General features: G+C 41.9%; 1 protein-coding gene across 4 annotated transcripts; it reads left to right on the plus strand.

The window, feature by feature from the left end:
- The first annotated feature begins 34,410 nt into the window (after positions 1-34,410).
- AGTPBP1 (ATP/GTP binding carboxypeptidase 1) lies at positions 34,411-177,874 on the plus strand. 4 transcript variants are annotated; one of them, XM_084629416.1, is made up of 26 exons: positions 34,411-34,495; positions 60,665-60,736; positions 71,367-71,497; positions 83,749-83,816; positions 84,504-84,567; positions 84,839-84,985; positions 85,602-85,733; positions 90,779-90,872; positions 91,228-91,265; positions 96,414-96,622; positions 97,536-97,713; positions 98,739-98,833; positions 100,321-100,437; positions 103,890-104,602; positions 109,192-109,275; positions 109,557-109,643; positions 109,731-109,879; positions 120,362-120,449; positions 121,237-121,381; positions 122,514-122,667; positions 123,448-123,628; positions 127,679-127,808; positions 129,438-129,569; positions 134,244-134,420; positions 137,451-137,611; positions 177,252-177,874. In XM_084629416.1, exons 2-26 carry the CDS (start codon positions 60,705-60,707, stop codon positions 177,427-177,429), a joined length of 3,684 nt encoding a protein of 1,227 aa, XP_084485542.1. In that variant the 5' UTR covers positions 34,411-34,495; positions 60,665-60,704; the 3' UTR covers positions 177,430-177,874. The 4 variants fall into 4 exon arrangements, with proteins under 4 accessions (XP_084485542.1, XP_084485544.1, XP_084485541.1 ...); XM_084629415.1 differs by lacking the exon at positions 34,411-34,495 and adding an exon at positions 34,511-34,672; XM_084629417.1 differs by lacking the exons at positions 34,411-34,495; positions 60,665-60,736 and adding an exon at positions 34,511-34,672 and having other exon boundaries at positions 177,252-177,872.
- Positions 177,875-288,358: the final 110,484 nt, after the last annotated feature.

Genomic DNA, 288,358 nt, shown 5'->3' on the forward strand with positions numbered 1-288,358 from the left:
CACACACATGCTCTCTTTGTGTCTCTCCTGCCAGTTGATGTGTATAGTTACCAGTCCAGAGTATGGATCAATCTAATGGCCAGCCAGATTGGTTGTAGAGAGGAGCAGGACTCTGTCAGGGGTGATCCAGTGCTCCTGGAGTGTGGCAAGATGAACCCAAAGTCCCATGGCCAAGCACCTTGTTCTTATAGTCTTTTTTTCTCTTTTGAAGTCTATGGATGTTGCTGTGTCAGTTTGTGACCAGTTACTACTTAACTGGTAAAAAGAAAAGGAGTACTTGTGGCACCTTAGAGACTAACCAATTTATTTGAGCATAAGTTTTCGTGAGCTACAGCTCACTTCATCGGATGCATACTGTGGAAACTGCAGAAGACATTATATACACAGAGACCATGAAACAATACCTCCTCCCACCCCACTCTCCTGCTGGTAATAGCTTATCTAAAGTGATCACTCTCCTTACAATGTGTGTGATAAGCAAGTTGGGCCATTTCCAGCACAAATCCAGGTTTTCTCACCCTCTGCCCCCCTACACACAAACTCACTCTCCTGCTAGTAATAGCCCATCCAAAGTGATCACTCTCTTTACAATGTTTATGATAATCAAGGTGGGCCATTTCCAGATTATCATGCACATTGTAGGGAGAAAAGGAGTGCTTGTGGCACCTTAGAGACTAACCAATTTATTAGAGCATAAGCTTTCGTGAGCTACAGCTCACTTCCTCAGGAAGTGAGCTGTAGCTCACGAAAGCTTATGCTCTAATAAATTGGTTAGTCTCTAAGGTGCCACAAGTACTCCTTTTCTTTTTGCGAATACAGACTAACACGGCTGTTACTCTGAAACCTGTCATTGTAGGGAGAGTGGTCACTTTGGATAAGCTATTACCAGCAGGAGAGTGAGTTTGTGTGTGTGTGTGTTTGGGGGGGGGGTGAGAAAACCTGGATTTATGCTGGAAGTGGCCCACCTTGATTTTCATACACATTGTAAGGAGCGTTGTCACTTTGGATAAGCTATTACCAGCAGGAGAGTGAGTTTGTGTGTATGGTTTTTGGAAAAAGGGGAGGAGGGGGCTGAGAAAACCTGGATTTGTGCTGGAAATGGCCCACCTTGATTATCATACACATTGTAAAGAAAGTGGTCACTTTGGATGGGCTATTACCAGCAGGAGAGTGAGTTTGTGTGGGTGGGGGCGGAGGGTGAGAAAACCTGGATTTGTGCTGGAAATGGCCCAACTTGATTATCATACACATTGTAAGGAGAGTGATCACTTTAGATAAGCTATTACCAGCAGGAGAGTGGGGTGGGAGGAGGTATTGTTTCATGGTCTCTGTGTATATAATGTCTTCTGCAGTTTCCACAGTATGCATCCAATGAAGTGAGCTGTAGCTCACGAAAGCTTATGCTCAAATAAATTGGTTAGTCTCTAAGGTGCCACAAGTACTCCTTTTCTTTTTGCAAATACAGACTAACACGGCTGGTACTCTGAAACCTACTTAATTGGTGTATCTTTTGATGTAAAAAGAACAGGAGTACTTGTGGCACCTTAGACTAACAGATTTATTAGAGCACAAGCTTTTGTGAGCTACAGCTCACTTCACCAAATGCTGTAGCTCACGAAAGCTTATGCTCTAATAAATTTGTTAGTCTAAGGTGCCACAAGTACTCCTGTTCTTTTTGTGGGTACAGACTAACACAGCTGCTACTCTGAAACCTTTTTGATGTAAACATTCCAATACACCTCTGAGAGGGTCATCATGTCCTGGTTCCAATTTAATCAATTGTCCTGTCTTTAGGGGTGCCAGCCTTCACCTCAGGGTCGTCAATCTGCCTTTCCTTCAATATGGAAGTGCTTTGATGATTCTCTGGTGTCGTTAAATCTTTTTACTCCTTCCTTGACCATCTGGCTATAACAATGGCCTTTGCACCTTATTTTTTCCTGATGCATATATTCCTCATTCACACAAACAGTCGTTTTACAGAGACCTTTGAGAATTTATTTTGAATCTCCTTAACATAGACACAATACAAGATCCTGTCTCTTACTTACTAAACCTTAAAACAAAGAAATGTATATTTAACTAGAGTGCCTAATTTGTAATACATATAGGAAACTGTAGAAGGGTGGTCACCTCCTCCTGTCCTGAAGGGCTTAAAACAGCCCAGGGGAAGGCTGTGGCTGGGGCAAGCAGCCTAGGCTGAGTGGGGGGGAAAAGGCTCAGCTGGGCCCATGCCCCAATCAGGGCCTAGCTGGCCCTTATAAGAGGGCAGTGGGCCAGGAGCATAGAGGTGCTCTCTCTCGGGCCTTTTAAGAGGGAGGGACCTGGCTGCTATGAGCTGAGTAGGGTACCTAGACTGGAGCAGGGCTAGGGGAAGGCCAGAGGAGCTGGGGAGATCCGGCCTGGAAACCCCCAAGGCTGCAGGCCTAATCTAAGGCCAAATAGGTACTGAGGTTGCAGGGGGCAGCCAAGGAGAGGCAGAGGCAACAGTTCCAACCCCCCCTGCCTGTGATGACTGCCTTGTACACTGCAGTCTGCCCCAGTGAACAGGGGCTAGGTGGTGACTGGCAGTAGCCATATAATGAGGTGAGGTGGAGTTGGGGGTTCCCTGGGGAGGGGAGACCCAGAGACTGTGGGGTACTGCCAGGGGGCAGCCTTCAAGGGAAAGGGCACCATGGTCCAGGAGGGACACGGGGCCAGTGAGAGGAGAGACACCAGCCGACAGAGGGCGCTCCGGAGGCTGGCGAGCTAATTCCCTGTACGACTAGCAGGAGGTGCTGCAGGGGTGAGTCTCGCATCGCTACAGAAACCATAGTAGACATCATAACTTATCCTAAAACAAAAGAGTGACCATAATCAGTCATAAGGATTGTTCTGGTCTGTCCCTGCCTTAACATCAGCACAGCCACTGGCAGTCTGTCAGGTACATTTCTACCAATGTTCCAGAGTGTCATTCCTTTCTGCTATTCAAAAAGAGTGGCTGGCAGGATGAAATCAAATCATACATTAAATTCTCATAGTACAATTATAAAATCCTGCTCCTACACCTGCAATGGAGTTCTTACTGCCAAATTTAAGTGGGAAACCTCCATCCAGCAGCATGTCCCCATCTTCCTGCTTTATTACAAGCCCCAGGATGACGAGAGCACTAGTCATTTGCTGCTTTGAATTAGAGTAGATGGTAGATTCTCTGTAACTTGGAAGTCTTTAAATCAAGATTTGAGGACTTCAGTAACTCAGCTAGAGTTTGAGTCTATTACAGGAGTGGATGGGTGAGGTTCTATGGCTTGCAATATGTGGGAGGTCAGACTAGATCATGATGATGCTTTCTGGCCTTAAAGTCTATGAGAGCCAAAGGCTACAGCTCCTTCAGCCTGTGTATTACTATTATTATTTCTCATGTATTCCTAACAGAGGAGGGAGTGATGCCTGTAAATCCATAGCACAACCATGAGCACTTGAACCCAGATCTGTGCGTGATCTGTAGCCATCCCGGGATTCACCCAGTCATCAACATTTTGATCACTTGGTCCACCAATAACACTAGGTACTTCTATGGACCTGTCCATCTGACAACCTCAAACCACTTTACAAAGTTAACATTAATGGATTTATGTAAAGCACCTATCAAAGTGTGATCATATTATAATAGTAAAGATGAAATAAACTGTATCCTTGTCTAGACTCTCGGCTGAATCATGGAATCATAGAAATGAAGGTTTAGAAAGGGACCTCAAGAAGTCATCTAGTCCATTCCCCTGCGCTGAGGCAACAGTAAATACATCTAACCCGTATCTGGCAGATGTTTATGTAAGCTGCTCTTAAAAACCGTCAAAGACAGGGATTCCACAATTTCCCAAGGTAAAATGTTTCAGTGCTTAATTATTCTTATAGTTAGAAAGTTTTTCCTAATATTTAACCTAAATCTTTCTTGCTGCAAAATAAACCAATTGCTTCTTCTCCTACCTTCAGTGGATATGGAAAACAGTGGATCCCTATTGTCTTTATCACACCCTTTTACATATTTGACGACTGTTACTGTGTCTCCTCTCTAGACCGGTGATTTTACAACCTTTTTTCATTTGCGGGCCCCTAAAAATTTTCAAATGGTGTTGCAGATCCTTTGGAAATCTTAGACATAGTCTGTGGACCCCCAGGGGTCCATAGATCACAGATTGAAATAGGATACATTAACAGGAATGTCATATTAGAGCGGGGGTTGGCAACCTTTGGCGCGCAGCCCATCATGGTAATCCACTGGTGGGCTGCAAGATGTTTTGTTTACATTGACCGTCCTCAGGCACAGCCCCGTGCAGATCCCAGTGGCCACGGTTTGCTGTTCTCAGCCAATGGGAGCTGCGGGAAGCGGCGCAGGCCATAAGGACATGCTGGCCGCCACTTCCTGCAGCTTCCATTGGCTGGGAACAGCAAAGTGCGGCCACTAGGAGCTGCAGAGGCTGTACCTGTGGATGGTCAACGTAAACATAATGTCTCGTGGCCTATCAGCGGATTATCGTGGTGGGCCGTGTGCCAAAGGTTGCTGACCCCTGTATTAGAGAGACAATGTGGGTGAGGTAATATCTTTTATTGGACCAACTTCTGTTGGTGAGAGAGACAAGCTTTTGAGCCATACAGAGCTCTTCTCTTCAGGTCTGGGAAGGGCAAGGGACAAGGTGGAACAGATTGTTTAGCATAAATAGTTAGCACATATTATAAAGGGACCATTTAAGATAGAGTGGCCCGTTAACACTCTGCAGTCATAGAACAAAAAGATAGAGTTAGGGGGTTACCTTGAATTGTCCTTTACAATATATGCTAGCTACTTATGCTAAACCATCTGTTCCACCTGGCATTTTGCTGTGATGCTGGGAGTACTCTTCCCAGACCTGAAGAAGAGCTGTGTGTGGTTCTAAAGCATCTCTCTCACCAACAGAAGTTGGTCCAATAGAAGATTACCTTTCCCACCTTGTCTCTCTAATGTGACATTGCAGTTAATACACCCCAGAATATTTGCCTTTTTCACAACAGTGTCAGTGTTGACTCAGGCTTGGTCTACACTACAGAATTAGGTTGATGTAAGGCAGCTTATGTGAACCTAATTATGCCAGTGTCTACACTAGAATGCTGCTTTTATGGGAGTAAGTGGCCTGCTACACTGATATAATAACTCCACCTCCACAAGAGCTGTAGTGCTTATGTCAGTGTAGTTAGGGCGATGCAGTGTCCCTGTAGACACTTACATTGGCTGTCATTCTTGTCAGTTTCAGGGCTGCCTCCTGCTCAGAGCAGCAGCTGGGGTCACAGCTGGAGCCATGAAACCCACAAGAATGTTAGTTTCACTTCTGGTAGGCTCCAAAGCCTAGTGCTGGGCTCACAGCTGGCCACCCCCCACCCCAGCTGTCACCCGGGTGCCCCGTTTACAGCTGGAGCCACCACCCCAGGGTGACAGCCCAAGCTGTGAGCCCAGCACTGGGCTCAATTTCACAGCAAGGAGCCTCCAAATTGTGAAATTGACATTCTTATCAGTTTCACAGCTCCAACTAGGAGCCCCATACTGCTGCTCTGAGCCAGAGGGAGCCATGAAACTGACAAGAATGTCAATTTCACTCCTGGTAGGCTCTGTGCTGTGAAATTGAGGGGGCATTAGGCTTGCAGCTTGGGCTGTTACCTCATGGTGGGTGGGGGCTCCATTTATGAGCACCACACGACTGTCAGTGCTTCACATTCGGCTGTCAATGCCCACAATGCCTGACTTCAGTCAGTGCTAGCACTCCTGGTGTGGACACCAACAGTTGATTGAATTACTGTGGTGGCTGTAGGTCTACCTAAATTAAGTTGACCTAATTTTGTAGTACAGACAAGCCCCCAAATTCAATTTGTGATCCACTATAACCCACAGATCCTTTCTGCAGTAGCACTGCCTAGCTAGTTATTCCCATTTTATATTTGTTCATTTTTTTTCTTCCTAAATATAGTACTTTGCACTTGTCTTTATTTAATCTCATCTTATTGATTTCAGACCAATTCTCCAATTTATCAAGATCATTTTGAATTCTAACCCTGCCCTCCAAAGTGCCTGCAACCACTCTGAGCTTGGTGTCATTTGCAATCCTTTTAAGTGTTCTCTCTACTCCAACATCCAAGTGATTAATGGAAATACAGAATAATATTAGACCCAGGATAGTCTTCTGCAGGCTCCCATGTTAAAAATTGGTTCAGCTGCACCCACTGCTGACACCTGTTGACAACAAGCAAATTTTGTAATGTGAACAAGGCAGGGAGATGCTACTAGAAAATAGTCATATTTCCTTTGACATGGAGATGATGACTGTATCCAGCTCAATACTCTGTTGTAAGGCGAGATCGTTGTTCTTGAGTCAGTTTACTCAGGTCCTGTTTCATTATTTTATTTTCTGTTACTAAAGGAAAATTAGTTTAGCTTTCTTGTAGAAGGAAATGTTTGCTTTTTGACCCAATTTCTTGTTTACTGGTACAATTCCACAAGTGTGGAAATCTCTCTCAGTATCAGATCCCAGACTCAGATCAGTTTCGTTTTGCTTCTGATGCATTTTGCTATGCTTTGCAGGATTCATGTTTTCTTTCCAGTGCTGTTAGTTCTATTTAATCAACCCCACCAGCCAGAATTGTGCAGCATGCTGTGGTCCTCAGAAGCAGAATGTCTGTTTCCCATCAATATAGAAATATGTCTGTGCCCATGAACAGAGGCAGGGAAGAGGGTTGTGGGGTTTTTTTGTTTTTTTTTTTGGCAAAGGGTTGAAGAAATATGGAGGAAGCTGGGAAAATAAGAAGCTAGAGAGAGGCAACATCCAAAAATAGAAATTTCTTGAACATTGAGAGTTAAAAGAATTATTTAGAGGAAAAAATAAAGAAATTTAAGTACTGAACATTATGTAAGATCTAGAATGAGAGAAAACAGAAAAAGAGGAAGGAAAATATACACCAAGCCATAACATGTAAGGAAATAAAATGTAAAGGAAGCAAGATGAAAAGGAGAAATCATAAGTAAATTTTATAAAAATGAAATAGAGTGTAATGGTAAAATTTGACTGAGCTACACCCAAACAATATTGATTTTATATGTTTGAACCAAACAGACTAAGTTTTAGTTTTGTTTTTTTTAATATCCTTCCCACAGCAATGTCAGTGCACAGAATGGACACCAGGCTCTTCCATTCCTCTCCGTTATTTGCTGCTGCTTCCATTTGCTCTGTGGACTTGAGATCAACTATCAATGAGATCAACTATTCCTGCTAAGGATTCTTTTTAAGGTTTCTCTTGGCACCTTTGTTTCTTCTTACCAGGTGATCTCCACTTGATGACTTCATGGGGGAGTCTGTGTTGGCATCTGGAGTACATGCTGCAAATATGCCGAGAGCTTTCATCTCATTCTGGTGGAAACAGTCTACTTGTTGGTGATTCCTTGGATTTCTTCATTGGTGAAGAAGTCTTTCCAACCAATGAGCACAATCTTTTGTAAGCACTTATTTTTGAACGTTTCTGTCTAACATTTTAGTAGCTCTCTAGCTCTCGCAGCTGTATGTTAGCACTGAGATTACATTTGATTGAAAATTCTCAGTTTTGTTCTGGTCCTGTATATCTTTTGATTTCCATATTTTTTGAGTTTAGAAAATGCTATGGATATCTTTCCTGTCCTAGATGTCGCTTCCTTCTTGAGATCTCCGTTGACTAATAGGATGCTGCCCAGATAGATGAATTGTTCTACTCTCCATGTCTGAGTTTCAAGGATGTTTGTTTTAGTAAAACTAATTATGACCCCTGCTCGGCATACTATTTTTGCCAAGTTCTGTCTTTGTAACTTTTCAGGGATATTTCTCACTGGCGTAATATCAATAGCGAAGTCTAGGTCTTCTAGGCATTTGCCTTCTACTCATGCTATACCAGTGTGTGTGTTGCTAATACACTTCTTCTTTATCCAGTCTGTGGCATGATCAAACAACAGTGAAGATAAAATACAGACGTGTTTTACGCCAGACTCCACATTGAACCACTCTTTGGCTGGTTGATAAACCTTAGTGAGCAATTTGCATCTCTGTACATGGCCTTGACGATACTGACAACTTGAATGGGATTCTGTAGGACTCAAGAATACTCCACAATGTATGTCTGTGCAGGCTGTCAAATACCTTTTGAAAAATTAATGAAGAGGGGAACTTGCCATTCTATACATGCTTCTGTGACAGTCCTTAATGTGAATATCTGATCTACATAGGATCTCTTGGCCCTGAATCCTGCCTGTTCTCTAAGCTTTGTATCCTCTGCCTCTTTTGTCCTATGTTGTATCACACTGCAGATGGCTTTCCCTACAACAGAGAGTAATGTAACTTCTCTCCAGTTGTAAGATCACACTTTTTGCATATTCTGACAATAATTCCATGTTTCTACTGGTCAGGAGGGGTCTCTTTTCCCCAAACTTAATTGAACAGTTGGGGGGGGGGTGACAGCAGATATCCTTCTTGTGGAGCCCCTGTTGTAGAGTTTCAACAGCATATTGCAGGCATATGGTAGTTCCATCATGTTACAAACGAGGATGTCAGGTACCAGACCAGCCAGCCTCTACCCTCTTCTCAAGTGATTCAACACAGGCTTGGATGGCATACATCTGCTCTGTATGTTGGAGTCCATACCAGCCCACAAGTTTTATGCATTAGATCCAACAAAAGCTGGATGAAGACCTTGCAGATGGCCTCACACAAACTGGAGGGATATTGTGGCTTCCAACCTTGTCTACACTGGCCTTTTTATAGAACAGGCCGCAACGTTGGCAGGAGACTGGGCTCTCTGGAAATGGGTGACCCAAAGTGTGCACTCTACACTTCACATGCAAGAGAATTAATGAAATGAATGCATTGAAAAGCTCTGTCAATTTTGTTAGGCTGGGGATATCAAGTACTTTTAGCATTTCTGCTGTAATTTGATCATCTCCCTCCACTTTGTTACTTTTCAGCTTTTTTGATTGCAGCATGTACTTCTGACATCTCTATTGGACCGATGTTAATGTCAAACTGGTCTGGCTCACATGTTTCATCAAAGTCTGGTGCTGAGATGGGCCTGGGTCTATTGAGGACATTTCTGATATGCTCTGCCCCTCTGCTTTTCTGTTCTACCTCAGTTGTAAGTATTTTTCCATCTTTGCTTTTTGTTGGCCTGTGTCCTATTTTGAAATTTCCGCACTGATTTTAGTCACTTGGGAAATGGCGCTGTGGTTTCCTATCATAGCTGCAGCTTCAGCTGCTAGGTCTTCAACATATCTTCATTAATCTTTCTTTGCATTTTATCCACATAGAATTATAATTCCATTTCTGTCACTGACTCCTTTGTTTAGTGCATGTTACTTTTGCTTCAGTTTGATCATCTGACAAACTGTGGTAATATCCATTTTACAGAGGTTGTATAAGAATTAAGACTAATATTTTTCAAAACTGGGTGCCTGAAGTTAGGCACCACTATCCAGATATGGCCAGTTAATTAAGTGACCTACTTTTTGCAGGTGCTAAGCACATGAAGTTCCCACTGACTGCAGTGAGTGTTCCAAGGTGCTTAACATCTTTTAAAATCAGGCCATTGATTTAGGTGCCTGTGACGTAGAAGGGATTTTCCCTTGTTATGTTGTATGTGAGCCTATGTGAGTCTTACTGTTTTGCATGAATGCTGTACTGTGTATGCCTCACTTTCCCTGTGTAATGCACCAATGTCTAGGTGGTGGGAATAAGGGTGTGTAACTTTTGCGGCAGCTGCTCCAGCTGCCTGCACAGATGCAATGTCTTCCCCTTTGTAACCTGAGACCCAGAAGGGAGATCTGACCAGGTGTCTCTTGGCCCAGGAAGAGAGACAAGGCCAGAGGAGGAGCAATGGGCAGGGCAGGGGCCAGGCAGCTGGAAAAGAATCAGTCTTGGCTGGCTTGGAGCGCAGAGGGAGGGCTAGAGCCCTGGCTCTGGGCTCCCCTCCCCCCAAGATGGACTTAGCACAGAAATCATTGACTTTCAGCCAACAGGTTCCATTTTACACTGGCTGAGAGTCACATCTGACTGCGGAGTTGGGGTGTGTCAAGGCTGATTCCCCACTCTGGCACTTCGAGTGCAGAAGGTGGGGTCCCACAAGGATTCTAAAAATTAATACTGGCCACTCCAGGCTTTTATTAAAGTCCCAAGGTTACAGCTTTTCTCTGACCTTGGATGGGTAGATGCTGCCACCACCCAAGTGCAAAAATCCGTTTGAGAACCCAGGAAGGGACACTTGGGAATGCCTTCCTATGGGACACCCTCAAGCCCTTTCACCCACCCTCCAGGGAAGAGCTGAAAAAGAAAACAAAGGAAATCAGTTGTTGCCACCCGCTAATTAAACAACATACACAAACCTCTTTGGACACAATTTCAATCCTGTTCTTAAAGGTAAATTTTATTAAAAACAAAAAGAAAATACATCTGGAAACTCAGGCTGTTGCTAGATTTTAAAAAAACAAATACAAAAATTAAGAATCAAGAATAGGTTTTTTGAGGTTCAGCTTAAAGGTTATAAGCAAAACAAAAGCACCTGGAGTTAGCACAGAGGACTCCACAAGCCATAAAGAAATAAACCCAATCACATCTTTCTAGATATTTCCTGATCTACTTACATATCTGGGGGTTTAAATTAGTAGTTTCTAAGTATGATGATTTTTTCATACCTGGCCCAAAGCTTTTTGCAGCACAGTTCCAGCCCTGTCTCTCCTCTCTGGGAGAAAAACTTCCACTTTGTCTGTGTTTTTCTCCCATTTTAAAAAGTTCTAGCCTTCCCATTGGCTCCTCTAGTCAGGTGCCCACTCCCTTCCCTTTACCTATGCAGGGAGACTTTTTAACCCTTTACACGATAAAGCAAGTAGAGAACAACTACTAAAAGGGACTTTATAGCTAACTGGCTGGGTGGGTGTCCATAAAAGGGAGCTCTTCTTCCCCACTTTCATTTATCACAGGGTGCAAGGCCCTCTGGCTTCCCCAGGAGGCCCGCCCGGGTGGACTCACTGCAGGAAGTGCATGGTGTGGAAGGGGATGTTGAATGCGCCAAGGTCAGACCCAGGAAGGTCAAAGCTGTGTAAGCTTCTTGTCCTGGAGCCAGTATGCTCAGAGAGAGGAGGCTCCCCCAGAGTCCTAGGTGACTCCATATGGAGTAGTTCCAGAGCATTGCCCTGGTGACTCCATGACAGTGACTAAATATGCAAAGATGCCTAATTTTAGACACCCAAATTTAGAATTTTTGCCATAGTTCTTTAATGTTTGTACATCACATTGAACATATAAAGCACATTATTCATTATATTTGTTTATTTTATCTTTTTATTTTACATTGATATATAAACTCCTACATACATTCAGCAGGAATCATGCAAAGGTGGTGGTGGGCCCTTTGGTTCTGATGGATCCAAGCCAGAGGCATGCATAGAAATTTAAATTTGATCCCTTTTGGAGGGTCATGTTCTGTGCCCGTGCTGGTCCACTCTCTCTCTCCCCCACCATGGCCCCATGGCTAGGAGGAGCTCACTCTCCTCTGTTTCTCCTCCCCCCTTCTGCCCCCCCCAATGGCCCCAAGAGGTGCTCCTGCTCCCCCTGCGCCATGGCCTCGGGGCCGGAGAAGCTATGAGCTCTGTCCATTGTCATGGGGCCAGGAGGCACTTGCTCTCTGCCCCCCACCCTCATCACAGCCCTGGGACAGGAGGAGCTGTGAACTCCCCCTGGGGCTGGGAGGAGCTTGGAGGCTTGGATTGGTCACTTGGTGGGTCATTCATTTATAATACTATGTCAGAAATAAATAATAGCTGAATGGACCACAGATGTCAAGCTGAACTGAAATGCTTTTGTATGCGTTGGAAATACAACCCATATTAGAGCAAACAAAAGATCTTCTTAGAGGTGAAAAAATAACAGAGGCTATATTATAAATCTACCAAGTGATATAAGGGCTAAAAGAAATGACATATCAAAAGAGATAAAGAACAATCAAATGTGTTCACAGAGACAGAGATGAGTGTTTTCTTTCAGATGAGAGAATAAGAACTGACAGCAGTAATTATTGTCTAGAAGTGACTAGCTTCAGTCACTATATAGAGCTATGGAGTAGATGAGGCAATTATAATTATTAAAATGTTAGGTTTCAAATAGAAACTGAGAGCGACTAGGTGCTTACAAGGGAATCTGAAAAGCAGGCAGAATCTTCAATCCGTAGGTGTCAGGGCTCAGTCCCATGAGGTGCTGAGTGCCTCCTGCAAGGTGCTGTGCACCCTCAGCTCCTACTGAAGTCAGTTACACAGTGGGAGTCAGGTGTGCCCATGCCCAGCATTTTGCAATATTAAGCCCTAAATCAGGGAGGCTTTCACTGGGTGCATGTGCAATTGTAGTGAAAGAGGAAATTTTTTATATTTGTATGAAGTATGTGCATGACTCAGTTTATCCATTCACTTTTTTGATTGATACGCACTGTGACAAGGGGAATAAGAGCTAGGTGTTTGAGTTAGGTAGCCACCTGCATTGGTAGGAATGGCCATCAAGAACTGAATGGGATCAACACATATGAGTGGAAGACGAATAACTGGAATATTAACTCTGAACAGCTGGCAGCCAAGGTAGGAGGAGATGTGCAAACAGTGGGGCTGCAACTCAGAACAAAGACAGGAACTGTGAAATGACTGTTTTTAAGGTTGCTTCTGAGAAACACAGAGAGAGATGCAAGATGGTTTCAAGGAAAGCCTGGGATTTGGCTGGAGGGGGCAACTGCCTCTGCCAGTAAAGACTCTGTCTTATTCATGGCTTTTCTCTCAGGCCTTGTCTACAATTGTGGTGGTGTGTAGGATATGGATAGCAGCTACATGCTACATAGAAAGACAGGTTGCATCCACACTGCAGTGTGCAACTACACAGAGCAGCGAAAGGTTCTAGCAGTGGCGATGCGATGGAGAAAGGTTGTGGCAGTTCCTTCCTGCCAGTTTTCCCTGTTGCCTCCTGCTGTCAGGCCATTTCTCCACTGCTGGCTGCAGCAGAGAAAGGCTCCTGCAGCAGGACGCCACACTGCTAAAAATAGCAGTGTAGACATGGGTGGGGTACTGCTTGGGTGTGTAGGGTATATACACCAGGGGTTCTGATGTCTCACCATCTACACTGCTGTTTATACCTGTGCTAGCTGTGCAATGTCTGTACTCTACATGCTGCCATGAGTGTAGACGTACCTTCAGTACTATAGGTAATTTAAATGAAAAACTGATAATTTAAAACAATAGTAGTGGATTCTAAGCAAAGTCCATATTCTCCTACTTGGAATTTCGTGATTGTTTTCTTGTCAGGTAGAGGAGCTGTAAGTGAATTCACACAGGATTTAAAATGGAGGATCCATCCTGAATCAGAATGCTGCTCCAATTGTGAAGGAAGCAGTTTTAAAGTATAAAATAGACGTGCCCGTGGCCAGTAGTTATTTAATAGGTGGAAGAGAACAATTATTCTAGAGGAATTACACCATGTTTAGTTACACCTAATATTGCCCTAGATTTCACATTCCTGAACATTAAATATTTATACTTAATTAATTTTAATGGAAGTGTGTGTGAATATCTGTTACAAAATAAGAAACACCTGTCCATCACAAAACAGTAGGCTACTAATTCATTTTTTTTATCTTCAAAAATATTGGAAAATTTGTTCACCAGATTCTGAACTGACATAAACAGGCATAGCTTTCCTTAAATCAATGGGAGAACAGAAACAGACAGCAACTGCTGGAATTTGTGGGTGCCAATGATACGGAGATGGCTGACTTGCTTTTGCATCCACGTGAAGATCTGCAAGAACACCTCATACAGCTCAGATGGTTTCACTAGGACTGTTATAGATGATGTCCTCATTAACAGTTTTTGGCTGTCAACAGTCATTGATGTAGGAGTTTGCAGAAAGGCCAAACATGAAACTATCAGCTTCTTCTGACATAAGTGTATCTCCAACTTTGACGTCATCCAGTTAATGAGCCAAAAATTAGCCTGATTAATCCAAAAGCTCTTATTACAACTAAGTTCTCAGATAGCTAGTCATTCTGAACTGCTAAAGGTCATTAGACTGAAGTCCCACTTCCTTTGTCATCTGATGAGGAATGGTGCTGACCCTACTGGTTTGGTGCTGGGCCCTTCAAACATCAGATATGGGTCAGGGAGAAGATGCTCACAGCAGTTTGAGCTAAGTGTAAGCAGTGTCAGGATGAGCTCCACCCTGACATCTGGTGGTGAGGTGTGGCAAGTTGTGGAAAAGAACTTCAGGGGCAGATCTCATTTGCATAGGCACACCCACCACGCCTAGAATGAGACCATAGCTGCCCAAATGGTCACTTTGGCTGCTGTGGGATCCCCAGTGTCTCTGTTACTGGGGCAGGAAGAATAAATTGTTATTACCCTGATTATGGGAACTGTGCTTGGAACTGTACGTGGCCTTTTGTTACGATGGAGGGATTCACCATCATCTAAGTAGCACTCGCTAGGCAAGGGTCATGGGTTCCAAAACTGTGTGAATGAAGAGAGGCTGGGGACAAGTATTAATACTTGGTGGCATGGGCCCCTTGGTGAGGGCCTTACATGCTAATTGCACTTCCTCCTCTCTCCACTGTGGAATATCAGAGCTAATTTTGATTTCATTAGAAGTCTAGTTATAGGCTGCTGAGCTCACTTTGGGCTGACAGTGCACCAGCACTGGGGCTCCCCTATTATAAGCTGAATTCACCTAAGCGCTGAAATCACTGAGTGTTGTGTTAAGTAGTGGGGGAGCCTGAAGATATATTGTGGAGCAGTTTGCGGGATGGCTGGCGAAGCAGTTCGACACGGAGCAGTGTGTGGATGGCAGGAGCTGCTTGTGGGCTGTGGAGCTGAGCGAAGGAGTTCGTGGGGCGGCTGGCGGAGCGGAGCGCAGCTGAGCGAAGGAGTTCGTGGGGCGGCTGGCGGAGCGGAGCGCAGCTGAGCGAAGGAGTTCGTGGGGCGGCTGGCGGAGCGGAGCGCAGCTGAGCGAAGGAGTTCGTGGGGCGGCTGGCGGAGCGGAGCGCAGCTGCGCGAAGGAGTTTTGTGGGGCGGCTGGCGGAGCGGAGCGGAGCGCCGCTATGGAGCTATGGGGCGGTCAGCTTCAGATCACGTAAGGTGCCTCTTACCCCCGTCCCATTTCCACCCAGGTTGGGAGGTAAAGCTCCGCCGATAAACTTTCGAACTCTGGGGCTGCCCTGACCAGGGACAGAGACTTTTGGGGCATTGGACTTTTGGGGTTGCTGGACTCAAGAACCAAAGGGAAAAGGGCATGCCCCAATTTGCCTGGGGTGGGGTTGTTTTTGCTCATGGGTTGTGTTATGAATCCGGTTGGTGGTGTTTCTCCAACATAATGCCACATTGTTTCTCTCTGTTATTAAAAGACTTTTGCTACACTCAGACTATGTGCTTGCGAGAGGGGAAGTATTGCCTCTTGGAGGCGCCCAGCGGGGGTGGTATATATTTGTCCCAGGTCACTGGGTGGGGGCTCGAGCCGGTTTGCATTGTGTTATTGGAATGGAACCCCTAGATATTGAACCCGGCCCTTGTTGCTGCCAACTCTGACGGGCAGAAGGGTTACATTTTTGGGGGCTCGTCCGGGATCGCCTGGGTCAGTACCCCTCGCAAGCACCTGTTGAGTGATCCACTACATTGGGAAACAATTTATATATTTTTTTTGTTTGTGCTTATATTTTGAGGAAATTACTGTTTGTATAATGGCTAATATGTCAGGTTTGTTGGGCCCTGGCTCAGCAGCTTCTAGCTCGGAGGCTGCAGCCTCGGCTGATGATTGGACAAAAGCTCTGGGGCAAATATTGGAAAAGGTTGTGCTGCCCCATGCTGAGTCAGACTCTTGTCGTAAGTTAAGATTATTTGCTGGGGAGGAGGAGTTTGAACCCTGGTTAGAGCATACCACTGAAATGCTGCAAGAGTGGGCCGTACCAGATGCAGAAAAGCGAAGATGCCTTATAGAGAGCCTTGGCGGCCCAGCATTAGATGTGATTCGCACCCTGAAGCTCATTGACCCTGGGGTCAGTGTGAAGGACTGCCTAGAGGCCCTTGAACACAACTTTGGGAGCGTAGAGGGCCCTGAAGACAGCTACTGTAAGTTCCTTAATTCCCGACAACAAAAGGGCGAGAAGGCTTCAGCCTACATACAGAGACTGGAGAGACTGCTTCAGAGAGCTGTCATGAGGGGAGCAGTGACTGCTGAGCAGATGGATCAGACCAGACTGGCTCAAATTGTAAGAGGAACTCAGTATCAGAACCCGATTCTACTTCATCTCCGGCTAAGAGAACGACGGGAACATCCCCCAAGTTACTCCCAGCTGATAAAAGAGGTCCGAGAGGAGGAAGAAAGGCAGGCTGCCAGTGAGTTTTGGGAAGCCCAAACATCGGAGCCAGCCAGCACAACACCACTGCAAATGGCCAGTGTACTGATGGTGAGCACCAGAGAGGAACTTGCCCAACAAATGCAGGTCCTGATGGAACGGATAGCTGAGCTGCAAAGTACCGTTGACGGAGTTAAGACTTCTAGGAATAAGAAGCCTCAAACTGTGGCGATTGAGAAGCCCGCACTTAGAGCCACCATCCCCCCCAGGCGAAGGGGGAAAGGTCAATTCTTCTGCTACCGATGTGGTCAGGATGGACACAGTGCTGCCAAGTGCCGTAATGAAGAAAACCCCTCCTTAGTGTATGGAAAGCTGAGGATCAGTTGGGAGAGATCCGGCAGCTGCCAGAGGGTCTGGGGACGGGGACCCCCCCAGGTCTGCAGGATTTGAAGATTCCCCCAGAAAAGACTGTCCAGCTGGGATCCCTGCAGGACTGATAGGGCCTCGAGCAGAGGTCATGGTGAGGATCGAAGGGGTGGAGTGTAAAGCAGTGCTTGACACTGGATCTCAAGTGACTATTATATTTCAGTCATTCTACCAACAGATGCTTAGGCACCTGCCTGTACAGCCACTGACTGGCCTTGGCCTATGTGGCCTCAGCATGGATGAATACCCCTATCAAGGGTATGTCATAGTGCACCTGGAATTCCCAGAGGAGGTTGCTGGGGTGAGAGAAGAGGTAGACACAGCTGCCTTAATATGCCCTGACCCTAAAGGGACTTCTGATGTGTCTGTGCTGATAGGGACCAACTCCAGTCTCTTCAAGGTACTCGCGGATTACTGCAGAAGGCGGGCTGGGGACCAGTACCTGAATACCCTGATGATCCATACGCTTTGTGCTGAAGCCTATAGGAAAATTGAGAGCGCTAAAAGGGACACATCTGAGCTACCGCTTGGGGCACTGAAGTACGCGGGCACAACCCCCTTAGTAGTGCCTGCAAGGACGGAGCAAGAAGTGCTTGTCATGAGTACCTGTCTGAAAGGCAGTAAAGGGACGTTAGCAATGATAGAGCAGCCGATGGGAGGAGAGCTCCCTGAAGGAGTGCTGGTCCCCAGTGGAGTCATAACCCTACCTGCTGAAGCCCAGGAAAGGGTGACTATACTGATTGCTAATGAAACGAGTCGTGATATTTTTGTGAAGCAAGGACAAAAGATAGCAGACCTCTTTGAGCCTGAGTCGATTGTAAAACCCCAGTATGAAACTCCAGTTCCGGCAATAGACCCAGCAAAGTTTGACTTTGGAGATTCACCAGTGTCCGAGGACTGGAAAGATCGCCTGAGGAAGAAACTTTGTGAAAGATCCAAGGTGTTCTCACTGCATGAGTGGGATGTGGGATGTGCAAAAGGAGTAGAGCACGATATCAGACTACATGACTCTCGACCTTTCAGGGAGAGATCTAGGAAGATTGCTCTCTCTGAGATGGAAGATGTGCGACATCATCTTCAGGAGCTGGCTGCGAATGGCATCATTACAGAGTCCCGCAGCCCATACGCCTCACCCATTGTGGTAGTCCGCAAAAAGAATGGGAAAATCCGGATGTGTATTGACTACCGCACCCTAAACAGCCGTACGGTGGTCGACCAGTACACTATGCCTCGAGTGCAAGACGCCTTAGACTGTTTGCTGGGAAGCCAGTGGTTCTCTGTGTTGGATCTTCGAAGTGGATACTACCAGATCCCTCTGGGACAAGAAGATAAGGAGAAGACAGCCTTCATCTGCCCATTAGGGTTTTATCAGTTCGAACGCATGCCCCAAGGGATTTCTGGAGCACCTGCCACCTTTCAACGTCTCATGGAGAAAGTTGTGGGAGACATGAATTTACTGCAAGTGTTAGTTTATTTGGATGACCTGATTGTGTTTGGAAGAACCTTAGAGGAGCATGAAGAAAGACTTCTTAAAGTGCTTGATAGGTTGGAGGATTATGGTCTGAAGCTTTCAATTGACAAATGCCAGTTCTGCAGAACCTCAGTGAAGTATGTGGGTCACATTGTGTCCCAAGAAGGTGTGAGTACTGATCCTGATAAAATAGAAGCACTCACTACATGGCCACGTCCAAGTAACTACAGAGAACTCAAGACCTTCCTTGGATTTAGTGGCTACTACCGCAGATTTGTGAAAAACTATGCTACGATTGTAAAGCCTCTGAATGATCTTACCAGGGGACATCAGTCCAGCAAGAACAAATCTAAGTCCAAGAATAAGGGGAGGTCCCCAAAGCCTCCTGTGCAGAGACACAATGGCCCCTTTGCACCATTTGGGCCACGGTGGGATGAGAGATGTGAAAGGGCTTTTCAAGAAATCATTACTTGCCTAACTCATGCTCCAGTCCTAGTTTTTGCTGACCCAAGCAAACCATTTATCCTGCATACTGATGCCAGTTTGGAGGGTCTGGGAGCAGTCCTGTACCAGGAAGTGGAAGGCAAATGTAAACCTGTAGCCTTTGCCAGCCGAGGATTGTCTGATAGTGAAACTCGCTATCCCACCCACAAGCTGGAGTTTTTGGCCTTGAAATGGGCCATCACTGAGAAATTTCGAGACTACTTGTATGGTGCTCAGTTCCAGGTGTGGACAGACAACAATCCACTGACTTATGTGTTAACAAGTGCTAAGCTGGATGCTACAGGGCAGAGATGGGTGGCCGCCTTGGCTAGCTATGAGTTCAGCATTCAGTACCGATCAGGGAGAAGCAATGTAGATGCAGATGCATTGTCCAGGCGTCCGCAGGCTCCAGAAGTTGCTGTGATACCCACAGATGGAGTGAGAGCTATTTGCAGTGTGAGTCGCCGAGAGCCAGAGGCCCGTGAAGACTTTCAGGGATGTGTTGCAGAAGCTTTGGGCCTGCCCCCTGAATGCATGCCTTCTGCTTCGGTGAACTATATTGCATTAGACCAATCTCCTTTGCCCATGCTCAATGCGGCTGACTGGCAAGAAGCCCAGCGGCAAGATATTGACATTCGTGATACACTACTTGCCAAAAGGGAGGGGCGAAGCCCAACTGCGGTTGTCCCACCTAACCCGGAGGGTAAACTACTATTGAGAGAATGGACCAAACTAAAACTGATTCAGGGAGTGCTACACCGAATGACCACTGACCCTTTACAAAAACAACGAGCACAACTAGTACTGCCAAAAAAGTACAGAGCCCTGGCCATGAGGGCCCTGCATGATGACTTTGGGCATTTAGGGATGGAGAGGACCCTGGAACTTATTCGTAGTAGGTTCTATTGGGCCCGAATGGCTGAAGATGTTCGCAGGAAATGTGAGACTTGCGCTCGATGTGTTCAAAGGAAAACTCTGCCCACGAGGGCTGCATATCTCAAGAACATCACCAGCAACAAACCTTTGGAGTTGGTATGCATTGATTTCTTGTCTGTAGAGGTAGACAAGAGGAATGTTGGAAACATTCTAGTAGTGACTGACCATTTTACACGGTATGCACAAGCATATCCCACACGTGATCAGAGGGCCACCACCGTTGCTCGAGTATTGTGGGACAAATATTTCTCAGTCTATGGATTCCCGGCTCGGATACACTCTGATCAGGGGCGGGATTTTGAGAGTCACCTTCTGAAGGAGGTGCTGAAGATAGCAGGAATTAAAAAGTCTAGGACAACGCCTTATCACCCCCAAGGTGATCCTCAGCCAGAGAGGTTCAATCGAACCCTATTAGATATGTTGGGAACTTTGCGACCAGAGCAGAAGGCAACCTGGAGCCAGCATGTCGCATTTCTGGTGCATGCCTACAATGCCACAAAGAACGATGCTACGGGAGTCACCCCATATCTCTTGATGTTTGGGCGAGAACCAAGATTACCCATAGACTTGTGCTTTGGTGTATCAGAGGATGGAGATAGCTATGAAACTCATCAGCAATATGTATCCCGACTAAGAGAAAAGCTGCGGGATGCTTATCGCTTAGCTACCGCTGCGGCTCGGAAGAACGCAGACCGCAACAAACATCGATATGATGCTAGAGTGCGTTCGCAGGAGCTCCAGCTGGGGGACAGAGTCCTGCTGCGAAATTTGGGTATTGCTGGCAAACACAAGATAGCTGACAGATGGAAGGCAATACCTTACCTGGTGATGGAAAAGCTGGGAGATCTGCCGGTCTACAAGATCAAACCTGAAGACGGTCCAGGGCAAATAAAGACGGTGCATAGAAACCTTTTGCTCCCTGTGGGGGAATTGGTAAGCACCCCTTGTGAGATGGGCCACGGCAGGGCCGCCGGGCAGAACAGAGGTGCTAGACCAAAGCCGCCATCCAACACAGACAGTGGGCCCCCTGCAGCTAACTTACCCCTATTCTGCACATCTGAGAGTGAGTCTGAGGAGGAAGACACAACCCTGGTGTATCCTGGGATGGAGACAAGATTTCAGTCTCGATCAGCTGAACCAAACGAGAGTTTTCCCTCTTCCGCCCTAAACCCAATGGCGGAACTATTTAGGCCCCTTTCTGATACCCCGGTGCTGCTGATGAGACCCCCCTGTGATGACACACACAGGTTATTGGACAATGGGGACAGACAGGTAGAGGATGTCCTGGGCACCTTGGACCCTCCAGCGTTAGAACTAGGAGTGCAGGGGCCTACACCAGTAGCCGAGGGACCCTCCAGGGAAGCCTCTCCATCCATCACTCAAGAGGATGTTCCCCTTACTTCGGCAACAGAGATTCTCAATAGACGAGACAGGGTGATAAGACCAGTGAAACGGTTAACTTATGATGCACCTGGGGTGACTAGTGAGGAGCCAATACATTTAGCACACAGGCTTGTGGAAGCTAAAGTGGGCTTCCTGAGGCCCTTTGGAGGAAACCAATGAGTTGGTATAAAGGGAGTGTGATTTGTCGGGACGACAAAGTCTCGGCTGGGGGGAGGATGTAAGCAGTGTCAGGATGAGCTCCACCCTGACATCTGGTGGTGAGGTGTGGCAAGTTGTGGAAAAGAACTTCAGGGGCCGATCTCATTTGCATAGGCACACCCACCACGCCTAGAATGAGACCATAGCTGCCCAAATGGTCACTTTGGCTGCTGTGGGATCCCCAGTGTCTCTGTTATTGGGGCAGGAAGAATAAATTGTTGTTACCCTGATTATGGGAACTGTGCTTGGAACTGTACGTGGCCTTTTGTTACGATGGAGGGATTCACCATCATCTAAGTAGCACTCGCTAGGCAAGGGTCATGGGTTCCAAAACTGTGTGAATGAAGAGAGGCTGGGGACAAGTATTAATACTTGGTGGCATGGGCCCCTTGGTGAGGGCCTTACATGCTAATTGCACTTCCTCCTCTCTCCACTGTGGAATATCAGAGCTAATTTTGATTTCATTAGAAGTCTAGTTATAGGCTGCTGAGCTCACTTTGGGCTGACAGTGCACCAGCACTGGGGCTCCCCTATTATAAGCTGAATTCACCTAAGCGCTGAAATCACTGAGTGTTGTGTTAAGTAGTGGGGGAGCCTGAAGATATATTGTGGAGCAGTTTGCGGGATGGCTGGCGAAGCAGTTCGACACGGAGCAGTGTGTGGATGGCAGGAGCTGCTTGTGGGCTGTGGAGCTGAGCGAAGGAGTTCGTGGGGCGGCTGGCGGAGCGGAGCGCAGCTGAGCGAAGGAGTTCGTGGGGCGGCTGGCGGAGCGGAGCGCAGCTGAGCGAAGGAGTTCGTGGGGCGGCTGGCGGAGCGGAGCGCAGCTGAGCGAAGGAGTTCGTGGGGCGGCTGGCGGAGCGGAGCGCAGCTGAGCGAAGGAGTTCGTGGGGCGGCTGGCGGAGCGGAGCGCAGCTGAGCGAAGGAGTTCGTGGGGCGGCTGGCGGAGCGGAGCGCAGCTGCGCGAAGGAGTTTTGTGGGGCGGCTGGCGGAGCGGAGCGGAGCGCCGCTATGGAGCTATGGGGCGGTCAGCTTCAGATCACGTAAGGTGCCTCTTACCCCCGTCCCATTTCCACCCAGGTTGGGAGGTAAAGCTCCGCCGATAAACTTTCGAACTCTGGGGCTGCCCTGACCAGGGACAGAGACTTTTGGGGCATTGGACTTTTGGGGTTGCTGGACTCAAGAACCAAAGGGAAAAGGGCATGCCCCAATTTGCCTGGGGTGGGGTTGTTTTTGCTCATGGGTTGTGTTATGAATCCGGTTGGTGGTGTTTCTCCAACATAATGTCACATTGTTTCTCTCTGTTATTAAAAGACTTTTGCTACACTCAGACTATGTGCTTGCGAGAGGGGAAGTATTGCCTCTTGGAGGCGCCCAGCGGGGGTGGTATATATTTGTCCCAGGTCACTGGGTGGGGGCTCGAGCCGGTTTGCATTGTGTTATTGGAATGGAACCCCTAGATATTGAACCCGGCCCTTGTTGCTGCCAACTCTGACGGGCAGAAGGGTTACATAAGAAAAAAAAGTGAGGCTACAATTAGAGTCTTAGTTCAAAGACACACACATTTGTCGAGTGCAAAAGCAAAGCCTAGATAGTTTTGACTTCAAAATGACCTAAAATCATTGTGTAAGAAAGATAAGGAATCCTGGTGGTTGTTTCAGGCAGCCAATTTAAAACAGGCTGGTGCCAGGCATAGGGTTGCCAACTTTCTAATCGCACAAATCCCAACACTCTTACCCCACCCCTGGCCCTGCCCCTGCTCCTTCTCCAAAGCCACGCCTCATTCACTCCATCCCTTCTCCCTCCATCACTTGCTCTCCCCCACCCTCATTCACTTTCACCAGGCTGGGGCAGGGGGTTGCAGTGCAGGAGGGGGTGTGGGCTCCAGGGTGGGGCCAGAAATGAGGGGTTCAGGGTGCGGGAGGGGGCTCCTGCTTGGGGCCAAGGGGTTCGGCATGCAGGAAGAGGCTCAGGGCTGGGGCAGGTGGTTGGGGTGCAGGAGGAAGTGCGGGCTCCACCTGGGGGTGTGGGCTCTGGGGTGGGGCTGGGGATGAGGGGCTTGGGGTGCAGGAGGGGATCAGGACTGGGGCAGGGGACTGGGGTGCAGGTGGGGGTTTGGGTGTGGGCTCCAGCCAGGCGGTGCTTACCTCAGGCGGCTCCCAGAAGCGGCTGGTATGTCTGGCTCTTAGGTGGAGGCACGACCAGGCAGCTCTGCAAGCTGCCCGCGCCTGCAGGTGCTGCCCCCTGCAGCTCCCATTGGCTGTGGTTACCATGGGCGGAGGCCCTGTGGCTGCTCCTGTGAGTAGGAGCCAGACATGTCAGCTGCTTCTGGGAGCCGCACAGAGACAGGGCAAGCAGGGAGCCTGCCTTAGCCCCACTGCACTGCCGACCGGACTTTTAGCGGTGCTGACCGGAGCGATCATGGTCCCCTTTTCGACCAGGAGTTCTGGTCATGCCCAGGCATGATCTCCACAGCCTCTATTGAACTGTGGGGTCTGTGGTGGAAGTTGGCACCAGTTTGCCCAGTAAAAAATCGGGATGGCAGCATCAGCCAGAGTCTGCAAGATTTATTGTATGGATGCAAAGATCATTTCAAGATGCTCCTCAGTTGTCCAATGCCTACAGTCTCTGTTCCATTTGAGGAGGGGAAGGAAGTTCTGGGAGATCCACCTTCCTTCAATCAAAAAGAGATCTGGATTGCAGTCCGTAGGCTGAAGTCTATGAAGGCACCAAAAATTTTTAATATGGCCCCTGAGTTGCTGAAGACAGGTGATAAGTATTGTTGTATTATGGCTACATTGACTCTTCCGCTCCATCTGGAGCACTAATATTATCCCTGAAGACTGGAAGGAAGGGTGTTATCCTACCTCTGTTCAAAAAGGGCACTAAGGCCAAGTGTAGCAACTATAGTGGTATTATGCTACCACTTTAAAAGGCTTTGTTTCTGACTTTGTCTCAAATTAGCAATGCATTTTGAGGCACAGGCTGGATACTCAGTGTAGTTTAAGACTTCACTGTCAACCAGATCTTTACCCTGAGATAGCTGAGAAGATGTCTGAATATAATAAGCCATCTATGCAAAACTTTTTATAGACTTCTGTCAAGCCTTTGATTCAGTGCATCGAGCAAGCTTGTGGGATCTGATGAGGTGACTCAGCATCCCTGGGATGAGAGTGTCATTGACAGAAGCGCTCTATAATGGAACAAAAAGCTGTGTTCGAGTCCTGGTAGATACACGGCATCCTATTTCCTTGTGAATTTGGCAAGGCTGCATCCTGTCACCATCATTAATATTGGTATTGATTGGTTGATGTGTAAATTTGAGGAGGCAGCTGTCTGTGGCATTGAGCTGAACACCATTTTGCTTCAAGCCCTCAGATATGCCGATGACATTGCCATGGTGGTTCATTTGGTGAACCATTGCAGCAGATGGCTGATCTGGTCAGGGAAGAAGCAGCATGCATTGAGTTGGTTCTTAATCTGGATAAAACTGTATTCTTGGCCATTACCATCAATCAGCCTCTAAATAACAGCTAGCTTAGCATTAGCCTGTCCAGATGGGATGTCAAGCAGGTGGCAACTATTAAATACTCAAGAATCATCATAGACAGTGATGGAGGATGTTTGAAAAATCTGGATGCTCATATAGCAGCAGCTGATAGCATGTTCAGAATTCTTCAGTGGCCTCTGTGGAGTCATTGTGACATCGAGCTTATCAAGAAGCTGTGGATCTATAGAACTAGTTATATGAAATTTATTATATAGCAGTGAAACATGGGTGGCTGAGGAAGGCTGAAGAGTGGTGGAATGACATTTTAGATTCTTATCATCTTTGTCAGCTGCTCCATATTAAGTGGCAGGACAAGATCAGCAATGAAGATATCTGTATCCGAACCCAGGAACTGCCTTCTGGGGTTTGGTTTCAGCAGCTTTCCTGGTATTATTAGGATGGAAGACCAATGAATCATGAAGTTCATTTATCAAGCTACACAGTGAGTGATCACATGTTTGCCAAAAGCTTCAGTGGCATGATAAGATCGCCAGTGATGGACATAGACTCAGGGGTGAAAGTAACTGAGGACACTTACCAGTACGGGGCCAGGGGGCCTCTGGCCCCCAGAAGGGACGGGGCCTCAAGCAGAAGGGGCGGGGCTGGGGGCATCAACATCCTCCAGCCAGCCCTTCCATGCTGCGTGGCCCTTGCCGCCCAGGACTCCCGTTGATTTAAAGGGCCTGGGGCCCCGTATGCCGCTGCCGCAGTAGTGGCAGCAGCATCCAGAGCCCCAGGCCCTTTTAAATCACTGGCCCCAGGAGAGCTGCTCCCTTTGCCCCCCACTCCCCCAGCCCGTCGGTGGCCGGGGGCGCAAAAGGAGCAGGGACGTTAAAGCACTACAGGGTCCTTTGCCGCGGCAGCACTTTAATGTCCTTGCCCCTTTTGCCTCCCCTGTTGGTGGCCCTGCCTGTACGGACCCTACCGGCAGGGCAGCCAATGGGGGGAGGGGGCAGTGACGTTAAAGCGCTGCCACGGCAGCACTTTAAGGACAATCTTTTGCCACGGCAGCACTTTAAGGTTGCTGTCCTCCCCCCCCCCAAATCGGCGGCCCTGCTGGTAGGGTCCGTACCGGCAGGGCCACCGACAAGGGAGGCAAAAGGGGCAGGGAGCGCTTTAATGTGGGCTGGGTATGGGCCGGTGCAGGTTCTTACTGGTACGCCGTACCAGCTCACTTTTAGCTAGACTGTCTTTAGGACCTAGCTAGAGTTCAATCTGAATGGCACCTGATCTGCAAGGAGGCCACATCTCTTTGGGATTTGCCTTGATGAGGAGGACGAGGACTGAAGTTAATGGAATCCCATGGATTTTCACAAGCTGAGAATCTAGCTCCATCCTTTTACATACAAATTCTTTACATTAAAATATTTTGGAGATGTTCCTTTATTCTCCTCTGGAAGCAAAAACCCCACCACTACACCCTTGAAGTTATTTATGATTGTCTTAGCATATATAGGTCCCGATCCTGCAAATCTGAATGACTTGAGTAATCCTTACTCAACCAAGAATACTACTATTTATGCAAGTAAGGGTCAAAGAATTAGGACCTAAACACTTTTTAGAAATTGAGTCCCTGTGTTTACTCTTGTCATTTTAGTTATCACACCTGTTTTTGTATCAAAAATATATCAGATTAGTGTGACATATCTAGTTGTGTGAACTCATAACGCTCACTTCTGCTCCTCTCATCACCACTCCCCAAAGGTACTTGTAGATTGCCTTTATTTACTGTGGTAATTTTCCTGTAAATTCCTGGGTCTCCCTTCTTATCATATACATTTGTAACAAAAATTTCTATACGCATACTAAAATAAGGGAATTAGACTGCAGTGTTGCACATAGATATGAATTTCTTTTTGCAGAATATACTTTACGACCTTGCACTGTATTATAACGGCTGTTAATTTTCAGAAAATAGCAACTAGCTCTGCATAAAATTTGCACTTGCAGGCAATAATATAATTTGCAGTTGATTTTGAACAACACAAATTTAGTCTGTTCTAAATGAAAGAAAAGTTAATTATATTTTATAGTAACTTCATGCGTGTTTTAAATGAACAGGCACATGTGATTTTCTTTAAAATGCTTGTAGGATGATTCAGAACCAAAAGAAGAATGAAGCATCCAGTTACTTTGAACGCAGCAAATAAACTTGCACTTAGAGTTGTACTCTACTCTGAATGTGGCTTTCAGTCTTCCCTTACTGAACTCCCCAGACACATTAGTCATTTGTATGTATTGTACTGTTCCAAAGCAGGAACAAAACTGGGGCCAGACCCCCTAACTCCTTATTCATGCGAGTAGGACTTACATGAGTGGGTTACATTGGAGTCAAAGGGACTACTCAGGTGAATAAGAGTTACATGATTGGGCCCTAATATTGCACATCATTATAAATACGGAGCATATATTTAAAAAATACTCTTTAATATTTTCCTAGAAATAGCTTTCAAAAGTAGGAACACTTTGGCACTTTTACTTGTAAAACCCAGGTATTTTAGTAGGCAATCTTGCAATCAACCCACATACAGAAGTTTAATTGAAGTAAATGGGAGTTTCCATGTAAAAGGCTTGCAGGACCATATATAATTAATATAAAGGTGAACAGAAAGGTTCATACCTGCGGAAACCTTTGTTCACAGTTATATTTATCTCCTGCATTAGTTGATGACATCCCAATGTCAATAATTGGTTGATTGATTACAATAACAGGAAAAACATAGCAGGGAGTTTCATTCCATGTGCTGCTATAGGGTACTGGCTAATTATGTCATCAACACTTGCAGAAAAAACACAGGACCCCCAGTCACATTTCCATTGTAATCAGTGTGTGAAAACCCCAGTTTGATTTCAATAGTAGCAGGATCTGACCCTTTAATCCTACTTATATGTGCTTATAATGATTTGGAATTTTAAATGATTTATTTATTTTTTTAAAAAGTCAGTTCAGGTAATGTGGAGAAAGAGGAGATGACATTGAATGAGAGAACAGGGTAGACTAAGAAGAAAGGAAGCGAGAGTGATCAATTAAAAGTGTTATTTCTTGGTAATGACACATTATTTGTAAGAAAATAGAATGTATAAAATAAAGGTCAGATAGTAACTGACAATTTGCCTGACATACAAAATACTCTGTAATACTGAATGATTTCAGATGGCCTTCTTACCACTTCCTCTCCCCACATTTATCACAAAACCAATTATTTAGATAAAAATAAATTAAAAAAGGAAATGTGTAATGTAACAGGGTGACTGTCCCCTTTAAAAGTAGTAGGGACTAGAGGTCTCTCAATCCTTCTTCCAGGGTGTGTCCCTTTAAGGTTCCTGGGAATTTTTCTGTAGCCAAAGGGTAGAAACAGGTACTGGGAGAGAGGAAGATGGTCTCCAAGGTAGTCAGTGCTTGGGGAAAACCCAGCCTGAGCTGCAACATCCAGACTTCTATTTTTACAAAGCCAGTGTGAGTCTATCTACCCAAGCTGGGAGACTTGCTTCCACGTGACATGTAGATGTACTTGTTAGGGCCTGGGACCAGAAACTTCATTGTGCAGGGCGGGGAAAGGTTCCAGCCAATCAGGAAAAGCGCTGGGAAGGACAGCACCATATACTGCCTCCTCTCTTGTAGAAGAGAGACACTAGTAGGGTAAAGAGTGCTAACAGCTGATCTTGTTCAAGGAAGAAAAGGATGAAGTAAAGAAGGGATAGCTAGAAGTAGTTGCTTGAAGGCTGCAGCTAACCTGAATCAGTCAGCCCTGACAAGGAGGGCTGTGGGACTTCTGAACCCAGGAGGAGGAATTTGCTTGAAGTATAGCAGAGGCTCCAAGAAGGAGGGCTGTGCTGTGCTGTGGGACTCCTGAATCAGGGAGAGGGAGGATTGGACTTGAAGGGATAAAGAAAAGTTTTATACTTCTAAAAGAGGTAATAAATCAGACCCTCACAAAAGGGGATCTTGTTCTCAGTGCTAGGGAATGGGAGTCGATTATGCATGGAATCCAGTAGGAACTGAGGGCAGAGTGTCTGCTGGGCCATCCTAGGAAATGAGAGGATGCTCTGGAGATGAAAACTAGCAAAATTTAATTTCAGATACTATGAAGTAGAATACTTATATCTTGATTCTGCTGTCATTTGTCTCTGCATAAAACCAATGTAACTCTACTGCTTACTATGGAGTTACTCCTAAATTACACTAACAAAACAGAAGAGTCATACCTCATAAGACTCATACTTGGCTGACTGTTGTACATTCGAGCACAGTCAAGCAGCCGAGAGTGTCTTCCTCATGAATATGCCATAAGCCACAGGTCTCTGTATTTGAGGAACCAGACAGAATGAGGCCAGGGATATATGGTTTAAATCATGACTATCTTTATTACAGGACAAGATATTTCCTACAGCCCCTCAGCATGCAGACCCCACTACTCAGAGTGTGTCTGCATCATGAGTAACCCCTGGGAGACTCTCTGGTGGTTGTGCATGACTAATTTTAAAGAAGCATTATCACCACATGTTACACGAACAAGATTCATGAAGCAATTAGAAGAAGTTGCCTGTCATAAAATGGCTCCAATCATCTTAAAAGAGATACTGTTAGATAGTTCAAACCAAAATTTAGGTTACACAAGAATTTTTTAAAAAAAATCTAATAATATTACTTGTTGGCTGTTGCCAAAACATAAAGACAATATCATTGCTCCAAAGAGCCAATTTGCAATTCTAAAAATTCCTTTAAATCCTAAAATGAATAGAAAGGGTCCTTTTGAATTCTTTAAATTATAACATAAAAGATTTGCGGGGAAAAAACTCCCAGGAAGCTTTTGTAACCCTAACAATGTAGCTAGATAAATGCTCAGCTGCTTTTTGAAAATCCCACTAGGTGCCTACCTGCATCCTTAGACACCTAAATTGTTTTTTTAACATTTAAATTCCTAAATTATTTAGGTGCTTTGAAAATTTTATCCTCAATCTCACTGAAAGTTATTGAGATTTAGATACCTAGGCATTTTTGAAAATACCACTGGGTGCTTAGCTACATCTTCAAGTGCCAAAATGCCTTTAAAATGTTGCTCCTTGGGCACTCTTGAAAATGTTACCCTAAATCTGTTTTTATTGTCCCACTAAGTGACATGTTAGCAGTCAACAGCATAATGATGAAAAGTAAATCAGATGTAATGTTTTATCAGTTGTAGTAAAATAACTTATCAGGAGGTAAGGGAATTTATGTGTGGCGGTGGGGTTTATCAGTCATTTCAAAATGTTTTTAAGTGACATACTAAACCAACATAATTCTGATGGAATTGTTCTAGTGTGAACCAGATAATGCAGTCCCATTGGAATGTTAGTGTAAACCTTTGTATTACATCCTGGATTCATGTCATTAACCCAACATAACATGATTTTTATTTCCTTGTGTGGTTCCATCAGGATCAATATTAATAATGCTACTAGTGCTATCAAAAGGGACCATATTCTTCAGTGCTTTTCACTGCTCAGGGTGTTCCAAAGCAGCGGTTCTCAAATTGTGGGTTGGGACCCCAAAGTGGGTCACAACCCCATTATCATGGGGTTTCCAGGGCTGGCTTAGACTTGCCCAGGGCCAAAGCTGAAGCCCAAGCACCACCGCCCGGGGCCAAAGCCCAAGGGCTTTAGCCTTGGGTGTCAGGACTCAGATTACAGGCCACTGCCTGGGACTGAAGCCCTTGGGCTTCAACTTTGTGCCCCCCACTCGCCTCCGGGGCTCCAGCTGGCTCAGGCTTCTATCCCCACTTTTGGGGTCATATAGTAATTTTTATTGTCGGAAGGGGGTCGCGATGCAGTGAAGTTTGAGAACCCCTGTTCTAAAGTATGCTAGGCTGGAGGTGGCATAGAACCAACTCTAGAATAAGGAAATTGTATCACTGTGTATTTTTCATTTTTTCCTCTCTCTCTTTCTCACTTGAAAGTCTCACTTCTTCCATGCACTTCCATACTACTTCCACTGCTGTCTAAGGGGACTCTAATTTTTAAAACAAAAAATAACAAGCGAGGCATACAGAGTTATTGTTTAACTCATTTCTCTTTATAAATACTTTACCTTTACAAAGTATACTGTGATGAACAAACTAATTTTGGACACATTTACCTACTGTTTTACGATACTCTCAAATAATTCTCCAGTAGTTTTGGATCTTTTTTTAAAGATACTTCACATTTCAAGATGCCACAAACTTGTAAGTAAAAAACATGAACAACAAAACGTCTAACAACCTATTTACAGTGTGATATGGTTACAAATGCCCCCTCTCTATCTAGCCAGGTAGAATAGGAAACATTTTAGGAATAGGAATCCATCTGATTCATTATTTATGTGTACTCATTATATTCTAATTAGTATTGGAATGAATGAGTGAAGCTCACATGGGAGGTAATAGATGCAGGTTTAGGTGGCTTGCACTTTATGGTTACATTGTTTAGGGCTAAAAGAAAAGGAGTACTTGTGGCACCTTAGAGACTAACCAATTTATTTGAGCATGAGCTTTCGTGAGCTACAGTTCACTTCATATGCATCCGATGAAGTGAGCTGTAGCTCACGAAAGCTCATGCTCAAATAAATTGGTTAGTCTCTAAGGTGCCACAAGTACTCCTTTTCTTTTTGCGAATACAGACTAACGCGGCTATTACTCTGAAACCACCCATTTTTTAGAGCTAAATTCCACACACACGTATGTATGCAATTCCTTTAGGCTTGAACTGGAGTTCTACATGTGGGTCCGAGGGCTTAGTTTCAGACTCAGCTTTTATTTACATCCAAATAACCCTAGTGAAAGGAATGTGGCTGCAAGGATGTAAAAGAGGACACAATCTGACCCATAATTTGGTCCTTAGAATTTTATCGTTTATCCAAGCCTTTCAGCTATTCTTATCCACATTATTCTTATTATTCAATCATCCATTTGTTTGTTTTCCTGTAATTCCCTATGCTAAATGACACTTCATAATTTTATAAGTGTTGAAGATCAAAACAAATGTTTGTAAAAATGAACCAGATCAAAATGTCCTATACCATTTTTGCTTCAATAGATGTGATGGTTCTTTTATTTTTCTATGCAATCAAAAAATGACTCTACTTCTGTATTATTTATCATTCACACATAGCTGCCTGAAGTCTTATCTTCTGAAAGACTGTCTGTCACTTAACTAAAATGAACTGTTTTTGTCAACTTATTTTTAGCTTTTCAGAATGTTTCAGTATATTTTTATCTATACTTAAGCTGCGTGCTTTACTCATTCTTTGCTGTCCTCCTGTCATCACCTGCTACTTCTATCTTTGATTATCTGAGCCAAATTTCTACCTATCCCACAAAAAAAGGCTGGGAAATGATGGTGGGGCCAGCCTGCTGATGTCTCCGGGCAAGAGTTAGAAGCATACATGAGAAGGAAATGGGGCTGAGAAACAGCCCAGTGTTTTGTGAAAACACTTAAGGTCTGACACATTTTTGTTGAATCTCAGATAGGGTTTCCAGGCTTCCTGATACTGAGCCAGTATGCGTCAGTCAGGCAGCCTGGAAAACCAGCTGTCCTGGCAGCCCTGAGGTTCCTAGGCCTAGGATTCCCTGGCCCTAGGACAGTTCATGTGGCTGGGCTGCCCTGGAGCTGGTAGAAACCAGGATCTGCAGTAGCTGCTACAGAGACTCTCCATGTCAGTTTCACAGGTCAGTTCCATGATACTGTTCAGTGGTGGGCAGCAGTGAAACTGCCATGAATTATGTCAATTTCATGAACCAGCCATCTGGGATCATCCTTTATCTAACACCATATTTCTGGAATGAAGTTTTTCAAAGTTGCCAGTTTGTGGGAAATTTAGGGGCGTGGAAATTGGTTTTGACCTGAATTGGACTGAAATGAAATTTCAGAATGACAGTTTTCTGTGAACCAGAATTTCCAAATTTCAACTAGCTCTACTTGGAATACATCATAAATTGTTTGAGAGTCCTGGGTTGAGCATGTCACAGCATCTGGCCCTAGAATTTTTATCAATTTCCTTTTGCACCCAGCTCCATCTTTAAAGAGCTTGCTGAAGAAGGAAATAGGGTTCTTTCTGAGGCAGGCATCGTTTTTACAGCTGGGAAACTGAAGCACCAGGACATTAAGGTCAACATTTTCAAAAGTCATGACTAATGTTCAAAGCATTTTAGGGACATTAACTCATTAATCCTCTTAACCAGGGGTAGCTAACCTGAGCCTGAGAAGGAGCTAGAATTTATCAACGTACATTGCCAAAGAGCCACAGTAATACATCAGCAACCTCCCATCAGTTCCCCCCCCCTCCAGCTCCCAGTGCCTTCCACCCACCAGCAGCCTCACGGATCAGCGTCTCCCCCTCCCTCCCCGTACCTCCCAATCAGTTGTTTCGTGGCATGCAGGAAGCTCTGGGAGGAAGGGGGGAGGAGTGAGAGCATGGCAGGCTTGGGCGGGAAGGGGTGGAGTTGAGGGCAGGGCCTGTGGCAGAGCCAAGGATTGAGCAGTGAGCACCCCCGGCACATTGGAAAGTTAGTGCCTATAGTTCCAGCTGTAGAGTCGATGCCTATACAAGGAGCCTTATATTAACTTCTGAAGAGCCGCATGTGGCTCTGGAGCCATAGGTTGGCCACCCCTGCTCTTAACACTCCTGTAAGTTATATATTATTATCCCCCTTTTACAAATGGGAAAACAGAGAAAGAAAGGCAAAGTGATAAGTCCCCAGCCACAAAATGAATCAGTAATACAGCCAGAATGAAAATTTAGGACCTCTGTTCCTCAAACTCTTGCTCAGTTCTTTACACCACCCTTCCTTAGCTCCACAGGTAGTTAGCAATTGGAGTTCCCCTTGACTTCTGTTGTAGTTGTGATTGCTGAGCACTTGTAAAAAGAAAAGGAGTACCTGTGACACCTTAGAGACTAACAAATTTATTTGAGCATAAGCTTTCATGAGCTACAGCACTTGTGAAAATCATGCCCAATATGTTTTAAGCTATGCACCCATCAAATGAGTAACACAGAATTAGTGGCTACATGCCGAATTTTTGGTGTGACTCGCCCAGTGCCATGTGGGCACTCTATGGAACACATAGACTCTAGGTCACCTGGGGTGACACACAAATTGTACACCCTAGGCTCATCCTTTCTCTTTTTCCAGTTCTTTGCTTCATTCTCCACACGCCTTCCAATTTCTGCAATCCTGGGACCTTCCTCCCTAGCATCCCTGATTTAGCCAGAGCGCTATCCATCCTGGGTACAGGCTGAGGCAAGGGTCAGTCCTTAAGGGAAAAACCTGTGCGCGATCCCATGAAAGGCTGCAACACAATGCATGCAGGCAAAGGGGCTGACCAGGGTCCCCTTAAATCTGGTTCTCTCATTGCTCGCTAGGGGGTTTCTTACACCTCCCTGGGAAGCTCTGCTATTGGTCGCTGGCGGAGGCAGGGCACTAACCCGGGCTGACACCCAGCATCCCCTCCCCCAAGGCCCACCCGTGGGGACTGGCCCCAGGGCACGCGGCTCTGCAGTTGGAGGCCGCCACTCTGCTGCGTGCACGCGCCTCCATCGGCACTGCGCGCGCGCACGCGCGGGGAGGGAGAGGCGGGTGCGCGGTGACGTCTCCGGACGCCGACAGGTTCCTGCCGCCGCCGCCGCCGGGGTTTGTATGAAAACATCGGGGGCGCCGCGCTGGAGCCGCGCCCGGCCTGTCGCGGCCCGCGGGTGACTCCGGCTTCCCGCCGGCCCCTCGCGCCCGGCTGCGACGGGAGGTGCCCGGAGCCGGGCGGCGGAGGCCGAGCCTCGCGGACCGCAGCCGCTGCCCCGCCCCGCGGTGAAGGTGAAGCCCGGGCGCGGACAGACACAGAGAGTCAGCAGCCCCCCGCTCTCTGCCCGCGGGCTGGGGGGCTGGAGCGCGGGGGGCTCTCGCGGCTGCACGGCGCGGCCGGCGGGCGTGTCCGAGCCCGGGTCGCCAGGGTGGGAACCCCTCGGTCCTTTCCCCCGGGCTGACAGGTTAGCGGGGCCGCCGGTGGGACTTGGCGCGCCGTCGGCCTGGCTCCCGGGGCGGGGCGGGTCGCTGCTGGTGGTCCTAGGAAATGCTCTTAGGGCTGCCGGGGTCCTGTGGGGTAGCCCCGCCTGGCTGTTGCTGTCCCGCACCCTCCCTAGGCGAGGCGGCCAGTGTCGCGGAGGTGTTAGTTGCGCTCTTCGACTCCGCGAGCGAGCAGCAGTGTGGTTTTTGCAGTGGCGTGTCCTTAGCAGCTGTTTGGTCTGGACTGTTATCCGGTCATCTTCCTGATACGAGAGCGGGTTGTTTGGATTGCTGGCTTGTTTTTTGTTGGGGTATTTTTATCTAGTGAGTGCAACTATGGCCGGGCGTACTAGGTTACACAACTTGTTTCCATGAGTGCATTTTCGCTCTCCTTCTGATTTATAGCACGTGGCTTTTTTACATATGTATTTTGGTGCCAAACGTTTTCTGGTGATGTTAAATGGCCCTTGAACAAAAGTTGTCCCACTCATAAAGCAGAAAATTATACCTAATACCTGTATTGCCTTATCCACATTTGTATTGCTGGCCTTCCAAAACTTCCTCTCATGACTCCACTGTGCTAACTGTGTAGGCAAGCTAGTGTAGGTATTTGTATAAATGACCACTTTTGAAATAACACTTAGTAAGTGCACTTAGTGGTGTAACCTGCCAGGCATTTGTTTAACACAACATTCTTAAAAATCCATAGATTTGTGTCTCAGTAATAATATTTTGCACTTAAATAACACTTATCTCTCTTCTCCCTGCCCCCCCAAATTGAAGTGCTGTGAAATTGATTTGTAGGAACTCAGAATAGATTACTAGTGACACTTTCAAAAGTACTTAAGTGGCTCAGTGAGGCTTTTAAGTTACTTAAGTATCTGGTGTAATACTTTCAAAAGCGCATAAGAGATGCATTTTTTGTTACACACAGAAGTCTCAAACATCAAGGCTCTCTGTTTAGAGAATCAAAGTTGAGCTTTTACTCTCTTCATTCTCTTCTAAGTGTAAGATTGCAGTTGTAAATTTTGGGACAGGGATCATATATTACTATATGTTTGTACAGTGCATAATGCAACGGGGACCTGATCCTGATTCGGTGTGGGTCTTCAGAGACCATTGTAATGCAAACGTTGATATTGAGGGAAATAGAAATATGTTCACTGTGATGGGAAGCTAGTGATATAATTTTAGAGGAACTTTCACACTTGAATGACCTTAAGAAAATATATTTGCAAAATGTAATGTACTTTGCAAGTAGCTGTTAGTGTTCATTTTGTTGCATATCTATTTTTGAATATTTATTTTTTGGTGGTAAATCCTATAATACAGTCATAGTCTTATACTTATGACCAAGTAGCTGTTGCTGGAAATCTTTGATATCACACTAAGCATTATGACTTTATTTTAAGAGGCCTGGATGAGAGCATTGTGGCTATGATGGTATAAGTTCTTATTTAAACATTTCTTGTAACTGGAAGAACTTGTCAAGAGAGCTTGTTTTTGGCATATTTAAATTGCTTAGTAATAGCCCCTCCCTTCGTCTTTGTAAAGATGTAACTTTCAATTGGATCTTCTGCTACAATTAAAAAAAAAAAAAAGCTGTATTTTCACTTTCATTATTAAAGTTGGGGAACTTTCCACAGTAGTCTGAAACATAGGAAAATCTACTTTCAACGGGGGGAGATTACATTTTTCCCCCCAATAACACATTTACTGTCGCAAATTTCATGCTTTTATCACAAAACCCGCAATTCCTATTTATTTATTTTGCACAAATCTGGCTAAGACGACACTGCATTTGTTCACACTGGAAGCTTTCTTTGTAACCCAAAGACCTGGAAAGTTCAGATTTTGACTTTTTAAAAATGATCTTCCCCAGGATTAGCTACCAGTGAACTGCAATAACAGGTGCTTTCCTTTACAGCACTTAAATACATTGGAGAAGTTTTTTATAAATAGAGTAAAAAGCTGCCCTTACTCTGCTGTCTTCAGAATCCATCAGTATGGCTCAAAACTTAGACTGAAGTGTGGGGAGGAATACTCAGTGTTGTGCAAAGTGGGACAGAGGCTTATTTATTTATTAAAAAGCCGAGCTCAGTGTGTTACATGTGTTGCCAACTCTTTCAATGGTGGTTGTGAGGTCGGTAGTATTTGATTTTTTCTTAAAGCACTGGCTTATGGAATTGTGGTTCTATGAGAATCTCAACATCTATTTAAAACAACAACAAAAGATTCTAGCCTCCTTGTTGCAGAGAGAAGCCTGAAAATGTGACCCTAAAGGCTCAAAAACCAAAGGTGCAAGTAAAAACCACCTCATTTTATTTTAACCTTTTGGATTTTATTTTTGAATGTTTGGGGTAGACAGTAATGTTTCATAAACATTTCCAAAATAATCAAAAGCTAGATTGGTACAAATGGCATATGCTGAAACTAAAATCTGTCAGTTAAGATCTTCACTGTTCCTGTTAAGGTGACACTGGCACAATGAGGAGCTGAGGAATTAAAAAAATTGAATAGTTGGAATCCTGTTTCGATTGGGTAATATTAATGGGAATAGCATCCCACTTCTTTCTCAGTGTGGCTTTTCTGGGAGTTACTTTGTAGCCTGCTGAAGCTGAGTTAATGGACCAAAGAGTGAAATTTGCAGACAGAGGAGCTTGATGCAAATTTTATCATCATAAGCAACACCTGTAACCAGAAAGTCAAGATAAAGTTGCCTTAAGCAGCCCGACAGTGGTAAATTTGTCATGTCTTGGAATGGCTGATGAGACTATGTGCTGTGCCTGTAATTTCCTAGCAGATGGTTTAAAAATAAGAAATACACCAAGGAACTACACTTCCTATCTTCTCCTTTTTGTATGTATTTGTTGCCTGGAAGGAAATGGAATCAGACCTCAATATAAGAGCCGCAAACGTGACCATCTAAGGGTGTGTCTACACTATGGATGCTGCTGTAATGTAGATATTTACTGCATCAAAGTAAGGGGATTTTCAGTTGATATAGGTAATCCAACCTTACAGATGACAGTAGCTGGGTTGACAGAAGAATTTTTCTATCAACCTAACTCCTGGTGTAGACACATTTAAGTCAGCTTGACTACAGTGTTTGGAGGTCTGAATTTTTCACATTCCTGAGCAACATGGCCAGGTCCATCTAAATTGTAGGTTTAGAGCAGGCCTAAACAAACACTTCCTTTCCAAGAGGGACCAATTAATATAATCTCGAATAACATCTGAAAAGTTAGTCAAATTTTTCACTGTAAAAGATTGTAATACAACAAAAGAGAATGGGAAATTGTTAAAATGAGTCTTCTAACCTTTTAAATTTCAAATGCTTTAACTGTTTTCTGTGTGCCTAATTAAATCTTAAAATGGTTGTTACAGTGGGATCAAGCTAGTGATAATCTGACACAATCTCAAAGAATGCTCAACTCTTCTACAGAATGGTGAGCAAGGGGTTTATTAGCACCTTGCCCCTTGTTCAGCCTAAGGGCATGGCTACACTTGCAAATGTAGAGTGCTTTGCATTAAACCAGCCTTCGTAGAGCGCAGTAGGGAAAGCGCTGCAGTCTGTCCACACTGACAGCTGCAAGCACACTGGCATAGCCACATTTGCAGCACTTGCAGTGGCATTGGGAGCGGTGCATTCTGGGCAGCTATCCCACAGAGCACCTTTTCCCATTCTGGCGCTGTGGCTTGTGGGAAGGGAGCGGAGGGTGTGGGGCATTCTGGGTCCTGTCCCAATGCCCCGTGATGCATCGGTTCGCATCCCAGCAATCCCTGTGCCTCTGTCCACTTTTGGCACCATCTTTCAGTGTTTTTTGTACTGTGTGCTCTGTCTTCCCTTTTGGTCTGCGGGAATGGAGCCCGAACTGCTGAGGAATATGCTGACGAGTCTCACCAGCATGTCACGTTTGGCAGTCGAGTTACTCCTTAAGATCCAAACTGACAATGAGGACTCCGACGATGATTGCTTGTGGCATTCATGGACCTTCTCACCGGTGTGGAATATTGCTTTTGGGCTTGGGAAACAAGCACGGAGTGGGGGAGATCGCATCGTCCTGCAAGTCTAGGATGCAGTGGCTGCAGAACTTTTGGATGAGAAAAGCTACTTTCATGGGACTGTGTGAGGAGCTCGCCTCCCATCCTGCGGTGCAAGGACACGAGATTGAGAGCTGCCCTGCCGGTGGAGAAGCGGGTGTCTGTTGCAATCTGGAAGCTGGTAACTCCAGACAGCTACCAATCGGTCGCTAACCAGTTTGGAGTGGGAAAGTCGACTGTTGGAATCGTGTTGATGCAAGTTTGCAGGGCCATTAATCGCATCCTGCTCAGAAGAACCGTGACTCTGGCTCACATGCATGACGTTGTGGCTGGCTTTGCACAAATAGGTTTCCCTAGCTGCGGAGGGGTGATAGATGGGATGCATATTCCAATTCTGGCACCAGCCCACCAAGCCTCCAGAAGGGGTATTTCTCTGTGGTTCTCCAGGCGCTTGTGGATCACAGTGGGTGTTTCATTGACATTAACGCAGGCTGGCCCGGAAAGGTGCATGAGGCGCGCATCTTTTGGAACACTGGCCTGTTCAGGAAGCTGCAAGCTGGGACTTTTTTCCCAGACCAGAAGATCACCGTAGGGGAAGTCGAAATGCCCATTGTGATCCTTGGAGACCCCACTTACCCTTTAATGCCGTTGCTCATGAAATCCTACACAGGGAGCCTTGACCGCAGCAAGGAGCGGTTCAACAACAGGCTGAGCCAGTGCAGAATGACAGTGGAGTGTGTTTTTGGACATTTAAAGGGTCGCTGGCGCTCTCTGTATGGAAGCTGGACCTGGCCGATGACAGCATTCCCGCGGTTATATCCGCGTACTGTACCCACCATAACATTTGTGAAGGGCAGGGTAAACGATTCCCTCAGGCATGGAACTTGGGGGTTCAACACCTGGAGGCTGAATTTGAACAGCCAGAGAGCAGGGCTATTAGAGGTGCCCAGCGCAGGGCTGCAAGAATTAGGGATGCCTTGAGGGAGCAATTTGAGGCTGAAAGCCACCAGTAATGTTTGGTGCTCTGCACTGGAGTGAAGTGCAGTGGTTCCAATGTTAGTAGAAATCTGTGTTTGCTATGCTGACTTGCAGTAACTGTTGCTTTCCTGGCCTAAATACCTTACTTTTACTTTATGCAATAATAAAGAATGTTTTCAAAGCCAAAAAATCCATTTATTGAAAAGAAACACAGCTGCTTGGAAAACAGAAAGTGTAAGGGAGTGGGGTGGGGAATGGTACAATCACAGATTTGCATATGTCCTGTTATCATACTTGGCCTTCCTGCCTGGAGTGCTGTGCAATGAGTGCTGCACTTCAGAATGGCTATGATGCATGGTGATGGGGGTTGAGTGCAGTGGGTAAGAGTTATAGTTTTCAGGGCTGAGTGGTGAAGCTATAGGTGTTGGAGGCAGCTGGTGGCGATAAGAACCCAGATGTTGGGAAAAGTGGGTTGGAGGTGACATGGGGGCACAAAGGAAAGAGTTTTGGGATGAGCTGCAGGTGTGGGCGGGCACAGTAGTGCTCTGCCTGCATGTCTACAAGCACCTGGATCGAGTCCGCTTGGCACTCCATGATGCTTATCAGCCAATCCGTGCTTTGCTGCCGGAGCTCCGGGTTTTTGTGCTGGCAATCCACATTCTGCTTGTGGATCCTCCTTTCACTGTCCCTCCACTCCTGCGCTTTTAGATTCTCGTTAAGGGACTGCTGCATTACTTCATGCAGCACATCTTTGCTTCTACGTGGTCTCTTACTAATTCTTTGCAGTCTTTCGGCTTGTGATAACACGGACGGCTGAGATCTCAAGGTTGCATCTGTAAAGGCAAAATACAACACTTAACAGAGGCAGCATTGTTCACACCAGATAGAGCAATGATTTCCTGTACTTAAGGGCAAGCACAGTCTAAACAATAGCATAATTTGCCTGTCCCAAAGTGAGTGCACATAATCCACGGGAGCCCCAAAATGGTGAGTGGTTTCAGAGTAACAGCCGTGTTAGTCTGTATTCGCAAAAAGAAAAGGAGTACTTGTGGCACCTTAGAGACTAACCAATTTATTTGAGCATAAGCTTTCGTGAGCTACAGCTCACTTCTTCGGATGCATACTGTGGAAAGTACAGAAGATCTTTTTATACACACAAAGCATGAATAAATGGGTGTTTACCATTACAAAAGGTTTTCTCTCCCCCCACCCCACTCTCCTGCTGGTAATAGCTTATCTAAAGTGATCATTCTCCTTACAATGTGTATGATAATCAAGTTGGGCCATTTCCAGCACAAATCAAGGGTTTAACAAGGACGTCTGGGGGGGGGGGCGGTGTTAGGAAAAAACAAGGGGAAATAGGTTACCTTGCATAATGACTTAACCACTCCCAGTCTCTATTCAAGCCTAAGTTAATTGTATCCAATTTGCAAATGAATTTCAATTCAACAGTCTCTTGCTGGAGTCTGGATTTGAAGTTTTTCTGTTGTAATATCGCAACTTTCATGTCTGTAATCGTGTGACCAGAGAGATTGAAGTGTTCCGACTGGTTTATAAATGTTATAATTCTTGACATCTGATTTGTGTCTATTTATTGTTTTACGTAGAGACTGTCCAGTTTGACCAGTGTACGTGGCAGAGGGGCATTGCTGGCACATGATGGCATATATCACATTGGTAGATGTGCAGGTGAACGAGCCTCTGATAGTGTAGCTGATGTGATTAGGCCCTGTGATGGTGTCCCTTGAATAGATATGTGGGCACAGTTGGCAACGGGCTTTATTGGAAGGATAGGTTCCTGGGTTAGTGGTTCTGTTGTGTGGTATGTGGTTGCTGGTGAGTATTTGCTTCAGGTTGGGGGGCTGTCTGTAGGCAAGGACTGGCCTGTCTCCCAAGATTTGTGAGAGTGTTGGGTCATCCTTCAGGATAGGTTGTAGATCCTTAATAATGCATTGGAGGGGTTTTAGTTGGGGGCTGAAGGTGACGGCTAGTGGCGTTCTGTTATTTTCTTTGTTAGGCCTGTCCTGTAGTAGGAGACTTCTGGGAACTCTTCTGGCTCTATCAAATCTGTTTCTTCACTTCCGCAGGTGGGTATTGTAGTTGTAAGAATGCTTGATAGAGCTCTTGTAGGTGTTTGTCTCTGTCCGAGGGGTTGGAGCACATGCAGTTGTATTGTAGAGCTTGGCTGTAGACAATGGATCGTGTGGTGTGGTCAGGGTGAAAGCTGGGGGCATGTAGGTAGGAATAGCGGTCAGTAGGTTTCTGGTATAGGGTGGTGTTTATGTGACCATTGTTAATTAGCACTGTAGAGTCCAGGAAGTGGATCTCTTGTGTGGACTGGACCAGGCTGAGGTTGATGGTGGGATGGAAATTGTTGAAATCATGGTGGAATTCCTCAAGGGCTTCTTTTCCATAGGTCCAGGTGATGAAGATGTCATCAATGTAGCGCAAGTAGAGTAGAGGCGTTAGGGGACGAGAGCTGAAGAAGCGTTGTTCTAAGTCAGCCATAAAAATGTTGGCATACTGTGGGGCCATGCGGGTACCCATAGCCGTGCCGCTGATCTGAAGGTATACATTGTCCCAAATGTAAAATAGTTATGGGTAAGGACAAAGTCACAAAGTTCAGCCACCAGGTTAGCCGTGACATTATCGGGGATAGTGTTCTTGATGGCTTGTAGTCCATCTTTGTGTGGAATGTTGGTGTAGAGGGCTTCTACATCCGTAGTGGCCAGGATGGTATTATTGGGAAGATTACTGATGGCTTGTAGTTTCCTCAGGAAGTCAGTGATGTCTCGAAGATAGCTGGGAGTGCTGGTAGCGTAGCGACTGAGGAGGGAGTCTACATAGCCAGACAATCCTGCTGTCAGGGTGCCAACGTCTGAGATGATGGGGCGCCCAGGATTTCCAGGTTTATGGATCTTCAGTAGTAGATAGAATATCCCAGGTTGGGGTTCCAGGGGTGTGTCTGTGCAGATTTGATCTTGTGCTTTTTCAGGGAGTTTCTTGAGCAAATGCTGTAGTTTCTTTTGGTAACTCTCAGTGGGATCAGAGGGTAATGGCGTGTAGAAAGTGGTGTTGGAGAGCTGCCGAGCAGCCTCTTGTTCATATTCCAGCCTATTCATGATGACAACAGCACCTTCTTTGTCAGCCTTTTTGATTATGATGTCAGAGTTGTTTGAGGCTGTGGATGGCATTGTGTTCTGCACGGCTGAGGTTATGGGGCAAGTGATGCTGCTTTTCCACAATTTCAGCCCATGCATGTCGGTGGAAGCACTCTATGTAGAAGTCCAGTCTGCTGTCTCAACCTTCAGGAGGAGTCCACCTAGAATCCTTCTTTTTGTAGTGTTGGTAGGGAGGTCTGTGTGGATTAGTATGTTGTTCAGAGGTGTGTTGGAAATATTCCTTGAGTCGGAGATGTCGAAAATAGGATTCTGGGTCACCACAGAACTGAATCATGTTTGTGGGGGTGAAGGGGCAGAAGGAGAGGCCCCGAGATAGGACAGCTGCTTCTGCTGGGCTAAGAGTATAGTTGGATAGGTTAACAATATTGCTGGGTGGGTTGAGGGAACCATTGCTGTGGCCCCTTGTGGCATGTAGTTGTTTAGAAAGTTTAGTGTCCTTTTTCTTTTGTAGAGAAGCAAAGTGTGTGTTGTAAATGGCTTGTCTAGTTTTAGTAAAGTCCAGCCACGAGGAAGTTTGTGTGGAAGGTTGGTTTTTTTAATTAAGTACCCATTTGTGAGAGCTCGTTCTTTATCTTTCCCTGTTTGCTGTAGAGGATGTTGATCAGGTGGTTCCGTTGTTTCTTTGAGAGCGTGTGGCACAAGCTGTCAGCATAGTCTGTGTGGTATTTAGATTGTAATGGATTTTTTACCTTCAGTCCTCTTGGTACGATGTCCATCTGTTTGCATTTGGAAAGGAAGATGATGTCTGTCTGTATCTGTACAAGTTTTTTCATGCAGTTGGTTGATTTCCACTCCATACGGCTAAATGCAGTGCCTTGCATAATGACAGGTTTCAGACTAGCAGCCGTGTTAGTCTGTATTTGCAAAAAGAAAAGGAGTACTTTTGGCACCTTAGAGACTAACCAATTTATTTGAGCATAAGCTTTCGTGAGCTACAACTCCCTTCATCGGATGTATACTGTGGAAAGTACAGAAGATCTTTTTATACACACAAACCTTGGAAAAAATGGGTGTTTACCACTACAAAAGGTTTTCTCTCGCCCCACCCCACTCTCCTGCTGGTAATAGCTTATCTAAAGTGATCACTCTCCTTACAATGTGTATGATGATCAAGATCTTCTGTACTTTCCACAGTATGCATCTGATGAAGTGAGCTGTAGCTCACGAAAGCTTATGCTCAAATAAATTGGTTAGTCTCTAAGGTGCCACAAAATGGTGAGTAAGCACATGGTCAAGGGGGACTGATTGTTTCACGGCCGTACTGCCTTCTGGGTTTCTATGCCTTGGGGAGAGCCAAGAGCGACAGGGGGCCCCTATACTGAACAGTTTCCCCACATTTTCCATAGGAGTTCGCCCTGGAAGATATCTCGCTGCTGAGGGTGACCTGGGAAGCAAGGGAGGGTCTTCTACTGCAATGTGGCTTTCGCCCTGGCCCATATGCAGCTTGCCTGTGTGCAGCAATGGTCTCCCCGCTCCTCACGGCACAGTGGCGCGGACATGTTAGCCTGACTGGGACAAGGACCACAGTGGCTCTCCCAAGAAACCCACGCAAGTGCATTGCCCAAGTTCTGGACGAGACCTTTGAAGAGATCACTGAGACCGATTACCACGATGTGAGAGAGCACAGCAACGCCCTATTCCACATCTAGGCATGCATGCAGCCCTAACCCTCCTCGCCCCAAGAGCCCGCACCGAATAACTTCCTTCGCAAAATAAAAGCTGCTTACTGGGAACCTCCTCTGGTGTTTGTCCTTCACCAAGCACCGGCTTCCACAACTGGCTACCTTCCCCCTGGCTTGAGAACAGCTCCTGGCTGCATGCATCTAGGGATTCTGGGGTGTCTTCCTCCTCAGCACCCTTGCTCCAGCTTTCCTCCTCCTGCCTTGTTGAACTGGGCTCTGAAGTGTCCACGGTGGTCCTCAGAGTCGAGGTGGGGTCGCCCCCTAGTATCGCGTCCAGCTCTTTGTAGAAATGGCAGGTTATGGGGGCAGCACCGAAGCGGCTTTTTGCCTCGTGGGCTTTGTGGTAGGCATTCCGCAGCTCCTTCACTTTAACCCTGGACTGCAGTGCATCCCAGTCATGGCCCCTTTCCATCATGTCCCTTGATATCTGCCCGAAGGCATTGTAATTCCTATGGCTGGAGCACAGCTGGGACTGGACAGCTTCCTCCCATCAAACACTGATGAGGTCCAGCACCTTGCCATTGCTCCATACTGGAGATTGCCTGGCACATGGAGGCATGGTCACCTGAAAAGATTCGCTGAGAGCACTCGCGCCTGGCTGAGCAAACAGGAAGGGGATTTTCAAAATTCCCAGAGAATTTAAAGGGCGGGTCTGATAGTTGGTCACCTGAGGGCAGGGCAGTAGAGTTCAAAGTGATGACCAGAGTGGCTAGAACAGGCATTGTGGGACGCTTCTGGAGGCCGATCAGAGCACATTAACAGACCAGGGCATCCACACTGACGCTGCGGCGCTCTAGCGGGGGCGCATTAAACGCTATTCCACTCTTTGAGGTGGAGTACCAGGAGCGCTCTAGCCGCGGAGTCCGGGCACTCTACGTGCCTTGCCAGTGTGGACACGTCGTGTGTTAGAGCGCTCAGGGCTGCTTTAATGCGTTCTAACTCGCAAGCGTACCCATGCCCTAAGACGCCACCTTCCCCTTATCAATACAACACACGCTTTAATTCCCTTATCTCTTCTCTTTCTGCATTTTACCCCGCCCTTTCTTTTTTCCCTTTTCCTTTTTTCCTTTTTGCATTTTGTCTCTCCCTTTCCCTTGTGTGGCTCTTCCACTGTTTCCCTAAACTCGGTGTGAAGAACATGCTATGGGAAGACCATAAGGGTCTTTCATTTCTTTAGCTAACTACATATGGAACTTGCTCTAGAGGAAAACTGACTTACTGAAGGTTTTCCTTCTGCAGCAGTTGGCTTTTTTTTTTAATTGCTTTTCAGCTCTGTATTCTTAACTTCATTTTGCTGCTAGGCTGTTCACCTCAAAGTATAAACCAAAGTATTACAAAGAAGTGTGTACATCTTGCCAGCGCCTCCTGGTTCATTTTTCTCTCTGGCTATAGAAGCCACTGCAGAGCAACGCAAGGTGTTCCACTCCCTCTGTGACTTGAGCTTGCTGTTTCTGCAATACTCTTTCTATGGGGGGAGGCTAAGCCTCAATAGTGACTCCATCTCTCATGACAACACAAGATCACTGGTCTGGCCCAGATGTTCATGAAAATTTAAGTAAAAATTGTCTTCTGATTGTAGAAGTTTTTTTTCCCCATCCATTCTTCAGTGGAATTATCTGGATTTCAAGGGGTGGAATTCTCAAAAAGAGACTAGTGTTTAGCTGCCATTTTAGGTGCCTTTGTCCAAACATGAGATTCTCATAACACTTATCTGCTGTCTAGCCCTGTAAGCATATAGGAAGTGTAGGTGCCTAAATTTCTTCTAGTAAAGTCCCAAGCTGATTAAATTTCTGCCGGTGGGCATGCTTGCAGCCTCCTCAATCTTGACACCACTGAGCAGCTTTGCACCTAATTCACACCTAGGTATTCCCAACCTATCTTGCCTGTGTGGCTTGATCCCGTAGATGTGCTTGTAGGCTGCCTTAGAACATGTTGACTAGATTGCATCCTGCACAAAATACAGCCGGTGGTGCTGGTTCTCCCCTTTACCCAGTATCCCACTCACCCAGGATATGGAAGATCTGGGTTCAAATCCCCCCTCTGCTTGATGTGGATCAGGGACTTGGGATCTAGGCCTCCCACCTCCTAGGTGAGTGCCCTAACCATTGGACAATAGAGTCAATCTCTCTGGCCTGATGAATATTGAAATATTTTATGTGAAATGGAACAGCTAAAACAGGAGAGACTGAAAGACCCACCCTAAAATACCCCAGAGCCCCATGGTTAGGACATTCACTTTGGAGCAGGGGAAACATGGATTCAGGTCTCTGCTCCACATTAGACAGAGGGGGGATTTGAAGTCTGGTTTCCTGGGTGAGTGCCCTAACGATTGGGCTGTTAGGTAAAAGAGGGTGGCAGCCGTCATCGCTGCCACCACCGGCTCTTGCTGACCTGGCCTAGGTGCCTAATTCCAGGAGAGCATTCATGGTTGTGGATTCCAAGTGCAAGGAGTCATGGAGTTTGGTATTTTAGGGCATGTCTACACTGCAGCCCTAAGTTGACTTACTTACAGCGACTTCAGTAATTACTGCAGTGGTTGATGTCCTCACTAACCTCCTGTTGGTGGTGTGTGTCCTCATCACGAGCACTTTCACTTACTGTAGAGGGTCAGTGTGCGGGCTAAAAGACAGGGCTTTCAGCTCCGCAAAGCTCCCTGCCGGGAGCCCAGATGCCTCCCACCCCGGCTCTCACCTCACCGCTCCTGACTGGGATCAAGGGGCAACCACCTGGCTGGGAGTGGGGAGCTGGGGACAACTTGGCTCTAGCTGCCCAGCTTTGTCAATTTCATGGCTGCATGAAATTGACAGTCAATAGCAGATGGAAGTAGCACAGTGCCTAGGTAGAGACTGTCACCCCAGCTATGCCAACATAAGCCTCTTGTGGAGATGGAATTATTATGTCGGTATAGTAGGGCACTTACATCTGTGGGACAAGGCTGTCGTGTGTACACTGACGTAATTAGGTCAACGTAAGCTGTCTTATGTCGACCAAACTGTATAGTGTAGACCAGGCCTAACTCACTTTGAGGGATGGGGCTTAAGACACATACCTCTTCTTGGCATTTCCTAATAGCTAGTCTATGTGGCTACCCACTCAAAATGCTAGTTATGTGAATCCTCTTTTTTTAGGGACCCCTTTCTAAAAATGTTTTAATTCTTTTTATAGTGCTTATTGCCAAAGTCGTTTGGGACTTCCCAACCTAAACACATTCATGGGAAGTTAAATCTCTTAATAGGTGAACTGTTTTTGTGGATAATGTTTTCCTTCTGCTATAACTTGCTTGGCAGGCTTAAACCTGAACAATTTAGTCGCCAAATTACAGCCTTAGTTAATTTTAAGAAAAGCTGGGGAGTGGGTAAAGGAATATCATTGTTACCTACATAATACTTCCAGCTGAAGTTGTAAGGACTGAGACTCAATCACTGGAGATTCTCTGCCAGAGACAGTTCTCAGATATGGATTGCACTTGCTAAAATTTGTTTAAAACTTCAGAGTGATAATTAGGGTTTCTATTTCTTTTTCTGTAAAATATACCACACAAGCAGCAAAAACATAATACTGCTCACCACAAGAATTCTTATGATCTATTGTTGGCTAACTATTCTACACATCTTGACTGTGTCAGAGACCTTCATGAAGCTTTGTATAAGCCTTTTTAAGCTCCTCTGTGTAAACTGCAGGTTAGTGTTAGCCTTGACAAAGACCAGCGTTTTACTGTATTGTAGTAGTGTTTAAACTAACCAGCTCAAAAGTTTTCTTGTATAGTAAATATTTGTAGAAAAGATAAATATAAGGAAACAAGACAATAGTCCACGTAAAAGTATCCTCTCTAAAGATTTTACTGCTTCAAGAGCTTATACTTAATTTTTTATTGTGGGTCTGAAAATACTCTCATAAGAATTAGAAACTAGGAATAAATACTCATAGTTATAAAGAGATTTTTTTTGGCTTTGATTCATTTGGTAAAGTTACATTTCTGTCTCCCTATACTTTGCCAGCTCTGGTGACTAATATTAGAAGGTCTTATCCAAAAGACTGTAAACAGCTTCTTAAGGAAGGAATATTTTTCAGTGCAACTTGAAGGTGTCCATGCTATGAAGTGGGGAAAATATATTGATATGAACAATCAAATTCACAGCCATGCAAATTTGTAGCTGCACAAAACCTCACACTTCGTTCATCTGTGGCATGCGTTCAAATATCTGTAAAATTATTAGGGAATGGTAGGTTCTGTGGATAGGATTGGAGGACACACTACAGCATTTTAGAGTATTTAAAACTGCTTTTGAGGAAGATACTGATCCCCACAAATTGTGTATCTCTATTTCTGCTGTTGACTGACTTTCATTCCTAAAGCATTTTCAGAAAATACAGGTTGGTTGATTTGTTTGTATCAAAGATCTTAGAAACTAGATTGGCCATGAGCGACATTCTAGAATAAGTGTAGCTATTTGCAATATTAATTATAACTATTTGTAAAACAAGGTGTTACTGTAGACTTAGGGACAACATAAAGTTGATCACTTGAAACATCGCTGAGAGTCCTGCAGATTTAGTAACTGATTAAGAAGAATTGATCATGTTGTTTCAGATCACTAAAAATGTGAATTGGGCTGCATTAAAAAAAGTGATTTTTGAATTTCTACCTTAGAGACCTCTAGATATTATCAAATTTGAAATCTCCCTGGAGCACTTTGGAGTTTCATGAGTGTTAATAAATGAAGCAATATATCTTGAACTTCAATCTAATTTAGAATAGAAAATAGCAAGTTTCCATTGGCTAGTGCTTCTAGGCTTGTATAGCTGTGTTGTAGAAATGGCCTCTTTCAGAAATGGACCAGTCCCTCAGAAAACCAAACCAGCCCCCTCATTCCCCAAATGATTGGTAGAGATTGTCATTTGTACTACCTTAATCTGGAACCTGCCCACCAAATATATGAATGAAGAAGTGATAACTTTCTCCACTAAAAGATTTGCATGTATGCTTTAGATTATAACCCTTCAGAATGGAGATTCTCTTCTGCATTATAGTGCCAAGCACAGTGGGGCCCCAATCCCAGTTGGAACTTCTGGGCACTACCACAATATAAGTGTTTTCGACTAAAAAGAAGGTCAGTTTGTTCTGATCAAATGATCACTCACACCATCTATACTAACAAACTTCTGTCTTCCAAATTAGGGGTGGAGATGCGTGATCCTAACCACCCATGTATTCACACCCTGTGCACTAATGCAAGGGTATTTATACAAACTGTGCCTTGTGCGATATCATTTGAAAACTAATAGATTCATAGATTCATAGATATTTAGGTCAGAAGGGACCATTATGATCATCTAGTCTGACCTCCTGCACAATGCAGGCCACAGAATTTCACCCACCAATCCTAAAAAAGACCTCACACCTATATCTGTGCTATTGAAGTCCTCAAATAATAACACACTAATTAATAATATCATTGAGGAATATATGTGGAGTTATGGAAGTCCTCTGATACTATGTTTTAAAATCTGTATTTGAACAAAGTAAAAATAAGTCTGCCCTGGTCTTGAATACGAATGGAGCAGAATGTCCAGAGATTACAATTTACATATGCAGTAAATTGAATCATCAAAACTCACAGGGTGGGGGGGGGTCAGCATGTTTGGATCATGAAGAATTGTGTATTTGCTTGTTTAGCCAGCTCGGTCATCAGACCGAGACCAGGAAGCTATATTTACATAAAAGCTAAACAAAACCATCAAGCTAACAAGGGGAGGTGATAAGGGCATAACTGTCAGTGGGGGATGGAGACTTCACTCCCAGGAAGGCATCCTGTTTCTTGAAGCAGGGTTAATGAACTTTGAGAGATGCTTGTCAAAGGTTTGCTGGACTATAAAGAGAGGGGCAATGAACCCCTAAGATGACAAGGGTAAACCACACCTTGTACATCTGTGGAAGGTCCTGATTGAGGGAGAGTCAGCCATGCTGGACCAAGAGTAATTAGTGTGTGAAATAATCTTAAACAAAGACTGTACCTTGCTAGATTAAGTTTTAGACTTGTAGATGCATGTTAGCACTTTCATTTGCTTGTCATTATATCTACGTCTTTTTCTTTTTTACTTGGCATCACTTAACTTGTGTCCTGTTAATACTTGTTTTGTTTTAATTTAAACCAACCCAGTGCTGTGTTTGAATTGGAGATTACAGTTAATGTGGCAAGCTGCTGGGTATTGTCTCTTAAAGGAGCAAACAAACCTTATTATTTCTCTGAGTGGTCTAGGAGAGGGCTGGATGTTTCAGGGCAGACAGTTTTGGGGAAATGCAGGACTAGTAGTGTGTTGGGGTCACTTGGCTGTTGTAATCATGGCTGGTGGAGATCAGTGGGTGTCTGTGGTATAACAAGCAGGCTGTGGAGACAGTTACTGAAACATGGCTGCTTATCACACAGACAGTTAGTGCATGCTTGTATGCTATCTGGGAGCATCTAACAAAGGAGCTACAGCAACAGAGCATTTTACTGCATGCAGGGCTTCAGGGCAGGCAGTGATGCACCTCTCACTGGTCTGGATTGCACTCCTAAATGTGACAGGAGGGTATTGAGATAAGTGTACAGCAAGTATCCTAGAGATTCTTGCTACATCTAAATAAACTTAAACCCTGATTCAGGAAAACACTTAAGCACATGCTTAAGTGCTTTCCTGACTTGTGGTCTTCTGGCCTGTTCCTGAAAACGCTTACATGCATGTGTAACTTGTAAATCAAGTCTCTTAAGGAACAGGCCTTATGTTTGTAAAATCAAAGTCCTACTAGATTCTTTAGCAGAATGACATCCATAGGGAGTACAATGAATGTAATAGTCTGCTTAGACACAATAGTATAAAATAAACATTCCAAATGTCTTGAAAGATCTTGCTGCTTATCAGTCTGTAAGCCATTCTTTCATGGACTTTTGAAGTTTCCCAGTATCACCAATGATGTACCATCAGGATCCTTTCTGTTTTCCATTAGTGTGATACAGAACATTGCACAAGAAAAAAATTCTTGTCTGTAAAGAGCAGCAGCATGTATAGGAAGGATATGCACGAGTGCCACCATTGGCTCTAGTGGAGGGTTTTAACTCTGTTTTAACTGTTCACAAATTGTTTTTCTGTATTTTTGTAGTTGATTCCATAGTGTGTATGTATAAAAAGTTGGCATCTTCCATATTTAGTCTCTATTCACCTGTATAATCATTTGAGTAGAACAAATTATGAAATAATGTATTCTAAACGTTGTATCTATTGCTATATCTTGCTTTAAGGTACAAGAATTTTTTAAATGCCTGTAAATATTCGAGAAGTCTCTTGCTCAATAACCTGTTAAATCATAGCCTCGACCAAAAAAAATTTTTTGTTTGAGGCTGATTACATCAATAATTGCATTACAGTAGAACAGTGGTTCTCAACCTATTTATCATTGTGGGCCGCATATGTGGCCCACAGAGTGTTAGCTGGGTCACAGGTTGAGAACCACAGTGCCTTCCACCTAACCCTCCGCCTCCCCCCTGCCAACAAACCCTTACGCTCAGTGCCCTTCGCCCAAAGACCCCTCCACAGAGTGGGGCCAGGAGCAGAGAGCTGGGTGTGGGACAGGGATGGGGACCCCGAGTCCTGCCGTGGCGGACTGGGTGACAGACAACGAGCCCTGCTGTGGGGGGCCGGGAGGCAGCCAGCTTCTCAGCTCCCATCCGGAGCCTGCTGCACAGCAGAGGAGCCTGGAGCCCATGGCCTTTAGCACATAGTCTCTGCTGGGTCGCAGCTGTGCGCTAATTGGGCTGCATGTGGTCCATGGGTTGAGAACCACTGCAGTAGAATCTCAGTTACAAACTGACCAGTCAAATGTGCGGAATTGGAAGTGTGCAGTCTGGCAGCGGCAGAGATTAACATAAAAGCAAAGCAAATACAGTACCGTACTATGGAAAACCTGAACTACTAAAGAAAATAAAGGGAAAGCAGCATTTTTATTCTGCAGACTAAAGTTTCAAAGCTATATTAAGTCAATGTTCAGTTGTAAACTTTTGAGAGAACCACCATAACGTTTTGTTGAGTTTTGAACAACCTCCATTGCCCAGGTGTTCGTAACTCTGAGGTTCTACTGTATAAGCATGAGCTTTTTTTAAAAAAAAAAAAAAAAAAAAAAGGAAGAAAAAAGAATAGGCACCAATCCTGAAAATAACTTAAGCACCTGAGTAACTTTACTCACCTGTGCAGTGTGGAACTACTTATGTGAGTTATATGAAGCACCTGCTTAAGGCTTTGCAGGCTTGGGGTTGTGAGGGGTCATTGCATCATGAGGATTTCACATATTCTGTTAGTGTACTCGGTTCAGAGAAAATGATCTGATGTTAGCTTGATCCATATTGATTTATCTTAGGAAGACAAAGCTTGGTGATCAAGTTTTTGAACAGATCGAAACTTTAATTAAAATCTCTAACATCTTTCAGATTTTTGAAATCTGAATTATTTGGATGGTGATAGGGATTTATCACATGTAGAAAGTATCCCATGTACCTGGTGTTAGGGTAGCTCTTAATTCATTTTTATTTTTTTGTCAGTCTGATAAGTTCTGGAAAAACTGTCTTAAGTGTAGGCTTGGCAGAATAAAATTTTAATTTTTTATAGTTTTGGTGGATAATATCAATGGTTTATTTTAAAGCATTATTTGTATAGACTTTAAATTTGAACAGTTGTGGGAAATAGTGGGGTCAGACAGTGAGACTTTATAACGAAGGCTAAGATTGTGTCATGTATATTTTTAATAAGAGTCACGGGCAGGTCACTGGCAATAAATAAATAATTCACGGAAGCCTGACCTGTCCCAGACTTCTACTAAAAATATCCATGATAAAATGGGAAGGGACTGGGCAGTTGTAGGGTGGCTGGGAGCTTTGGGGCCCCCACTACCTGTGGGGGTTCAGAGCTCCAGGTCCCCCTGTCCCCCAGAGTGGAGGGGAGCAACAGGGTCCCCCTGCTGCCTCCCCAGCAGTGGGGTGAAGTGGGAATCCCACTGCCGCGGTGGGGTGCCACCAGGGGTCCCCCGTCCGGCGGCTGGGGAGTTGCGGGGGTACCACCGTGGCCCATTGTGGCTTGGAGCTTAGGGGCCTGTTGCCTCAGGCAGCGGAGGTACCTCACAGCTCCCTGCCACTGCAGGAGGTGACATGACCCTGCAGCTCCCAGCCGCCAGGGCTGAAATCATGGAGGTCTTTGGAAGTCACGGATTCTGTGACAATCGTAGCCTTAACTATACCTATTTAATTACAGTAGACATTGAGATTCAAAAAGTTAAATCTTTATAACCAATAACACAAAATTTGTCAACATCGTGTGTCAAAATATACAAAGTAAATAGCCTTAGTTTGATTAAATTCTAAAGCAGAATTTTTCTCTTAGTCAAAATTTGCAGATAGGTAATCAATGATGGAAATTTTTTTGTTGGTTTGTGTGTACAATGAAATTGATGTTTGACATTTATAGATTAAAAATCTACTCCTTTTAAGCTTATTTATATAGTATGTCTTTTTAAAAAAACCTATATCAAACTTGCTAGCCCAGAAACAGGTACCAGAGTTTGGCATAAGAGAATGTTTTTGGTACAAAGATATGTCTTGTTCTGGTCATTTTTGATTCATTATGATTTCACAGAATGCAGATATAGAAGGGCTTTTTTTAAATTTTCTTAACAGAAAGGAGCTGTAACAACTAGATTGGATGACTTTGAATAGAAATAGGAAACGATGATGATGATGATTTCATTTGTTAAAAATTATTTCTGTCTGGAAAGGAAAAAGCATCGGTTGCTGCATTCTAAATTTCTTTGGATTTTGGACAGCAGAGGCATGTAATCATAACTTGTATAACTCATGTCTTCCAACTTTAACAGAATAATCTGCATAGTCTTGCTGTGACATTCGCCAGGGTACAAGCTGGACTGATGGACTGCTGTGTCCCCTCAATTCTCCAACTTGTAGTGCCTTTTACACTGCTTCAGTGTGAGAGCAACCATTCCTGATCTGCCCACACACAACCTCCAGCATATAAATCATTCCCAACTATACTATAAGAGTGCTATAGACAGCCACCCATGAACTAGACTGCGGGCAACACCAGCAAACTCCCAGTCTCAGATTTCCACCCAGAAATGTCTTGTATTGCCCAGCACCCTCCTAGACAATACAAGCTCATATAAAGTCTGTTATTTCATTAATAACAAAGGCTGTGCATATCATTTTCTAGCTCAGATGTAGTTTCCCAAACACACACTGATCTAGATAAAACAAATGTATTAACTACAGAAAGAGATTTTGTAACTACAAGTAATGAGGCCTAGAAGTCAGAATTGGTTACGAAGAAATAAAAAGTAAAATGCAAACTGATATCTAATTTAACAAGCTAAGGGTTCTCTCACCACCTGCTGTAGCAATCTTACTGGCTGAACTCCTTTCAGACAGGATCGCTCTTTCTTCAGTGTTGATTTCCTTGACCTTTAGGTGGTGGTGATGCTATGAGTAGAAATGGAGAGAGAGATCATTTGGGGCCTCGTTCCTCATTTTTATCCTTTCCATTTTCTTTGAGAACCTCTCCAGCTGGGGTTCAGGAGACAGAAAGTCTGTGGGATGGGAACTTCCAGCTGTTTCTTTGCCAACAAGCAAATTTCTCGCTTACACCCTTTTTCCTGCCAAAGAATGGCTGCTTAACCAGGTGATGGTCCATTTGATTTTGTTGATACCTGGCTGAGGTGTTAGTTTGCCTTTTGTCTTTGAGGAACCAGTTTGTCTCCTTTTCTAAACTTGAAATAGGTCTCAGTAATGATATACAGTAAAATCTTATAACTTTACATACAGTGTTACCGCACACATTTTACTAGGACAATAGTAGGCAAATTGAGTTTTCAAATTATTCTTCACAAGGCATATTTTGTACAATATCCATTATAGTTTTGTAAAAAGGGCGAGCATAAGGATTCAGACTATTACACTTCCCTTCAAGAAAGTGTTCCAATAGCTGTTTGTCAGAAAGCCCTACTTTCAGTTCTACTTCAGTAGGCTTCAGCTGCACTGTTCATTTGGCATGCTCCACTACTTCATGGTAAAATTCTTTCTGTGGTAGAGTAACTTTGTCCCCAGTTACCTGGACTACTTCCTTTCTTTCACTGTAGATTTTGGCATCTTAAGCCTGATGAAGTTGCCATAGATGGTTCTTTTATGGTGGTTGTCTGAGAGGACACTCTCGTCTTACAATAGAAGAACGCACATTAAACAGGCGTTAGAAGAAGGCAATAAAGAAATCCTTATACATTTTCAAGAAGCATGTTGCCAATAACCTGTTGGTTCATATTATTAGACAGAAAATGTTTCATTAACTTGTATTAAATAACATCTCCAATTTTTATTTCTTTAAACCAAGCTGTACAAACCTAGGGAATTTAGAGTTAAGGTTACACATAAGAAATCCCAACATCTTAAAGTAAGAAATAAACAGTTAAGGCACCCAAACAACCTTACCTCTGCCCTGTAGTGATATTATGCAATAACCATACAATTATGATTACAGCTTTTTAGTGTTTGTGATCTCAGGTTAGATTAAAGTGATTTTTAAAGGCACATTAGATTTTTTTCATCCCCGCCCCCTCTTCCGTCACTGTTACAAGGGTATATGTCACATAAGCAAGCAGGGAAGAATGCAAGGAGCAAGCTTTCACACAGGCAGGACATACTCGCATCTTATTTCTTCAGCTGGTTGTTTACTGTTTGAACATAGATTCATAGATACTAAGGTCAGAAGGGACCATTTATGATCACCTAGTCTGACCTCCTGCACAATGGAGGCCACAGAATTTCACCCACCCACTCCTGCGAAAAACATCTCACCTATGTCTGAGCTATCGAAGTCCTCAAATTGTGGTTTAAAGACTTCAAGGAGCAGAGAATCCTTCAGCAAGTGACCCATGCTTCAGAGGAAGGCGAAAAACCTCCAGGGCCTCTTCCAATCTGCCCTGGAGGAAAATTCCTTCCCGACCCCAAATATGGCGATCAGCTAAACCCTGAGCATATGGGTAAGATTCATCTGCCAGATATTACAGAAAATTAGAATACATAACTGCTATTTAGAGCAAATGAGATTTCCAGTACACCATACCCTTTTTCATTTGCAACAAATATGTGTCTTAGAAGTTGACTCTCTAGTTTTAAGAGAAGTACAACATAGAGGAATTTTTCAGCCAGGTACCAGGGAGAAACCCAATTCCTGGCCAATAAACTCATTGTCTGGTCATGGCGCTTACATTTTCTTTCCCTTCTCCTGCTTCTTTTGGCAATAAAGAAGATTGAGAATAAAACTGGATGAGTGATAGGCTTGCTAAGGAGTCTTGAAACTTTGTGTGTTGGTGCTAGTGAAAGTGAAAAGAACCATGCTAGGAGAGGTGAGATGGGAGTGGGGATTAGCAAGGTGGAAGAGAAGACATTGACTTTTATTTTGGTAAGGAGAAATGTTTTCCAGGAACATGGCATTATAGTGGGGTGGGCAAACTATGGGCTGGATCTGGCCCACAAGTCATGTTAAGCCAGCCCACGAGCTCCCACTAGGGAGGGGATCTGGGGCTTACATTGCTCCGGCGCTCCAGCTGGGATGCAGGGTCGGGGGCTTCAGTCCTTTGTTCAGAGCTTTAGTTTGTAGCAAAGTCCCTCCAGAGGTAAGAAGCAGGATTGAAGACAAAATGGAGGAGATGCAGCAGCCTTTTATATTCTCTGCCCTGTGGAAGATGACAGCAGCAAGATGGACCCTGGAGTCACATGGGCAAGCCACATGTCCATGCATGACTCAGTTCTTTACAGGCCAATGCCATTGTTTACATGTTAGTTTGAATGTTCCCAGGAAAGCTCAGATGTGGATTGGCATCTCCCAAAGTTCAATGTCAGCTAAGTATTTCTTGATTGGGCACTTACTGAGAATAGTCCCTTCTCAAGAAGCTGACCAAATGCTTCACTGAGGCTACTTAGAATCAAAACACATCGATATACAAGTACATAGCCAATATTCATAACTTCGCATACAAAAATGATACACGCATACAGATAGGTTATGATTTGCTGATTATAATTATGCTTTCCATAGACACCTTACACAACAACCTTTATACAATATTTGTAGCAAATATATTACAGTGGTTGCAACAATGATCTATAGGGTCACAGGTTATGTCAGTAACGTCACAACTGGAAATGTAATAATTAAAAACATGACCCAACAAACCCCACACATCTTATTTTTAAATTCCTTTAGATACTATACCTGTTCTGAGTGGGGTAGATATAGTATCTGAAAATACCTCTAAGTTTTTATTTTAATTCACTGGATTTCAAATTGACAACATCTCTTTAAGAAAGCTGTAGGTAATGCTGTCCGACTGCCAGCAGTAGGGGAATATCTTAGTGTGGGGTAAGTGGGTAGGATCAGAGGATTATTTCTTTAGGGTTTTTTTTTTTTAAGGATTTAAATACAGGTTCACTGCATAGTCTAGCAGATTAGTAAAGAGAGATTTTGATAAATCATCAGTACACTTTAGGACCAGATTTCCCGATATTTAGTTTTGTCCTGTGTCCCGACTGATGTACGGTCGGGATGCCATTTGACCTGATACTTTGCTTCGGTGGCACTCCGGCGCTTTTTTTTTTTGGCTTGGATCGGCAAAAAACCTAGATCCAGCCCTCGTGGGGGTGAGCTGTGGCTGCCCCTCCCCGTGTCCCGATATTTTGTTCTTGTCATCTGTTCACCCTAGTACACTTTGCACACAATTCTCTAGTTATGTGGGTTGCTAACATTAATAGCCCCATTCTTTTCTTTTCCTATCTCCTTTACTGTCTCCTCCTTTTTTTTCCCTCTCTCCCCCGTCTTTGTTTTTCAATTGACCTAGAACATTCAGACACTTGAACTGCACCAAAGTGCTTTTGTGGGCTTCAGAATGAAACAAATTGATATCTTGTGATCCTAGTTAGTTTAGCTCTGTAGCTGGCTCCACTTGTAAAGCACTTCAGTACATGTTAATATGTGGATACTGCATGCACCAGTAGGCTGTCTGTCAGTTGTCTGCCAGCTGGCCAAGGTCATAAGCAAAACAGTGCCAGATTGGCCACTTGAGGTAACTCTCCTAGAATCTCATGTCTTCTCCCTCCAGTTAGATCTCTGGCCTAGTTTGAATAATCTGAACTTTATAACCCGAGATAAGGTATTTTGTGTAGTGAACCCAGCCGTAGTTCTTGTAACCAATTCTTCCCCCCACCTTCCCCTTTTTATGGAAGAAAGCAGAGAAATTCTGCATCTGAACATTGGTTGGACAAACTGGCCAGCTACCTGTTAGCCAGACGTACACTGGTGGTGCTTCTTGTGAGAAGCCAAGAATTCCCCCCCCCCCCCCCCCCCCAGTTGGTTGCTGGGAAAGAAAATCGCTTCAGGTAAGCGGAGGGGAGCTGCTGTTATGCCTCACTGTTTATATTGGTCTTGGCTTGTTAATGTCTGCAAAGTTTGGAGTTGCTTCTGCTGTTTGTTTGGGGTTCTCCCTTTCTTCTCTCAGCATCAGTATCCTACTTGCTCGTGAAGCATCCTATTCTTTCTCTGTTTGAATTTTTGATAGTTCCTCCTTTCTCTTCCCCACCCTAAGCCTCCTTCAGATCACTTTATATCTCTTCTACTGTTCTTCATCAGCTGGCTGCATGACAAAACTGGAAGTTTTGTTACTGCCTGTTATGTTCAAGTGGCATTGATAATAACAAGATCTTGTAAACTTGAGGGCAAGTATGCAGCAGAGAAAGTTTCTCATGCACAAATCACAAGAAGATAAGTGCTTTTGTTTTCCTCAACATAGTTTGTTTGTGTCTTGTACTTCAGTGCTTTATAACAAACACATGGCCTCTCAGAAAACTCTTCCTTGTATTACATTTTATCTCGGATAGAATCACTGAGATTCAGTTTATGGTCCTATAAACTGCAACCTTAAATGCTGAGAGGCACCATATGAGACTCTGAGGACACTATGTACTTAAAAGGATAGGAAAATTAAGCTGTTAGCATGCTGTGGTTTCTGTCCAAGAAATGTTTTCAGGTCCTACTTAAATAAGAATACCAAACACTTTTTCTGATTGTACATTTAGGTTTCTAGTCTCAAAATTAAGAGCATGAAGTGGCCATAAAGAAAAGGAGGTATAGTGTTGTTGCCGGCACCCAGTGCCGAGAGGCTGAACAACAGCTTGAGTAGTTCGTTACCCGGTGTGCTACACCCAATAATCACAACGGGGTGGAGAAGCAAGCCTAGTACGCAAAGCTGCTGCAAATGCCTCCAAACAAAAAAAAAAAAAAGCCAAAAACACCTGGACCTAGTACAAAAGGGCTTCATCAACACTCGTAATCTTCCATCCCCTCAAGTTACCTAGTGGCCATGCCCCAGTGTCCCCAACAGTGTGGCATCTCAGATTTTTTTTCAAGAAATTTGGAAAAACTTACATGTTTGGCTCCAGGAGATGCCTAAGCAGGTAGCTTTCTTTTCTGGCCATATTGCGCAAGTTGTTCATGGTACATGCAGTATGATAAAATTACTGATTTTCAATACTTTATCAAAGTCTGTATTCCCTGAGATTTAGCATGATTAAACTATAATTTAGGACCTTAGTGCATGCTTACTGTGTTTTCAGTATTCTGTTAATTTTGCTCTATTCCTTAGGCCCTATATGTTAAATTAGGAGCAGAATTACCTTTTTTTCTTCAGTGTAGCGAGTACTTTTTATGAAATCTCTTGTATTCAAAACTTCCAGTGCAGAGATTCTGAGCACTGTAATATGGTGGCAGCACTTCATTGTACAGCAACACAATACATTGCTAATAAGTCTTAATTTTTTAAATGTGTTTTACAGGTTATCTGAGATGGTGTATTGAAGAACTAAGTTTTCCAAGATGAACAAAGTAAAAACAACATCTGAGAAAAGGTAAATGCAGCAGTATATAGACTTCTTGAAGTTCAACCCATTTACTTTTCCATGTAATGGATCTTGAGAACTTTACATTTTAAGGAAGCATAATACATTTAAAAAAAAAAAGGGAGGGGGGGGACAAAAAATACAAAACCAGTTATGTGGGTCCATAGGGCAACATTAGTAATCAAACAATTACTGTAACCTCTTCATATAAAAATAGCTTTAATTTAATTAAATGAATTATTTTCCTTTAAATAGTAACTGATTTGGAATTATTTTCTCACGTATTTATCAACATAGTGTAAAGGATAATAGACGCTAACACCTTCCTTTATGCATTTTTGTCATATTTGAATGAGACTTACTATATGAATAAACATTTTCAAAATTGCATTTAATTTCTTTGAAAGAAATAGTAATAAATTACCACAACACTAAATATTTTGGAAGAAGGTCATATGCAAAAATGCACATGAAACTGCATGCTTACCTTTGTGCATGCAGTTATCCCAACTGTGCATGCAAAAATGGTCATTTGGACACCTGGTAGCTGAAAAGCAATCCTAGTAATTGATCTTGCAAATACTGTATTGGAAAACTATTGACTGCGTGTATTTGAGCACATCTCTTGGATTCCATCTCAGAATTTGTCTTGAGTAGCAATCCTTCAAAGCATTGCATAGCTACATATATGAACAGAAGCACCAACTTCAGTGGGGCCATACACATGTACAGAGAGATGTGTCTATATTCTGAACTAAGGGGGTGATTCCCCTGCTCATGTACATACATTTGCGTCGCTCTCATCAAGCTAGCACAAGTATAAATATCAGTGTAGCTGCAGTAGCCCGGGTAGCGGCAGTAGAGGCACAGCTTATCAGTAGGTATGTACTTTGCACAGCTTTCTGGCAGGTTTGTACTTGGCACAGCTAAGCCATGTCTCTCTTGCCACTACTTTTGGATCCAGGGCTACACTGCTATTTATACTTGTGCTAGCTCAGTGAGAGCTAGCATGAGTGTGTGTACACGAGCAGGGGAATCACACCCTTAGCTAGTAATGTAGAGGTAGCCTAAGTGGTTGCAAGATCATAGCCTTGACTTGTTTCTTTTGTTTATACCAAGTACCTATGAAGAGGCTTCTGGGAACGGGGGTGGCAGCAATGGAAGCAAGCATACAGGCAATTGTGTGTGCTACAAAATTTCAACAGTACTAAACTTTTCTCCAAGCACTTCAAAAGCAAAACCCCTGCCCATTCACCCCATCCTTTTTGGCATAACCTCATCCCATCCTTTTTGGCAGAACCTTTCTCAGATAGCAACTTTAGTCAGGCAGGTTTCATGCTCATGAATGGTTGCTGCTGAAGGAAAAAGTGTAATTTTATAAATCACATACATGACACAAATGTACATGTTGCATTACCGAAACATGAGCAAGAGACATTTCTTGCTCCAAAGATCTTACAATCTAATAGAGAGGCAAGGGTGTCAAAGTCAAAATGCTGGTTACTGATGCATATATATGGCTGATAGCTTAACTCTTGAAGTTTGTATATAAGGAACAGATTATTTCATCATTATGAAACTATTTAGAGAATTTACAAAATGTCTTTTGAATGGAAGAAGCTTAAGACATTTGTAACAGTTCAGTTTGGTATTCCCTGCAATAGCAAAACCATCTAGTTTGTTTGCTCTCTTGGAAAACTTTCTACCCCTCCAGTACAAAAAAAATTGCAGGGTATTTTACCTTTCAATGTATTTCTTTATAGTATTCCTTTCTAAATTAGAGTATGGATTTGCATGTTGGACCCATATGCCATCATGTGGATTTATCTCAATCACAGGAGGGATTTCAAGTTCACCATGAGGATATGTTACTTCCTTTGGAGTGGTCTTGGCTCCTTAGTTGTCCACTGCAGCCGTGGAACAGTTCGACATTTGAGACTAGTTCTTGTGGTGTTCCCTGCCTGGGTAGCTAATGAAAGATCGATCTTTAGAAATGGTCGAGAGATCAATATGCATCCCAGCCAGGGAGTATTAGTTTTTGGAAAGTCAAGTCCTTTCTCAGCAATGGGTATTCCTGAACTTGAGCTCCCGCTATGATGGTACCAGGAAAAAGGTATCCTTAACTGGATTCAGCTCAGGCTATATTGGCCTTTTGCGTGGAAGGATAATCCGAACTAAACAGATGTAGATGAAGATAGTCAGTCATTTGTTGTTGTTTTTTTTTAAACACAGTTAATTTTGTTCAGCCATATAACTCAAAACAGATGTACCTCTTGGGATGAATAAGCTATGCGAAATTCTTTGCATATCGTAGACAGTTGGTATTACTGATTTGTGTGCCAGCTGTGGTCGTTACAGGACTGTGAACCTTCAAAGATCAGGGTAAAATAGATTCACAAGCATTTAATATTGGAACGTTTGCATTGGGCTCTGAAATAATAATAAAAGAGAACAAAATGCACAAACCCCAAAACTGGGCTTAGAGAAACCTCTTATGAGAAATCTCTTCTAGTAAAATTTGAGTTTGCTGGCTCACTGGACGTGTGACAAACAGTCATACTGGGAATGGGTCATATGACTTAGCCTCTGTGATTTTCCCAATAAGAACGTCTTGATCTCTAAATTCACCGAGTTGCATCCTCGGTGTATACAGATAGAGGAAATAGAGCAAAATAGTTGACAAACTATAAAAAGTACCAATGACTGCCTCCCTCTGGCTGCACTGCATTCTTAGTGATAAAATTTCTGTAGGAAGTGTCCTGAGCCATTCTAAGATGACATCTAATGGTTGCTATAGTAACTCCTCAAGATTCAATTATCTTTCTGGTCAAGCTCTAGAATTAGATCATTGAGTAGAAACTGAGCAAGGTGTAGGCTGTATTTAGCTTGCAGCATAGGGGAAGTCCTCTGCAGAAGGAGTAATGGATATATGTGAACCCATCATTCCTGCAGAAATACAGTGAGGATGCTTAGACCTCTTGGAAAGTGGGTAGGACTTGACAAATCCACTTACCAATGGCAAGCAGAGACCTTTCCCTGGTGAGTGGGGAGAACTAGGATGTAAACTTCTGGAGAATTCGATCTTTTTTTGAAAAGAAAATTTGTTTATGGCTGTGATGATACCCTTCCAAATGTGAACCAATGCTCAGTTCTCTGTTCTTGACTCTGCAGACAGCTCCAGTGCCTCTGTAGCTGCTAGCTTTCCCAAGCTGTTGCGGAGTGAAATGGACAAGAGTGGGCAGTTACAGCTTCCCACAGGATTCTGAATGGCAGCAGTGAGGGTGACCAGTTTATCCATTTAATGTAATGGTGGGGTGTGGTGGGAAGCTACAAGCTGAAGCACAGTCAGGCATTGGCACTGTCCACAGGGGGGAAAAAAGGTGACCTGAAAATAGCGGGCCTGCCCAGCAACAGTCAGTAGCTAGGACACACTGTCTTACTGTACCTAGGAGGCTTTAGGGTGGGAGAGGGGAAAATGTGCCTCTGCTCCCGGTTAGTAATCAGAAGGATTCTTGGGTGAGAGAAAAATAGGCCTCACATTTTATCAGAGATTGACACACATGTTTGGAGACCCCAGACATGGCCAGGAGCAGCGTTTTCTGCTTTCCCAGGAATTTTGAGGTACTTGGTTTTTGAACAGTGTTTTCCCTGTGGAGTTCTCTGATGGCAGTGTCCTCTGTCTTTCATACCAGCTTCCCTTAATTTTTCTGGTCCTGGGTAAACCTAGGAGGACCAGATTGCCTGAGACAAAGTTAGTGCTAGGTGTAAAAGTAGGGGGAAGATCGTTTCTCATATGGCTATTTTAAGTAGCTGTGTGTGAATCCTACATAAACTGTTGACCTTTTTTCCTGTTTAGTGTATAGTCGTACATTATTCTTGTGAAGTATTACATCAGAGAGCAGATAAGTAGTCTAAATTGGTCTTCCCTTAATTCGGGCTGGGTGAATATAACTGGTTAAGACATGGGTTCATGGAGTTAAACTATACCTTAAAAGTTATAAACTAAAGGAGAGTAGCGGGGGATGGGGGGGGGGAGCTCTAATCCTTATTACTGATAGATTTTCTACCCAAAGGAGATGTCGGTAGTGGCTAGGCCCTGGCAAATCTTAGTTTTGATTTTTTTTTTTCCTCCTTTGTCTTCTTGTTTTTCTCTCTACCACAACTGTCAACTTTCTAGAGTTGAAATATCGGACTCAAAATGAAGTATACAACAAAAATAGAATGAAAGCTTCAAATGTTTAATTACTTCAATATTTTTAGTTATCTAGAACTTCATTTTCAGAATTCAGCTTTTCTGTTATCTATTTAATAGAGGCTATATTATGGCTGAGATTTTTAAAGCAGTCTAGGTGACTGAGATATCTTCTATTGGTGATAATGAACATTTGTATCTAAATGCACAAGCTGCTTTGAAAACTTTCATTCTACAAATGTTGTCTCATTTCCAAAGAGGTATATTTGAGTCTGAGTTTATGTAACTTGTGATCAGGTACAACTTGAGGTTTACTATGGGACCCAAACCCATAACAACAGTAGGATTCATGGAGCTTTTTACCTTTGCATTTTATTGTCAAATACCTACCTTGAGAGCTGCACTTCCAGCACAGCTGATAGCATGAGTCCTAACACATGGTGCTAACACTCTTGTCACCCAGGTGTCTGATTTAAAATACCTGTATTCTATCACTGTCTGGCATTTATGCTTAAAATATATATATTTTTTTAAAATGACCCAAGCAGGATTCAAATCTATGGAATGCTTCCACTAGAGACTAGCCCTGGAACTGAAGTGCCACCCTGCTAGATGGGTATGCACTCTTGACAGATCTTACGAAGTCTACAGTTGGGGTGAGTGGATTATGGCGGTGTGGAGATGCAGCAGCATGAATGTGTAGACTGGTTATGACTAGCTGCTGTATTAATTATCTTCCGCCTAGCTTGGTTTGCATGAATGGATATCAATGAGTTTAGCTGTCATAGCACATCCACTATACAGTTCATTCTGGATTCAAAGAATAAGTAAATTTTAGATAGGATTTGCTATATGAATGAAGAAAAGTTTTTAGTTCCTGCTTTAATTGTAAAACTCAACTCAGCCTTAACTGTGGAGTCAGGTCCACCTCTACAATAATCCTCTTATTGTTAAATCTAGAATCAGAAAACAAATCATTTTCAAGACAGTTTTATTCAGTTAATGTTCTGAAGATAGTTAAGCTCTTTAGAATGTCCCTGTTTGACTGCTATATTGACAATTTCCAGCACCCTTTAAACTCTAGACAAATAAGCCTCTTCTAAATCTTATGAATAAAAATCTTCAAGTATTTCTGAAAGATACTATCTTGTAGTGAGAATGGCTTATCCTTTCTAAATCTCTAAAAGCTTCCAGTAAGTGTTGAATGACTATGCTACATGTTGAAGGGCTCTTGTTATGAATAAGGCAAGGTTGCATGGAGAAGTTTTTAGAGACCATATTGCTTCCTGACCACATGGGGCAAAAATCATGTATGTTTGTAAAACACCTAATGCCTTTACTGGGAGCTGAGCAGGACTGGGAGTACAGTGAATTGAATGAGATTTGCAAAGAGTAATTATGAAAAGTTTTGAGTAGGGACCTTAGCTGTATTACTCCCTCTCATGGGTATGAATACTGTGGCGGATGGATTGATATTTGTTGGATGGTTCAGTTTACTGGGGGATGGGTTGGGGAAAGGTCTTGTGTTTTGAGTGCTTTCATCTACTGGAACCTTAGGGGTGTCTGGTCTCTAACACAAAACACAAGAGTTGGGCAAACTATGGGCCACATCCAGCCCGTGGGACCATCCTGCCCAGCCCTTGAGCTCCCAGCCAGGGAGGCTAGCTCCTGGCCCCTCCCCTGCTGGCTCCACGGCTGGCTCCAGCTGGGCGGCACAACTGCCAATCCTGCCGCTCTGAACAGCATGGTGTGGGGGTGGGGTTGCATAAGGGGCAGGGGGTTCCAGAGGGGCAGGCAGTTGGATGGGGCAGAGGTTCTGGGGGGGCTGTCGGGGACAGGGAACGGGGGGGGGGGGTTGGATAGGCGTGAGAGTCTTGGGGGGCCTGTCAGGGGGCAGGGGTGTGGACAGGGAGCAGTGGGGGTGGATGGGGGTGGGGGGTCCCAGGAGGGGGCGGTTGGGGACAAGGAGCAGGGAGGGTTGGATGGTTCAGGGATTCTGAGGGGGGCAGTCAGGGGGAGGGGGTGGATAAGGGGCAGGGCCAGGCTGTTTGGGGAGGCACAGCCTTACTTACCCGGCCCTCCATACAGTTTTGCAACCCTGAAAGTTTGCCCACTCCTGTTATAGACCCTTGCAACCTGCTTTTGGAGTCCTTGCTCACCTATTGAACTGGCAAATATAGTCATTCAGTGCCACTGCAGGATGGCCGAGAGGGTTCGACAGCGTTAGAATATATTTAGCATATAGTGCCTGCGGATTGGCTGAAGGCGCTTGGGTTTTTTTTGTTACTTGTTGAATTAGGCAGGGGATTGGACAAAATAAGACCACAAGAGAGCAAGGGTAATGTATTTAATATTAATCACACTACTCTAATTTGTGGTCTCTTCTTTGGTGTACTGGATATTGATTTTGAGCAACTTAACTCTCAACAATTAAGATAACTCTGTTATTAAAATAAAGTTAATGCTTTTCAGGATTACTGCATGTGCTACCTGCAGGAGTAAGGTGCATGTGGTATAAGACCTGTCAGGATGACTGAAGGACTGTTACTCCATTTGTTTTTCTGGGTTAGACAGGATTGGGGCCGGAGCGGGGGAGGGGAGAGGGTTGTGGCTGTACTGGTCACATTTGTGTTTAAATGTAGAATATTTTCCACCCCAAAACTACATTCAAGTATGAGAGTGAGTCATGAGAGACCAAAATGGAAATTCTTTCTTATTGTACAAGCTGCTATAATACACAGTAGTTTCTAGTCAGGTTGGTTGGATTCCTTTCCATTTTGGATCTAAAATTGTTGAGGATGAGGGTCCTTGGAGATTACCATTGGACATTGAGTCAGCAGTCAGATATCATGGCTTCTGTTGTAATCATGGGATCATCCTGGGTGATTTCAAGCTCAGTGCATACAGATGGCACTGGATCTTAGTTTTGGATGGCAATTAGAAGTAGAGGTGTGGAATGAGGGATGTGAAGATTCTGTTACCATAGAGTATTCTCACCTCTTGTTTTAGTAGCAGTGCTTACTTCTGCCCTGGATGACTAGAGAACTAATTGGATTATGTCCAGGCTTGGAAGGATTACATTTTTATTGGTAAATGTCAGTTTAACTGTACCACAAAAATCCACTAGTGATAAAAGTTTGCAGATAGACAAAGTAAGAAGAGGTTTCAGAGTAGCAGCCGTGTTAGTCTGTATTCTCAAAAAGAAAAGGAGTACTTGTGGCAATTTAGAGACTAACAAATTTATTTGAGCATAAGCTTTCGTGAGCTACAGCTCACTTCATCGGATGAATAGTAAGAAGAATGCTTCTTCAGAATTTATTAGTTTGATTTAAGGATATTCGTTTTGTGTATTTCTTTTGACACGTGGTGGTTAACAGTTACAAAGCTTTAAATTTTTTGAATCTGTCTACTGTCATTAAATAATTGCCTAACCTCCCCTTTGCAGCTTTGAAAATTTAAATATTTTAAAATAATGGATAAACCCCATAATTTTGCACAACTGTGAAAACTTAAATTCATAAAATTCTAAAATGGTTAAAAATAAACATCGATATTATCCATCAATTTAAAAAAAAAAATCGATTTCTGACCATATAAGAAAGCAAAACTAGAACAATTGAGAAGGGAAAGGGAGATTGTCAGATTAAAACTTTTTTTATACACTTTTAACGTAAACAGTTGAGAAGATGCATATATTTAGTAATGAGATTTTATGATATAAACTTTAGATTAGGGAGGACATCTTCAAGCAGTTTATATCATTTTTAAGATTAGGGGATATTATTGGACATAAACAAAACTTCCTTTTAAAAGTTACTTTGGTTTTGGTTGTGAAGTTATAGTTTAGATGTAAGTGAAGAGAAATGAAGTGTGGCTGGAATAAGTTTCCTCTGCTGCTGTAGCATCAAGTTATTTCCACAGTAATAAAACACTTGCTGTCAACCATTTTTTTTCTTGTTTTAACATTAACATCCAAGGGTAAATTAACAAACTTAATAATAAGGGCAAAACCATTTTATTATTCTAAACTGTGGCTCAAGCAATAATAATCCATCAATTTCTTTATAAACAACATTGACACTATTTAAAAAACTAGTGTCATTCTTTAGTTTTATTGCAAATAGCCAGAACCCACTGTACATGGACTTAAAATAAGTTGACATTGACTATTGCTGAACTGTAATGGAATTCTTTGCTGTGCCAGTTGTTCCTTAGAAACCAGAGTTGTACAGAGCAATGATTTTAATTATGTTCATGGAAATTTTTTAAACATATTTTCAAATGGTGGGGTGAATCTAAAAATGAAGAATGAATAAAATCTGATTAGTAATAGTTATAACTTTGTCAATGTCATCTCAAGTATCTTACCTTCATCTTCTTAGAATGTAAGTTGATTTAAGTTGTAGGTGATCTGAACTAACCTTAAGGCATTTAATTAAAAAATATAATTAAATATGGTATGGGGGAGATAATATAAATATCTGGATTAAAGTGCTCCTTATGAAATGTATCTCCTCTTAAAACACCATCTCTTTTATGTAAATGACTAAGACATCAAGCCAAGCTATACTTGTGTTGCTCAAAATGAGACAAAACTCTGATAGAATGACACTGATTCTCTATAGTTTCTTCACTTTTATGAACATTATAAAATAAAGACCCTTCCTCCTAATAGTGATAGTCTATTAAATTTTGTGCTGCATTTCTTCCAAACAATATTTGCAAAACTTAAGAAACCAAACTGGTTGCATCTATTTTCTAAGGATAAAGCAAATAAGTAATAAAGAATGGGATTGTCTCAAAGTGATTTTCAGTGTGTATGAGGTAAAACTTAATAAGGCTGTATTTTTTTCCACTGTTATAGATTTATCAGAAAATGTTGAAAGTGAATGTTTGCTGTGGAACACAGTAGATATCAGTGAAATTAAAACTTTCAGCCAGTTGTTGTTGTTGTTGTTGTTGTTTTTCCTGCTGCATGTGTGCAGAGTAAAGCCTAACACAAAGATATGAGTGACTACTCAGTCTTGTTGAGGTAGGATAGCAGGAGCGAGGAAGGGATGGGAGACTGTAGGTATGACTTCCTCATGGGCTCTCTCAAGCAGAGGCTGTCGACCTGAAACATTGCTATGAGGGTGTTGGAAAGAAAAGATAGGAGACCGCTAGAAAGGTGACCTGTATCTGCCAAAGAAAACAGCATTATTTTCTTAGGATAGGATTGGCTCATGTTTCTTCTAAGCTTTTTGTCTTAACTCTTCTTTCCTCTCCCTGGTGTGGTCATTTGCAGAACAGGCTTATTGTTCAAGCTGTCTGAGGAGGAATAAAAGTTTGTAAGGGGAAAAATGCTCAAGGAATGAAAAGAAAAGTGATCTGCTCCTGTTCTTCTCCATAAACAATAGTCTTTTTGGGGTGGGTGGGCCCTGGTTCTGTTATATTATTGAGTACTTTATTTGTCTACATCTGGATGATTCCACACCCTATGGTTTAGCCAGACTTTGGAGCCTTTGTAGGCATTTTTGTAGACCAGTCTGGCAGACTTCAAAGCCAGGGCTACTGTATAGACAATAAAATGTCAAAGTAGTTGAAAATGGATTCTAATAGCTGGATTCCCCATCCTGTGGTAAAAAATAATGAGAGATGGCCAAGGAGGAAGTAACTTCTATAAAGTCCTCATCCTTCCCTTCTAGTGGTCTCTGGATTTCTTTTTTTATTGGGGTGGAGGGTGAAAGTTGTCCCCGTCACTTGTGAAATGAATCCTGGGTGCAGGGGGACATCATGGCTTTAGAGCCGATGTGGTTTTCCCCTCTGGCCCCTTCCTCGTGTTCCTTGAGAGCATGACTCCACCAGAGATGTGCTTCCCGGGACTTCACTGGTCATGGTTGCCCTGGAGGTACCTCTTGACAAGAGGGATCTTAACTGCAGAAGGGGTTCCATGGAAGATGTGATACAGCCCCAGTTTTATATAGTTGTAACTATTTTATTATAGGTATGAATTTGAAGAAATAAGTTGCTAATAACAGTGGATTTGTAATAGTACAAATTAGTTAATTTTTGTCCTGAATTTCCCATATGATTTCCTTGGGTAATTCAGTAGAGACGCGCCCTTGGAAAATAATGGGAGTTTTGCCATTGATTTCAAGGGAAGCAGATTTAGTCCCTTTTAAGAATGTATCCAAGACAATGCTGCCATCCTCTGTTCATAGCTGTCTTAATGAGTATGTCATTGGTAGCAGGGAAGAAAAGCTAATTTTGAGAAGTAACTAAATAGAGAAAAACATTCTGTTTTCACTGTAAAATTGTTCAAACACTGCTGATCTAAACCTATTTCACTAAAGAACTAACTTTACATTTAAAAAATGTAACTAATTGGATTTTGCCCTGTGATGTGAAACAAAATATTTTTGTCCTATTTTTGTTGAATACGGATTGAAATATAAATGTTTCTTTCAGTCTTACTAACAATTCTCGGATTGTGGGTCTACTGGCACAGCTGGAGAAGATCAATTCAGAATCTTTGTTGGTAGAAGCAGACACTGCCAGATATGTTACATCAAAGATCCTCCATCTGGCTCAGAGTCAAGGTAAATATTTTATTTTACTTAATGTTTTAAACATTGTCCCTGCTCATCTTTCTACGCCTCATCCCAAAACACACTCCTATACATATGACTGCCACATTTCAGCACTGAAGTTCTGTTGGTGTTTTCCCATCTTGTCCTCCAAAAGAATTTCTGTATTCCTTGTTTATGTGAACAAACAGTGAAAAGTTGTATTTATGACTTGTCTTTATGTATTTGCATATTGAACACAAGATTCTTCCATTAGGATAAGTTTCTCCTATCTCAGTTCTTCATAATCTGACAGTTAGCCATATTATACAGTATTTTTGGTCTCCTAAGAGTACTACCTTGTTCCACGAGTAATTCTATCAAAACAAATGACAGTACTTTTGGATTAAGGTACTATTCTACATGAACAGAGATGGCAGAATCAAGGCTCTTTCTTTGCTGTCTATAATTTCCGTCGTAGCTTCTCCTTACTACTGTATTTAGGCATTCACATTTAAAAAAATAAATAAATAAAAAGAACCAAGCCACTTGTATTGTTGCTTAAGAACATGCTATATAGAAATGAATTTGGTTTTTGTAATTTACTTAAAAGGGGAAAAAAATAACAAAAAGACAAGTATTTTTTCTGCATCTCTTGGCTGAAGAAGAATGTAACCTTGAAGGTCTTCGGGTAAAAGATGATTTCTGGAACCCTGAAAGCACATCCAGTAACACTCTGGAATAACAAAGAAGGAACCTCATTAATATATAAAACAGCTAACTGATCAACAGAACTTCCCAGTACAGCCAAATCTATCGGAACAGCCTGGCAGACAGAAAGGGAATGGCAAATATCTCGGAGAATGATGTTGAGGTGGCTTTATTTCTCACATGCACTACAAAAGAGGCATCTTAGTTCTTTTCTTTTCTTCCTTCCTTTTGAGTTCAGATTGCTCTTGCTCAAGTGCTGTATGATCTCCGTTTATTTTGCTTCTGTCTGAGACCAGGGTCATTGGTGTCCACAGCAAAGATCTTTCAGTGTGTGCAGATTTCCTTTCAAACCTGTGACCTTTTCAGAAGAATTGAATTTTTAGTAACTGGAACTTGTTGTCCGTCCTTTTTTAGGAAGACTGAGGAAAATGTGTACTAAATCTGCATTCCTGTTGTCCTTTAGATTGCGTACATCAATGCATCATTATTCCAACCTGCCATTTTTATCGTTCCTTCCCCAGTTCCTCAATACTGCAGGCGAGCAGTCTAGCTAGTGTTTGATGGCTTACCAAAGAACATAAGAGTGCCCATACTAGGTCAGACCAATAGTCCATCTAGCCCAGTATTCTGTCTTCTGACCTTGACCAGTGCCAGCTACTTCCAAAGGAATTAACAGAACAGGGCAATTATCGAATAATCCATCCCTTGCCATGGAGTCCCAGCTTCTGGCAGTCAGAGGCTATGGGGAACCTGTGCCAGTACCTTCTGTGCAGAACCTTCTGCACTCCTCCCAGCTCCCTTACTAGCACAGTCCATCATTCTGTCTCTACCTTCCAGTGGCTTTCTCAGTAACTCGTCTGAATGGTCTGGGTCATACTGCTGTCTTGTCTGCTTCAGAAAAAATCCAAATAGCTAGAATCTGCAGAGAGTCCAGCCTGAATTCCTCTCCTCCCATGTCCTCTGTGTGTGTGTACGTGCGCGCACGCGTGCATACCAGGCTGGCCTAGAGTAGGTTGCTGTCTTTATATGACCTGCTAGCAGGTCTTCACAGATCAGTGAAGTAAAGAATAATCTAGTGGATTATGGCAGTGGATCTCACCCTCACCTGTGACTAAATGTTATAATAGAAAAATGTTTTAAGAACTTCCTCCCACATAGTCATAAAGAAAGGGAGGGTCTTTCTTGACCCTACTTTGATCAATTTGTGACCAATTAGTTGAAAATTCCTGACTCTCATCATCAGCCTCTTAGTGCCAATGTACAAGCCAAGTGGCTGCAATCCTGCTAAAAGGTAAGTATTGGGGAAGACGTGCCCCCCAAATGGTATAGTGGTCAAGCTATTTCTGCAGGGCCTATCTATACAGTGCATTTTCAGATAAGGAAAGGTGCCCAAATAACAGTCTCTTGCCAATCTCTTTTGGTAACCTACAGTTTCAACCTTGTCTTCAGCGGTATTTTTCCTTGGCCCATTCAAGGTGATCAGGAACTGTCATCAGCAAATAGTTATAAAAGTGTCAGACTTAACTTTTGCCTCCTCCCCAAACAAGGCCTCCTGTTTCAAGTTAATAATACCTTATGAGAATGGTGAAGTCAGATGGGGATCTGGAGGATTAATTATCACTTTCCCCTGACAGCCTTTTTCATTCTTAGTGTCTCCTACATTTCTTATGCCTTTTTGTATCAAGAATTGGAAGTCTTCTACAGGGAATATCTGTGTCAAGATGCTTGAACCCAAGCTATTTCCTTACAGAGAGTCTTCTAAATTTCTAAAAAGAAAAGGAGTACTTGTGGCACCTTAGAGACTAACCAATTTATTTGAACATAAGCTTTCATGAGCTACAGCTCACTGCATCTGATGAAGTGAGCTGTAGCTCACGAAAGCTTATGCTCAAATAAATTGGTTAGTCTCTAAGGTGCCACAAGTACTCCTTTCCTTTTTGCGAATACAGACTAATACGGCTGCTATTCTGAAACCTAAATTTCTAAGAGATGCCAAAAGTGGAAGGAAACTATTAAATGCATTTCTTAATGTTGTCATGTTTTCATTGCTACATTTTAAATATTTCAATTCAAAAGATCAGGTACAAATATAAATGAATATTTCAAATGAAGAACTTCAGATTATGGATATTTTCTTTTTTTTCCAAAGTCATCCCTCCTTAGCCTTGGCCACCATTAGTCCCACTTTAACTTCAGCGGATGTTTTAGGCATCCATAAAGTTCTCAAAAATAATAGCAACAAACTAAATTTTAATGAGCCTTCTGTTTAAACTGTTAAGTCTTTTCCTTGTCTTTATTTTCTACTGCTTTATAGAACTCTTGTCTGGACAGGTGACATTTAAATCCCAGAAATAAAAACAAATTATATAGCAGTTCAGGTTACGGTATTTAGAGCCTCCAGTCCAGAAATCTTACATTTGGAAGATTTATTTTACAAACTGTTAATGTTGGAGATGTGTTAATTATTTAATTGTGGCATTGCTTGTTACATGATACAGATTTTCTAAACATACAGGAGGACATAGTGCTTGCCTCAAAAAGCCTAGAGTGTAGGGTGTGATGGGTTGGATCACAGAAACCCCCTGGGGGCTGCCACCTGATGTGCCAAGACTACTTCTGCTCCTGCTTTCCTGCCCTATCAACTTTTTCTCCCTCTATAACACTGATAGAGAGATATGCACAGCTGTTTGCCCCCCCTCCCCCAAGTATTAATACATACTCTGGCTTAATTAATAAATAAATAAAAAGTGATTTTATTAAATACAGAAAGTAGGATTTAAGTGGTTCCAAGTAGTAACAGACAAAATAAAGTGAATTACCAAGCAAAATAAAATAAAACCCGCAAGTATATGTCTAACAAAACTGAATACAGACAAAACCTCACCAGTTCCAGTAAGCTTCCTTTTACAGACTAATCTCCTTTTAGTCTGGGTCCAGCAATCACTCACACCCTGTGTAGTTACTGTCTTTTGTTCCAGTTTCTTTCAGGTATCCTTGGGGGTGGAGAGGCTATCTCCTTAGCCAGCTGAAGACAAAATGGAGGGGTCTCCCATGGGCTTAAATATACTTTCTCTTGTGGGTGGAGTCCCCCTCCTCTCTCCTATGCAAAGTCCAGCTCCAAGATGGAGTTCTGGAGTCACCTGGGCAAGTCACATGTCCATACGTGACTTAGTTTTACAGACAGAAGCCATTGCCCACATGGTATCTCGAATGTCTCCGGGAAGACTTCTTACGTGGATTGGAGCATTCCAAGATGCATTGTTCCTTAAGTGCTTCTTGATTGGGCACTTAACTTTGCGAATTCCTTTCTCCAGGACCTGACCAAATGTTCTACTAAGGTTATTTAGAAATCAAGCCGGTACACGGCCCATATTCATAACTTCGAATACAAAAATGATGCATGCAAACAAATAGGATTAATAGATTCAGTAGATCATAACCTTTACATAGCTGTGTTACATGACATTTGTAGCATAGAACATATTCCAGTTATGTCATATATATTCATAAGCATATTTCCATAAAGCCTTATGGTGGGCATCGTCACATAGAGTCCCAATCCTGGTGATAAAATTAAGCATATGCAGTTTTTGCATAAGTGTTTACAGGCTCAGGGCCTAAGAACTTCATACATAACAGAGATCATCTGTTACTTATGACAAACTTAACAAAGGTTTCAGAGTAACAGCCCTGTTAGTCTGTATTCGCAAAAAGAAAAGGAGTACTTGTGGCACCTTAGACTCAAATAAATTGGTTAGTCTCTAAGGTGCCACGAGTACTCCTTTTCTTTTTGCAAACTTAACAAAATTTCTCCCAAACTGGGAAGGAGGTGTGGTTTTGGGATTTTACCCTGAATACCAAAACCTTAATTACCACTTAGGTGTGGTGTGTTTGTAATTTGACTAATGGTTGGCATGCTTGTTGTTGTGGATGAAATTTTTCAAGCTTTTTCATTAGTTCTCTCATGCACTAACTGGGGGATAGCAAAGAGCAGAGGTTTGGATTTACTCTGTGTGTGTGTGTGTGTGTGTGTGTGTGTGTGTGTGTGTGTTATGTATATGTATATGTATATATACTGTTTACGTACGTATGTACATACATACATACATACTAGGCTTTTACATATATGGTAGGCTTACATGATAAAGGCTAATTATACTGTGTGTGTATGTATGTATATATAAATATAAAAAGATGCATTATTGAAGGTGTTTTTCTGTCTTGGTTTTTTTTTTTCTCCCCTTCTCTTTGGGTTATTTTACTAGTATTGCTGTAAACTAATACTTTAATAAAATAACATTATTCCATGCACTTTGAATAGACTAAAATACATACATTAAAAATAGTTTATCTAGGGGACCTTCATTGACAGTGAAAGAACTTTGTAATGTAACTGGAAAGAAAGGAACTATGAAGACAGTATAGGTGAATTGTATAAAAGAGTAAAAATGGAGGACAGGTACAGCAATGTATTTATTAAAATTTGGGATAAATGATCATTTAACCCAAACTTTAATAAAGGGCCTCATTAGAGTTAAAGAAAAGGATTTTTTTGTTATGAGATACGGTTGATATACATTTATTTATTTATTTATTTTATTGTCATATCTTTTGTTTTCTAAACAGTCTTAATACGCTTTTCTATTGGATTGATTTTTTTTTTTTTACTTGGTGCATTATTTAAAGCAAGCACAAGATGCCCCCTCATTAGGTAGTTCATTTAATCACTGTTGCATTCGCTATATGGAAAAAGGGGTTAATTCGGGATGGGGTTAGACTTAAGAACCTCATCTAAAGAAATGTAGGCTAACGTACAGCATTATCAGCAGTATGTGAGACATATGTTGGAAACATTGTAACTTTCCACACATCAGTGTAACTTTACCTCTTGATAAATTCTCATGGTAGTCTCTTCTCATTTTACATTTTCATTTTGGCAGCTGAACGCTAGCAAGTTGATGTGTCTACATGAAGTCACAAATAACCTTATAACTCATTTGCCAATCTGTTTTTCTTTTTTTGTTTGCTTTGAAAACTAGTGATAGTACATCTATGTTTTGCACTGTTTTAAGAGTCAGTTGTCCTAGATTCAGAAACTGGAGAGAGCTCCTGTCAAAGGCCATGTTAAATACATATCAAAGTAATATTTCATGACTCTCCAACTAAATACTTGTTGCATTGTCAGAGCTATAATTTAAGTATTAAAGTATGGTAAAAGAATGGCGAATACAAGCCTGTCACAAGTTTGGGGCTTTGTAAGACACAGTACAGTATAAGTTTACTAAGTACTGTTACATTGTGTGATAAAAAGATTAGTTTTAAGTTTATTTTTTCTGGAATTACCTTATTGCCAATATTTTGAAAAGCTTTTGCTGAAGGGAAGAAATGTGTACTAATTGTGTCTGAAGATTAAACTGATCATTTAAATTTTACAAGAAAACTTGCCTTTAGCTGTGAGTGCTGTTAACCAGAAATTTCTTAATAGAAATCAAATGGTTGACTGACTATTTTGGCTTGAAACTAGTTGGCGATTAAGGAAAACTTGGAGAGTTTTATGAAGATGTGCACCAAGTGTACCACGAACATAAGGCCATGAATTCTTGAGTGTTTCTATTAATTGTACATGAAGTGTTCTCATTACTAAGTCTAGCAAAATAACTTATTTTCTTGCACTTTTTTGGTGACCATAACACATACTTACCTAGATCAAGTTTCAGAGTAACAGCCGTGTTAGTCTCTATTCGCAAAAAGAAAGGGAGTACTTGTGGCACCTTAGAGACTAACCAATTTATTTGAGCATAAGCTTTCGTGAGCTACAGCTCACTTCATCGGATGCATATCATCCGATGAAGTGAGCTGTAGCTCACGAAAGCTTATGCTCAAATAAATTGGTTAGTCTCTAAGGTGCCACAAGTACTCCCTTTCTTTTTACCTAGATCAAGTCACTGTCGAGTTAGCATTTTAAAAATTTCATAAGAAAATCTACTCCACAAAACAATGTAATAGAAATTGAAATTTCAGGTGGCTATCACTTGTTTTCTGAAGATACACTTGTGATACTCTTTGGTCTGTGCCCCTGCAGGTAACTAAGCCTGAAACTCAAAGTTGAAATATTGGTTTCATCAGGGGAGAGTCTTATGCCATTCTTGGAATGGAAAATAGCTATCTCTCGTGCTGCAACTGCAAGTTCTATTTTGACTGGTTGGTGAAGGTGACTTTTTTACAATGGATGGCTGTACCAGCTGTGCATCAGCCAGATGCACATTGCAGCTGCTTTTGCTCTTTTTTTTTTGTAGTCCTTCCACAGTGTCTTAATTGTACAGAGCCTAGTACAATGGAGTCCTTTTCTATGACTAGGATCCTTAGGTTTCTACTCCCTTGACTGCTCTGTTTCATTGTGGGGAAAAAATCCAATTGAAATAGCTCAATTTTTTCTTCTAAAACAAAAATATTTTGGCGTTTCCCTTCTGTCAGAAATTTCTAGTTTTCATTCCAAACGGGAGCAAACTTGTTTAAAATGTCAAAACTTACCATGGAACAAAGTGAGTTTTGATCAGCTCTAGCTAACGCAATGTTTAGATTTATGGGAGGAATTCATGCTGCTCTTGGAGGTACTGTTTCAATCTGTCTGCTTATTCACCCAGACAACACTGCATCATTAATCTTTTAGGGGTATGTTTTCATTGCAGAGTTAGCCTTAATGATTGACATCTGGGTCTGAGCACCTAGATTAACCTGGCTCGGGTGTGAGCAGCCGTACACGAGTTACCATGTCCTCAGTGGTGCTGGACTCACCGGTGTGTGTCTTTAAGACTTATGGGAGCAAATCCCATGGTTGTCTGTACTGCCCTAAGCTAAGCTGTTATGATTCTTTCCCAGTGACTTGAGAAAGCATGTTTGTCCTTCAGGATATGCAGGAGAATTGTGGGAAGGCATTGGAGGACTATTGGCAGCTGAGTGATATAACCTGTGTCCTCATTGTAAGGGAGATGGGGGTGGTTCCCAATCTCAGTGAAAGTGACACTGAGCACTCTTTTTTACATCCACAGCTAGTCCTGGTTAATGCACACCAGACTTGAGGAGACAGAGGGTTTTGTGCATGATATGAGGGAGATTAGGAGCAGCTCCTGAGTAAGGGCCACAGTTAATTCTGCAGTGAATACATACGTTCATTGCATGTAATTTTCACTCCCATAAATACTAGGTACTACTTTTTAATGAAAGTTTATATTCTGGAGAATCTGTGCAACATTTTTGCAAGAGGATGATTCTGCAGCAGTTTAGTCAGTCATATAATCACAGTATAGATACAGTTTAGAGTTATATAGCTATTTCCATACTAACTCTTTTTTCAGTGGCTCATGGCTTTCAAAATTTTAAATTGGGGCTGTTTTTTATAGGTTGGCTTCTCTCTGAAGTGAATGTTTGTTTGGTTTTGGAAATAACTGAATAAAAGCGGTTCAGCTTGTGATGGGGGTGACCTGACCCTTTAAAATCAGTGGTTTCTAGGAGTCAGCCCACTGCCATCATGTGGTGTGGTCATTTAAGATTTTGGCAGGTCTGATATACAAGGACCTAGGAGAAATTGGGCGAGAGGAAATGGTCTCAGGAGTAAGTAGTATTTCAGAGGAAACCCCATTACTGATTCCTTAAAGTCTTGGGACCAGGAGCTTGGCAGCCAGGGCAAGACAAAGCTCCTGTGACTCCTGGAGCATTGGAATGAGTTTTGGGAAGGGGATCAGCACATATGCTGCCACCTCCCTCCTGGCAGGCCAGACATCAGCAGGAGAAGGCTGGCCTGCTGAGCCCTCCAAGGTGGAAGGCTAAGTGGGGAAAAGGTCCAGCTGAAAGTAAAGCTGGCTAGGGTCCTACAGCTGGTCTAAATCACAGCCTGATCTCCAGGGAGAAGAGCTGGGGGGATTCCTGTCTGAAGGAGGTACCTGCCTCCTGTCATTATCTCAGCTCTGAGAGGAGGGCTGGGGGGAGCTCCTGTCCTAGGGAGGGAAACCAGTAGGACCGTTTGAAATACGGCCCAATGGCTGCCGTAGAGGCCGAGGAGCCACCAGGAGTAGTAGCCTAAAACAACAGGGAACCAGATCTTCTGGAGGAGGTGACCCACCGTGTGTGACTCTGAGGAATGATCTGCACATGACGGATGGTAGGAAACAGGCCAGGGACAAAATCCAGTACTGCACTCATGGGAGGGACGCAGGGAGGGCACATGACCTCCCCACGTGACCCTCCTTGTGACTCCTCCCTCCCATCCCGGGGCTCTCCCCGTCCCCCCTTACCTGTCTAAAATTTTACAACTTCATCTGTTAAATAGAGAATAGCGTAGCTGAAGTTGGCGTATCTTAGATCGACTTAGAATCACTTGCTTCGTCCTCGCAGCACGGGATCGATCCCCCTGGTGGAATTCCGGAGTTGACGGCAGAGCAATCAGGGATCGATGTATTGTGTCTACGCTAGAGGCGATAAATCGATCCCCGATAGATCGATCACTACTCGCCGACCTGGCAGGTAGTGTAGTCGTGGCCTGAGTATTGCTCTCCTCCAGGCACTAGGAAAGCAAAGATGCTGCGCCTTCTGGGTTTGATGGAAAAAAGGCATAGAACTGTGTGTGCCATGTGCATCTTGATAGAACTACAGCCCAAATTGTTTTATTGTTTTCCTCAGCATGATATACAGGAGGGGCAATCAAAATCAGCCTGGCAGAACATGCGTGATAACTGTGGCTGGACAGATAGAATGTGATTTTGATCAATTGTTTCTGATCTCTTGGGGCCAAATTCTGTTCCCATTGAGATCAAAAGGAGTTTTGCTATTGAGGTCAATGGGAACAGGCTTTGACATTTGGAGAGGAAAGAATAAAACCACGCAAGCAAGGGTTACGTTGCTTACACAACAGGTATCAAAGGCTGCTAACTCATGTGAGAAAGTCAGCAGACATCTGATCTTTGTCCATTGCAAGGGAGAAATCAGCAATCAATGAGGCTAGAACAGTGTCTGTACCATATCCAACTCATAAGCACATCTGCAAAGGATCAAGGGAATATGAAGGCTCCAGATTACCTTAAAGTCGTCAGTCCCTTGTTTAGAATGCTCCCATTAGTTTATGCTCACAGTCGAGAGGCTGGAGCAGGAAAGAGGCAAAATGGATATGTTTCCAGGCCAGGGGCTTTTAGCTTCTGCCAAGTGCCAAGTAAAGGGAATCTGTTCTTACTGTGAAAGATGTTTTGGAGTCACATGGGAAAGTTAGATGTCCATCACCCCCACCCACATTATAGTTAGAACATTCACAAAAAGTCCATTAAGAATAGACAGGAGTTTTCAAGAATGTGAGCTAAGTGTTCCTTAATGGGTCATTCAACTTGACTTGTCCCTTCATGTGCTAGCTAAATACCTTGAGGGCATTAACACAGGAGTAAACATGTAGTAAACATAGCTAATATTCATAACTTTAGATACCAAGATGAATATACATGCATAAAATAGTATAGTCATAAGTACCAGCTATTTCACCTACATGACTATTCCCAGAAGAGATTCTGAAAAATCACACCATTTACCTAAGACCCTATGTGCCAGCACCATCCCCCACTGGAGTTTTATCATCTGTTATTTAACAACAGAGATAGAGCCAGTGCTGTGACTCCATTTAGCTTAAAAGGGCAAGGTTAATTTTTAGCTGTTCAGGTGTGACTGCACCTTTAGTCAGTGAGGGTATACTGGCTGGCACACATTCAGGTTAATGGGTTCAGTGTTCCTTTTCAGTTAACTTTTTAATGTTCATAAACCTGGTGTGTGCTGAGGTGGTCTAAAGCATAACACAGGTTTTTAGGTTTGCAAATCTGTGAACCTCTGCCTCTTTGAGATTTTTATATATTTTTTTCTGGTCAAAGAAGAATGGAATCAATTGTTTAGACTGAAGGTTGGGGAATGAAACTACTTATATTTTGTGTTGCCCTTCATAATAAAATGGGATTGTCTGAAACTTTTGTTGAATGTAAGGATTACATAGCTCACTTGTGGATTTGTCTATTAAATAAGTGTTTATTCATAGAAATCTATTCTGTTACAGAAAGCATAATGACATGTAATTTCTGGTTTAGATGTGGCCAGCCAGTGTAGTATGATCCTGATCTTTTATTAGTTTTATTATATTAGCTACTTTCTTGGCAGAGCATTTGTTTTCATTAATTGGTTTTCAGCACTTTTGAGGCTAAAATGTCTTTTGTTCAACTGATCATAGGCATGAAGCATCTCTTCTCATACATCTGCATTTATTCTAGCACACTCAGGGTATTGGTGGGGAAGTATGAAAAAAGCAGCCAATTTTAGAAGCAGGCAGAAACTGTTTTGGGTGTGAATGATTGCACTTAAAATGACATGGATAGTGATTCTGATTATTTCTCTATAGTGTCAGTAAATACAAGCTTAAGAATGTTGCCTGTTTTTCTTCATCTTGCTCTGATGTTGCAGTTGAAAGTGAGGTTTCAAGGTTTGGCTTCTTGATTACTTGATTTGCCTCACCTAACGTGAAAAAGTCAAACCAAAATGAACTGGTACATAACCAAAGAAAAGCTCAATTTGCCTTCCATGGCTCTGTGCTCACGAGAAAGTAGATGTGCAAAAATAGTATAATAAACTCTCATGAGCTGTTTTATGCAGTCTGGTGCCCATCCACAAGCAAACCAGAAAGAAACTTTATTGGGATTATATATTGATTCGTTTTGGCAGTTACATGAATCAGGTAACCTGAATCAGGCGATAAGGGAATCAGATCCTGAAAATGCCCATATTGAAATACTATTTGCAAGTCTTAGGACAGCAATAATTGCAGAAAATGTGTGATGGGTGAGGTAAGATAAATAAAATACTTTACCCTTTTAATAAGGTGGAGAGGGAATCATAGGCTGTGGACTTTCAGTGTCTAGCTCCATAAATTATTGTTGTTCATGTACAGAACTACAGCTACTTATTTCACCCCCTTTTCTTTTTCAAATGTTGGCATTACTGTGTTGTAGCACAGTAAACAAGATAGTATCTGATAATATGTTAACCCCTGACTCCTGCACCTAAAAATCCATCTTCCTTCCTCTTTCCTTGCCTGGAATAAGGCTGCTGTATAAAAACAGCAGGAAATTGTTCTGGAAATCTCAAAAGCTGACTTTCTCATGAAATTTCCAGAAATTCCTGTTACTCTTACATGAGTCAGAAATATTGCACAAGATACCTTTCTTTGCAGTATTTTGCCCAAAACTGTGGTATGTGGAGATATACGTACACTAAAAGAAAAATGTTAACCAAAATCAAAAATAAATTCAAAAGTAGTTCAAATTTTCTTTAAAAATTAGGCAAAGGTATGAATTCATTCCTACTGTATCTAAATCAGTTGGTTCACCCTAATTTTCATATGCTTTTGTACCCTAAGTGACTTTTGTGTGTGTGTAGGTTTTTTTTCCCATAGGTTAGATTTTTCTGAATGTTGTATCCATTTCTTATGTTCAGAAATTGCTCAACTAATTTTATTATATCCTTTGAGGGGAAAAAATAATCTCTTGGACTTTCAGAAAAAACCAGGAAGGAAATGACTGCCAAAGGTTCCCCAGCAATAGAAGTTATCCTCTCAACATTAGAGGTAAAGCATCTTATTCATGTACGTGTGTATGCCTAAATTGTATACTTCGTAAATATCAGACTTCCAATTTTTCAATATTTAATTTTCTTGGCCTTTCCTGTTACAAGGTACTTGTCCATGGTCTTGATCATTACATGATATCTAAGGCCTTGATTCAGCAAGTTTCTTAAGAACATTCAAAGGAGCTACACTTCTATTTTAAAGTTAGGCTATGTTTAGGTGCCTTGCTAAATCAAGGTCTAAAAATACGTAAGTCAAGTGGTTTGAGTTGCAGTAGGAACTCTGAGAAGTGTCAATCGTTAATCAATTCTGATGTTAGAATTTTAACCAGAAATATACAAGTTTCTTAAAATATGAAAAAATAACCTGAAGTATTTACCAAAGAAAATATCTTTTACAAGTAAAATTCAAGGCAAAATACAACTGCTTGTTTTGGAAATGTCTGTGGATCTCAAAAGTTGAAGAATTTGGACAAATATATAACTACAGCTGGTTTATTTGGGTATAAATAAACTGTGAAGCTTGGAAGGAAAGGCACGTGTGGCTGTGGAAAATAAATGTAATGAGGTACTCCCATTTATAAGTCTTGAAACAAAACCTATTACTGTTACAAATTAAGCAAGGATACATCTGTGTCCAGTATGCCGTATTTGTTACCAAAACTAAAAGAATATTATTTAATTTCAGAATACAAGAGATCTTCAGACTACTCTAAATATATTAAATATCCTCATTGAATTGGTGTCAGTTGGTAAGTTTTTTAATCAAGTGGCAATTTTTGTGTACTTTGTGCAAATTGTTATATTTTTTCAAAAATGTTTGAAAAATTAAAATAGCTGATTTACATAATTTTATTTTCTGAGATTAAAAGAATGATCAAAAGTCTAGTTTATGCATGTCTATAAAAGTTGAACATTGCCAACGCTGCTTGGTGTATTGCAAATGGATATGAATAAAAGACTGAATAGCTAGGTATCTTAATTTTTTTTAATACTTCTGATATTTCTATTTTTAATTTCAAGGTGGTGGTCGGAAAGCAAGTGTCTTAGTTTCTAAAGGAGGGACGCAGATCTTGTTGCAGTTACTTTTGAGTGCCAGCAAAGATTCCCCACCAAATGAGGAGTTAATGGTGCAGCTTCATTTTCTTCTTGCAAAAATTGGTCCAAAAGGTAATCCTAATTATAACGGTTAATACTTTGTCCATGTGTAATAGTCTTCACGTGATGATCTCATTGAACTTTTAAAAGATTGTTTCATCACAGATACTAGGTAACTCTATCTGCTCTATTCTACATTATAACAGTTTTTATGGTGTGCTTATCACTGTAGTGGTTGCTTTAATGTACTACTGGAAGACTCTTCAAATGACTACACACCTGTCACATCTTGTCCATTTACAGTTGGATAAACAAAGACAGGGAATTCAAGAATAAATTTTTGGAAGTGTTGAGTAATTTAGGGTACCTCAAATTTGGAGTGCCCAACTTGATATTTAGGGCCTGGTTTCAGGAGCCTGATTTTGGAGGTGTTGAACCTTTCAAGACAGGCACCAGTGTACTCCGCATTAGTGGATGAAGGCATGCCTTCATCCAAGAATGGAAGAAGGAAATGAAGGGAAAGGTGAAATGGAGTTCATTATGCAGAGGAGAGGGGTAGAGATGTAGAAATAGCATATCTTTTGTCGCTTTTGAATTAAACTTATTTAGTTACAAAAGTAGAATAATTTAGCTTCAAAATCAAATTCAGTGATTTTCTTTGTTTTTGGTTTTGTTCTATTTGTTACAGATAAAAAATTTGGAGTAAAAGCTAGAATCAGCGGCACTCTAAACATCTCTCTGAATTTGGTGAAACAGAATTTGCAGAACCACAGGTTAATACTGCCATGTCTTCAAGTACTAAGAGTATACTCAGCCAACTGTAAGTATTGCAAAACATTCTTTTCTCTTTTCTATACAATGGTGGGTAAAGTACTTGACAATGTTTAAAATGGAGAATTTAATTTTTTGTTTAATCTTACATGATTATAGTGACTCTTCTTTTCTGAAGACTTTTTACTACTTTTAAGTGGTGTCCCTTAAGTATGCCTCTCGAGCCCTTGATCGGAGATATGCAGCTAGCAGTGTCCGTTCGGCCCCTGCACATGCCTGTGCCGCCTCATGCCGGATACTGAGACTGTATAGGGGGGTGCAGGTGAACAGCCATTAGTTCCTATTCACCCACCTCAGCCTGAGATGGAGCCTTAGTGTGGTAGCCTTAAGCTTGCCTTGGCTTTTCTAATATTTCATTAGGGGTTAAGATAGTTTTTATAGTTAGATAAGTGGTGAAAGGATTGTTTGACTCCTCTTTCTCCGGGAGAGACTTAGTATTTTCCTGGCAGGGCATGCCTGTCTTGTCAGGTTTCAAATGTTGCCTCTCCTAATGAGAGGCTATAGCTTTGAGTGACCACCCTTCTGTGTGTCCATTGCTTGGGAGAGTCCCACTTCTGCCTGGCTCTTGCATCCAGGGCAAGGACAAACGGGGGCATTAAATTCAGACTGCTAATGATCAAACACACTCTTCAGCCAGTTACTGAGTCCCGTTCGGAGGCCACCTCTCTTCCCCCCTCAGACAGATCCAGCACAGGCTTCCTCTGTGAAAGGGAAGACTCTGATATAGCTTCAGGGAAGGCTCACCTTAAGGAGCCAACTCTGAAGAAATCCCAGGTTCTCGGCAAGATCTAGCGTCGCTGAAGCGTTGACCTCTCAGCTCGCTACTGTTGAGGTGAAGGACTCCTCTTCCGGCACTGGTGGGGCTGCAAAGTCCTGGAGCACAAAGGAGAGACACAGCTCTGATTGGGCCTCAATACCTTCTGCCAGCGCGGCAGGCAAGCATAGACCTTGGGGACTGGTACAGTTCAGTCCAGCTGTTGGTACCCAAGCATGCAGCACCCTCTGCACTGAGCAAGCAACAGCACCAGATGCCATCAGTGTCTACTTCAGTATGTCCACCATTTGTGGTACTGTTGGCTTTGCCGTCTGTCGCATAGGCCACTGCATCAGTGCCAGTCCCTTAGTTGGTACTGTGAAGGGTTGGGTCCCTCAAGACTGTTACTAGATATGCTGGGATACCACTGAGAACAAACCCCCCTGCCAGAGAAGGCTTCCTTCCATTCCCGTCTTGCTGAGCTAGACGCACCAGTCGGCTACAGCACAGACCAAGAGATTGGGCCACACACCCGTGCAGTTCATAGAAACTAAGATTCACTTAGCCCAGGGGCTTCTCAGTTAACACAGCGTTTCCCAGGACCCAGTATTCTGTCTTTCTGGGAGCCTAAACCCCAAATGAATCCATTTTACTCTGTATAAAGCTTATATAGGGTAAACTCATAAATTGTCCACTCTCTATAATGCTGATAGAGAGAGATGCACAGCTGTTTGCTCCCCCAAGTATTAATTACTTTCGGTAAATTAATAAGCAAAAGTGATTTTATTAAGTATAAAAAGTAGGATTTAAGTGATTTCAAGTAATAGGACAAAGTAAGTGCCCAATCAAAGCAGTTTGCCTGAAAGGGGATTGTGTAGGAATCTGCCTGATGAGCCAAAGGTGATTCTGGATGTAAGTAAAATTCAGGAGTTGGTAGTGGCTCAGCAGAGGAATGCTTCTGTGGAGCAAGGTAAAGATGAACTGGTGCTTAAAAAGATTCCTGAAAGAAAAAAATTTCAGGCTAGTCTTTGCAACCAGTTTGCTGCAACTGAAGGGTGTGGAAGTGATTTGATTAAGGAAGTTTGAGTTCCTAACAGCCAGAAATTTTCTGTTGTGAATTGATCCACTGACTTTCCTTTTGAAGATCCAGTATGTATCACTTTGAGAAGGTCTCGGATGGAATGAAAATTGTTAAGAAAGTTAAACAGCCCTATAACCAAGTGGTTGTGCTTGACCTGTTTGTTGGGAAAACAATGTTGTTGGGACAGAAATGTCTCCATGTAGATTCTGTGAGTGAATGGTCTGTGACTCAGGTGCAGAGTGAAGACTCGGTAGCGGAGTCAGCAGACCAGGACAGCGGTGCAGTTAATATCTTAAAAATACAGGGGAGGGCAGGTATACTCATCTCTAAACATTTTAGATATGACTTGTAGTCTCTCAGTGGACTTAATGTCTGATTCCATGTGGAAGCAGAGGTTGGTAAAGGAAGGACAACAGAACTTTGAGTCTAACTTGCTAGTGAAAATGGATGGTATCTCTTTAAGACAAAGTCCAGCCTTGAAATTGGTAACAGTTAATGATTTAAAAACTAGTAAACAAGCTAGTGTCTGTGTTGATGCACATTACCTGGCTGACCGAGAGGGGGGGAAGGGGGGACGACTTGCGAATAGCTGTTAGCACAGAGATCATACCCGATCAGCCAGTGAATTCTGTTAAGCAAGAGAAATCAGGGTTTAATCCTACAGGACAAGGAGGAAAAAGAAAACTTCCTTTTGGAAAAGGAAGCCACAGGTTAACCGTAAAATGCCAAAACCCCAATGGTATTGAGTCAAAGGTGTGAAATGACAAACGTGATTGTAGATGGACACTTGCAATTAATTTGTTTATTGCTAATGGTAATCTTTGTAACTCACGTGTTGCTAATAGCAAGAATTGTAAAAATATGCAAAGTGCCTAATCTTTTGGAAAATCTCCTGAACACGTTAAGAGTAATGCATAAGAACACATTTTGTTAAAAGACCTTGTGATAGGTATCACGGGAGTTCAGATATACTATACAGATATATTTCAGAGTAACAGCCGTGCTAGTCTATATTCGCAAAAAGAAAAGGAGTACTTGTGGCACCTTAGAGACTAACAAATTTATTAGAGCATAAGCTTTCGTGAGCTACAGCTCACTTCATCAGATGCATAGAATGGAACATATAGCAAGACAGATACATCTCTCTCACACACACGCGCACACACACACAAGTTGGAAGTTACCATACAAACTGTGAGAGGCAAATTAGTTAAGATGAGCTACCATCATCAGGAGAAAAAAAACTTTTGTAGAGATAATCAAGATGGCCCATTTAGACAGTTGACAAGAAGGTGTGAGCATACTTAAGGAAATAGAGTCAATATGTGTAATGACCCAGCCACTCCCAGTCTCTATTCAAACCCAAGTTAATAGTATCTAGTTTGCATAGTAATTCAAGCTCAGCAGTTTCTCATTGGAGTCTGTTTCTGAAGCTTTTCTGTTGCAAAATTGCCACCCTTAAATCTTTTACTGAGTGGCCACAGAGGTTGAAGTGTTCTCCTACCGGTTTTTGAATGTTATGGTTCCTGATGTCAGACTTGTGTCCATTTATTCTTTTGCGTGGAGACTGTCCAGTTTGGACAATGTCCATGGCAGAGGGGCATTGCTGGCACATGCTGGCATATATCACATTGACAGATGTACAGGTGAACAAGCCCCTGATGGCATGGCTAATGTGATCATGCAAGGCATTGAATTTAGCCGTATGGAATGGAAATCCATCAACTTCATGAAAAAACTTGTATAGATACAGGCAGACATCTTCCTCAATGGCAACTGAGGTCTTGTTTTGCAGGGCATCTTTTGGAGCCAATATGGTTCCATGAAGCCATGACTCTTCTCATATGACAGAGCTTTATAGTGATCTTCCTTTTTTGCTGTAGAGTACTTTAAATAAGATAAGTTAGTAGAGGATAACTGTTTACCTTAGTTGAGAGGCAGAATGATCGGGTGGGTAGGGAACTGGACTGGGGCTCTGACCCAGATTCTTGTTGACTCTGCCCTGCTGCATGACCTTGGGCAAGTCATTTAATCTCTCAACCACTGGTCTGTCTTATTTTTTAGATTGGAAGCTCTTTGGGGCAGGTATCTTTTCTTACTATGTGTTTAGTACAATGTCTGGCACAATGGGCCCCTATCCTTGGTTGGGGCCTCTAGATGCTACTTTAATACTACTGCTAAGCATAATTATTATACAGTACCTATAAGTCAATACACAATCTTGAATTAATATGTATGTGTTGCCACTAAAGCTGGCTCTTTCCACTCTAATGCCTCTTGATACCCAATTAGGGACAACTTTTTTTTAAGCAAGCCAAGATTTGTGCATTTTTTTTTTCCAATGACCACCACATTTCAGATTTCCTAAGTAGCCATCCTGTGTACATCCAGAGCCAGGCCCTTCCCCCACTCTTTTTTTTTTTTTTTTTTCCTTTTTTAATATACCCTCTTACACCTTAGATTATGGTCTCCCATTACAAGCTCTCATGGGAAGACATAGACATATTTGTACAATGCCTAGCACAGTGAGATCCCAATTGTGATTGGAGTCTCTAGATGGTACTGCAATAGAAATAATACTGCTGGCACTGACTTCAGACAGCAAATGGCATACCTTTTGATCCTGATGCTGAAGGACACCCTCTAGTCATCGGAGCTTGATACATTTTCTTATGTTAATTTTAGAAACTATCCTCTTAACAAAATATACACTCTAAGGGAGAAAAACTTCCTTGCTGTACATTTTAATAAAGGAGGGAGAAACAAAGTGTACATTGTAAATAATGATTTCCATTAGTTCTTATTGACCTGAAATAGAAACCAGCAGACACTTCAGTGTGCATGTGCAATAGCAGGGGTTTCTGCCAACACTAATGTATATTCCCTTCTGTGAGATCCACAGTCCTGCGCCTTCCTGCAATGATTCTGCTGCCTCTTTGAAGTGAATGGCATATTAGCAAGTGCCTGCTTTTCTGAAATAATAGGCTGTGCAGTGCTTGATACCAGACTTCCTACTGAGCCCATTCAGACACTGAACCAGTGCATATTATTTATTTAGATAATAGTGTATGTTATCTAAATTCAACTTGTAAATGCCCTCTGCTTGATTTTGATTTCAGCAAATCAAAATTTTCAAGATTATTCTAATCTTCATAGTACGTTATTTCACAAAATTTATTTTAATTTGTACTCCTTTCAGCTGTAAATGCAGTATCCTTGGGGAAAAATGGAGTTGTGGAACTGATGTTCAAGATCATTGGCCCTTTTAGTAAAAAGAATACTGGCCTTATGAAGTGAGTAAAAGTTTTTAACATACTATATTCAAAAATTTAAGGTGCTTTTAAAACTTCCTTTTTGATGAAAATATTTTTTAAAATAAAATCTTTCCTAGTATTTGACAGTTAAATGATAAGGGAAGAACACCCCTTTCCACCCACAACAAACCCAAGATTCTATTAAGGCCTGTCCAGAGCAATGTAGCAAAATCTTAAAATTTGTGGCTATGGTGGTAGTTGCCTTTTACTTTTGCACACCTCCCTCATACATCAGTCAGTCACCTGTTTAAAAAAAAAAAAAAAAAATTTGTATGGCTTTACCACATTGTAGATTAAATTTACTAGTTTGTTGTTTCTCTCTTTATGTTGACAGGGTTGCTTTAGACACACTTGCTGCATTGCTAAAATCAAGTAAGTGTTTGACTACTAGAAACTATTTTTACTAAAATAAAAAAACTAGATTTAAAATAATATTAAGAGTCTGGCTGAAAAAAAGAGAAGCCAGGAAATGTAGAATTTAAGTTGAGATTCATCTTTAGTATGTTCTGTTCATTATTGCCACATGTATAATACATAGTAACTCGTTATCCAGTTACGCAGCACAGAGACTACCTGACTTAGGTAGAGACTGACTTGGATCCTGAGAAGTGGAAGAAGCTTTTTTCCAAATACTCAACCATGCCCCTCAACAGTAGAGTTGTGACCATCTCCTCCCAGCCCTGACTGCCGTGTGTGTCAGTGAGGATGCTGGGGGATGGTACCAAATGTAGTCTCCGTCATAGTCAGGCTGTCACTAAATAGGTCTTGGGGTCTGGAGTATGTGTCCTTTAGGTGATAGCTCTAACGTGCAGCTATGGGGAAGTGACAGGACCCATCCTTCTCCAGTGGCAACTAAGCATGAGAGGAGAGTGATAACGACAAATTCTACCCCCACTGACTCTTCAAGTATGTTAAGGGCAGTGGTGCAAGTGGAATCCATTTCTTACCGGTACCAGGGGGACCCACGGGGGCGAGGGTATGTGATGTTCTCACTTGACTCCTCCCTAGCCCGGGGCCCCCACGCTCTCCCCGTCCTCTTCCCCATGATCCACCCCCCCTTACCTGGAGAGGGGAGGCTCTGTCCTCCTGCTGCGCCTTCGGAACCACAGTGGCGGAAGGAATAGAATGTGGGGCCACTGGGCGGCCCCATACCCACATCTCCTCCGACACGGCTGTACCGGTATCGCCCCCAGCCCTTCCACACAGGGTCTCCTCTGTCTGTACAGCAGCAGCCCTGCCAGAGGCCAAGGCTGACCACAGGACTCTCCCAGAAACTGCAGTGTGGAAAGGAGTAGAATGTAGGGCCGCTGGGTGGCCCCACGCCCGCAGCTCCTCCAGCACAGCTGTACTACCCCCAGCCCTGTCCTCTGGTGGGGCTGATCTACAGATGAAGGAGACCCTGCATGGAAGGCACAGTACAGCTGTATCGGAGGAGCTGCGGGCATGGGGCTGCTCAGCGGTCCCACCTTCTGCTGCTCCTCTTCCCATATCAGTATGCCATATCAGCTGTAAGTATCTTCCTTGTACAGTGTACCTGACCATACTGCCCTACTTGCACTGCTGGTTAAGGGTCATGATCCTCTTCCCTCACAAGAACCGTGTGCAAGCGATCGTCATTGTAGAACTTCAGTAGATTGGGTAGACATTGAGAGGTGATCAAGGCGTATGTAGAACACCTTCAGGGGTTTGACTGGAAGCTCATTTGGATAAGGTCTCTGCTCCATTTTGCGCTCAGCTAGCTCGCCTCACATTTGATCAGCCACCTGCCTCTGGCTCTCAGGACTGTAGTAGTAAGTAGTTTTTAGGCTTCATCCCTAAGAGAATGCCAATGGAAGGAAATGTTAGCTCAGAATAATGTTGGTCTGCTCCTGTGTAAATGCAAAGTCAAAGCTGAGATGTGTATTTTCAGAACAGGGGACCTTAAATGATGATGTGTGTAGGAAAGATAGGAAGTATGGTAAGAGACTTGATGGACAGGAAGTATGGCTTAAATAAAAAGTGGGAAACTAGGTTAAATTACGAAAGATGAATATAAAGAAACACAAGCATGTAAGGAAAAAATTAGACAAGCTAAGGCACAAAAAGATTTAACTAGCTAGGGACATAAAAGGTAACAAGAAAACATTTTAACAAATACATTAGAAGGCTAAAATAGGGAAGGAGCAAGTTAAGAATTACTTTGACAAGTTAGATGTCTTTAAGCTGGCAGGGCCTGACAAAATACATCCTAGAATACTCAAGGAGCTGGCTGAAGAGCTGTCTGAGCCATTAGTGATTATCTCTGAGAACTGTTGGAGGATAGGAGAAGTCCCAGAATATTGGAAAAGAGCAAATATAGTACCGATCTATAAAAAAGGGAGAATAAGGGCAACCCAGAAAATTATAGACCAGTCAACTTACCTTTGGTACCCAGAAAGATAATGGAGCAAATCCATTGTAAGCATCTAGAAGATTAAGGTCATACATAACAGTCAACATGGATTTGTCCAGAACAAATCATGTCAAACCAACCTAATATCCTTCTTGTGGATGTGGGGGGGGGGGGGGAGCAGATGTGATATATCTCAACTTTAGTAAGCCTTTTAATATTGTAACACATTACCTTCTTATAAGGAAACTAGGGAAATATGGGCTAGATGTACTTGATATAAGGTGGATGCATTACTTCTCTCTAGGAAAGGTTTTCCAGCCAGTTATCAATGCTTCACAGTCAAGCTGGAAGGGCATATCAAGAGGGGGCCTGCAGGGATCTGTCTTGAGTCTTGTTCAATTTAATATCTTCATAAATAATTTTGGATAGTGGCATAGAGCACATTTAAACTTTGTGGGTTGGGGAAGGTGGGGGTTACAAGCGCCTTGGAGGACAGGAGTAGAATTCAGAATGATCTGGACAAACCAGAGAAATGATCTGAAATAAATAGGATGCAATTCAGTCAGGACAGATGCAAAGTACTACACTTAAGGAGGAATAATCAATTGCACAAATACAAAATGAGAAACGACTGTCTAAGGAGGAGTATTGCAGAAAAGGAACTGAAGGTTATGGTGGATCACAAACTAAATATGAGTCAGCAATGTAATACTGCTGCAAAAAAGTGAACATCATTCTGGGTTGTATTAGGAGGAATGCTGTAAGCAAGACGCTAGAAGTAATTCTTCCACTATACTCAGCACTGATAAGGTCATAACGGGGCAACTGTATTTAGTAATGGGCACCATATTTCGGGAAAGATGTGGACAAACTGGAGAAAGCTCAGACGAGAGCAACAAAAATGAATAAAGATTGAGAAAACATGTCCTATGAGGAAAGATTGGAAAAAATTGAGTTTTTTAGTCTGGAGAAAAGAAGACTGAGGGGGGACATACCTTTTTCAAGTTTTTAAAAGGTTGTTATGAAGAGGAGGGTGATAGATTTTTCTCCTTATTCATAGAGGACTGACCAGCAAGAGAGATTTAGGTTAAATATTAGGAAAAGCTTCCTAATAGTAAGGGTAGTTAAGCAGTAGATCCAATTACCTAGGAGTTTGTGAAATCTGTCTTTGGAGGTTTTTAAGAATAGGTTAGACAAACACTTGTTACGAATGGTCTAGATAATGCTTTACTCCCCTGCACCGAGACAGGACTGACTCGTGACCTATCGAGTCCTAAATTTCTATGATTCTATTATTTTTTTTTTATTATGTAAACTGAGATTCTGCTTGTGTTCATTTTTGAGATAAGTTTCTCGCGTCCTGAATGTGCTGGCCTTTGCATTTTGTTTCTCTGCATTCCTGAGGCATGTAATTTCACACCAGAAATGCATAATTTGTGAAGAGTTTGATTTATAAAATGAAGATTTTAAATGTAAAAGAAAATAGAAGTGCCCTGCTAAATCTTAAACTAGTGATTGTCTGTAAAGATCTCTCTAGTTATGATTGCAGAACTGTGTGTTATAACACTCTGTTTTCCCCTCAACCTCAATAGTGGGACTCCAGGACTCTTTCCCCAGCCCTAACTGCCATCTGTGTCAATCGGGTTTCTAGAAGATGGCACTGAAGTATATACTGTCTTCCCATAGTCTAATTAAATAGGTCTTGGGTCATGAAGTAAGTGGTATTTGGTGACAGCTCTGAAATGGAGCTGTAGCTAGGGAAATTAAAGTCCTGGTATCTTGCTGAAGAATTTTCCTTTTGGTTGAAATAATTTTAATCACTTATGTTCTGCGATTTCTGTATTACTGTATCCTGGCCACCAATTTCTTACATATTCAGTTGAAAAACTTGAACTTCAAAATTTCTATCTAATCAGGAAACTAGTTTTCACTGAAGTTCAATTATTTTGTTATGTTTGAAAATTTTGAGGCTTGAACTCATAAATTTATGAGTGTGTGAGCAACAGAAAAACATCTGAAGTCTGTAGCCTCTGCCTTACATTTTATAGGTGAGGTAAATGTATATAGTAGGCATGTATACACACATTTTATGTGATTTGATTTACTGGTTTTACTGACTTTGTGCCTGTTAACTAGTGAAGCAGAATCTTAAGAAGAAACTAGGGAAGTTAAATGAAGAGTCAGGTTTGAGGAATGAAACAAACCGTTGATATTTATCACTGCAATCAGTCTTCAGACAAGTAGTATTTTCTAAGCCTGTTCTATTGTTAAATGTAAACCATAAATAGAATATCTATATGGGGTTGACCTGGAGTGTCAGTCACATGAATATATTATATTCATAGCAAAAATACTTATGAAATAGTGTAATTGTTTTTCAAAATTAATTATAATTTAAAAGTAGCACATCTACATTTACTGCTTGCTAATGTCTGTTTTGTAAAACAAATAACTTGTGAGCTATATAAACCAGAAAACTTCTTGTTTTGTGTGCATATTTAGCTTACTGTTCAAACCAATTTATTTTTGAAGTGGGGTTTTAATAAAAATTTTCAATAGCCTGAAGTTATCATTTTTTCCACCAAATGTTATCATGGAGCAAATATTAATAGAAATGTATAAACTCATGGAAACGTTAAGTTAAAAAGGAAACACTGATGCCAAATACCTATCGTAGTGCTGCCTGTCACCATTACATCAGTTTAAATAAATTGCAAGGCTTAGAACATCTAGGAAATTTGATCCTTCTTTACATATTCTGCTCAATCACAATAGAGCAATGAGTCAAATATGAGTATTCACTGAATACAGTTTCTTCAGCCAACTTAAGTATGTGTTTTAGAATGACTTAGTTACAGGCTTTGTGTCTTGATATAGAAAGCAGTAGCAAAGCATGCACGGATATGTCTAGAGAATGTAGAAACTTACTTTGTGGAACATGCCTTATAGAATTCAGTGGAAGAAAGGGAAACTGCACTACGGATGACTGGAGTGCTTGTCACCATAATGATTCTATAAAATGGAACACAAGTGAAGTTGCTAGCTTTAAACTTGAACTAAAAGTAATATTTACGACTGATGATTAGTGAAAACAAGAGTTAGGTTATTATATGCTTTAGCAATCTTTTAATTTCTTTTCTTTTCTTAAGAAACGAATGCCAGGAGAGCGGTAGACAGAGGATATGTCCATGTGCTTTTAACAATTTATGTAGACTGGCACCGTCATGATAGTCGACACAGACACATGCTGATCCGTAAAGGAATCTTACAGTGTATTAAAAGTGTTACAAATATCAAGTTGGGAAGGAAAGCATTTATTGATGCCAATGGGATGAAAATTCTTTACAACACTTCCCAAGTGAGTTTAATTGCTTTTTTTGCTATGATTGCACATGAAGATTTTTTTCTGTATGCTATTATGGGTATGCTGTTTTAAATGATCTCATGACTCAGTCGTTAGCATTTATTTTTTACAAGACAACTTCTAAGATCAAAAGTTAAACAAAACAGTTAAATTGCTTTTCACCATTGAATTGTTACAGTGTATATTGTAAACTACTATTCCATGATAAAAGTATATTTGGCTCTTTTTTACGTCCGTGCATAACCAAATTTTCTGTGCTGAATTAGAGCTGTCAAGGCTGGTACACCACCAGCTATGTGAATTCATATGTGATTGTATTGCTTTCCTTGTGGGGACTCTCTCTATAGGGGTTATTTCCATTTCTAGTTGAATGCTGAAGGTCCCCCGGTGTCTTCTGCTTTGCATCCTAAGATCTAAAGCAGAAATCATATACTAAGGTAGTGCATCATTGTCACGGTCCTGTTCCATGTGGTGGTAGTACTCTGCCCTGCTACAAGAATTAAGTTTAACTTCTGTGATTGGTCTCATTCTTTGGCTTTGCCTCTCTCCAGCTTTAGCCATGTGATGGAAGTTTTATACTTCTTGGCAGTAATTTAGGCTACCAATGGAGAGAGACTGAGCTCCAAAGAGAATTCTCTTCCAAATGATAAAGGTGTAGCAGGAGGATCTATAGGTTTCAGTCAAATGGAGTAGGCAGAGATTCTTTTATATTCCATTTATTCAAGTAGTCATAAAAACTTAGTTGTACCTTAGTATAACTATTTTTATATTGTTCTGGAGTTTTCCAGTGGCAATATAATCTAAAATATTCTAGTCTTTTGTATGTTCTACATGCAATGTTGTATGTTTCTAAAAACAGTTGTGTAGTTTGCATTCCATTGTTTTCATTCTTTCTTTTCTGTAACAGGATTGCCTTGCTGTGAGAACTCTTGATCCTCTAGTCAACACATCAAGTTTAATAATGAGAAAATGTTTTCCTAAAAACCGTCTTCCACTACCAACTATTAAAAGTACTTTTCATTTCCAACTACCAGTTATCCCTATTAGTGGTCCTGTGGCCCAGATGTACAGTTTGCCTCCTGAAGGTATAGTCAGTTGGTAATATGTTGGCTTTTGTTTTTATATATATTTAGCATTGTTCTCTGCTAGATGTTTGTGATTATCTAGTCCTCTAGAGCTCACTGGGGAGAGTGAATTAATATAGATTCTCCTTCAGCTTAGTGGTAGGTCTGTGGTTTTGGAGCAGAGTGTGAAATTCTATCTTCTGTACTATGTGCAGGTTATCTGACAACAATTTTGTCTGCATGTGTGTGGCTATGGGCTGAATTTACTTTCTTCCAAATGTCTAAATAGGCACTAATATTGCATTCATTAAGGAACCAATCAACAGAATGAGTGCCTAAATGATCTTTTACTAAAAATCTGCAAAATTCCTGCACAAAATCCATTTGATTTTTTAGAGTATTTTCTATGATCCATAATAGGCCAAATTCACCAATAGTGTAACTAAGTACATATGCACTGAAGCCACTGTAGTATGTCCACTCGTACCAGCAGTGAATTTAGCCCAGTGTTCCTAAATTGTATCATGCGAACAGTTCAATGTGCTTACCTTAGTTTATTTTCCATTGAAATAAATTAAAAATGTTAAGTCCTTTCCTTCATATTACTGGAGCCAGATCCAGTCCAAAATCTAGCAGTGCAAAGTGTCCAGAAAGGCAACTTAAATTCCCCAGCCCTGTTTGGAAGAGGTAGTCGCATGCTGAGCAGAGAAGGCCTGGTCCTGAGGAGTTGGTCCAAAGTGTCTTCAGTGCATATGTTGAACGTTTCCTATGTGAATATATTTTTTTAAAAAGTGGAGGAATCGTTTAAATGTTCTTACTGGACAGAAATGTAATACATGGTTCTGCAGTATTGCCAGCTGAGCCTTCTGTCTCTGATAAATCTGGTAATGTTTAGCGTTCACATGTTTCACAGAAGTTTAATTTGTGTGGTATTGACAGATTTCAGTTGGTGAGTGAAAAAGTTTTACACATTACATTTTCTTCTGGAATGTACATGTTGTAGAAAACCTACATCTGCCTTACTTATAGAGCATTTTATATCACAGTGGATGACGTAGTAGATGAAAGTGATGACAATGATGACATCGAAACAGAAAGTGAGATTGAAAATGAAAATGAAGATAAGGACCAACTCTTTAAGGTTAGTACTAGACCCAATCAAAGGGAGCAGATTTATACCATCAATATATTTTTTTCGTTACTTTAGAAGTTCACTTTCGCCATCCCCATAGCTATGTGTTCAAGTATTAAGAGATATCAGTAGTGAGTCCAATTGGTATTTTCAAAGGGGCGTAATGGAGATGCACATCGAGATAGTTGCCGAAAGTCCATTGAAAATGAATGGAAGTTGGGTGTCTTATTCCCTTATGTCCCCTTCGGAAAAAAAAAGTCTTCTGTAGTTAAAGTTGAATCAAGATTCCTACCTAGGGTAGGTCTAAAATATCTCTGTTTCACACATCAGTGATTTAATATCTCCAGATGTTGGTACACTGACTCTTCAGAGGGCAATTGAATTTACATGTAGTTCATAGCAGAAACATTTAAAATGTTCCCTCTGAAGTATTGCTCTGTCGTCTGCACTTTTTGCATTCCTCCCTAAACAACCAGAATCCCCATGAACTGTACATATGCATGCATTTACTTTCAGATAGTAACTGTAGCCATGGGCCACATCTGAACTTTTTCAAATTAAACATGCATGCTTTTTGTCGGAATGAAGTTTCTCGCCTTCCAATATCAAGCCCCACTTTTCCCACCTCCACGTGACCCTCCTTTAGGATTTCCCCCATACCTCTTATGCAATCCTGATGCTCTGTCATCCCATCCAGAGCCCTTTCTTTTGCAGCCCCTCTGCCTAACGTCCTTAAAATGGATACTGATAAACAGGTTATCAGTGTTTAAAAGCCAAATGTTGTAGGAAAGTGAAGTTGTGGTAAGGTGCAGGGGTGTTACGGAATGGAAAGAGGGAACAGTAGGAGTGAAGCATGAGAGAAGTCTGGACTATATTAAGTTGTAATGGGGCAACACAGCCGGACATGGAGGAGAAATGCAGTTCTTCAGGGCCACCACAAGAAGTGGGATGGTGGAGAGGGAAGTGCTTGTTGAGGTATATCAGCTCTGCCTGAGTCATTACACAGGGTACAATATGCATCAATACTGATGGTATCTGTGTGAATAACTACCAGAATTAAAACATACTTATTAAAGCTGGGAAATTTGTACATCAAAACATTACTTAACTTTGGTGTTCTGTTTTTTTTTTTAGAGTAGGCCGTAAGCCAAAGCAATGGAGTAAGCAGTTAAATGATTTTATATCCTATCTGTATTCAACTCATTAGTTCCCCCATCACAATCTCTATCCCAATCTGCAGCCCACATAACTTTGTACTCATCTTGAATGATTTCACCTGAGAAATATATTACACATACTATATTTGCATACAGGCAGGAAAATTTATGACATACATGTGGTGATATATCCAAGGTTTTCTGCAGACAAATCAGATTGGTATGCTAGTATCTGTTTTATGTAAACTATTAGCAGTGCTAATATATAACTGTTTTTTAGATTTGAAGCTCTTTTTTGTAATTTAACTGAGAAGTTAACTTTTTCTGTTGCTCTTGCAGAACGATGATATAGAGACTGATATTAACAAACTGAAACCAAGGCAAGAATTGGGACGACCCATAGAAGAACTAAAAATGTATGAACAATTTTTCCCAGAACTTGCAGATAACTTTAAGGTAAAGGATGTTAGATTTCATTAATTGTTTTACTGCATATCTTGAATGTTCTGTTTTTAACTGTTCATAACTCTTAACTTCTAACCCATCCTTTTCAAACTTGATCATAGTCCTCAATGGGGTATGTCTTGCTTACATGCCAAACAGCTAAATTCAGCTGTTTAAAGTTATTGTGGGAATATTTTTTATAGCAAGCGTAACTACCCCATGTCTGTATTTATAATTTTAAAAAAGGCCCATGGTGTCTTGGTCACACTTGGAGGTAGGGGAGAAAAGTGTGTGTGTGTGTGGGGAAGGACATCCCTCGGGGGGAGGGATAGCTCAGTGGTTTGAGCATTGGCCTGCTAAATCTAAGGTTGTGAGTTCAATCCTTGAGGGGGCCATTTGGGGCAAAAATTGGGGATTGGTCCTGCTTCAAGCAGGGGGTTGGACTAGATGACCTCCTGAGGTCCCTTCCAATCCTGATATTCTACGATTGTAGATGGAATCCTCATATGGAATGCTCTGAGCATGTGAAAAGAGGGTATGCTTGGTAACGAACACTGTATTTTACCATAGATTACTATATATTCTTTTAAATAACAAGGAATGCTGGCTTTTAGTGCTAGGATGATGATTGCTGTGCTAAAAGGGAAATGGTCACAAGAGCCCCTATTGACTTTAGGCTCCAAGTAATCAATTGATTTAGCAGGTACTATGAGGGGGTGTTCATGACACTAAATGAAAATGACTTTAGCATGTTTGAAAACTGTAGATCTCTTCTGAATCATAACTGTAAAAATGGTACAATGGGATTCCATGTTTGTCTCAATAACTTCCAGAACAAACTTACTTGGCTTGAAAGAAAATGACATTTTTATTTGTTTCTTGCCCTTTGAAATCAACTTGACTCGGAGCACAGGTTGAGTTTTTCCTCCTCTCTTGTTCAACACCACATATAATAATAATAATAATTAATAATAAATAAACTCTGTAGGCCAAACTGGATGCCATATTTAACTCTGTAGTTTTGAAGTTGTCTTTCGTGTCAAATTTCACAGTGCCTCTGTAAACCCATCACCTCCAGTGGTTTTACACAGATGTAACTAATTTAAAATATTAGTAAATCTTTTTGATACACATGAAATAATAGGATACAAGTCACTCTCCTTGCTATGGTGGCTGTGCTAATGAGAGAAAAGAGTAAAAATTGTTTTTGGCACAAGTGTAAAGACGGCTCTGAAATAACAGCAGATCTGTTATGTAAGAGGCTGTACCTTTTTTTGTATGAACACTTTTTTCAGAATAGAACAGTACTTCAAGCATCTCATTAGTGCATCACATAATTACACACAATCAGCTATTTGTATAATCAGCAACAAATTTTTATTTGTAAACTAATCAAAGTTGATATGGAGTAATTGAAGCAATGATTTGTGAACTCCAAAATACCATTTTGAGTCATTTTTAACCTTATACTACGTCTTAATTATGTTACTGAGCTAGTCACTAGTGCCAATCATTTTTCAGCTTACCTAGTGACACTAGCAATATAAGAGTTTTATTTTAAGATTATAAATCCGTGTCTATCTTGCTGTAACTAATCAGAAAAAAGTAGTGTTTAAAAAAATAACTTTGATATGTCTAAACTGGTGTAAAGTTGTTCTGTTGAAAATATAAAACCAACACTGAAAGTTTGCAGATGACACACAAATTGGGGGTGTGGTAAATATTGAAGAGGACAGGTCACAGGTACAAAGCAATCTGGATTGTTTGGTAAGCTGCATGGAAGCAAACAATATGCATTTTAATATGGCCAAATGTAAGAAACAAAGACTATAGGCCTTCCTTACAGGATTGGAAACTGTAAGCTGAGCATCGCTCACTCTGAAAAAGACTGGAGAAGTCATAGGGGATCATCAGCTGAACATGAGCTCCCAGTGCAGTGCTGTGGCCCAAAGAGCTAGTGTGATTCTTAGGTGCATGAACAGTAGGAGTAGAGCGATTATATTACCTTTCAGTATGGCACTGGTGCAAGCACTGATAGAATACTATGTTCAGTTCAGGTGCTCACAATTCAGGAAGGATGTTAATAAATTGGAGAGGGTTCAGAGAAGAGCTATGAGAATGATGATGGAATTGGAAAATGTGATAGCTCTATCTAGTGATAGATTCAAGAAGCTCAGAGGCTGATCAAGTCATCCCTTAACTTCTATCAATACCTACATGGGGGACAAATACTTGATAATGGGGTCTTCAGTCTAGCAGACAAAGGTATAACAAGATCCCATGGTTGGAAGTTGAAGCTAAACAATTTCAGACTGGAAACGGGGTGTACATTTTTTTTTTTTTTGGAACAATTAACCAAGAGTTGTGGTGGATTCTCTGTCATTGACACTTCTTCTAAATTAAGATTGGATTTTTTTCTACAAGAATATGCTCCAGTTCAAACAGGACTTGTTTTGGGGAAATTCTATGGCCTGTGTTATATAGGAGGTTAGACTTGATGATCACAGTGCTCCCTTCAGGCCTTGGAAGCTATGAATAGCTGAGCACTTTCCCACTGTTTGCGAGTACATATCTGATGACATGAGAGACTTATGTTTGAAATAGTAAATATCTTTCTGCCATAAGATGACTTCTCATAGCTACTTTTTGTCTGACTTCTTATGGCAAAAGTGTTTCTTGGGGTTTTGAGGAAGGTGTATAGTTTCCCTAGGACTTTGACTGTTGGTATGGCAGACAGGAGACCTGTGTTCTTCCTGGCTCTGCTGTTGGCTTGCTCTGTGACCTTGGGCAAATTACTTGATCTCTTTGCCTCATTGTCCCCAGCTTTAAAATAGGGATAATGATGATTACCCACCTTTGTAAAGCATTTGGTGATCTAAAGATGAAAATTATCATATAAGAGCTAACTAGTCTCCTTTAGACTTCATACAGCAGGACACTGCTAAATCTGCATGAGAGAAGGGACTAGGAAATGGTCAAAACTTGAGGGAAATACATTTTATTTCTTGTTTAATATCTGAATATTGGAAAAACTGGAAAGCAAACGGGTAAAAACTGATCAAGTGGAAATGTTTATTTTTAATGAGAGGACAAAGACGTTGATGAACCTTTCTAGTTCTTATGTCAGCAATATTATATATCTGCAATGTGATTAAATGCTGCACACCTTTTTAATTTCATGGCACAATTTTAAAAAAATTACTTGGAAGTTTTGTGATGTCATTGAAGAACTGCCTCATTTTGGTGGTGGCATGGCATTTTTCATTTGGAATAGGTTAACTTTTACAAAGTTTCTGTAGCTTAACAGGCAAACTTTTTAGGATTATGTTTATCCTGAATACCTTATTTTATTGCCACTAAAAATCATGGAAAGGAAAAGCGTCCTTTTATAAGCGAATACAAACAAACTTTTAAAATGTGAAAAACTGTTTCCTAATCATGTTCTGTGTTTTTTTTTTGTAAAGGACTATGACTTAGTCTCCAAGGAACCAAAGCCTTTTGCATCTGATGCAAATCTAGGTGGACCTATTGTTGTTCCTACGGCAGGAGAGGAGCAGTCTGTAGAAGCAAATCACTCAGTCAAGGGAATTACTATGAAAGAGAGCAATCACTTGCAAGCAGGGGAGTGTAATAAAAGGCCAGCCTTTTTGGATTTGCCAAAGAAAGACAGCAACAAAGACAATAGTTTACAGCAGCAAAGTGATCAAAAGAAACTGCTTTCGTCATGCCAGTGCCTAAGCTATGAAATAGTGAAAGGCTTGGACAGGATCACTCTGCAGAATACTTCAAAAAATGAACAGTATTACAAAACAGGGTGTGTAATGAAGAAAGAAAGCAAAACTAGCCTTACCTCACTCACTTGTAATAAACCTTGCCAGCATGTTTCATCTTGTGGAAGTGTTCTGTTTGAGGGACGATCTGTCCAGCTGGGAAAGCTGTGCTTCACGGGTGTTGATCCTGAGGAAGAGGATGATTCCAGCTCGCATTCATCAGGGGAGCAAGTGATGCTTGAGGTGCCTGATATATTGCCACTACATGACCCTGATCTTTATATTGAGATTGTGAAAAACACAAAGTCTGTTCCTGAATATTCAGAAGTGGCTTACCCAGATTACTTTGGTCACATTCCACCTCCATTTAAGGAGCCTATCTTAGAAAGACCTTATGGTGTACAGAGGTGAGTTGATACATTTCTTTGAAAGACCAATTGTTGCAAGAATATACAAATAAGAAATTCATATTTAATGTATAAAATTATCAACTTTGTTTATAGTCTTGTCTCTAAAACATTTTCAAAGAAAATTGTTCTGAAAGCAAATGACAAGCTGGTACAAACTAGTAAACAAGGTAATGAAGTTCTATTGTGAAAGAAGTTTTTGGTATAATTTTCTGTAATTAAAGCTATCTGAATGTTAAGCTACCAAAAAAGTTTTTCTGAAATGAGAAATACTGCCTTTAAAGCTTAATGTGAAAATAAATGGAGGGTGTAAGCAGTAAACGATAAGTTTCTAAAGTTAAGCATTACTGGAGGATAGGAGATGGGACTGCTGGGGGAATTGGCTTTGTGAGGCAGTTGGAAGTTTGAGGAAGAAACTCATGCCGCTGTCTGTGTTCAGGACCCAAGGCTGGAATTCTAAGAGTGGAGTAGGCTAAAACTCTGTTCTCTCTACTCAGTACAAAGGGATTACACTGGGATTGTGTGGTTTGAGGAGTCACTCGCTCACCCCTCCCCCCCCCCACCCCCCAGACTAAGGGCTTGTCTGCACTCTCCTTGTTCTGAGGAAAGGGAGCTATTTATATACCCAGCCCCAGTGAAAGCAGAACTTGTTAAAACCCTTGGAGAACAGCCCCAGCTGCCCTTCTCTCTTAGGGCTTGTCTACACTATGCAACTTTGAGGGACAAGGCTGTGCTTTTCAAGTACCTGTGAAAGACAAAGTTTTGTACATCAAAACTTTGTCTTTCACAGGTACTTGAAAAGCACAGCCTTGTCCCTCAAAGTTGCATAGTGTAGACAAGCCCTAAGAGAGAAGGGCAGCTGGGGCTGTTCTCCAAGGGTTTTAACAAGTTCTGCTTGCACTGGGGCTGGGTATATAAATAGCTCCCTTTCCTCAGAACAAGGAGAGTCTGATTTTGGTGGGAGGTGGGGATGCAAAGACACTGTTAGTTTCTCTAAGAAGAAGGGGTAAGTAATCCATTATCATGGTTTTCATGCACTGTTTTTTTGCTTTGTTTTGTTTTTTGACTTGGGAAAGAATTGTGAAGCAGATCTGTCTAGGGATTGACCAAATGATTTTTGTTGAGGAAACTATTTTGAGCTTTTTAACTGAATCATGGATCCTCTTATAACTCCCCTTCAGAGAAGAATGTAATTCAAGTTTGCTAAAGTTAATATTTACTAGATATACACCCGCTCTTTTATACCCTGAGATTTGAGGGTTATGTTCTTACTGTACATTTTAGGGCTTTTTAAGGATCAGGTATTTTGGAAGCTGGGATGATCACTCAAGATCCATGAGTCACCAGTCTCATGACTATCCCAAAGTTCTAAATTCTTTTGCTAGATAGCTTCTAAATATGGCTAGATAGCTTCTCGTACCTGAGACCAAAATCCAAGAGTGTGAATCTATTATAATTGCTGCTGTTAGAGAAGAAGAATTGCAGGTAAGTAATCTCTTTTGCTTTTCCAGTTTTCTTTGTTTTTAAACATAAATATCTTCAGCTATCTTTTTTTTCCAGCCCCACAACTATTAGCTGGTTAAAAATGTTCAGTATCATAGAATCATAGAATATCAGGGTTGGAAGGGACCCCAGAAGGTCATCTAGTCCAACCCCCTGCTCGAAGCAGGACCAATTCCCAGTTAAATCATCCCAGCCAGGGCTTTGTCAAGCCTGACCTTAAAAACCTCTAAGGAAGGAGATTCTACCACCTCCCTAGGTAACGCATTCCAGTGTTTCACCACCCTCTTAGTGAAAAAGTTTTTCCTAATATCCAATCTAAACCTCCCCCACTGCAACTTGAGACCATTACTCCTCGTTCTGTCATCTGCTACCATTGAGAACAGTCTAGAGCCATCCTCTTTGGAACCCCCTTTCAGGTAGTTGAAAATGTTGCTTTTGCCTTTATCTTTTACCTTTATTTTTTTTCTGCAGTTTTTCCCAGTTCATTTCCATTATCATTTTAATTTATGTCTCTTGTCACTGAGGTATCTGAATACCTCACATCGTTAATGGATTTTATTCTGACAACACCCTGCTGAGATAGGGATAATATTTCCCTATTTTACAGATAGGGAAGTGAGGCATAGGGTAGATAAAGTGACTTGCTCAGGTCATGTAGGAAGTCCTGTGGCTGAGCCAGGAATTGAAGCTAGGTCCCAGTGGCCTATCTCCTAGACAGTCTTTCCTGCTACATGAGTAACTTGTTGGGCTTGTGATTTCTTTTAAGATTGGTTACTCTTGTGGTTAGACTGTCTTAGGTTAACAAGAAATGGCGTATCTTCTCCCCAGCAACATTTACTTTAAGTGCAGGTAATTGCCAGCCTGAACCCACTTTCAGACTGCACTACAACACCCTACAGGGTTAATCGGCTTCTTTCTATTTTATCGCAGCTGGTGTGCAAGTTTTCCCACACAGCTCAGCTAATATACACTCTAGCTTTTCCAGTCCAGCGCCTCCTTTGAACAGATACTGCCAATTATGCAGTGATTTGTAATATAGATAAAATGTCCACCAAGCATTTGTCTGAGACCACCAAACTCATTCTCATTTGTGACCCAGTCAGTAGATGAACCTAGATCTCCAGAGGTGAAAGAGTAATGTCCTAACCCACTCACTCCACAGCCTAGCCCAGGGGTTCTCAACAAATTTTTTGATGGTCTCAGACTGCAGCCACCAACTCTCACTGATGGTTGTACTGACACTTTTTCCTAAAATACTTAATTAACTTCAGGAAAAACAACTAAATGTGTCCAGATACACATCCACATCATTGTAATGTATATTTGCCGGGTTTTTTGGCAGACTCAATAATGCTGCCTTCCAGTTTGGGAGTGATATTTGTAAATATCACAGCACACTTAGTAGCTACCTGGGTGGCTATGAAAAGAGAAGTGATATTAATAAACATACAAGTACCACTTTTCACAGATAGCTAATAAGTCTGCTGTGAAAGGTGATACTTGCATGTTTGTTAATATCACTTTTTTCTCCCTGAAGGAGGGGATGGTGGCAAAAGGGGAGGCAGCAAGGGCCAGAGGCAATAGTGGGATGGATTCGGGGTTGGGGAAGGCAGCGAGGGCCCGGGGCAATATGGGGGATAGATGTGGAGCAGTGGGAGGCAGCGGGGCCAGGAGTGATGAGGATGGGTGGTGAGTCCCACTGTCATGTGGTCAGAGCCTGGTGTTGGCTGCCATGCAGCCAGGGCTCAGTGCCCACTGCCAGAGCCCGGAGCTGGGGACGGGAACTGCGTGGCCGAAGCCAGGGATCGGAGCCCGCTGCCACACAACTGGAGTTGTGGGTCTGTGCCCAGGATCAGTACCTGCCGCCATATGGCCGGAGCTGGGTGCCAGAGCCCAGGGCTGCGTGGCTTGAGCCAGGAGCCAGTACTCGCTGCTGCGTGGCTGAAGCTAGGGGTCAGTGCCATGAATCAGCACCTGGGGCTAGCTCCCACCACCATATGGCTGGAGCCCGGGAACAGAGCTGTGGGTTGGCACCTGCTGCCATGCAGCTAGGGCCAGGTCCGTTTAGCTGGAGCCTGGGGCCACCGCACAGCTGGAACTGCAGGCCAGAGGCCAACTGAAGCTCCGTGGCCAGAGCTGGGGATCAGCACCCGTGGCCAGAGGTTAAGCACCAAAGTCCCGTGGTTGGAGCCTGCTGCCATGCAGCTAGGGCTAGATTGGTGCCTGGGGCCAGCGCTGACCACTTCACGGCCTGAGCTCAGGACTGGAGCTGGGGGCCAGCACCTGCCACATAGCTGGAAGCAGGTCTTGGAGGCTGAAGCCCCACAGCTGGAGGCCAGGGCTGCGTGGCCGGAGCCGGTTGTGAGTGTGTCAGTATTCGCTGTCCCGCAGTCAGAGCCTGGGGTCATGGCCAGGCTCCCGAAGTCCTGCTGCTGGAGCCTGCCACCCAAACCCCCTCCCCACAAGATGGGTCAAGAACTCACATTGCTCGTGCAGCGTTGTGCCCCACCTCTCTCCAGCGGCGGTGCAGGGTGGCGCATCAAGAAGCAACAAGGAGGGAGTGGGTGGGGCCGATGCTTCTCTCTCCTCCTCCTCCATCCCCCAATCACTAGCAAGGAGGCTGTCGTGGCTGCACAAAAAGCCTCACGTGGCCACAATGGCCACATTTGAGAAACACTGGCCTAGCTCCTAAAATCCCTTATTTTAGTTACAGAAGGACTTGTATAAATTACTCTTATAACGGAATCATTTTCAAAGGTTACCTAGTTTTAAGCACTAATACCAAATATAGATCACATACTGAGCTTCTGCTATAATTATAATAACAAATTATTTCATAAAAGTTAAACCCCAATGAGTTTTGTACATGAAGATTCAACCCCTGCACAAGCAAGTGTTAGAATTGGTCACCTCTGTAATGCAGGTGCTTGCACACCACAAGTGCACGCATGGGGTTGACATGGAGGCTTCACTGAAAATCAGGCCCTGCATGTTTGTGTTATAGCTTTGTTGACAAACAAATTATGTACCATTTCTAGTTACTGTTGTAAAATGTATTTTAAGTGAGGATTCTCTTCTTACTACAGGACAAAAATATCCCAAGATATTGAAAGACTGATCCATCAGAATGATATTATAGACAGAATCATGTATGACCTTGATAATCCCAGGTAGGCTATATTTGTTTTACAACAATCTTCAATTTGATTGTCAATTTTGCTTTCTTTAAGGAAACTATTCTGGCTTAAGATAAAGTACAGTAGTTGTGAAGTCTGTGGTAAAGCCTGTCGTCTTAATAAGGACAATACTGTACCTTTTTTGCTGTAATCCTGAATGTATTTATTCTATATAGATTTCCAATCAAAAATCTGAATTAACAAATGAGTTCCAAAGATCCATTTTACTTACAATGGTCTTTTTTCTTTCTTTCTTTCTTTCTTTCTTTTTAAAGTTATTCAGTGCCAGAAGAGGGGGAGTTTTTGAAGTTCAACTCCAAATTTGAGTCTGGAAATCTGCGCAAAGTTATTCAAATTAGAAAGTAAGAGCTCTTTCATTTTCTTCTTTTTGCATATATACTGCAAATTTCTTATTTTAAGAAGACTTATTTCTCTTTGTTAATCTTCAGAAACGAGTATGATCTCATTCTGAACTCAGATATAAACAGCAATCACTATCATCAATGGTTTTATTTTGAAGTCAGTGGAATGCGGCCAGGCATTGGTTACCGGTTTAACATCATCAACTGTGAAAAGTCGAACAGTCAGTTTAATTATGGTAAGACTTCTTTTCAAAAGGGATGGAAAACTAGCATGTAGGGAGACCTACTGGACTATCCAGAACAGGATACCTTTCCCCCCTGGGATCCCTAGATTATTAATCTCTTTCTTACAAATGAAACTCATAATATTTCATGTGGTGATGTCATTACAATTATTTTTTGAGTAAAACTGAAGTATAAGAATGCTGTTCCAGGCTCCTACTAAAATTGTGGTAAGGCTATTATCATAAGGTGCTGGAAAAGAAAAGCTGAGTTGTTCTACATTGCGCCAAGAGGATGAAAACTGGGAGCCATTAAGACCCTCCTTGAAAGTTTTTGCATGTTTTAGTAAATGAAAATAAGTGCAAACATGGTCAAACAACTTTGTCTCCTAGATTTTGGGGATTTATGTGTGAGGGGAAAATGTCATGTTACTGAATGTAATCAGTAAATCCATGTAGGAGACCAGAATGAGCTGTAGGTTTAAGTGGAAAAAAACTCAAGTTCTCTTTTCAAAATTGTTTATTTACATCCCCACTTTGGAAATATTCATACTTCCCATGTGATATCTGAAATTTCTAGTCAGTAGTGTCTGTTGGGGCTGGGCGTACACTCTTCCAAACTACATGTTGACATAAAAAAGAGCATGGTCCCCACTACTGTTCTTTTCTTCCATCCACCAAAGAATCAGTGGCCTTAGAACACTTCCTTCATCAGTCTTTCTTTTTTTTGCCCTTTTGGGCATTTTCCTGGTTAGTTTAGTTTTTTTAAAAGTTGTTTTTTTCACCAGTGTCAATATGGCCATCCAGAGCTAGTTTTTCAGCTCTTGTGTTTTTCAGCCTTCCTGTGCCTCTGTACCAGTAGTTGGGTCTGCAAACCTCTGTGGCATTATTAAGGCAGACTTCAGGTGCTGTGGTCCTTGTGATGCCACAGTGTTGGTCACAGACAGCTGTGTTCAATGCCTTTGGTACTTGAGTGAAAGATCAGACCTAGATAGATGTTTCATCTGTCTTGCCTTCACTTCCTGAACCTGGAGGAGCACAAAGAACCCATCAAACTCTTTCTAGTGGAGGATGCTTGAGACTTAGTTGGCAGTCTTGTACTGAACGTCAGGCATAGTCTGTTACTCAAAAGACCTGAACACCAAAAGAGCCTGCTTGTGACATGGATCAAAGCGGAATGTAAAGATCAGTGGGAAGAGTATGAAGCCCTGCTGTTTAGGTCCGAGAGTCCAACTAAGTGTGAAGCTATTCTTCGTTTCTCTGGATAATCAAATTGAAAGTTAAATAGTGTTTTTCTGAATCAGCTGTGCAGCTAGGCAGAAACAGAAGGCTCCATTTTGATTTATAACCCACCAAGAAAAGTTCAGGTGCCCACTCAGTAGCTGCAATCATTGCAGGATAGTACTTTTTCACAGAGCCCATAATTAAAATGAGGGACTGATTGTCACAAGAAGTTGTTTAGGCCAAGAATTTAGCAAGAATGCTCGTTATTCTTGTTATCCATAGAAATGTCTAAACCCTCTTGTATTTTCCTATCAACATTTTTGGAAGGAATATTAAACCTCCTGCTTGAAGGCTTGAGCCCGATCTCTAATGGAGGTTAGGATGGATACCACACCTCTGTTACACTTTCTGAAGCATCTGGTACTGTCCACGGTGGGGGAGTCAGGATAGCATGAGCTAGGCAATTTTGGTACTCAGACCTAGAGAAACTCCTTACCTTGCTGGTTCTGCCCAACCTGGACTCTCAGAACAAGGCCAGAGCCTGTACCCAAACCAGACATCCTTGCACTGGATAGCTTGAATGCTGCCTGGATAATGTCTTCAGAAAGAAGCTGATCTACTACTGTTTAAGACATCTTGCTTCAGGGTGGAAAACCTTTAACCAGGCCGATATAAAAAGCCAAATGAAAGAAATGTTTCTATTTAGGCAATTCAGCAACACCTTTCTCCAGTGGCAGCTCCAATTGCAGTGATACTAGACAGTTTACTTTCCCTGAAATATTTGGGTCTGTCTCTAAGCCTGATAAGGGTTTAGCTGGCAGTGATCTCTGCAAATCCTCCCTATTTACAAGACCACGTTGTCTTTTCACATCCCACAGTGGGGCAGTCAGGACCAAGGGTCAGAGCTGGGTAAACCCTGAGGCTGGGAGTAGCAGAGGAGTCCATAGGTTCCAGGCCAGGGTCAATACCAAGGTTCAGAGTTCGAGTCAGGTTTCAGGGGCTGGGTCAGGAGATGAAGTCCAAGTCAAGCTGGGGTCAAAGCCAGGAGTTCAGGAGCAAGGAGCTGGAATGGTTGTCAGTTCCAGGAGATCTGGGCTGGTGCCTGCACATGTCCTGAAATACCTCTTGAGTTTATATAGGCAAGGGAGCCAGTCAGGAGACACGAGGCTGCAGCCTGTCAGACTGCTTCCCATGGTCTGTGTCCACAGTAGGGCATGGGCAAGTGGAGTTCAAGCTTGTGACAGCTGCTGCTGGGTGACAACATGAAGATGTCAGCAGCCTGGGAGCTCTGCAGGCCTGGGTTCTAGACTTTACACTCACCAGTCAGGAAAAACCTCTGCTTCTTGAGACCCTATTTCACTATTGATTATATTGATGGAGTCTCCCTCTTCGCCTACAGCTACCTGCTCTAATTATCGGTGAAAACTGTCTTTCTGGTAGCGTTTTGTTTTTCAGATAGGAGGGATTCAGGTCCTCAAGGCCAGGCCGCCCATATATGGTCTTTCACAAGGGCAAGGACTCCCTCGGGTCTCACCCTAAGTTTTCTATGCAAGGCAGCTTCCAACTTCCTCGTCAATCTGTCAATTCACCTCCTGGTTTTCTTTCCTAACCCATGTTCTATGCCAGGTGAAATGAAACTTCACATTAGATAGAACCAGGCCATGCCGGTACACACTTTCTTTATGGTGTTTGCTGAAAGTTTTGAAACAATCCATATCATCCCAGAGACTAAGGGTACGTGTATGCTGTGAAATTAAGTTAATATTATAGAAGTTGTTTTTTAGAATCGATTTTATACAGTCGATTGTGTATGTCCACACTAAGCGCATTAAGTCGGCGGAGTGCGTCCTCACTACCATGGCTAGCATTGACTTAAGGAGTGGTGCACTGTGGCTAGCTGTTCCACAGTTCCCGCAGTCTCCACCACCCATTGGAATTCTGTGTTAAGCTCCCAATGCCTGATGGGGCAAAAACATTGTCGCAGATGGTTCTGGGTACATGTTGTCAGTCGCCCCTCCCTCCGTGAAAGCAACGGCAGACAATCGTTTCCTGCCTTTTTTCCGTGCGGAAGCCACATTGCTTTCAGCAGACGGTGCAGTAGGACTGTAACCGTCGTCATCTACCGCTTCCGCTGCAACTCTGCTCTGTTGCTATTGTCTCAATAGCGAATTTGTCCATGTTGTCTGTCATGGGCTCCCGGATACAGGTGTTCTTCCTCAGGAAATGTGTGCGGTGCTAACTTCCACCTCAACTCTGCTCTCCTGCTCTCATGAATCCACCTCGCAGGTCCTCTCGTCGTTCTCTATAAATATCTATTCTCGTGGCATCAGTCGTCAGCCACCGCTTCCGCTGCAACTCTGCTCTCCTGCAGACGCCATATCATAGCAAGCCTGGAGCCCGCTCAGATCACCACGGCATTTATGAGTATTGTGAACACCTCGCGCATTATCCTGCAGTATGTGCAGAACCAGAACCTGCAAAAGCAGGCGAGGAAGTGATGGCAGCGTGGTGACTAGAGTGATGAGGACAAGGACGCAGACTTCTCTCAAAGTATGACAATTTGGACATACTGGTGGCAATGGGGCAGATTTATGCTGTGGAACACTGATTCTGGGCCCGGGAAACAAGCACAGACTGGTGGGACCACATAGTGTTGCAGGTCTGGGATAATTCCCAGTGGCTGAGAAACTTTCTCATGCATAAGGACACTTTCATGGAACTTTGTGACTTGCTTTCCCCTGCCCTGAAGCGCAAGAATACCAAGATGAGAGCAGCCCTCACAAGCGAGTGGTGATAGCCTTCTGGAAGCTTGCAACGCCAGAGAGCTACCGATCAGTCGGGAATCAATTGGGAGTGGGCAAATCTACTGTGGAAGCTGCTGTGATCCAAGTAGCCAATGCAGTCACTGAGCTGCTGCTATCAAGGTAGTGACTCTGGGAAATGTGCAGGTCATAGTGGATGGCTTTGCTGCAATGGGATTCCCTAACTGTGGTGGGGTGATAGACGGAACGCATATTCCTGTCTTTGGGACCGGACCACCTTGGCAGCCATTACGGGGTACTTTTCAATGGTGCTGCAAGTACTGGTGGATCACAAGGGACGTTTCATAGACATCAGTGTGGGATTGCCGGGAAAGGTACATGATGCTCGCATCTTAAGGAACTCTGGTCTGTTTGAACAGCTTCAGGAAGGGACTTACTTCCCAGACCAGAAAATAACTGTTGGGGATGTTGAAATGCCTATAGTTATCCTTGGGGACCCAGCCTACCCCTTAATGCCATGGCTTATGAAGCCGTACACAGGCACCCTAGACAGTCGTAAGGAGCTGTTCAACTACAGGCTGAGCAAGTGGAGAATGGTGGTAGAATGTGCATTTGGATGTTGAAAAGCACGCTGGTGCAGTTTACTGACTCGGTTAGACCTCAGCAAAACCAATATTCCCATTGTTGTTGCTGCTTGATGTGTGCTTCGCAATATCTGTGAGAGTAAAGGGGAGACGTTTTTGGTGGGGTGGGCCTGGCCACTGATTACATGCAGTCAGACACCAGGGCGATTAGAAGAGCACAGCAGGGCGTGCTATGCATCAGAGAAGCTTTGAAAACCAGTTTCATGGTTGACCAGGCTACGGTATGACAGTTCTGTTTGTTTCTCCTTGATGAAAACCTGCCCCCTTGGTTCACTCTACTTCCCTGTAAGCCAACCACCCTTCAATCACTGCTTGCAGAGGCAATAAAGTCACTGTTGTTTCAAAATCATGCATTCTTTATTTATTCATCAAACAAATAGGGGGATAACTGCCAAGGTAGCCCGGGAGGGTGTTGGGGAGGAAGGAAGCACCAGGTGGGGTGGTTGATGAGGGGAGGAGGAAAAGACAAGGCCACACTGCACTTCAAAACTTATTGAATGCCAGTCTTCTGTTGCTTGGGCAGTCCTCTGGGGTGGTGTGGTTGGGTGCCCGGAGTGTGCCGCCCCCGTGTTCTTGGTCATCTGGGTGAGGAGGCTTTGGAACTTGGGGAGGTGGGTGGGTGGTTACACAGGCTGCAGCGGCGGTCTGTGCTCCTGCTGTCTTTTCTGCAGCTCCACCAGGCCCCACAGCATATCAGTTTCATCCCCCCCAGTAGCCTCAGCATTGCATCCTGCCTCCTCTCATCATGCTGCTGCCACCTTTCCTCTTGCTCCTGCAACCTCTCATCTTACCTGTCCCTCCTGTCCTCACGTTCATTTTCTGTTTTCCTGGACTCTGCCATTGTTTGCCTCCACGCATTCTGCTGAGTTCTTTCAGTGTGGGAGGACTGCAGGAGCTCAGAGAACATTTCATTGCGAGTGCATTTTTTTTCACCTTATCTGCGCTAGCCTCTGGGACGGAGATAATAGGGGAAGCGTTGAAACGTTTGCAGCTGCGGGAGGAAAAAAGGGAGAGTAATATTTAAAAAGACACATTTTAGAAAACAATGGATAGACTCTTTCATGGTGAACCAAGCTGTTAACATTACATAGCACATGTGCTTTCGGTACAAGGTCCATTTTGCCTCTTATATTGATGGCCTGCCGGTTTGATGTGAGAGATCAAACGCAGGGCCAGGCAACAGAAATCGGCTTGCAGGCAGCCATGGTAAGCCGCAGTCTTTTGGCTTCTTCAGCCTTCATAACATGTGGGAATGGTTTCAAACAGCAGCACCCTCCTTTCCCATACCAAGCACCTGTTGGGTTGGCCATTTAAAAGGAGGGGCTGCTGTTTTTGGGTTAATGTGCAGCACAGACCCCACTAAACCCTGCCCCCACCCCCAATCCAAGTCTCTGGGATGATCGCTTCACCCCTCCTCCCACCGCATGACTAGTATCAGGGACGATCCCTGCCAGCCAAATGCGAATAGCTCAGCATGAACGTGCCCTCCTCTCCCCCCACCACATGGCTAAAAGTGGGGATGATTTCTTTTCAGCCACAGGCAAACAGCCCAGCAGGAATGGCCACCCTTAATAATGTCCCTGGAGGATTTCTGCTCCATCCCCAGACACATTAACAGACTTTTCATAGAATTATAGAATATCAGGGTTGGAAGGGACCTCAGGAGGTCATCCAGTCCAACCCCCTGCTCAAAGCAGGACCAATCCCCAACTAAATCATCCCAGCCAGGGCTTTGTCAAGCCTGACCTTAAAAATATCTAAGGAAGGAGATTCCACCACTTCCCTAGGTAACGCATTCCAGTGTTTCACCACCCTCCTAGTGAAAAAGTTTTTCCTAATATCCAACCTAAACCTCCCCCACTGCAACTTGAGACCATTACTCCTTGTTCTGTCATCAGCTACCACTGAGAACAGTCTAGATCTATCCTCTTTGGAACCCTTTCCAACTACCCTTTTGGGTAGTTGAAAGCAGCTATCAAATCCCCCCCTCATTCCGCAGACTAAACAATCCCAGTTCCCTCAGCCTCTCCTCATAAGTCATGTGTTCCAGTCCCCTAATCATTTTTGTTGCCCTCCACTGGACTCTTTCCAATTTTTTCACATCCTTCTTGTAGTGTGGAGTCCAAAACTGGACACAGTACTCCAGATAAGGGCTCACCAATGTCGAATAGAGGGGAACGATCACATCCCTCGGTCTGCTGGCAATGCCCCTACATATACATCCCAAAATGCCAGTGGCCTTCTTTTCCAGTGGCTGTACTGGCCGTGAATGCAGCCCAAGTCTTCAGGGCAAATTACTCATTAAACACACTTGCTTTTAAACCATGTATTATATTTACAGAGGTACACTCACCAGAGGTGCCTTCTCTGGCTTCATGGTCCGGGAGCCTGCCTTGGGAGGGTATTGGCTCCAGTAACAGTTCCTGGCTGTTGGGAGAACAGTTTCTCCGCTTGCCTGTTGTGTCATCATCTTCCTCATCCCCAAAATCCTCATCCCTGTTGCGTGAAACTTCCCCCCCTTGCAGGTGTCCATGGACAGGTGGTGGGGTAGTGGTAGGGGCACCCCCTAGAATCACATGCAGCTCATCATAGAACCGGCATGTCTGGGGCTCTGACCCGGAGTGGCCGTTTGTCTCTCTTTGGTTTTTGGTAGGCTTGCCTGAGCTCCTTAATTTTCACGCGGCACTGCTGCGGGTCCCTGTTATAGCCTCTGTCCATCATGCCCTTGGAGATTTTTTGTTTTTCTTCAAATATATTGGCATTTTGTCTTTTGGAACGGAGTTCTGATAGCACAGATTCATCTCCCCATACAGTGATCAGATCCAGTATCTTCCATTCGGTCCATGCTGGAGCTCTTTTGCGATTCTGGGACTGCATGGTCACCTCTACTGATGAGCTCGCCAAACTGGCTGAACAGGAAATTAAATTTCAAAATTCCCAGTGCTTTTCCTGTGTACCTGGCTAGTGCATCTGAGTTGAGAGCGCTGTCCAGAGCAGTCACAATGGAGCACTCTGGGGTAGCTCCCGGAGGCCAATACCATCAAACTGCGTCCACACTACCCCAAATTCGACCCAGCAATGTTGTTGATTGCAGGGCTAATCCCTTCAGGGAGGAGTACAGAAATCGATTTTAAGAGCCTTTTAAGTCAACAAAAATGGCTTCGTTGTGTGGATAGGTGCAGGGTTAAATCGATCTAACGCGGCTAAATTCGACCTAAACTCATAGTGTAGACCAGGGCTAAGTGGGTCTTGGTCTATATCAAGACTTGTTACAATCTGGATATGGAAGATCCCTCTAGACTTATTAGGGCTCAAATGGCCTTGGTGGCCTGCTTAGTTCACTTCCCAGTATCAGCGATAGGTAGAACAGCAACATGGAGCTTGAGCCACACATTTATCATTTGCTATTCCTTGATACAAGCGTCCAGGTCAGATACTAGTTTGGGTAGGGCTATCCGACAATCATAGTTCACTTCTAAAAAAAAACTAGGCAATTAGTAGTCATCCAGAGTGGAATCTGTGTGGAGAATCAGTTGGAGTAAGACCGGATACGTAACACATAATGGGTCTTTGCAATGTGTTGTCCACATAAACTTCTTGGTCAGATTTTTTATAAACTACTTCTGGCAACTCAAAAGTCATAATCCTTTCCCTGAAACCTTGCTATGAAATGTGTAAAATTCCTCTTAGAGCTAAGTGGACTATTCTTAACAAATAATGGACTCAAACAAAGTAAGTCCTATTATCTGCTTCCTAATTATTCATTAGCAAATTTTGATTTTTATGAAGTTGCTGGATAGTCCAAACTGACTGCAGGCTTGTCTGCTCAGTGGGGTAATGCATACTATGGGACTGTGATCTAAAGCACACTAACATGTTGCATATTAATTGCTCTGTTTAGACCACGGGTGGGCAAACTTTTTGGCCCAAGGGCCACATCTGGGTGGGGAAATTGTATGCAGGGCCATGAATGTAGGGCTGGTGCAGGAGGGAGTGCAGTGTGCAGGAGGGGGCTCAGGGCAAGGGGTTGGGGTACAGGAGGGGGCTCAGGACAGGAGGGCGAGGTGTGGCAGGGGGCTTGGGACAGAGGGTTGGGGTACTGGAGTGGGTGCGGAGTGTGGCAGGAGGCTCAAGGCAGGGGGTTAGGCAGCTCAGGGCAGAGGGGTGGGGTGCAGGAAGGGTTTGGGGTGCAGGCTCCGGTCCCGTGCCACTTACCTTGAGCAGCTCCAGGGTGCCAGCAGCACGTAGCAGGGCTAAGGCAGGCTCCCTGCTTGCCCTGGGCCCATGCCACTCCTGGAAGTGGCCAGCATGTCCGGCAGTGGCTCCTGGGGGTGGGGCGGGGCAGGGCAGGCAGCTCCACCGCACACTGCCCTCACCTGTGGGTACCATCCCCATAGCTCCCTTTGGCCGTGGTTCCCAGCCAGTGGGAGCTGCAGGGGATGGCGCCTGCAGGCGAGGGCGGTGTACAAAGCCCTCTGCCTCTCACCCCTAGGAGCCACAGGGACGTGGTGCCGGCCGCTTCCGGGAGCAGCGCCAGGGCAGGTAGGGAGCCTGCCTTAGCCCCGCTGAGCCACAAGGCTGGCAATCCTGCGGGCTGACCTGAAAGCCCTCACAGGCCGGATCTGGCCTGCGGGCCGTAGTTTGCCCTCCCTTGGTTTAGACCCTGCTGCTATGCACTGAAGGTTTGCTCACATGCCAGTTCAGGTGTGTGGCCTGAGATACGAGAAGGCTGAGACTTTCTATGAAACTTTATAGTGACAGTGGGTTAGATGTGATTTAAATCCAGGTTCTTCCTGTTTTAGTGTCCATTCACGCCACTACATTATTTTTAAATTACATTTAGTCTTTTTGACCTATGCTTCTGTCATAAATATAAAGGGAAGGGAAAATCCCTCCTGGCCAGAGGAAAAATCCTCTCACCTGTAAAGGGTTAAGAAGCTAGGATAACCTCACTGGCACCTGACCAAAATGACCAATAAGGAGACAAGATACTTTCAAAAGCTGGGAGAAGGGAGAAAAACAAAGGTTCTGTGTCTGTCTGTGTGATGCTTTTGCCGGGAACAGAACAGGAATGGACTCTTAAAATTGAGTAAGTAATCTAGCTAGATATGCGTTAGATTATGATTTCTTTAAATGGCTGAGAAACTAAGCTGTGCTGAATAGAGTGGATATTCCTGTCTGTGTCTCTAAGGTTTTGCCTAGAGGGATTCTCTGTTTTGAATCTAATTACCCTGTAAGGTATTTACCATCCTGATTTTACAGAGGTGATTCTTTTTTACTTTTTACTTCTATTAAAATCTTTCTTTTCAGAAACTGAATGCTTTTTCATTGTTCTTAAGATCCAAGGGTTTGGGTCTGTGGTCACGTACGCAAATGGGTAATAATCCTCACCAAACCTTCCCCAGGAAGTGGGGTGCAAGGGTTGGGAGGATTTGGGGGGAAAGACGTTTCCAAACAACGCTTTCCCAGATAAACATTTGGAGGTGGCAGTGGAAGTCTAAGGGCAAAGGGTAAAATAGTTTGCACCTTGGGGAAGTTTTAACCTAAGCTGGTAAAAGTAAGCTTAGGAGGTTTTCATGCAGGTCCCCACATCTGTACCCTAGAGTTCAGAGGTGGGGAAGGAACCTTGACCGCTTCATTTGCTCATCTTGAGTCATTTTTCATTTAATATGTCTCTTGGCTGTTAGTTAGAAGACGGTATGACATTCAATCTTTATAATGGACTCTGTAGGTTAGACTTCTATAAAAAGTAAAATGAATATAGTGTGCTCACATGAGACTGTATTCAGATGTGATCCACTGCTCATTAACTGTACAAACAGAATTCTATGACCTTAAGATAAAAATCTAATCCTTTTTTCTTAAAGGTATGCAGCCCCTCATGTATTCTGTTCAGGAGGCGTTAAATTCCAGGCCATGGTGGACTCGTGTTGGGACAGATATTTGTTACTACAAGTAAGTATGCCAACAAAAAATGGAGGTAAGCAAATCTGTTTTACGTTGAAGATTAGAACAAAATCTAATTTACATGAATAGAACAAGCACATCCATGAAATTGTGGTAATTTACTTGTAATATTTCTATCGCAAAGCAGTTGTGTGGTGGTGGGTTTGCTTGGTTTTTTTTTTATTTTTATTTAAGTTTTAGATGTTGACAAATGAATTTAGAAAATAAATTAAGTATTTTGTTAATGCTATGTTGATAAAATTTTCTGGGAACATTGTATGAATTCAATAACTTGTGTATATAAATATTTAAGCATATTTTTATTAAGAATTTAACCTTAATACCTTTAATACTTTGAATGTGGTATTGTTGACTTTCTCTTTGGGATCCTGTGATGGAACCTCTTTCTAGGTATCACTCTTTTTTTTTTTTTTTTTATTGGCGAGATCTTTAGAATGTAAAACAGGAAAACTGCATATTTTCACAAATGGCCCTGTCGTGGGAGGAGCTGTAGGGTCCCCACTTGTCATCCATTCTGTTCAATGGCTGTCTGTTTTGGTTCCCCCTTCTACCCCCACCCCATTAAAATTTCCCACCATTTCTACTCCAGTGTGCTACTACCAGTAGTAGCAGCAGTGTACACAACAGCATACAAGTGTAACCATCATGTGATCTCTCACTTCTCAGAGCCAGAGGGTTTTTGTTATATGTTCAGAAATGACAACATCTGATGTAGCAAAAATATCTACAAATCTCTAACACTTTTTTTTTTATGATGGTTTCACTTCACTTTTAGGAATCACTTTGCTAGAAGTTCAATTGCTGCTGGTGGTCAGAAAGGAAAATCCTATTACACAATTACATTCACCGTGAACTTCCCACACAAGGATGATGTCTGCTACTTTGCTTACCACTATCCATACACGTATTCAACTTTAAGGGTGAGCGAATCCTTGAACTGGATTACTTGGATGTCCATTTATATTACTGTATCTCTTTCCATGAGAAAACACTGCTTGCTTCTAAATATTAGTTCATAGATATGAAAAGGGTACATAAATGAAAGCATGTATGTTGAAAAGTAATAAAACACTCTCCTCAAAAGTTCAAATAAGAAAGGAATCCATATGTTACAATATATATAATTGGTTTGCTTGTTCTTTAGAACAAAAACTTCGAGAAATTTGACATGATCTTCATTTTCCCTATACGGTATATCCGATGATGATAGGAATTACAGCTATATCAGTAATTGACTTAGATGTTCCCTTCTCTCCCCTTCCTTCCCCCAAAAGGCATTGAAAACACTGACAGCAGGAGAGTATGGATAAAAGTTGACAGCTGGATATAACTCCTGTAAAGTTGCCTAGAATGACATTGTTTACCATGATGTAGATCTCCTATTGAAGTCTATTGGGAGTTTTTTCATGGACTTCAGGGGGAGTTTGATGAGGCATACATGGCTAAGATGATAGAACTAGACTAATTTGACACTGTCTCTCATATCTTATCTGTCTACTTACACCTTGCTCATTATTGATGTATCTGAACTACTAAGGTTAAGATTATGAAGTATTAAAAAGGAGACTTTTCAGGATAATGACCTGAGTGAAACTGGGGTGTTGTGAGGCTTTGTTAATGTTTGTAAAGCAAAGTGAGATGCTTAACTAGAATTTGCAGCATTGGTTATATTAACAAAAGCAGATCTGGGACTCAACATATAGAATAGATCAATATTGAATGAGGCTGATCATTTGGGCCCATTCACAAACCAAGTGGCTGCTCCTTGAGGGAGTATCATCTGGTAGAAAACAGAATAAATGGGTGGCGCAAAGAAGCAGAAAGTGCTCCAAAAAACGTTTAAGAAAGACTCAAAACACTCCATACAAAAGAAAACATTATTCAGGTGTAGATGTACTGGAAACCTAAAAGGTATTTCATGGCCAAAGTAGTGATGGGAGAATTATCTTCTATACCTGGAACAATAAAAATAAAATACTTAAATAAATCTTTATTTGTCATATACAAAATTGCAAAGGACTTAAGTACCTTTTCATCATTTTGGGGATGAAGATGCATCTTCAGAAATTGGAATCCATGCACAACCCTCAGCAGATCTATTTTCGACAAGATATGCTGTGTGAGACCCTGTCTGGGAACAGCTGCCCTTTAGTCACTATCACAGCCATGCCAGAGTCGAATTACTATGAACATTTCTGTCAGTTCAGTAAGTATAAATTCTCTCTGATCCACTTAAAATTATGTAATATTAGCTCCTTCTAAAAATGTTGATGCTTCATTTGTCTGGAATTCTGTAAAAATAGCAAAACTCAGTTATATTCATGAAATTGCCAGGGGTTGGTCTGCTCACATTTAAAACAAACAAAACAACTCCACCTGATTCTTGAATAGTTAAAGATAAATTTTGGACCTGCATGTTTTCTAAACACGATTTTTCTTTCCCAAAAAAAAAAGTACTGTTTACTGCCAAACAAGATTTATTCTTACGCTAAACTTTTTAAAATGTTATTTCAAAACAGTCCCTAATTCCTCATTCTTTAGCGTTCTTCATGATCTCATAGCAATTCTTTTTAGTGCAAAAAATGTATTTTCCATGGAGCCCATTTCATAAATATCACATAAGGACGCGTGACGGTACCACCATGTGGCCTCCAAAACACCCTATTTTTTTCTGAATTTCTCCTAATCTTATGAAGAGAGGAATTTAAATTAGATCACGTAAGTTACCAATCATCAATTCTTTTAACAGATGGTGTTTATGTAGTTGTTTTCTCATGTTGCATTAAACTTAAAATCCATTGAGGCACTTGTGTAACAATCAATATTTATGCTAAAATCCTGTCATACTTCATCCCAAATTGATGCAAATGCATTTTGAAAAACACTGTACATCACCATCCACCACCTCGAGCTAATTATTGTTTTCAAACTGTTATTTTAATTTACTTGTATTACATCTTGCAATTTTTGTGAATGCTTCTTTTAGGGAATCGTCCTTACATTTTCTTATCTGCTCGTGTACATCCTGGAGAGACTAATGCAAGCTGGGTTATGAAGGGAACATTGGAATATCTTATGAGTAACAACCCCACTGCCCAGAGTTTACGAGAATCCTATATTTTTAAAATTGTCCCTATGCTCAACCCAGATGGTGTCATCAATGGAAAGTAAGTTAAACTGTGCTCACTGAAGTACAATTAATAAAAGATCTTTCTATATCTTGTAATAAAAACGTCTAAGTCTTGAAAATAAAAATGCAGTAGTTTTCCAGAATTAACATACAATCAGTATTCATACTTACTTTTTCATATTTGGATTTTTAGTCCTTTTTTGAGTGGTTTGCTAGTTAACAAAACTACTATATACAAATCTTACTGACAAAATATTTTCCTGATTTTCTTCAGTCAAACAATGGGTAGCAGGGTTAAAACAAATAAAAGGAAGTTCTTCACTCCGCGCACAGTCAAACTGTGGAACTCCTTGCCTGAGGAGGTTGTGAAGGCTAGTACTATAACAGGGTTTAAAAGAGAACTGGATAAATTCATGGAGGTTAAGTCCATTAATGGCTATTAGCCAGGATGGGTAAGGAATGGTGTCCCTAGCCTCTGTTTGTCTGTTTGGCAATGGATGGCAGGAGAGAGATCACTAGATCATTACCTGTTAGGTTCACTCCCTCTGGGGCATCTGTCGGTAGACAGGATACTGGGCTGGATGGACCTTTGGTCTGACCTAGTATGGCCATTCTTAGGTTCTTAACATATGTACTAGTAATTTTAAGAGCCTGCATGATCCAGACTGTGAAGAACTTACTTTTAAATGTAGAGTCTTTCTATATGCTGTCTGTGACTATGATTTGAAATGGCACTTTTGTCTAAGAATTAACTGTGGCTTTAAGTCACAGCCCTGGGTACAAGTAGTAACATGGAATTTAATAGGGAGGCTTATGACAGTGAGAGTGGAAAAGGAAGCACAGCGTACATAGTGATGGGGCCATAGCCTCATCCATCAAGGTCATGTGTACCAGGTATGCCACAAATTCATTGGAATGTTAGAACACTACTGCAGCACAGATGTCGGAATGGAGGGCTAGCAGTGAAGTAATTCAACTATGACCCAAATATGTAGCCTAGGTTAAGGTTTATATACTGTAATGAATCCAGATTTCTCACAAAGCTGTCTCCTAGTTTTTTTTTTGTTGAAGAATCAGTAGTGCAAATGTATTCCTATACAAGAACGTAATGCTATCTCTGTGTTGATTTCTCTGAATTTTACTATTAAAATATTGTGTTTTTGTTTTTGTAAATTGCATTTATAAAAATAGGTTTCAGAGTAGCAGCTGTGTTTAGTCTGTATCAGCAAAAAGAACAGGAGTACTTGTGGCACCTTATAAAAATAAGTACCTTCCATACAACTTGCTTTTGCAATATGGTTTTTCAGAACATATTTTATCATAGTTTTTACATATGCACATATACACCTCACAAATATCTCTTGGTAGAACAATAGATAGGATGTGCTGTTTATCTGCACTAAATTCTCAATTTCTTAAAGTCCCCAGATTTCTGGCTTAAAGAACACCAAATTGACACAATTTTATATATTGTTATTAACTAAGCCTACTAACTAAAATATGTTATACAAAGATATTACAAATTAAAAATAAAAAGGTCAAAATCCAACACATTTTACACATTCTCATTGAAAAATTAATAATCCTTACATCTAATGCAAGAAAAGGTGATGATTTATAATCTGTCTCAGCTAGAAGGGAGTTATGGAAGTCGATTCATATTCAAACACCTTGTCAAAAAAAAGAACTAAAGCAGGGGGAAAACAGTTCCCAATTTAATTCACTAAGGCTTAACCACAAGTTTCCACACTGTCATTCTTTTAATATTAGTATTGCCACCCAATTCCCAAAAGGATGGTCTCAGATGTTTCAATATCATTTTATTAAGGAATTCTAGGAGAAGGTCAACTTACTACATTCGGCTACTAAGAATTTAGGTGGAAATAGTTTTCTGGGGTTAAATCTATAATTACTCTTTAGTTAGTAAACATGACAGCAGGTGTGACTACTTGCTCAGAAAGTTTCTTAAAGGTGCTGACATGTGGAACATAAATAGCCCCTGTGGGCTTCACAGCTGCTCGGTTGTCCCTTTGGCCATACCTACTCTGACTGTCATAAATATAAAGGGAAGGGTAAACCCCTTTGAAATCCCTCCTGGCCAGGGGAAAGCTCCTCTCACCTGTAAAGGGTTAAGAAGCTAAAGGTAACCTCGCTGGCACCTGACCAAAATGACCAATGAGGAGACAAGATACTTTCAAAAGCTGGGAGGAGGGAGAGAAACAAAGGGTCTGGGTCTGTCTGTAGTCGTCTTGGCCAGGGACAGAACAGGAATGGAGTCTTAGAACTTGTAGTAAGTAATCTAGCTAGGTATGTGTTAGATTATGATTTCTTTAAATGGCTGAGAAAAGAATTGTGCTGAATAGAATAACTATTTCTGTCTGTGTATCTTTTTTGTAACTTAAGGTTTTGCCTAGAGGGGTTCTCTATGTTTTTGAATCTAATTACCCTGTAAGATATCTACCATCCTGATTTTACAGGGGGGATTTCTTTATTTCTATTTACTTCTATTTTTTATTAAAAGTCTTCTTGTAAAACACTGAATGCTTTTTCATTATTTTCAGATCCAAGGGTTTGGGTCTGTGGTCACCTATGCAAATTGGTGAGGCTTTTTATCCAACATTTCCCAGGAAAGGGGGAGTGCAAGTGTTGGGAGGATTGTTCATTGTTCTTAAGATCCAAGGGTCTGGGTCTGTAGTCACCTAGGCAAATTGGTGAGGCTTTTTACCAAAGCTTGTCCAGGAAGTGGGGTGCAAGGTTTTGGGAAGTATTTTGGGGGGAAGGACGCGTCCAAACAGCTCTTCCCCAGTAACCAGTATTAGTTTGGTGGTGGTAGCGGCCAGTCCAAGGACAACGGGGGTAATATTTTGTACCTTGGGGAAGTTTTGACCTAAGCTGGTAAAGATAAGCTTAGGAGGTTTTTCATGCAGGTCCCCACATCTGTACCCTAGAGTTCAGAGTGGGGGAGGAACCTTGACACAGACACTCCAGCAATCACTCACTGGTTAAAAACTCTCGCTAATGCATGAATGCCAAGGATGTCTCTCTGTAGATTGAAAACCAAAAATCTAAAATAAAACACTTAAAATGGCTGTATGAACTTGTTAAACTTACAATACTACTTAAGTCTTTCTGAAACATTGCTTGCTGTAGACACTGATCTTCCTGGTTTCTGCTAGTCTTCTACTAGCTAGTTGGTCTCCTGAATGCTACCAGGCTTGCCTGTGACGGGCCTTGTATGTTGGCTGATGGGTTCCATATCCCTGTCAATTGTCAGTCAAAGCAGGGGTGGAGACAAAAGCCTTGTTTTAAGTCCTGTGGATTCTGGAGTTGTGATGGTGTATACAGGGTACATGAGTTATCTTTTCAGCTACTATTTTAAAGGTTCACAGTCATGCTTTCTTCTTGCTGAGCTGAATACGATTCCATTGAAGTTACCAGCCTTCCCATCCAGTTAAGTTTGATTTGATCATCTTCATGGTTATCGGGATCTTTCCACAAATTAGCAAATAGTATGAAGAATTCTAGAAAAATTCAACAGACTCAACAAATCTATCACTGAACGTTGCTGACAGTTGACTATCTATTTAGCAGTTCCAAAATATTAAATTGAGTAGACAAATTATGGTCACAAGATCATGAACTAGGCAAAAAGGTTGAACAATAAAATCATTGACCATCTTACAAAAATTTAAATTTAAAAGGCTATTAATTTTTTTTAAAATTAGAATTTATAAATTTGGAACTGAATCTGTTAGCTTATCACACACATTGAAGCATCCAGTTTTCACAACAGATAAATTTACTTCCTCTAATCTCAGAGCAAGTAAGTAGGCAAATATCTTTAAATAAAAATTTACTTCCCTTTAATTTTAGCTGATCCAAGTAAAAAATATTTGTAACCATTAAATTAACTCTTCTGCAAGAATAAAAAATGTTCTTAATACAAACTTGAATTTAAATCTCACTTGACCACACAAATTGAGTAGTTGTGACACAGGCAAAACTTAAATTAGTGAGGGTAACTTTTAAAATAAAAGTAAGGTTATATTGTGAGACATACATTTCTTTATAAATTTGTCTTTCATAGCCATCGCTGTTCTTTAAGTGGGGAGGATTTGAACAGACAGTGGCAAAACCCAAACCCAGACCTTCATCCCACAATTTACCATGCCAAGGGCTTACTACAATATTTGGCTGCTATAAAACATTTGCCTCTGGTGAGTATGTGTGTTTGCCCAAAATAGGCATTTCAGAATCATTTTAGCTTTTTGTATAGATACTGTCTCGCTCTCTCTAAGAGAAAATACATGTATAGGCCCTTGCAACTGCTTCACAAGTTTACAAATGAGACTTGGAGGGTTCATCAGAAATTTCTGGAACTATTTCCAGTTGTATTAAACAAGAGCAATGACTGTGGTTAATGCTACAAAAATATTTAATTATAACTCCCCAGTTTTGATTAATTCTTGAGCCTTTCAATACTGTGTATCTAGCATTTGTTCCCAGGCATTGTTGAGTTAGAGGGTAGAAAAAAGCCTCATGTTCTGAACATCAGAGGGTGGGGTGGGTTTGTTTTGTTTTTAAGGCAGCTGTAGTAACAAAAACAGTTGAATTCACAAAGTTTTACGTGTGCTGCATTGCTAGGTTTGAAATTTTCTTTGGAAATGGTTTAGTTGGAGTTTATAAAACAGCAATTTGGAACATATGCAATATGCCTAAACTTCACATTGGTACTTATATTGTACAGTATATGTGCATAACTACATAAGTTCCCAATCCTGCCGAAATGTGTGCATATACATAATATTGTACTGGTGAGTCATCACTTTGAAACCAATGAGATGTCATTGCAGAATCAGGACCCAAGGGTCAAATCATGGTGTCCCTATAGGGTTTAATGTGGAAGGGAGAGACTGGATTCTCCCAGCCATTTTCGGTCTTCCTCTTTCCACTCTTCCCCTTAGGTTTCAGAGCAGCAGTCATGTTAGTCTGTATCCGCAAAAAGAAAAGGAGTACTTGTGGCACCTTGGAAACTAACCAATTTATTTGAGCATAAGCTTTCATGAGCTACAGCTCACTTCATCTTCTCCTTAGGAAGTTCAGAAGAGAGGAGCTCTAATCCTTATAGGAGGCACATGAGTGTAGAGCTCTTCCCTCACTCCATGCACATTTTCAATTTACTTTTCAGTATGCAGTTAAGTTAGCTATGCATATATGTGTAACAAAATCTTCCTTAGTTGTGTGGTTTGAGTTCAGGAAAAATGTTCAGTCCATCAAAAATCTAGTGTGCATGCAGCTTTGAAAGGCTCATAACTCCATTTAACCATCTTATTTTTAATAGAACACTCAAAGGTACTTCAATAGCAGGATTCTTTTTATGCCAATTTTTTTAACCCCAGCCATTACAGCTGTAGATAAAGTTTAAAAAATGTTAAATAGGGTTGAAGAGTAGTTTCTTTCGCTCTCCTCCTAGTAAAAAATGACTGCACAGATTGAGTAAAATATTAAAAAATAAGAAAAGCTTTGGCAAAGACCAGTTTCTGTCTGACAGATGAGTTTTTCAGGAAATTATGAGCAAATGAGAACAGGAGTTTGAACAACTTAACTCTAGTGGTTGCTGCTATTGCTTCTGCTGTGATAAAAATGTTAAGTCATGCACTCTGAATTTGCTGGAAAAAAAACCTATGCTTTCTTAATAAACAGGTTGATTGTATAATGTGCCTTTCATTTGCTAATGCTGTTTTTTTAGTATATGTAAACGAATACACTTAGGATGAGAAGTGAGGGAAATATATGATGCTGAGGCCTGTTTTAAAACATTGCTTTAATTTCTCCAATTTTTGTAGGTTTACTGTGATTATCATGGTCATTCTCGTAAAAAGAATGTATTCATGTATGGCTGCAGCATCAAAGAGACAGTGTGGCACACTAATGTTAGCGCTGCCTCTTGTGACCTGATTGAGGACCTTGGTTATAGGGTGAGTAAAAGTTAAACCTTCAAGTAAGTTGTGAAAGTATAACTATATCTTGATTTCCTCATGTTACTTTCCACCCCCCCACCCCAAATAAGAACAATGTTAATCTGGTCTAAAATGGAAAAGGTGTTTATGTACTTATGCTTTGTCAGAGTATTCATCCACAATAATAGGTGGCGTTTGCTTGTCCCTAGGCTATGCCATTCTCTAGGTACAGGAGATGGTGTGGGGCATCTGCAACATACAACCATTTATGCTTTGGGATTCGTGCAGTAAGACACATGCAGGCGCACAGATAGGTGTGCCTGATGAATATAATTTTTGGATCTAAACTGGAAAGTAAAGTTTTTGATTGCTTTTACTTTTCTCTCTCTGGAAAGCGGCATGGGCAACTTTGTTTCCTTGTTTATGCTGTTCTCAAGTCTGAGCGACCGTGTCATTGTATAGAGTTTGATTACAGTCTCCCTGTACAATTTGCATGCACAGTACAAAAACAATTCCCTGACTTCCATAATATGTAGCAGATTATTTTTTCAGACATTTTTTCAAATAACTTCCACAACCTTGTATACGCAGCATGCTGCTTTACAACACTCCATGCCCACTTAAAACTATCACTATTTTTATGTTCATGAATGTTCTCGAATATTTTATAGAATAATAGTATTCAACTATAAAAGAACAGGTATCACATTTGTTGAGCTTTTAAAAAAGTCAGTTTTATTATAGGTATAATTACCTCAGTATTTGTAGCATTCCATATGCTTCCCTACTTTCTCATCCACAGAGTACCTCAGAAATACTATACATACTAAGAGACATTGTTTAATTGGTTTCATCATCTAAGACAATTTGGAAGTGTAAGGGGGACTGCTGTCATGGGGGAAGAAAAAAACCAAGTAAACTTCTGAAAACAGAAAAGTATTCTGGAATCTAGGGAGGTATTTGGACAAAGTAATCAGTTATGTTGTGATACTTAACCTGTGCTAGTCAGAGGAATACTCTTTATATGTCAGGGAGTGCCAGACAGTTGGATTAGATTACTGTCATGTAGCCAGGAAGGGGAAACAAAGAAAAACACGCTCTGAGAAGGAGGGATGTAGACAAGAGAGTCAACTGTCACAAAATAACAATTAAATAATCCTTCATTTGACATAGCTGAGTGTTTTATCTTTATTCTTCTATTTCATTAAACAAAAGTGAAAGGTAGAAGTAATTCAGCTTTTCAAAACATTATTATTAACTGAACTAACTAAGCAATACTTTTCTAGATTTTTTTGAAAAATGTTAAACTATGAACAGAATCATGAACGCTTCAATATCACTTTCATATAGCAAACACTTTTGTCATACTCTTTATTATTCACTTAATTGATGGATTTAGATCAATTATTACAGGCAAGGCTAGTAGCATTGCCTATTATTAAGGCTGTCAAACACTTCCCATTGTTAGATCCTGTTTTCACTTGCTTACAAAACTTTGCCCATTCGATCTGAAATTTTCCATGAGGATCTCTGCCTCGGTCTTAATTATTTTGGAAAATTTCAGACTAAAGAGTTGAGCCATTTTTGATAATGAAGCTAGGGAAAATATATTCTGCTGATACTAAATTTGCTAGCCGCCCCCCCCCCCCCCCTTTTTTTTTTAAAGAAACTCCTAAACAGGAGTGGAGTCTTGAAATTAGTTGGGAGAAGCCCTTTGTGTCAAGGATGTGACTTTGCTGATCCCCCTAAAAATCTGCCCAAGTTATAAATCTCTGAAAGAGTGCAATTTGCACATGCTTAACAAAGACTTGCTAGAGGTTCACAGCTAAATTCCCAGAAGATTCCATGAGCACTAAGCCTGCTCCAGGCTGGGGCTGTGAGGAGATTAGCAGAACTGTCTCTGTAATTGCGACTCTCGGTTGCTGCAGCCTGTGCCAGGTCCAGACCCTGGAACAGAGAGCCGGGAAACTCTCTGGCTCTGTGCCCCTCCTGCTGACACCTAGGCAGTGTGGAAGAGGCACCTGATCTGAATGCAGAGGGAGCAAGAGCTAAACCTGGTGGGAGATTGCGGGGAAGGGGAGGACATAGATTGGAATAAGGAGTCTGGGGAGGGGTGGGGGTTGGGACTGGAGACTGTCAGGGTTAGGATATGAGGGGAAAACTAGGAGTTGGGGTGGAGGGAGTCTACAGTTGGCTGGGTAATGAGAATCTGACTGGGAGCTGGGTGAGAGGAGACTGGGACTAGGACCCAGTGGATTGGAGGAGACTGAGACCCAACTAGGAGCCAAGTGGAATACTGGCACTGTCTGGGCAAGGAGACTGGGAACACTGAATAGTTGCTCATTACATGAGCACCATTCATCTTGTGCACTGAAAGAGGCAGAGGTCCTGTGGAAAAAGTCGTTTATGATCATGTAATTAGACTGTTTCATACTGCATGCACGCAAGGGGGCTGTATTACGTTTGCATGGGTAGCCTTAATTCTGGCATTTCCTAATTTTTGAGTGCTTGAATTTGCAACCATAATGTTTTAATGTAATTTTTGCAGTGTAATATTTTTCCAGTGCATTATTACTGCATAAATCTGTTTGATAAGGATTTTTAAATTAAGAGTTCAAAATAACTTTTTTTTTGCATAGTCACAGTGACTGTAAAACAATCTTTCCTACAAAATAAGTGTCTTATTGTGTAGTTTCACTGCCACCTTGTGGCAATCACAAATATATACAGTTGTTTTTTTCTTTTTACTTTGAGGATGACTTTTTTTTTAAGGAGGCCCAATATCTGCACCTGTTTGCATACCTACTTTTTTCTTTACAGGTGTGCTCACTGATCAGGTGACTGTACATGCAAATAGCTAGTTATGAATCTAACAAGTGCAAACAGTTATGCATGCTTTTTGTTGCTCAGACATAAAAAGACCCCCAAATGCTACTGGATTGTTTCCCTTACAATTTTTTAAGTGTCTCTGATTATTTACAATTTCATTATCCACTTCAATCACTTAAATCTTGTCTACACTATGAAATTTCAGATATTTGCACCAGTTTTAGTAACAATGTAAGTATTATAGACCAGCCTTTTGAGTTTTTTGACGAGGGCTGAAATGTCTGCCCTGAGTCTATATCAGCACTTGAACCATTTGCTAATTAAAACGGGTACAGAATTTTTATAGAAGTGCAGTGTGTCCATATTGCTAGAAATGGAGAGAGTAGTCCTATCATATGGCCAAACAAATTAAAATAAGTTGAAAACGTATAACTTTTTTGCATCTGTCACATGTAGCAACATATTTTTGACTGAAGTGAAATCATTTCTATGAACTTTCCAAGAGTGAAGGATCAGGGTCAAAGAGAGAGAGACCTGCAAGTGAACAGCTGAAATAAGTGTAATATTTTCCAGCTACTGAAGAATTGAAGATACCAAATGCTGTTTAGCACTTATATGTACACCAAAACCTCATATTTTAAATTTAACAGTTGAGGTTTGTGGGGTGAGTGGTTATCTCTGGCATAATTTAATACAGCTGCTCCCAGTTTTCTTATTTTTATGAACAGATGCCTTAGGAGATCACCTGATATTTGAAAAGCTATTCTACTATTAGGTACGATTTTCAAATCATATATGAGAATCACTCTCCAGTATTCTTGTTTAAATAAATTCTACACCAATATTATTTCCCAAGTGGTATAATCCCAAGGCAGTTTGTTTATATAATGTACTCAGTGCTTTAGTGTGCTGGGCTGAAATGTTGCTGAATAGTCTCTTCATAATAGAGCCTTTGTACATATAACTTTTTACTCTGGCAATTTTGACTATTGCTTGTAGTTTATTTGGTTAGAACATTACGAATGATATCATCTGAATAGGTCACCAAGTCCATATCAAATTGATGTGCTGTACACGTGAAAAATAGAGGAATTAATTTAAAGACACATTTTTCAAATAAAGCCCCAGTTCAACATAAGCCTGATCCAGAGCTTATTGACGTCTATGGAAAGACTCCCATTGACTTCGGTGGTGCTTTGGATCAAGCCCAAATGCTTACACATATGGCTAACTTTCAGCCTATCCCTGTTCGGCAAAGCACTAATGGTAAACTTGCACTGACTTCAAAGATTAAAATTAAATGCACATAGTTAAGTGTGTTGGGCCTCAATCTAGCAAACAATTGAAACGTACATACACACTGAAGTCTGTGAATAGTTCTATTGAATTTGAATGTATTCACATGCTTAAAGTTAAGTGCTTTTGCTGAATCAATGTCAGAAATACTATATAGTATTTTAAAATCTAGAACTTCCTATACATTGAAACTGAATATTAATCTAAATTACATTTCCCTTTTGCACTTGGCTCAGCTTCAACAATAAAACCAAATTAGTCATGCATAGAGTCAAATCTTTTCTACTAGGCACTTCACTTTCTATTTTTTATGCACTTGACTCTCTCACTATTTTAATAATAGGGTTGTAAACGCTACCGGGGAATTTTTAAAGGTGGGGGAAGAATGAATCAGTTGGGGTTCTTGGCTCTTTTTAAATAATGAAAACATTACTTTGGATGGATTTTGCAAAATCTTCCTATTTTTTTTTAAACTAGAATTTGAGATCTGAACTGTCTGATTAATATACTGTGGTTTCACATTTTCATAAAAACAAATTGAGTCTTTTTCAAATTACTATCCTATAGACTCTTCCTAAGATTCTCAGTCAGATTGCCCCAACATTCAGCATGAGCAGCTGCAGCTTTGTAGTGGAAAAGTCCAAGGAATCAACAGCACGTGTAGTTGTCTGGAGAGAGATAGGAGTACAAAGGAGCTACACAATGGAGAGCACGTTATGTGGCTGCGATCAGGGCAAATATAAGGTAAAGAAACTAGATGAAGTGAAACCCTATGTGTGGATTGAGTTTACCATTTCCACTGATAGCACTTTCTAAAACCCAGCTTGTCTGTTTTTTTAAAAAAAGGTGCATGAACATCCTGCTATAGGGCTTTTTACATTATATTGAAATAGACTGTTTTGCACAATATAATGTAGATTCCTTCATTATTCTTTTGGATCTGTCATTCTAAAAATGTAATGTGTATGTTCTGTTGATTGTCCATATTAACAAGACTATAATAATCAAGTAAATAAAAATATTTATGGTTGAAATTTTAAACCTACAAATGAAGAAATTCATGGTTCTTACTGTAATTTGGAAACAATTACTTTATCAGTTACCAGTACATTCAAGTATTTTAAAACAGACTTCTTGGATACATGACCATTAGCAAGCTTTTGCGATGTGAGGAGCTCTCCTCTTGGTACAGTCTAGAGTGATACACCAGATATTGGGTAATGTCGCCTCCAGAATTCTCTTCCATGGCAGCAGGAGGAGGCACATAAAGCCAAATATGTTCATGCTACTTTAGCAGTTCGCTGTTCAGCAGTGAATAAAAGTAGTTAAATTTTGCCTGCTTTCCTGCCTCCCTCCCACAACTTGGGAACTTGTCTTTTAAAATTTTATTTTCTTCAAAAGTGTCCCAGCAGTGCTGGATGAGAAAATCAGGGCCAGCCTGTGTTTCCAGTGCAGTACAAGCCTGTTGCCTTATGCCTTTTTTTGTATTACCCAACAACCAACAGTTGAATATTGCTAAAAAGTACAACCAGTCAAAAATAGTGGATGACTTGAAGCCTCCTCCATCTTCTTTCCCTTCCCACAGTGCCTCAAACATTGCTGCAGGCTGAAGCAGAGAGGCAAGCTGAAGCAGGCTTAGAAAGTAAATGACCCCTGAATGCCAAAACATCCCACACAGTAGCTTCTCCTGTTTGCAAGCAGACCTCAGCCATGTTGAACAGGCGGACCAGAAGGCTGCAAACCAGGTAGAGAGTGAGGTATCATTATCCTATTCCAGCATGCCAAACCAGGCTCTCTTTGCCTACTGACAAAGCACACACCTCAGCAGGTTTCTCAGTAGGCCCATATAGAGTACATTAATTCCTATTGTGTACCTAGTACAAAATAGGAATTAAAAGTATCGCTGTGATGGATTAGTTCCGAAATATTCCCTGACCACCTTCTGTGGTCCTGAGATGGGGATGCTTTTAGGGTTCCTGTTGACAATAAGGCATCCAGGAGTCCCACTGACCAAAAATCTTCAGAATACTTTTTAGATACATAAGGTAAAGTATGGGATGCCAAACTGAAATTTAGGAAAATTAACTTCCAAAGGCCTCAATCAGACCTCAGGTAAAAAAGAGTAGAAATCAAATGGAAAATCTATACAGTTGAGTCAGACTGAGAAATCCGTTATCCAGAAAGGAAAACCCCTTCATGCTTATTACAAACCAACCAAAAAGATCAAATCCCTGCACAATAATCTTTTCTTTGGAGTCAGTGCAATGAGAGAGATTTCCATCTTCCTATGAAGGCAAAGAGGACATCTGGGATGCCTGGCCTCTAGAAATGCCCACACTCTCGTTATGAGAAGGAAATCATGAGATTCATCTGGCAGATTAAGATCAATTGATAGAACAAGAAAGAGGCAAAAGTCTTCCAAGAAAAAGTACAGAGGAAGTATGTTCCTCATCTAACTTGTGTTCTACTGAGAAATGGCACCCAAGTTAAGCTCTTGAAGATGCTCATATCTTACATCAGCCTATTCTAAGGTCTGAGAACAGTGGGGGTGGGAGGGAGAGCACATGACCTAGATATACTACTTCAATAGGCTAGGAGACCTTTGTTTTCCAGTATTTGACATGGCAATGGAACCCCTGGTGAACATGCCATTATAGGAAGATTCTTCTCTGCCAAAGACGACAAACTTCCTGGCCTCTGGTATCTTGAAACCAGCTGCCTGAAATCTGAGTGCCAACAACGAAGTAAAAAGGGTTATTCACCCAAAGCAGTCTCCACCTTAGTTATAGCAAAGAAAAATCCATCCAGCACATTAAATGCTATGTCTGAAAGAAAAAATAATATACATTTGTAAAGAACGGAATATAGTATAAGACTTCATCTAGCCCAAATTCTACTCATCCAAAATTACCTCCAGACAGCTGAGCCTGGGTTTGAAAAGAAACTCGATAATGATTATTATAAGAATTATATGTAATAGCAATTGCAAAAATTCAAAAGATCAGATTGCAGAATAGACATTTATTTTTCCGGCATCCTCAACGAAACTGTAGCTTGCTCCAACATCCATGTGAAACAATCTTTGGCTGAAGCAGACTTTTGAGTCCATCACTTCCTAGAAATCAAGAGGGTATCCACTGTGGCAATAACTTTGAACTGAAAAATTTTAGAGTTTGGCAACTGTGCAATACTGCTCTATGAAAGAGTTAGGTATGATAGTTTCTATTCATTCTTATTCATGAATTATTAAGAATGAATTATTTATTCCTTCATTCTTGGTAAGAAATTTTGTAAATTAGTTTTTAAACAAATTGGTGTATTTTACTGAATTTTATACACCCGGAATATACTAATTTCTTTTCATTCTGACAGAACTTCCTGAAGAAAATTATTTTAGATTAAAAATTAAATACTGTAAATTCAGTTTCTGTGAAAAATGACTTAATATTCAACTGTTCTTATAAACTGTGATTTAAGAATCTGATTTCTCTTCAGTGCTCCAAGTGTAATCCACATTTGCATTGATGGGAATTAAGCTCCAGCACAGAGGGCAGAATATACCTCTGAGATCCTGAAGTCTTCTAGAAATGGCTGCTCTATCCAAGATTAAAATTAACCTTTTAATTTTTTTAATTCCTTCTTTGTAAGCATTTATGTATAAATTCTTGTCTGCATTTCACAGCTAATTTGGAGCAAAATAAAGTAAAATGTAACAAAATACTGGAATGTGGTTATAAGCTAATAGAGTGTATCTATATTTTATTTCATGCATAGGGGTTGCAGATAGGGACACGAGAACTGGAAGAGATGGGAGCCAAATTCTGTGTTGGCTTACTGCGTTTGAAAAGACTGACCTCTCCACTGGAATTCAGTCTGCCTTCTAGCCTCCTTGACATTGAAAATGAGTTGATTGAATCAAGCTGTAAAGTAACAAGGTAAAACAAATGAATTGCATTTGACTTTCCAAAGAAATAAATTTCCATAGTGTCTAAAACATTAAAAAATCAGGCAAAAGCTTACACAAATGAAGGTTTTAAAAATGTTTAGAATGTGTCCTACTGTCACAAGTGTCATGTACGTTATTAAATGTTGAAAGGTTTTTATTATTTCACATTGTAAAAAAAAAAAAAAAAGGTTTAACTGATGACTACATTTGAAGCAAACTGGAATATCAGATAGCTTGAGAGAACAAAAATACAAATTGGTAATTATCAACCAGATTTGTTGGTGTAAACTTGTCTGGCTCCATTGACTTCTGTGGCAGTTTACCCCAGTGGAGGGTTTGGTTCCGTAATGCTAATTCACTTTGGGAGTATATGCTTCAATCATTGTTTACTCTTGGTAAGAGATCTATGTGGAAGTGTTAATGGATAAAACCCATGGATGTTTCTACAGTTCAGTGGAGGTGCTATAATTGATATTTTATTGAAGTGAATTAGTATGGGGGAAGTCAACTTCACAATTCTGCTGTTTTGCGTTTTGACACTAGACAATTCCGTCTAAGGTTGGGCTGCCAGAATGGTATTACAATGGCTTACAATGAGCTGGTTTCTCTTTGCAAGAGAGAGACACACACTTGCTTTCCGTTTTAAACAAATACTGCAGAGTACCTCAAAAATGTGGCAATAACATATAGAAACTTGATCTGCGCCTCCCCCTCCCCAATGATTTTTTTCCCCCTATACCTGGTATTGGGACAGTCACTTGAAGAATCTTGTTGGATGTATTTCAATAAAAGGCTTTCAGTTTTCTGTAAACAAACTATCATAGTAACAGCTTCTGTGCCTGGCCATCTCTGTAGCAGGAGGGTGCAGCTCTTCTATCCCTTAATGAGGGCACACAGGGTGAGATGCTATTCTGACTTTGCTAATGGTCTTAGCAAACGCTTATTGAGTATGCTCATTATAAATAAAGGCTAGCTTTTAAATGCTTCGCCACCCCCCCCCCCCCCCCCCCAGTTGTAGCATGGATTACTAGTCACAAACTAGTTTTGGAGGTTGTGTAATGAATTTAAGAAAAGTCTGGAATTCATTGATTAGTTTCATTTCTTTTTATTTGAAAATGTCTTTCTTCCCTCCCCATATCTTCCCATAACTCAGAAACCTCTAAGTGGAGTTTCCTCAAACTTTCCATTTTGAGCTTCAGCTCCAAGGAAAATACTTTGGAAAGCTTTATCCCAAAACAATACTTTTTTCATGAAAAGAAATTATAATAAAAATATATTAACATTAATTACAGCTTTTGTGAAAGCTGTACCTGCTACTTACCTAGTGGTTTTTATTCAAGGGTCTCAAAGTGCTTTAGAATTTGTTAAATCCTGCAGTATCCCTGTGAGGGAGGGACGTATTTTATAATTACAACCATTTTACAGATGGGCAAACTGAAACACAGGGGTTAAGTGATGTCTTACCCACAGTTACACAGGAAATCAGTGGAAGAGGTTTTCATTTGGAAGTATGTGTGGCGATTAGTTCATGTATTATAAAACATTTTTAAACAGAATAAAAACAATAGAAGTAACTTTGTTTGAATATAATCAGTACTTACACAGTCCTAAAGTAACAATAACCTTATAACTAGTTTCAATCAATGAAGTATAATTTGACGTGTAAATGATGTCACTTTGAGTAACAGTTAATAAATGTGTGAAGAAAAAGCATTTATTGGTGGTCTGGTACTCTGTAGCTTTGAGGTGCATTTTCCTTCATGAAATATCTCTGCAGATTCCTCTTGTAGGAATTTGTATGCTATGCCTCACAATCAATGGAATTATTTAAAGCAATAAATTATTAGGAGGTATGTGTATGGATCATGGGTCAAAGAATCTTTTTCCCCATTAATGGTCTTTGTCCACCTGCTAAGCAAAAGCAGTTATAAAATATTGCTTTTAATCTCTTGTTTTGATTGGTGCCTTTAATTTTTTTTAAAAAAGTATATAATGGCTATTAATAGTTTTGTAGTAATTTTCAGTGTTTTTAGTAGTTCATCTAAGGTTTCAATTCTATTCAAACTATCAAAATGGTGCATCTCAAAGTGTTTGGGCTTTAAAAAAAAATGCTTTTTGCAATAGTAACAGGTTGCAGAGTAGCAGCCGTGTTAGTCTGTATTCGCAAAAAGAAAAGGAGTACTAGTGGCACCTTGGAGACTAACCAATTTATTTGATCATAAGCTTTCTGAATGCATCCGATGAAGTGAGCTGTAGCTCACGAAAGCTCATGCTCAAATAAATTGGTTAGTCTCTAAGGTGCCACAAGTACTCCTGTTCTTTTTGCGAATAGTAACAGGATTATCCTCTGACTAGACATGTTAGATACCTGAGGTGAAGGCAATGATTTCAAGAGGGCTGGTCTTTTAATTTTTTACCAGTTTTCTATTACCAAACCGCTAACTGAAGATTTCAGTTGTTTGCTAAATTTACAGTGGAATCTGAAGCTAGTTTTATGAAGGAACAAAGGAGGCAAACTTAAAAGCGACTGGTATTCTCTGATTATTATTGCCTCTCCGATTCAAACTGTCCCTCCCTTCTCTTATTTGGAGAATGCATGTATTTTGCTGAGGTAGAGAGGAACTGAAGACAGGTAGTGGAAGGACAGGCTTTTCTTAACTGCAATTTGAAGTGGTCAGACCAATGGTCAGTTTGTGCATGCCACCGACCTGTTCATGCCTTTAAACAGTTCCATGGCTCATCAATACGCAATATTCTACAGCAGTGGTTCCCAAACTTGTTCCGCCGCTTGTGCAGGGGAAGCCCCTGGCAGGCCGGGCCGGTTTGTTTACCTGCCGCGTCCGCAGGTTCGGCCGATCGTGGCTCCTAGTGGCCGCGGTTCGCTGCTCGAGGCCAATGGGAGCCACTGGAAGGTGCACGGGCCGAGTGACTTACTGGCCGCCACTTCCAGCAGCTCCCATTGGCCTGGAGCAGCGAACCATGGCCACTGGGAGCCACGATCGGCCGAACCTGCGGACGCGGCAGGTAAACAAACCGGTTCGGCCCGCCAGGGGCTTTCCCTGCATAAGCGGCGGAACAAGTTTGGGAACCACTGGTCTACAGTATGGGTCTGCAGAAGCAATATAAAACCTTCCTCGTAGCTGGCTCAAAGTGGTTACAGTTTGAGGTGGATGAGACCAAGAATGCCAGGTCAGGTCATTGACAACAAGGAGAGATTAGGAAAAGGAAAGAAGGATTATTGGGGGAGGGGAGACTATTTGGAAGGAGAAGAGGAGTGATAGGTCCCCAGGGAATGGGAAACTGTTCTAGGGGGCAGCTTGATAGAAGGCATAAAGTAGAGAGTGTAAACAATAAGGAGTGTCAGGAGCAGAAGATGGCTTTAGCAGTGTGATTGTGAATAGACTGGAGAAGGGAGAGATGTAAAAGAGCAGGTCAGGAAGAATGCTATATTGGCAAGGTGAGAGTACACCAAGTTGTGGGCGAGGGTTTTAGCAGTGGGAACAGTGAAGAGGAAGGGTGGACTTGGTACACTTAAGTAAAAAGACTTAGCAGAAGAATGGACAAAGGGAGAAATCAAAGGCTATTACATATGGGTTCCAAGCATGAGAGGCAGGAGGGATAGCAAAGCTGTCTAGAGTGGTGGTGAAGGGAGGTAGAAAAGAGTGATAAGGAGAAACGGTATATTCAGTTTTAGGGAGAGTGAATTTGATGTAGTACTGGGATACATCTGCAGTGATATCTCTCTTAAGCAACTACTTGGCCTGACAAAAATTGGTGACTTGCTGGGAATGGACATCAAATAGAGATGAAGCAGAACTGTGCTTCAGTGTCCCCAACAGTACTGAATAGTCTATTAAAACAGGAGGTTGCCTAATATATTCCCATTGATTCAGATACCAACCACAGTGAATCCTGTGCATGAGCTGATCAAGAGTGAGTGTAGAGGGAACAAAGGCAATGTGCTCCATTGGATAATTCTGCCATATCTATTTAAATATTACATTTAGAGACTGTTTCTTTATATGTTTGTATAGTGCCAACCACGATGTGGCCTTGATTTCAGTTGGGGTCACTAGGCATGACCATAATATTAACAGTAATAGCAATGTCCAAAAAGACAGAAACAGAAAAGGAAGAGAATGAGGATTGAATAAAGAAGTAGTCAGCAAGGTGAGAGGCCACAAAAGTTCAGTGTCTTCCTGACTAGTGCTCAATGCTTTTTCTGTGCCATCAAGATCTCTTGCAGGCTGATGAGAGGGAGAGAATTCACCCTTCTGATGGAAACAGCCTGCCTTCCCCAACCTCCCTTTGGGGATCCAGTCAGTGGAGGACTGCGTCTTATTATCTACAAAATGCAGTACTTAAACTTAAGATTTAAAATTTACAGAAACAATATAAATCATGTCTTTCATCATGTTTGCTTAATTGTGCAAGACAGAGAAAGGGTTAGGACATAATTGCATGACCTGGAGTGTAGAGTTAATTGCAGCTACAAAACACATTAGAACAGTAGGTCACTGGAAAGGTCATTTAGTCTTTGTCCATGTAAACCCACAGAGTGGCAAATGATATTTACAATCTGTCAGTTTCTAGTTATTTTGCAGTTACATCATTAAAACTACCATAAATATAATGTGTTAGAAGTTTATTGAGGTTTACTTTCCTTTGAACAGAGTACATTTAAATCAGGAGGTAATTAAAGAAAGATAAACCTCTTCAATAAAATGAAACAGTAATGTTTTTATGTTTGGGATGCCTTTATTTATTCTACTTAATTTTAAGTGTTTGCTCTATTTATAACTGACATAATTTCTACAGAAAACGTCTTGTAAGATTTTTCAGGAGATTAAAAGTGCAATCGAGTGTGTTAGCTGTAACCTCTAAAACAACTGAAATGATTCTATGCATATGTTTTCTGTGCATGTTAACCATAAAGTAAAAAATTGCAGGGTTAGTTAACCTGTGATAGTCTAATTTATGAGTATGTGACCACATGTACTATGCTGTCACTTCCTCCACCTTACTCATGAGGGCATTCTGCACCAAAAAATAAATTCTTAGCACAATATTTTAAAATTCTGTAAAATTCTGCACATTTTATTTGTCAAATAAATGCAGAGGCTCCAGCATGGCATTGGGGAGCACAGGACACTGGATGCACAGAGGTGGGAGATCACTGTGCAGCTTCCCCCTGGGACACAGACTCAGCGATGAGGCTGCACTCAACCCTGACACAGTGCAAGGACCCAGCCTGCCTCAAAAACACTTCAGAGCCCTGCCCCTCTGGACCAGGTGCACCAGGTCTGGGTAGGCAGGCTCAGCAAGGCATGATCCAAGCGTGGAGGGGCTTAATGTAGGGGGATCCAGGTGTGGGTTTAAAGGGTTCTGTGTGGGGCAATCTGGGTGTGAGTGGCTCAGTGGAGGATCCGTGTGTAGAGTGGATCTGGATGCACAGGGGCTTGTTAGGGGGTTCTGGGTGCAACGGTAATGGGACTCTGGGGGAGGGGGTCCAGGTGAAGGTAGTTGGGGCTCAGCAGAAGAGGTGTCCGGGTGTGGGGGGATAGAGCTCGGCAGTGGGGGTCTGGGTGTGGAGAGCTCAGTGGTGGGCTCCAGATGCTGGGGGAGTGGGGCTCAGTGGGATGGGGATCCAGATGCAGCTGGTTGAGGTTTGGAATGATGGGGGTGCAGGTGGCTTGTCAGGATGGTCCAGGTGCAGGGGAAGTGGGGCTCATCAGGGAAGTTCGGCGTGCAGGGGGGATGAGGCTCGGCGGGAGGGTCTGGGTATGAGGGGGTTTGGATGCACAGGGGTTGGGCGGATGGGGGAAGCACCTCCCTGTACAGTGATCCCTCTCCCCGCAGTTGAGGAGCGATGGGGGTGGAGTGTTTGCAGAGCTTCCTAAGCTGGGGGAGAAATCTGGGGGTGAGTCAGACACAGCTCCGGATGCTGTGCACGGGAAGAGGAAATCCCGTTCTTCCCAGCCCAGCCGGGACTAGCAGCTGAGCGCAGGGTAGGAGCCGCCAGCTGGGTCTTCCTCAGTCCTGCCCTCTGCCCCAAAGTGATTTACCTCTCTACCAGCTGCCCTGGGCACCCAAAACATACTACTGGGGCGGGGTCACATGACCGCACTTGTAGCTTCCTTTTGCTTCCCCCATCAGAGAGTCATTTTTCTGCGAGAAAGCAAAGAAATCTGTGGGGGACATCAATCCTGTGCAGAATTCCCCAGGGAGTACCACCTGCACTGGCTCTGCATCTGACTGTGTCAAGCAACACAGTTATCTGGTGCATATCCCAAAATGTATAGCAACACAACTCTGTTGCTCTACACTTGCACTCACAGGGTGTTATGGGACAATTTGTCTGCCCACTCCAGGAATTGGGAAGGCAGTTTAACTAAGAGAACACACATGCTTTGTTTTAGACATAGTAAATACTAATCAGAAGATGAACTGAAATGAACTAAAATGACATAGAAAAGCATGAGTCAAATGAAAACAGCCATTAATTACAAAATAGCTATTCTCAAGATATGCATGTTAAGAAAAGTGGAGAAAAAAAATTTCTATTAAAACCTTGCACTTTTCTATCTTCATTTAGCTTTAAATGACAAAAAGGCATAGCCAACTAATTGAATATACTTGTGGTTCAATATTAAGAATGTTCAAGAGACTAAATAACCAACCTCAGCCAAATTTATTGGCTAAAGATAAAGCAATAGACTACAGGAAAGACAGAGTTAATCCATTACCGGTCCTTCCCAGGAGGCAGTCTTGCAATGTGTTTGGTTCACCTTACACAGAAGATGTGCTTCCCAAAAGCCCCCTTAAACTCCCCATCTTTTATAGATGGCTGTTTACAAGTTACAGAACGCTGTTCACCATGCTTAAAATTTAATTGGCGAGATTGTGCCAGTTTTGTCTTTGGTGCCTCCCTGTACTTTCCGATCTTTCGTTTGAATATTAAATTCTGAATGCTAAAAGGCATGAAGGTACTCCCTAACAGAGAACATTCATACATTTACATTATTCATACATACACAACATTGTACCTTAACACTTGTCCATCTAGTTTTTGACAGTTGTATTTGCTTAAGCCAAGAGCTGAGCTGTTCTTATCCCTAGGCATTGTAGGATGTACGCCTTAGCTTAAGTGTGCAAGAATAGTCATAGTACAGTTTGCGTGATTACCCCCAGCCCCACTCACAGATGCATTATAATAATACAATGGGCATAATACATAATGTGTTGTGTGTGTAACATACATACATTGGCTAACAACCTTCAAAATAGGCTAACAAGGTGTTAAATTTCAGAGTAACAGCCGTGTTAGTCTGTCTTCGCAAAAAGAACAGGAGTACTTGTGGCACCTTAGAGACTAACCAATTTATTTGAGCATGAGCTTTCGTGAGCTACAGCATCCGATGAAGTGAGCTGTAGCTCACGAAAGCTCATGCTCAAATAAATTGGTTAGTCTCTAAGGTGCTACAAGTACTCCTGTTCTTTTTGCGAAGGTGTTAAATGGTTCTCAGCTTGGGGTTTGCTTTGTAACTCAGGGAGAGGTGTTGTCTCACTGTATGGCAATGATAAAAGTGTATGGATGACTGAATGCAGTTACCTCGTGGTGAAGAACAAAGCCTACGTGATACAATGACACTGAGGTAATTTGAGGCACTCAAGCTAACATCCAGATTTAAATGAAAAGTGGTTTAGGCATTTTCAGTGAAGGGAGCTCAACTCTGGAACTTGCTTCTCCCACTGCTGTTTCAGAGGCTCAATTTGTTGATCTTCAAGTCACTCTGCAAAGCTCCTCTCCTTTCCCAGGTTTTTTTGGGAAAAACTGAATGAGTGGGTTTTTATAGTGTGGAGAGAGTCCTGATTTGAGAGGATTTTATATTTTGTACATTGGTTATAATATGTTTAATATTTTATACTTGTTCCTAGAGTTCCAGGTGGATGTATATTACAATAAAAAGATAACTTCAGGGGTATGCAAAGTTTCACTTACGGATTTTTGTATAGAATGTGTGGAACAAATGGTCAGAGCTGATTGTTGGTGGAAGGGTGCATATGTATATGGACTAGAACCTCAGCTGATGTAAATAGATGTGTCTCCATTAACTTCAATGAAGCTACACTAATTTATACCAGTTGAGGCTATGGCACATAAAAGCTTGAAATAAATGTCATAGTTGTCCAAAACAGGTGGATCCACCCCATGACAGAGCTTTAGAATCTGATTTTTAAAAGTGAGCAGGAGTTCTGAACCACAAGACAGTTCTAAATGAAATCACTGGGTGAAATTCTGTGGCTGGTGTTATGCAGAAGGACAAACTAGATTATTTTAATGGTCGTCTTCTGTTCTTAAAATTATATATTTGCTGAAACCAGCTTTTCTAAATTAAATGATGCAGTTGTCTGTATTCTTTTCCCCCATAAGATTTTAGTCCATAATGTTCTTAAATTTTTGTCTCTAAATGTTCAAATATCACTACTGACTTTAAGTGCATCAGTCTGGGGGTGCCTGATTTTCAGAAAAAGTCCTGACTTCAGACAGTGCTGTTTATCAGCCTTCTGAAAATTAAACTCCTTTAAGGTATCTCAGGTTGTGCCCCAAAAATCACTAGTTACTCTTGAAAATGTAAATGAAAAAAAAAATCAATATTACCAGAAGTGCCAAAAACTCTCTTCTCTATTGTTTTATCCTACAAGAAGTTTTCACAGCCAGATTATTCTTCGAAACTCTCTTCAGTGGAAATATTGATTGTTTTAAGCATACTGTTGATATTTGGTACCATAACTGTTTTCAAAATGTTACTACCTGTTACAGCTTCCCCATTGTCTGGGTACCAGTCTGTGGCATATGGTCCCAATTTCGGAGTCCCACGTGCTTCCAAGCCAATTGCATCTGAGTAGAGTGTATTCACTGTTTCTAGCTCAAGGTCTATAGGCCAGACTCCCAGGATCAGACATTCTGTTACCTTTCTCTGGGATGTGGGGCACCCCCACCCTGCTGCCCTAGACCTCAGAAATCCGTGTCTAAGACCTACTGAGTCCCTCTCGAGTTGCTGCTTACACATGTTCCCTCAGAGCTTCACTTAGGCTGTGGGCACTCCAGCCTTCTAGTTTAATTCCTTCTGGGACACATTGCAGGTGAGAAAGGAACACAGACTTAGCAAAGAAATGTCTTAACCACAGAAACTTTACTTTTAAAACACTCAGTGGTTACAAATCTTTGAAAAAAACAAACAAGTCTTGTCAGATCTCACCCCTTATGGTGAGTCTGTGGTTTGTCAGTGTTTTTTGTTAGGGTAGGTTTCAGAGTAACAGCCGTGTTAGTCTGTATTCGCAAAAAGAAAAGGAGTACTTGTGGCACCTTAGAGACTAACCAATTTATTTGAGCATAAGCTTTCGTGAGCTACAGCTCACTTCATCAGATGCATACTGTGGAAAGTGTAGAAGATCTTTTTATACACACAAAGCATGAAAAAATACCTCCTCCTACCCCACTCTCCTGCTGCTAATAGCTTATCTAAAGTGATCACTCTCCTTACAACGTGTGTGATAATCAAGGTGGGCCATTTCCAGCACATATCCAGGGTTCAACAAGAACGTCGGGGGAGGGGGCGAGGAAAAAACAAGGGGAAATAGGTTACCTTGCATAATGACTTAGCCACTCCCAGTCTCTATTCAAGCCTAAGTTAATTGTATCAAATTTGCAAATGAATTCCAATTCAACAGTTTCTCGCTGGAGTCTGGATTTGAAGTTTTTTTGTTGTAATATCACAACTTTCATGTCTGTAATCGCGTGACCAGAGAGATTGAAGTGTTCTCCGACTGGTTTCTGAATGTTATAATTCTTGACATCTGATTTGTCTATTTATTCTTTTACGTAGAGACTGTCCAGTTTGACCAATGTACATGGCAGAGGGGCATTGCTGGCACATGATGGCATATGAGCCTCTGATAGTGTGGCTGATGTTATTAGGCCCTGTGATGGTGTCCCCTGAATAGATATGTGGGCACAGTTGGCAACGGGCTTTGTTGCAAGGATAGGTTCCTGGGTTAGTGGTTCTGTTGTGTGGTATGTGGTTGCTGGTGAGTATTTGCTTCAGGTTGGGGGGCTGTCTGTCGGCAAGGACTGGCCTGTCTCCCAAGATTTGTGAGAGTGTTGGGTCATCCTTCAGGGTAGGTTGTAGATCCGTAATAATGCATTGGAGGGGTTTTAGTTGGGGGCTGAAGGTGATGGCTAGTGGCGTTCTGTTATTTTCTTTGTTAGGCCTGTCCTGTAGTAGGAGACTTCTGGGAACTCTTCTGGCTCTATCAATCTGTTTCTTCACTTCCGCAGGTGGGTATTGTAGTTGTAAGAATGCTTGATAGAGACCTTGTAGGTGTTTGTCTCTGTCTGAGGGGTTGGAGCAAACGCGGTTGTATCGCAGAGCTTGGCTGTAGACGATGGATCGTGTGGTGTGGTCAGGGTGAAAGCTGGAGGCATGTAGGTAGGAATAGCGGTCAGTATGTTTCCGGTATAGGGTGGTGTTTATGTGACCATCATTTATTAGCACTGTAGTGTCCAGGAAGTGGATCTCTTGTGTGGACTGGACCAGGCTGAGGTTGATGGTGGGATGGAAATTGTTGAAATCATGGTGGAATTCCTCAAGGGCTTCTTTTTCATGGGTCCAGATGATGAAGATGTCATCAATATAGTGCAAGTAGAGTAGGGGCGTTAGGGACGAGAGCTGAGGAAGCGTTGTTCTAAGTCAGCCATAAAAATGTTGGCATACTGTGGGGCCATGCGGGTACCCATAGCAGTGCCGCTGATCTGAAGGTATACATTGTCCCCAAATGTAAAATAGTTATGGGTGAGGACAAAGTCACAAAGTTCAGCCACCAGGTTAGCCGTGACATTATCGGGGATAGTGTTCTTGATGGCTTGTAGTCCATCTTTGTGTGGAATGTTGGTGTAAAGGGCTTCTACATCCATAGTGGCGAGGATGGTGTTATCAGAAAGATCACCGATGGATTGTAGTTTCCTCAGGAAGTCAGACACCACTGACTATTACCAGCAGGAGAGTAGGTTTGTGTGTGTTGGGGGGTGTGTGTGTGTGTGTGTGAGAACCTGGATTTGTGCTGAAAATGGCCCAACTTGATTATCATACACATTGTAAGGAGAGGTTTCAGAGTAACAGCCGTGTTAGTCTGTATTCGCAAAAAGAAAAGGAGTACTTGTGGCACCTTAGAGACTAACCAATTTATTAGAGCATAAGCTTTCGTGAGCTACAGCTCACTTCCTCAGATGCATATCGTGGAAACTGCAGCAGGCTTTATATATACACAGAGAATATGAAACAATACCTATTCCCACCCCACTGTCCTGCTGGTGCCAGCAATGCCCCTCTGCCATGTACATTGGTCAAACTGGACAGTCTCTATGTAAAAGAATAAATGGACACAAATCAGATGTCAAGAATTATAACATTCATAAACCAGTCGGAGAACACTTCAATCTCTCTGGTCACGCGATCACAGACATGAAGGTCGCTATCTTAAAACAAAAAAACTTCAAATCCAGACTCCAGCGAGAAACTGCTGAAATGGAATTCATTTGCAAATTGGATACTATTAATTTAGGCTTAAATAGAGACTTGGAGTGGCTAAGTCATTATGCAAGGTAGCCTGTTTCCTCTTGTTTTTTCCTCCCCCCCCCCCCCCCCCAGATGTTCTGGTTTAACTTGGATTTTAACTTGAAGAGTGGTCAGTTTGGATGAGCTATTACCAGCAGGAGAGTGAGTTTGTGTGTGTATGGGGGTGGGGGGGATGTGAGAAAACCTGGATTTGTGCAGGAAATAGCCCAACTTGATTGTCATGCACATTGTGTAAAGAGTTGTCACTTTGGATGGGCTATCACCAGCAGGAGAGTGAATTTGTGTGGGGGGGTGGAGGGTGAGAAAACCTGGATTTGTGCTGGAAATGGCCCACCTGATGATCACTTTAGATAAGCTATTACCAGCAGGACAGTGGGGTGGGAATAGGTATTGTTTCATATTCTCTGTGTATATATAAAGCCTGCTGCAGTTTCCACGATATGCATCTGAGGAAGTGAGTTGTAGCTCACGAAAGCTTATGCTCTAATAAATTGGTTAGTCTCTAAGGTGCCACAAGTACTCCTTTTCTTATTGTAAGGAGAGTGATCACTTTAGATAAGCTATTAGCAGCAGGAGAGTGGGGTGGGAGGAGGTATTTTTTCATGCTTTGTGTGTATATAAAAAGATCTTCTACACTTTCCACAGTATGCATCCGATGAAGTGAGCTGTAGCTCACGAAAGCTTATGCTCAAATAAATTGGTTAGTCTCTAAGGTGCCACAAGTACTCCTTTTCTTTTTGTTAGGATAGTTCCTCCTGCTCTCATCCTCTTGCATATCCTCCTTACATATGGAAGTTGTCAGCCCCCACCTTAGCTAGAGCAGCATCCTTCTCTCAAATAGACCTCTCTCTGCCATGTGCTCCACTAGAAAACTCCACTCCAGCCTTCAATCATACATACCTCACCCCTAGGAACCTTCAGTAGGAAGTCTGTTGCCTCTCAACTGTTGGCCCTGTCCTATGGAACTGATGGCCTCAGATTGTGGTCTAGATTACTTCTCAGTAATAAGAGAAACGGGTAAGAAGAAGAGATATGGGTAAGCTTGAAAGCTTAAACAGAAGTTGGTCCAGTAAAAGATGTTACCTCACCCACCTTGTCTCTCTAGTATCCTGGGCCCAACATGGTGGCAACAACAGCACTGCAAACAATTCTCCGTGATAGTCCTTTACACCTTGTTGAAGCACCTTTCCTGGGCATGGCATGTTTTTGCTCTCAAATTCATCATACAAAATGGAGTTTATATTTTGAGATTGAAGTATCCTGCTCTATACCACATGTATTTTGGCAAAGGGAGCCTTAGAGAAATCATTTAATTATCTTGAGCATGCACAGTAGGCCTAAGTAATATTACAAAGAATTTTTGTCTGGAAATGAAATAAAAAGGAATTTTTGATAATGTGGAAATTACAAACTGCATAATAATTTTCCCTTCACAGTTGCATCACTTCTATCTCAAATTCATTAGCAACAAATGTTGATTAAAATATTTCTAGTTGAGTTTGATAGCCAAGAGGATAAAGCTCTTTGTGGGATTGCATTTTGAATTGAATTTGTGGCTATGAATGATATAGCTTTTGTGGTTCCAGATTAGTCCCCATGGTGCACACTAGAAAACAACCACATGTAATTCAACATCATTTGTATTGATTGCATTTTTTGTTTAAGATTGCATCTGAGACATCACTGAGTTTGCATTTTATCTTGGCCCTAGAGGGGGTTGACTTCCCAGGTCACAAATAAAGTTAGTTGTTAGGCTTCATTAATTCATAGATTCATAGATATTTAGGTCAGAAGGGACCATTATGATCATCTAGTCTGACCTCCTGCACAACGCAGGCCACAGAATTTCACCCACCACTCCTACAAAAAAAAACAAAAAAAACCTCACACCTATATCTGTGCTACTGAAGTCCTCAAATCATAGTTTAAAGACTTCAAGGAGCAGAGAATCCTCCAGCAAGTGACCCGTGCCCCATGCTACAGAGAAAGGCAAAAAACCTCCAGGGCCTCTTCCAATCTGCCCTGGAGGAAAATTACTTCCCGACCCCAAATATGGCCATCAGCTAAACCCTGAGCATATGGGCAAGATTCATCATCAGCCAGATACTACAGAAAATTCTTTCCTGGGTAACTCGGATCCCACCCCATCTAATATCCCATCACAGGCCATTGGGCCTATTTACCATGAATATTTAATTACCAAAACCATGTTATCCCATCATACCATCTCCTCCATAAACTTATCGAGTTTAATCTTAAAGCCAGATAGATCTTTTCCCCCACTGCTTCCCTCGGAACGCTATTCCAAAACTTCACTCCTCTGATAGTTAAAAACCTTCGTCTAATTTCTAGTCTAAATTTCCTGGTGGCCAGTTTGTATCCATTTGTTCTTGTGTCCACATTGGTACTGAAACTAAATAATTCTTCTCCCTCTCTGGTATTTATCCCTCTGATATATTTATAGAGAGCAATCGTATCTCCCTTCAACCTTCTTTTAGTTAGGCTAAACATGCCAAGCTCCCTGAGTCTCCTTTCATAAGACAAGATTTCCATTCCTTGGATCATCCTAGTAGCCCTTCTCTGTACCTGATCCAGTCTGAATTCATTCTTCTTAAACATGGGAGACCAGAACTGCACACAGTATTACAGGTGAGGTCTCACCAGTGCCTTGTATAACGGTACTAAAACCTCCTAATCCCTACTAGAAATACCTCTCCTGATGCATCCCAAGACCACATTAGCTTTTTTCACAGCCATATCGCATTGGCGGCTCATAGTCATCCTATGATCAACCAATACTCCAAGGTCCTTTTCCTCCTCCGTTAGTTCTAATTGATGTGTCCCCAGCTTATAACTAAAATTCTTGTTATTAATCCCTAAATGCATGACCTTACACTTCTCACTATTAAATTTCATCCTATTACTATTACTCCAGTTTACAAGGTCATCCAGATCCTCCTGTAGGGTATCCCTATCCTTCTCTAAATTGGCAATACCTCCCAGCTTTGTATCATCCACAAACTTTATTAGCACACTTCCACTTTTTGTGCCAAGGTCAGTAATAAAAAGATTAAGATTGGTCCCAAAACCGATCCTTGAGGAACTCCACTGGTAACCTCCCTCCAGCCTGACAGTTCACCTTTCAGTAGGACCCGTTGTAGTCTCCCCTTTAACCAATTCCTTATCCACCTTTCAATTTTCCTATTGATCCCCATCTTCTCCAATTTAACTAATAATTCCCCGTGTGTCACGGTATCAAACGCCTTTCTAAAATCTAGGTAAATTAGATCCACTGCGTTTCCTTTGTCTAAAAAAATCTGTTACTTTCTCAAAAAAGGAGATCAGGTTGGTTTGGCACGATCTACCTTTTGTAAAACCATGTTGTATTTTGTCCCATTTACCATTGACTTCAATGTCCTTAACTACCTTCTCCTTCAAAATTTTTTCCAAGGCCTTGCATACTACAGATGTCAAACTAACAGGCCTATAATTACCCGGATCACTTTTTTTCCCTTTCTTAAAAATAGGAACTATGTTAGCAATTCTCCAATCATACGGTACAACCCCTGAGTTTACAGATTCATTAAAAATTCTTGCTAATGGGCTTGCAATTTCATGTGCCAATTCCTTTAATATTCTTGGATGAAGATTATCTGGGCCCCCCAATTTAGTCCCATTAAGCTGTTTGAGTTTCGCTTCTACCTCAAATATGGTAATGTCTACCTCCATATCCTGATTCCCATTTGTCATGCTATCATTATCCCTAAGATCCTCTTTAGTCTTATTAAAGACTGAGGCAAAGTATTTGTTTAGATATTGGGCCATGCCTAGATTATCCTTGGCCTCCACTCCATCCTCAGTGTTTAGCGGTCCCACTTCTTCTTTCTTTGTTTTCTTCTTTATTTATATGACTATAGAACCTTTTACTATTGGTTTTAATTCCCTTTGCAAGGTCCAACTCTACTTGACTTTTAGCCTGTCTCACTTTATCCCTACATGTTCTGACCTCAATAAGGTAGCTTTCCTTGCTGATCCCTCCCTTCTTCCACTCCCTATATGCTTTCTGCTTTTTCTTAATCACCTCTCTGAGATGCTTGCTCATCCAGCTTAGTCTACCACTCCTGCCTATGAATTTTTTCCCCTTATTTGGGATGCAGGCTTCCGATAGCTTCTGCAGCTTTGATTTAAAATTATCCCAGGCCTCCTCTACCTTTAGATCCATAAATTCTTCAGTCCAATCCACTTCCCGAACTAATTTCCTTCATTTTTGAAAGTCAGCCCTTTTGAAATCAAAAACCCTAGCTGCAGATTTATTTTTATTAATCCTTCCGTTCAGTTTGAACTGAATTAGCTCATGATCACTTGAGTCAAGATTATCGCCTACAACCATTTCTTCTATGAGGTCCTCACTACTCACCAAAACCAAATCTAAAATGGCATCCCCTCTAGTCGGTTCAGCAACTACTTGCTGAAGGAATCCATCAGCTATCGCATCTAGGAAAATCTGAGCCCTATTATTATTACTAGCACTCGTCCTCCAGTCTATATCTGGAAAGTTAGTCTCCCATGATCACACAGTTTCCATTAGTATTTACTTCATTAAAAACATTAAAGAGGGCTCTATCCATATCCAAATTAGATCCCGGCGGTCTATAGCACACCCCAAGCACTATCCCAGGGTAGGCTCTAATAGTTTTCTTCCCCAATTTAATTTTTGCCCAGACGGACTCAGTCATATCCATTTCATCACTTCTTATTTCTTTACATTCTATCTCATCATTGATATACAATGCTACGCCACCACTTTTACCTTTATTTCGGTCTTTCCTAAACAGCACATACCCTTCAATACCTGTAGTCCAGTCATGACTACGATTCCACCATGTTTCTGTTATCCCTATAATATCTGGTTTCACTTCCTGCACCAGTAGCTCTAGTTCCTCCATTTTGTTACCTAGGCTCCTCACATTAGTGTAAAAATATCTTAATTTTTGATCTTTGGCTTCACTCACATTTTGTACCCTATTAGGCACAGTCATTTTACTACCAGTATAACCTATTAGACTTGTATCTGCACTGCCCTTCCTCCTACCCACGGCTGTATCCACTCTTACTTCATTTTCTTCCCTCTCAATGCTAAATTCTGGTTGGGAGATGTCCAGGTAATCTCCACGCTATCTCCCCCTAATTCCTAGTTTAAAGCTCTCTTAATCAGTTGTGCCAGCCTCCATCCTAGAAGTCTATTTCCTTCCCTACTCAGATGAAGTCCATCCTGAGAGAACTGTCCTCTATCCATGAATGCCTCCCAGTGGCCATACATCCCAAAGCCCTCCTTATAGCACCACTGCCTAAGCCATCTGTTGATAGTCATAATCTTGTCACACCTTTGTTGCCCTTCTCTAGGAACAGGCAGAATCCCACTAAAGATCACCTGAGCCTCAATTTCCTTAAGCGTCTTCCCCAGCCTAGCATAGTCTCCTTTAATACTTTCCAGCGAGAATCTAGCCGTATCATTTGTTCCCACATGAAGGATAATTAGGGGATTCTTTCCCGCTCCCTTTAGAATCCTTTTCAACCTCAGGTCTACATCCCGTATCTTAGCACCTGGAAGACAGCACACCCTCCTTTTCTCTGGATCAGCTCTGGTTACAGGCCTATCTATTCTTCTCAGTAAAAAGTCCCCAATCACATAGACCTGTCTTTTCCTAGTGACGGTGCTATTCTCCAGTCTGTCACCTGTTCCCTCTGGCTGCAAGTTCTTTCCATTCCTATTCTCCCTTGTAATCCTCTTTAACCCATCCTGTATCCTCCTGGGGCTCATATTTGGTGTAATCTCCATTAACTGTTCCACTTTTCCTATAGGACTAGCCGCTCTTCTCTTCTTCCTTGCCCTTCCACCTTCAGTGACTACCTGCTGAGCCCCTTCTTCATTTTCCAACTCTACATACCTATTCTTAAGCTCTTTCTTCTTCACTAGCCTGTCTTTTTTCCTCTGCCTGGTTCTTTTGGTCACATGCTTCCACTGACCATTTTCCTCACCCAGTCTCCCCTCAGAATTCCCCAGTCCTGCTTCCATCTGCACGTCTGAGCTTTTCCCTTCAGATACCTCATGTCTTTGCTCCATAATCTGCTCAAATCCCTTCCTAAACTCTCTCAGACTTTCCACCTGCATCTCCAAACCTCGGATCTTTTCCTCCATCAGCTCTATCAGACGGCATTTCATGCAGACAAAACTCTTACCAGGTACCCCCTCCAGGATTATGTACATACCACAGCTTCCACATCCAGTCATCTTCATTGTGTCTTCCGCTACATGGGTCACTCCCACTGCTACCTCTGTATCTGTCATAGCCTTGCCACCTAAATCCTGTTAATCTGGGAAACACAAACCACAGCAAAACACAAGCACCAAAAGACAAACTCCCCTTTCAAACTCCCACTCATACTCCCCTGTTTACAGCTCTGTTTGCTAGCTCCTGTGCCGCTGCAGCTGTCTGAGATTGTGGACCAGGTTTCCCAGTCTTGTAAGGTACGCGGGGCTAAGTAGTTTTAAAAACAGCCAGAAATAGACATTAGAAAATTTCCCTTGAATAGGGGAATGCTTTGCTGCCTCCTACACTAGCTTCACCTGACCAACACACCCACTACTGGTGTAAGTGGAGAGGGTGGGGCATGTCATGGGCATTTGAAGAGTGGAATTGGTAAGAAGGGGCATGGTAGAGTGTAGCTGCTTCCATAACACTTTACCACTTGAATTCTCAAAAAATTACAGTCCTGTAATGTGTTCATGAAGAATAGAAATGTAATCATAGTTATTGACACTATTTCTTGTCTAAATTTTTTTGTATGTTTTACTATTTGAATAATCAAAATGACACTAGAGGTCCTAATTGATCCTCAGTTAACAGGACTTAAAACTAATTTTGGTGAAGTATTAAAAGGCACTTGTTATCTTGATTGAGTGATAGTGCCAAACATTATTACCTTAAACAGCTAGAGGAATTATTTGTGCTTCAAGAAAAGAAACTTTTTTATAGGTCTGCAACCAATAAATACTGAACATGGAATGCTTCATTACCCTTAAGGAAAACTGAACACGAGAGGAAAGCTAATAGTTATGATTCCAATTCTGTGTATGTTGTATGCAGGAAGACTCTTAAGCCTGTACGCTGTCCCACTGAAGTCTGTGCAGGCATAAGATGCTCCCCATGTTGTCCTGGGCCTCAGTATTATTACAGAATTTCTCTTCTGTTGCAATTGTCAAGATTTTTGTTTCCAGATTCTTAGAGCATGTTATGAGAGTGCCAAATTATAAAGGTGCCTTCAGCATGTAAAGGATTACCAGGTTCCCATCAGTTTAGGTGGTCTGATGGGATTATAAAAGAAAAAGGAAAGCTGGTACAGAGGGGGCTGTCATAGGGGATGGGTGTGGCCTGTCTCCTCCAAGTTGGCTGAGCTGGAAAGTTGTTTGGTGTCTATTACCCAGTAGTTTGAGTTGATTTGTTCTGGTTTTGAGTTGGTTGGTGGGGTTTTTTGGAAATAAAGCAAGACCTGAAGAAAGGATGTGAAGAGACCTGTAGTTGGAACTTTATTTTTCCTTCCCCAGTTGGAGAGTTTGCACACCAGCCTCCAGTGAAATGTTCTAATTACTTATAAAACCATAAGGCCAATGTTTGAACAAGTTTTGTGTCTCTTTGTTTCACTGTTTTTAATTACATTTGGAATTCCTTTGACCTCAATCCATGTATAATATAGAAATTCTTCTATTTCTATGAAAATCACTTATTCCCCCCCCCCCCCCATTGTGCAGTTAAATGAGATTTTTTTTTGGTATCCAGTGCTTCCAGGCTTGCAAACTATTTTCACTCTTGATGTATTTTGTAGTTTGTCACAGGAAATGTTATAAAATTGAATAAAAATATATGTAATCCAAATTGGAGGAGGATGATAAAGTAATCCATTCTTGTCCAGATCCTTATTGGGTAGCATTCATCCCTGGCACAAGTCCTATTCACCATATTTTACACCTGAGTTTCATCCCATGTAAGAACAAGCTATTTTGCAGATGTGCATCATTTAATTCTTTCTGTTTAATTCATATGGAATCTAGCTTTTATGTGCTGAAAGTCATTTCAACCTAGAAGACTTATGGAGCTGATTTCACTATATTATGTTGTATACATTTGTAGTAGAATGTTCAAAATTCGTATCCTTCATATTATATACGGAACCTGTAAGGAAGAGGGAGGGAAGTGGTATGCAATACGAGTGATACACCATTTAACGTTCCTGGAATCATGAGCCTGGACAAGAATTGGTTACTCCACATGTTGTTGTCGGATATTTCAGGGTAGCACAACTACACTTCCTATACACAATTAACTTTTGAAAGGGGAAAATATTTATTAGTTCCAAATAATATAAAACACCTATCACTCCAGAACTTAAGGGAAAGAAAAATCAGAAAACAGTCCTTAAGCCATGTCTACACCAGAAAGTCTTCCCAGTAGCATTTGTGCTGATTGTATAGCTGCTGACATGGTAACCTCACTAGGGCATGTGCACACTTAGCTGCCTTTGCTGTTGCATGCATCCTCACAGCAAGAGGTTGTATTGACACAAGACATGATGTCCTGTGGATAGACATCCCAATGTTTCTCATGCTGCTATCGAGTGCACAGCCTTGTGTGCCACTTTTGAAATGCATTGTAGGACACCAGCATTCCTCTCAAAGAATTGCAGAAACTTTGGGGTGTCAGGTTCCCACAATTCCCTCTGTTCCATCCCCTAAACTTTTTTTTTTTTTGGTACTTCTTGTTTGTTTGTTTTTAATTCCCACAGTTCCACCCTTCCATCCCATAATCTGCTCTTCCTTGTGTCAGTTTTTAATCTCTCTGCCACTTCAGCAGAATCATGGATGCTGAACAGGTCAGTGGAGTTCTCATGTCTGTTTTAGATACCGGGCACCTGATTGTTCTGTGTTTGTGGAACTTCAGCGATCACAGCGACCGGTCACAGAGCAGTGAAAATGAGAATACCGAGAAGGAGTGGATTATGTGGATAGTGAATGAAAATTGTCAGCTGTACACATTAGCACAGTGCTTCTGGGCTCATGAAACAAGCACGGAGAGGTGGGACTGGATTGTGATGCATATCTGGGAGCATTGTCATTGGCTGCAGAGCTTTTGGATATGGAAGGCCTGGAGTAGTATACTGAACTCACCTAAGTCTTCCTGAATGGAAATGCCAAAAATGAGAGCTGCTTTGACAGGGGAGGAAAAAAAGTGATTGTGATATGGACGTTTGTGGCCCTGATTGCTGTCTGTCAGTTTGACATTGGCAAGTTTATGGAGGGGGCAGAGGTCATTCAGGTGTGCATGGCGGTTGAGCATATCCTGTTGCCCAGGATTGTGACTCTGGGCAAAGTTCGAGAAAAAAGAAAGGGATTCAATTCAATGGACTTCCAAAATTGTGGTGGAGCGACAGGAAGCGTATTCTGATTCGCCCTCTTCCCCCTCCCCCCCAACTTTGCTTCTGTGTACATAATCAGAAACGGTTACTTTTCCAGAGTATGATGTGATGGATCACCAGGGATGTGTCACTGACATTATCTCTGGATGGTCAGGGAAAGTGCTTGATGTTTGCATCTTTAGGGATACAGGATATTTGAAAAGCTGCAAGCAGGAACACTTTTCTTGGAATGGCATATTTATATCGGTGGGGTTGTAATGCCAACTATGATTGTTGGGGACCCATGCTACCCTTTGTTTTCCTGGCTCATGAAGCCATACACTGGGCACCTGGACAACAGGAAGGAAAGATTTAACTATCATCTGAACACTTGCAGGATGACGGTTGAATGTGCATTTGGTAGACTGAAAGTACTCTAGAGATGCCTCATGAGTAGCCTGGATCTCAGTGAGCCAAATATTTCTATTATTTAATATTGTGTTTTACATAATTGCTCAGCAAAGGGGGGCATATTCTTGGCAGAGTGAGGGGGGAAGTGGAATGACGGTTTATTTTTTGAATGACTAGCCGCTATATGCCTAAATGACAGGTTTCAGAGTAGCTGCCATGTTAGTCTGTATCTGCAAAAAGAAAAGGAGGACTTGTGGCACCTTAGAGACTAACATTTTATTTGAGCATAAGCTTTCGTGAGCTACAGCTCACTTCATCTCACAAAAGCTTATGCTCAAATAAATTTGTTAGCCTCTAAGGTGCCACAAGTACTCCTTTTCTTTATATGGCTAAAGGAGGCCGTGAGAGTGACAGTGTGTCATAGTTGGGCAGCATGCTGCTTTGTTAGTTTGTGTCTCTTCGTGAATAAACTGCACTTGGCTTGTATATGAATTTTAAATGAATTGTTAACACCTTTCATGACTTTGAGGGGAATCAGATTTGGTGGAGGGTGGTCAAGTCTGTTGTGTAAGACTGTTCGTTTGTAAACCAGGATTTTCACAAAGTAAAACTACTGGGCAGTAACAAACAACAGAAATACTTGTAAATCGTTTAAGAACAAAGTGCAAGGTGCTGATAGCTTCTGCATGAATCACAGGGCAGTGTATAAATACAAATAGCAATTCTTCTTGTTTTCCACTGGGTTCAGTGGAAGTGATACTATGGCATGCTATGCTGGCAGGGAATGAATATGGCCCAGGTCCCAGGAAGATAGAAAAGTACATGCAGTGTAATGGCTGCTGGGGTGCAAGTCTTTCAGAGTTTTGCTCCATAAAACTTTGTAGCACTTGGGTCTGCTGTCTGAGGAGCTGTATAATATCTTGGTGCAGTTTCTTGTGCACCTCTAGGTCCTTCTGCCTTTCCTCAAAAGAGCATTCCCTGGTTGTTTCTTGTTGCCTATTTGATGGATTGGTATATTGATTATTGATTAATCTTTTAGATCATTAAGTGGTACCTGTGGTTAAGGGTTTGGCCTCCTGAGAGGCTACAGCATCAGGAAGATTACCACCAATATTAGATTGGTATCACTCACATCTGCTGGGGCACCCCGGAGTGTCAGACATTATCTTCATCATCGTAGTCATCCTGATGACTCCCCTGGCAAATAGGCCAGGTAATACCTTTTTATAATGAGTTATGCTGATACTCATTTTGGTTCATACATATTCATGTACTTATCTATACTTTCACACCCCACTAAATTTGGGGTGCCCTAGTTTTCATAGGCTAACTTGTTTAGTTCTTTTTATAATAATGACGTTACTCAGACACCAAACAACTTGTGGTTAGCATGATGCTGACACCCCAATGTCTGCAAAAATCCCCAGAATATTCTAGCTGGCTTTAGCTGGTACATTGCAATATACATTTCTTAAATTTCAGCATTAGCACATGTATTTACTGTAACGGAACACTTTTTTTTTTTTATGGCTGTAAGATTATTTATGGGTCAGCTGCTCATGCTAGCCTAATTCAGGTCAAAGGCCCTGTTTGGCTAAGCTAAATATCTTACAGACCTGGGGCCTGTAGGTCTTGTGTTATAGCCTTAATCCAGCCCTACCTCTTACCTATATACTTATAATAAGCAAATACACCCCTCTCAATATTATACCCAGTACTGCTATCCTCCTTTTATCAAGCCTTATCCTATATCTGTTTTAGTCTTCGCTCCATTGTGCACTGGCCTCAGCCCTGCTGAATAGATGAATGAACATGTCCTTCCTTGTCTGTTTCTTCATTCTCGTAATCAAGGCCAGGCCTGTAGGAGGTGCCCCTCAGGGGTACCTCAGCCAAGGCCACTGATCAACTTCCAGAAAGACATTGTTAGATTTAAAAGGTTAGCAAACAGGAAGAGATAAGTGACAAAACTCCCTAAAACTTTACTATAAAGATCATGCAGATATGAAGTCAGGCTTGGTATGGGGCTGTGCAGCAGTCATCAGCATGGTAAGTATGTGAGAACGTAGCCATGAAGCCTGGGGGTAGATTGTAGGGAGTCCCAGGTAATAACTGTAGGGATAGTGAAGTCAGTATTGCTATACTTATAGGCGGTGATGATTCTGGCTCATGTATCACTCGAGAGTGCCCAGAGAGGGCGACTGCTCGAGGTTCCCCAGGTCCATGTGTTGCTGGGCTTTGGTACCACCAGTGCTCATGGCAGAGTGGTATGGGAAAGTACCCTACCATGGCGGGAGAGACCAAGGCAGCCCATCCTAGAAATGTGCAGTCAAAGAGTAAAGAATGCATGCTTGAAAATGTCATCAGGATTGTGCCAGGACAAAAGGGATGCCCTTGAACTCCACAGTGGAAAAGGGTGGCTTCCGCTGCCTACTTCTGCAAGCTAGTACAAAGCCAAGCCACCATAGCAAGCAGCATACTGTCTGCTTCTTTCTACCCCATAATCCAAGCACAGCATGCAAGAAATTTGTTTTGAATTTGGACACTCATATTAGAAAACCAAAGCGCTGAGTTTTTAATGTTTACATAGCTGGGCTTGCACTGCACTTCCCCCACAAAAGCCAAGGAAAGCCAGGATGTCTTTCTGAGATCAGGCTGCAGCATGAGGTTTGCCTGAGCTTTCTTTAGCTGCAGCTTTACCTGGTGCCATACTTGTGCACTGAGGTAGCAAAAGTATGTTGGCAAAGATGGGCCAGAATTCTGTGAACTGGTTGTAAAGGAGGGCCAGTGATAAACAAATGCTGCATGTGCTTTGAGCTATATTAGACAAATCTAGTGTGTGGAAAAAAGAATTTTTGTTGCTTAGAAGGGGGTTTCCAAGTGCTGCTAGTACAGGGTTAAGTTTATGCAGCCTTGTGAATTAGTTTATGCTGTATTTTATAAGAAATAGCATAACCTTTTCTCACTTTGTGGGAACAACGCATTGTAGGTTAATCCTTAGGAACACAGAGAAAGCCCAACAAGAATACTGTTGGTCCATTTTATCTGGCATGCTGCCTTTTCTATTAGCCAATACATGATCCTTTTGAGAGAAGAAAGCAATCCATAACACACGCAGCCAATTTTATAATACCACAGGGGAAGGCCCCAATTCCCTGCCCTGGGCTTTATCACTGAATCACAGTATGTCTGTAGTATGTCTCCTTTCAAAAATTACCATTTTTTTTTCCCCCCAGGAAAATTTTTTTCCTTCAATTTTTTTAAATAGTGAAAGACTATGCTTAAAAGAAGAGGCAGCTTAAAAGTTCTCTACTGTACCATAGAGTATAGCTAAATAACTGTTGCTAAGATTTTTGTGAAGAAATTCTTCTCTTCCTGATGTATTTCACAGCTCCTTCCATAGGTACCAAAAATGTTTCCTTCCCATTCTTTATAATTTCTTTACCTATCATTGTTCAACTCAAGTCAATCATTTTCTGTGACTGCATACAGAAGCAGTGAAGTACTGTATATTTGAAATCTTAGTAACCATGGAGGAATTAATTACAAACACTACAGGTCACACCCCCAGTTACATTGGCATAAAGTTTGTCAGGCTGTTTTTAATAATTCATAAATAACCTCTGGATTGCCACCCCCCAGAATGACAATAGAATTGAAGTGTTGGAGATCTGCCATGTTAAATGCATTCCAGCTGTTCCTTTTACCCCAGCTAATTAAATGAAAAGTTGTGGGACCTCACAGGCATGTGACAGGATTGTAGGGCTAGTTTGTCAGACACTGCATGCAGTGGTTTGTTTTTAATCCATTCCGCTTCTGGATAGTGTAGCTGCCCTTTGTGAGCCCTTCATTCTACCAAAAAACAGGTGCATGTTTCTCTACAGTAAAGAGTAACACAACTTCAAGTGGTTATTTGCATGGTGTTTACACTTTGTTAGTAAACTGACCTTTTTAAAAAAAGATTACAAGAAACTGTTGGCTCAACTTACAATATCTGTTTCTGTTTTTCTCTTTTTGTTCCCTTTATTTTGATTTATGCAATTGAAAACAATAGAATACCTCTTTACTGTGTTTTACATGCCCTTGAGAACCATTCTACACACAGTCCATGAGAACGCTGCAGACCCCACATTTAAGAACAAATACCTCTAGGTCTCAAATTTGATCTCGTATCCATTTTCAAATGTACAAAAACATTATCGTGATTTTTAATGCCTGTACCAATCCTTCTTTTTCTTAATAAAAAATAATCTGTGTAGCCACTATGGCAGCCACATGGTGTACCTGAGGAACTACACAGGTCCTATGATACAAAATCTGTAAACTCAAAATTCCCGTATTTTTAAGTAATAGCCACTCATAAACACCTGTTATGTTGCTGCTGTCACATGAAGAGTGTATGATTCAAAGTTTTGATGAAGACCATACAATATAGTAATCTGTTTGCTAAACGCTTTCTACATCACAGGTGTTATCTCAGCTTTTCCAGGTCAGCAGCTAGTCATCCTGCTTCCGTTGGTCACAATAAATTGTACAGAGGAAAACAATTTATTACAGTATTCTGTAAATCAAATAATATCTATATTACTGAATCAAAATGCAACTAGGAAAATGAGACTAGTAGTGATAGTGCAAGAAGCATATAGCAGATAGCTGACTGCTCCTCGTCTACCACTGTGCCATGTCGGATAGAGCCTAATCTTTGCTCTCGTCTTTGCTGCTAAAAAAAAGATGGTTACTTCCAGTGCAATAACTAATGTGTGATAGTTCTCTCATTGTAAAATCCCAGCGGAGACAAACTCCCTCCCTGTAGTTTTTACTGTGAGGCAAGCCGGGGAGGTCGACACTATACCCTTCATTCAGGTTTGATATTTATTTTACCTCTTGGTTAAACCTCAGTACCATGTCTCCAGTAGGAGTTTACAGCAGGAAAGCTATCATGCATTAGTTATCTCATAGTAAAAACACACTTTTTAGCAGTGAAGACAAAGCTAGTATTGGATCTGCAGTGTTCTGGAGGTAACAGGCTGGTCTTCCCCATGGGGATGGAGCACCTCACAAAGGTCTGTAGTGACCTAAACGCAGGAAGGTAGGGGGCAATGAACACCTCTTGTCATTCTCTGATGCAGCAGCTCTACCTACAATTTGGGGAGTAACGTTAATGAGCTGTGAGAGAAGTTGCATTTGGCCTTGGAGGAAGGGACAGCTAACATCACTGAAAGGTTGGGAATAAAAGTGAAAATGTAGGTGGTGTGATGGGAAATAACATATGGGAGGTGCTTAAAACCTCTTTTAACCAGCCTAATAAAGTCAAAATTGTAAGCTGTTCTGTAAAATGATGTGCACAGATGGATATATAGTTGGTTGTGAAATAACTGTACTCATAGAATAGTTATAAAAGATGATACAAGCACATAAGATCATGATACATCCTGCCCAGTGTCCTATCTCCTACAGTGGCGTGTACTAGAGCTTCAGAGGAAGTGTACAGAACAGGGCAATTATGGAGTGATTCACTGTGTTGTCCAGTCCTGACTTCTGTAAACCAGAGGTTTGGGATAGCCCCAAGTATGAGATTGTGCCCCTGATCATCTTGGTTAATAGCCATTGATGAATCTATCGTCTATGAACTTATCCATTTCTTTTTTTGAGCCCAGTTATACTTTTGGTGCTCACAGCATGCCAAGGAAATATGTTCCACAAGTTGTTTGTGCATTATATGAAAAAGTGCTTCCTCTTGTTTGTATTAAGCCCTGTTGCCTGTTAATTTTCTTCGGGTGACTCCTGGTTTTTGTATTGTGTGAAGAGGTCAATAATGGATATCTATTCACTTTGTCCACCCCATTCATGATTTTGTAGACCTCTGTCATATTCCTCCTTAGTTGTTTCTAAGCTGAGCAGACCCTAATCTTTTTAGTCTCTCTCCTCATATGTAAGCCATTCCACAACCTTGATTATCTTTTGTTGCCCTTTTGTGAACCTTTTCCTGTTCTATTCCATCCTTTTTATATCACTCAACATATAGATTTTGATGGTATATTAAATTTGTGCAAGAATTATTACTACTTTTCTCATGCTTAACTGCTTTTGAAAGAATTCTCTAGTAAAACTCATCTCAGCAGAGTTCTGTCGTGTGTGCGCGTGCGTGTGTGTATGCATCCAGCGTAATCTAAACACCTGCTATAGTTAAGGTTGAATTCTGATTTCCCTTCTAACCTTGCTTTTCAGTTACTCATACTTTTTTGCCTTAAATTTGAGGAATTTGGAGTGAAATCAGGTGATTTTGTTTTTGAGCTACTTGGTAATAAAGTCTACGTTTTGCTCATAAATTTCAATCAGAAAATTTTGCTCTCTGATAACTTGCAAAGGACTGAGGCTAGAAACTTCAGCTGTAGCTTGTCTTTCAGTGACACCTACAAAACAAAAATCAAGCCAGCTTTGAAGAATGGCTCAATCACTTTTAAATTAATGAATATTTTGAAGTTGGATGCATCTGTAAAGAACCTTTCAAAAACATATTTAGGATTCCCCATGTAAGGTACTTGGTAGAGAGAGTGAGCATTGCAGCCAAATGGTTCTTCACGAAAGGAATTAGGCCAGTTAAGAATGCTTCTGTTAGTGCCACTGGGGCATGGTGCTTCAGTAACTTATATTTCCATAGTTGGGAGCATTTAGATTATGCCTCGGATCAAGGAATTTGAAGCCAAATACTTCAGATTTTTCTCACTTCTTTCATTCTTTTTCTTTAAAAGTCATGGGAAATTAAATATCTTAATATAACATTAGCACTGAAGTCAGGAAATTCTAAATGTTAAGTTGCTTCCATTATGTTCACTTAGTCCTATTGTATTAAAAACTGCAAAATATAGTACTTTCACATATAAACCTGTGTGTGTAATATAAAATGTGTGGGGAGCATCCTTTAACTTGTGGAATAGACTGGCTTTTAACAACTTGTTTCTGTCTTAATGCAGCATTAAGACAAATTAATGTTTGTGTGTGACTTTTAAAAACTGCTGTCTATTTGTCATAACCAGTTCTATCAGTGTATACCTTTAAGTCCGATCCTGTTCCATTGATTTCAATGGCAAAGTTTCCATTGAAATCAGTGGGAGCAGATTCAGATCCCCATAGGTACAGGGAATATCTCTCTGATTAAAAAAAACTTTCAAACCACTGATTACTGTTTAAGTGACATAATATATGTTGCATCACTGAATGAAAGCATAAAACCAAGTGGGCCCCCTTTTTATAGGGGGGTATTTTGACCTAATCCTTGTACATAAACTGCACAGTCCTATAATTTTTCCATACTTTTCCATACTATTGTTCTGAAGGCTTCAGGAGTAAGTCCCACCCTTCATCGCAGGCCCCCAGATTTTCTGCTGCTGTTGGTAGAAAAAGTTGGCAATTCAGTTTCTCCCAACAATTTTGTATTCTAACTTTAATTTGAATTTTTGTGCGCTAGCAACCTATAATCAGTCATTCCTCTCCTGGCTTGGGTATTTGGCAGCGCAGAAGTTTGTCAACCAGATGTGCCACTTCAGCACCTCACTAGGAGTCCTCTGCTACCCTTGGGCTATGCAACCACTGCACTGAATGGAAGCAGCATTCCCTATGTGAGGTGGCATTCACAGGCTCCACATAGGGTGAATTACATAGCCAGCCAACCCTCGCACTGCCAAGCACCCAGGGCTCTGAATTGTACTGGCAGCTCAGGTCCCCTCCCCTCACCTGAGGAGCTACCTCCAGTGCAGGAAAGGTGGGAACGGGTCTCACTGTCTCTCTACCCTTTCCCTACTCCACAGGCTTTGAGTGCACATTAGAGCATAGGGAGCACTTCAGAGATCCATGAGGATTCCACTCCCCGTGAAGTAAAACCATTATGGGATTAGAGAAGAGGAAGTGAGAAATCCATTCCCATGTTCAAAGTGGCTCCTGAGTAAAGCCCTGAGTTGAACTAGGTTACTCCTATAGTACTTATTTGGGTGCTAGTTAGCCTGTGGGATCAGGCTGGCAACCTTTGACGTTCATGGAGACATCTAGCAGCTTACTTCTACAAACAACATATTTGTACCAATACTCTTCCTTAGCTGAGTATAAACAGCCAGGGGAAGTACCATGCATGCACTAAACACCCCAGCACCCGCCACTCACCCCAACAAACTTTCTGTGCAGGACTTTTCCAGGACAGGATGCCAGTGGCTTGCCAGGAATTCATTAATATTAATAATATATCTTCCCTTTCAAACATTATTAAAGGTATGATTTTGTATAGACACCACCTCTGAGGATATAAGGTCCAAATAAGGGCTTCTGATTAAAACCAAATGTTAAACTAAAGCATTATGAAATTTCTTTGTTTTTATCTAACATTTTGGGAGCCTAGGGTTGGTGCAGCAGTAGCTCCACTTGTGAAAAAGTGACACCTTTGGAAAGGGTCTTTCTTCCAAAAGATCACATACACCATAGGAATGAGAACACACTGTACAGCAATTTCATAACCTCAGCAATAACTATTCTGAGCAAAGATTCCTCATATACTTAGTAAGGAAAGACTGTTTGGTGGCAAGCATGTGGCTCATCATCTAGGGATATGAGCCTTGCTTAGAGTGAGACCTCTCAGGGTCTGTCATGGTCAAACCCTTGATGTGATTTGTGACAATAGCAATGGCTTTTAACTCATTGGCTACAAGGAAGCTGGGTTACACAGATACCATTATTCTTCCTACACAGATACCTTGTGCATATAAGCATACAGCGAGAAGCTGTTTGGAAGAATAGTAGAGAAATTAGTAGCTGAGATAACAGTGAGGGTTGAGGCCCCTATGAAAGCCAGCATAAAAATCCATTGGTCACCACCAAGCACCCGGGTATCCAAGAAGGAACTGTTACTTTAGCAGAGGTAAAAATCTGGAGCAGAAGCTTCCAAGAAACCTAATTACATTTTCTACCAAACCAACAAAATTCTCAGCGTGACAACGATGAAACGAGCATTTGTGTCTAAGAGCTCACAATCCCTTCTTTCTGATCTACTTTCCGCACCCAAAATCTTCAGAAGTGGCTAGTAACAGCAAGGTACAGGTTGCAAATTACACATGCATAGACAACATACGAATCAGTGCCTTGCCCCAAGGGTGGGGGGGCACTTGTAACTGGAAAGCTGCTAAAAAGGATTAATAGCCACCGGTTGTTTAAAATCCTGAAGAGCTTTGAACCCAATGAATTGCTCATCCAGTGGTCAAAACAAGGATGGCTCAAACTGTAATTTTACCATCATGATGAAGATTTGCATAGATCCAAAGCTTCCTTGCATCAGTCATTTCCTGACAGTGCTCATCCATAGCCAATTATCTCCAGTGGGCAGGATTGCTGGTTTCATCCTGTGAGTGGGTTTCTCAAAATACATCTACGAAAGCTTCTCCTGAGGACATAGAACCACACACCTGATAAAATGCAAAATTAGGTGTCAATCTCAGATCACATCTTAATGTCCTGTTTGTACTCACCTACCCACAAACATGATGAAAGCCAACCAAATTTTCACTCCAGAGCTCCATGTTCTCACTATAGAAACAAGCCGCACACAGTAGGGCGTATAGGTGGAAGACAAATTTCCAAAATCTCAGCATATGCAATCTTTCAGTTCATTTTGACAGCTGTTAGTGGTGTGTCTGAACAAAACACACACACTCACTCTCTCTCACATGGCCATATGGGATCAAGCCAGTGATCCAATTAGTATCCTGCCTATGATGCTGGCCAGCACCATTTATGTCAGAAGAAGGTATAAGAAGCCAAACAGTAGGCTTTTACAGTGCTCACAAGGAAGTATTCTCTTGCCTCCCATTAGAGGTTGGTTTATGATTGAGGCATGTATGTTGTATCCCTTCCAAAACCAGAAAGTAAGTAGAGGTTGAAGCTTCTCTGTGGCAATGGAAGTAATGCATTGGGCAAATAATTTGTTTTCAAGGCAATTCACATAAAGGATACAGCAAAGGGGAAACCACAGAGAGTTGAAGTCCTCTTAATTCTCTACTGCCCACGAGGCAGGACTTCCTATGCAGCCAAGGAACCCATACTGGACCTACAGAAAAAGACCAGACCCCTTGAAGCGGGACTCCTTCATCCAGACCACGAACACCTATAGTCAACAGCTGGTCATTTGAAGAGAAGTGTAGTTCAGCATGAATTCTCTCTTAGCTTTTGGTATCCAGATAGAACTCAACCAAGAATGTCCTACATTAATCTGGAACATTTTTACATTTCTGGTGAATTGGGAAACATAATTCTCTTTGGGGCAGGGACTGCCTCTTTATTTTTACTGTTCCCAGGAAAAAGGGTCCTGACGTCTAAATGATACTGAACTGTAAGACTAATAATAATCACAACATTATGGTGATTTCAGCTACATTGGAGTTTCTCAGAATAGTTGATTGGAGTCCTACAATCAAGCATTATGGAAACATGGGTACAAGTCCTAGTGGCATTCTGTAGGTAGGCATGTTGGACTCTGTTTGACTATCATCAAAGGACAAGATTAATCAAATGACCGGTTATACAGGACAAAACCATTTACCTCCAAAAGGCAGGTTGTGAAATTACTTCCCTTGCCTATACAAGAACCATGCTGCTGTTGTCCTAAGAAATGAGGTTAATTTTATAGCTCCAGAAACCTTTCTGTTCAAGATAAATTCCTCCTTCCACAGTGCCTGGGAAATAGTCCAAGGCCATAGTGTCCCAGTTGGAATATTTGTGGTAAATAAGGTAACAGTTACTGTACATACTTTTCTGAAGCTGCTGATTGTAATAATATGTCTGAGAGAGTCTCCTTTTTAAAAGACAAAAGGTGTATGCATTCAGAAGCACTGTAATTAATTAAACAAATAGTATAGGTAATTACACAAGACCTCCTCTTCCTTAACTTGGGAGAAAGAGGACAGGCCAACATTTTAAAGTACTTTTCAATATTTCATTACATCTGGATGTACTTACCTTAAGTTAACCAAAGCATTTTCAACTGAGTCAGCAGCATGTTTGATTTACAAAAAAGAAAGCAATAACTAGACTTATTTCCCTCTGGTAATGCACTTTAACATTTTAGGCGATGAATTAAACATTTAAATTATTTATTTTCCTTTAATTATTCTGAACTCTTTTTCCAGTATTTTCCCCCCAGTTTCCCCAAAGAGAAACCATTAGGCTACATGTAATAATGGTCCTGTAGTAAGAATTATGGTTGTGATGCTGACGGGTTTGATGGGCTCTATGAATGCAATGAAATAAAAACATATGACTCTGGTCATAACTAGTGGGATTTATGAGCATTATCTATCTTTGTCTGATGACTTGACCTTGTTCAGAAATTCTGGTGCCTTGTTCAATTTTATAAGGCTCACACAGTATGTTCTAGGTTAGTGGTTCTCAACCAAGGGTATGCAGAGGTCTTCCAGGGGATATATTGACTCATCTAGATATTTGCCTAGTTTTACAACAGGTTACATAAAAAGCACTAGCGAAATCACTACAAACAAAAATTTCATCCAGACAATGACTTGTTTATTCTGCTCTATATACTATACACTGAAATGTAAGAACAATATTTATATTCCAATGAAAAAGTAAGTGATCTGATATAGTGTGCTGTGATACTTTTGTATTATGTCTGATTTTGTAAGCAAGTATTTTTTAAGTAAGGTGAAACTTGGGGGTACGCAAGACAAATCAGACTCCTGAAAGAGGTACAGTAGTCCTGAAAAGTTGAGAACCACTGTTCTAGGTTATCCAGTGTTTTCATTTTATAGATTTTGTTTAATTATAGCAGACACAGATTGAGCTTTAGGATTTCTCATATTACTTTCTCATTAGAGTTAACAAAGAGGAAATTTTGGGAAATGGCCAGGGGGAGACCAGCTCTAGAAATGAGAGGAGACGGAAACCAGCTACAAATGCTACCTCCCCATCTCACTTTGTGGGAAGGTTGATGGCACCCAGCTCCTTTTGATTGTGAATAGAAGTTGGACACTGAACTGCTTTTCAAATTTGTCCTTTAGATCTTTCCTTCTCACATAGGAAAAACCATAGAAGGGGAGAATTACCCAAGGGAACTCCATAAGCAGATGTAAGTTGAGTTCCATGAGTGATATTGCCTTCAAGGGAGGAGATTTTTTAGCTACTGTAGGAGCATGGCCTTCCAATAGCTTGGATATCTGGAGATCTCTGGGTAAATTCTAAGGAACTGAGGACATGGAAAGCTGGTTCCTTTGCACTACTCCCTGACTCCTCTCCTCCCACTTTTACTTCCCTGTCAAAACTCCTTTGGCAGCAATCACTGGTTCCTTGCCAGTTGTTTTTCTGTCTCTCGCTGATACCATGTGGTGGTGTAACTTTCAGTCTTTGGGCAGAAACTCTCAATCTCTTCTTGTAAAGCACTGTAAATATCCTAATGTAAGTGTGTTTTAATAAGTTATAGAAAATTTTTGCTTCCTTCAAGGTTGACTTCTCCTGCAACTGAAGCATTTGAATAATGAAAAATGAGACACATGTTTTGTATCAGAAAAAAACAAAACTGGAAAAATCATGAGTTCGTTGTGGCAAAAATAGCCATTTTAGCTGGGGGAAAAAATCACAACTTTTTTCCAAAAATTAGTGTATTTTTATTGGTAAGTGTACCAAAACATTCATTCAAATAGGAAAAAATATAGAACATAAAATATTGCCAAAATTATTTGAAAAATTATAGTAGGTCTTGTTTTGATATAGCATTTTATGCATTTTTAAATTACATGATTTTCTGGATATCCTGTCATTTCTAAACATATTTTTGTATAAAGGAAGGGTATACTTTTGAAAAGCACTATTTGTTTGAGAGTCTGAGTCCTGCAACACTCATAAGTTACACTTAGTTTTCATTGAGAAGTTGATCTTCACACTTGTAAGGGTAAAAATTAAATTTAAATAAAATATATGAACGCTAAAGAAGTTTTAAAGGGGTCACTTGAACAGCTGTGACTTTAAAGAAAGCACACATTATGTAATCCATGACAATCCACCAGTCTTAATAATAATAAACCAATTTATTATTAACTTTTTGTTTTAAAAAGAAAAGCAAGAGGTGATGGGGGAGGAGGGATTATTGAGTATGTTAATTAGAAACAACTCAAGGGAAAAGTTAGGAAATTAAAATCCATAGAATCAGCATGGAAGGCAGCTAAAAATACTTTGAGTCCCAAGACATGTCATGATATTAAAAAAACAAAATTGATTAAACAGCAAGGTTCAAGTGTTCGTCACCAAAAATGTAGAAATCCAGCACAAGTGAGAACAGTGGAGTAGAGTCTAAATTTTGTTAGATGCATTCTAAAATACAGATTAAAGAGGGCTAAGAAGAATTTCGAAGAACAAATATCAAAGGATGATATGATAAATTCACTACATCAGAAATAGATCCATGGGAGGGCCTGTTGGCTGTTAACTGTACCAGACACTCGGATACCTTTTCGATGGGTACAGAAGGAAATGAAACATGTAGACAAAATAAGCATAACCTAACATATTTTATTTCAGTAGAATGTGAATGGGCAATAATAGCATAGTGGGTGCCATGGAGAGCCAGGTAAACTTGTTAAAATGAAAATAATTTCAGAGCCAGACTTAATAGGGGCAGATATTTAGGCAAGCTTCTCCGTGTAGCTTTGCTAATCCTGACCTGTAAATTAACTCTTCTAGTACTGGACTTCTCCTGAGTGGAAAAAGATAATTATTGTATTGATAGTTTTATGATTAGTAAAAATTTCATCAAAGATTAAACTACCCTTACATTTCTAACCTGAGATTTGAATGCAGATTGGCAGTTGCAAATGTCTGTGGTGCATTATTATTACTCTGCTTTGTTCTCTGGATTTTAAAAAGATGATCATGTTAAGATAAAAACTTGACATGCCTAAGTGTTCCCTGATGCCTCTTTTGAGACAAAGCTGCAGTATTGGCTTGTTTTTAATACTACTTGCTAGTTGTTGACCTAAAACGGAGTTAAAATAGCAATAATTTTCCGTCTTGTATGCGTATTGCAACTGTCTTGTACGCATATTGCAACACAGAATTCAGAGTGGTAGCCGTGTTAGTCTGTATCAGCAAAAAGAGTGAGTGCTTGTGGCACCTTAGAAACGAACAAATTTATTTGGGCATAAGCTTTCGTGGGCTAAAACGCACTTCATCGGATTTATGCAGTGAAAAATATAGGAGGAAGATCACACACACACACACCCACCCACCCCCCTTATCCATAGCTTATGCCCAAATAAATTTTGTATTAGTCTCTAAGGTGCCACAATACTCTGTTTTTTTAGAATTCAGAATGTAGACTGGGACATAGTCTGTCACTTGGTAAACAGAATGTAAGCTCCTAGAAGTGAAGGTGGCTTGCTGAAATGTCCAGTTCTCTGCGTAATCATTAAGACAGTTGCAACATGTTCTGGACTGTGTATGTGTAAAATAATTTTTTTAAAAACTACAGTAAACTTACCTGATGGAGAGAGAGTATCTCTTGCAGAAGACTCCATTGCATTCTCTGTTATCCTAAGTTACATGCAGCTAAACAAATCAATTTTATAAGTGTCTATTGTAATACATTTTTATACGTTAACTTCATGGTAGCACTGGCTAGAAAAACATGTCATTGGCACTGCAAAAATTAATTTTGTGAAACTTTTCAGTTCTCACAACTATGAGTTAATGAGGGCAGTGTTCAGAATTAATGGCTGCATTTCCTGTGAATTGAATTACACAGAATATCCTGTTTCAGAGTAGCAGCCGTGTAAGTGAGCTGTAGCTCATGGAAGCTTATGCTCAAATAAATTTGTTAGTCTCTAAGGTGCCACAAGTACTCCTTTTCTTTTTACAGAATATCCTGCAATTGCAGTGGGAACTCCTTGTATGTGTAATCTAGCAAATCAATATCTGTGTTGAGTGATCCGAAGCAGAAATCCCAGAATAGTCTACACACTTGTTGAGATGAGATGTGTTTTGAGTGTGGTTTCTTGCAGGGAGTAATTTTCCAAAGAGATGAATGAAAATTTCAACCTATTTTCCTTCAAATGAAGTAGGTGTTGGTGGATTATGATTTTCTAGAGGAAGGAAAATAGTCACATCGTTAAATCACGGGATGGGGAGTCAGGAGATCTGGCTTTTGTTACTGGCCCTGCCATAGATGTTCAGTGCCATGTTGTATCCCTATCTGTAAAACAAGGATACCTTGAAGACTTAATTCATTAATGCTTGTGAAGTGCCTTGTGAGCCTCATGTAAAGGCACTAGAATAACAGTCTTGTTATAAGTTTATTTGTGCCAGTCAGAGTACCTGATTGTATCCCTCTCCTTAACCCTTCATATGTTGCTTGTCCTTTTGGAATGTAAACTAATTAGGGTAGACACCCAATATATGTATGTTCAACATCTAGCATAATTAGCCTTGGCCCTAGTTGGGGTCTGTGGGTGCCACCAAAATATTAAATAACAATTGTTAAACACATTTAGTTTTGTATTGCTTTTCTTTTTGTGGTATTTAGTAAGCACAACCAAGCTCTTAACCCTTATTCTGAAAAATTTAAAGGGTAAATGTAATATACAGTAGCCTAGTCTCTCTCTCTTTTGTGTGCGCTAATTTAATTTGTTAGGCCTTTTATTTTTAGTACTTTTAAAACCTATTTTTAAACTAAAAAGTCCAGGTTTTTTGGTCATGTTCCCAGTATGTGAATCTTAGCTGTCAGTTACACACTTCACTTGAGGTTTGAAGGTACAGAGAATACGCTCAGTGAAAAATATTTGCACCAAATTTCAGCCCATTGCAAATTATAATGGTCCTTTGCTTACTCTTTAAAAGAGCTTTAGAGTGGAAACAGTAATGAAATTAAATGCAGAGCTACTGTCAAGAGATCCTATAGTGTACCTCAAAAAAAAAAGTTGTAAAAATTCAAATGTATAACTTTGAAATACTTTGTTTAATGATCCTAACACAATAACCCAAACCAGACCACCTTACATGTTCCTAACACACCTGTTGTGTGTTTATGAGTTGTATCTGGTTATTATTGATTCCTTAGTTCCAGCTCTTCCAATGTAGAAACATTTGGCAACCCTAATGGGGAATCTATATGATTTGATTATGAATTTAAAATGGGTAAGTTGCAGATCCTTTCTAGGACCTCATCCGAACTCAGAGCTACTTACTTTATGAAATATTTAGAAGCATTTAGTGCTTTTAAGCAAATAGCTTTATTCTGTGTCCCAAGAGACAATAATAAACCTGGGTACGAAAAATTCAATTTTTATTTTTTCTCATAATAGGAAACTCTGGGGTAGTGAAAAAGGCCTATTCAGTCTTGGTTTACTCTAATGGTAGATAATCATTTTAGAATCTTGGAAGAAATTAGTTTAGCACATTACTCTAGAAACCATTTAGAATATCCCATAGTCACTTACCCAGCTTCTTAAAGTTAACTGCTGCCTGTGAACTGCAGGATTTAAGATAAGATGTTCAAAAACTAATCTATGCAAAGTATGAATAAGTTTAACAATTTTCAAATAACCTTGATAATTTTGCATACAAAAGAAGGCTTAACCCCCTGCTTTGTGAGTACTTAAGCTTTCATTTACAAACTAGTCAAAAGTGCTCTTTGTAACATTTTTCAAACTAATTAATAACTTTTTTTTAATTAAAACATAAGTTTACAATCTGAAAACGAGCTTATAATTTAAAACACTAAAGTTGGAAGCTCTTGACAGCAGGGTCTACGTTTTCTTGTATCTGTTCAGTCCCTATCACAGTTAATACATATTCTGTATGTTATATAGTAGCACCTTGTTAGGGTATAGATATTCAGACCTGTCTGTAAAGGCCTATACTCTAAGAATTTAGGTGTATTCTTATCACTTAGCTAGTTATAGAGGTATAAAAGAAAATCAAAATTGCTGTCTGCCGGTGTAAGGGCCTGCTCTTACTGTGACAGTCTGAGGCTCTGTTCTTAGGCTAAGATCTCTGGCTAAGCAGCAGAGGCAGCCATAAGCTGGGACGCGTATGGTCATATCCTCACATTCCAAACTAGTCGCGTTGAATCAGGCAATCTGGGGCTGTTAGAAAGGTGATCTGATCTATCACCTCCAGAGAAAGGGAAGAGCCTAGAGGATGTAAAAGGAAGTTTAGTTTGATAGTTTTCTGTTCAGTAAGAACTCACTTATCAATAGACACAGCTGGGAAACCCTTATGTCTTTATAGATGTAGTTGTGAAATCCTCACTTCTGTATTATTTTGTCATTATAGTTCCCACTTTGCTATTGTTTATTTGCCTGGTCTCTGTCTGGTTCCGTGATTGTTTGTTTGCTGTATAATTAATTTTGCTGGGTGTAAACTAATTAAGGTGGTGGGATATAGTTGGTTAAATAATCATGTTACAATATGTTAGGATTGGTTAGTTAAATTTCAGGAAAATGATAGGTTAAGGTATAGCTAAGCAGAACTCAAGTTTTACTATATAGTCTTCAGTCAATCAGGAAGTAAGGGGGGGGAATGGGAACGGGAACGGAATGGGGGTGGGGAAATTGGAATCATGTTTTGCTAAGGGGCGGAAATGGGAGCAGGGACACAGGTAGGCTCTGTGGTGTCAGAGCTGGGAAGGGGGACACTAAGGAAGGAAACTGGAATCATGCTTGCTGGAAGTTCACCCCCATAAATATCAAATTGTCTGTACTTTTGGACTTCGGGTATTGTTGCTCTCTGTTCATGCAAGAAGGACCAGGGAAGTAAGCGGGTGAAGGAATAAGCCCTCTAACATACCTAAAAAGCTAACTTACTCCCGTTCAATGACTTTTAAATTGTGTATAATTTCTTTATATTTTACATATATATCCTATGTAGTGTGTGTCTGATATTAATTTGTTAGCTTTATAAATGTCATTTTGGCTCACCGTTTATATGCATTATTCAGGTTAATTATTCCTATTAGCCTGATTTTCTTACATTAAAACGAGTATCATTTTGAATTATTCATTTAGCTCAAGATAAGGTCTTTCTGACTGTAGCTGAATTTAAATCTTTAAAAGCAATTAATGCAACCTATTGTGTGTTGTCTTTCTACAGCCCCACTACATATGTTCTAGATGAAGATGAGCCTCGCTTCCTTGAAGAAGTTGATTACAGTGCAGAGAGTAATGATGAGCAAGACATTGAATTGGCTGATAATGCAGGCGATTATGAACCCTCTGTTCCAGAAGAGGGGCTTTCTGACTCAGAAATGACAAGGACACACCTGCCTTGAGCCATCTTTGTAGACTCAAAGAAGAAAATGAATATCCTGGTTTTTAGTGGACAGGAAACAGGGAAGTATCTGGCTCTCAAGAGGGTTGGCTCAAAGAGACAAAAGTAATTGAAGCCAGTTTAGCTGAAAGACAATAAATGTGTTTCTGATTTATGATAATATTGGCATTTGTTTTATTTAAGGAATTCAGTGCCTTCATTTGGCATTGAATATATCAAACAATTGCTTTACCATTTCATTTTCTACCAAATATTGTTGCATGGCTTTTTGTGTCCTTAATCACCAACAAATGGATTATAAATTGTAGTATGTCAGATACACAAATTAATATTAAAATGCCTTGTGGTACAGTCCTTTGAGTTTCTTCCTGAAAAATACAATGTACAGGTTTTTATTAATTTGTGTGTTTATTGAGGTTGAGGTTTTTCTTTAGAATTATGTTAAATGCTTGATTTTTTTGAAGTAATGCGGAGCTTGCTTTGAAACAGTTTCATTCTCTAGTTACTAAATTAAACAAAAATGAAAATTTGATCAATTGTTGTGCTTGTTTCTTGATCCTTTAATACACTGAGATTATAATTTTACAGCAGCCATAATTTAAAATATACAATGACATCTAACTTGCCTTTTTAAAAAAGAAAGTTATTCTTGCAAGATTACTGTTAGTCCACTAGTCAGAAGTGTTTTATGGTGGCTCCTGCACCTACTATGAATTGTATGTTTGCATAAAACTCTTCCCTGAAACACATCATCTCAGTGAAGAGAGAGATGTTCATCTCCACAATCAGTTAATTTTTAGCTTTGCAAACAAGTTTACTCAGTGACAAGAAGTGGCTAAATGTGTATACTGTATGTATATTTTGCTATGTATTTTTTAGCAACTTATTTAATATTCTTGTCAAATTCTTGTATTGTCAAAATGAGTTAATTTCATTCTGGGCATGTTTTTAAGGGGAAAGGTGGTATCCATGTTGGTTTAGAGTCTTCCTGTGAGTCAAAGATAGTCATGTTTTGGGAATGAACAAAGTCCTTTTGTACCTCCCCTACACCTCTACTGCCCCATTTTTGCTTAGAATAAGATTTAATGTGGAGCTGAAGTTACTGCCAAATATTTATAAAACTGAATTTTTGCTACAGCAAAAAGTTTAATTAATTATCCTTGCTTGAAGTGACCCAGTTCTGACTCTTCTTTATTTTTTTGAAAAATGCTTGTATAACATAAGGGGACATCTAAAAGCATCAAGCAGTATCTTTCGATACTGCAACAGGTCCCTAACTAAAGAGATTTTTAAGTGTCAGCCATGCAAATGAAATTGGGGTGTGTGTGTGTGTGTGTTGTTTTGTTTTTCTTTCTTTTTATTTGGTGCATGAAGTAAAAACCATAGAGAGCAAGATGGCTCAGGGGATCGTCAGTGGAAATGTGAAATCTTTTACCAATAACTCATTGGTTCAAATCCAGTTTAGGTAGGTAGCAACAGTCTGTGCCATCTTGGTTTTGAAATTGGGGTAGAGAGAGAAATGCTGGCATATTTGCCGTTGAAATAGTAATGGCTTGCTCTTATGCTTAAATTTTTAAAAAAATTAAATGATCAGCGGGGAGAAGTAAGGGAATGATAGAACCACCTATATACTCTCTCCTCCAACTTTTTCTTTTTAAGGACTGACCATGTTAATTGTTCTGTGACCTATATTGAATGAGTAGGCAGGCTCAGTCCACTCCCTGGTGAGCAGGTGTTCAGACAGCAAAGTGACCATCACAATTGGCACTTTGGGCAATAACCAGAGACACCAGGGACTGAACCTGCTACTCTTATCACCTAGAGGTCATTCCTCTAGATCAGGATTGAGACACATTAGCAGGGCAGTGTAGGGAAGCTCATATTGCTCCCACTGTGTTGTACCCGTTCTGGGTATAAATAGTCCTCCAGTCTCTAGAACTCTTACTCTAGCACCCTTCATAAGTAATAAATTCACTTAAATTAACTTGGTGTATTAACACAGCAAGTTAATTAGCATCTCTCTGTGTAGATTGACTTAATAGTAATATAGTATCAGAGAGGTAGCCGTGTTAATCTGTATCCACAAAAACAACGGAGTCGTCCGGTGGCACCTTAAAGACTAACATTTATTTGGGCATAAGCTTTCGTGAGTAAAAAACCCACTTCTTCAGATGCATAGATGCTTATGCCCAAATAAAACTGTTAATCTTTAAGGTGCCACCAGACTCGTAGTTGTTTTAGTAGTAGTATAGATTTCAACATTTTAATACTGTGGCCTGATAACATTAGGAATGTATTAATTCAATTTAAAGAACTCCATAGTCTCAATAGTGCAGTATCCTTAATGCCCGTCCCAAGTAAGTGTGTGTGTTTGTGTAGAAGCTCTGTTTGGACTAGTGGTTCTGGAAGATGATCCAAAAGGAGTTATGAATGACTACTGAATAAATATTTATTCAGGGCGTTTGTTACAAACAGATACTTAAATACAAGTCTGAAATGTAAATACAACAATGTTCATTTCAATCTAGGTTTTGAGAGGCTGAATCCATTGTGCATGAGAATTTCAAGAGCATGTTTTATATACTGTACTGTACATGGCTCAGTATCTCGGTGCTAGTTATGACAGATGAAATTCTAGTCTTAATTCTAAATTTTCTTGATTTTTATGACTCAAGGTCCTTGCAACATATTTTTGGTATTACATGATAGCTTTAATACAACCATGACAGATTCTTCATAAGGAAAGAGGCTATGCCTTTGCCTCCCTCCAAAATAATGATGAGTTTTAGTAACATAAGCATTTGATTTTGGTCATGATATTTACTCTATGCTTCTGAAGACTGAATGCTTTGCATTGCTAGATAATGAATTCCAGTATTCCCCATCCAGGTGTGATACAGAGACTGTAACACAAACTTGATACTCTTCCTTCAGCAGTAGGACATCTTTCCTTGAATGTAATGGAAGCAACCTTCTTCATGTAATGTAATTTTCAAAGATTGCCATTTATGTCAATTTGTATGTGATGGTTTTTGGATGTGAAATATTGTGCAAGTCTAACTGAACAAAGAGAACCAGTGTTCGTTTCAAATAAGGCAATAGTAGCAGTAAAAAACTTCTTACAAAATCAAAATTCAGGTATCAGATACCTTTTCATTGTAATGCTGTACTAGACACAATTGTGGCAGTATTATTGTGCATGCACAGATATAAATATATTAAGAAAATATATAATAAAGGAATCATTATAATCGCCTTGTTTCCCTACACATTTTATTGGATTGAAAATAGAAATGGTTAATTTTGTGGTATTTTCCTTTTGCCAGGTATATTTAATGAGAGCATGTATGGTCCAGTTTTCAGTGTGAGCTGGGGTTGCTCAGTGTTTCTAAAAATGAGGCAATTAATATTCTAATTCTGTCAGTTTTTAAAAATTTAAGAAGCCAGCATGCTGCATTGGGTTAAGCTTTTCATTCACAGGCTAATGAGTAGAATCAGTTTTAGAAAACTGATTGCTTTTGGTGCTTGTAAAAAGTGCCAGACTAACCAAATCGGAGATCACCATTGTACAGATACAGCAAGAGAAGTAACACTGCACTTTTTCCCACACTACATAACTAATATGTTTCTCTCCTCATTTAGGGGAGCCCTTGAGGTGTATGGTTTACTCTCTGCCTCTTCATTCCTTGGCACCTCAACTGAGGCTGGAAGGGAGAGACCCAGTTAGTGCCCACTGAACATGTTTTTTTTATATCAATTGTACGTTTATAATTTTCATTCAGTATTAAGAACAAAACCCACAAAATGGTTTATAGGATGGAGTCCTAATACAGCATAAGTCCACAACTTTCATGGCTATGCATTTGAGCTAGTATATGAGGGCAGGTAAGGGTGTTCAAGAATTGGCTATGCTATTGTTTCACAAAATAAATACATAAATAATATACAGAACCACATCATATATATTCCTTAAATTATATCACTTGCAAGATCCCCTGTACCAGCTCCATGCTTCATCTTTGTCTTTGGTAGCAGAGAAGTCCCTACGATGAGGAGAAAGAGCCAGGAAGGCTACAAGGAAAAAAGATGTTGTATGATCTGAATGCCTGCCTGACTTGCTAAAATATGGGGCATTTGGGGAAAAAAACTTTGATTTTGTTTGTTTAAAAAACCCTAAACACCCGCAAAGCAACACGTTGACATCTAAAATACTAAACAGCTTTGACAAGTGGTAAATACTATGTAATCTGTCTGAAATTGTATTATTCAATTATTTTTGAATAATATCAAGAGACTGATTTCATCTCTTTGAGAAGCTTATAAGAAATTTAAAGTAAATACCCTTAACCACCTCCTACAATTAGACAAATTAACCAAAGATCAGTTATTCTTTCACAAAAAATGAAATCTGCTCCATTGTTTGTGATGACTGGAGTTCCACTGAATTAAATAAATGAGATAATTTCCCATTCTGTAAGTCTAAGTTGAATCAACTCAAGAGGGTTCTGTGCTTTATGTGATAACCATTAGCCAGTCAGAGAAATGGTTGCTGTTTAATTCATGGTACAGCAATATTAATCAGGAACTGTAAAATTACTTCAACAGTAGAATAGCACAGGTTTTTCCTTTTTATTGCTGCTGGGGGAAAGTTATCTCCAAGGCAAATTCAGCAATGTAGTCAGAAGAGAATTTCAAATTACTAACAGCAATGCTTTGTAGCACTTGCAGCTGTATATTATTGAGTACTGTAAATACAGAATTATTAGTTATCTCCCCAAATTTTAGGTATTTAAATTTTGGTAAAGAGAAAATGAAGATACGGGTATGAGGAAATGGAAGCAAATCAGATCCTAATACATCATATGGCATACCAGGCTATGTTACTCTGACCTTATCCTCCCACACTCATGCATTAGTTTCGTAAAATTAGCTCCAAACTACTTAATTTACATATATTTAAGGTAACTTTTTAGTTTAGAGTGATTTAAAATAGAGAGAATGAGCAGTGGTCTGGACACAGGACTAGGACTCAAGAACTGAAGGCAGCTAATCCTAGCTCAAACTGGTTCCTTCTTTTTCCTTGAGAAAAATCACTTAATGTGTCTGCTTGTATTACTCCACCTACAAAAAGAGGAGACGAATAATAAGAAGCCTATTTTTCAAGTGTATTATGAGTATACTTTTATACATCATAAAAGTATATGATGGCTTTTGTTGGTGTTGGACTCCAAACCAGAGGGAGAGGATGAGCAAACTGAATCTATGGACAAATATATTTGAATGTATTCCCAGTTTGGAGAAGTCATTTGGCAGCTGATGCTGAAGTGGCATCCTTGATAGAATGTTTCTGAATTGATATCACCCTGATTCAATTAGTCTGTGCCCCTCTCCTTTCAAATATTGGATGCAGTTCAAATTTGTCCATGATGCTCTGAGTCTGGCCATGTCCCTTTGCCCTCCTGCTACATTCTCCGCCTCCAGAAGCACAAAAAGTGTAGCAGTTCAGTGCTACTGCTTCTTCTAGCATCCTAGCTTTTAAAATCGTATTTTGGGGCAGAATCAAGTAGAATCTCCCCATAGACCAAACTTACCAGACCTGTGTTCCCCTAACAGGGGCCACCTGCTGAGCAGCTTCTCTTCTGTAGCTCCATCCCACATCATGGTGGAGCAGGCAAAACAAAGCAAGCTGAAGGCCAAGGGCCATTCCATCTGCAAAGAGATCATATCAAGAACTGCAGAAGGGAAACTCCACAGCTGCTCAAAGCCTACGCAACACTAGCAACAGACTCAATCTGGACAGCATGCTGTGTCCTCTTCCCCACACCAGACAATGAAGCTAAATCAGCCCTCTTCAGTAACAAGGGCTCAACAAACTCTTAACGAGGATTCTTTGGACTAAATCCAAAAATTCCCCCAAATCTCCTAGTCCAATCCACTTAAAGAAAAGAAAAAAAAAACACCAGGAATCTTTCTCAAGTGCTTAATGAATGAGTGAGCCATTTGGTAGGATGTCTTTTCTGCTATTTGCCTGCTTATTCCCAAGGGAAGGATCTGGGGTGTTACAAGGATCTACCTACACATTACTCCTTCAGTTGCATATCAGAGGCTTAGGACCACCCTGAAGTTAAGTTCCAGATGGGAGCCCCAACTAACAAAAAAAGGAACTGGTGTTCTGAAAGGGCTGAGGAAATAAAACCCTTGTGTAATAGACAAAAGTAAAAAAGTCAAACACCAGAAAACACAAGAAAAAGTCACACAACACCCTACAGCTCAACAGCACAAGCTCTTTCCCCCAGAGCAAAGGAAGGTCTCTGCTTTGGTCACAGTAACCGCGCCCCCCGCACCACACCATGCCAAGGAAGCAGAAGTGTTTTAAACTCTGGGGAGAAAGATGGTGGCTTCTGTTGATGTTGGAATCCAGCCAGAGGGAGAGGATGAGCAAACTAAATCTAAGGGCAAATATATTAGAATGTATTCCCATTTTGGAGAAGTCATGTGGCAGCTGATGCTGAAGTGGCATCCTTAATAGAAGTGGCATTTCAATTTCTATTGAGGCTGTTTTCTTCCCCAAAAAACCCTGCAGATAGAAGATAGAGAGCATCTTTGTTTTGTTTGCCTTCAGAATCTAATTGGAAGACCACCAGTTCTACCAGGACCATAATGTTCTGGTGCACTGTCCTTAGGCTTTGATTTTTTTAAAAAAATGGTTGTCTAAACTTAGGCACCTAAGCAGAAGTGGCCTAAGAGCAATGGGAGCTTCTGGGCATTAAGCACTTTTCTATGTAGATGCCTTAAAATTGGCTACTTAGGTCTACCTAATAATGACATTGAAGACCTGATTGTAGACACTGGTGGCATTTCTATCACATCTGTCTACAAACTGCCATACAAATAATTCCAAGTTTACTAGTCCACATAACCTCAAACGTGACAAAATGTGGGTGATTGGTGACTAAGTCACAGTGTCAAAGCTATAGCATAACTGATGAAAATGGTGAACTAGTTGAATCATGAGCAGATGCACATAGAATCATAGAATATCAGGGTTGGAAGGGACCCCAGAAGGTCATCTAGTCCAACCCCCTGCTCGAAGCAGGACCAATTCCCAGTTAAATCATCCCAGCCAGGGCTTTGTCAAGCCTGACCTTAAAAACCTCTAAGGAAGGAGATTCTACCACCTCCCTAGGTAACGCATTCCGGTGTTTCACCACCCTCTTAGTGAAAAAGTTTTTCCTAATATCCAACCTAAACCTCCCCCACTGCAACTTGAGACCATTACTCCTCGTTCTGTCATCTGCTACCATTGAGAACAGTCTAGAGCCATCCTCTTTGGAACCCCCTTTCAGGTAGTTGAAAGCAGCTATCAAATCCCCCCTCATTCTTCTCTTCTGCAGGCTAAACAATCCCAGCTCCCTCAGCCTCTCCTCATAAGTCATGTGTTCCAGACCCCTAATCATTTTTGTTGCCCTTCGCTGGACTCTCTCCAATTTATCCACATCCTTCTTGTAGTGTGGGGCCCAAAACTGGACACAGTACTCCAGATGAGGCCTCACCAATGTCGAATAGAGGGGAACGATCACGTCCCTCGATCTGCTCGCTATGCCCCTACTTATACATCCCAAAATGCCATTGGCCTTCTTGGCAACAAGGGCACACTGCTGACTCATATCCAGCTTCTCGTCCACTGTCACCCCTAGGTCCTTTTCCATGCTTAATTCATGACCACAAGCTCCCCAGTTCTTTCAACAGCAACCAAGGGAAACCTGGCTATAACCCTGATATGGCATTTGTTTGCAACAATGTAACTGGTTCATGTAACAAACTTAGTATGGGTCTGATTCCAGATCAATGCACCCTTAACACTGAATTCAGTACCGGTCTGCTAGTGCTTTAGTTTTAAGAAAGCAGAATGGAAGAGCTTCATCAATGGCCTTGGTGCTGTTGTAAGCAAGACTGAACCAATTCCAGCACGTTGTCTTGAAGAAGCGTACTCTGTGAGGCTGCAAAACAAATTATGTGCCAGGACTAACATCCAAGTTACCAGATCAGAATACAAAATACAAGCAGAAGTTTGAAGCAGACCTATTCTCTGAGGATACCGTCACAGCTCTTGAAGAACTGGTCTCTGCACTAAAGGAGAAAAAACAAGTCATGGCAGAATCTCATTGAAAGCGTGGACATGACCAACATCAGAAAGAAAACATGGATAACCATCCAGAATCTTAACAATGACCCAAGGAAGGCAGAGCAACATTACAATATTACTGCAGATCAGTTCGCACACCACTTTCTACAAAATTGTGGAGCACTGAACAAATAACCCAAAGCACTGCTTAAGCAGTAAGAACACCGCAAAAGTTACAATTTTGGGGCACAGTATACAGTGACCAAATTAATCTCCTCAATTAATGTCCTCAAGAATAGCAAAACCACTGGTCTAGATTGTATTCACACTGATCAAAACAAACACTTAGAGCCAGCAACAAAGAACTGGTTACTCAAATTGTTTAATACATGTTCAGACTCATACAAACTACCTACGGTCTGGTAACAAGCATGGGTTGTGGCACTCCTGAAGCCAGGGAAGGATGCAAAAGAGTGAAAAACTTCAGGCCTATATCACTACTATGTCATCTCTACAAGCTGTATGGGCATCTCATCTTAAACTGCCTATGACCACTCATTTAAAAGCACCTAATCCCAGAGCAATCTGGATTCCACCCAGGCAAGTAATGCACCAATCAAGTGCTGAACATCCCTCAGTACATAAAAGATAGCTTTAAAAAGGATATGGTACCATGCCATGTTTATTGACCTATCAGCAGCATACAACACAGGGAATCACAGAAGGCTCTTCACAAAAAATGCAACATGGAGAAAGATCACCTCATGTGACTGAAATAATCTCTCTTAGAGAACTGATGTTTTTACACTGAGCTATGTGGGAAGTGGAGCCAATTGGTGGCACCAGAAAAATGGTCTACCACGAGCATACTCTCACCAATACTCTTGAACATCTACATGAATAATCAACCAATCCATCTTGATCACTGATGGCTACCCAACTGGAAATCTGGTGCACAGGCTTCAAAACACTCAATGAGGATGTCAAATGCACATTGACTTTGTTGACTGCCTCCCCGCAGATGCAGAGAAGGATTGGTCAAACTAGAGGTGTTTAAATCACTTCCAAAGAAGAGTTGGCAGGTCAAAAGTCAATATGCGAAAGTGGGGCTACTCCAACAACACAGATGTCTGACTGTGGTGGAACACAAATCATGGAACATCTGTTGGTCTGTGGCTCCTGGAGGAACCAGGTACCAAGGAAGAACTCACCAGTGCTACTGACCGAGCCACAATGTGTGCTCAGCATTAGAAAAACCTTTGACTGGGGTAGGAGGACAGGAGAAGAACCAAGGTATGATGCAGTCAGAAGGACAAACAGATGGAGGAAAGGTTCAACAAAATTTCGACTGACTGTTCACATCATTGCACAAGAAGGTGCTATCCATCTGTCTGCCAATCTTCTGGGTGAAAATTTCAAAACTGAGCATTGATTTTTAGATGCCTTAATTTTTGAATGCCCAACTTTTTGTCACTTCAAAGCTTCCAGATTTTTCAGAGGTTGGATACACAGCACTTACTGAAAAACAGGCCCCTTTAAGGTGTCTCAAGTTGAGCACCCAAAAATTAAGGCACTCAGATTCACTGGTCACTTCTGAAAATTTTGGCACTAGTCTCTTGCATTGATTACTACATTGATAAGACTGGGATTCCTCTTGGCCCATACCCAACTAAACCTACAAAGGAAAGTGAAAGTACCATGAAGGGGAATTTTTCCCTTAGTTGATAGAAACAGGAGACCCACATCACGATTATACTTCCACAGTCCAGATCCCAAATCTTTGATTGGATGCTAGCCTTTCAGGATGGACAGCATGCCTGGGACATCACAAAATTCATAGAGCATGGTCAAAAGTCATAGAGGCTTCAGAGCATGTCTCCTCAAAATGAGTAGTTCAGCTGACATTCAAGATTTCCAGAAGCAACTGATAGTCCACCTCCTGACCTAATCAGGGAGCACAACATATGTGAATTGGCAAGAGGGTGCAAGAATCTTGAGTCTAAATGCCAAAACAATGCAGAATCTCTTGTGGGTGGCGGGTCACCTAGGTTCTGTTAGGCAGTTCACAGAAAAGTGTCACTGAACACAGAGGCAGACTATCTATGTCATCAGCAGATAGACGACCTTCTGTCCCACGGTTGCCTCTGCATCCCAATGCAGATTATTTGAATATTACAGCTTGGCTATTGAATGAAAAGTCCTAACCAAGGTGAGATACTATTCCAAAATAATATATATTATCCTACCTAATTTCTGAACAATTATGAAGAAGTCTCAAATTCGTGTCAGGATTGGGAAATCTACCTCCAAAAACTAATGTTCCAGATCTTCTGCATTTCTCATGATATAGCTTTAACATGAACCTCTGTCCTTCCACTGTTACATCTCCTGTATTGTCATGAAATGGTGTCATAAACACATGCTCATCCAAATCTCCAGTGGATCACTCAGTGATATCAAGATTTTTTTTAAGCCAGTACTTCTAACCAAACTAATAGGCTTAAGCGCCTAACCAGTGGCATCTTCCCCACACTGTATGTCCTCTCAATAAACACATGCTTCCTGCTTCAATCGCATCAGCAAGAAGTGTCTCTTAAACCCCTCCTTTTATTAAACAGAAGCCTTACTGCGTCTTCCATGGTAAAAGATTTGTGGTTCCATTCTTTACCAAGGCTAATGTTTAATTCCTGAAATGTGTTGAGGACTGTTCAAATTGCAAACTATCACTTTAAGACATGTGCAGGTCAGGGGTGGTCCTGGTCTTGCTTGCAGGCTACAGGGTTCTGTAGCAAAGCTTGCAATTGGAGTCAGTCCAGAAAGAGCCATCTAAAAGCAAGGTGGGGTGCATCATACCTCTCTGCCTTAGGAAGCCTGTTTTCTCTCTGCTTTGGGCTCTTGTGAATTATTATTCTGAATTTCCTAAGACATAAAGTAGTGTTACGTTGCATTGTTCCAGCAAGAGTGTTGGTTTTTCATTTCTCTGTGTGTATGCTGTGCACATAACCATTCCATACATTGGAAGAAATATATTTCTTCACTTTTACCCAAAGCCTCAACCTCTGAAGAAGGATGGCATATGGTGTGAGAAGAATTGCTAAAATTTACTTTAGTAGAACTAACTAATTCAGGTAAATATTATCTGTATTCATTTCCTGTCACCCTAAATACCTAGACCTGAAAGCACCTGAATCTTGGTGAAGTTAAGTGGATCAAGTGTGGAATTACTGAAGCACGTGTAGCTGCAGATAAACTAATTCCAGAAGGGATCACAGCAGCCAACACATTCCAAAGCAGCCTCCTTAGTGGAAAGGGTCTCAGTCCCCACAGAGGAAACCTGTGAAGCTGGAGTCATCCATCAAACATCTCTGTATTAGCATTCCATGCTTGAGGCTAATTTCTCTCCTGCATCCCTACTCTGCTCCGCACAGAGAGTGAGATGGAGGAGTCAGAGAGTAAGTTATGGCTCCTTGATTTTGTGGGTCAATCTATGCTGGTCCTGACCCTGGCTTTAAGAGTAGCCCCTACTCTGGTTAACTTATTCTATTGACATATGTTCCTTATGAGATCATATTCCAGCGGAAGATCATCATAGCAAAGTGGACATCCGCCACACGCTCTCCTGGTCTCTCCATTCACCGGGCTGTGAGGTGACTGGTATAGGAACTAGCTTCTCTAGCTTTGGACCAGTGGGGAGAGTCCACCACCACCAGGGCAATTCTCTTTTGGAATCCAATCCTTTCCAGTGCCTGAGCGGTGCAAATCGACTGGCTCATAATCAAGAATCTAACTTTTAGTTTCCCGTCCACTACAGTAGAATCCTTTGTCCTGAACATGCTCCATGCAGGGATACTAAATAGATTAGAAATATTAATTTTTAGAAATTATATAATGCTAGATAATGGAGTGCCTTCTCTTTGCCTCCTTACTAATTTTTTCTGATTGCCAATGTCTCAGATTGAGGAAAAGAGCGGACTCCATAATGGAATAATGCAACGTATTACTTGATGCCTTATCTTGGGTTGGCTGAAATGGGGAGAGAGAAGTTCACCAGCGGCCTCGTTGATTCACATACATAGTTATCACAGTTGAATAAGATGATACTATTAAGAGTTTACATTTATCTTCTGATGTGAATTCCTTATTTTGACAAAGCTTTGGAAATAGTCATCAGATGTGAAGGTGGAAAGAATGTGGCAAAGCCCTGGGGCTTAATGAGTAAAAGGAGCTCGGTCAGGTGTTTACAGGAAGAGACTCGGCCTAAATGTTTCTGACTGGAGGAGAGGTCAGTGTCAGAAAGGAAATTAGGTAAATTTTCTTTACCAAACTGAGAAGTGCTATCTGCCTATAACTGTTAAATAATTAAGCAGCAAGTAAGCAGTATGAAGAAAAATCCATATAGCTCACATGTTATGCATTGTGGTGGAGAAAAAGATGACCCCAAATATTATAAACGTACTTGTTCTGACTCTTCAAAAAAATCATTTCTTTATTAATCCAACTAAATGGCTAGTTGATGAAGTTGTGAAATGGTAACATCTTCAGAGTGTTTCCTCGAAGTGAAGAAATAACAAAATCCCTTGGAGGTAAATAAGTATTACCTACATTTTATAGATAGGGAAACTGAGGTAGAGGAAGCCAAAGATTACAGAGGAAGACTGGCCATCCCAAGAATACAGCCTAGATTTCCTGGCTCTCTGTCCTAAGCAGAAGTCCAACCTGCTTCCCTTAAAGGTGATGTCCTTTTAATTCCTGATACTTAATATAAGTAAATAACTTGGGCGAAAAGTATAGTACACAGTACTGAGAAAACAGTGCCATTTTCCAGCCCACAGTTTGTAAACTGATAAAGTTAGCTATATTACACACTCATGCAAGGGTATAAAATATTGATTGCCACAATAAAAGCTTACAATGACTGTTAATATTACTTGTGTACAGGATACCCAGTTCCCCATGATGCCAGATCTTGGAGTAATCCCTTGAGAAGTGATGTAAAGACATTGAAAACCATTCTATATGTAATATATCTTATGCAATAAGGCTCTAGTGGTATGCTTAACAAAAGCCAATATCTCATATATCCATCCTAAATTTCAGCTTTTCATCATACAAAATTGACTGCTTGTATTCATTTGCTGCTTCATTTTTCTAGTCTGCATGCCAGAAGTGTTAAGACGACATAAACCAAATAGAGCACACATAGACCAACCAAATCGAATAGAGCATATGTTGTAGCTTCAGATGTTTTGGAATGGAAAAACAAATGGTTTATTCTATGGGTCTTGATCAGAAGCTAGAATCCTTTGAAGGCACAGACCAGCTGCTGTTGTTAGATCATATTTATCCTGTACTATTGTTTTTTCCTTAGTCGGCACCTGTAAACTGTGGTGAAGTACTTCAATTAGCCTAGTGGAGAGGTGCAGAATACACCTTTCATAAATAACATTGAACCAGAAGGTGGCCAACCCAATGGTCATTCAAATAATATCTTCAGCACAAAGAAAGTACAGAAGTTTTATTTTTTGTTAGTGTTGCTGTTTCATTCGAAGGCAATTGGTAGTGGCTAGAGTAGCTATATATCTGATAAGCAAAAACACCATGGGAGGCTAATCATGTTACAGAAATTAACAGAAATACCTATTTTCAGTAACTGGAATAGTTTTTGGTTTAGCCGTTTTCCTTCCATTCATACTCACATAGGAACATTAGAATTTCCCTACTGGATCAGACTAGTGATCCTTCTAGTCCTGTATGTTTTCCCTAGCATTGGAATATATGATGTCCACTTATTTCTCTCCTCTGTCAGGTAAACAATCCCAATCTTTTCAGTCTCTCTGTTGTATGAGAGTTTTTCCATGCCCTGGATCTTTTTTGCCACCCATTTCTGAAGTCTCTCTGTCTTCTGTTTATCCTCCTCTTGAGAATGTCATACATTATTTAAAACAACAACAAAAAAATACAAATATTCTACAGTAATAGACCAAAACACTCCAGTATCACTATTGTAAATTGTTGTGTTTTGGGCCATCATTATTGTAGAATGCTTTAGTGCCTTTAAAAAGAATTTTATGCAACACACCAAAGATTCATCATCCTAGAAAACAAGTTTCAAATGAGTCTTGGAACTGAGAATGCTGGGCTAGCTTCATTTCATTTCAAAGTTACCTCCGGTCAGCTTTCAATAGAAATATTATAGAAAATAATACTGCATATTTTTGATCAAAAGTGTGTCAAAACAGCCCATGTAAGTCTTGCTGTTCCTTTTGTAAACACATACAGCTGATGATATCTGGTAAAAACGCATAATGGTTCTACATGTAACCTAAAGACACATTGTTTCTCTTTGATGTAATGCACCAATTGCATATGAATATACGAAACACTGATTTTTTTTCCTCTCCATTTTTATTAGTGTTCTATTTGTGTATCTCTTTGGCTCTCACTTCAAAATGGTTCTTAGTTTGCACAAGGGCAAAACAGATGTGGAGACAAGATGAGGCTGTCTTGAAAGCATAAACATGAATATTTCTTAGAAACAGTTACTCCTTTATGTTTATGTTTAAGTTTTTATTTGATTTAAAAGGTTATTAAAATAGGGTGGATTAAAAACTGATTTCAATTTTTTAAATCTGATTTCCTTTTCACCTAAAGTGAATACATTATATCTTTTAAAAATAAACTTGTTTAAAGTTAGGTTGTCATAATTTCAACTTTATGTTAAGGCCTGAATTCACTGTAACCTTTTAAATTATTTAAATACATTTTAAAATGCTGCCTCAATGAGCCATCCTCAAATTTTAATGAATTAACGGGTGCTGCTTTTTAAATTGTATACAGGATCAGGAGGAAAATATCTTTAACTTTTGAGGTCTACTCAAGCTTTATAAATACATCAGTCATAGAATAATAGAAGTGTAGGACTGGAAGGGACCTTAGTAGGCCATCTAATACAGTCCCCTGCACTCGAGGCAGGACTAAGTGATAATAATTATTCCTGGCTAGTGTTTGTCTAATCTGTTCTTACAAAAATCTCCAATAATGGAGATTCCACAACTTCCCTAGGCAATTTATTCCAGTGCTTAACTACCCCGACAGAAGTTTTTCCTAATGTCCAACCTAAATCTCCCTTGCTGCAATTTAAGCCCATTACTTCTTGTCTTATCCTCAGAGGTTAAGAAAAACCTCTGAGCGGGGATTGAGCAGTCCCAGGGAAAATTAGAAGCTGGCGCCTGTCCTGGGCACCACGCTTTAGGAAAGTTATGGACAAATTGGAGACACTCTGGAGGAGACCAACTAAAATTATAAAAAGTTTAGAATTCCTGACCCATCAGGAAAGGTTTAAAAAAACTGGCTGTCTTTAGTCTTGAGAAAATAAGACCCAATAAGTCTTCAAATATGTTAAGGACTGTTATACAGATGATGGTGATCAATTGTTCTCCCGGTCCACTGAAGGTAGGACATGAACTAATGGGCTTAATCTACAACAAGGGGGATTTAGGTTAAATATTAGGAAAAACTTTCTAGCCATAAGGGTAGTTAAGCTCTGTAACAGGCTTCCAAGGGAGGTTGTGGAATTCCCATCACTGGAGGTTTATAAGGGACAGGTTGGACAAACACCTGCCAGGGATGGTCTAGGTGTACTTGGTCCTGCCTCAGCACAGGGAGCTGGAATTTATGACTTCCCGAGGTGCCTTCTAGGCCTACGTTTCTATGATTCTAGTTTTAATGCAAAACTTGTTTTGATAACCTTACTTTTCCACCTTATGTATCCAGAATATTTAGGCAGTTTTATTTAACTAATAAAAAACAATTTAAAACGCTGGTTTGGACATTTTAACTGAATTCCAATTTCCATCAATATGCAGCCTGATACAAATTCAGAGTAAAACGTTTATTTAGTACATAAGAAATGCATCATTCACCATTTTCTAACATAATTAAAAATGTGAATATTAGGAATCTGAATAAATGTATGTTAAGCTATACAACAATTTTGTATCCTCCAGAATAGCAAAAAGTAGTACCAAGGGCTATAGTTGATTGCAAATCAACATGTTTTAATAGTTACCAATCAATGAGAATGAACCTTTCTTTATGAAAATAGGTAAAAGTGTAAATGCAGAATAAGATTAAAATCAATTATTTAAATCAAGGTTTCCTGCTTGCTGTTTTAAATCGTGGTTCAAATTGGCTATCTACATCACTGTGATTTAACTCAATCCACCCTATTTTAAAATGATTACATTTCAGTTAAAATATTTTTTTCCTGTAAGGCAATATAAAAATGGGAGCAGCTTTACCAGTCTACTTCTATTTTCTGAATTTTATGGTGTTTTAAACATTTGAATTCTGAACAAATGCTGCAAAGTTTTTAAAAAATGGAGAAAAGAGGAGATTGTAGTTATTTGTTTTTGCAGGTTAGGAAAATTAGCCATTGTGATCACATCTTAGGGAAGGAAAGTGATTCATACAACAACGGGCTGGAGAGAAGAGGTGGTCCCAAGAGAATCTGTCTATTAAAGTGTGGCCCCATGCTATGGAAAAGCTTTAGGATTCCCTGCCTTAGAGCAAGACATTCTGAGTTCTCTGGCTGATTCTGCTAATGACTTGATTGGTGACTTTGGACAAGTCACTTATTTCTTCTGTTCTTCATTTTACCCATCCAAGTATATATATCACTATTCTATATATTTATATATTTACTAATGTACATAAGATACAGATACTACAGTGAGAAGGATCAGAGGAAAGCCTCGAACAATAATAATAATCCGTCTCCATGCAAGTCATTGTCATTGTAGTGGATGCAGCAGCAGTAACAGTGTCTCTTGGTTCAGTTTAAAAAGAAAATTAAACCTCAACAACCAGGATTATTTTAAGAATATCTAAATGCAGCAAACTAATAATCTTGCAGAGACAGTAACAAAAAAGAATGTCTAATGACAGCTGGAGACCTGTCATGTCCTCCTTGTGTTGGGGCTAGGTAGAACTAGCATCCAGGATTCCCACACCATGGCACCTAGTTACTTGGGAGCACTGCCAGCCCAAGCTCTCTGTGGGGGGAAATGACAGACCTGTTTCTTTTGTTAAAATCCCCCAGACTAACTCTGCTTTTAACCACACTGGAGGGTGGGAGTGGAGGCTTTCTACCGGGTGTGAAAGGCTGCTTCCACTCCTTTGTATGAGGAAGGGGGCTTGAACTGTGGCCCTATTTAGCTTTATGATTGGACTGTTTTATAACTCCTTGTGGAAAGAGGTGTACTTGCTAAGAGGTACAGCTGGAGGGCCATACCTCATAGCTCTGGACTGGACCACAGGACTGCCTGTAGCCTGAGGAATGGTATACAAAGTAAACCAAAGGGGTGACCTCGAGACACTACTAATCACATCCGAGCCCATCATGAACAAAAGGTCCCATTGTAACCCTAAAGACTAAAGTCCTCTGTTTACCCCTACGCATAGAACAGGTACAGCACAGACAGCGGCACTTTATGCTTCCTTGCACTGCCCCTCCTTTGTACCTCTCTCCTGATCTGGAAGGATCATTTTTAGGAGTGGCCCTTGGGCTGTCTGTGAGTGTGCTAGCAAGGATTTTTATACTAGTTAACTCTGCACTGATAAATCTGATGCCCTAGGGGGCAGCCTCATGCTGTCTGTTGCTTTCGATAAGATGCAGCCTGTGCGGGTGACAATGAAGAGCTACAGCAAGTTCAGATAACATACAAAGCCATGGTGCATATAGAAGTGGATTTTCTGATGTTGGGACAGGTTGCCCTGCCTCCCTGCTGAGAGTCACAGACCTTGGGTGTTGGAATAGGGCAAAGGCTCATAAATCTCAACACAATCTGTACTGGGACAGTGTAATTGAATAGTTTTCACAAACTTAAAGGTGGCTTACATAGCAACCATAAGGCGTGCCCCCTTGCAAGTGTACCTTATGGTCAGCTGTCCTAAGGTTTTATGGTCTTCAGAAGACCACAGCTTTATGCACAGACAATGCCATTCTATTCACAACTCTTTTGAGTTCCCCGCTATAATACAGTCCAAGGTCTTCTGGCTAGAGTGCCATTTTCTCTCATTTATTATAAACCTTACCATGGACTTTAAATTATTTGCTCAGTATCACGAGTTACTGGTACTCCATTCTTGCTTCACATGACTTTTCTGCTCACACTCTTTTTCAATTATTACTTGTTAGTGCATCGCTTGCTATGGGAAACTCTCTTACTAGTGTTAGTGATTTACTGTTTTAATGGGAAGGACAGCACAGTCAGAGAAGGGCATAGCTACAAGGCGGGTGGCTCTATAATCTGAGACAATTGTATGAAATTATAATGGTAGCGTTTGTGATTTACTGTTTTAGTAGATTGGACGTTACAAAAGGACTTGTGGGTTAATCTACTTAACAAGCCAGTGGCCCTATATTGGGAGTCACAGCAATCTCATGGGCCTGATGGTAAAATAGGTGCAGAAGGTTTTTTTGTTTTTGTTTTTTTTATGGGAGAGTGAGATCGTAAAATTCAACCAAGTCATGTATTAAATTGTATTATTCCTTAGTGCATCATAAGGGAAACACTCTCTTATTAGTATTGGTGATTTACTGTTTTAATGGGAGGAATATATGCCCAAATACCCTTGAGGAAAACTAAATAATCCCAGGTGATCATATTAGTCCTGCTCATTTGAGCAGAAATTACTTTACCGTCTTTTAGTGTGTATATATACTGGAGAATCCAAACCCTAATCCAGTTTGCAATACTTTATAGCAGCCATTTCACCAAGGAGACTGGCATCAACTGACTTTAATGGGGCCAGGATTTCATCCCGTATTTACAACATACATGAGGTAGGTAAATGAAGATAAACTAGAGAATATTTGTGAAGTACTTGGAAATGAAAAGTATTTTTGTCTCCTGTTGGCTGATTGGGTAAATATGGTTCAAGAATAAAACAATAGATAACTGGTTTTAATTTTAATATATTCTCTGGGTTAGCATCCGTATATTAATAGCTGTAGAAACCTAAATAGCCCCACCGCACTTAAGTGCATTAAAACATATATATATTTATGCTACATATGCTTAGCAAATGTATCATCATGAACTTTTCTGTATTTCCTTTCTTATAATTCCCGATGGATTATGCTATATGTGTTAAATATTCTCTCTCTTTTATAACATATCATTCCTGACTAATTCATTCAGCGGTACTGCTCCAATTTCTCTAGCAGTAAATTTTGAAGTCACAGACATTGGCTTTTGACATCACTGCAGAAACTGTGCAGGAATATAATTGGAAATGTGAATACTCCTGTTTCACAAACAGCTTGGTAGTTAGCAGTTATGGATAAAGTGATTATCTAGGAAAGAGTCTATCTCTGTCCCTCATTTAGCAGTTGCTTTAGAATTACTTCTGGGGTTAATGATCCAAAGAGTAAACATTATTTGAAGCCAGTACTTAAGGCATCATCAGATGTGCTTGTTTTTAAAGTTACAACTGACTCCTTAACCCAGTAATTTTCAAGATTTTTCAGCGTGAGTGTGGAGTCCAGTTGCACTGTTCATGCTAGAGCTCAGTCACAAATGCCTTTACAGATGTGAATGTCCACTGGGATTGTACAGAGTAGACTAGTATCACTTCTTGATGTTTCCTGTCGGCCTATGAACTGAACCAGATAATTTACTATTCCCGGCTGTCTTAAACCAAACTGAAACAAGCTGCAACGTTGTCTTGTTTTTTAAACAAGTCTTTGTGGTGGTTGACTTATTTTCTTTGTAATTCTGGAATAGCCTCTGAAAAGTATGCTCTCTGTCCTCTAGCAAGAACTAACCAAATATTTCAGCTCACATTCAGGAAAGAAAAGGAGTACTTGTGGCACCTTAGAGAATAACAAATTTGGGAAACAGTTCATGGCTGACTATTGCTACTACCAGTTTCTTCATTTTCAGTGTTCTTGTTGGCATGTACTGTACTGTACTGTGGGATAGGATTTAAGAGGCTCAATAAATGGATTAAGGTTGTAGAAAATACCTTTTGGCTTTTTCCTGGAAGGTGTTGTAGTTGAGAGCACTAAACCTCTTTGCAGAATCATAATGCAGAATGTCCTATATTAATACTGGGCAGTGTAGAAATTTGGCCAGAGCAGATGATCTACAGGATTAGACTGAAGGACAGGGAAAAGGGAGTGTCCAAGAGCCATGATAAGTACTCAGGCTAGCTCCTCTCACTGCCATGGCTACACTTGTTTTTAGTGCACTAGCTTGATCAGTGCTATTGTAGGTACAGCTAGGTCTGCTCGGGCTGGAAATGACACCTTCCAGCTCCCATGTGGGCATACACTTAAAGCCTGATTTTCAGAAGTGATCAGCACTTACAACTTTTGTTGAAGCCAATGGGATTTGTGGGTGCTCAGCACCTCTGAGAAATTGGGGCCTTACCTTTTTTCCTCCCCACTTCTCCTCCATGCTTCATGTGGAAGGCTAAGAGAGTGATTTCAGCTAGTGACAGGTGAGCGATGGGTTTGGGAGCTCAAATATGCTTTATATACTATTTGCCACGTTTCTTGTGAGCTGAAATGTTACCTGTAACATAAGGACTTCACAATATTCTCTAATATTCACAGTAATCTCCCTTTTGAGGGGTAAAGAGGAATCCATGCTACATGGACAGATGTGGGAGAGGCAGATAAACACCAGTGCCTCATTCACTGGAGCAAATTTGGGCATGTATGATCCCAGATGCAAATGATTATCATCCTTTCAGACTTATTTACTGATTGGACAACACAAAAACCAAATGTAGCACTAAGTAACGAAAAGGCTTTTAATGTAGTGTTTCACATATAAAAATCATTGTCCTCACATGGCAACTGAACAAGAGGCCTTGAATGAGAAACATTAAAATAAAAAAAAACAAGCTCTCAACCTTCAGCTGAGCCCTTGTTGCTATGGTTACCTCAGATGCATTGTTTTCCAGAGCAAGTTGAAAGTCTGCTGCAAAACTGCTGGGCTTAAATGACTGCCAGAGCGGTTATGCTGACAGTGTGGAGTAAGTGAGGAACTCAGTAACAGCATGGCAACCTGTTCCCTATCACAGGGTTTGAAGAAACATAATCCATATCAGGCAAATGCGACCCTGCCTTTAAACCTGCACAGGTCAAAATTTGAACAATTGTATGCTAAGAGGAATTGATTCGTTCAGGTTAGGATGACCTCTTGTCATGCAGCAGTCTGGAAATAAAAATGTCATCATCTCGGCATGTAAATGGCAGACTATTTAAACCAGCCTGTGTGTTTGTGTAAAAGAAATTCAAAATGTGCCGTTAGTTAAATTGCCTTATTTTGAAAAGGTGACTAAGCTGCTGTGTCTATAGCTTTTTATTTTTTCTAGCTTGTAAAATAAATGTTATGAAATCAGAGAGGTGGGGTTATGGAAGATAAAGTCAGGTTAATAAATTGAGACTAAAGATAGGAAATAAAGATACAAAATCATCATTTGGCTGAGAGTCCTTTCAGGACTGTCGGTGAATCTTAAATTACAGGGCCAATACAGGAATAAATGTCCTTTTAATAAAAAGTCAAATCCTTTTATTGTTTTTCCAGAAGGTGGCCATATTTTACTGCTACCCATTATAACTAAATTCAGATACTCCGCAATCGTGAATCTTGAAGGTCTGACATCCTGTTTCTATCTTTGAGGAAGGGAGGGAGAAGTGGAAACTGAACAAATATCTCCAAAAATGTTTTGCCTCCCTCCAGGGGGCCCTCGCCTCTAATCAGGAAATTGCGGTCTGATATACAGATGAGTAAAATCTGGATACATTCCACACATTGGCTTGAGGTTCAGGAATCAGCCTTCACATATTTTGTTGTAAGACGTCCAGTGAAAGAAGAATGAATAAAAAATATCTCTTGGCTAGTAATCACAGAACTTCTCAATGTTTCTTTTGTTTGTTGTGCTTGATGCAACTGGTTCTTTGTAATAAGGCATTCTGGCTTCCTTAGCACAAAGCATAAGTGCGTTTGCATTGTTTAAAATTCTTTTCCCCCCAGTGGGTGTTTGTTTTTCTCTATTTGTTTATAGCTCATTGGATATTGGACAGCTGATTGTCATATCATGGGAAAATAAAGAATCTGTTAAGATAAGCTAGGACAGGGGCGGGCAAACTTTTTGGCCTGAGGGCCACATCAGGTTTCTGAAATTGTATGGCGGCCCAGTTAGGGGAGGCTGTGCCACCACAAACAGCCAGGCATGGCCCGGCCCCCACCCCCTGATGGCCCCCTCGGGACTCCTGCCCCATCCAATCCCCCCTGTTCCCTGATGGCTGCCCCATCCAATCCCCCCTGCTCTCGGTCCCCTGACCGCCCCCAGACCTCTCGCCCCTAACTGCCCCCCACCACCCCATCCAACCCCCCCTCTCCTTCCTGACTGCCCCCCCCCGGTCCCACTGCCCCCATTCACCCCCCCGTGCCCCGCCCTCTGACCGCCCCGACCCCATCCACGCCCCTCACCATCCCCGAACTTCCCTGCCCTCTATCCAGCCCCGCCCCCTTACCGTGCTGCCTGAAGCACTGGTGGCTGGCAGTGTGGCTGCACCAGGAGCGGCAGCCATGCCTCGCAGCACAGAGCACCGGGTCAGGCTGGGCTCTGCAGCCCTGCCGTCTAGAGCATTGCGCCGGTGGTGCGGCAAGGTGAGGCTGCCGAGGAGGGAGGCAGCAGGGGAGGGGCCGGGGGTGAGCCTCCCGGGCCGGGGGCGAGCCTCCCAGGCCAGGAGCTCAGGGGCAGGACAGGATGGTCCTGCGGGCCGGATGTGACCGGCAGACTGTAGTTTGCCACCTCTGAGCTAGGATGAGAGGATTTCTGAAATCCTGCTGATGAGCACATGATAGATGCCAAGATAACTTCAGTTCTAAAACTTTTCTGGGAAGTTTATAGGCTAAATGAAAAGGAAGCAGGTAGATTATAGAGGGCATATGGACATGCATGGCTTCTGAGTGCTTTCTTTTTTTTGAAACTAGAAAATGAAGATGTCAAATACTTATGAGCTGCATGTGAACTACATCAAAAATGTACAGTAAATATGGAATGTTGACTGCATAACTGTTCAGCTAACATCACTGTCCTTTTCAACAGGACAGACATAAAGCAGCTCTGGATCTGAATTTTCCCGTATTTTGTGGCTTTGATTTGGATTTCATTCCACGAGAAGACTCAGTGAGTAGGGGCACAGCAGGTTGCACCCTGAGGCTGAAAGGGAGATAGATACTTAAAGGGTCTGTGTGTGGTATGGAGTCCCCCTGAAGATGAGTGAGACCCCAGTTTAGATTGGGGGAAGAGAGCACCACCTACTTGCCCCTGAAAAAGTCTCCGTGATGGAGAGCAGTAGTTGACTGAATAATAGTCTCCTTAGATCTTTGTTTGACAAGACCCAACGTTGGTTTAGTCCTGCCCTGCACAGGGATGGAGTAAGAGTCCCCCACTGTAGCTTTCAGGCCATATGTGACTTGCTCCTGTGTCCAGACAGAAGAAATCAAGTACTAAAATGCATTTTAAAAATCCAGATATGTTGCTAGATAACTGGATTACACTGATTATAATATATGAATATATTCCATTTTTTATGATAAATGAATCAAATGTTTCTAGAAATGGTTACACACAGCTTTGAAAGCTTGCCAGGGCCTTAGATAATGCCATGACAACTACGTGCTATCTCAGTATTTCAGGACTCTAGGAATTTATTTTTTTTAAGTATTTTTATTGCAGTAGTTTCCAGAGGCTTGGGATCAAGGCCTCAGTGTGCTGCACAAACACGTATGAAGACACAGGCTCTGTCCCAAAGAGCTTACAATGTGAGAAGACATGAAAGATATTTATAGGGTGGTGAGGACAGGGACACAATCCAGTATACATAACTTTAATATACTTGTGGATACTTTGCCAAAGTACACATAGGGAAGGTGTATTTATTTATCTAAGGCAACCTTAGAACATTTTTAAGGCTGACCACTGTATTTCCAACAGCAAGCAGAAGGGAAAGCAAATAGAAATTGCAAACAGCAGCTATGTATGCACACTGCATCTGCATGGCTTGCTTTATCATACCGTAAAAATTGTTTAATCTATTTTATCAAAATTAACTGGGAAAAATGTACTTCTACACAAGATTGTGATTTTTAATATTGATAAGGGATCTTTCAACTTATGTTAACCATCTTTGATCATTTTGCTGTATTGACATCCGTCAATATGATTGCCATGCTCCCAAACTTCCATTCTTTCTGCACATTCGTAGAAACAAAAACATAGTTTCAAACTCACTGAGCAAGATTAAATTCACTTGAGACATTGGGGCACAAATATCAATAGGATCTTTACAGGATGGTTATGAATAGATATAAAAATGATTTTACCATAAAATAATACGTGTGTGTCATTTACTCTGGGATCAGAAATGGAACCTTTGTTGTATTGATCAATTTTTGTTTCCCTTTGGTGTAGTGAGATTTAGCTTAGTCCTATTAGAACTGATTCTCTATTTTGCACAGCAGGTGCCCCCAGAGAGCACAGTTAGTTACAATAGTGGAGGTGGTCAGGAACTAGATTTTCCATTTTGCTGGAAATTCTGCAAACGTAAACATGTTTCCATTCTGGAACTGAATAAATATACAATTTTTTCTGCAAAACAAAATTCTGAAAAATAATTGATCAATTGAAACACTTTGTTTTGATAAAATTTGAGTTGTAGGAGTGACATTAATTTTTTTAGAATAAAAATTTTTTAAAAAAATCAACTCCATTTCAAAATGTCAAAACCAGAACATTTAGACCTTATGAAAATGTTTTTTTCCTGAAACAAAATTTTGTCAAAATTGACACATCTGCAAAACGTTTCTTTTTCAATGAATCGGCATTTTCCAATAAAAAGAACCTTCTGCTGGAAAATTGCTGACAGCTCTAGACAGCAGCTAGGATTTAGCAGACTTTTTTAAAAGACTTGTATATTGAAGAAACTTCTGGAGGAGACTTGCTGCCAGAGATAGAAGTGGGCTACCTTGTTGCACCTTTCCCCCAAGAAAAATTGCTACCGCAAGTAAGAAATGATGGTTGGTGGGAGGTTAGCTAAACATTTTTGAACTTGCAAGGTTTGGTTCAAGTTTAGTTGAGGGGAGATTTGGGACAGTTCTGATTTTTTTTTTTTTTTATCTGAACTAGCTCATCTATATCCACAAACCAGCATTGTTCCCCCTCCCCTCTACCCCACAGTAGTTCAATTGAATATGACAAGACAACATTCCTTTTCCAACTGCTGTGTTTGTGGATGGAGTAAGTCTGCTTTGCTTTGTCACATGTGAAAAAAATATTCTGTTGCTAATTAACCGTGTTCCCCAGGTATGTGCACTATACATCCTGTTCATTATACCGTAAGTCGAGCATGATAGTTCAGGGAATTGGTAATGGGTGAAAGAGCCCTTTTTATATAGCTCATAGGCCAGCAGTCCATTCTCAGCAGTTATGGAAAGTTGATACTATCAGATAGCTTTTTGGTAGCCTCTGTCTGTGAAATAAGTTGATAGCCTCAGTTCAAATTCCAGGGAGAGGGGTCCAGATGACAAAAACTATCCTCCTAGCTGGCATCTTTGCCTGGAAAAGGGGATTCTAGTCTGGATAATGGCATTTTTGAGAGGTTGAGAAAATTGCTAAATTCAGTTTGTAACCCAAGGAAAATTGGCAACAATGCAAAAGCTAAAGGAAGCAGTTCAGTTAAATGTTGGTACTGTGATTAAATTGGCCGCACGCACACAATCCTGATACATTTGTGAAGTGCACAGAAATAGGTCGACACTGGCTCAAGCACAACAGTTGTTAGACTAACATGCTAATAATTCTAGGGAATGGAGGAGCTAAAACTGAACTGCCTAACTGGTCTGGGAAACATAAACCCATCCAAAAATGAGGAAAGTTGTCTGAGTTAGTAGCAAAAGAAATAATAGTGTATCAATGTAGAGACCAATTATATGAATTTGAGGATTTGTACCGCATTTCTTGATTCATTTGGATAATGCCGGACTTCCATTCCACCCGACTTCTCTGCTCTTTTCCTTCCCTCTTACCCCCCAACCTTGCATCTTCTCTTTTCCCTTTCCCTTTTTTTTGTGTGTGCCTATTTGTGTACACTCTCTCTCTCTTTTTACCTCCACCCTAACATGTTATATTTGTACAATATTTGACAAATTGTAAAGTTGCATAATCACATGATTTTATTGGATATTCTGTGAAATGTGCAGTATTTGGGAAGATATACAGCTGTAAGTCATTCACCTTTTTGTATTTTTATTGTTTGTTTCTTTATTAAAATTAATACAAAAATTAGTCACAAAAATGGGGGAAAATGAACCTGTGGAATTGGAGGACAAAGTCTGGATATCCAAGACAGTGGATGAGCTAATAATTGTCTTCGATTTCATCTTGGATAACAACTGTAATAAATGCTGAGAAAGGTGTCTTGCAAAGTCATTCTGGGGAAATCCCCTTTAAAGATGTGGCTGAGGTGAAACAAGTGGGTTGTAGGCTATTTGTTTCCAAAGAGCATGTCCTACCTCCGGGGCAGAAATCATTCCATCAGCTACATGTTGTGCTAACTTTCCTGCAAGGAATAGATGTGGAGTGATTAAGACCCCCAGGGTCTCAGGGGAACTTTAGCTGTTAACGTTCTTCTGGTTTTGAAGCAGAAATGGATCCTTGTTTCTTTCCTGAAAGTTTCTAACAGAATATAGTAAAAATAATAGTAAAAAAGGAACTATTTCAGTAATCCCCAGAATGTGATTTAGCATTTTCAGAGTTGGAAAAAGACCCTTATGACTGCTGCTATCTTAGTTACTCGTGTTTCAAAATGATCTTATCGTAGACACAGATGCTAATGTTTGTGGGAAATGTTGACATGAGAACAGAAAGTCCATCTGAGAAGGTGCCAGGGAGATAGAATCATAGAACTGGAAGGGACCTCGAGAGGTCATCTAGTCCAGTCCCCTGCACTTGTGGCAGGACTAATTATCTAGACCATTCCTGACAGGTGTTTGTCTAACCTGCTTTTAAAAATCCCCAATGATGGAGATTCCACAACCTCCCTAGGCAATTTATTCCGGTGCTTAACCACCCTTACAGTTAGGAAGCTTTTCCTAATGTCCAACCTAAACCAGGCTTGCTGCAATTTAAGCCCATTGCTTCTTGTCCTATCCTTAGAGGTTAAGAAAAGCAATTTTTCTTCCTCCTCCATGTAACAACCCTTTACATACTTGAAAACTGTTATCATGTTCCCTCTGTCTTCTCTTTTCCAGACTAAACAAACCCATTTTTTTTCAATCTTCCTTCATAGGTCATGTTTTCTAGACCTTTAATCATTTTTGTTGCTCTTCTCTGGACTCTCTCCAGTTCATATCCTTCCTGAAATGTGGCACCTAGAACTGGGCACAATACTCCAGTTGAGGCCTAATCAGAGCAGAGTAGAGCGGAAGAATTACTTCTTGTGCCTTGCTTACAACACTGAATGTCAATTTGCAAGCTCCCAAAGACTCAGAATGTGGCTGAGGTTGGGAGAATTGTGACTGTAATGAATTCCTCATTCCCCGGAATGGGCAAAGTCCATTCCCAGTTAGCAGATTCCACAGAAATAGCCATATTATATGAGACCAATGAAAGTGGCTCTTCTGGGTTGCCTGAAAGGAAACTGAGAAGGGAGAGGAAAACTCCAAGGAAATTTGCATGGGAGTAGAATTGCCTTGGGATGGTGACATGAAGTGTCATGACAGAAAAACTCTATATGTAAACAGTTAAGCTTGCATAAATTTTAATTATTTCATTTCTTTCTATCATAAGTCATTCGGGGTGTTGTCATCTTAAACTCCATTGAGGACAATGGGCAGAGTTGAGATTGCGGGGGAGGGGGGTTGTTATACTGAAAGGTGTTAATGGCTGCCATCACACCCATGCAGGGGTGTGTAAATGTGTTAGATACAAGGACAATCACAAACCTCATTAAAACCAATGAGTATGCCAGACGCACTCTTTCAGTCTCAACAGAAAAAGCCATCAAGGCCTTTATGTAGTAAGAACAGCAGCAGGTTACATGGCAGGTCAGAGCTAAGCCATGTAGACTGAGGGGTTTCCCTGGTTGCAAACACAGGGACTAGGATATCTATTACAAGAACTGTGTGTTGGAGCTTAAGGCAGAAAGCAATAAGCTATTGTGAATGTGGCCCTGAGAAGAAGCAGGGGCATGGGACTTCTTGGACACAGAGCTTGCTGGAGAGGTAGGCGTGGGGATTTCTGAGCATGGGAGTGCCTGCTCATGATTTTTTCTACGATGTTCAGGGAAATGGGACTTTGTGTACGTTCTTTGTAATTAAACAAGTTTACACCAAGAATATATCTGACTCAATGCACCAGTTTCTTCTCCTAACAGAAAGAACCCCCCCCAAATATTGGCTAACCACTCAAATCAAAGGGGTAACGCTTCACTACGTCCTTTGCCAATATACAATATGTCAAACACATAGGCATATAGTCTGGTAGACATCAAGTATAAACTTCAATTGACTATATTTTTAATAAGTTTGTTAATGGATTTAATACATAGCTTTGGAGCAGCTTGACTTTGAGCTGTGACAGAGTGAAGTAACCTTTTGCCCAGATGTGGTAACCGTTTTCCTATTTTATTTATGAGACCTTGTCCATCCTGAGGAAGTGGTAAGCATAAGATGTATGACTGGGTAAGGAACCACTTTTGTATTTCTGTACTTCTGTAAGTCAAAGGACAATGGGTCATAAGTTATGACCAAGATGACAACAGGTCCCTAAAGTCAAGGGGCCTTCATTCTTCTGTCAATGCTAAACCAGCATTCACCAGAATGTGCTAAGATATTTTCCTCTTCAGTGAAGTCTATTTTCCTTCATTTCAACTCTCTCCCCCAATTCTTCTTAGCAATATAGTTGCACAAAATAAATTCACAGACATTATTTGAATTGGGGAAAGAATCTCCCCAGCTTCATTCTCAGTCAAACAGATTTAACCCCCTCCCTGCCCCCCAAATTTTTCAAAACACTTAATTTTCAGGCGCAAATAAAACTTAGGGAATTTGAGTTTGAAAATTAAAAGTTTCAGAAAGTTTGGAATAATTGAAAACAGTGGGTTATAATGAAACACTTCAGCAACTTTAACTCTAGTTGTAGTTAGTGCTCCAAGTAAAGTATTAGTAAAGGCATTGTATTATATTGTATTGGAGTGTTCTGAGAGACAATAGGAGGCAGAGCAAGTTAACAAGAAAGATAGGTAAATGCCTACATATAATTTTAAGATCACTGCAAAGGAGTCCCTTTAGTACCGAAAATGAAATAATATTAGTTCTTTTTTCCATCTTTATTAGAAGTTTTGTGTGTTCATAAGAATTTCTGATTTGATCCCAGGCAGGCTGATTATTCACTCTGGGGGTGTGTGTGTGTGTGTTATCTACAGTTCCGGGAAGAATCATGGGAATATTTTATTTGTCAATAAAACCTGAGATTGACCTTTTCCTTTATTGGCTGTAACACATGCAAGAGAAGTTGCAGTCCTGTCTCAGATGCCTCAAGGGGGAGAACTGGGATTTGAGTCTAAAAGAGCAATTCAAGAAAAATATTTTAAGGGTCCTGTTGCCAGGCAAGGCTGTTTAATTTAGAACTTGGAGTTACAGCAGTTTTCAACAGGACACTTAATGAACTGGCCGTAACAAAATAGCAATATATTTCTTGGCCTGCTTATTGATACCATCTCTGCTGAACTGACCGCAGTCAGACATGTGTCCCCACTCTTTTATTAGTCCAAGTTAAGAGCTAAGTTGTGAACAGTGTCTAGCGGCAGCTGCCTTTTCCCAAATTATGGAAAACCTTGAACTTTTTTCAAAAGTTGTTCCATTGTTTACAGCCTCCACAGGTGATTTAAATGTTCAATCACTCAAAAAACCCCTCTGTGTTTTTATTTGGTATAGAAAAACAAGTATTGCTAGAATTTTGCATTGCCCACTTCTAGCACTAGCTAGCTGGTAGGGAACAATGGCTAGCATAGGACTGAGTCACATTTGATTTCTATTCCCTGCTCTACTGCTAACTTGCATTGTGACTTTAGGCAGGTTAATGAAGCTGTCTGTATCTGTTTCGCTATCTGTAAAATAGTGATAATTCTTCCTAAGCAGATCAAATAATGGACAAAGCTATGATCTGATGAAAAGTTGCTAAAATTCACAATGAATTTTATTAACAAGAGCAGATTTGCTCAGTTCTAACACTAACCTAACTCAAAGGAGAGTTAGTGATTAGTTAACATTTGTACAGCGAATATTAATGCTTGCAATGCTTTGGGATCTTCAGAAGGAAGGTTCTAAAGAAGTAAATAATTGTTTTATTTTCTCCTTGTGGACCTTAGCATAGCTGCATCTCACACATTGCAAAGGTGTTGTTATGCAGAATGTGAGCTGGTAGGAAAAATGTGGTCATATAGACTAAATTACAAAAGAGGAAGAAAATAAGATCGTGATACTACAAAGACTTATGCATGTGCTTAACTTTACGCGCCATGAGAAATCCAATTGAAGTGACTGGAACTACTCTCCAGTGTAAAATTAAGCACACACAGGTCTTGCCAGGATCAAGACCTAAAACATGCCTCCTTCCTCATGGGTAAGTGTGATTGGCCAGGAAAGAGCTAATAAGCTGCTGTGGGCTCAGCCAGCCCTGCCCCGCTACACAGGCAATAGAGCCCAGCTCAGTTAGGTGTTAGGGTTTCCACCTTTGAGGTACAGAAAACGGGACATCTAGGATGATCCTGAGCTGATAAAACTGGACAGCTGGCAATGACTACTGAGTACCCTCAGATGTTTCCCAGGACAGCTACCTCAAAAAAGGGATGATTTTGGGAACGCCTGGACAAGTGGTAACCCTATGTGCTGGCTGACAAGGAGAGCAGGCCTCCAGCTCTTCTTCTGTAAGAGAAGCTTGGCTAGGGCCAGGAGCTGCTAGAGAGACTGCTGCCTACCAGAGCAATTAAGATAGGCCTTATGCGGAACTACTCTTGTGATTTGCTACCAGTGCCTTGCCTGTTGCTGGGCAAGACTCCTGCAAGTGGTGCTACACCTGAAGGGTACAACAACTAAATAAAAACTTGTGCTCCTGACTGTAGTCCCAACCAGGGTCAACTGCAGGCCCAAGAGCGACCCCATCACAGTAAGTATATTCAATGTTTTTTTCAATTAGTGACATAACAGTAAAAAATTGATGTGCAAGTGCTGGTGGAAAGGAATTTGGGATGCTATTACTATGCTTGAATTGTACTGAGCACCTCCTACAGGATTACTGGGTACCCTCCTATTACAGTCAACCTGAAAAGATTGGGCTTGTTCTAGGACAAGTGTTTCATTTAACTGAGTGTGTTCTCACTTACCAGATTAAAGGGAAATGTCCAGATTAGTATGCAGAAAGGACATACGCAAATGCTTTTTATCACAACGTGTTTATTGGAATGCTCTGCCATTGCAAATTTAAAGCAGCCCATGGAAGGAAGGAAGGAATGTCAACATGAAAGCAGTGCCTGGTGCACAAAAATACCAGCGCTAGAGAGCAGTTTCCTAGAAGGATGGACAATATGGGTCTGATTCTACATATTGCTAAGTGCTATCAATCCCTGTTGACATCAGTAGAAGATGAGAGGATTTGCCATCTGGCAGAATCAAGCCCTACGTGACATTTCCCCAGCTGATAGCAAACCTCATGAAACACAAGCATAAGAAAAACTGAAATATAATTTGAGAAGCACAAAACCCACCGCCATACCTATAATACAAATAATTTTCTTTTTTTTATTTAGTCAGAGGAATAAGTTATCTGACAGCTCATACGGACAATACTAAGCAACATGGTTTTTAGTACGACAGTCTTTGATTCCTCTTCTAGTTTGCTGTTCATGCAAGTTCACATGACCGAGTCATTTGTGGTGTGTGGAGTGGCGAAGTTTTGAGCTGGCTGGTGAAAGTCCACAAGTGTTTTTTTCCCAAATGACATGAGAATGTGCAGGTTTGTGAAGAGTTGGTCTTTTGATCACAATGTTCCCTTTGTAAACCCATTCTGAAAACGTAGATCTTTATAGCTTCTCTGTCGTCTTATGCTGCACCCATCACTGTGATATCTGGGTCCGTTTCCGGAAGCAGACAAAGGTTTGCCACCGAGGTGACAAACTCCATGCCCCTTGAAGGAACAACTTGGGGAAAACTCTCAAGGGGGAACTTATAGGGCATTTTCACCTTGGGCCCCCTCCTGTGGGTTTTTCTGTGGAAGGGGATGATCGCCTCCTCCCTCCCCTGCATTGTGATTGCTCAGACTCTCCTTCCTCCTCTCTTTTTTTTCTCTTAAATATCTTTTACAGCAGCTCTATATATACTCAGTAAGCTGGAGCCATTGATTATCATACACAACAGTGTATCGGTGCAGAGAGGGCACAACTGGGGTATCCACTGGTCCCTTGAAAATAAAGCTGAAATTTTAGCAGCAAAAGTGAATAATGTATCTTTAGTTCAAATGAATGTTGTTAATGCAGATGGTTTCGGGAAAAATATCATCGTTGATGCGGGTTTTTATATGCAAAAGAAAAATGAAACTCTGGAAAACATCTGCTTAAACTAAAACTTGAGATATTGGGTTTAATCAAAAGATCTGGTGGGAATAGATGGGCTTAACTCATTGGCCCAAGTTAATTTCTTCTTTAACTGTATTGATCTCCCTGGAGTTAAACCAGGAACAAGTTTGCCTTTTGATTATACTTTTGTTACCTGCAAGTTTGGAGCTAAAATGTTTCTCCAAAAACTTAGAAAAGATTCCAGGTTCTTTGGGAGAAATGTTGTCATACTTCCATAATAGCATCAGAAGGCCAAACATCTGAGGAACAGATTTGGTCAGTAACAAAACCTATACTTTGATCATTTCTTTTGAAATGTTCTATTATGAAAAGAGTAAATTGGAGGCAAACAAATGAGGAAGAAGTGAAGTTAAAATTTCAGAAGATGCACATTTCCCCATTTGGCAAGTTTGACTCAAACACATAGCTGAATGTTTGTGGTACTAGAATACACATTTTTAAGATTAATGCTGAGGTGGCCATATCCCATCCATGTAAAATGAAAATATTCCAAATTTGAAACACCACATGTTTCTTAATTACAGTGATGTAAAGAGTAGCTTGGACGTAAATTGAAGCTTAGATGTAAATTATTTCAAAGCTGTGATAGACAAAGACTCTGGCCTTGATAATGAATCCATGATTACTCATTTGCTTGTCGGAGTGTATTTTGAAATTATTAGCTAATTTCTTGTTATAACTCATGACAAGAATGGTTATGATTCAATTTGAGGGGTGAAATCCTGGCCCCCATTTAAATCAATGAGAGTTTTGCCATTGACATCAATGGATTTCACCCAAGATGTTTGTTTTTCCTTTGATGTTCTTATAGTTTCTCTTTTTGTGTGTGTGACTCATGGAAGGGAAGGGAAGGACCCCGATCCCCAGATTACTTATACAGTATAAGAAAATACAGTATAGGTCCTATGTGTAGCTAAATATATTTTCTTCCTTTTTAGGTGTCTCAATACAAAAATGAAATTGATTATGATACTTATGACTGTGATCTTACATTTTATGGACTGCCACTAACCCATATAGAACCCAAATTTCATTGGACTTCTCTTATTGTACAAACCACTTTATATATTGACTGATAATAGGTGAGAATCACACTTCCCATAACTTGTACTTGCTCATACACAAGAATTTTAATCTTCAGGTCTTGGAGCTCTTCACAAACATTTGTATTATCTCTATTTTACAGATCAGCAAACTGAGAAACAAAAAGGTTGAGTGATTTGCCCAAGATCATAAAATGATCCAGTGGCAGAGTTTGGGAGTAAAATCTGGGTTCCTGACTGAGGGTTTGTCTATATGAACACTTTGTCAGCGGCAAGCTGCATAGAACTCTACCACCTGCCACGCAGTAACTGTCCATGTGGACCCTGCTTCCAGGTTCCATAGTACTCTTTGATCTACTCTGCTTTGAAACAGGAGTAGGTCAAAGCACACTACAACTTTTTAGTGTGTGGCAGCCAAGTCCGTGTGGACAGTTAGGGTGCGGCAGCCTAGTGCAAGGTAGATTTTACACTGCAGTTTTCTGCACACTACTTGTTCATATAGACAAGCTCTTAGTCTCTCTGGCTCTAGCTATTAGTGCTGCTTATAATCATTATTCCCACCAATGAAATGCTGTCACTTCTGGATTGAAAAGCAGAAACTGTTAGAGCATAACTACACTACTTGACAATTGGAACAGGAATTGAAAAATACCATATCCAATTGAAACAATGGTTAGTGATGGTACAGAATTAGAATGAACCATGGCTACTAGTAAAATTTTTGATCTTTGTTTCTTCTGTGTTTTTCAAAATAGAATATTAATGTTTCCTCTCCTCCCCACTGGACTGTGGAAATTGCAGAACAGTTAGGGCCATTTCATTTTACACATTCTCCCTCTCTCTCTCTGACACACACTCACCCTCTCAAAAAAAAAAAAAAAGAATTGAGAAATATAAGGAGGATATCTGTTGGTTTATCTTGGTGCTGTGAATGTGAAATTTGCTCTGGATAACAGTGGGCTGTATTCGTTTAGTATTCATTTTATGATGGATGGTTTTTATTTTTCCTCAACGAACTATTCATCTGCAAAATATGCCCTGACGGCCATTTTCTCTCCCTTTTCTCAGCTGAGAGGCAGACTTGCTGGTGTCAGCTGTGAAACAGCAGTTTGGCTTCTGCATGGTAGAATATTAAATTTTTCACATGGTAGCTTAACTGAATGCAATTTCCTGTCTGCTGAACGCACCAAGACTGGGACCTTGCTCCCACTGAAATGAAAGGCAAAACGCCCATTGACTTCCATGGAGCAAGATCGAGCCGTAGATGCCAATGAGCTGAAATGGAGCCCTTCTAAAATAGCCTGTACATGAAAATAATATTAAACTTTCATTTGAGGGGTGGTGTCATTTGTATTATGAGAGTGCTTATGGGTCCCAACTGAAAACAGACCCCCATTATGCCAGGCACTACACGCAGTAAGAGGCAGTCCCTGGCTCAGTATCTAAATACACAATACAGACAAAAGGTGGGAGGGGTGGAAAGCAGAGAGAGCTGAACTGACAGAGCAAGGTTGCATAGCAGATCACTGGCAGAATGAGGACTAGAACCCAGGTCTCTTGACTCCTAATCCTATCTTAACCATTGGACTGTACTGCCTCTCAGTACCTTTAAGGGGAAGTCTGGTCTTTCAAAACAGAGTGTGCCCATCATAATTAAACACATGGTAGATAAATGTCAAACTGTGTTTTCAGGATCTTGCCCTAAGTCACTTGTCCGTGCTCGCACAGGAACCCTATGGCAGGAACAGAAATAGAACCCTGCTTTCTTGATTCTGAGTCTTTTGTCTTAACCACAAAACCATCCATCTTCTCAATATTAGTCAGCACATGTTCGTTATATTATTTTAGCAAACCACAGCCCTTCAAGTTCTTTCCTTCTCTATTAACTCTTATTGGGAAAGAGGATGATCTCTCTTTTCTCTATAATTTATTATCTTCCTAGTTTGGCATAATCACAGTTTGGCTTTCCCAGTGCCTACCTTCCTCTATATCAGCATCCTTCTGGGCCAACCAATCATGGTTGGGAATAGGATTGAAAACTGAGGCATCGGGAAGTTGAGTCCTATGCTTCCAAATTCAGGACAAATTCCTTGATATCACCAAAGATAGTCTACCTGGTAGCATACAGTCCCAATGGTCCAGGAGGAGCATCTTTCATATCTATCTTCAGTGAGCACTTGTGATGTCAGTGGAAAGTAATGAGGCCTCTCTAAAGTATCTATTCTCCTCTTTGGCCTAGAAGAGTTGCTAATGTTGAGGGCAAATTACTGCCTCTGAAGCTAAGAGCCATATGCTCTAAAATGCATCTACATAGCTGGACAACAAATTCACAAAGAAAATATTTGTTTGTGAGGTGTCAAAAATATGTACAAAATGGAATAAAATCCTTGAACATTCATTTTTGATGAAAAATTCATGTGAATCATGTGAGCCTTGAAGCATCCAATTTCTAGAATGTTCTGGGTTTCCTCTATCCCAAGCGTCGGCAACCTTTCAGAAGTGGTGTGCCGAATCTTCATTTATTCACTCTAATTTAAGGTTTCGTGTGCCAGTAATACATTCTAACATTTTTAGAAGGTCTCTTTCGATATGTCTATAATATATAACTAAACTATTGTTGTATGTAAAGTAAATAAGGTTTTTTAAAAGTTTAAGAAGCTTCATTTAAAATTAAATGAAAATGCGGAGCCCCCCGGACCGGTGGCTAGGAGCTGGGTAGCATGAGTGCCACTGAAAATCAGCTCACGTGCCGCCTTTGGCACATGTGCCATAGGTTGCCTACCCTGCTCTATCCTAAATTTATGTGGAGTTTGGCTATGTCAAGGTTGGTGTATAGCCTGCTTCAACTGTATAGGAGCCAGTGTACAGTGAGTTTTAATATGTTAATTGTGGGATTTGTGTATTGCTCCCCTTGCAGTCCTCGTACAGCAGTACACAATTCACAAAAATCAGTAAAGCTTTGGGGAGTTACACTAGTGAGGAAAATGCTATTGAGGGAAAACACTGGTGGGATCCTGATGAGAATCAGTCTAGCTTATCTGCTGCCACACCATAAAAATAGTAGCAATAACTGTTATTCCTAGTCTTCAACTTGTCCTCATCCCAGCTGCCCACAATTCTAGTTTAAAATCGTGCACACCTTCACTGGCATACGTGAGATGCAAGGGGAGCCAGATGGCACATGTCCCCAGCTATTCCTATCCCCAACTGCCCTGCTGCCTGTGGTTGTGTATTGGTGTGTAAATGCAATGTGCTATAAGTCTGAGTGACTTCTTCTCACTGTGTTGTCCCTCCCTGGCTTATCTCCACAAACCAAAATGACCAGGGACGGCTGCCAGGATCCATTTTGTGCAAAATTTCAAATGCACTAAATTGCAAAATCATGATATTTTAATGTATAGACTATCCTGCAAGTTGCTGACCATTCTGGCCCCAATCCATCCAAGTACTTAAGCATGTGCTTAGCTTTAAGCAGGTAAATAGTCCCATTGAAGCAGTATGTTGTATTGTTGAATGCTGCCTAACACATCTAAAATAGACACACAAACATTATAAACACATCACATCTGCTTATCGTAGTGACCAAAACCATTGTAAGATTCTCCCTGGCATAAACACTCCTACAGAGAATCCTGAGTAAATAGTTAAACACTTTCCCCACCAATATTTACTTCAGCAACATTATTGAAGTAATTTGATTATACTTGTTCCTCTGGGTGTATTCACTTCCCATGCGTTTTACAGCTTACAAGTTTGGTAGCAAAAATGGTTAGGAAAATGATGACATTAAAGCAATTATTCAATATTTCTATTAAATAAATCTCTAAGTCATAAATGAGCATGGTCATCCAGAAAACCTAATTATAATACTGAAGCATATCCAATAAGGGAAGAGAAGATCTATGTGGCCAACCAAATCTAAACACCACCTTTCTAATTTCTGAATATTAAATACACCCTCCAGCTACTTGTGAAAAGTCTGTAGACCAAGAATTTGATGCTATTGTTATTTGTCAAACCCTTTACAATAATATATGTGAAAAGAAAGGACAATCTGTTTGTGGGCAGAAAAAGGTAAAACTCATTGAATAAATTATTCTATGCTCTTTTGGTCCATTTATGCTGTAAGTGGTTCCATTTTGACAGTCCCTCCCTATTCAGCAAAGCTCTTGTGCATGTGCTTAAGCCTCATTGACTTCTGTGCAACCTGTGTGCTGTGATCAAAGTTCACCTTAAGTACTTTGCTCCATAGGGATGGACTTAAGAATGTGCTTACATGTTTTGTTGAAGTGGGGCCATGTTTCTTTATGGTTTCACTCCTTTATATGGAGGGAGCCTTCAGAAGGAATGTGTGTCACACTGGGGGATATATCTGTCAATTTATGAATTCCATTTTGGTTTTGTGAATGCCATGTTATATTTCATTCTTCCTTTTGTATGTAACTTTTAGTGTGGCTTTGAGCATTCGTTCTGTAGCAGGAATCTGACACCGAGTGCTGAAGCTATGCCCTGGTCTACACTAGGACTTTAGGTCGAATTTAGCAGCGTTAAATCGATGTAAACCTGCACCCGTCCACACAATGAAGCCCTTTATTTCGACTTAAAGGGCTCTTAAAATCGATTTCCTTACTCCACCCCTGACAAGTGGATTAGCGCTTAAATCGACCTTGCCGGCTCAAATTTGGGGTACTGTGGACACAATTTGATGGTATTGGCGTCCGGGAGCTATCCCAGAGTGCTCCATTATGACCGCTCTGGACAGCACTCTCAACTCAGATGCACTGGCCAGGTAGACAGGAAAAGAACCGCGAACTTTTGAATCTCATTTCCTGTTTGGCCAGCGTGGCAAGCTGCAGGTGACCATGCAGAGCTCATCAGCACAGGTGATCATGATGGAGTCCCAGAATCGCAAAAGAGCTCCAGCATGGACCGAACGGGAGGTACGGGATCTGATCGCTGTTTGGGGAGAGGAATCCGTGCTATCAGAACTCCATTCCAGTTTTCGAAATGCCAAAACCTTTGTCAAAATCTCCCAGGGCATGAAGGACAGAGGCCATAACAGGGACCCGAAGCAGTGCCACGTGAAACTGAAGGAGCTGAGGCAAGCCTACCAGAAAACCAGAGAGGCGAACAGCCGCTCTGGGTCAGAGCCCCAAACATGCCGCTTCTATGGTGAGCTGCATGCCATTTTAGGGGGTTCAGCCACCACTACCCTAGCCGTGTTGTTTGACTCCTTCAATGGAGTTGGAGGCAATACGGAAGCAGGTTTTGGGGACGAAGAAGATGATGAGGAGGAGGAGGTTGTAGATAGCTCACAGCAAGCAAGCGGAGAAACTGGTTTTCCCGACAGCCAGGAACTGTTTCTCACCCTAGACCTGGAGCCAGTACCCCCCGAACCCAACCAAGGCTGCCTCCTGGACCCAGCAGGCGGAGAAGGGACCTCTGGTGAGTGTACCTTTTAAAATACTATACATGGTTTAAAAGCAAGCATGTGAAAGGATTACTTTGCCCGGGCATTTGCGGTTCTCCTAGATGTACTCCTAAAGCCTTTGCAAAAGGTTTCTGGGGAGGGCAGCCTTATTGCGTCCTTCATGGTAGGACACTTTACCACTCCAGGCCAGTAACACGTACTCGGGAATCATTGTAGAACAAAGCATTGCAGTGTATGTTTGCTGGCATTCAAACAACATCCGTTCTTTATCTCTCTGTGTTATCCTCAGGAGAGTGAGATATAATTCATGGTCACCTGGTTGAAATAGAGTGCTTTTCTTCAGGGGACACTCAGAGGAGCCCATTCCTGCTGGGCTGTTTGCCTGTGGCTAAACAGAAATGTTCCCCGCTGTTAGCCACAGGGAGTGGGGAAGGTTGAGGGGGTAGTCACGCGGTGGGAGGAGGCAAAATGCGACCTCGTAACGAAAGCACATGTGCTATGTATGTAATGTTAACAGCAAGGTTTACCCTGAAAGAGTGTAGCGACTGTTTTATAAAATGTGTCTTTTTAAATACCGCTGTCCCTTTTTTTTTCTCCACCAGCTGCATGTGTTTCAATGATCACAGGATCTTCTCCTTCCCAGAGGCTAGTGAAGCTTAGAAAGAAAAAAAAAACGCACTCGCGATGAAATGTTCTCCGAGCTCATGCTGTCCTCCCACACTGACAGAGCACAGACGAATGCATGGAGGCAAATAATGTCAGAGTGCAGGAAAGCACAAAATGACCGGGAGGAGAGGTGGCGGGCTGAAGAGAGTAAGTGGCAGGCTGAAGACAGGGCTGAAGCTCAAATGTGGCGGCAGCGTGATGAGAGGAGGCAGGATTCAATGCTGAGGCTGCTGCAGGACCAAACCAGTATGTTCCAGTGTATGGTTGAGCTGCAGCAAAGGCAGCTGGAGCACAGACTGCCACTGCAGCCCCTCTGTAACCAACCGCCCTCCTCCCCAAGTTCCATAGCCTCCACACCCAGACGCCCAAGAACGCGGTGGGGGGGCCTCCGGCCAACCAGCCACTCCACCACAGAGGATTGCCCAAAAAAAAGAAGGCTGTCATTCAATAAATTTTAAAGTTGTAAACTTTTAAAGTTCTGTGCTTAAAGTGCTGTGTGGCATTTTCCTTTCCTCCTCCACCACCCCTCCTGGGCTACCTTGGTAGTCATCCCCCTATTTGTGTGATGAATGAATAAAGAATGCATGAATGTGAAGCAACAATGACTTTATTGCCTCTGCAAGCGGTGATTGAAGGGAGGAGGGGCGGGTGGTTAGCTTACAGGGAAGTAGAGTGAACCAAGGGGCGGGGGGTTTCATCAAGGAGAAACAAACAGAACTTTCACACCGTAGCCTGGCCAGTCATGAAACTGGTTTTCAAAGCTTCTCTGATGCGTACCGCGCCCTCCTGTGCTCTTCTAACCGCCCTGGTGTCTGGCTGCGCGTAACCAGCAGCCAGGCGATTTGCCTCAACCTCCCACCCCGCCATAAACGTCTCCCCCTTACTCTCACAGATATTGTGGAGCACACAGCAAGCAGTAATAACAGTGGGAATATTGGTTTCGCTGAGGTCTAAGCGAGTCAGTAAACTGCGCCAGCGCGCCTTTAAACGTCCAAATGCACATTCTACCACCATTCTGCACTTGCTCAGCCTGTAGTTGAACAGCTCCTGACTACTGTCCAGGCTGCCTGTGTATGGCTTCATGAGTTATGGCATTAAGGGGTAGGCTGGGTCCCCAAGGATACATATAGGCATTTCAACATCCCCAACAGTTATTTTCTGGTCTGGGAATAAAGCTTTTGAAACAGACCAGAGTTCCTGAAGATGTGAGCATCATGCACCTTTCCCAGCCATCCCACGTTGATGTTGGTGAAACGTCCCTTGTGATCCACCAGAGCTTGCAGCACTATCGAAAAGTACCCCTTGCGGTTTATGTACTCGGCGGCTTGGTGCTCCGGTGCCAAGATAGGGATATGAGTTCCGTCTATAGCCCCACCACAGTTAGGGAATCCCATTGCAGCAAAGCCATCCACTATGACCTGCATATTTCCCAGGGTCACTACCCTTGATATCAGCAGATCTTTGATTGCGTGGGCTACTTGCATCACAGCAGCCCCCACAGTAGATTTGCCCACTCCAAATTGATTCCCGACTGACCGGTAGCTGTCTGGCGTTGCAAGCTTCCAGAGGGCTATCGCCACTCGCTTCTCAACTGTGAGGGCTGCTCTCATCTTGGTATTCATGCGCCTCAGGGCAGGGGAAAGCAAGTCACAAAGTTCCATGAAAGTGCCCTTACGCATGCGAAAGTTTCGCAGCCACTGGGAATCGTCCCAGACCTGCAACACTATGCGGTCCCACCAGTCTGTGCTTGTTTCCCGAGCCCAGAATCGGCGTTCCACAGCATGAACCTGCCCCATTAGCACCATGATGCATGCATTGGCAGGGCCCATGCTTTCAGAGAAATCTGTGTCCATGTCCTGATCACTCATGTGACCGCGCTGACGTCGCCGCCTCGCCCGGTATCGCTTTGCCAGGTTCTGGTGCTGCATATACTGCTGGATAATGCATGTGGTGTTTAATGTGCTCCTAATTGCCAAAGTGAGCTGAGCGGCCTCCATGCTTGCCTTGGTATGGCGTCCGCACAGAAAAAAGGCGTGGAATGATTGTCTGCCGTTGCTCTGACCGAGGGAGGGGCGACTGACAGCATGGCTTACAGGGTTGGCTTCAGGGAGCTAAAATCAACAAAGGGGGTGTCTTTACATCAAGGAGTATTTCAGGCAGGACTTCACGGAGGGTTCCAATAAGAAATGGTGCACCTAAGTTATCGTTCTTATTGGAACAAGGTGGTTAGCCTGGCCTCTGATTGATACATGGCTAGATTTACCTCGCTGCACCTTCTCTGTGAGTGACTGCAGTGTGACCTAGAAGAATGAGTCCCCTAGACAGGGGAGGGGGGGAAGCAAATAAGTACAAAACAAATCTGGTCTATTTCTTGTTTTGATCCACTCCATCCATCTTTTACATCTTTGGCTGGCAGCAGACGGTGCAGAAGGACTGCATGCCATCCACATCTCATGGCTGCTCGGCAGAAGATGGTACAGTACGACTGCTAGCAGTCCGTATCGCCTGCCTGCTCACCATAAGACGGTTCAATAGGACTGACTGCAGGACTAAAGAGAATGACCTGGTCAAGTCACTCCAAATTTAGTCCCTGCGCCCATGTCTGCCCAGGCGCTCCCAGCTGACGTGGCCAGGAGCACCTCGGACATGACGATGACGGCTACCAGTCGTACTGTACCGTCTGCTACCACAAGGCAAGGGGTTGCTGCTACTGTGTAGCAATGCCGTACCGCGTCTGCCAGCACCCAGGAGACATAGGGTGACGGTTACCTGAGTGGGCTCCATGCTTGCCGTGGTATGGCGTCTGCACAGGTAACTCAGGAAAAAAGGCGCGAACCGATTGTCTGCCCTTGCTTTCACGGAGGGAGGGAGGGAACGGGGGCCTGACGATATGTACCCAGAACCACCCGCGACAATGTTTTAGCCCCATCAGGCATTGGGATCTCAACCCAGAATTCCAATGGGCAGCGGAGACTGCGGGAACTGTGGGATAGCTATCCACAGTGCAACCCTCCGGAAGTCGACTCTAGCCTTGGTACTGTGGAAGCACTCCGCCGAGTTAATGCACTTAATGCACTTAGAGCATTTTCTGTGGGGACACACACACTCGAATATATAAAACCGATTTCTAAAAAACCGACTTCTATAAATTCGACCTTATTCCGTAGTGTAGACATACCCTATGTTTGGAAAGCTGGGACAGAGCAGTCAAGTACCATCAATGTTGACCACATGCAACAATTTAGGGCTGACTTCATGCATAGCTTCAGATGGTTGCACCTGCCCAAGTCTAAAAGATTTGGATATGGACTGGAATTGGGCTGAAATCAAAATTCTGAATCCAACCATCCCCATAACTTGAGGCCATTAAAAATCTCAGCCTGGATCCACATTTTGCAGAGGTCATATGTTGTGCCTGGCCAAAGTACAGTACAAAGACCTTGTACCTGGGTGCCCATGGCTTTTGTAGTTTGAGCCTACCTCTAATATGGACCTGTGTAATATATTTAGGTTGCTGCTGCTTTAAGTTATAAGCCAAACTCTTACTAATAACTTTGACTGTATGACCGTTGTAGCAACAGTGGTTCATTTTCTTCATTTACCCAAAAAGAAACAAATACTGCACTAGATGGAATAATAACTTTTCTCTCTCTTATTCACAGGATTCAGACAGCCCCTGTGTTCACAGCTTTCATTAGTATGCCTTTTATTCAAAGAAAGTAAAAACGTTTTGTAAAATTGGGACTTATAAGAGGAATAAATCTCCCTATTGTTCTCTTGGGGCACAGCTGTTCTAAACTGTAATCCTGGGAATTGAAACAGGTTTCCTCTCACAATAACATTTATATTTGTTTCCTGACATTCTATCCGTTATAATGTGAGTTTCTTCAGCTGACAAAGGGAAAAATTAAAATTGCTGAGGAGTTCTGCCGTTACAATATTGCTCTCGTGGCATGGCTTGGTTGTCGACTAACACCAATATTGGATAAAGTATTTTTTAAATCCCTTTAATATGTTACTTGATGCAAAGATCCAATGGATCTAACCCTTATCCCTCTTCCTTCTGTATTTAATTTTCCTGTCCCCCACCACTTTCTGCCCTCTGCTCTCAAGCTCCTACTTGTTGGCCTTGTAAAAGGGAATCGTATTAACAGTCTTATCTGTTTTTACTTAAGGACTGACACAAAAGGATGGATCAGATGGTTTGAGGGAGAGGAAGAAGGAGCTTGTAGGAAAGACTGGAGGGAAGACTGGGAGTCAGGAGAACTGAATGTTTTCCCCAGCTCTTCAATAGACTTCTGTGACTTTGGGCAAGTCATTTAGCCTCTGTGTGCTTCAGTTTCACTGCCTGTAAAATGGAGATAATTCCCTATCTCTCAGCAGGGTAGCAAAGCTACATTGCTTGTATGTCAGGCTGAAATTCTTTAGCAGAAGGCTTTAGAGAAATACAAACTAGGGATTCAAACTCCACACTCAGTTGTATGGGTATGAATTGTGAATAATTCCATTGTGAAGAAGAGAGTTACTCCAGACAGCCACATGTGTAACTGAGAACAGAGTTTGGCCCTTTATTGATAGTAGATATTTCTCTTTCTCTAATAGCTGTGATTCAGTCAATTAAAAAGTTTTAAATCCAGAGTGCCAAAAATGTCACTGTGGATGTGAATAGGTCAGACATACTCATTGTCGCTGTCATAAGAATATACAGTTCCAGTGGAGATAATGTGGCAGATTCAGATGTGAAAATCCAGGAGTGGAAGTTATTTTTGCACTGTTTATTTTTGCAATGATAACCATGCCATGTTCTTCTGCACATATTGCAAATGATTCAGTTGTCATTCAGGAAAACCACTTGTATTCTGTATTAACTTTTCCTTTGCTTGCTATGCACCTATGTATCACACCTATTCTAGGAGGGTGGTGAAGCACTGGAATGGGTTAGCTAGGGAGGTGGTAGAATCTCCATCCTTAGAGATTTTTAAGGCCTGGCTTGACAAAGCCAGGGCTGGGATGATTTAGTTGGTGTTGGTCCTGCTTTGAGCAGGGGATTGGACTAGATGACCTCCTTAGGTCTCTTTCAACCCTAATATTCTATGATTCTATTCAGTGAAGCTGAAGAGCACTGTGAGCTCTTGCTAGGACAACCTGGTCTTCAGCATACACGAGAATTCTGTACTGAAGCTGTAAGTAAATAACACAATACCTTGTCAATACCTGCAGAAGTGACGCAGAGCTGCTATTCTCATGTTTTTTCTACATTTGCATCTCCTTTTGAAATTAACTTTTTCTGTTGTTTTAGGGCTATTAATATTAAGGTAGTTCCCATGCTCTAGTAGTCATTGGCTGTGGATAGCGATAGACATAGCCTCTGTCTGGGCTGCTTATAATCTGAGAACGCAACAGCTAAAAAGACAGGGATAAAAATAAATACAGGTTTGAAACAGAATTGACTCTTAGCTGTTTGTTTACCTCAGTATTGTTAGGTGGCTAATTTCTTGAAAGCATCACGGGAAGAACTGGGTCTAGAGGAAGGATCTGAAGGAGCAAAGGGTTAGTGGCCTTACAGTGTAGTTCAGGATGGGCATTCAATGCATATGGGGCTGGGTAGGGGGGAAGAAAGTTGGGGGGCAGTTGCAGGAAAAGTGGACAAGCACGAGGTTGAGGCTGGCATTGCTGGAGCAGGGTGAGCAATACAGTAAGAGACCAGAGTGGATAAGCTGGGAGGCAGAGATTTATGAAGGGCTTTGAAGGGGAGCGTAAGAAGCTAAAGGTAATGCAGTAGTGGAGAGAGAACCAGTGGAGCAATTCAAAGGAGGCGAAAGGAAATATGGTCAGAGTCAGGCAAGATAAATAACGTAGTACTTGTACTTTGTACAGTCTGGAGAGCTGATGGGGGGTATCAAGGAGAAGCTCCCATTGACATCGGGGAATTACTGAATTCTTCATACTTTTGAAAACCAGGCCACTTACTAAGTACCCAAATAGGGTCTGAAGAGCCTAATTTTAGGCACCCATTTTTTTAAAAATCTTGGTTGTGCTCAGAAACTCTATAGTAGACAATATTTACCATTAGATTTCATTGTATCTTTAAAAACATATTGTATAACCATGAACAATATATTTAAGGGCAGCTAGGGGGAGGAGCCTGGGACTGGAAGAGCCAGTTCTGCCAGTGACTTGCTATGTGACCCCAGGAAAGATGTTTAACCTGTGTGTTTGTTCCTCATCCATTTAATAATGCTTTTCTGACTTTGAGGTCTACAGATGAAACCTCTAGAGAACTGCAATGTATTAGTATAGTCCGAGCCCTACAGTTAGTTGCCTTAGTGTTTCAAAAAGAAACCCCAGTTTTGATTCATTCATAACTTTCTGTAATTCTGACATACCAGACTGAAATTTTAGACTAGGTCTCTGCCCAATGTGGATTATATTTTAGAGGTTGAGTGAAAATGGTTTACGCTATTTTTGAGTGTAAAGAGAGGTGTGTGTGTGGGGAAATACATTGTCCCCATTATATAAAATGAAAAGTTGGGTCTTTCTGATTAAACAGTTAGAGGTCACAGGCTGAAGTTCCGCAGACAGAGAAGACTGAGTGTTCCAGTGAAAGCTGGCTACAATTTGATCAAGTTATGAGCCTTTGAGACCATAGTTTTCAGTAGTTCCAACCTTAATGGTGCTTTTCATCATGATCCACCAACATTCCAGGTGCAGGCCGGCTGCACTGCACATGTCTGTGTGGCTAATTTGGCTGTATAATAAAAAATATGGAAAAATTAAGACAATTGTCCATTAATTCAAAAACTTCTTGCTGTTCTAATTTTGGCCCTGGTGCTACAAATGACCTGAGACCTATTTACTGTAAATTACAATAGGATTGCTTATGTGAGTAAAGTTATGTAAAGTAGTGTTACAGCATTAAAAGTTTAATGATTAAAATAATTTAGTTTATTATTTATAATGTGTGCAGTTTATCTATGATACCAAGGAAATGTCTCTGATTTTAGAACAAAAGTGACGACACTTCCCTTTCACCTCAGACCACAGGGCTCTAATCATGGAGGGCCAGCGTTATCTGATTTGGACTGAACATGAAAAGGCAAGATCCTGTCTGTGGGCCAAATTGTATCCTTGGATGCACACACAGAATTTGTTGTGACTTAATAGGATACTCATTTGTGTATCAAAAGGCAGAATGCTGTCCTCATGTTTTTGGTTAGATTTCCATGGTGGTATGCGATGAAGGAAAAGTGTATCTCCTTTATGGTTCAGAGATGCCCAGAAACCAGCCACCCAACCACATGCTGAAATTTCACCTGTGTGCTTCCAGATTTGTATGGAAAGCAGTGCTTCATAATCTCTGATTGTTTTAGTCAAATTACGAAGGAGGGGAAAAGTTCCTTTTTAATTGTCTTGCTTATGTTCCAGTTTTTCATAAACCCAGTGCTTCAAAAGTCTTCTAAGAAATGTTTACTTCAAGTTACTGAGAGGCATAATTTCAGTGCTTCTGTAAGGCACCAGCTTGATATCCCAGGAAACTGCAATCCTTGCTCATGGAACAAGTACACAGTAGGTACGGTGTCAATGCAAGCTTCCCCATGCGGACACACACCCGAATACTGGATTCTTCTCTGAACTCAACCTCTTTTGAAGTTCACCCATCTCTGATCAGGACATTTTACTATCAGGGAAAGGTCGAGTCAATATGAAACATTTTAAATGCCAGTTTTTATTTTTGAAATAGTGTGGTGTCTGAACAAATAGATGTGAAACAATGAAAAGTTCCAGACAGCTGTGCTAACGTGTATTTTAAAATTTTTTTTAAAGTCAGGATGAAAATGATGAGCATTGTTTATTTTTTTTTAAACCTTTCCCCCTCTTTGAAGTCTCACTTCCAGTGATTGTAAAATATTATACAATACTCATTTATCAGAGTCTTGCTCTTTGGGGTCTTTTTGGAAATCTAGTTGAAAAACAAAGATTAAAATATTTAGTTTGGGGGGGGAATACTATGATTTCATTTTATTACGTCTTCATTTGAGCTGTGCTGGCAACAGTGTGAAAGATGCTCATGGAAAATATTCTACTAATGCACAATTATGTTGTCCTAGTAAGGAGAAAATCCAGAGTAACAGCATTTAGTTCAGAAATTACTCTGGATTTACATTGGTCTATGTCAGGATTCCTTCCCCACTCTGAACTCTAGGGTATAGATGTGGGGACCTGCATGAAAGACCCCCTAAGCTTATTCTTACAAGCTTAGGTTAAAAACTTCCCCCAGGTACAAACTTTGCCTTGGCTTTGAATGGTATGCTGCCACCACCAAGCATTTTAAACAAAGAACAGGGAAAGAGACCACTTCAAGACATATTCTCCCAAAATATCCCCCCAAGCCCTACACCCCCTTTCCTGGGAAAGGCCTGATAATAATCCTCACCCATTTGTACAGGTGAACACAGATCCAAACCCTTAAATCTTAAGAACAATGAAAAATCCATCAGGTTCTTAAAAGAAGAATTTTAATTAAAGAAAAGGTAAAAGAATCACCTCTGTAAATCAGGATGGAAAATACTTTACAGGGTATTCAGATTCAAAACACAGAGGATCCCCCTCTGGGCAAAACCTCAAAGTTACAGAAAACAGGAATAAACCTCCCTCTTAACACAGGAAAAATTCACATAAAATAAAGAGAGAACAAAAACTTAAACAAAGAGCACAAACAAAAGCCTTTCCCCTCCCCAAGATTTGAAAGTATCTTGTTCCCTTATTGGTCCTTTGGGTCAGGTGCCAGCCAGGTTAGCTGAGCTTCTTAACCCTTTACAGGTAACAGGATGTTGCCTCTGGCCAGGAGGGATTTTATAGCACTGTATACAGAAAGGTGGTTACCCTTCCCTTTATATTTATGACAGTCTAACTGACCATAGAACTTGTCCTGAAATATTTTAATGTTTATTTCAGGCTGCAGTTATAAACCAGATACTGCCTGGGTTATTGCCTGGATGCAACCGAGGCAGAGTTTGGCCCTGTATTTTTATCACTCCGTGTCAAAGGGACACAATTCTGTTTCCTCCATGAGAAAAGTTCTTGTGGTAAGAATTTCCATGTCAGTCAAAGAATATATTTACTTAACTTTCTGTCATCTTTGCTTTCTCTTTGAGGCCCAAAAGCTGTCTTTTCCCAAAGACAGGGATGGGAGTGTGGTTTTGATAGTACATTACTGAAAAAAGATGGCTTTCTTGTATGAAATCTGTTGCTCTGTTCAGAAGAAATGTAGCCTGAATAGTGGCAGGTCAGGTCAAGTTGCATTTTTCAGCACTTCTGGTGCTTTGTGATTTTAATGGTGCAGGGAATAGAGGTGGCTTCCCCACCCTCTCATTTTAAGGAGCAGAGCCAGTGCTGAGCAGCAGTTTGGGAAACAAGAGAGTTGAGGAGCTACTGCCTAGGATTCCTTAAGGAAGATTACTCTTTGGAGTCTGCATTTGGCTTAATTTGGGGTTGTGAGCATGAGGACTAGGAGTGAGACTGAGAGAGAGGGTACTGGGATTTGTTGAAGAGAGGATTAGGAAGTAAATTTCAAGTCAGCTCTGCATCTGGCAAGACCAGATTTATAGTAGAAAAGAGGAAAAAAGAACTCAGAGCATCTGACTGAATGGGTATCTCACAAGCAGCAAGATTTCACAATCCCATAGTGCAGTTTGTAAATTCTAGCACACCTCTGAAGTTTTAAAGATGCAAAACAGATAGCAAATGTATCCATCAAATTATTCGTAGAATATGGTACCTGATTCCAGCTCTCAAGATATTAAAGAGTAGGGAAAGCAGAGCCCACAAAAGACACCCTGAAGTGCAGACCCCAGGTCTGGAGGTGTCCTGACTACCTCCTCAAGGGGACAACACATCATGTAGGGGAAGAGGCTTATTGTAGGAGAAGGGGTTATGTGGTGTGAAGAGGTCATGAGGGCCTGCTGGAATGAGTGGATGGGAAGGTTCAGAGATTCAGAAAATTTGGGTGAGCTTTGGATCAGCATCAGAGAGCGAGAACAAGTGTGTGAATATGAGAGAAATTTTGGTATTGTCTGGCAGAGAAAAATGTTGATGACACCGGAAATATCTGCCTGGTTTGAAAGGGATTATAGTGATTCTCTGAGCCAGCGTGCTGTGGCTCTGCTTACCATCTCCGACCTCCCAAGAGTTTTTAGAGGGATTTTTGTGAGATTTTTTTTGCACGTGTTTGGTATCCAGCGGACTATGGAGAAGTTCTTATTGTTTGTTTAAAAAGCAGCCAAATGTGCTTGTCAGGCAAGTTTTTGGGGAGTTCTACCATCTGTAGTGAAAATCTTCCACGCTGTAAGCTTTGAAACACGCACACCTTACAGGCTGCTGCTGCTGCTCTTGTTGTTTATTTTATTTATTGACACTGGAGCCAAAACACAATTAGGAGAGCCTTGACTGACTATAATGATCATCACTTTACATGATGCTCTGTCACTCTCTATGTGGCTACTTGGCGAGGAGAAAAAAATTTTTTTGGTCGAGACTGGGGAGTACATGAGAAGTCACACTATCGTTTAGGCATCTTTATTATTGGTGTGACAGTAGCACCTGGAGGCCCAAACCAAGACCGGGATGCCATTGTGCTAGACACCAATGAACAGAGTGTGAGGCAGTAACTATCTTGAAGAGCTTACAATCCAAATACACAAAGTGTATGTGTGTGGGAAACAGAGGCACAGAGAGGTGAATAAACTTGCTCAAAGTCACACAGTGGGGTAGCGACAGAGCTAGGAATGGAACCCAGGTCTCCTAACTAACAACCCAAAGCCCTATATGCTAAGTCACACATCGGGCCTCTTTTTGCAGTAGTGTCCTTGGTTCATAACATTTGTGAAGCTGTTTGTTTATTTTTATATGTGCAAGAGGCAGAGGCGCACAGAGTTAAACTACATACTGTATATTTGTCTCTCCTAACTTGCCATATGATCAGGTTAGACGTAGACTGTGTTAAACAGCACTACAGCATGTTGCATGCATTCTATCACATGGAACTGAATTCTATTGAAAGTGAATTTGGGGGGTACTCACCACCATGCATAGATTTCAGCAAGGAGATGATCAGCACGTTACCGGATCAGGCCCAAAGACACAAAGCAGCCTTGTGTGGTACAGAGACGTGCCTGGGTGTGTCTCCTTCTCTCCCCACCTTTGGTTGGTCATAAAAGCCCTGAAAGACTCCTGGTTACAAAGGCATCTCTGCCTGATGGATGCTTCAAATACTGTGACAGAAGCAGCATTGCAGACCATATGGAAAGTGCTCTGTGGACCACTAGTGGTCCCTAGATCACTCCTTAAGAACCTCTGAGGTATTATTTGGTGAACTATGTGGAATAAATTAAATAGACATCCTAATTTAAAGGGACATAATCAACTTAACACACTTCTCTCTGAAAGTTTTGTAGCTACTGTTACAAGTAATTCCTTAGATCACTAGAACTTTAAGAGATCAGAAACAAAATGAAGGTTTCTCTTTATTTTTCCTCAGATTGGTTAGTACATTTCAAAGTCAATTTAACTGTTTCCACTTAATTGCCAGTTAATAAATCATTTCCCTATGCTGCTGGGCAGGTTTTTCATACACCAACAGGGGAATGAGATGTAGTTTTAGAAACGGGAGAATGTGATGGTAAAAAAAGTGCACAAAAATTGTCAAAGAAACTAAGGGGCAGTACTTGTAACTATTTTTATGAAACTAAGCAGATCACAATTTAACTGTGTCACTTTAAAGCATCTGTATGGAGGGACAAAATTAAGGTTTAGCCTTCAATGCTAACTCTGCATTCAATGATTTTTGAGTGTTTGATTTTTCAGCTTCCATGCTTGTTCTTTTTTCATTGAATTTGACTGTTAAATAATTGATTCATGTTAGATGGTCATCCTTTCTACAAGAGCAAAGTGGGTGGGGGACCCCAAAGGTAAAGAAATTGTTTGGAATCTGGAAACTATGAAGCTTAGTTTTTGTGTAAACCTAATGAGGGCAGATCCGTTAATAAAAAGTAGGACATGAAAAAATCTGTGGGAAGCACACACAAGGAATCACTGTATTAAATTCTTACTCCTGAACAAAGACTATATTCCCTGAAGTAGATTTGGAATAACAAGTGATTCCATATGATTTTCTGGAAGTGACTTTCTGTTCAAGACCTTCTATCCTGAAATCAATTTCCATGAATGGAGCTGCCCTGCAACTTCTGTTAATTATTAAGGGAAAAAAGGGAAATAATCAGGTGCCTGCTTTATCAGTTTGGAATGAATGGCAGAATATTCCAAACAGATTTGATATTTAGAAAGAGACATCTTCCAAGCACTTGGTCTGCTTCTATCTTTTGAGTCCTACCTCTATGCTAATCAAAAAGTAAAGGGCCAAACTTATCTATAGTGAGCACAATGCTCCTTGGTTTCAACTGGGATTTGATGGTGCTCAGAACCATGCAGAATCAAATTCAAACTTAGTAGACGTGTGAAATGGGGTTTCTTTCTAGCATCAATGGACAAAGCAGGAATTTGACTTAACACTATAGGCCAGAGGTGGGCAAACTACGGCCTGTGGGACCCTCCTGCCCGGCCCCTGAGCTCCTGGCCTGGGAGGCTCGCCCCTGGCCCCTCCCCTGCTGTTCCCCCCTCCCCTGCAGCCTCAGCTCATTGCCCTGCTGGTGCAATGCTCTGGGCGCCCGCACAGCTGCAGCCTGTCCCGGTGTTCTGTGCTGCACGGTGGTGTGGCTGTCTCCAGCCGGGTAGCGCGACTGCATGTCCTGGTGCTCTGGGTGGCATGGCTGCAGTGCCACCAGCCACCGGTGCTCCAGGAAGCACGGTAAGGGGGCAGGGAGCAGAGAGGTTGGATAGAGAGCAAGGGAGTTGGGGGTGGGGGGCGGTCAGAGGCAGGGAACAGGGGAGTTGAATGGGGGCAGGGGTCCCAGGGGGCAGTCAGGAAGGAGGGGGGGGTTGGATGGGGCGGTGGGGGGGGGAACAGTCACAGGCAGGGGTTCTGGGGGTGGTCAGGGGACAGGGAGAAGGGGTGGTTGGATGGGGCAGGAATCCCAGGGGGCAGTCAGGAATGAGAGGAGGGGTTGGATGGGGCAGTGGAGGGCGGTCACGGGACAGGGAGACGGGGGTGGTGGATGGGGCAGGAGTCCCGGGGGGGCTGTCAGGGGCGAGAAGCTGGGGGGGTCAGATAGGAGGCGGGGGCCCTGCCACTCCTGGCTGTTTGGGGAGACACAGCCTCCCCTAACCGGCCCTCCATACAATTTTGGAAACCCGATGTGGCCCTCAGTCCAAAAAGTTTGCCCGCCCCTGCTATAGGCTGTCAGGAATTTTTCATCAGAATGATTTTCTGATAGCAAATGCTATTTTTACAAAATCTCAGAAATGTTTCCATTTTCTATTGGGAAAAATGAAATGAAATAGTTTTGTTTCTGGGGCATTTGACCCAAATTCAATGGAATATTTTGGTTTATTGAACTGATCCAAAATGTTTTGATTAAATTGCATTTCAATATTGTGGTAAATTGCCTCATGGGAGTTGTGGTTTGGTCCCCCCATTCTCTTCCATCATCTGGGAGTTCTGACTGGACTACATCTCTCATGATGCAAAGCACTCTTCCCACTGAGTCCGCAGTGTGCTGCATCATTGGAGTCACATTACTGCAAGTGCTTGATGGAGATGCAGTCCAGCCAGGGAGCCAGGACGATAGGTTAGAATGGGGCCTTTAGGCAACCCAAACTACAACTTCCATGGACAGCTGTGCCCCACAAAGGAAAATACTGTAAGTGTTGTCTGTTTCAGGTCAGTTCAACAAACAACCCCCGCAATAAACAAATTCAGTTCTTGAAATTGAAGAATACTAACATATTTCGTTTTGATGGAATACACCAAAATGAATTGCATAGGCATTTCCAAACAGAAATACTTCTGAACTTTGTGTTCCATGAAAATTTTCAGAATTCAGGACTGAAATACCAATTTTGCTCCTCTCTAGTTAGCGTTTCTTAACTGACAAATGGAGAAAGATAGTAGCCAAATGTACTGTAGTTTTCTCATATGATAAAATAGTTATTAAGACTGGGTCAATAGTTGCCCAACATTTTTCATGAAAAATGGGTCTAAATCCTTCACTACTGAGTAAACTATTCCACAAATATCTTGCACCCCTGAAATGTTTCTGTTACTGGGACATTCTTGAAAATTGGTCATTTTCAGTAACAAAACCTTGCTTTTACACATGCAAGAAGAGTGGAAGAAAATATTTGTATCTATTGATTTGTATTTGCTTTACCTTCCCAAATTGTTTGGACATATTGCAGCGTGTCAACCACAAATCCAGACTCCACTCCTGTAATCTCAATTTGAGGCCCATGTATACAATGTTACTGTGTGGGTGGTTACGTGTGCAAGTGTGGGCAGGATCAGAACCTTATTTCTAATGAACCTTATTATTAGAAGTTCTTCTGTGAGACCTATGTCACTATTAGTGGATTTCCCTATATTTACAGTGATGTATAAACCTAATAATAAATTTGTAGAATTAAAGTACATGGTGGAAACAGTGGGGATTATTTTAGGCAATAACTATAAAATACTGCTGGTACTGAGCATGCAATTATAATACTTAATTGCTGAGATTAATCCAGTGTTTCTTTAAGAAATGTAGAGAATAAGTTGCTGAAGATAAGGAAATCTAAGCTTGCTTTCTTCTACAGTTATCTGAGAGGTCAGATTTAGCCTGGCTCGTTTGTCCACCAGTGGTCAGTGGTTGTGCTGTTCAGTTGAGTTGGAGAAATACAGCAGCACCAGGTTTTCTTACTGGGCTGGCTGCATTATCAACATTGTATATTTGATCAATCAAATATGACGGTTTTCCAGTTTGCAAAAAGAAATAGGAAACAACTCCAGGAGGCTCCCTCTACAATAACACAAATAATGCAGAGAAATGGAGATTTATGCTATGCACAGATTACTGACTGCAGCTGGCTGTCACTTTTGCAGTGGGTTTCAGAAGAGGAGAGGTGGAAGGTTCCTGTGGGTTTGCAGTGACCATTAGCATGCAAGAATGGCATCCTTTTTCTGTTGCCATTGCCACTTTTGTATTTAAGATGGGGTGGAGTGCTGCACATCTGTGAAAGCCTAGCAAAGGGGAGGGTGGACCTGTTTAAATATTCAGTAAATATCAAAAAAGTCCATTATATTTTTCCTATTTAGGGATTAATCCTGCCCTCTGAAGCACAGGTAGGCAAGGGATGGGAGCAGGGCCTTCAGGGAGACACTACTCGTTGCAGAAGAAGCAGAGACCTATCCCTCCATAGCATGCAAGAGAAGAGGTAGAAAGATGGCTGGTTAGCTTGCTGGCCAGGCTGGGGAGTCAGAAAGAGACACTGTCAGCCCTCCTCACCAAGCCACTTAGCAGTAAGCAGCAAGGCTAGTTGATGGTGGAATTTACTCTTGCTCAGAGCAGCAACAAAATGCTGGGCATTCCCTGGCAGACACTGAGCAACTCTCCCTTTGTTGGCATGATTTGCACAGGAGATGGTACACTGGAAAGTAGCATCTGCTCATCAATTTGTGTTGGTCATAGTTGGATTTGGCCTATGATCCCAAATCCCGTCTGCAGCATAACCCACTTGTGAATGTGTGTTGCAAATTCTCCTCTGTGCCCAAGCCACAAAGGACATGAGTCTGTTACAGCCCCAATTACAGAGGCATGGCTGTTAAGCTCAGGATAGAGCTGTTTATGCTTTGGAGGGCCCTGCTTCAGTCTCTGGTGAGGTAGCCAAGATAGTGTCAATTACATAAAATACCATGGACTTCCAGATCCGAAAGCATGAACTCCCTCAGCATCAGCTAAATCTCTCTCTCTCTCTCTCTCTCACACACACACATTTGTAGGTAGATAATGAATATAATGGGTGACATCAACTGGCATATGGGAATATGTCACATTGTGTATAAGTTGTTATGCACTGCAAATATCTTCCTGATTCCAGCTCTTTAACAGTAGAGTGCTTTCAAAAATATAATAGAGGGTCCTAAATTCTCATAGCTGCACAGAGTTTAGCCACAGAGTCACACTGGTTTAAGTCTGTGGGGATTGTGTTGCCAAATTCCATTATCACTTGAAAATGTAGGAGAGAGTCAACCCAATTTGCTATTCAGCAATAAGGGACTTAAAGAGTGTTTTCATAGGACCTCTCACACTGACTTGTTCAGCCCAGGTCTCTGCAAATTTTAGATGTCCTGTTCATATGATCTAATACCACCTACCAAATCCACCACCTTCTGGCTCACCATAACTTTTTCTTATCAATTGTTCCCATCACCTTTCTTTCAACACTATACTCACTTGTGCCTAATAGGACTGGCTGAATAAAGGAAACGTGTTTACAGGTACTTTATCAATGGAAAAACTTGCCAAAAATCATCAACAAATTATGCCTCAGATGCAGCACCTGTTTGAAACAACTCACTGACTTAGAAATGAATTTGCCATCAATTCACTCGCACCAAGTACTCATGTCACTTTACGCTGCAGTTACACATGAAGGTCAGGTTACCATCCACCACTGGAGAAGTTAAAGTCTAAACATTTGGGAGTCATTCCAATAGAGCCATGTAGCTGGTAGCCACATGTCTAGTTAGCCATGGAAAAGCTAAAAGAGCGGTCTTTCTGATCAAAAAGAGCATTGCTGTACCTTCTGTTACCAGGTGTCAAATGCTGTGAAGCTAAAACTATACTGCAAATTACAGGAAATACTCTATATTTAATATTCATTAAAAACAAACTCATTGGAATATTTCTCCATTGTGTGCTTGTGGCACTTCACTCAGCTTGGATGATGAAACTAGATGGATCACGTCTAGCCCTCCCCGCCCCCCCCCCCAATTACTGAGGGTTCAATAGATTATTCCATTTTGGAATTTTTTATTCCAAGGAAATATTTGTGCCCCATAATTGAATACCATCAAATTCTGAAACCAGTCCCCCACCCCTCACCATCACTTCCATAGCCAAGGGTTCCCTGATCATCTGTGCAACCTTCTGGGGGAAGAAGACCCAGGTGGCCTTCTACTTTGTCCTTTAACTCTGTTCCCCTCTCATTTCCTCAAGAGTGTCTGGCTGGCCTGCCTATCCCCCCCACCCCCAATATCTTTCAAGAGTAGCCAGATAGCACAGTCCCTGTGGTTCTAGGCCTCCTCCCTGTGTAAATTTAGGGTTCAGGTAACTTTTGGGCCAAATAGTATATGCTATGACCCTTTTCCATCCCCCACCTGCAGCAACGGCACCAGAAATGCCTCCTGCCTTTAAGTACACTCGTGGGCTCAGGCAGCTCAGAGTCCACTGGGCTAAAGAATAACGTGTTGCATTATAAACTTCTGAATTGCAAAAATACCTTGTTTGTTTATACGGAAGACATTTCTCTAGCACTCCTCACCACAGTGTATGAGATCCATGTCCCATGGCAATCACATACACTAGCTATCATGGACCAACAGGGCTTATATTTACATATAGCCATCAAGTAGTGGTATGGATGCAAAGATCTAATGCAGTATAAATATGTGCAATAAGAAGTATTGTTACAATCCTCATTAATTTCATAGCAATATCAATGGCATCCAGGCTTATGGCCTCAGCAGAAAATATAAGATAACAGGTGTAGCATCATTTCTTGTCATTCTACAGTGTATAACAAACAAAGCTTCTTCATTTTTACCCTCATTTCTGAATTCAGATCAGATGGCAGGGTCCTTTATGCTTCTATAGTTTCAAACTGCTGTATTTTTGTTCAGAGCCTCTAAAGCACTTTTAACATAAATTTGCTATTATGACTAATTCTTCAGGTGGTTACCAGAGTTGTGTGGTTTTAGTGTGGCTGCCCTCTTTCTTTCCAACATTTATTATAGGACTGTAGAGAGAGAGGTTTTTTTCCCTTAAAAAGCTGCTAGTCTGTTTTAAAAATACACTGTATTCTTTGTGAACATTACTGACCTCATGCTTCTGATATGGGAGGTAATGAGTTAAAGGAAGCAGCCTGAAGTCTGAAACAGTCAATCAAAAATCTGTGAGCTCAATCAGAAAAACATTCACAGAGAGAAGGGGTTTATTTCCAGTCTGAAGTGACGTTCACACCTTGTTTGCTTGGAAACATCTTGCTCTTTCAATGGCACTCTTCAGTTGGTAAACAACTATTAAAATTCGGAGCAGATCTGCAAAGCTTGCAGGAAAACCTCAAAACAGCTGCAGTCTCCTTTCAGCAGATGGTAGTTAATAATAGTCTTTGTTCTGCAGGTTCTTCCATTTGCAACTACAAAATACAATAAACCCCACTTTTACCAGACCTTTCAGGCATAGGAAAAGGTGCAGATCTGACCCATGGGGAGCAAGTTGCATGGTAACAAAAAGCTGTTTTTTTAAAAAGGCCATATAGTGAAATTTCCTCCCTAACCCATCTTCTTATTAACTATGTATGTGTTTTTTCAGTAGTCTGAGATAATTTTGCTGCCTAAACATAAATCCTGTATAATTACAGATGGATTAACTGTGGTGTATTACCTTTGTATAGTTTGTTCATCATGCCAGCATTTTCAGGGTGCAGAGTTGTGCTACAAATCCTGTTGATGTCAGAAAAGGATATCATAGGCAATGCATCTGGGATTTCTGATTGAAAGAACAGTTCTATGTATGGCTCAATCCACTGACTGTGGGAAAGCTTTAAGGTCAGTGAGTTTATGTGAACACTGGTGCACACTAAAATGCTGACAATATTCCATAGCACACATATTGCATATCCCCCACACAGGCAAAAAAGCTGCTTTTGACATTGTCTGGCAGTCACTGAATGTGAGGAATTAAGTGGCTCTCCTTTCTGCTGAGCACCAGTGAATATGCTGTCCTGAAGAGCTGATAATCTAAACAGACAAGACAGACACGGGTGCGGGAAAGGGTAGAACTCACAAGCAGAGTGAACAATGTGATAGCAGCAAATGGCATGTTACTGCCCCACTTTTTTTGTTTGGTGGGCTTGGTCAAAAGGTGATTAACTAAATGGGACGAAAAGGGAAGGGAGAGGGCACATTGAAGGGAAGAGGGATAGTAGGCAGCGGGAACAGGGCAAAGCAAAGAGAGGAAGGGTATGTCTATGTTTCAGCCACAGGGTGTGAATGGGACGCTCGCGTAGGCATACCTGCACTGGCTATGCTCTCGCTACATACAAGCAATTATGTAGCCAGGAGTTTCAGGTGGGTTTGTACAGCCAGAGCTGAAAACAGCAGCACAGCACCCTTGCTTCTATTTTTAGCAGTCTAGCTAGAGAACAGCTAGGACAGGTATGTTTACATGAGCTCACCCTCTCTGCTAACAGGGACAGATATGGGATGAAGCTAAGGTGAAGAGACTGAGGGGGAGGTTTGGCGCAAACAGCCAATCAGTGCAGGGCAGAGAAAGTCCAGTCAAAACTGTAGAAAGTTCTCAATGCCCAAAGGTCCCAGCTTTGGTTGATTCTGTTCCTACTGGCTTGAGTCTTTGACTGGCTCCTCTCTGCAGGTTTTTCTCTAGGGGTGTGTACCTGGGGGGGCACTACCTGTGTCCTAGAGCCCCCCCCCCGTGTGTGGGGGTCTCCCCTACACAATTCTGGGCTGGGGATATTGTGGGGAAGCGTGGCCCATTTTGCTCTGTCCCCCACACTGCTGCTGTCCTTTGTTTGGCTGCTTCTGTAGTTGGTAATACAAGCTTCAATCTGTAGCAGGTTCCGCCCGGCAAGTAGCCATCTCCACACTGCCCTCTGGTGTTTTCTGATGGAAGGCCAGGGAAATTCACCAGCAAAGGCTATTGTTTTCAAAGTTTGCTGTTTACCGGCCCTTGATGCGTCCAGCACACTATTCTTATTGCATTCCTCAGCAGGTTGAGCCACTCAGAGCGTCTCATGTCTGTGCTCCACACTCTCTGAATGCCAGTTTTAGGCCCTGCTCTTGATCTTCAAAGCCAGCAATAGATCAGGACGCATTTACATCAGAAACTGCCTGACCCATCCATGACGCTCAAGATAGCTGCACTCCTCTGGGACGTTGCAGCTGAAAAGAAAACAAGAGGGAAGCCTATGAGAGTCGGAAACAAAATGTTCTTGGCTGAAGAGGCTGGTTTGTGGATTGAGTTACTAGAAAAGATTAGATTGAGCCAAAGTCTCACAGAGGTTAGAACGCCCTGCAAGATCTCCCTGTTTTAGTAAAGCTTTCCCACCGTAACTAAATGGTCAGATGAATAAATATGGCCTAATAGAGAAGGGCAGAGAATAGAATACTCAATGGAGCCTATTTTGGACACTGGTGTGCAGATCCAATTTGCCTAATTGCTGCTTAGATAGCACGGTGGTTGGGTAGGAACACCAAAGAGAGATTTTGTATCTACTTGTATTACTGCTGATTGTGTTGTTTAAAGAGCATTTTAATTAAAATCTGCAGCACAAAAAATAATATAGGATTAAATTTTTTTTGTTCTCCATTAGAGGGTGCTGCTGTGCAATTATTCCCTGGTGCAGACGGCTACCTTTAAGCATAAGAATCCAAGCTGAAGCACTATTCTTCTGATTGATCTCTCCACGAGTTGTAAATTCTAAACCCTATAATTCTGTATATTAATTGCCTCGGTCTCTCTTTTGTTTATCATCAGGATAAATAAAGTCCCTTTTAATGAGTTTTCATGTGCACCAAATATTGTCTGTTTACATTACCGTATGTTTAATATGTATTTTGGAGCATAAGAGTAGTGTTTATATGTTTTGTCTCTGGCAATCTTGTCCCTAAAAATGTTATTACGCAATAAAACAAAATACCAAATACATTAGTGAGCAATAATTTATCCCTTGTGTGGACTCTTAAGGTATGTTGGTTTTCTTTCATGTTGCTGTTTGACATTTCCCAGTCCTTTTACATTTCAGTAAACTTGCTTTGCATTGTGCTGTATTACTAGGGTTTTATTATTTGTTATGTATCTCTACATCAGCTGTGTTTTGAAATCCTCTCAGACCAACATTACTGGATGCATGGTTATACCAAAATAGGAGCTTTCAACTTGGCACCATATGCATTTGTACTAGAGAAGCATTTTTAAACAGTGCTGTCTCATTGAATTTGATTTTTCTGCTTTATGTACCACCTCTATACTGGTCTATATATCTACAATGTTGTATTTCTTCCCATGCTAAACAAGCTAATATAAAATACCGTGGAACATGGGAAGTCAGTGCTTTCTTGTAATACAGACCGATGTCTATATCCGACCCCCACAGGTGCACGCACTGAAAGTTATTAAATAAGAACATGTGAGATGGGCAGGGTGCTCTCCACCCCAAATGTTGTTCTCAAGACGTAAAGTTGTGAAGAATCTGAGTGCATACTGAGCAATTCAATGTAGTGTAAGCCTTAGGGCCAGTCTGCACTACCTCAGTGCAGCTGCATTGCTGTAGTGCATCTGGTGAAGATATGCTATGCTGACAGGAGAGAGCTCTTCCATCGGCATAATTACTTCACTTCAATGAGAGGCGGAAGCTATGTGGACACCGCTTTAAATCGATGTAAGTTATGTCACTCGGGGGGGCTTTTTCACACCTCTGTGCAACATAAATTGCATCAATTTAAAGCGATGTCCACATTGCGCTATACGTCAACTTAAATGAAAACAGCAAACAACTGCACACCTCTGTTGTTCGTTTCTGATGACTCACATTCTGTATTCTTGTTGGACTCTAGACTGCAGAGGGTACAGGCAATACATCAGAGAAAAAGAGAGTAGAAGTAATTTATAATTTCTTCCATTTTTCAAAAATAATCTCTGCAGGAGGAGGTGCAAACTTCAAGCAGGTTACCATTTGATCCAGTAAGGTATATCATCTTCCCATTAGACTAAAGATGAGCCCAACATGTAAAGGTCAGATCCGGATCCCAACTTTTTGGCAGTGTTTGGATCCAAGGTTGTAGTCTGGACACATCTCTTCATTAAACATGCTGTAAACTAAGAGTTAGAAATCATAGAAACCTACTATAACTGTTAGAGCTCTGAGTCACACTGTGAATAGGAAAAAGGGTTCATCTGAGTTTTTCATCAGTTTTGTGGAAGAAAAAAATACATGCCTTTTCTGCAGACATACAGTACCTATCCTGCCACGCACAGAGAAGGGGAACTTTACTCAGTGGGACTAATTGTGAGTAAAATTATTCATGTGCATAAGTATTTCCAGTATAGGTCCCCTATAATTTATCTCAGAAAAACCCATCGCAAATTATTGCAAAAATCTATGCAAACTGTAGGAAAAAGTTTGAGAGAAATGAGACATTATCACAAATGTTGGTGAAATTAGGTAAAAAACACCAAAAAACCCCAAAAAAACCAACAACCCAAAACCCCACCCCAAACAAACCCCCAAATGCAGCAAAATTGTATTTTCTGTTCTATCATGAGAATAAAGCAAATTATGAAAATTTCCATGGAGGGTTGCTAACAATAATTTTGGATTTCATAAGGTCTCAAGAGTCAAGATTTAAAATATAAAAAACACACAATCAGACCCCCCGGACCTGGAAATGAAGAGGAAGGCAATCAATTAAAAATGCTTGAGCAGTCCAGGCTTTCAGAGACAGGAGAAGGGCAGCTAAAAAGCAAAATGAGTTATTGTTATTGCCAAAACAGTTGAGTGGAATAAGTAGGGCTTTTATAACTATACTGAGGAAATCGCAATACTAGTGAGAAAGTCAGTCCATTAGAAAAAAAAAAAAGATGGGGGATGACATTAATGTTGACTCAAATGACTGAGGCACTAAACTTGCTTCTGAATCTGTCTTCAAAAAGGAAAATATAGAAAAGCCAATGGAACAAATAGTAAGCACAGACAAGACCCTGCAAGGATAAGTATTGATTTTAAAAAAGGCAAAATAATATCTGGAAAAGCTGAATATATACAGGTCAGTTAGTCAGGATGATGTGCATCCTTGGGTATAAAGGGAATTATTTCATGAATTTACTGATAACAGGTTTGTTTCTTTGAAAAATCATGCACAACGAGGAAGGTGCTGACAGACAGAAGAAAAGGAAACGTAGTGTCAGTTTTCCAAAAAGGAAAACATCCTGATTGTAGCAGTGGCCACCCCATAAATCTATCTTCTGTCTTTTGTAAAAGCATAGACTAGATTCTGACCCCCATTCAAGGAAAGTACTTAAGCATGAGCGTAAGTCCCATAGAAATCAAGCATGGACATAAGTGCTTTCCCAGATCTGAGCCAGAGAGAGGAAAATAATATCTAGACCCAAGTCCTTGGCAATGGCTGAGGAACACACAGAAGCTCAGGAGGTGTCAGAGACCAAGATGACCATGATGTCAATGTCATAAATGGACAGACAGAATCAAATTCGTGATCTTAATAATCATGGATTAATATTTCAAAGCGCAGGTGATTAGAAAACCCTTATAGTGACACCAGGGTAGATAAAATGCTAATTATTCCTTTGTTTAACAAATCAGTTCATTTTAAGTGCAAAACATGTTTTGATAAACTCTTTACACTTATTTTCTTGTGTAGCTACAACATTTAAGGTAGTTTTATTTAATAAAAAATATAATAAAATGCTGTTTTGGGCACGTTTAATTGAATTTGAATTTCCATCCAACCAGAGTTTGACGCACACTGCATCTAAAAAATTAGTCTTTATCAGCTAACAAATAAGAATTGAATCGTTCACCATTTTATAACATAACCAAACATGTAAAAATTGAGCTGGAATAAATGTATATTAAGCTATACATTTGCTTAAATAAATGAGTATACACTATATCCTCCAAGTTAGCAAAAAAAAAAATCATATTTAGTATATATGTAGTTGCAAATCAATGTTTTAATGGTTACCAATCAATGAGAATCAACCTTTCTTTAGGAAAATAACTAAAAAGTACAAATGCAAAAGAAGATTAAAATTGAGGATTTCAATCAAGGTTTCCTGCTTGCTTATGAAATTATGATTAAAATCAGTGATTTGAATCAATTTACCCTGAGTGAAACTTTATGGTGAAGTGCACAGTAATTCTAACAGGGAAGCCAAAAATACAGGCAAGCATAAAAAATAAAATAACCTTCCCTTATTTATCCGGCCAGTTTCCATATATTTAAACTTTTATATCCTGAAGAAACTGGGGAGACGGGAAGGAAGCCATGACATACATTTCTGTATATTAAAAATAAGAAATGAATTTTACTCCTTAAAGTGCCCCAGTGGGTGTAGCTATGGAACTGAAAAAAAAAAAAAAAAAGGAGAGGTACAGAAATTCAGAATGATGAACAGCTCAACTGAAGCGTGCAATCTATTGGCATCATGAAGAATATCAGAGTATTATTAATTGTGGCAATTTTGCCTGTTTAAAGAGAGAGCTCATATCTGGTGGGAATGTATATATACTCTCTGCACCTTTATTAAAGGGTTTCATAAACAAAGCCTCATTAAAGGGAAGCTCTTCTGCATTCCATCATGCCCCTATCATCCAGTCCTTGGCCTTAAGCTTCTGATACCTAGGCCTTGTCTGCACTACAAAATTAAGTCAACTTAAGTTAGTCAACATACAGCTACTACAGTAATTACTATGGTGGTTCATGTGCACACTATGCCCCCCTCTCAGTGGTGCACGTCCTCCCCAGGAGCTTGTCTATTGACTTAACTGTGCGGAGTATTGTGGGGCACTTAGAGCTGCCCTCAGCCCTGGGCCTGACAGCTTGGGCTTTGAGCGCCATGCTGGGCTGACCGCTTGGGCTATGGGCCCCGGGGTGGGGCACGGGGAAGGACCTCCAGCTGTCAGCCTCGCACCAGGCTGACAGCCAACAGACAATGTAAGTAATGCAGTATCTACACAGACACTGCGTCACCCTAACTACATCAACATAAGCACTACACCACTCGCAGAGGTAGTGTTATTAGGTAGGTGGGGTGGGTGACACATCGGTGGGAGCAACACAGTAGTGTAGACACTTATGTCGACCTAACTCTGTAGTGTAGACCAGGCCTCAGTATGGTCCTGATTCAAGAAAGCCGTATAGTTAGGAAGGGCACTTAGGCCTTGTCTACACTATGAAATTAGGTCAAATTTATAGAAGTCGGTTTTGTAGAAAGCATTTTTATACAGTCGATTGTGTAAAAAGAAAAGGAATACTTGTGGCACCTTAGAGACTAACCAATTTATTTGAGCATAAGCTTTCGTGAGCTCACTTCATCGGATGCATACTGTGGAAAGTATAGAAGATCTCTTTATACGCACAAAGCATGAAAAATGGGTGTTTACCACTTATCAAGGTTCCTCCCTCACTCTGAACTCTAGGGTACAGATGTGGGGACCTGCATGAAAAACCTCCTAAGCTTATCTTTACCAGCTTAGGTCAAAACTTCCCCAAGGTAAAAATATTCCACCCTTTGTCCTTGGATTGGCTGCTACCACCACCAAACAAATACTGGTTACTGTGGAAGAGCTGTTTGGAAACGTCTTTCCCCCCCAAATACTTCCCAAAACCTTGCACCCCACTTCCTGGACAAGGTTTGGTAAAAAGCTTCACCAATTTGCCTAGGTGACTACAGACCCAGACCCTTGGATCTTAAGAACAATGAACAATCCTCCCAACACTTGTACCCCCCCCCCTTTCCTGGGAAATGTTGGATAAAAAGCCTCACCAATTTGCATAGGTGACCACAGACCCAAACCCTTGGATCTGAGAACAATGAAAAAACATTCAGTTTTCTTACAAGAAGACTTTTAATAGAAATAGAAGTAAATAGAAGTAAAGAAATCACCTCTGTAAAATCAGGATAGCAGATACCTTACAGGGTAATTAGATTAAAAACACAGAGAACCCCTCTAGGCAAAACCTTAAGTTACAAAAAAGATACACAGACAGAAATAGTTATTCTATTCAGCACAATTCTTTTCTCAGCCATTTAAAGAAATCATAATCTAATGCATACCTAGCTAGATTACTTACTAAAAGTTCTAAGACTCCATTCCTGGTCTATCCCCGGCAGAAACAGCATATAGACAGACAGAGACCCTTTGTTTCTCTCCCTCCTCCCAGCTTTTGAAAGTATCTTGTCTCCTCATTGGTCATTTTGGTCAGGTGCCAGCGAGGTTACCTTTAGCTTCTTAACCCTTTACAGGTGAGAGGAGTTTTCCCCTGGCCAGGAGGGATTTCAAATTTATATTCCTTCCCTTTATATTTATGACACCACTACAAAAGGTTTTCTCTCCCCCCACCCCACTCTCCTGCTGGTAATAGCTTATCTAAAGTGATCACTCTCCTTACAATGTGTATGATAATCAAGGTGGGCCATTTCCAGCATAAATCCAGGGTTTAACAAGAATGTCTGAGGATTTGGGTGGGGGGGATAGGAAAAAACAAGGGGAAATAGGTTACCTTGCATAATAACTTAGCCACTCCCAGTCTCTATTCAACCTAAGTTAATTGTATCCAATTTGCAAATGAATTCCAATTCAACAGTCTCTCGCTGGAGTCTGGTTTTGAAATTTTTTTGTTGTAATATTGCAACTTTCATGTCTGTAATCGCGTGACCAGAGAGATTGAAGTGTTCTCCGACTGGTTTATGAATGTTATAATTCTTGACATCTGATTTGTGTCCATTTATTCTTTTACGTAGAGACTGTCCAGTTTGACCAATGTACGTGGCAGAGGGGCATTGCTGGCACATGATGGCATATATCACATTGGTGGATGTGCAGGTGAACGAGCCTCTGATAGTGTGGCTGATGTTATTAGGCCCTGTGATGGTGTCCCCTGAATAGATATGTGGGCACAGTTGGCAACGGGCTTTGTTGCAAGGATAGGTTCCTGGGTTAGTGGTTCTGTTGTGTGGTATGTGGTTGCTGGTGAGTATTTGCTTCAGGTTGGGGGGCTGTCTGTCGGCAAGGACTGGCCTGTCTCCCAAGATTTGTGAGAGTGTTGGGTCATCCTTCAGGATAGGTTGTAGGTCCTTAATAATGCGTTGGAGGGGTTTTAGGGCTGAAGGTGATGGCTAGTGGCGTTCTGTTATTTTCTTTGTTAGGCCTGTCCTGTAGTAGGTCCCCACACAAATGCTCTAAGTCCATGTAGCCGGTGGAGCGTGTCCACAGTACCGAGGCAACCGTCGACTTCTGGAGCGTTGCACTGTGGGTAGCTATCCCACATTTCCTGCAGTCTCCGCTGCCCATTTGAATTCTGGGTAGAAATCCCAGTGCCTGATGGGGTTAAAACATTGTCGCGGGTGGTTCTGGGTACATATCGTCAGGCCCCCCCTTCCCTCTCTCCCTCCATGAAAGCAAGGGCAGACAATCGTTTTGCACCTTTTTTCTTGAGTTACCTGTGCGGATGCCATACCACAGCAACCATGGAGCCCGCTCAGCTCACTGTTACTGTATGTCTCCTGGGTTCTGGCAGACACAGTACTGCATTGCTACACAGCAACAGTTTATTGCCTTTTGGCAGCAGACAGTGCAGTATGACTTGTAGCCGTGGTCGACGTAGTCCACGGTGCTCTTTTAACCGCCTTGATGAGGTCAGAGGCGCCTGGGCAAACATGGGAGTGACTCAGCCAGGTCATTACCCTTTTAAGTTTCGTTTCATGGCGATTCAGTCCTACCGGACTTTTAATTTGCAGCCAGCAGAAGATGATGGCCAGCAGTCATACTGCACCGTCTTCTGCTGAGCACTCAGGTGATGACGATGGCTAGCGGTCGTACTGGACAGTCTACTGCCAGCAAGATGTATAAAGATAGATGAAGTGGATCAAAGCAAGAAATAGACCAGATTTGTTTTGTATTCATTTTCTCCTCCCTCCCTCTGTGAAATCAACGGCCTGCTAAACCCAGTTTTGAGTTCTATCCTTGAGGGGGCCATTCTGTTTCTCACAAAGCCACCCCCTTTGTTGATTTTAATTCCCTGTAAGCCAACCCTGTAAGCCATGTTGTCAGTCGCCCCTCCCTCCGCTAGAGCAACTGCAGACAATCGTTTCGTGCCCTTTTCCCTGGATTGCCTGAGCAGGAGCAGACGCCATAGCACAGCAAGCATGGAGCCCGTTCAGCTCACCCCAGCAGTTATGATCATTGTAAACACCTCGCGCATTATCATGCAGTGTATGCAGAACCAGCACCTGAAAAACCAGGTGAGGAGGCGACGGCAGCGCGGTGATGAGGCCCTGAACACACTTTTCTCTAAAACCGCGTTCCCCTGCAATTTGGAGATCATGGTGTTAATGGGGCAGGCTCATGCCATGGAACGCCAATTCTGGGCTCGGGAAACAAGCACAGAGTGGTGGGACCACATAGTGCTGCAGGTCTGGGATGTTTCCCAGTGGCTCGGAAACTTTTGCATGCGTAAGGACACTTTCATGGAACTTTGTGACTTGCTTTCCCCTGCCCTGAAGCGCAAGAATACCAAGATGAGAGCAGCCCTCACAGTTTACAAACGAGTGGCAATAGCCCTGTGGAAGCTTGCAACGCCAGACAGCTACCGGTCAGCCGGGAATCAATTTGGAGTGGGTAAATCTACTGTGGGGGTTGCTGTGATCCAAGTAGAATCATAGAATCATAGAATATCAGGGTTGGAAGGGACCTCAGGAGGTCATCTAGTCCAACCCCCTGCTCAAAGCAGGACCAATCCCCAATTAAATCATCCCAGCCAGGGCTTTGTCAAGCCTGACCTGAAAAACTTCTAAGGAAGGAGATTCTACCACCTCCCTAGGTAACGCATTCCAGTGTTTCACCACCCTCCTAGTGAAAAAGTTTTTCCTAATATCCAACCTAAACCTCCCCCACTGCAACTTGAGACCATTACTCCTTGTCCTGTCCTCTTCTACCACTGAGAATAGTCTAGAACCATCCTCTCTGGAACCACCTCTCAGGTAGTTGAAAGCAGCTATCAAATCCCCCCTCATTCTTCTCTTCTGCAGACTAAACAATCCCAGTTCCCTCAGCCTCTCCTCATAAGTCATGTGTTCCAGACACCTAATAATTTTTGTTGCCCTTCGCTGGACTCTCTCCAATTTATCCACATCCTTCTTGAAGTGTGGGGCCCAAAACTGGACACAGTACTCCAGATGAGGCCTCACCAATGCCGAATAGAGGGGGACGATCACGTCCCTCGATCTGCTCGCTATGCCCCTACTTATACATCCCAAAATGCCATTGGCCTTCTTGGCAACAAGGGCACACTGCTGACTCATATCCAGCTTCTCGTCCACTGTCACCCGCAGAATTGCTGCCTAGCCATTCGGTCCTTAGTCTGTAGCGGTGAATTGGGTTCCTCCGTCCTAAGTGCAGGACCCTGCATTTATCCTTATTGAACCTCATCAGATTTCTTTTGGCCCAATCCTCCAATTTGTCTAGGTCCCTCTGTATCCTATCCCTGCCCTCCAGCATATCTACCACTCCTCCCAGTTTAGTATCATCCGCAAATTTGCTGAGAGTGCAATCTACACCATCCTCCAGATCATTTATGAAGATATTGAACAAAACCGGCCCCAGGACCGACCCCTGGGGCACTCCACTTGACACCGGCTGCCAACTAGACATGGAGCCATTGATCACTACCTCTTGAGCCCAACAATCTAGCCAACTTTCTACCCACCTTATAGTGCATTCATCCAGCCCATACTTCTTTAACTTACTGACAAGAATACTGTGGGAGACCGTGTCAAAAGCTTTGCTAAAGTCAAGAAACAATACATCCACTGCTTTCCCTTCATCCACAGAACCAGTAATCTCATCATAGAAGACGATTAGATTAGTCAGGCATGACCTTCCCTTGGTGAATCCATGCTGACTGTTCCTGATCACTTTCCTCCCATGTAAGTGCTTCAGGATTGATTCCTTGAGGACCTGCTCCATGATTTTTCCGGGGACTGAGGTGAGACTGACTGGCCTGTAGTTCCCAGGATCCTCCTTCTTCCCTTTTTTAAAGATTGGCACTACATTAGCCTTTTTCCAGTCATCTGGGACTTCCCCGGTTCGCCACAAGTTTTCAAAGATAATGGCCAGTGGCTCTGCAATCACAGCCGCCAATTCCTTTAGCACTCTCGGATGCAACTCGTCCGGCCCCATGGACTTGTGCACGTCCAGCTTTTCTAAATAGTCCCTAACCACCTCTATCTCCACAGAGGGCTGGCCATCTACTCCCCATGCTGTGATGCCCAGCGCAGCAGTCTGGGAGCTGACCTTGTTAGTGAAGACAGAGGCAAAAAAATTAAAAAAAAAGTAGCCAACGCAATCACTGAGCTGCTGCTATCAAAGGTAGTGACTTTGGGAAATGTGCAGGTCATAGTGGATGGCTTTGCTGCAATGGGATTCCCTAACTGTGGTGGGGCTATAGACGGAACGCATATCCCTATCTTGGGACCGGACTACGTAGCCAGTACATAAACCGCAAGGGGTACTTTTCAATGGCGCTGCAAGCACTGGTGGATCACAAGGGACGTTTCAGCAACATCAATGTGGGATGGCCAGGAAAAGTTCATGACGCTCGCATATTCAGGAACTCTGGTTTGTTTAAATGGCTGCAGGAAGGGATTTACTTCCCAGAGCAGAAAATAAATATTGGGGATGTTGAAATGCCAATATTTATCCTTGGGAACCCAGCCTACCCCTTAATGTCCTGGCTCATGAAGCTGTACACAGGCACCCTGGACAGTAGTCAGGAGCTGTTCAAACTATAGGCTGAGCAAGTGCAGAATGGTGGTAGAGTGTACATTTGGACGTTCAAAGGGTTGCTGGAGCAGTTTACTGACTCGCTCAGACCTCCGCGAAACCAGTATTCCCATTGTTATTGATGCTTGTTCTGTGCTCCACAATCTTTGTGAGAGTAAGGGGGAGACGTTTATGGCAGAGTGGGAGGTTGATGGAAATCGCCTGGCCGCTGAATACACACAGCCAGACACCAGGGTGGTTAGAAGAGCACAGCAGGAAGCAGTGCGCATCAGAGAAGCTTTGAAAATCAGTTTCATGACTGGCCAGGGTACTGTGTGACACTTCTGCTTGTTTCTCCTTGATGAAAACCCACCCCCTTGGTTGACTCTAATTCCCTGTAAGCCACCCGCCCTCCCGCCTTCGATCACAGCTTGCTTGCAAAGGAAATAGAGTCACTATCATTTAAAAAACATGTATTCTTTATTAATTGATTATAAAATTAGGGAGATAACTCACAAGGTAGCCTGGGTGAAGTGTGGGAGGAAGGGGCGGAGGGAAGGAAAAGGCCACTTTAAAACTTGTTGAATGCTAGCCTTCTGTTGCTTGGGCTGTCCACTGGGGTAAAAGCTCCCACCCCGTGTTCTTGGGCGTCTGGGTGGGGAGGCTATGGAACTTGGGGAGGAGGGAGGGGGCTCCATTTAAGCAGGGGCTGCAGCGGCAGTCTGTGATCCTGCTGCCGTTCATGAACCTCCACCAGATGTCGGAGCATGTCCGTTTGATCCCGCAGTATCCCCAGCGTTTCCTCATGCCTTCTCTGATCTTCCTGCCACCACCTCTCCTCACATTCATCGGCCACCATCCTGTACTCTGCTATTGTGTCCCTTCACACAGCTCTGTCAGTGCCGGATGACTGCATGAGCTCAGAGAACATGTCATCGCGCGTGCGTTTTTTTCACCCCCTTATCTGAGATAGCTTCAGGGATGGAGGAGGGAGGCTTGAAACATTTGCAGCTGCTGGAGGGAAAAAAAGGGAGTGAAGTGTTTAAAAAGATACATTTTACAGAACAATGACTATACTCTTTCACAGTGAACAACACTATTCACATTACATAGCACATGAGATTTTGGTACAAGGTCGCATTTTGCATCTTATATTGAGTGCCTGCGGCTTTGGTGTTAGAGATCACACATGCAGGGCTGGGCAACAGAATTCAGCTTGCAGGTGGCCATGGTAAGCCATAGTCTTTCGGCTTCTGCAACCTTCATAACAGCAGCCCCCTCCTTTCCCATACCAAGCAAAGCCCGTTGAGCTGGCCATTTACTGCTGCAGTTTTCCTGTTAACGTGTAGCAGCAGAAACCAAACAAACCCCCTCCCCCCATCCAATTCTCTGGGATGATTGCTTTTCCCCTTCCCGCACCGCGTGGCTGGTATCAGGGAATTAGATGCTAGCCAAACGCGAACAGCTCAGCACCAAGGGCCCCCCTCCCACCGCGTGGCTACCTGTGGGGAGGATTTCTTTTCAGCCACAGGCAAACAGCCCAGTAGGAACAGACACCTCTGAATGTCCCCTTAATCAAATTCCCCTATTTCAACCAGGTTACCATGAACGATATCAGTCTCCTGAGGATAACACAGAGAGATAAAGAACGGATGTTGCTTGAATGCCAGCAAACACCGGGACCATATGCTGCGAGGCTTTGTCATGCAATGATACCAGATTACTTGCTACTAGCATGGTGTTGTAAAATGTCCTACCATGGAGGACGGAATAAGGCTGCTTTCCCCAGAAACCTTCTGCAAAGGCTTTTAGAGTACTTCCAGGAGAGCTTCATGGAGATGTCCCTGGAAGATTTCCGCTCCATCCCCAGACACGTTAACAGACTTTTCCAGTAGCAGTACTGGCCTCGAATGCATCCCAAGTCCTCAGGGCTACTTAATCATTAAAAAACGTTGGCTTTTATAACATGTATTATATTTAAAAAGGTACACTCACCAGAGGTCCCTTCTCCGGCTTCATTGGGTTGGGAGGGTATTTCAGTCAGGGTGATAAAAAGACCCTAGGGAAAACAGTGTGTTGTGTGCTCTCCCCAAGCTCGTTGTCCTCCTCATCTTCCCCATCTGCAAAATCCTCAGCCATGGTGGAGAGTATCCCATTCTCGGAGTCCACGGACAGGGGTGGGGCCTCAGCCATGGTGGAAAGTATCCCATCCTCGGAGTCCACGGACAGGGGTGGGGTAGTGGTGGCGGCCCCCCCCTAGAATTGCATGCACCTCAGCGTAGAAGCGGCATGTCTGGGGCTCTGTCCTGGAGCGTCCGTTTTGATTCTTTGGTTTTCTGGTACGCTTGTCTGAGCTCCTTAAGTTTCACGCGGCACTGTGTTGCGTCCCTGATGCAGCCTCTGTCCCTAATGGCCTCTGAGATTTTTTGAAATGTTTTGGCATTTCATCTTTTGGAACGTAGTTCTGATAGCACGGATTCCTCTCCCCATACAGTGATCAGATCCAGTACCTCCCGTTTGGTCCATGCTGGAGCTCTTTTTCGATTCTGGGACTGCATGGTCACCTGTGCTGATGAGCTCGTCTGGCCAAACAGGAAATGAGATTCAAAAGTTCCCGGGGCTTTTCCTGTACACCTGGCCAGTGCATCTGAGTTCAGAGTGCTGTCCAGAGCGGTCACAATGGTGCACTGTGGGATAGCTCCTGGAGGCTAATACCTTCAAATTGCATCCACACTAACCCTAATTTGAAACGGTGATGTCGATTTCAGTGCTAATCCCCTCGTTGGGGAGGAGTACAGAACTCGGTTTTAAGAGCCCTTTATGTCCAAAAAATGGCTTCGTTGTGTGGACAGGTGCAGGGTTAATTCGGATTTAATGCTACTAAATCCGACATAAACTCGTAGTGTAGACCAGGCCTTAGAGAGAAGCATATGGCTTAAGTGTTTTCCAGAATGGGACCTGTCTTTGAATGCTGACCATAGTCATTTCTAGTATTACAAGGGAGAAACAGGTATGTCTATAATTGTTCAAGTCTGAACTCTGAGGGAATATTTTGCAGCATCTCTTTTAATTAGAGATGGGCAATCCTATTTTGTCTATTTCTGAACTCACTTAAGTATCATGGCTTTGCAAGTTTGGATCAGATTCTAATGTTGTTGGGTTTGATTTCTCCTTTGGATAGACCATAAAAACAAAGACAAATTCTCTGTCAAAGAGAACTGAATCTCTCTCTCTCTCTCAGAATAAGACTTTGATACAGTGAGTCTCCTCTCAGTTACACTGGAGTAAATCAGAAGTAACTCAGTTGAAGTCAGTGGGTCTGATCTTACGCTCAGTGAAATCAATGGCAAACTCCCATTGATTCCAATGTTCTAGGATCAGAGCCATAGGATTTATACTGCACCTTGCATTTATCATGCTGCTAAGTGAGATTTTTGTTTTTGTTTTTGCCTTGTATTGTTCTGGTTCTCAGAGTGCTATAATTGTTTGTTTCCTTTTGGTCTGTTGTATTACAACACAGTTGGTTTAGTTTCTTTGTGGTTGTTTCATTTTGCAAAAATGTACTAGGAAAGAAATTTAAAAATACCCACTTTAAAATGATTTCCAGATCAAATCCTTGCTAATTGGCCTGGGAGGAAATGAGAGCACAGTGTCTAAATGGAGTGCTTTTTCATAAATCAGCATTATGTGGGAAAGCATGTGGCAGAGGCTGCATAGTCTAATGGTTAAGGCATTGGACTGGGAGCCAGGAGAGCTGGTTCTATTCCCAGCTCTGTCTCTGGCCTGCTTTCTGACTTTGAGCAAGTTACTTTACTCCTCTGTTTTCCCTCTGATCCTTTGCCTGTCATGTCTCTTAAGATTACAGACTTTTTTGGGCAGAGACTTTTAAGCCTTGTTTACGTTAGGGACATATTCACGTTTACCTCTCTTGCTGTTCTGTCCCAAGGCTGGGAACAATTCTAATAGCTACAGTACTTAAAATAGTCTGAGATAGGCTTTTGAATGTTGCTGGTGTTGAGGGCAGGTTTTATCCAATGCAAATGCAATTGCCAGTTTCACCCATGCCACATAGGACAATGTCTTTGAATATTTAGCTTAACATGTTTGTTCACTTGCAAGAGAAAAATCCTCCCCTATTTCCCGTCTTATTTCTGCTTTTTCTTATCCTTTCTGATCTAAGCGCTACTTTCCCTGTGAAAATAAAGGCTTAATTTATACCCCCATGTCCTGGCCTGTATATTCCACATGTAAAATTTAGGATAACAAATGGCTCTGTAATGATAACCAGACTGATATTTGATGGGGACAACCCGAACTCTGAGTGGTTAAAGGCTCTGTCCCCCATTAACTATTCATTAATGCGGCCTTTAAAGGAAGTGAAGGCCATTGGAAGGGCAGCTCTGCAGGGCAATTGGTTGACTAGGGGTAGGTCTGATTCTGCGTGGTACACTGGTGTGTAAATCAGGTATAACTGCATATAATTTGCTGGATTTACACTACTGTAAAATTGGTGTAAGGAAGAGGAGAATCAATCCTATCAACTAGATTAGTGCCTGGAGGGTGAGGAGAGAGAAAGGGTAACTTCCGATTCCTGCATTTGGATTCCTCATTTTTTTCCTTTCTGTTCTCTCTTTTCTTGCCATCCCTGGAAATGCCTCTCCCTCCACCCCCGCAACTCAACAGGAAACAACACCCACTCTCTCTATTTTTGCCTTCTGAAGTGTGGGCAGGTATACCTGCCCTGTGTGCCTTAGACATCTCAGCACTGCATCACACACCGAGCACTTTTGTTCAGACATCTTTTTAAAGCTCTTTTTAAAAAAAGAAATGCACGCAATATGAAGCCTGAATAGCAGCATTTCTATCATCTGTTGTCATGACACACAGCTGACGTGGGAACACTCCTCAGCAACAAGGCTGATTGTTAGATGGATTTAATTTTGGTGCAGAATTCTGTTAGAAGAGGCTTTCAAAAATATATCTGGGTGGGAGGGTAACAGGTGGGCACAGGTTATGTGTATGAAAGAGGAGGAAGTAGCTGGTTAATTGTTAGTCCTGCCTATGCACCACTCCTTATCCACGAGCCCCTTGGTACCCTCACCATTTGACGGGAGATTTCTGATACCTTCTTTCTCTCTCCCCTACCCCTTTATTTCTGGGGCAGGCACTTGTGGATCACACAATGCAAGGAGCACTGAGCATTGGATACCTGGATAGTACCATGACTTAGCTGTTTAATTTGTGCTCCACTCAAGTGGTTGCATTACAGACATTTCTTTTCTGACATAGGAAGGTGATGTCACCATTGTCCATTGAAGGTCAGGTGAAAGAAGAAACCACCCGAGAAAGAACCCTGTGTGGACAGATATTAAAATGACAAGTATAATTTGAGAGCATGTTGGATTGGTTTGCTTCTCAGAGGTAATGAGACCAGGCAGCAAAACTTGGGGCTCTTTCCCCAGCTTTCCCAGGGCAAGCCATACATAAAAATCTAGTTTTCAAAGGTGCTTGAGCACTCATGGCTCCCACAGAAGTTGCTTCAGTAGAAGTTATGTGTCTTTGAAAATCAGGCTGCTAACCCCTCTTTTCTTCATCCACAAAGCATTCTATATTAAACCTTTGCTTATCTACATTAGTCATCTTTACCAATGATTTTACTAATCTATGCTAGTTCACTCATCTATTTTAATCCTTTCCTAGATCACAGGGATGTTATGAGATAATTAGTCATCAGTTAAAGGCTCAGAATTCCTTGAATGACAAGTACTATGCACTATAAGGGAAAAGTATGGCTTCTGGAAAATGTAATTCAGTAGATGGAACTCTTCTTTCTTCTAAATTGGCCATTTTATTACCTGTGGGATAGTGGCAAATCTGGGGTTTCAGAAGCCCACCGACGATATTGAAATATTTGAAAAGGGTGTAGGGGGAAAATGTTGGTGCTTAACATCATAGGTGCGCCATCTTGGAATGCCCAAACAACAACTTGGGATTCATCTTGGCTGCCCTTCTTCCCCCTCCTCAGGTGTAGTTTCCTGCCCTTTCTACCGAAAGGCAGCAAACCAAGCAAACCATGTGACCTGTAATCTGCCCAGTAACAGCAGGGCATATAAGGCCGAGCACATCAGAAGGAAACAGCTGCCCTTCTGAGTAACAGAGTCTGGAGGTGCTGCTGCTTCTGCAACTGTTGGAATGACAGCAGACACCTCAGCTCTCTACCTTGCTTCAGAGGAGTTCGCTGAACACCATGCTCATTCATCTGGTTGCAGGAGGGTAATTCTCATTTGCATTCAGAGAGTGTGTCACACCAGCTACCACTCTTTCACTGAGGACAAACACACGCCCATGACATGGCATGGGGAGTACAAGCCGAGTCATCGCTGGGGTACAGCTGTCATTGCCTGATCCTGCGGTCCACTCCTTACCTGTGGGTTCCACCTACCTGGACGGAGTCCAGAGCTCTCTGTCATCGTGAGGGTCCTCAGAGCTGCAGGACATGGTAGTGGTCCATTGATCCTGCATCCTCTTACCTGGGTCCTGTCCTAGGGGAGGGAACTTATCCTCAGTCGCAGTCAGCATACTGTCGGTCCTTTACTTACCTTATATTACCTGTTGTGAGGGTCCTTGCTTTACCTGTGTTCCTATTTATTGGGTTTACCTCTGATTTACCTTGTTTAGATCTTTTGATGGTTTAATAAATACCTTGGTTGTTTACACCCACACATCCTTCTTGGTTTACCCGTTTTTTAAGGGGTTAACTACAAACTCCAATGATGGCTGCGGATAGAGGGACGTTCCTCTAGATTGGTTCAAGAAGGGAAGTACAAATATTGGGGGTAAGTGGAATCAGAATAAAATAGGAGCAGAGAAGGGGGAAGAGAGATGTCAGTGGAAGGAGGTAACTTTGCTGATAGCTTGAATCTGAACTCAAAGGGGATGGGATGCTTTCAGAGGTCCTCCTGCAGAGTATTTCTGCTGAGTTAATGTGATCACAAAGCATGTTCATGCCACAGGAAATGTGTCACTTTCCCACTCTTATTTCATATTTCCTTAGTTCAGTCAGGTGAGTTGGCTTTTCCTACCCAATTCCTGCTAATTCTCTAATAATTGAAAAGTTCTCTTTTAACAGTGTTTCTGGTTTGCAACCTAAATGATGGTCTCTCTCTGGTTGGAGGGGTTTTACCCTTATTTAATTGTTTTTATTTACAGGACATCCCTTCATAGGTGCTGAATCTAGGAATGCTTGAAGTGGTTCCCATCATACGCCGGGTTTACAGTTTGGTTCAATGGCTCTCAGCACCCGCACTATACAAATTCTTCCAGCACCTCTGCATCCCTTCCTCTGCTAACTTCCTGTTTCTCTTTTGTTTGCTATTTCTTCTCCTCACCCACTGACTCCTCCTATGTCCCCATCTAGAACTACATCAAAAGCATCAAATATACGTAATCACATGTAATATGAGCTGTTTCTGCTGACTTGTATTAGATCATCATGGTTTACTGGCCCAAGTATGTTATAGTGTAACCATTATTCCTTTAAACAAACTTCCACTGAGTCATTGCCTACCAAAATATTTCACAAATGTGGCCTGATTCAGCAGGCAAGCTCTGTATATATCCCCTGGGAACATGCATATTATTGGCTCTATACGTAGCTGAGCTGTCAGCAGTCACTTTGGCACTGGCTACAGTAACTGTTAATTCCAAGACCACTGGCTGTTGTCTAGTAAAGAGCAGCTTATATGAACCTTCTCTTCCCACTCAACAGTATTTCCATCTGATTCAAGGGAACTGAGACAAATTAGATGACGTTCCTAATGCTAAAATTTACTTCAGCAGAAGATTTAGCTTGTTTTGCAAACAAAGACAAGATTTGTGCATGATATAGAACATTAAGTATAAGGGATGGGGATATAATTAATTTCATGATGCCCATCAGTTGTCTTTCATAAGAAACAGATCTATGTAATAGTAATACAGGGGAAAAATTCTCTAGATTATCCATTCCTTTGGTTTTCACAATGCGATTATTCAGTAAGTTTTATGGGGCAGGGAAAATGTTTTGTGCTTTGTATAGTCCTGAGCACTATACAATAATCATTCGAAACAGGGGGAAAGTTAAACTAACACAGCATTTATTTATTTATTTTTTAGCAAAATCCACTTGGAAGTGCCAAGTAAAGGCATTGACTTCCCCTTCCTCCTAATGAACAGGTTTGAATTAATTTTTCTGAACCATCTTTAGGCAGGTAACCTGAGTTACCCTACTTCCTCTGTAGGCCGCACTGCCTTTAGCAGATGGTATGTGTTCAATGATTTTCTGTACACAAATAGCAACCATTTACTTTCACTCAGCATCTTGCACTCAGAATGACCTAACCAAGAAAGAACACAATTAAATCGTTTAGGCAACACATATTCTGTGTATAAGTCTCTTCGGTAACAGTCTACTCTGAACTGAGCACAAAATGGCTGCCTGTCTTTGAAGACAAAAAAATCCTTTGAGATTTAAAAGTGCAGTGTGGGGAAAAGTACCTTTAACAGGCTCTGGCAAGAACATCTGGAACCCGTTATGTTACTCAGAGCCTCATGTTAAGCAATGCTGATCAGTTAGAACAGAAAGAAGCAGACCTTGTCAGACTCCTTGGCTTAGAGTGATTACTGAACATCACAATACAATGCCCAAAAAACAAAGGCATAGCAATTGCATAGTTAAATACATAACTGTGTATATAAAATGATGAATGTTTTTGTGTGTTTGATTTTTTGTAGGGATTTGGGGGTCGGGGTGGGGTGGCAGTGGCTAAACATAATTTTGGAGCCATTACAAGATACTGTATAAATATGGTAATATCTCCTAAATAAGTATACATGAAATACACATTTGCTTATCAGGATCTAACAGTTCCGGAGGAGGCCTTGCAGTCTGTCAGGTGAATTACATAATCACCAGAATTAATGTATTTAACTGGGTAAATAAGATGCTTTTTAGAAATGTCTAAATAAACATTTCCCTGAGAGAGCTCTTCCAACCTCTAGGGTAAATAAATCATGTTTTATACTAAGCCTCCATGAAGATTGTTCTTTTATTTAAAATGTATGCTTGCTAGAGTAAATAGTGTGTTACAAGCATGTGTAGCGCACACCTAAATGTGTATTTACTTCCACAAATACTGTCTTTTCAAAATGCCTAATCTCAAACTGCATCAACCCCTCAGGATTTAATAACCTGTTATGATTTTTCCCCCATTAGAAAAAAATGCAAAAAGAAAACAGATAAAAATTTCAGTCAACAATATTGCCTTCGCAGTTAAGAATGTTCAAGTTGTGACACAAACTGCCAAAAGCCAGGAAATTAAACTGTGAAACCAGCACTCTATCCTTAACTCACCCTGTTGTGCGTTCCCCTATTATTATGCAGAAGAGCTGCTTTTAGTACTGTTGTGAATCTTTGAAACACGGAAATTCTCCGTTCCATTTGGGATGAAATTTTCTGGCTGTTAAATAACCATAGATCTATTACAGTGGGTCATCTTAGTCCATCTCTGTCAATGCATGATTAGTCCCTACTGCACATTTACTAGTGGTTTTTCTGGTCTAATTTTAAATGTCCCAAGCGACCTGGCTTCCTTCTTAACTCTAGGTTGCCATTTAGCTGAGTTTTCAGTCCTGAAACTGTATCATAAAGTCATAGTTTGTCAAGGCCTTAGTATTGATTTAGTTAATTTCAATAAAAACAAGTCCAACTCACTTCCTACACACAAATAAACTAGTGATTCATTGCTAAACTCTCTCTCTCTCTCTCAGTGGTAGTGGTGCTGGCAGGGTAAGAGGAGGGGAGAATGTAAGAAAGCCAGGAAGCATTATTTGCAAAAATATTATGCTGAGCTACATAAATGTTGTAACATGAATATGGCTTAAAGCACTGATGCAAATACATGTATTACAGAAGTGTAAGTGAGCACTGCTACTGAATTCAGTCAAGTACCACAACACAAATGGCATTGCATTGTAAATATCCTATAGACTCTGTATTTTTGAAGTTGTTGCATTTTCCATTTGATTGGAGTACATTGTGTTATCTGCCAATGCCATTTGACATTTCATGTTTAATTTCCTTAACGTTTGACTCTCTTGTAAAATGACCAGGAAGGAACTGGTCCTTGAGCCTTCCAGAGTATATTGGTTCTTGGAGGCTCCGAGTGGGGTTTTGCTGCTGTTTGGGGCACTGAACTGGGGACCTGAATGGTTTCTCTGAGAAGAGGGTGGAGCTGAGCAAAGTTGCAACTTCTGTATGTTTCCTGGTCCTGAAATCTAGCAGCTGCATCACAGATAATTGTTTATTTGAGATTTATGGGGGATTTTCCCTTCATGGATTTGAATTTGAAAAGGAAGTAGAGCCCCAGAATCAGCATCAATATTTTAATACCAAATGCACATATTTATGCACTTTTACATAATGCAAGGAGGAAAGGAAAACTGATTAGTTTAATTAGCTTTTTACCCCTAAATTGGACAGGATTTTATGCCTATTTATCTTGCACTTAACATCTTTCATCAGAGCATCCTAAAGTAATTCACAAACCTTACCTCATGACTTATCCATATGAGATAAGGAACATTATTATTCCCTTTTACAGATGAGGAAACTGAGACACAAAGAGGTTACCTGATTGGTCCAAGATCAACCAAAGTCATGCCAGAGTCAGCTATATAACTCCGTATCCCCAAATTCCAACCATATATTCTATTACTAGGTCATGATCGACCTGAGATGTCCAAGTCTGAAAAATGGACTCTCCGTATCAATTCTCTTCTCTCTGCCTTTCAATGAGGTTCCTTAGTTTTGTTCTTTCTATACTGCTTCACAACACTGTCATCAAAATGCAGACTTAAAATCACTGTATTTTCAGTACATGGTTAACCTCTCCATTGTGCTATACACTTGTTTGTTAAATGCTGATGCTCAAAAAGAAATAGAATGAGAGCAAAGACATACAGGAGGTAGAATGTTAATTTAGAAAGACAGAGGGGAAATGAGATTAAAATTATAGGTGAAACTGCCAAAAAAGTCTCAAAGTTAATACACTTGCCCAGGGAGCCAGTGGTAGTTGTATTAAACTGAGAAAAAGAAGGGCAAGCATCTATGATGGACTGTTCTTTAGTTCACAATTTATTGAATGCCTAGATGGGTTTATCACTTGGTGGCAGTGCTCTCCAGCTCTGCCAGCAGCTATTTCACCTCCATGCTGCCTTTACCCGCTGCTCTAGCTGCAGATATAGCTTTTCTAGCCTGCAGGAAAAGAAGGGGACGGGGGAAGGGAATGATGAATCTAGAGAATCTGAGCCTTATTGTCTGTGTAGCATTGTTTTCTTACTTCAATTTAAACACCATTCCTCCTCTCTGATAGAGCTCAGCTGTGTTAGAGTATTGATTCTTATCTTAGCCCTGTGAGTCCCTCAAAATAAAAGAGGGAAAGAGGGTGTAGTGGCAATGCATAGCATTGTTCACTTTTCAAGACAGTGAGTGCCCCTCTTAGTCAAATAGAAATAGAAAGGGAGAGAGAAAAATATTTTAAAAAGATGCATTCCACCAGGCACCCCTTGTACCCTTCATAGACCATGCTTATTAATGTATTTTCTACTATACTAATATCATGGCGAACAGGCTGGTGGCACTTTTGGGATCCAGCAGATTGGGAAAAAAATGTCTAAGTGCAGGAACTCACTGACCTTCTCAGTCCTGGTTGTGATATGTGTGGAGAGCCAAAACAAGCAGAGGCCAGCATCCAGGTAAGCCCCTCTTGGCAGGAATTTATTAACAGTCCCTCAGATCCCTTCTCATAGACTTTAAGGTCAGAAGGGACCATGATGATCATCTAGTCTGACCTCCTGCACATTGCAGGCCATAGAACTTCACCCACTCCTGAAATAGATCCCTAACCTCTGGCTGAATTACTGAAGTCCCCAAATCATGGTTTAAAGACTTCAAGTTACAGTCTTGAAGTCACCATTTACACTAGTTTAAACCTGCAGGTGATCCATGGCCCGTCCTACAGAGGAAGGCGAAAAAACCCCAGGGTCTCTGCCAATCTGACCCGAGGAAAATTCCTTCCCGAGCCCACATATAGCAATCAGTTAGATCCTGAGCATGTGGGCAAGACCTGCCAGGTAGATACCTGGGAAAGAATTCTCTGTAGTAACTCAGAGTCTCCCCATAGTGTCCTGTCTCCAGCACTTGAGGATTTTTGCTACTGCTTCTGACAATGTCCATTCAAAGGCTGGGGCAACAGATTGGCACTGAGGACTGTCCTGATCAATGCAGATAGCTATTCATTAAAACCGCCAGACTCCATGAATGGGCCTCAAATTAGACACTGGTACTTGTTGGAATCAACAAAATCTGGCTGAATGAATGCCTTGACACAGTGTTGGCTCATCTCATTTCAAGAAATTATCATTATAGCATAAGCCCAGAGAGGGAAAGGGAAATGAAGTGGCTATACTATATGAATCCAGCTTCCACTGCAGAAGAGGCCTCACCTGAAGACAAACTTATTGAGTCTAGGGACAAGACCAGTGTATGAATCTTGCAGTTAGATAGACCACTCCCCAGCTCCTGTTGACTTACTCCCTCCTGGTAACACACTATACCATCTGTTAGCCCTTATAACCTGGGCTCACTAATGAGCTAGTAATATATTAGAATATGTAACAGAGCAGTGATGCTTCTGTATATATTTGTTACAGGTTGCTCTTGTGTGTTGTTATTTGGTAAGGGGTTGCAGGAAAGTTGAGGAAATGCAGTGTTGTCAACTCTGATGATTTTGTGAGTCTGGCAATATTTGATGCTTTTCTTAAAGCCCCAGTTCTTGGATTCATGTGGTTATGTAAGAATTTAAGTTTTCCCTTTTTAAAAAAAATAAATTTCTAGTCCTCATTGTTGTAGATAAAAACTTGAAAACATGAATCCTAAAGGTTATGGTACCAGAAGACATATAAAGACATCCCCAAAATCTCATGATTTTGGGCGTCTTGACTCATAAGTTTTGAATCCTTGGACTTGGCAATATTGGGGATGTCTCCTGAGGCCAAGGGGTAGAAGGAACTTTTTACTTGCTTTGACTTACAAGCTGGATCAATTCATCTGTCAGTTTAGTTGTTAAATTCAGCCCAGCAGCATTAATCTGTTATTCATATATGATTTTTTAATGCTGGTGGTCTTTATATATTAGCAACAGAGTAATTCTTCTGATCTACTCCATGCTGATTAAGTCTCAACTGGAGTATTGTGTCCAGTTCTGGGTGCCACATTTCCATATGTGGACAAATTGGAGAAAGTCCAGAGAAGAGCAACAAAAATTATTAAAGGTCTAGAAAACATGACCTGTGAGGGAAGATTTAAAAAATTGGGTTTGTTTAGTCTGGAGAAGAGAAGACTGAGGGGGACATAACAGTTTTCAAGTACATAAAAGGTTGTTACAAGGAGGAGAGAGAAAAATTGTTCTCCTTAACCTCTGAGGATAGGACAAGAAGCCATGGACTTAAATTGCAGCAAGGGCGGTTTAGGTTGGACATTAGGAAAATCTTTCTAACTGTCAGGGTGATCAAGCATTGGAATAAATTGCCTAGGGAGCTTATGGAAACTCCATCAATGGAGATTTTTAAGAGCAGGTTAGACAAACACCTGTCAGGTATGGTCTAGATAATACTTTGTCCTACCATGAGTGCAAGGGCCTGGACTAGATGACCTCTCGAGGTCCCTTCCAGTCCTATGATTCTATGATTATGTTGTAGCGAGATGAATTGTTAGGGCACATAGAGGGTTTTTTTTATTGGTGCTTTATTTTTTATTTTTATTGTTTACATTTAAATAATGAAATAAATAAATTGTTCCTCCCATTTATTGTTAATAAAGTTCTTTAGTGCACACTGCACAAGAAAGCCTAAGAAGCCAGCACTTACATAGGATGATGTGTGAAGACAAAGGAAGAGAACATCAAGGGCACAAACCCCTATTCAAATCTAATTGGCTGTAGCAAAAGGAGTTGATGCAATACAAGGTTATGGGTGTGAGAGATTTTTGTCCCTAATAGCAGCTGCAAAATCTTGACCAACAGAACTGTTTAAATATTAGGCCAACTAACCCTTTATTGCCTTCAGTCAGTCTCAGAAGCAAATACCTCCTGCTGTATACGACTATGCAGAAAAGAGCACTCAGAACCAAGTCAATTTATTGAGACCAAAGGTAATGGAACTACAGCAGAACAGGGCAAACACTACAGCTTCCTTGACCGAGTGTAGTTCAGTCATGCAGCAAGTTAGTCCTGAAAGCCTATAAATAAGTCCATGCTGGCACATTGACAGGGAACTGCTGTTATTGGTTAGAAAAAGCCAGACATTACTTTTTCTATCTTCAGCTGACTAGAAAGCAACCCATGGACCTCGTTATGGTTACCTATTCTCCCACCTCCTCCTAATGGGATGCAGTCTACCTGGGATTTACTGAAAAGGCTACTGGTACAACCTGCTAGTTCTCACTTACTAGGCCAAAAGGACTGGGGAGAGCACCTCAGACTGGTACTTTGTGCATTATAGTAGCTCATCATCCAATTCTGGATTCATTTCCATGTCCATGTATGAGAGATTGCTCTGTCTACATCAGAGTCTGCCTCTCTGTCAATGATCCACAACAATAGTTGAGGCTGATCTGGATGCTGTGGCTGACTGGGACTGGTCATTGCAGCAGCCTTGTGGCTGCGGAATTATCCAAGGGAGATGAGCCTGAGTCTTGCTATCTTTAGGATTCAGTGTGTCCCTCAGTAATGATGGGTGGAGAATAACTGGTAATCTCTATTTGAAAAAAAAAACAAAAAACCAAGCAAGAACAACACCACTTAAGGAAGCAGTATAAATAATGGATGAAAGCAGAAGTATGGTCCTCTCTGACAGAAATTATGCTGTTTTTAATTTGTGCTTATGGCACCTAAGTAATGGGCACATGAAAAATGCATGGATAGATAGAACCAGGAATAAAAATCCCCACAGAACCAAATAACACATACTACCTAGATTCTAGTGAACCAAAGGATGAGAAAGAAACATCTCTCTCCTATTTAGTAAGAAAAAATAAACAAACATTTATTAAAGAAGAGACGAAACTTTTTTTTCCTTTCTAAAATATATAGCATTTCTACAAAACCAGAATATTATGTAGGAAGAGAATTTCAATAGTAAAATCTTCCAGGCCAAGACATTGTTTGTAGAGTGCTCAGCACAATAGGGTCGAATTCTGACTGGGGGATTTGGGGTATTACTTCAATATAACTAATTAATAATATGAATCACAGCCAAATTTAAAATTCCAATTGCTCATTTCAGAATTCGATCAGGGAAGAGTGTCCCTTTAACTTCCCCAAGACTTTGTACAATTGATCGTATTAAAATAACTAATGAAAGTATCACCTTTCATCTCCCCCTGTAATTTAGTTAGGATTAAGCTTGACTTTACAGCATTACCTACTCACAGGAATATCTTAAATACATAGAAATGCTTCAGTCTGTCTTGTGCCAGATGGGTAAAATGCTGAAAAGCAAGAATCTCCAAGAATATTTATAATTTGAGTTCTTCACCATTTTTCAGCTGTAACCTGGTCGTTATCCTCTAGGAGCATAGAGTAGAATTTCAGAGTTATGAACACCTTAGGAATGGAGGTTGTTCATAGCCCTGAAATGTTTGTAATGCTAACCAAAATGTTATGGTTCTTTCAAAAGTTTACAACTGAACATTGACTTAATAAAGCTTTGAAACTTTACTATGCAGAAGAAAAATGCTGCTTTCAACCATCTTAATTTAAATGAGGCAAGCATAGAAACAATTTCCTTACCTTGTCAAATCTTTTTAAAACGGTCCCTGTTTTTCAGTAGTTTATGTATAACATTGCTGTACTATACAGTATTTCCTTTTTTTTTGTCTCTGCTGCCTGATTGCATACTTCCAGTTCCAAATCAGGTGTGAAGTTGACTGGTCAGTTTGTAACTCTGATGTTCATAACTCTAGGTTCTATTGTATTTTTAAGCCTGGTGAAATAAGGGTTAATGTGATTTTTGACTGAGGTAGTTGAAATTAGTTTCTCCCTGGACTTGGAAGGGAATAAAGTGGAGCTTGTTTTTCTAAAGTAAGGAATGTGTCAGGGTGAATAGATATGACACAGCCATTTGCTAAAGCTATCCACAGAACACAAAAGAATGTCCTATAAGAATCTTTGGGCCAAATCCCCAGTCGGTGTAGATAAGGGCCAGATCCTAGGCTGATGCAAGTCAGCATAATTCAAGAGTCCTGCACATAGGAAGGAAGAATCCCATGCACCGCTACAGGCTGGGGACCAACTGGCTAAGCAGCAGTTCTGCTGAAAAGGACCTGATGGATGAGAAGCTGGATATGAGTCAACAGTGTGCCCTTGTTGCCAAGAAGGCCAAAGGCATATTGGGCTTTATTAGTAGGAGCATTGCCAGAAGATCGAGGGAAGTAATTATTCCATTCTATTCGGCACTGGTGAGGCCACACCTGGAGTATTGTGTCCAGTTTTGGTCCCCCCACTACAGAAGGGATGTGGACAAATTGGAGAGAGTCCAGCAGAGGACAATGAAAATGATTAGGGGGCTGGGGCACATGACTTAGGAAGAGAAGCTGAGGGAACTCGGGTTATTTAGTTTGCAGAAGAGAAGAGTGAGGGGGGATTTGATAGCAGTCTTCAACTACCTGAAAGAGGGTTCCAAAGAGGATGGAGCTAGGCTGTTCTCAGTGGTGGCAGATGACAGAACAAGAAGCAATGGTCTCAATTTGCAGTGGGGGAGGCCTAGGTTGGATATTAGGAAACACTATTTCACTAGGAGGGTGGTGAAGCAAGGGAATGGGATACCTAGGGAGGTGGTTGAATCTCCATCCTTAGAGGTTTTTAAGGCCCGCCTTGAAACAAAGCCTTGGCTGGGATGATTTAGTTGGTGTTGGTCCTGCTTTGAGCAGGGGATTGGACTAGATGACCTCCTGAGGTCTCTTCCAACCCTAATATTCTGTGATTCTATGATTCTATTAAATGAAGTTTGCTTCCTTCTAACTCAGTCTTTCTTTTTCTTGAACCTTTCTGAGACTCTTTGAACTTTCTTCCTTCCTTTTTTGCACATGGGTTGACAGACAAATATAGGAATGCCTTAGCCAGCATATAGGTAAAAGATAAAGGACCAGGGGTTCAGTTGGTATAAATCAGTGTAGCTCCCTGACTTCAAGCATATTATAAAGGCACTAACTGGGCTGCACAATAAACGAGGGATTTGTGAGGGGTCCAGCCACACTGTGGTAGGGCACTTCTCTGCTGTTCCTATTTCCTAGCTCTCCCTGCCCCCAAAACCTCATCATCTGACTCCCTTCTGAGCCATTCACCAGGTGCTGGCAATGTTGCAATATATCTCACACGAGGATTATTGCTGTATTGCCTGCGGCCATAACAAACCTGCAGCAACTACTGGTGGTGCTGCCACAAGAAACCAGAGATCTACTTCATTGCTTCTGAAGGCTGGGAAAGGGCCTTGAGGATTCAGGGACTCAAACCTGAGCCCTCAAACCTGGCGAGTCAGGTACTCTGACCAAAGGCCTGAACATTGTAGACAGGACTGTCTGCTGTCAATATGACACACGTGCATACTCCTCCTCCTCCTCCTCTCTCTCTCTCTATTTTTGAGGCCATAGTGAGCAGAACGCTGCATTGAGGGAAAATGTCAAATTCACAGTAAAATTTTATGAGCTGATTAAGTTCTTTGAGAACATCCCTGAACAGCCAGCACAGATCAAACCTTACTAAGAGTGATATACATCATGCAAACATATAGATGTCAGTATCTTTTGGTCTGAAAAATTTGACAACTAGGTTGCATTTGAATGTCCTTGAATACAGCACACTCCTGCTATGTGCTGCAGGAAGCTTGAACTTAAAGATGGAGAACTGTGGTTACAGCAAATCTCAGTTTGACAATAAAATATACAAAACTAAGGAACAGAAAGACAAATACAGCTATCGCTGCAAAACAGGTAACGTTTCCGAAAGAAAGCAGCTTTAGTTTGTCCCCAGGTTTTTGCTTTCATATAAAATTTGAAATACTTGGCTTGTAATGTTAACATCAAGATGTAGTGTAGTTCCTCCCTGTCTGGAGAACAATTTAACTAATACTGCTGTACAATAGAGGCAGTCGGAGGCCTGGAGCAACATTGCCAGCTCCAAATACTGTTGAACTGGCATGAGGGAGGGTTGACAATCTACTTCTCAGAGGAGATTATGGGATTTGAAGGTGGGGGCAGTGGACTGATTTGCCTTCACCACTAAAAATGTAGGTTGAGGGGCCAATCAGCTATCTCTAAAGATGTTGGGCTGGCAAGTCCCCTGGGCCTCCCCAGAAGACATCTAAACAATAATACTGGGCCAGTCCTGAACTGGTACAAATCAGAATAGTTCCACTGAAGTCAGTGGAGCTTGCTGATTTTCACTAGTTGAGAATCTGGTTGTGCGTGGTGTGGGGTCAAGCCTGTTGGGGCGGGTAAAGAGTCTGTTGGTAGAGAGGGGGAGTCCTAGCCTGAACTGGCCCAAATTCTTGAGCTTTGTTTTCACACCACCCTACTTGGAATGTCCTTGTGCCAGGGGAACAGAACTGTTTTACAAAAATAGGCTTCTGAAGGATGAGATTCAGAGTCTGAGAAGTGCTGGCAGATCATGTACATGTATACACCCATTGAAAAGCATTTGGACTTCTTCCTCTTTTTGTGTTTAAAGTACTTCAATGGGTGTACATGTATACAATGCTCAAATCTGACACATAGATCAAAACACATACTTAAGCAAATGTTCAAAGATCCACAACCTCAGTGTCATAAGACAACCAACTGGGGCAGAGCTCTTCTTGACCTGCTGCTCAAGTTCCTCCAGCACTTGCACCAGGAAATTGTTCCCTACACTTTCCAAAAGCTTCCTGGATTGTCTGTGCACTACTGGATTGCTCTCCCAGCAGATATCAGGGTGATTGAAGTCTCCCATGAGAACCAGGGCCTGTGATCTAGTAACTTCCGTGAGTTGCCGGAAGAAAGCCTCATCCACCTCATCCCCCCGGTCCGGTGGTCTGTAGCAGACTCCCACCATGACATCACCCTTGTTGCTCACACTTCTAAACTTAATCCAGAGATTCTCAGGTTTTTCTGCAGTTTCATACTTGAGCTCTGAGCAGTCATACTGCTCCCTTACATACAATGCAACTCCCCCACCTTTTCTGCCCTGCCTGTCCTTCCTGAACAGTTTATATCAATCCATGACAGTACTCCAGTCATGTGAGTTATCCCACTAAGTCTCTGTTATTCCAGTAACATCATAATTCCTTGACTGTGCCAGTCACATAATATAGTGATGAGCGTTGTAGAAAATCTAAGAACTACAGATCAGGGAATATCAAGAATTTCTGCTCACTGAGTTTTAAATCTTTATTACTAGCCAAGATAAAGATTCTTTCTGCATTATATAGATCCAGCAGGTGAGATATCTCTGCTCCTCCCCCATTTGTGTGCTAGAAATACCAGATGTGCTAGGAAGAAATATGGAAGCTGACCTGGAACTTAGTGGAAATATGGAACTTAGTGAAGGGACATGTCACATAGCAATCAGACTGGTGCCAATTGAGGTGTTGGTTTTTGTGATGTGGCCATCAGTTGGCTATGAACTAGATTTAGAGCTCCAAACCCATTTCACATATAGGCCACTGAGACATTGTGAGGGACTGGAGTCATATCCATGTGATTGCAGAGGGTATGAACTGTATAAACTGCCAATTCATTCAGGCCTCCTTTCTGGAAACCTCTTTGGCAATAGAAAGCTTAAGGATATTAAATATTTATCATATTGACAAAGGATAAAGGAAGGATTAACTGATCGCTTTTATGGCAGAATCTGACATTCCAATATATCACTGAAAAGAGCAGTTAGGATGTTTGACAATCAAGGTGAACATTTCACAGGTGCCTTGGGGAAAGTAACTTCACTGTCCTGTGTCTTCCTTATGATTAGATTTATTTATATATTTTTCAAGTTACAATGTGCCCATTTTAAAGCTTGCGGTGTAAAGACTAAAAGAAACTGAGAAATAAAAATATGTAACCCGCAGCAAAAACAAGCCCCGCCTCACTCATCCTCCTGCTCTCCTGGTAAAAGTTGGCTGAGAGGAGAGGTTAGCCATTCATGTGGCAGACCAATGAGAGAAGCAAATTGCACAGGTAAGGCACCTTCACTGAGAATAGTCTGATCATAGCCCCTAGACATTCAAATCTAGCGACTATTAGCATAAGGGCTTCAGCTGTCCTCTGCTATAATGGAAGAACTTGGGGTGGGAGGTGGTCTCTCAGATATCCTGGACCCAAACAATATGGAGCATTTTAGACCAATGTTAACACCTTGATTTGCACTCAGACAAGAAGTCAGTGCGATCTTGAGAGCAGTAGTATTCTATGATTCCTGAGACTACAGCCATCAAGCAGGCGGCTGGCTGCATTCTAGACCAGTTGTGACTTTTGAGTGGCCTTCCAGCATAGTCCAGTTTCCAGCGTTTTTGGCGTCTGGCTGGGTGAGAAATACCATGAGGATAGTCTTGTGTGTGTTTGGTATTTGGGGGCTAAATCCACAAAGAGATTTAGGCATTGTAATGCTGTGTGTTGTGGTGCCTAACTCTTCGGTGCCCTGCCACCTAGTGGCCTCCTTAGCCATGAGTTAGTACCCAGGTTCCCGATTCAATGCATAGGGAGAGTGAGGTGCTGAAGAGCAGGATTCTCAAAAGCCAGCATAGGGAGCAGGGAATCACCTCGGCTAGCCAGTAGGAAATGCTGGGGAGAGAGCTTGGGCCTGCCCCCTGCCCCTGAAAGGAAGTTAGGTGCCTATCTCTAAACAGCATTACCAGCCATGAACCCTTTCCTGGAGTTAAGCACCTAAGTCAGGTCAGCCCTATCTCATGAAAAAACAAAGAAAGAGAGAGACCCCATGCTATAGCCAGTAGTCCAGTGGTTGGAGCTCTCACCTATTTTCAAATCCGTGCTTTGGAGCAGGAACTTGACCTTGGGCTCCTGGATATTCTGACACAAGGCTCCTGGAGATAGGTATATACATATACACCCACTCTCGAATCCCAGCGCCCAAATTACCGATCCGGTTGCCCAGTCTTTCTGTGTGGGGCCTGAACCAGCAGGCATACTCTGAGAATGCCTACTAGGTTAGGCCCCGCAGGCAAGGTAGGTGGGGGAACACCAGGTTTGAGGATCCTGCTGAGGATTATGTGTAGGTAGGGCACCGAGCATCTTGCTAGTTTCAGGACTTAGTCAGCTTTGTGCATGCCTGCTGGCATAAACATAGGCATCTGGGGGACTTTACCAGCAGGAACGTAGATGCCATGGGAATTTAGGCACCCACAAGGTTAGGCGGCAGCTGAGCAAGGCATTTTGTGGGTCTCACTGTGCCTAAATGTTGAATTAAGGTGTCTAACTTTTAGCAGTTAAGTGCCTAAGTCTCATTGTGGATGTAGCCGTGGGTGCTTCCACTTCTGATTCTGGCTAATACCAAATGCATGGGGGTGGGGTAAGATGCAGAAAATTAACCAAACTTTTATCAAATCACAAAGTCTAATTAAAATTTTGGGTGAAAGTTTGGATCAGTTCTTTGTTTGTCTAAACTGGACTATTCTGTTCCATCTGAACAATTCCTTAATTCGTTCAACCAGATCCTGCTGATGTGATCTCAACACCTATTGAATGGAGTATCTGGGAAACAGCATGGTGTAAGAAACTGGGAGTCTGGAACCATGGAATTCTAAATCTGGCTGTGCCACTAACTTCTGAAGTGGCTTTCCGCAGGTGAACTAACCTTTCTGTGCCTCAATTTGCCAATTCATAGATTTAGGTTTAATATTTTAGACTGAAGATTTTAGATGTAATGTTTAAAGGTATATAATATATAAAAAATCATGAAAATAACAATGAGCCAATAGGAATGACTAAGAAGGTTACTTTTCTGAAATGCTGACTGCCATTATAAGGGTCTGTTCCTCTACAGCTCAGCCACTCCTGTCTGTCCCATGGCAGTCATTGGTAAAGCTTCCGTTCATTAAAAATCAGTTTTCAGGGGAGTTTTGAGTTATCTGCTGCCAAAGACAAGTTTATGAGGCAACACATTTATATTTATTAAGCCTGTGAAAACACTGATTTTGAGTCCTGTGGTTTTGGGGATCTTTAAGTTTTGGGTTCATTTTAACTCAGTCTAGTTAAGGCAAAGTACAAAATGATACAAAGAGTCCTATGTATTGCTTCTGAGTTACACAAGCTTCCACCCAGAAGAGCTACCCAGTGGCAAACTGTCCCAAGTTTTCTTACAAAGCCAGAATAAAATTCAAAATTCAGTCCAAAAAAATTCATTCCTATTTAGCATCAGGTAGCATACGTACCCCTCCTCTTGAAAGTAGGTTCCCATTTTTGCAGGGTAGGGGACTGCTTTAATTTCAACATTAGTTCCGTATGGAGAAACCTCAAAGGTTTGGGCCTAAGTGTTGTGTAAACAATGTGTAAACATAAACATTTATGTCTCCATGTCTTGTTGTGTGTAATTCTCATCCTTACTCATAATACATTATTGTACAAAGGTCCCATCTCTCTCTGTAACATAGATTGCTGGTATTTTAAAAAAACACCCCTCTAAGAATGGTTTTTGTTACTGAGAAGTGACGAGCTGACTGACAGCTGATTGAGTGGTTATCGTTTTGAACTAGCAGGTGTGATTCACTCTGAGAAAACAGCACAGAAACATATGGGGTTTTGTGTATGTGTTTGTTCATCCTGAATTTCTTTTGCGATTAGTTTGGCTGCCTGTCAAGTACTTTTTCTCAACTTGACACTGACCTTCTATTTTAAACTCCTTCCCTGATTTGGATGGAGTATGTCCCCAACAGCAAAGCATGCTGATTCTAGTTAAAGCATTTTCAGATGTGCCAGGTATTGCTGAATCCTCCTGGTTGCCCTGTGTGCATACATCTAACTGCACTAAAGACTGAGATCCTGATTAATGGGCCTGAGTGCATCTCTATTTAAAAAAGCATTTATGCATGTACTTAAATTTAAGGATCTACTTAAGTCCCATTGACTAACAATGTGAGTAAAGCACATGAGTTAAATGCATGCTTAAGTGCGTTCCTGAATAGGGATATTTTCTTGAACTGGTGTCCGAATAACTTTTAAATGACCAACTCTTTCCAGAATTAGATGATACCGTAGTAGATGTAATCCACCCCTTTGCAAGCCTGAAAATCTTGTATTCTGCTTCTTTAGACTGCAGCACATCCACAAGCAGTTAACTAAAAGTTTTCATTTCACTTTATAGTTTACGGCTCCCCCCCCCCCTTTTTTACATAAGAAATAATTCCAAATAAATAATATAATAACTAAACAAATTCAGGGGGAAAAATGATCAGGTGATGGGTCCACTATGATTGATTATACGATAACTCAGTGTGTTAGTTAAACATGCAGTTTCCTTTCTTTTAGTTAGGTGTTTCCAGTAATTTAAATGAGGCAATTTCAGATCACTTCCAAATCATTTGTGTGCAAATTAAAATAGTTTCTGCTTTTGTTTTGTCCAGAGAGTTAAGAGGGAAGAAGTAGTGGAGGTGCACTACTCTCCAGACACACATGCCATGGCCACACTCCCAGAATTCTAGTCCACCCTTGCTGCCCTACTTTCCTAATAAACCTGCTTCTCTGTTCCAAATGCATGTGGATCAGCAAAGTGAAATTGGCAAGATCTCTGACAGGCACTTCAAGGAAAACCACCCCAGGAGTATGTATGAAAGTTCACAGGGTAAGAAACACTTCTTGTTTTGACTCAACGATTAATTTTATTGTAAAGCTTTGCATTAAAATTAAAGAGGAAGAATAGTCTCATGGTTAAGCAGTGGACTGGTATTCAGGATAGCCAGGTTCCATCTTCCAGGCTCTGCCATAGACTTTCTACATGATCTTGGGCAAATCACTTCAGTTGTCCCATTTGTAAAATAGTGACTATCTGACAGGGAGGTATTACTATCTCAAAGGAGTGCTGGGAGGATAGATAAATTAATGATGGTGAGTTGCTTAGATACTAATGATGGGGGTCCATACTTATGGATAGTTGGGATTTCTGAGCCTAATGCTGGAGGAAGCCACCTTGCTAGAAAGTAATGTTGTTATTGACACAGTCAGTGCATGTGAGAACCTTATGAAAGAGAATGTAATACAGTTCAGTGTCAACTTTAATATGTAAAAAATCAATTATCTTTTTTATGATCAGAGGTGCCATTAGACTCTGCTGGACTCTGCTAACTCATGCTTCTGTAACGCAGGAATTGGGTAAAAATCGAGGTTTGAGGTTTTTGGATTCTGTTATGGAGCACAACACCACCAGAAAATCCCCACAAACCAGATGTGTATAAACATATTTACAGCAGTGCAGCATTTGTCAATCATCCCAGGTCTGCTTCCTTTACATTTATTTATTGTAATTGAATCAGTGGTTTAAAACCCTTGAACTTCATATTCCATTTAAAACTAACTCAGGACTCTTGCTGGCAACTGGGATGCCTCCTGGAAGAGAGCATACCAATATGGGAGAGAGAGAGAAAAAAAATAAATAAAAGAAAGGAACAAAAAGCTTTTAACTTGTGCTGTACATGATAATGATAGCCTTCCTTCAAAGAGCACTGGGGCTTTCAAAAATCACAGGAGTGCAGAGAGGTCACTCATAGATATTTGAATTATTAACACATGTTTAACCATTAAAGAAAGATGTATTGATAGAATATCAATGTGATTAATTATTTAGTTACACAAAGTAAAGCATTGAAGAGAAATTAACTATTCACCACCTCTTGGTGAAGCCAAGGCTTGAAGAAATGCATCATAAAAGGGTTTGTTACTATGAGGCTTGTTAATAGCTTCCAGAGCAAAAAACTTTAAAGTACCATGGAAGACGTGTACATGTTATTTGTATTTATCTTGGATACAATGTGGGCCTTCATGATTTGATCTGCAATGAGATGGAATGGAGAAAATTATGAAGAGCCAACTTTGTGTTTGAAGGGAAACGTGATAGCTATTTCACGTGTGGGGACCTATTAAAAACAAATAGGTTTTTAAAGCAAATTTGTACAGATATTTAAAAAAAAACAACAAATCTATCCAGTAAGACATTTTGCACATGGAGTTTTCCACATCTGTACAAAGCACCTCCTTTGAGGTAGGGAGGTCTTACTGTTGCCAATATGGCTTCTGTGGGAAGGGGTAAAAGTCCCTTTGTTAATATGTTCTGGCAGGGGGGAAAATGGTCTGCCACTGAAACTTGTAACTCAGTGTTTGTCAACTGTTACAAAGAAAATCTTAGTGCCTTGCACACTCGTGTTTGAATAAACTCATGTCTGAAATTCCTCAGAAGCGTTGACATAAATATATTAAATTACACTAGGGTTTCCTGAGTCCCTGACTAACCATTCATATAATCCAACTGTATTTTTTAAAACACAGTCCCCATCTGTAGTATAAATAGCCTAACATGCTCACTTCTGTATGTAGCTTATACAATATGGGAGGGTTAATAGGAATAGTAAGGGGTAAAGTTCAGAAGGTTTGAAATTTGGCTTTTGTTGTGGATAATTACTACAGATGGGAGGAATATGAAGTTTTCTGAATAATACAGTGGTAAGGGCTGAGCTCATAAATGCTCCCTCACCTATCTTTTATGTTTCAGGCCCTGCTGTGGCAGGGCAATGCTGGCTGGGCACTTGCCCTCCTCTTGACCAGAGAGATGCAAAATAAAGAACACTGATGTATGTATCTCCCCTGGCCTCTGTGGTGAGGAGAGAGAGAAACACCTTTGCCCCATTTCAGACTCTCTCTCTGGCCTCAGAAGGGAGAGTGGAGAAGAGAATCTGCAGTGGTGGTATTTGGAGGCTTCCCTTTCCCAGGACTCAGAGAGGGGACTTTTGATCCCTGTCAAGATCCTCTCAACCACAGATGGGCTGAAGCACTGAAAAGCAAAGGGTCACCAGGACGCACCGCTATCCTCCCCAACCACCCCACAACTCCCTTCTCCCTCCATCAAACCTCCCCCTGCTTCTCTGCTGCTGATTTCTGGGTGAAGCCAAGAATTCTCTCATTTCAATTCTGCTTCTGGTGCTGCAGATTAGACAGGAAGACCACCTACCTGCTAGCTGGGAGGGTGTGTTGAGAAAATAGGCAGACTCCCATCAAGGATCCGTTCCATCAGATCCACCCTTAGAAGGCCAAGAGGTGGAGTTGGGCTAGCAAACCATCATCTGAAAATATTGGGAAGGGACAAGGAAGATGTCAAAGGCCATTGCACCTCCCAACCATAGACAGCACCAGATAAGATTAATCCAAGAGCTGCTGGAGAGACAAGGGTCTTGTGTCCTATTCTGGGAAGTGTGGTAGCAGGTTTAGTTGAGTATAAATCTCAAAAATAAAGAGCATCTGAATATGAATATTGAGTTATTCACCCATCCTTACTAAGCTTCCCAACATGAGCTCACCTCAACTATCTGAACTTTCTGCATAATATTTCTGCTTCTATTAAGGTAAAAAATCCTGTGTGAAGAGAGACTATTTTATGGCACTTCTGCTATGGCACTTGTTCTGGCCAGGACTGGGAAGACAGGGACGTGAAAAGGGTGGAGGGTTGGTGGGGTTTTTTTTTCAGAGGGGGCGGAAAACACTTTCATTCCAAAATGGCTAATTTTCTCCTTGTGTAAATGTATGAAAATAATGTTACTCATAGCCAGATGTGCAATTCATCTGGAAAAAAGGAAAATTTGCATGCAAAAAATCAGGAACAGAAAAATCAATAGTTTTATACATCTCCAGTCAGGAATTGTGCATATAATTCTCATGGGCCACAGAAAAAATGGAAAACTAAAAAGCAAAGCAGCATATGGCTTCCAGGCTCTGTGGAGGCTGGAACTGTATTGCAAGGGTTTTTTGGTTTGCCAGCTAGACATTTTCAGTTTGTCAGGCTTGCACATACCATATATTGTAAGTCACACATCAATTCATTAATCCACACTGCCAGTTAAAGGGGACTTGCAGAAGTAAGGTAGCACATTATAGCAGCTTTAGCATTAGGTGCTGAATGCCCTAAACAGCCAAACAAGAAAGAGCATTTGGTACAGCTCCCCAGACTGTTACTTTCAGGCCTACTTTTTGTCTACCATGGGTAATCAGCTCACGTTGTAAGGAGACACTACAACCTGGATCTAACAGCTACCAAGAGCTTCATGTTCCTATTGGTTTACAGGGTCAGGTGGGTCCTACTTTTTTTCTTTAATACATTGTGTGTTTTTCTTTTTTTATTTGTATTTGATACCAACAGAGAAGGCAGCCAGATTATTAGTATACTTGCTAATTAGTCATGGGTGAATCTCAGAAGCTTCTGGGGTTTGGTTTAGATATTTATCCAAAGCTCACTCATGTTACCAGGATCTTCTGAAGCTCCCTCTTTCTTTGATCTTCCCTCCCTAATGCCTCCCTTTAAGGCCCCATGGACAGTGCAATTACGCAACTGTGGCCACATACCTCAACTCATAACTCAACACATATATTAATAAATGTGAAGCTTCTAAGGTGCAGAAGAGCTCAGTCAGAGAGCCAATGGGGCAGGCTGGATGGGGGAATGGGGGTGGAGTCAAGGCAGGCTAGCTTGTGGCAACTGCTGAGGGAGATGGGTCTCCTGTGAATCAGACTGGGATAGGGAGAGGCTTGGGAAATGAGTATTGGTCAGGGAGCCAATCATGCTGTAACTGGTTCATATGGAAAATTTTAAGTTTGGTGTCTAGGATTTTTTGAATGGCACCAAGTTTTTGTCACTGTGCAAACTGGTTTACCCTTCAATGGCTCCTTGGCTCACCTTCAGACCACTTCTCAGGCCTCCCCGTATCCAGGACCCCACCCTTTTGAGATCCCCTTCTCCTCCATTCACTCTTATAAGATGGCTTCAAATTTTAACCCAGCTGGTCATGGCACTCCCTGCACCCCCTAGTCAGCCTGGACTATCTACTCTGAGGTAGAACCCCTTAGGTTTCAGTAGGCCGTCTTGTTGCTGTGAAGGTTAGGAGCCTGCCCTGTTTAGTTCCTTAGCTGTAGCAGAACTTAGGAGCATCAGAGGGTAGGAAGCTCTTGCTGTGAACCACATGCTGCTCAGTTTTAACCGTAACTACTCCCTGACTCCAGCTCCCCTACTCAGGCCTGTCACTCAGAAGTCTTCCCGTATTCCTGGATGGTTTTGCATATGTCCTGGGGAAGGAGGCTTATGGCACTGGGCTAAAGGACTGGGGACATTTCTGAGCTGTAGTAGGCGGTATGGAAAGCAGGGAGGTTTGTGGGAACTAGCTAGAACTGTGTATGAGGGTGTTCTCCACAATGCTTTGCTACATAACTTTGCGAAACTTGCTGCATACTTTAGGTCTAGTGTACAACACAGTATGCGGGCAGGGGCAGCTCTAGGTTTTTTGCCGCCCCAAACTCAGGTGGGGCTGGGGCTCACAGGCGGCGCTGGAAGCGGAGGAAGTGATTTCACCTTCTCCCAGCGCTTGCAGGGGCTTTACCCCCTCCCTCACCCGGCTGCGCAGAGAAGCCCCGATATAAGGGGTGGCACAAGGCGGCGGCGCAGCCCCGGCTCCCGGCAGGACTCGCCCTCTCCTCCCCAGGTAGCGGCGGGGCCCTGCCACTCAACATCCAGGGGGCTGGGGCTTCCCCTTCCCGCTGCAGCCGGGGGTGCGGCACCCTCGCCCCGTCTAAGTGGCACAGCTCCGAGGGTGCAACTGCCCCAAAAAAAAAGGATGGCAAGAACGCCGCTCCTGGAAATGTGCCACCCCAGGCACGACTTGCTTTGCTGGTGCCTAGAGCTGGTCCTGGATATGGGGGACAGGAGACATCTAGTGTGGAGTCGAGAAGGCTCTAGGCCCATTTGCTCTGACCATCAGCAAGGGTCTTCTAAAAGTTTATTACTTACACTGCACTTTACATGTTTGAAGCACTCTACAAACATTAACTAATTAAGCCTCACAACACCCCTGCGCAGTAGGTATAAGTTACTATCTTTAAGTAAGGAAGGCTCTGGACTCTCTTCCCTGCAGAAGTAGAAGCTGCCATAGGAAATTCTAACCCTGCAGGCTGCAACCCCTTGTCTTTGGCTTTCTCTTGTAAATCTCATTCACAGACTCAATTTAAAACTGAGGAGCTGTGAAAGTCCCTGTACCTCTCCTATGAATTTCTGAGTACTCTAAGATTTGTTACCCATTGCACCTATCGCTAGTGTCAGCATGAAGTTATTAGTCTTCTTTCTGCCCTGTATGGAAGTTCTGTGGTTCTAGTCTCTTTCCTTCATTAGCTTCCTCTTTCGTCAAAAATTCAGATTCTAGTGGGCCTGCTGGCAGTGTAATAAGTGCCAACAATATTTTGTAATGGCTTCGGGAAAGTCAGTTATAAAGCACCTTCCAAACCAGAGCATGGGGAAAGACTGATGCATATGTTACTTAGCAATGAAGGAATGAGGGGAAAGCAAGAGAGCATCTGTTTGTTTGGGGTTTGTTTTAGTCTGATCTTGCTTTCAGGGAAATCAATGGTAAAAATCCCATTGACTTTAATGGCCTTTATTACAGGAATCTGAAACCCCTACATTTTCAAAGAGATGTAAAGGATATGGGTACATTAGTCCCCATGAAGGTCAACGTGCCTAAAGCCTGCACCTCTGTCTGAAAGGTGGCGGTGTTTTATTTATAGAGTGGAATAAATGACTGGAATGGGGAGCACAATCCCAAAATGCATTGCAAGGCAAACTATATGGCTGTGTCAAAGATTATCCCATAACAAGAGAATTTCCTACAAAGCTTGGACCAATTTGTCTGCTTGTGTTGAAGTGCCTGGTAAGTATTTCTGTAAGGAAGCTGCACTAAGAAGAATCAAAAGCACTTGTAGCATTGGCTGCTGCGAAATGAACCTTTGGCTAGCACATGTCAGAAGTGGAGACCACCCGCTCCTTTACTCCTGATAGGGGAATTCTCTGCAGCACTAATGGCAGCCCCATTAATGGTTCAGATCCCCCAGAATTCAAATTGCTGCTCAATAGAGCCCCTTGAGAGGCTCTGGGTTTAATTTTTATAGTCATTATAGGGCTGTTAATATGCCACATTAAAGAGACTCTTTGTAGCTGAGAAAAGCAGAGTGAGAGAAAACAGAATGACAGCTGTTCTGTCAGTCACTTGCTATTCTATGCAAGGCAGCTGGTTATTATTATCGTTTATTATTTATCATTTAAGCTAGTCACTTCAGAAAAAAAAAAGTCTTACATGGCCACAAAAAAGACAAAACTAGTCTTTGGGGCTTTGGAAACTTTTTTGTGGTCAGATACACATTTAAGTTGATACTTTTAAATAAATCACATTACTTTCTCCTGCTCCCACCTCAGCTGCCATATTAAAGTGATCAAGCTGACCACAGATTTAGTAAATGGAAATATGCAGCTCACTTAGCCTTTAAACCACATACATATCTAAGAGGGATTTCTGAGTTCCAACGTTTATCATGAAACTACTGATTAAGCTTAATCAGCTAGACTTCAGGCTGTGTTTTCAATCCATGATCAAGCATACAAAAACCCAGCCATCTTTCAGTGGAAGGAAAAGGAGTATCCATTGCATGTACTAAATATTGAACAAATCTTTTATCAATGCTGAGAGAATCTCAAAAGTTTTATAGAGGTTTTGTTTGAATAAACACAAAACATTCTAGAAACTTGTATGAATTTTTGGAGGCTACACTCTCCCTCATACCTGCCCTTACCAGGTGACCACTTTATTAAGGAACATACTGTAGTGCAGGTGCACAAGGGGGCAGAGTTAGGGTTGTATGCTTAACCTTAACTAGGGCATTTCCTGACTTTGGCATCCTTAACTGTGTAAACTTAACATTCTCTTCTCTGTTATTTGCATTTAATTACCTAGGCTTTTTAAAGGGAAAAAAGAAGGAATAAAAAAATTCACTTTTCAGAACAAAGACCTTCAGTATTGAAGGACTCCAAAATGTTCTTATCTCCCCGCAAAAAACTGCTGTGAGAGTGTGAAGTTTGTACTAAGCTTCAATTGATGGAGGACATCAGGACCAAGCCACTGAGGAAGAGGAGAAGGCAAACAACTTTGCACTTTCTCCCATGTTGCCCTTTATATCCAGGAAGAGCTCCCTGTAAAAACCTGCATTGTCCTCCTTCGAATCCATCCTTAGAATTCTTCTCTGACAGGATCCCTACAAAATACGTGACAGTGGCTAGACAGCTAGTGTAGTGGTACCACTGCTGTCAAGGTTCCTCCCCCACTCTGAACTCTAGGGTACAGATGTGGGGACCTGCATGAAAAACCTCCTAAGCTTATCTTTACCAGCTTAGGTCAAAACTTCCCCAAGGTACAAAATATTACCCCTTGGACAGGTCGCTACCACCACCAAACTAATACTGGTTACTGGGGAAGAGCTGTTTGGACGCGTCCTTCCCCCCAAAATACTTCCCAAAACCTTGCACCCCACTTCCTGGACAAGGTTTGGTAAAAAGCCTCACCAATTTGCCTAGGTGACTACAGACCCAGACCCTTGGATCTTAAGAACAATGAACAATCCTCCCAACACTTGCACCCCCCCTTTCCTGGGAAATGTTGGATAAAAAGCCTCACCAATTTGCATAGGTGACCACAGACCCAAACCCTTGGATCTGAGAACAATGAAAAAGCATTCAGTGTTTTACAAGAAGACTTTTAATAAAAAATAGAAGTAAATAGAAATAAAGAAATCCCCCCTGTAAAATCAGGATGGTAGATATCTTACAGGGTAATTAGATTCAAAAACATAGAGAACCCCTCTAGGCAAAACCTTAAGTTACAAAAAAGATACACAGTCAGAAATAGTTATTCTATTCAGCACAATTCTTTTCTCAGCCATTTAAAGAAATCATAATCTAACACATACCTAGCTAGATTACTTACTAAAAGTTCTAAGACTCCATTCCTGGTCTGTCCCCGGCCAAGACGACTACAGACAGACACACAAACCCTTTGTTTCTCTCCCTCCTCCCAGCTTTTGAAAGTATCTTGTCTCCTCATTGGTCATTTTGGTCAGGTGCCAGCGAGGTTACCTTTAGCTTCTTAACCCTTTACAGGTGAGAGGAGCTTTCCCCTGGCCAGGAGGGATTTCAAAGGGGTTTACCCTTCCCTTTATATTTATGACACGCCCCCCAAATCTCAGCTAGGGTGAAACACTGGCTGGGATTTCTTCCTGGAGCTCTAGGAAAACAGAGTTAATAAGACACATGCATCTCTAAATATACTACCAAGTACATAAAGACTAACAATATTTTCCACATCTCAAGGACGATTTTAACCAGTTGATTCTGGGAAACTTTCACGGGAGAGTGCATCAGCCACTTTGTTAGAAGCTCCTGAGATGTGTTGGATGTCGAAATCAAAATCTTGGAGAGCTAAACTCCACCGAAGAAGTTTTCTGTTAGTTTCTTTGACGGTGTGAAGCCACTTTAGTGCAGCATGGTCGGTTTGCAGGTGGAAACGCCGTCCCCAAACATATGGGCGTAGCTTTTCCAGAGCGTAGACAATGGCATAACATTCTTTTTCAGTGACTGACCAGTTGCTTTCCCTCTCAGACAGTTTTTTGCTGAGAAACACTACAGGGTGGAATTCTTGATCAGGTCCTTTCTGCATTAAAACTGCTCCCACACCATGCTCGGATGCATCTGTGGTTACTAGGAACAGTTTGTCAAAGTCTGGGGCCCTTAGTACAGGGTCAGACATGAGTGTCGCTTTAAGCTTGTTAAAGGCCTTCTGACACTTTCCGGTCCACTGAACAGCATTTGGCTGTTTCTTTTTGGTTAGGTCTGTCAGTGGGGCAGCGATTTGGCTGTAGTGCGGTATAAATCGTCTGTAATAACCGGCCAAGCCTAAGAAGGATTGAACCTGTTTCTTTGACTTTGGGACAGGCCACTTTTGGATAGCATCCACTTTGGCCTGTAGGGGGCTGATAGTTCCTTGACCCACCTGGTGTCCAAGGTAAGTCACTCTGTTTAGGCCTATTTGACACTTCTTAGCCTTAACAGTTAGTCCTGCCTCCCTTATGCGCTCAAGGACTTTTTGTAGATGTTCCAGGTGGTCTGCCCAGGAATCCGAAAATATGGCCACATCGTCAAGGTAGGCGACTGCATATTCTCCTAATCCCGCTAGGAGACCATCTACAAGTCTTTGGAAAGTGGCGGGTGCATTTCGCAGCCCGAAAGGGAGTACATTAAATTCATACAGCCCGAGATGTGTGATGAAGGCTGACCTTTCCTTGGCAGATTCATCTAGCGGTACCTGCCAGTACCCCTTGGTTAAGTCCAAGGTAGAGATGAACTGGGCCCTTCCCAGTTTCTCTAATAGTTCATCTGTGCGTGGCATGGGATAGTTGTCTGGGCGAGTTACAGCATTTAGCTTACGGTAGTCCACGCAAAAACGTATTTCCCCATCTGGTTTGGGAACTAGAACCACTGGAGATGCCCATGCACTTTCAGAGGGGCGGATTACACCCATCTGTAACATATCCTGGATCTCCCGTTCTATAGCAGTTTTAGCTTGAGGAGACACCCAGTAAGGTTGGACCCTAATTGGGTGAGCATTACCTGTGTCAATGGAGTGGTATGCCCGTTCAGTCAGTCTTGGGGTGGCTGAGAACGTTGGCGCGTAGCTAGTGCACAGCTCCTGGATCTGCTGTCGCTGCATACGCCCAAGGGTCATGGAGAGGTTCACCTCTTCCACACCACCAGCACATTTCCCTTCATAATAGACACCTTCAGGCCACTCAGCGTCGTCTCCTCCCTGGGCTGTAAACTGACAAACCTTTAATTCTCTGGAATAAAAGGGCTTTAGAGAATTAATATGATACACCTTAGGCTTTCGGTTGGAGGTGGGGAATGCTATGAGATAATTAACAGCTCCCAGGCGCTCCTGGACCACGAATGGCCCTTCCCACGATGCTTCCATTTTATGGGCCTGGAGCGCCTTTAAGACCATGACCTGGTCTCCTACTTTGAAGGAACGCTCTCTGGCATGTTTATCATACCAGGCTTTTTGCTCTTTTTGAGCATCCTGTAAGTTTTCTCTAGCAAGGGCTAAAGAGGTTCGGAGGGTGTTTTGTAGGTTGGTTACAAAGTCCAGAATGTTAGTTCCTGGAGAAGGTGTAAATCCCTCCCATTGCTGCTTCACCAACTGCAATGGCCCCTTAACCTCACGGCCATATACAAGTTCAAATGGGGAAAACCCTAAACTGGGATGTGGTACAGCTCTGTAGGCAAAGAGCAACTGCTGCAATACTAGGTCCCAATCATTGGAGTGCTCATTTACGAATTTACGTATCATGGCCCCCAAAGTTCCATTAAACTTCTCCACCATGCCATTTGTTTGATGATGGTAAGGAGTGGCAACCAAGTGATTTACCCCATGAGCTTCCCAAAGGTTTTTCATAGTTCCTGCCAGGAAATTAGTCCCTGCATCTGTGAGGATGTCGGAGGGCCAACCTACCCTGGCAAAAATGTCTGCTAGTGCCTGGCACACACTTTTAGCCCTGGTGTTGCTTAGAGCTACTGCTTCCGGCCATCGGGTGGCAAAATCCATGAAAGTCAGTATGTACTGCTTTCCTCTGGGTGTCTTTTTCGGAAAAGGACCCAGAATATCCACAGCTACTCGCTGAAATGGAACTTTAATGATGGGGAGTGGCTGGAGAGGAGCTTTGACCTGGTCTTGGGGTTTTCCCACTCTTTGGCACACCTCACAAGACTGGACATAGGTAGAAACATCCTTGCCCATTCCCTCCCAGTGGAATGACCCCCCCAAACGGTCTTTGGTCCTGTTCACCCCAGCATGGCCACTAGGGTGATCATGGGCTAAGCTCAAGAGCTTGGCCCGGTATTTAGTTGGAACTACCAACTGTCTCTGAGGATGCCAGTCTTCCTGGTGTCCCCCAGAAAGAGTTTCCTTGTATAAAAGTCCTCTTTCTACAACAAACCTGGATCGATTAGAAGAGCTGAGAGGCGGTGGGTTGCTCCGTGCCGCCGTCCAAGCTCTCTGGAGGCTTTCATCTGCTTCCTGTTCGGTCTGGAACTGTTCCCTTGATGCTGGAGACATCAGTTCCTCATGGGATTGTGGACCTAGGCTTGGTCCCTCTGGAAGCGATATAGGGGATGGAGCTGTTTCTGTTGACTGTGAACCGCTCTCCGCTGGTGTACTATGTTGGGATTCAGGCTCCGGCTGAGCCTCTTGTGTAGGGTTATCGGCTGCTGCCAGTTCAGGTTCGGTGGGGCCCTCTGGTGTTGAGGTTGCAAGTACTGGATTCAGTGCTGACACGGGGTCTGGTGTTGGTTGTTTGGCTGATTCCGGTTCTGGGACTGGTTCCGTCTGGGTCTCTGGGACTGGATCCACTACTGCTGTTGCAGACATTGGCCTGGGGTCCAGGTCCATCACCTCTGACTGGGTCCTGATAGAAGTTTCCGGAACAGAGCTAGGCCTCACGGCTTGTTTAGCCTGGTTGCGGGTGACCATTCCCACCCTCTTGGCCTGCTTCACATGATTGGCCAAGTCTTCCCCCAACAGCATGGGGATGGGATAATCATCATAGACTACAAAAGTCCACATTCCTGACCAGCCCTTGTACTGGACAGGCAACTTGGCTGTAGGCAAATTGAAAGAGTTGGACTTGAAGGGTTGAATCGTCACTTGGATCTCTGGGTTGATTAAATTGGCGTCCACTAAGGAAGCATGGATAGCTGACACTTGTGCTCCGGTGTCCCTCCACGCGGTGACCTTCTTCCCACCCACACTCACAGTTTCCCTCTGCTCCAAGGGTATCTGGGAGGTATCTGGGCCTGTGGACCTCTGGTGTGATTCCGGTGCAATGAACTGTAATCTGTTGGGGTTCTTGGGGCAGTTGGCCTTTACATGCCCCAGCTCGTTACACTTAAAACATCGTCCAGCTGACGGGTCACTGGGGCGAGGAGGGTTGCTGGAGAACGGGGTGGTGGGACGATAAGGGGTCTGGAGGGTTCTTTGGGAGGTAGGTGGGGCTTTGGGCGGCCCCCGGTAATAGGGTGTGGTCTGGGGTGGTCCCTTCTGGTCTCCGCTCCAACTGCGACCAGTTTTCTTCTTCTCTGCCACCTCCACCCATCTGGCTCCAATCTCTCCTGCCTCAATTACAGTTTTGGGTTTCCCATCTAGGATGTATCTTTCTATTTCCTCAGGAACACCCTCTAAGAATTGTTCCATTTGCATTAGGAAGGGCAAATTTACTGGAGATTCAACACTTGCTCCTGATATCCAGGCATCCCAATGTTTTACAATGTGGTAGGCATGTCGGGTAAATGACATGTCTGGTTTCCACCTTAGGGCTCTGAACCTCCGACGAGACTGCTCGGGTGTTATCCCCATTCTGACTCTCGCCTTGGATTTAAACAGTTCATACTTGTTCATGTGTTCTTTAGGCATTTCAGCTGCCACCTCAGCTAAGGGTCCACTGAGCTGCGGCCTCAGCTCTACCATGTATTGGTCAGTAGAGATGTTGTACCCAAGGCAGGCCCTTTCGAAGTTTTCTAAGAAGGCCTCAGTATCATCACCTGCCTTGTAGGTGGGGAACTTTCTGGGATGGGAAGTGGTACCTGGAGAAGGATTGCTAGGGTTTGTTGGTATATTCTGCTGGGCCTTTATCCTCTCCATCTCCTCCACATGCTTCCTCTCTTTTTCCTTCTCCTCCTCCACATGCTTCCTCTCTTTTTCCCTCTCCTCCTCCACATGCTTCCTTGCCTCCATTTCCCTCTTGTGGGCAGCCTCTTGGTGTTGTTCTGCCTCCCTTTCTTGTTCCTTCTTCAGCTGCATGAGTTCTATCTGTCTTTCATGTTCCCTTTGTTTTTCCTCAGCCTGAAATTTGGCTAATTCCAGCTGTAGTCGAGCTGAGGATTTGGCCATTCTAACCTCTCTGTTTTTAACTAACTTTACACCCGAGGTTTAGAAATAAAACAAAAAAAACTTGGCTGTAAAATTTTGCTGTGCTGGAATAGAATACCTATTCTCTGATAGTGATTGTCAGCCTACAGAAAAAGACAATTCCCTTGTCTCTGCTCTGGGCCCAAATCAAAGCAAAAAACCTCCAACTACTTGCTTACCCAGCCCAAAGAAAAAAAAATTCTTTTCAAACCTGTGCTCCTTGTAAAACAAAACAAAAAAAATCAAAATCCTAAAAAAAAAACCCTGCCACTTTGGTCTCCAGGCAAATGGGTAGAGCACACCCCCCCCTATTTACTTTTAGGAAGAAAAGAAAAAAAAAACCTCTGGGTTGGAAGACTGTGAATTTCCCTGCAGGAGTTAAGTACCCTGCCTCCAGGCAAAAAAAACCTGCAATTCACAAGATAATCCCCTTTTGTCTCTGCTTGGCCACAAAGCAGAGAGAAACCAAGCTGCTTTCAGTTTCAAAGCTGCCTTCTGGACTTCCTAAAAATTCCTTTTTAAAATCTGTATTTCTAGTTCAAAAAATCTCAACTGGATCTCAAAATGATTTCAGGTTAATCCCACCGCTGCCACCATGTCAAGGTTCCTCCCCCACTCTGAACTCTAGGGTACAGATGTGGGGACCTGCATGAAAAACCTCCTAAGCTTATCTTTACCAGCTTAGGTCAAAACTTCCCCAAGGTACAAAATATTACCCCTTGGACAGGCCGCTACCACCACCAAACTAATACTGGTTACTGGGGAAGAGCTGTTTGGACACGTCCTTCCCCCCAAAATACTTCCCAAAACCTTGCACCCCACTTCCTGGACAAGGTTTGGTAAAAAGCCTCACCAATTTGCCTAGGTGACTACAGACCCAGACCCTTGGATCTTAAGAACAATGAACAATCCTCCCAACACTTGCACCCCCCCTTTCCTGGGAAATGTTGGATAAAAAGCCTCACCAATTTGCATAGGTGACCACAGACCCAAACCCTTGGATCTGAGAACAATGAAAAAGCATTCAGTGTTTTACAAGAAGACTTTTAATAAAAAATAGAAGTAAATAGAAATAAAGAAATCCCCCCTGTAAAATCAGGATGGTAGATATCTTACAGGGTAATTAGATTCAAAAACATAGAGAACCCCTCTAGGCAAAACCTTAAGTTACAAAAAAGATACACAGTCAGAAATAGTTATTCTATTCAGCACAATTCTTTTCTCAGCCATTTAAAGAAATCATAATCTAACACATACCTAGCTAGATTACTTACTAAAAGTTCTAAGACTCCATTCCTGGTCTGTCCCCGGCCAAGACGACTACAGACAGACACACAAACCCTTTGTTTCTCTCCCTCCTCCCAGCTTTTGAAAGTATCTTGTCTCCTCATTGGTCATTTTGGTCAGGTGCCAGCGAGGTTACCTTTAGCTTCTTAACCCTTTACAGGTGAGAGGAGCTTTCCCCTGGCCAGGAGGGATTTCAAAGGGGTTTACCCTTCCCTTTATATTTATGACAACTGCTTATTGTGCTGATCAGCATAGTCCCATTGTTGCCTTGTCCTGCTCCCATCTGTTTGTTGTATGCACGTGTGGGGGGGGGAAGGGGGTCGTCGGGAGAAAATCTCCCATTGACTTATCTTTCTCTTCTTGTTGGGGGTAGAGTACAGGGGTCAACTGGAGAGCGATCTGCAGTCAATCTGGTGGGTCTTTACTAGACCCGCTAAATCGACTGCTGGTGGATCAATCTCAGAGCGTCGATCCCTGCTGTAGTGTAGACCTGCCCTGACAAACTGGGAGGAATTGGTTGAGAATCTGAAGGTGGAAGGCAATTTCATTTGAGGGAAAGAAAGAAGTGAGAGCAACAGAATCAGGAAAATGGTATTGAGAAAAAGCAGCTTTGACAAACTGGTAGGTAAGGTTCCACAGGAAAAAAAATCTAAGAGAAAAAGGAGTTCAGGAGAGCTGTCAGTTTCTCAAAAAGACAGTATTAAGACACAACTGCAAACTTTCCAAATGCAAAGGAAAAACAGGAAGAATAGTAAGAGGCCAATATGGCTTCATCAGGAGCTCTTTATGACCTGCAAATCAAAAAGGAAGCCTACAAAAAGTGGAATCATGGACAATTTGCTAAGGAAGAGTACAAAAGAAGAACAGATAGGGACAAAAATCAAAAAGTCATGTAGGGACAAGATCAGAAAGGCTAAGGTACAAAATGAGTTAAGGCCTAGCAAGGGACATAAAAGGCAATAAGAAGAGGTTTTATAAATACATTAGGATCAAGAGAAAGACAAAGGAAAGTGTAGGTCCTCTACTTAGCAGGGAAAGAGTGGTAATAACAGATGAGATGAAGAAGAATGAGGTGTTTAATGACTATTCTGCCTCAGTCTTCACTAAAAATTTTGGTATTAATACCACAATTAATATTAAGAAGAAGGAAGGAACATGGGCCAGAATAGGGAAAGAACAGGTTAAAGAATATTTAGGTAAGTTAGATGTATTCAAGGTAGCAGGGCCTGATGAAATTCATCTTAGGGTATTTAAAGAACTAGTTGAAGCAATCTCTGAACCATTCGTGGTTATCTTTGAGAACTCATGGAGGGGATGGCTGAGGTCCCAGGTGACTGGAGAAGGGCAAACACAGTACCTATCTTTAAAAAGGGGAACGAAGGGGACCCGAGTAATTTATAGATTCATAATTTAATTTGGCACTGAAGGATCTCCCCCCCACACCGCAATGCCACCTAAGACCGGAGCGAGTGAAGGACCCGACGCTGAAGTGCTGCTGAAGACCCAGAGCGTCGCCGGGTGAGTACGGGGGCATGGCACCTTTTTTTAATCTCTGCTCCCTGACCCGCCGCCGAAGACCCGGAGTGCCGCCAGGTGAGTAAAAATTTAAAATGCACCAAAGAATTAAAAAGGCGCCACTTCTGCTCGGTGGGGGAGCGGCCGCTGCCGCACTCCCCCCTAGCTACGCTACTGCATATCATGCCGATCCAACCTAATTTCCCTCTTTGACGGGGTTACTGGTTTAGTGAATAAGGGGAAGCAGTA

Source organism: Lepidochelys olivacea (genome assembly GCF_965140295.1).
Source record: "Lepidochelys olivacea isolate rLepOli2 genome assembly, chromosome: 5".
Classification (NCBI taxonomy): domain Eukaryota; kingdom Metazoa; phylum Chordata; order Testudines; family Cheloniidae; genus Lepidochelys; species Lepidochelys olivacea.

What these genes read in the sequence shown, in the direction of transcription:
- AGTPBP1 (XM_084629416.1), top strand. Translation starts at nt 60,705, where the DNA reads ATGAACAAAGTAAAAACAACATCTGAGAAAAG. An exon ending in AAAACAACATCTGAGAAAAG is followed by an intron (nt 60,737 to 71,366) that starts GTAAATGCAGCA and finishes TGTTTCTTTCAG; the next exon opens with TCTTACTAACAATTCTCGGA. An exon ending in TATGACCTTGATAATCCCAG is followed by an intron (nt 109,276 to 109,556) that starts GTAGGCTATATT and finishes TTCTTTTTAAAG; the next exon opens with TTATTCAGTGCCAGAAGAGG.